Genomic DNA, 269,832 nt, shown 5'->3' with positions numbered 1-269,832 from the left:
GGGCGTTTACCGTGTTGAAGGACTGCGATCCGCCGTTCACTTGTGCGATTCCGAGGGTACGGCCCTGGGTCGGACGAACAGAGCCGGTGGAGAGTGGTATCCAGTCGATCTGGTTCTTGAACACGGCCGTCTATGGAAAAGCACAGCCATCAGTATGACATTCACCAAGCATATGGAGTTTTAGGGCGACAACTTACGAGAGTCCCATGCTGCTCAGGACATATCCATATATGCCCATCGCTCCATTTACTCAGTTCGCGTAACTCCTGCACTTTCGGATGTGTGTGTTGTACATCGTCTTTGACAGGTAGGCCAGTGGGGTCGTACATGCGCACGTCGCATCCAAGGCGGAAAAGTATTCGGCTCGCCTCGTACGACAGCAAGCGCGAGTAAGATCTGCACCATGTCAGTATTTTCCCCTGAAAGCACCTATAGGCGCATCTTGCTGAGAGATTTGTACCTTGATCGCATGCTTCCGTGCAAGACCACCACCCTGAGCCTGTCGTCTCCACGCTGGAGCAACTGTGTATCGACCATCTTCAGTGCTGTGCTGAGTTCCAATTGAGCCACCCAATCGTCCTCAGCATCTTTCCCCTCAAGTATAAATGGCCGGTAAGCCTTTCGAACTTCCACATCGTCTTCAGAGGGTGGTATCGCCAATGAGCGACCTTGATACGCGGGATCAATTTCGAGTTCAGCTCGTGCACGTTCGGCCGAGGTATTGTTCAGATCTCCATTCGGTATCGTCGCCATTGTACGTGCGAATGAAAGGGAGGTGCGCAGAGGTCTGGAGGTGATGGTGCTGCGAACACCGATACTGAGGATTGAGCGGTAGATTTTCATGAGCTAGCGCATGTGGATGCGTACGAAGTGTGTTGGGATGTGAATGTGAAGTCGTATCGATCTGCTAGCAAATTAGCATTACTTTCCTGCAAAGATAACTTCGGAATACCGTTTATAGACGCGCAGGGAGCGGCGACACGAGGGTGCCTGGGAAAACACGTCATGGCTAGCAAGCATGTCACTCCACATGTCCGATTCGTCGAGATTTCACAGACCCTGCGTCCCAACCCCGGAGCCTCACTTGGAATGCGACGGCTTCCAAATACTGTCCGAACTCCTTAGCCAGGGCCGGAATATGTATCTTAGCGAGGTATTGGTTCAGTTCGCTCTTCCTGATTCCATCAGAGTCCATATTGTCCAATTGGTCACCAGGAGTCGTATCACGGGAGGTGTTCAGTGCTAGTGGATGCGTATTGAGAAGTACAACATGAAGATCTTGATGATTTTGGACACTATGATCATGGAAATGGAGGAAACGGTGTTGGTGTGCTACACTGGTGGGAGGTGCTGTACCGGGGATAACGGTCGCGCACGTGGAGGGGTAGCCAGAATGCTTGGCGACGTTTTCGCTCCCAGACCCCTGCAAACGTCGTCATGTTGAATGTCGTGACTGAGTGCCTCACCAATACACCACCACTGAGCCGCAAAATGGAGTACGACACATTCTCAGCACGTGAGTATACACGCGCCTATGCAAGCCGGTTCATGACTAATCAGCACCAGCGCAGTACAGCACCAACGACGCGACGTCGTTTGCCCACACTTCGGCGCGCTCGCGATGGCCCATCATCATCACCCAAGGCATTGACGACGTACACCGCTCTCTGCACGACACCAAAGACGAGACGGCCATCACAGAAGGCAAACAGGTTGTTGCAGAACTTGCCAAGCTGAAGTACGAGCTCCAGCACGACCGCGAGCTCACTCTGATCCCCGATGATGGCGAGCGCGATGTCGAAGCATACAACAAGGAACTGGCAGTAAGAGGCAACCCCAAGTGGCACAACGTGTCTTGGCTGTACGCCGAGTGCTATCTGTACAGGTATGTGGAATTGAGTCGCTCAATGGCACGTGCTAATGGCTATAGGTAGACGCATCGCAAGCATCTTTAAGCAGACCACCAAATGGCGCTCGTACGACATCTTCGCTCGCCAGAAGATGGAAACCTTCAAGTCCTCCCGCCCCGCCGTCGTCGAACTCGCCGCGCGCTACAAAGACATTGTCACCGAGCTGGAGCAGAAGAAGACAATCAAGGGTGCAGAGTCGCAGGAGCAGCTCGAGGCCGCGGAGAAGGTCCTCTTCACCGAGATGTGCGAGATCTGTCTTTGGGGCAACGCGACGGATCTGTCCTTGCTGACCAACCTGTCATACGAGGATATCCAGAAATTGCAGGGCTCTGAGGCGCGCAAGAACTCCGAGAAAAACATCCTAGTCAACGACCTAGACAAGGCGTTCGCGGTTCTCACGCGGGCCCAGAAAGAGGGCAAGAAGGAGCGTCGTGTCGACATAGTGCTTGACAACGCTGGATTCGAGCTCTTCGTCGATCTCATCCTCGCTGGATATCTCATCGCTTCAGGCCTGGCGACGAATGTCGTGTTCCACCCCAAGAACATCCCATGGTTCGTTTCAGACGTTCTGCCAGCCGATTTTGGTGCGCTCCTCATGGCACTAGCCGACCCACAGAGCTTCTACAGCGCGCTATCAGAAGATGAGAAGCATGCTGGTAAGCAGTCCGTACCGCTGTCTGAGACAGAGAGTGCGAACCTGCAATTCCTGTTCCAGCACTGGAGTGGTCTCCACGCAGAAGGCCAGTTGATGATGCGACCAAATGACTTCTGGACTGCAGGCGGCAGCTACTGGCGACTTCCCAAGAGCGAACCGGACTTGTACGAGGATCTCAAGGAGAGCGAACTCGTCATCTTCAAGGGCGATCTCAACTATCGCAAGCTAACAGCTGATGTGAGTGCCCTCGTCCACATTTGATCCTCGCATTACTGACGATCACTAGGCTGCTTGGTCTCCTACCACACCCTTCACCGAAGCTATCGGACCAATGGGCCCCGGCTCAGGTCTACGAGTCCTTGCGCTCCGCACGTGCAAGGCCGACGTCGTTGTCGGATTAAAGGACGGAGAAGACGAGCGCATCAAAGCATTAGAGGGCAGTGGCGGAGACAGTGGGGCGAGAAAGTGGGCTTGGAGTGGCAAGTGGGCTGTTGTCCAATTTTCGGACGGAAAGGCCTAGTCGACCAACAACATACGACGTTATGGACATGCTTGGGTGTAGATAGACTATAGACATTAAACTTAGGTATGACAGAAGAAAAGTAAATACATGACATGACCGAGCACCGGGCTCTGTCGGCCCCAGGCCGCGATGAAACTCTTAGTAGACGCCTCTCCTGATGTCGGAGGCGATCTGTTGAAGCTCCTCAACAGTTGGTGGCTGCTTGTTGCCCTTCAACAGTTTGATCTTGGAAAGGCTCTCCATCTCTTTGATCTTCCTTGCAACGAGGCCGTTTTTGGTTGGTCGTGTTTTCGGGATACCTCGTTGCTGAAGGTGCCCCTCCAAGCTGGGTCTGCCGCTGGTCGGTTGCTGGGCAGGGCGTGTCCTATCTCTGTGGAGCACATCTGCACGTGCAGTTGGCCGATCGTAGGTCTGCTTGGGCTGTTCACGGGTTTGTGAGACTTCTGCTTTCGCCGCCGAGTGTCCTAGAGCCCTCAGATCTGTTACAAGTCAGTTTTGGGTCGAGGTGATGGAAGTGGACTGCGACATACCATGCAGAAGTTTGTGACCATCTGGCTCACTTCCTCGCCATTGCCCGTTGTCACGCTTAGCCCACAGCCTCCTCATTGCGTCAAGCTCAAGATGATACTCCAGAGCCCCGGAAACTGGTATGCTACTGCATATCGCTACCATGTCCAGCGTCTGGCTGTGCACTTCGGCGTCCGCATTAGCCTTCACGAGTACAACCTCCAGCGTGCTTAAGGGTTCCCTGGGTTGGGGTGGAGGAGAGTCGCCGCGGCATACAAACTCCAATGAGTCGGGACGCTTCGCAGATCGGAAGCTGAGCTTGCGACGGAGGATCTTGGGCCCCGCTGGACTTGCTGAGCGACTCCGTTCTGTTGGCTGACTTGGGGTACTGTCCTGACCGGTGATGAGAGTGGTCACTGTGCGCAGAGAATCGATCACGATGGAAGTGTCTTCCTGTGCATCCTTCTTTCTTTTAGTTGCGCTGCGTACAACTGTAGCTTCTGCACTAGGCACTGGGAGCTGGATGCGAATGTTTGAAGCACGAGATAGTGCCGATTTGACCATGTGAGGTGGTGTACTGCTCGTCCAGCATCCCCAGTACTTGCTAATGTCCTTCTCGGCGCTGACATGGGCACCACCAATGTCAGACAGGTCGATGAGAAATAGGCTGTCGCGATAGAGAATGTCTAGTCCCAGCTCACGCGCTTGCTTACATACCATCAATGCCGGATGCATCATAAAAGATCGGATATCGATGGTGCTCGGGCCATGGCGGTGCCGGCGTCGTGGCTGGGGTGTGATACGCGACTGGTATGGTGTGATGGAGACCGCGCGTTCTTCAGCGAAAACGTATGACAATATGTGATTGACTATTGCCTGGGGAAGTTGAAGGAAAGAACGCGTCGACTCTGGCGAATCTTTGGTAGCTTTTGTCGTAGGTACTGTGCTACTCAAAGCACTGGCGGAAGTAACATTGGTGGCGTAAGACTTTGCTGTCGATTTTGATGAGGCTGAAGATCGATCCGATTCGTCGACGAGTGATTCGTCAAGCATTATCATACACTCTATTGTATGCGCATCCCACTTGTCGTCAAGAGTTTGCGATGCCGCTGAGGTGTGTATCGGCTCTTTTGCCATGTCGCGTCGAGGCTTTGCGTGGACATTGCAATGCCGTGATGATCCCGCTTTCGGTGGTGGTAAAGGCTTATTTTGACCGGGGAACAGGTCTTGCATGTACTTTTTGGTTGTGGCATACGCTTTGGGATCGAGTCCGTAGTTCGCAAAGTCAACGCTGAATCGAGGGTCTGGAAGCTGAAGTGCAAGTATCGAACGGGGCGTAACCTGCGCCATAATGATGAAAGCCTCCTGTTTGTTGGTGTTGGAAGGCTGTGAATTGCGAAATGAGTGACGAGAGTGGGGGCAACCAAAGACGAAGGAGTAGAACAAGAATAAGTGGACGAAAGCCTGCGCCACTAGATATGAAGGTAACGACAGAGTCAGAGTCCAGCTCTCAATGGTGAACGATCGACGTGATCATCAACGAAGCTGGAGAAGACGATAACTCCATTCTTAACCCACATTAGATGGTGATCACACCGTATACCCTGTCTTCTTCCCATGTACAGACAGACCCATGGCTAGCAGATTCAAAAGCCGTTACGAAAACGGGCCGGGCACAGATGTGATGTAACCGTATGTCCTTAATCTTTGGAGGCGATGTGAGGCCTGATCGTTTACCCTGATCCCATTCGCTCGATGTGAACTCTACCCACAAACATTTCTAATGGCGCTACTAGGGTATCTTGATCAATTGATAGTTGCCGTTGATAAGGCTCCGTCGCGTGGTCGAGACCAAGGTTCATTACTCAATTGCGAGCAGCTGTAAGAGAGCGGGAAGGGCCTGAGGCTTCATCCGAGACTCAGAACGTTCGAGCGTCAATGCAGAACGAAAACCTGAAACCTGACGTACCAGATTCGGCAGATCGACATGGCTGGGAACTCATCGTAGAGTGGAGACGATGCGCGAACGCGACCGTGTGCAGGCAAGCGTTTGCTACCTCAGTGGGTGGGGATGAGGCTGTCCAGAACGCACAAGCGACGTGCAATGTTTCATGCCTTGGGCATTGACGAGACCCATGGCGATGGGCGGCTGAAGAGGTAGCCGAGATGTACCGACTGCATATGGAGATGAGGTATACTTGAATTGCCGAAGCCTGTTATGAAGCTAGTTGCGTAAAAGAGGTCGCCCACGTTCCTTTCCTGCAGGTACTCCTCAAGATTGTGCAGGATGAAGGAAACATGGAAGCCGCTGATGGCGAGTTCAGCTAGCGCCTGTCGCGCCAAGCCCCCGTTGTTTTCGAGGCCTGAGGCCTTCCGTCCGGCCCCACATGCGCGTCACGACCATGCACCTCGCTTCGTCGACTTTGCGTTCAAAGCCGCGTCTTCTCCCTTGACGCATCACTACAATACGCGCCCGATGCCGGGGCAAACTCCAGAGGGACTCACCATCGTCTGGGCTGCATGTACATCCATGTCCGCGGCGGATTGGGAATGTGCATTGGGCCTCGTGGCCCCTATCCATCGCATAGTTTCTTAATGTCCCGTCCAGTATTGGAAACAGTCGACAAAATCCCCAGCCACTGTCCGGAAAAGCTCGGGAAGGCTTTCGCGAATGAAACCAACTCTGCACGCATCGCACGACCATACACATCGACAAAACACCCATCCGGTCCGGCGCCCTGGTACACGTCCAAGAAGGAAAGCCCATGGCGCAAATATGGCAAACATTATAGCCACTCATCATATGTAAAGGCATTTGTACAGTTCAAAGGGTCGCTCGATGGGCTTACAAGTCAGTACCCTAGTCACCCCGTTCATGCGACGCGTTGATATGGGCCATGATTGCCATGATCATATCAAAACACAATACAGACAGGACCGTCAAGCTCCTATAGATCACTACGTGTTAAGATGCCGATCTCTACATAACACCCGCATCAGGATACTTCGTCCGGTCTTTCGAATCATGAAGACTTTCGAGCTCTTTCCAACGATTGAGCAACACGCAGGCGCAAGGAGTTTTGTCAGGGAAGGCGGCATTCGCCGTGAACCCGCTCATCTAGGCTAATGACCGGTGGTCAGTTTCATATACGAGTAGCTCTGAAGAATCACCCGATATCGGACGGTTGCTGGCTTCATGAGAATGTGATTATGCATTCGCTGCCGGAATAGATAGCGATCATCTTAAGCATGCGATCCGATCCTGTTCACTTTCGTCTTCAAGTGGATGATCTCCTCTGGCAACACCTTGGCCATAGCAACTACACTCGGCGCTGAAATACACTTCGATTCATGAAAGTTCTACACACATACTGCAACGCAAAGTCGTCAAACTAGTGCGTATGAATCCTTCCTTCGTATGCAGGCATGCCTGCATATCGTAAGTCTACAGTTCGGTCTTTAATCTCACGTACCTACTCACTTATTCGCAAGCATTGACTCAGGCGATGACTTGCCCTCTGAAGCGATGTCGCGGATGAGTTCGCGCACCTCATCGTCGTTCATTCGTTCCACTCCCAACAGCGCGTTGTCGTCCAATTGCTCCCAGCGTGGTGCGGGGACTGTTCCCGCAGACCATCGAATCATGTCGCCGATAACCTCCAAGTCGACCTTTCCCGCCATCATAGCCTCAGTCGCGCCCTTGAGCTTCGAATCCATGTCTTGGTTCGACTCGTCCCAGCCATCGCTACCCAGAGCCTCCTTCGCCAGGCCCACCATCTGCTTTTGACTCTTGATCACGTTGGAGATGTAGAAAGAGCGGTTCTCGGTATGCTCGGCCTTCTTTAGTACGTTGGCGACAGCAGTACTGATCGAAGAAAGCATCGTCCAAGGAAGCGGGTTCGTGCCGTCGTTCATGTATCGGGCCTTCTTGCTGCGAATGTCGATGTTGATGAAGCCAGTTCGCAAGTTCCAGTCAAGGAAAGCTCCATTCGATATGGTAGTCCACGTGATTTTGCCTTCAGCAGCGAGTTGCTTGATCTGCTTGAAAGCCTGGTTCTTCCCATGGTGGATGAGTGGCGATCTGGCTACGGGGTCCTCAGGGTCGACACTGAACTCACCCATCACTATGCGATATACTCCCGCGGAAACAGCAGCTTCGATGATTCGTCCCTGGAGGGTGGGATCAGGACCAGATGTCGCATCCACGATAGCATCCTGACCGCGAAGAGCTTCAGCGATTGCAGAGACCGAGTTGGTGTCAACGACTTCGACGGACACACCAGAGGGGAACGTTTGCCCTCCCTTCCGAGCAATCACCGTGACAGTGAAGTTGGCTTCGAGTAGACCGTTCAGGATGGCGGACCCCAGGACACCCGTCGCCTGCGCAATCTCAGTAAGCAACTCCTCATTCTCGTGCTTAAAGTTGTGAACTTACACCAGCAAGTGCAACATTAGTGATCTTGCTGGACATGGCTACTGTGCTTATTGTTGATCTCAAGGAGCATGTGAGGTGATAATGTTGGTGTGCGATGCAGTGATGTTTGCGTGAATGAGTCCGCTGTTTTAATGGTCAAATGATAGGTTGCGACAATGATTATATACATGTGGTCACCTTCGAAGACGGACTGGACTCAACCAGGTACATCGAGGCACTTAGCCCACGGTCTTTCGTCCGGACTGCACAGCAAACTATCAACAGCCAAGGGTTGTCGGCCAAAGCTCAGTCAGCATCTCCTCCGCGTCGCGAAGATTAGTATATAGCGCCCATGCTGCACCGGGCCAGCGCATTCTTTACATCCGTTCCGTCTCGCCTCTTTCCGCCCCACTTACCCGGAAATATACTGCGTCATCGAAGATCTGAGTTGCGAAAAATTAAGGTGCTATCTCGGGCATGAAACCTAGCGTAGAAACGCGGGGTCTAAAAAGTCCCCGAGATGTTTGTCAGGTAAACGCCGTCTAAGTGAAGCTAGGCCTCGGCAGAAGCGCGAACATTGGCGGAGAACAAGCACAATACAGTTTATGGCAAGGTGGGGATTGTTCTTTTCGCAATAGGTACAAAAGGGTCATGAGGTGCTGACTTGTGTAGAGTAACCATTGCGTAGTGATCACCAGTACGGCAACCGACAAAACTCTACATTACTTTCGGAGTCCGGAATACCGCAAGCTCGCGGCACTACGCCCAACGATGGAGTAAGCTTCTCCTTCCTTTCTTTAGTAGTCAATGCTAACCAGGGCAGGAACAACCATATCTCGAGAGAAGATGATTCGTACTACGACCTTGGCGAATACAGACGTGAAGCCCTGACGACATCTCACGAAGCGCAAACATGGTTCGCTCGTGGTCTTGTATGGTGCTACTCGTTCAACCATGAAGCAGCCGCGCAGTGTTTCGAGGCGGCCACTGTGCATGATGCGAGTTGCGCATTAGCTTATTGGGGTATTGCATACGCCGTTGGTCCCAACTACAACAAATCATGGCGTATGTTCACACCGGAAGATCGCACAAGGTCCATCGAAAAGATACTGCATGCCTTGTCGCAAGCCAATAAAGTCGCAGCCACTGCCTCGCCTGTGGAGAAAGCACTCATCACGGCTCTCAACGCTCGCTTCCCAACGAGTAACACAGATGTTCCAGACGACTTATCGGCATTCAATTATGCCTACGCCAAAGCCATGCGCTCAGTCTACGAAGAGTACAGGGAAGATCTCGATGTGATCGCACTATTCGCCGATGCCGTCATGTGCACTCGTCCGCGTCAGCTCTGGGACCTCAACACCGGAAAGACTACAGGCACAGACGTGGACGAGGCGAGAGCCGCTCTAGAGAAAGGCTTGGCACGTTCCGATGGTCTCAAACACCCAGGTCTGTGTCATCTGTACATCCACATGATGGAGATGTCGCCTTTCCCCGAAGTGGCTTTGCCCGCGGCTGACAGTCTGCGACGACTTGTACCTGATGGCTCTCATATGCAACACATGGCCACACACATCGACACAGCCTGTGGCGACTACCGTCGCTCTGTCGATTCGAACTTTGACGCTATACGTGCGGATGACAAACACTTCGGGAGTGGGGCCAAAGCAGCCCTCATCTACAACGCGTATCGATCGCATAACATCCACGCTATGGCCTACTCTGCCATGATGTCTGGTCGGTCTCGGGACGCTCTCTATGCTGCGACACGGATGTCTGAAGTCTTGACTCTGGAGTTCATGTCAATCAAAACGCCACGAATGGTAGACTGGACCGAGTGGCAACTCGTGACGCTGCCTCACGTATTGATTAGATTTGGTCGCTGGGAGGAAATTCTCGAGCTACCGGAGCCAGTAGATCCGGTTCTACTCTGCGTCTACAAAGCGACAATTCATTATGCCAAAGGGATTGCTTTCGCAGTACTTGGGAGGATCGAAGAGGCACACCAGGCAAGAGACGCTTTCGAGAAGACCCGTCAGTCCGTACCGGGGGACCGTATGTACAGTCCCTCGTCCGCAGCGGCACCAATCCTAGCTGTAGCATCGGCCATGCTGGAGGGCGAGTTGGAGTATCGCAAGGGCAATCACTCTCAGGCATTCTCCGTCTTACGACACGGCATCAAGTTGGAGGATAATCTGGCCTACGCCGATCCGCCACTCTGGATGCAGCCCGTTCGCCACGCTCTGAGCGCACTCCTTCTCGAGCAAGGCCAGTCTAAGGAAGCCGAACTGCTTTATCTAGAGGACTTGGGATATAGTGATAGCCAGCCTCGTCGGAAAGCGCGCATAAACAACGTCTGGGGACTGCATGGCCTTTATGAATGTTTCGTGCGAAACGGGAAGCAGGAAAAGGCCAAGAGCATACGCCTCCAGCGTGACATTGCCGTGGCCTCCGCTGACGTTCCCATCAAGTCTTCATGTTTCTGTCGACTGTCAGCGTCAAGCAGTAAGCAAAGCTGTCATTCTATCTAGGTAGTGGCTTGCCAATTTGGATGAGTAGATAATGCCGTTTCCGTTCCTTTCGTCGATGAATCTATGGCGTGGCGCTGTCAACATCAAAGTTCGGTTCTCAATTGCTTGGCAGGCGTGAAACATATGCAAATACTACTCTATGATATTTATGATCACAACGTAAGACTTCATGCATGATTGATGACACAGATAAATTACAAAGGGTAGCATTCCAAGAGACTTTCTTCACAGGGATTGAATCCGACCCCGTCGTCTATCTTCGAAAATCACTTCCCATCCAAGAACTGCAGCTCCTCGGCTGTGGAAGTGCGGCCCAACACTTCGTTACGCTGCGGGAAGCGCCCAAACCGGCGAAGAGCGTCCAGCTTGCTATCACAGATGCTCGTGATAACACCTTTCAGCTTCCCAAAATCACTCCTTCGTTTGAGAAGCACAGCGCGCTGCTGGGCAAACTCACCGTCCGATCCCTCGACATCCCTCTCTAGCAGCCTCTCATAGTCACAGAACATGTCAAAGTGTGCTTTTTGTAACATTTCCGCTACTTCCAGGCTTTCACAATGTTCCATCGGCATATAGAACCAGAATCTGTATGCCAGTCGAAAACGAACTTCTGGGTCCATTGAAACTCCAGAGTCAATTGCTTCGGAAGCCACTGCCAAAGCTAAGCTGTCGAAAAAGGTGTAGGCTACACGAGCTTGAGCACCCCGGAAGCAGTTTCTTGGCAGTTGGTCAAGCAGTATGATCAGACTGATCCAATGCATAGGCTTGTATGGCTTCGCTGCTGCTACGATGTCCGCTCCAGTTGGCTCTACAACCTGGATGAGTTTGAGCAATCCGCCAAACTTATCCCTAGGGGTAGGTAAGTTTTTGTTCGCATAAGGTATCAAGAATAAGCTGAGTACTTACATGCATTCTTGGTCGTACGCGTCGTTCTGTGAGAACCATGGTGCCGAGTCCTCGATGCTAGGACTGATGATGTGGTCGGGGTCTTGGAGATGCCGAAACCAAAAGGTTGAGATCTCATCAAGTTTAGCATGCGACAGCGTGCTTTCGAGAAACATCTGCGACATAGTTGCAAGCTGATGGCTGCAAGAGCTGTGAAGTGGTCTGACCGTATGGAGGTGTCTGGGGTGGTAAGGCAATGTAGGTCTTCTCAACGCAGTCACGTACTAAACGCAGTCCAGGCTCTATGGCACCACGCGTGATGCCAAGCTGATATGTCAATACAAGTCGACTACATTCATCCACTGCTGCAAAACTCGTCCGAAGTTTCAACATGTCACCTGAGCTGCTATCGGTGTTCGCTGCGGACTTAACCATCTTCTAAGGACATGTTCAGTTCTAGTCGGCCCGATTGCCGGCACCGCTAAGACGAACGTACATCCGTCCCGTTCAGCTTAATGCATACGCTACATTGCCATTTCTGGCGTCAATTGACAGATATGGTAACACTAAATCTTCGACTACGGGTGTTGCCGCTCCCGACTTCGTAAGCAGACTGTCCTAACGTCAACTTGTTGACTCGCAAGCTCTACACTGCGACCAGAGACCCCGGGTTTACCACCAGAGGACGAAAAGCTACATCACGCGCGGTTCATCGAATGAGGCACGCTCGCCTCATCAGTAATCGCGACCCACTGTGTCTGGTGGGCGTTAGTCAAGGTTTGCGCGAACGAGGAGAAAGTTCGTCCGCTTCATCGACGCGAGGCGGAGGGTACCATGAAAGCATGCTGGAGAAAGTGGCTATGCGTGAGAAGTGCTGTGAGGTCAGAATGCGTGGAATAGACGCAGTAGTGGCAGTACTGCGTGCTGGCTCGGTATATAGATCGTTGCAATGACATCCTTTGTGCCTGCCACATCTCTTCTCAATCACTTACTTATACTCTAAGAATTGTAATCTCTCTTATTTAATAAAGAGTACCTTTGCGTATATAGTAGTTATGTAATTTAGAAATTATAAGTAGCTTATCTTACTCTATATTATTATTTATTAGCAAACTAATTCTACAGCGCAAACTAGTCTAAAAAGAGTAAGGTCTATTACTAGTACACAAAAAGACATATTTCTAAAAAGGTTAAAATCTTACGTTTAGAGGTGTAGACGTTAGATAGGCTAAGGCTTAGGTCTTTAGCGCTACTACCTCTAGCGTAGTTAAAGCTTTTAAAATTTAGAGTAGTAAGGTAACTATTTTATAAATACTAACGTCTACCTATACTATAGTAAAGAGAATTATAATATAATTATATATTCTTAATAGCTTATAACTAACTAAGCTATAGATTGCAAAGTAATAAAATACTAAAATCTTAGCTTATAAAATTATGCTTCTATATATATACTTTCTATTCTCTACCTTTATTTTTATTTTATAGCTTATAGTAAAATTAGAGATCTAAAGACTTATTAAAGATATAAATAGTAGCTTAAATCTAATACTAAAAGCTATACTAGTATACTAAATAAGCTCTTAACTGCGTTACTACTCTTTTATAAGTTCTTTTAGCGTTAGTAAGTCTATCTAAAGCTAATCTTATTACTAGTTATATTACCTCTATTAATTACATTCTTATACTACGTTACTTATTAAAGCTTCTATAGACTGCTCTAAGACTACTACTAAAAAGAAAGCTCTTAGTTAGGCTGTTCTAGTAATTATTATATAGACTATTATTAAAGCTATTATAGAAGCTATTATTAGAGCTCTTAAAGCTTACTTTACTTATCTTATATTATATTTTAAGACTGCTAAAACTATTACTACTATTAATACTATTAATACTATTAAGATTATTATGCTACTACTATAAAGGCTCTTAATATATAGACTAAGACTTTTTATAATTCTTTATTATAGCTAAGCCTTTAAGTAACTTACTAGTAATATATAGAAGTTCTTTTATAAGCTATACCTACTTTAAAAAGAGTAATAAAATAGTTATTATATTACTAGCGTTACTCTTTTTACTTAAAGTAATTTATTAATTATTTACGCTATCTATACCTATAACTTTATATATAAGCTTAGGCTATAGACAGCTCTACTTATAAAAATAAAAGTAGCTATTATATACTAGCGTAAGGCGTTTATTAGAATTCTTAGCTAAAGTAGTAATAAATAGACTAAAAGAGATAAAGCGTTTAAAGCCTACCTCTAGTGTAATAATACTATTAAATAGATAGTAGCTGTATTAGTATTCTACTATTATAGTTGCCTTTAAGAACTAAGAGAGTAGTTATCTTTATTAGCTTAAGTTGTGTTATATTAATAGCTAAAGATTAAATGCGGTAAGGCGTTAATATACTAATATAGGCGTTACTTAATATAAAGTTTCTCTTCTTAGTAAGGCCTTAAAAGTGATATATTATTAGTCTATATAGAAGCCTTAGTGCTAATAGTAATATACACTAAATGTATTAAAATCTTAAAATCTCTTAGTAGTTCTAGAACGCAAGCTAAGCGTCTTTTAACGTCTTTTTACTAAACAGAGTCTACAAAATTAGGCACAAGGTACTAATCTATATTATTATAGTACTATAGATAAAATAAAAAAGAACTAGAATATTAAATTATATATACTATAGTAAGTTAATAGTTAAGAAATATATAATACATACTTTAGCGTTTTTATTACTTTTATAACTTATACTATATAGTATCTTATACCTAATTTTATAGACTCTATTTAGTAAAAAGATATTAAAAGACGCCTAGCTTTTAAAGTTATTCTAGAACTACTAGAAGATTTTAAAATTTTAATACATTTAGTATATATTACTATTAGCACTAAGGCTTCTATATAAACTAATAATATATTACTTTTAAGGCCTTACTAAGAAGAGAAACTTTTAGATATTAAGTAACACCTATATTAGTATATTAATACTTTACTACATTTAATCTTTAGCTATTAATATAATATAACTTAAAACGCTAAGTAGCTAATAAAGATAACTACTCTCTTAGTTCTTAAGAGTAACTATAATAGTAGAACGCTAACATAGCTACTATCTATTTAATAGTATTATTATACTAAAGGTAAGCCTTAAATACTTTATTCTCTTTAGTTTATTTATTACTACTTTAGCTAAGAATTCTAATAAACGCCTTACGCTAGTATATAATAGCTACCTTTATCTTTATAAGTAGAGCTATCTATAGCCTAAGCTTATATATAAAGTTATAAGTATAAATAGTATAGATAATTAATAGATTACTCTAAGTAGAAAAAGTAATACTAATAATATAATAACTATTTTATTACTCTTTTTAGAGTAAGTATAGCCTATAAAAGAACTTCTATATATTACTAGTAAGTTACTTAAAGGCTTAGCTATAATAAAGAACTATAAAAAGTCTTAGTCTATATATTAGAAGCTTTTATAGTAGTAGTATAATAATCTTAATAGTATTAATAGTATTAATAGTAGTAATAGTTTTAGTAGTCTTAAAACATAATATAAGATAAGTAAAGTAAGCTTTAAGAGCTCTAATAATAGTCTTTATAATAGCCTTAATAATAGTCTATATAATAATTACTAAAACAGCTTAACTAAGAGCTTTCTTTTTAGTAGTAGTCTTAGAGTAGTCTATAGAAGCTTTAATAAGTAACATAGTATAAGAATATAATTAATATAGGTGTAGAGATAGAGAGGCAATATAACTAGTAATAAGATTAGCTTTAGGTAGACTTACTAACACTAGAAGAACTTATAAAAGAGGTGTTAGCAACGCAGTTAAAAGCTTATTTAGTATGCTAATAAGTCTTTAGATCTCTAATTTTACTATAAGCTATAAAATAAGAATAGAGATAGAGAATAGAAAGTGTATATATAGAAGCATAATTTTGTAAGCTAAGATTTTAGTATTTTATTACTTTATAATCTATAGCTTAGTTAGTTATAAGCTATTAAGAATATATAATTATATTATAATTCTTCTTACTATAGTATAAGTAGATATTAGTATTTATAGAATAGTTGCTTTACTACTTTAAATTTTAAAAGCTTTAACTACGCTAAAGGTAGTAGCGCTAAAAACTTAAGCCTTAGCCTACTTAACGCCTATACCTCTAAACGTAAGATTTTAACTTTTTTAGAAATACGTCTTTTTATATACTAGTAATAGACCTTACTCTTTTTAGACTAGTTTACGCTGTAGAATTAGTTTACTAATAAACTTATACTATAGCTACTAATATTTTTTTTATTAATATTATAGGCGTTAAGATTAGTTTTTAAAGAACGCCTATACCTATAAATAATATCTTAGCTACCTCTACCTCTTTTAATTTACTTAATATTAATAAAGTAGCTAGTATATTATAAGCTAACTTTTCTACACTTATCTCTACTATTACTTAGCTTATTATTTTTATTATTACTTTACTTATAGCTTTACTTATTAGTTAAAATACTACTTATTAGTAAAAAAATAGTATATACTTCTTTTAGGTGTAAAGTATATAAAAGTACTATTAACTTAGAATTTAGCTAACTATATAAGTCTTACTTATATAGTATAACTAAAAGTAAACTTTAAAAGATAAGTAGTAAATAATTTACTTTACTATCTTTTATAAGCTAGCTTTATACTAATACTATAAAAGTATAAGTACTTTAGTAGTATCTACTTCTAGCTTAGAATATAAGTAAAACGTATTAATAATATTATTTATAGTTATAGCTTAAAAGTATTAATAGAGTAAAAGTTTAAAAATAGTAGTAGCTATTAAGTAATAGAATCTATATTTAGGCAAATGTGTGTCTTATGTGTATCTTATGTAGGCCAAACGCGAAGGAACGACCGCACTTACTTGTACTACCACTCTCGATCAGCTTTCTTATCCAATGACCCAGAACAAAATGCTAGCAACTCGAACATTCTCAGCTTTGGTGGTGGGCCTACTGTTATCTGGCTCATTGGCTTTACGAACACGTCAGTCCGAGGTACCTACAGACCTTGTACAGCGTGGTCTCGCAGCCATTGGCATCAATCCCAACACCTCCGACGTGCGCAATGTGAGGATCAGTGGCTCTCAATTCCGCACCAAGTCTATCATCACAACGATAGCTCTTGATGGCATGGACCAAACAGTTGTGCCATACGGTAGCCAGACGATCACGTATTCGTACGAGACAGGCAGTCTGAAGCAGCGCATTGATAAGGTTTCTGGCTTAGGGAGTATGTTCTCCCTCTCGTTGCTCTTCGATGAGAAACTGACTTTGATGTCCTAGCTCTTTGGATGTTTGCTCGACCAGAACTCGAACCTATGGACTACTCCGTAGTGGTACAGGGTGGTGATGACGCCTTTGCTGCTGTCGTCAGTGGCAGCTATTCGCTTTTCAACCCAACGGCCGCTCCAGAGGGTTATTTAGATGGTACTACGACCTCTGGGATATTGGTATCAAACTCTGACGATCAGCAGGATATCTCGCGGCGTACATGATCTCTGACGGTCAAAAGTGGGATCCGTTGCTGCTCAGCAAGATATCTGCAAACGACTCCACCCTCCGTTTCGAGCCGGTAGAAGGGGGCTTACTACTCCCAGCAGGTTGGTCATCACCTATCTTCCTTGTCACAACCTTTCTAACCAAATTCTTAGTGTTTGACCAAGCATTGAACGTGTCAATCATCTTCAACCCCGACACCTACCTACCCTTCGCTATCCGCACATACGAAGACCATCCCTTCTACGGTCTCTCGACGAATGATCTCCGGGTATACGACTACACCTCCGTTGACGGCCTCATGATACCCCGTCGTTACAAGACCATGTACAACAACGAGCGCTTGATAACCGACTTCCTCGCAGACGACATATCCGTCAACGTTGAAGTCGAGCCATCATTCTTCGATGTCGTAGCCGAACGCGGTGAACTGAGTACACCCGTTGTTGACCCCGCCTTGACTGCTGAGATCGGCGAGAAGTACGCCAACTACCTCTGGTTTGGGCGCAATAACTACACCATCGAAGAATTTGATGCGCAGCAACCATACGCAGATCTACCTGGAGTCTGGGTTGTTCGACCGCCAGGTGTAGCCTCGTATCGCCAGATCCTGCTCGAGACGGACACCTTCGTTGCTGTTCTAGATGCTCCGGCTGAGATTGTGGCGGTCTTGCTGGAATGGGTTAGAATTAATATCGGAAAGCCAGTGGCGCAGGTGTGGGTAAGTCGGTCATCTCATCATTTCCACCACGTAGATAGGCTTTGCTAACATGGTCAAGCCTACCCATCATCACCACGACCACGCTTTCGGCGTCAAGGGCTATGTCGAGAATGGAGCAGTAGTCGTAGCTCCAAAGATGGCTCAGTCGTATTATGCTGATATCCCCGGCGTCAGCTTCGAGACCTTCGAGTACGTTAGTATACGTGCGTGTTACCCGACGAAGCGCTAACGTATCCCAGACGCGGAGCGCCTTACATCCTCGAGACCAGTGGTTTCCGGGCCGCCTTCATCCATGTTGAAGGCAGCATTCATGCCCAAGACCATAGCGTCGCCGTCATCATACCAGCTTGCTCCACCGAGGATAGCACTGTCGTTGTGTTTGACGCCGATCACGTTGTCCAAGCTCAGCTCATGTCAACGCACAACGACCACAACGAGTTGAGTCAACTGGTCAACGCTATGGTGAAGCACCGTGTAGCGAAGTCTGCACTGTAAGTTGCCAACTTACGCTTCCAAAAGGCGATCACTAATTCTGGATATATAGTCTAGTGCCCATCCATGGTGAGATGGGAAACATGACTGATATCTATGATGGAATTGGTTACTTGTTTCCCAACTACACACCACTCGACTTTGAATACCGTGGCGGCAACTGCACCATTTGAGGCCGATAGAACAAAATATGATGCTTGTGACTTGCAAGATGGCTTACACTGCCGGACTTTCATGTTGATGGTATATGCACAGAACCATTAGTAATGTATGGATCGCGTGCCGGGTGTCGCACCGCTGCACGGGATGTTTTGTCTAGCGTACTCAGCCGCGCTCTGCGCCAAGTTACGTAACCATCTAATATTTCTTGTCTTCAATCTACCAATCTTGGATCCTTTCTATTTCTGTCGTTCATTCTCTCACTCATATGCGTTATCTCTTCATCGGCGTTGCTTTCAATTTTCTGCGATCTTTGATCCAACTATAAATGCGTCAGCAACGGACTGCGATAGAGTTATCAGAATACTCACCCAATGTACCGCCGCCGTCGCTCCAAAGAAAGCAAAGACGACAACGATCATCGCGATATACCCCTTCTTCCAATACGGCGCATCGCTTGCTGGGTAGAGTGCAATACCCCAGAATGTGTACAAGATAGACTGCACCATACTCATAATGTACAGCGTGACCGACCGAGAAGCGTCATCACCACTGCGTTGAGAGATCACGCTAGCCCATCCGTACAGAATGGGGTTGACGATGTACGAGGTACCGGCCAAGTAGAACGCGAAAAACGTTCCAGCGGTCGAAAGATTGGGTATCAATAACAGGACTGCGACCAACAGCTGTAAAACACCGGCTAGTAAGACCATGGGTATGCGACGATTAGTCATGTCGATTACGTAGCCCGCTCCGACGTTCGACACGATAGATACGGCTTGAATACCTAACGGGTAGGTCGTAGTGGCATACGAAGAGAACTTCTCGCTGTTTGCTTTCATCCAGAGCAAGAATAGACCTTGCAGAACGATCGCTTCCAAAGCACAGGCTACCACAGAGTAGAGAGTGAATATGTATACGTCCGGTTTGGCTAGCAGTCTCTTAACAAGGGATTTGAGACTGATGTCATGGCTCCAATCTTTCTTCGGTGGCAGGCGGTCTATCGCTAGCTGTATCTCCTCCTTGCTGAGATAGGGGGCGTCTGTCGATTCTGGCAAGTTAGGAAAGAACATGAGTCCAAAGATGCCGAAGGGGATTCCCATTGCACCATCTGAAAGCGATTAGTAGCGATGATTAACTCCAAGAGATGGACGTACTGATAATGAATACCCATTGCCATCCTTGAAGCGAAGTCTGTCCATGCAGACTCTCGTTCATCGCGGTCATCATCACACCAGCGAACATACTGCCAATCTGCCCAATAGCCGTGAAGATGGCTGTTCGCTTGGCAATTTCCAAGGGCTTGTACCAGCTACCAAGGATGTAGATAGTGCCGCTATAGAGACTTGACTCAAAGAAGCCCTGGAAGAATCGAACTACGCATAGCTGGGCGTAGGTCTTGCATACTGCAGAGCACATGGTTAGGCCGGACCACACTAGCAGTGTGAACGGCAGCCAAAACCGCGGTGCGACTTTTTGGAGAATGAGGGCATGGGGTATTTGACCAACACAGCTGCCCGCAGTAAACATGGCAAGCAGAATGCTGTATTGGTCGCCCTCGAGTCCGAGAGACTCCTTCAATCCAGATACGTAGGCATTGGCGAAAGCGCTGCGATCAAGATAGTTGAAGAAGTATGCAGCGCAGCAATACACCTGGAGGACCATTAACTGCCGTCATGTCAAAGGCATTTTCTTCCCACCAGTATAAAGCAGTCTGCGGTTGATTAGATGCGCAACGTGGGGATCTGACGGGTGGTTCCGACGTACCGAGCTTGCGAACCAGTCGCCTTTCGAGATCTACCATGTTGTCTAAGCGTGTGTAACCAGACCGATCATGATGAGAGCGAAGCATAGCTATTGCATCCATCTGAACTCATGCAGGGACGACGCGATGTGGAGGTCATGGTGACGGTACCTTGCTGGCCACAAACGAGCCAATCATATGGCCGATTTTGCTAAGCATGAGCAAGTATCCGTTATCGTAAGAGAGGGTCCTGCGGCAGCCAAGTCGCAAGATTTCGGGGGCGAATATCGTGACCCGTCGATCACGCTTGCCAGGAATGGACTCAGGGTTACTAGCTTTGTTGTGGCGCAGCTACGGGCGGGATCTCGTGATGGCTACCTTCACTTGCGCGATGATTAGGCACCACAACCACGACAATGCGCACAGACTCGACGGCCCGATATGAGGCTACGGGAGAGTCGCACTCACCAGATCGCATTGAACAACCAATATCTACATCCGCACTGAACAAGCAAGATCTACATCAACTCTCCGTATCACCAGCCCGAACCATAGCCAAGCCTCGGTCTGAGTCAAGGACGCGCTTTACTCTCCGCCGATACAACCCATCACCCAGGTAGCTACATACCACCTTCAACATGGCCTTCAAAATGGCCTTCAACAAGCCCCCCTCTCCACACATCATCCCCCCCACAGCCCCCCACACCCACACCATAATCTTCCTCCACGGCCGCGGCAGCACCGCCGCAACCTTCTGCTCCGAGCTCTTCGAAAGCGAAGACACTTCTGTGCGAAAGTTCACCGACATCTTCCCCGGTATAAAATGGGTCTTCCCCGCCGCCCCATCAACCTACGCAGTCGTCGACCGAGAAGTAATCCCGCAATGGTTCGACATGACATCCGTGCAACGGCCCCACCAAGACGCCGATTCACAGAAAGAAGAGCTATGGCAGAGCGTCGCGCAGATTCTTGAGGTACTTGAGGAAGAGATGAAGCCTGTGGGATTGCGGAATGTGATTATAGCGGGGATGAGTCAGGGGTGTGCTACTGGTATTTTTACTTTGGTCACTTCTGGTATCCGTGTTGGAGGATTCATGGGACTGTGTGGGTGGTTGCCTCTAACAGAAGAGCTATCTGAACTCATGGGTGTGCCTGGACGGGAGCGGGGTGTGTTTGAGATGCCGTTGCTTTTGCAGCATTGCAAGGACGACGAGGTCGTACCCTGGAGGAATGGGGAGAAGCTTAGGAAGAAACTGGAAGAGTGGGGTGGGGGAGTGGAGTGGAAGTGCTTTGAGGAGGGTGGCCATTGGCTTAATGAACCTGGAGGTATGGATGGGTTGGTGGAGTTTATTCGGGCGGTTATGAGGGCTTCGCCGATTCCTATACCTGTTAAAGAGGAGAAGAAAGAAGAGGCGAAGCCGAAATTCCAAAGCAGGGATTGGTAGAGCGGTGTAGACTTCTAGGAGGCAAGTGTTGGATGTTTCCCTCTGGGGGTGCACGGCTGAGGGAGGACTTCATTGTAGATGTTGTTTCATATCCATATATGGCTTGAATGTACCTTGGAATGGAGATTGCACTCCTACAACCTCTCACTAGGTGCCTTGCCCTTCATCGTATTCATCGTCCTGCGTCTCCCCTCCACACATCCAGAGAACATGTCTACAGCAAAGTCTTCCCACTTCTCAAAGCCTCCAAATCACCCATAGTAAACCTCACATACCGATCCTCACCCGGCTTCATCCACATAACCACATCATCACCGCCACCCACAACCTTAGTGCCAAACTTGTCAATCTCCATGCCCTCTGCCCGCAGCGGCGCCTTATTCTGCTTCTGGTTATCCGTATTACTCGCTTCCTTGACCAAGCGCAAGAAGATCGGTACTGCGTATCTCGGCAATTTACTCCTCGAGTACTCCAATAGTGCTTTCCAGTCAAACGTCTCGGGGCTGACGCCATCGGCAAGCCGGAGAGCGACGCAGCCAGCGCGACCGTCGTGCCCAGGGACAAGTGTACCGTATACGATGGCCTCGCCCACACCGGGGTATTGTCCGAGAACTTCTGCTACCTCAGCTGTAGATACGTTCTCGCTCTTCCATCGGAATGTATCGCCCAGTCGGTCAAGGAAGAACCAGCGCCCATCGTCATCCCGTCTGAGCGCATCACCAGATCGGTAGAACAGATCGCCCTTCTTGAACACGTTCCTCTCGAACTTCTTTGCCGTTGCCTTTGGATTGTTATGGTACCCAGCGAATGCTTCTTCACTCGGTACAGCGACCAAGATCTCGCCACCCTCGTTATACGAATTGCGCTTCACGAATCCGGTCTTGGGGTCTCGGAGTAGCTCTCCAGTTTCCGGGTCGATGGGAACAGGTATGTATACGTCGTGAAGAAGTCGTCTGATGATAGCACCGTGCTGCGCTACTGTCGTTGCCGTGAAGGGTCCTTTGCTGTGAACCACCATACCAAGAACGCCTTCTGTCGAGTTGAAGAATTCTATTACTTCAGGGACGTTGAAGCGCTCTTTGAATCGGTTCCAGACATCGGGTCGCATGCCGTTGCCGTACATGGCGCGTAATCGGTGGTCTCGCTCCCGTGGATGTGGTGGCGCCATGAGCAGATATCGCGCTGCTTCGCCGACGTAAACGAAAAGGGTAGACTTAGAGTCGTGGATGTCGTCCCAGAATGTGCTGACGGAGAACTTTCGTCCTATTGCCACGCTAACGCCACCTGAAAGCGCTGATAGCACAGATAGACCACCTGTACCGTGGAATAGCGGCATGCAGCAATACCATCGGTCTCCGTTTGGCCCGGCTTTCTGGTCAAAGGCAAGGGTTTGCGGATTTCCTCGTTCGTGGAAACGGTTTACCATGAACTTTCCTCCTTTTGGTAGACCCGTCGTTCCTGATGTGTACAAGAGACATGTCGGATCGGAACCCTTGACGTTCTCTCTGTACTGATCGCCGGGTACTTGGGTGCTGTGCTGCTGAACCTTGCTAGTCAGGTCTCGATCGACCCTGAAAGCTGTGACACCCAACTCTTCCACTGTCGTCCTCACACCCTCAAATCGTTCTTGACACCCCTCTTCTTCGTCAACAAGGACAACTTTCACATCCGCGACTTTAAGACAATGCACCAGTCCTTCTCCTTTGAGGTTGTAGTTAAGATGGGCAGGCGCGGCACCGATAGAAAACAGACCCAACCAGATGACCACAAAGTCTGCGCTGTTCATCATGTAAGTAGCCACCATATCGCCCGGCTTTACGCCTTGGGAGAGAAAGAAGTGTCCCCATTGGACGGCGCCATCGTGAACTTGTTGCCATGTGTACGTTTTCTCCCGCGACCAGATGGCTAGGTTGTTGCTGTAAAGTGGAACGTGAGTCGCGAAAGCGTACCAAGGGGATAGCCTCTTAGTTTTCTCTATGTTGATTTAGCTCCAAACTGCGTCTCGAGGTAAGTAAAGGTATCGCTGGGGCTACATACCGAGTTGCTCATAGTAACTAGCTGCGTTCTTCTTGAACCTCAGTCCTCTCAGGTCTTGTGCAATGTGGTATTTCGCGTTGACGTATGCTGCGAGCCCGGAAATAGCTGCTACAGATGCAGCAGCCGCTGTTGCATCCATCTTGACTGATCTCGGTCTCGGATTCCTCTTTCGGGTAAATGGTGGACGTGGGTGTGAGAGAGGCACTGGGAGTGAAAAGCTTCAATTCAAGGAGGAAACGCAATGGCCCGGCGTGATCGTCTTCCACAGTTGCCGTTTGTCGGTCCTACTGCTAGCTGAGTTCGGAGCTAATAAGTTACCGAGGTCGAGTCAGTTTAGTGGGTCTTGCGAGACGCGTAGTGAGTGCGGGGGTGACCTAGCGCGTCGGACATCTGTACAGCGATTGCTTGTCTTTCGGGGAAAGCTTTGCGACGCGTGGAGCGAGGTTTGACTTATGACGGTGTGTTTGCTGTGGCAGAGGCTTGTGGCTGAGACGGCTACAGATCGCGGTCAATGTACCAGCGATAACCACGATGGTATCAGGATGGGGGTACCCTTGCATACGGATGACAACTATATTTCCTTTCTTATCTGAGAAATGTATATGCTAACCTATGGGTGTCATTCGACGCAGCCATACAACGGCTCGAAATCTCTCGATCGCAAAACGCGTCTTCCTAATGTCTTGAACATGTATTTGGCACAACACGGCCTTTGTCCTATTTGACTGCCTTCTTCTCCTTCTTGCCAATGTTCTCCGTGCCCGGTGGCACCTTGAGTCCTCCAAACACCAATGCGCCGACTCCGACCATGCCGGCAGCTCCGGTCGCATATGCCGTCTCGCGGCCCGCCCACCAGTAGAGCGTGCAGAAGATGAGGGGCCCGAGGGAACGTCCGATTTGACCTGACATATGTTAGCGGATGGTCCGATGGAGATGGGAGTCTTGGCTTACCGAAGCTCCGATGGTTCCCCAGCTTGTTGCCTCGCTCATCAGCGCTCGCCTCAAATGATGAGAGACTGTTGAGGCCGGTAACGACCGTCGCGCTTGTTACTGCAAGAAGCGCGGCGGCTCCGTATAATGCGCCTTGCGTCTGGACCCTTCCAAGCATGATGAACGCGATTGTGCAGCTTACCACTCCCATTTGGACCACCTTGAGAGGATGCATCCGCCGCACTACGGATCCTTGGAGGAGGGATGCGACCAACCCAATGAAACCAAGCAATCGGCCAGAGTCCTTGGCCTGGTAGGAGAAGAGGTCGTATGTCATGAAAGGTAGTGAGAACTCCATGCCGCTGAAGAACAGAATGAAGGTAAAGTGCGTAGCGTTGAGTAGGAAGTGCGAGTTCGTTCGGCCGCGAGGTTTCGGTGCTTCGCTGCCTTTCGCATGCCCGTTCGTGGTACCGTTCTCAGCCTTGCTCGCCGATGGCAGCGTCTCTGGGAGGCTGATGTAGAGGTAGATGGTCTCCGAGACGATTAAGAACAGAGAGAAGCCCGCTGCCATCGCGAACGGGTTCTTGTCCATGACCTGCAGTGTGGACAGGTATGCGCCCAGCGCCGGCCCGAAGGTGAAAGCGATGCTGAAGCACACGCCCACAAGCGCCATGGTCGAACCTCTCTGGCTGTCGTCGCTGATGTCGGTCGCGATAGCCATAGCAAGCTGCACGTTGCCCTCGCTCAGCCCACCCACCACACGACTGGCAAGGAAGGTGCGGAAGTCGGTCGCTGCAACCCAGAGCGCAACGCTGAAGATATTGCCTACCATGGACCACAGAAGAGCTGTGCGCCTGCCATATTTGTCTGAAAGTGTTCCGATGAAAGGAGACGCGACTGCCTGGCACAGCGAGAAGAGCGATCCGAGTGCGCCGCCGAGCAGGACTATGTCGTAGCGGGAGTTGATGGGTTTCGCGAACGAGTTCTTGTACGCATTGAGGCCGGCGAGGATCTTGGAGAGAATCGTGTTCGGGTCTCCGGTTTCATGGTTGCGGTAGAATTCGATGAGTTTGGGGAACAGCGGGAGAATGAATGTAAAGGATATCTGTCAGGGTCAGCCCACGCGAGCGGTTACACGCGACGGGGATGACGTACCAAGTCTAGCAGCAGCGAGATGAACAGCACCTTCAACACCCTCTTCCGCAGTGCCGGCGGTACTGGAGATGTTTCTGAGCCCATGTCGAAGATGTGCGATGGTTATCCAGCCCAGTCGCAAGAACCCCGAAGCAGCGAATGGAGATGTGGACACAAGTAATCGGCGGCAGCTGTCTGGTTAAAAGCAGCACAGCAGCGAACGAATAGAGGGGAAAGGGTCTAGTTCAGCTTGGACTGCAGACCCTCATCTAATGATACACTAGAAATAGAACAAGTCGCGAATTGTGGTCATTGGTGGCAAGCGCCGAAGTGTATTCGGGTCATGACGAAGTTTGGCCGTACGCGGGTGGCTCTGTTCGTGAAACAGGTGGAACAGGTGGGCACGAACCACATACTTGAAACACCACAAGAAAGTATCTGAGGCAGCCACGGCACCGACGCCCACATGGACAGAGTCATTGTACTCCCATGTTGCGAAAAGGAGATGTGGCTTCTGTGAGCGCGCCGCAGGATGAGCAATTATGGCAGGCGCGGATGCGACGCTCGAGTAGACAAGCCGAGGCAATGTGGAGCTTCACGTCGATCATCCATCCCCAGCATCACCCGACTAAGCCGATAGCGTACGTGTAGACGGCGAGCCTTCCGACATTCCAAATGGTCTACCAAAGATACTCGTAACATTCTACATTGTTCCATGCTCACCATGGGCAATCCGGAGGCAGATCGGCTAAAGGCCATGGCAGCCGTACAGGCCATGTTCGAGAAGTACAAGCTACTTGCAGCTCGTAGACCCAAGAACCACGTCGTATGGAAGCATCCATATCATTTAAGAAGCTACTATTAATCATGACCAGGACTTTGACCGGGAGGTCATGCTGAATCTGGAGCTTGTGGATGCCACTCTCGATGGCACCGTTACCTACGAATTCTTCATTGCGCCCAACCTTTCCAACCTGAACAGTATGTGACTAGGTGAAATCGTATCACTTGCTACGTATGGCTGAAATGCGGCAGATGTCATGCACGGAGGTGCTGCTGGAGTCATATTCGACATGTCAACGACGACAGCACTTTGTCCCCTGGCCCGGCCTGGCTTCTGGGAATTTATGGGCGGTGTCACACGAACCCTTAACATCTCCTATCTCAAGGCTGTGCCAATCAACACCAGAGTGCGGCTCAACAGCAAAGTAGTGAGTATCGGAAAGCAGATGGCCATGATCCGAGGCGACATGACCAGTCTGGACGGAAAGATCACATATTGTACCGTGGAGCACCACAAGGTGAACGCACCCGTGATCAAAGAGCATCTAGATGTAAAGACGGCATGGGACGAGGAGTTTGCCAGAGAATGGAAAGCGAAGGGACTAGAAGACGTGAAGAGTAAAATATGATGAACTTGCCCAGACCAAACGCCGAGACATAAATTTTGTACACTTGCTTCGTAGCATGCTGTGACATCATCAAGAGTCTTTGCTCTATCGTGAATGTCGCCAAGAGGGGTATCAAGTAACACCCGCCTATTTCCTCTTGTTGAACTTCTTTGATTCTGCAATGGGTCAGCATCATCTGTAAACCCCGTCTTAGAGACATGATGCTTACCAGCAGCAGTCCTCTTCTTCTTGGGCGCGCCCTTTCCTCTTGACTTTGCAACATTCAGGTGCTCTAACCAGTCTTCCTCCTCTTCATCGATGATCTGGTGTTCGGGGTAGAGGCTTCGCAATTGACTGATTGTTCCTATCCGCGGCGGGTAGTAGGAAGCGATGGCGGGACCCTTGAGGCGCTGGTGCAGGATGCGCGATCCGAGACGGATGCGTTCGGGGTTGTATGTGGTGTTGAAGACTTTGCATTGGACCTGCACACGTCAGTGAGATATACGGAGACGCCTCAGCAAGACTACACACCCTCATCAGGTCCAAGACCCTCTGCCGTGGGACCGCCATTGTGCCTGCGATGCGGGTCTGCGGCGTTGCGGCGATATCTGAAATGTCGCGGAGGTGCCCTTGGCGCTCCCGACTAGCGCGACTGAGCCTCTTACAGCTTTCGAGGGACCAAACTGTCACCAAGCACACGCCCAAAGACTAACCACCATTCCTGGCTATGGCGTCGCAAAAACGTGGCGGGGGCTTCAATCACTATGGCCGCGACCAACAGCACAAGAGGCACCAGCCTCAGCCTCAGCATCGCAACGGCGCGAATCACAGTTCACATCCACCGCAGCCTGAGCTCTCCTCCAAGGACATGCAGACTGGACTAACGGCTCTGCTGGACAGATTTGTCGCAGAAGAGGCGACTGTCGGGGCAGACAAAGATATCCTCCATCACGCGCACGAGCTCCGTCGCCTACTTTGCGCCCGGAACAACCCAATCTCTGCCAGAGCGAAGCGCGAGCTCGATGAGAAACGGCCTGACAAAGCAGTCAAAGTCGCCATACCCGATTACGTCGAGCGCAAAGTACGCGCCGCCCAGGACTTGCCTCCCCTGCCGCCTATCAAAGAACCCCATCTGCACGAAGCCGTCTTCACGCATCGATCCGCCATCTTCGACCCTAGTATCCCCGGTTCCACGCTCGGCGGGGACCTCAGTCTAGACTACGAGCGACTCGAACTCCTCGGAGACGCCTACATCGAACTCATTGCCTCCCGCGCCCTCTACAACCGCTTTCCACACGTCGACGTCCCAGACCTCTGCACCTGGCGCGAACGACTAGTCGAGAACTCTGCGTTGAGCAAGTTCTCCAACGCCTACGGTTTCCCAGACCGACTGAAGCACCGTTCCCAGTGGGATAAGAACTCCAAGCAATACCAGAAAGTCGTCGCCGACATCGTCGAAGCCTACGTCGCAGCAATCGTGCTATCCGACCCAGAGAACGGATTCGAGACTGCAGAGACATGGCTGACTGAGCTCTGGGCACCACAACTTCTTGGCTTCAAGGAGAAGATCATCGAGAACCCTCAAGCCAGAGACCAGCTCAACAAGCTTGTTCTCGGCAAAGGCGTCAAGCTCATCGCCAAAGAGGAGAAACCCATGACCTACGACTCGAACAGCGTACAGTGCTACCACATCGGCATCTACCTCACCGGCTGGGGCTACGAAAACGAATGGCTCGGCAGCGGCGATGGACAGAACAAGGTGCAGGCTGGTGTTGCGGCGGCCGCAGATGCCCTGAAGCGGAACAGCCCGGTACTGCAGGATGCTATGCGGCAGAAAGACGAGCTGCGAGCGGTGCGCTTGAAGGAACAAGAAGAGAAGGAGAAGACTGCAGGAGGCACTGAACCGCAGAACACCCTCAACACTGAAGCGTCAAATGGTAAAGTGTCAGACGATAAGGATGCTACACAGAAGAAGCGGAAAAAGGAAGATGACGATGCATCACATGAAAAGAAGAAGCATAAGAAAGAAAAGAAGCACAAGGCTACGACTGACAATGGTAGCTCCTGACCGCGTCGTGCCACCACGACTGCCGACACCCTTGCTCTCGGGTCGTGACTCGTTGAGGGCGGATGTTCACGTAGCTAATCCATGATGTCTTCCCGTGTAGGCGATGGCTAGGTAGGTAGGTAGGTAGCCATCAAGACATATTCTCTTCGCTCGATGCTCTCGTTTTGATCTCGAGCATCCAGGGCCTGTCCTCCATCACAATGATTCAAAACTCGACGCGGATAAGTAACTCGGCCTGCTAAAGTCTTGTCCCCGTCACGATCATCTATAGGCAAAATTGCTGCACATCAGCATAATGTATGCCTGGATCCCTCTATAGCAAATCTAGACCATGCATACTTAGACGAAGAGATTTGGATACCCAGTAGCATACATCGAATGCAAAGATCCAATTCCCATCACTCACTATGTTCATTTCTGATGTAACGCATTCCACGCGTCCAGCTTTTACGTCCTAAGTCCTTGGTATGCCTGCCCTAAACGCCATTTTCCGCCCAATATTCTCCCTACTTCTTCAGCGCTCGCCCAGCAATGTCCTTGCGATACTGCATGCCCTCAAAGTGTATGCACTCGACGCCCTTGTAAGCCTTCGCAACAGCTTCCTCTAGTGTGGGCGCCGTAGCCGTCGAGGCGATGACACGGCCACCAGCAGTCTTGAGCGTGTTATCCGAGAAAGAGGTTCCAGCGTGGAAGAGGACGACATCTGTAGCGCATTAGCTTCACGGAATGTTACATCTATGGAAAAGAGAAGAAAGGAGACTCACCCTCAGGAACATCATCCAACCTCATAACCGTGCCCTTCGCATAGCTCCCTGGGTAACCGCCTGCGGCTACAACAACCGTTGCCGCGCTCTTACTCGACACCTTAACTTCCACACCCTCCAACCGCCCCTCCGCACACGCCGCCATAACCTCCGCCAAATCCCCTTCCATAAGCGCCAACAGGCTCTGCGTCTCTGGGTCTCCAAACCGGACGTTGTATTCCAGCACCTTCGCCCCGTTCTTCGTCATCATCAGCCCCGTGAAGAGGACGCCTCTAAACTCGTAGCCCTCGGCGCGCATGCCGTCAACGGTGGGTTGAAGGATCTCTTTGTCGACGCGCGAGAGTACGTCTGCGGGTGCGATGCGTGTGGGCGCGTATGTTCCCATGCCACCTGTGTTGGGGCCTTGGTCGTTGTCGAAGATACGTTTGTGGTCTTGTGCCGGTGGGAGGGATTTGATTGTGCGGCCGTCGCTGAAGGTTAGGATGGATAGCTCGTCGCCTTCTAGGAACTCTTCGATTACGACTTCATCGCCTGCGGTACCGAATTCGCGGGTGAGCATTATGTCTTTGAGGGCGGCGTGGGCTTCTTCTTTGGTTTGCGGGATGATGACGCCTTTTCCTGCTGCGAGACCTGAGGCTTTGATCACGACGTTGTGGGAGATGGAGTCGAGATACGCTTTTGCGTCGTCGTATTTGCTGAAGTTCTCGTAGGCGGCGGTGGGGATGTTGTGCCGTTTCATGAAGTCTTTGCTGAAGGTCTTGCTGCCTTCCATGCGCGCGGCGGCTGCGCTGGGGCCGAAGGCTTTGATGCTTGGGAGGCCATTGTCGCGGAAGTAGTCGACGATGCCGGCGACGAGGGGTGCCTCGGGCCCGGGTATCAATAGGTTGATGTTCTTTTCTTTGGAGAAGGTGACGAGGCCGGCGAAGTCGCTGTCTTTTACGGTGGTTACGTTGGTGACTTTGTCGGAGAGGGTTGCGGTGCCGCCGTTACCGGGGCAGACGTAGATGTGCTCGATCGAGGGCGATTGCAGGAGTTTCCAGGCGATGGCGTGTTCGCGGCCGCCATTGCCGACTAGGAGAACGCGGAGAGATTCAGACATGGTGTGCGAGATGTGTACAATGGCTTGTTGCGGCGTGAGGGTGTTTGCGCCTGGAAATTTTTGGGAGCGCATGCCCCGCCGTGGGGTAGCATGCAGGGATCTGCGGGAGTGAGGTCACTCAGCCCTACCAGGTCCCTGAGCTGTCCCGTGTCTACCACTCATGACATCGGACTAGATGTATACGTTGTGAAAAAGCGCAGTAGACACCTCAGTCCACATTTTGCGGCTACATGTTCAAGTGCTAGAAGGATGAGAGTGTTCACATTGCCTCAGCGGGGAGAGGTCATGACCGATGGTCAGATAAAAGGGGGCATTCAGTCGCATGGTCTATACCAATAACTTACAGATGAAGACTTAGGATTGGGTATCGATGTAGTAATAGTGTACATACGTTGAAACGTGCACTGGAAAGCAAGCCGACCCCCTGTTCATACGACGATGGATCTGCCTTCATACCGTCGTCCACCAGACTGCCGACACCTGCAATTGCACCTGCAACCTTTCTTGAGAGATCCATACCAGTAATCCTTCAAGCTTGCATCAAGCTGCAGTAACTGGATGGACACAAGAATATAGATGATCTGCCGATCTTTGCGCTCTTCGTGCGTGGCAAGCCAATAGAGTATGAAGATGGAGACGGATCTCATCAACATCCATGTAATGTCGTAGAGGAGGTGGCCAATGATAAATGACTATCCATCATTCTCGCGCTCAATTGTGCGCTCGTGTTCTCTGACGGAATGACTTGAAGCGCTCCTGGGTGGCTCCGGAGCTGATTTGACTTGAGCGTCGAACTCTGAAGAGGGCACAAGCGTGTCGTCTGACTGCGGCTCTGCGGGCGAGCATTCGCGTTTGCCGAGTAATTCCCGTCGCACAGCACCTGGAGTAAAGTCACATCAGCCAAGGCCATTGTGGTTTTGCTTAGCCTTCATGAAGAGCTGACCTAGCACGTCAGGCTGTGCTATGCCAGGATTCTGCATGTATGGTTGCTGCTGATGCATGCTCGGCATGTGTTGGGTGTTGTGGTTGTGCATGCTGAAACCGGCGTCTTGTTCGCGTTGTTGGCCGAAGAGCTCTCGTAGAGACAGTTGGCGGCCCATCGGGGCAGAGGAGGCGGCCTCGGCAGGCTCGTTCGCTTGTACGGCAGGCTCGAGGGCTTCGCGGCTCGCTCTTGCCCTGTCGGCGATGTCCATCATCTTGGCGGCGGTCTCGACACGGCAGTTGGCGGTTGAGGCAGGTGGCGGGTCGGCGAAGATCCAGATGCCGTAGACCTGCTCGCCCTGGATGATGACATAAGGATCGGATATCTCCATCTCTTCACTGCTAGTGAGCTCCTGGTAGAAGTTGTCCAGGCCGCGACGGTTGAGGATGATGGCGCAGTATCGCTCGGTCCCGATGGGCGAGGGAGTCAGCTGGCAGATGAAGAGAGTACCCTCAATGCCCATCTTCTCCCATGACTGCGTCTCGAGGTTGAAGGTATACAGCGCGGCGTAGGGCGTGACATGCTCTATGGCGACGAGGTCGGCGTACTCGCGACGGAGGACGGAGAAGTTGAGCTCCTCATTCGACCGCGGCGGTGGGAGGGGCACGTCGACAGCGGGCGGCGCGTCCGTCTCGTAGTCTGACGGCTGGGGAGGCGCCTGGTTCTGGTTTGCGCGGGCTTTTCGGTGTGGCGCCATGGCTCGATATGGATGTTTGTTGTGGTGGAGGTGAAGGAGAGCGAGTGTAGACGGGATTGGTGTAGTCAGGCACCGAGCCCTGGAGAGCTCCTGCCCTGCAGCGTGGGGTGTCGAAGAGCTAAGCACAGCCATGGCCAAAGCCACTGCGCCGGCGTCCTGGCACTGCCCGGCTCTTCATCATCGTCATTGCCAGCAGCGGACTGTGGCTCAACTGCCTGGTGCCCGCTTACCCACTCAAAGTAATCGCCATGGGGTGAATGCCTTCCTGTTCACGCAGACCCTGCATTCCTCCCTGCAAACCTTCGCCGCCCACCCTCGCCCTCCGCCATCCTCCTTCACCCCGCCATGGCGCCCGACGCCTCTTCCGTGCGCTCCACTGAGCGCCTTGATGCGACAATCCCCGGCGCATTCGATCCGCGCACGCCGAGCATAGCTTCCATCACCACCCACCAGACATCCCTCTCGCAGGCGCTATACGAGCGCCGCGCTGAGTACACGCGACCGCGCAACGTGCGCATCAAAGTCGGCACCTGGAACACGGGCGCGCAAAAAGGCACCGAGCAGGATGTCGGCAAGTGGTTCGTCCAGGGCAAGGGCATTGAAGAGTCGCTCGCTGGACTCGGCGTATCCGACCCTGGAGAGCACGGCAAGGGCAGCAGAGAGAGCATTCCCGCCCAGGAAGCACGGCACAGCACTTCAGAGCCTACTGTTCCCCACCGTGAATCAGGAGAGGTCCCAGGCAGAGAAGAGGTCGATATCTACGTGCTAGGCCTCCAAGAGATTGTGGACATCACTTCTGCCGCAGAAGCTCTAAGACCCTTCACCGACCCCTCCACGGCAAACAAATGGAAAGCTTCGCTGGAAGCTGTGCTGCCCAAAGGCTATCAGCTGGTATCTGAGCAGCAGCTCATTGGTCTCTGGCTAGTCATCTATGCCTCCCCGGCTGTCCTACCGCAGATCAAGAATGTTAGTACCACAAGCGTCGGTACTGGCTTGATGGGATACATGGGCAACAAGGGCGGTGTCACGACCCGCATCGTTCTGGGAGAGACAACCCGACTCGTCTTCATAAATTCCCATCTGGCGGCTGGAGCGGACAAGTCGTCTTTGGAGAGAAGAAACTGGGACGCAGCTCAGATCAACTCCCGCACACGCTTTGATCCTGTAATAGATTCTTTAGGATCTTCACAGAACGCCGGTGAAGGTTTAGGAGACGAGGACTTTGCCTTTTGGTTTGGCGACCTGAACTATCGTCTCCACGGCATGCCAGGCGACGATGTGCGCCGCCTGCTCACTATACATACAAAAGACTTGGATAAGGAAGAGAAGGATGGTCGGTTATCCACGTCTGGCGACTCCGGGTATGGCTCAAAGCAATCATCTGAAGAAGCGCGCGACGCCGTCCCTATGCCGCCAGAACTTGATCCAGCCTCACTACAAACCACCATCTCCTCCCTACTACCGCACGATGAGTTGCACCAGATGATGAAGAGTGACAAAGCCTTCCATGATGGGTGGGAAGAAGGCCCTATACGGTTCTTGCCGTCCTACAAGTATGACATCGGCAAAGTCGGCGTTTTCGACTCAAGCGAGAAGCGCCGCTGTCCCAGTTGGTGCGATCGCATCCTTTACCGTACGCGAGCATCTAAACAGGAGTATGATACCCGAGTCAGGGAACAGGAGGCGGCGCGTAAACATGCTGAAGAGATGAAGGGGATCGATTTGCCAGGCGACTACGATGTCAACAGTGTCGAGAATGTCTTGTACGCGTACGACGAAGACAACGATGGTGACGATGACTATGACGAGAACGAAGACCCAGAGCCTGAGCCGATCAAGACTAAAGATAATCTTGAGGCTGAGATACTGCTCGAGTACTACACCACTCACATGCGCGTTCTCAGTTCTGACCACAAACCATTGGACGCTGTCTTCAAACTGCAATATGACGCCGTCATCCCTGAGCTAAAGACTGCCATTCATGCCGAAGTCGCTCGAGAGATAGACCGCCAGGAGAACGAAGGCCGACCGTCAATTGCAGTAGTGGTAGAACGGGCGACTGGCTCTCCATCTGACGGGCGAGACAAAACAGACAGCACCTTCGAAGGTGTCGACTTCGGTGACGTCAAATTCGCAAAGTCTACAAGACGTAACATCACAATCGCAAATACTGGTCGGGTACCAGCCACCTTCGGTTTCGCTGATCGTCCCGTGGACAAAGACCAGCCTGCCGGCCCGTTCTTACCGTGGCTCTCTGTTACCTTTGACAAAGCCCAAGACAAGCTTGATAAGCCAAGTCCAGACGACATCCATCAGTACTTCACACTCGCGCCTGCCGAAGTACTCAATGTCGAACTGAAACTCAAGATTGAGAGCCCAAGTTCAGTTCGCGACCTCAACGAAGGGGATGCCGTGCTTGACGAAATCCTCGTTCTCCGCGTCGAAAACGGACGTGACCACTTCCTCCCAATACGCGCCCACTGGCAGCCGTCGGCACTTGCACGGTCCATTGACAAGCTGATCAAAATTCCCGAAGGCGGTATCAGAAAGCTGCAAAACCAGATACCAGCCCGTGGCGAGGTAAAATGGAGCGTGCCTAGGGAAGTATTTCGACTGACCGAGGCGATAGAAGACCTGACGGAGCGAACCCTGGCCGAATGGGACATGACCAAGAGCGAAGGGGAGAGGGCGCCTTGGCAGGACAACGCAGGGTGGCCTTTTGTTGAAGGTCGACATAACAATGGACATGACCGAGAGGATGAGCTTGCGGGGATTTATGAGGCGCTGGACTGCGATACCCAATTTGTCGACGCATTCTACCCTGAGACGCGCAGCACCGAGCGCGTCGAGATGCTAGCTGAAGCCCTCATCACCTTTTTGTCCAGCCTCACAGACGGCGTGATCACCAAGAGTCTGTGGGAAAAGCTAGAGGAAGCTTTAGCCCGTCAGGAGAAGGCCTCGAAAAGTGCATCTTCCCCGTTCTTCACATCTGATGACGAGAAGATGACTATCTTGGAGGTACTAGCAACAGCGCCCAACCACAACGCCACGTTCCTCCTCATTCTCTCCTTTCTCCAAAACATCGCGAACCAGATTACGGAGGTGTCGAAACCGCGTCCCGAAGATAGCAACAAGAGAGCAAGCATGGATATGAGCCTCCCGTCCAGTCCGCAAGCCAAGGTCAGAAGGAAGACGTTAAGTCGGGTGCCTGAACAAGCTATCCGCCAGCTTATCGTGAGGAACTACGCTGTTGTCTTTGCAGATTGTCTAGTCAAGTGGAAGGATGGCGGGAGAGAGAAGGAAAGGGCAGCTAGGAAAGAGAAGATGGTTGGAGTGCTCGAGTTGTTTTTGAAGCAGGACTAAGCATGCACTTGGAAGTTGATGAAGGACTAGTCATTATAAGATGTAGTGATACCCGATCAGTGCTTGGTAATATCAAGCGAACTTTTCTGTATTGCGCTGGATATCCTTCTGTATAACTTCATCGTTTGACACAATTTCGAAGTCGGGTGGTCGATCTCTGTCGGTCAGGACAGTCCGTGGTTCTAGAAGCCGTCCACGCACGCTATACCACACACAGCATAGCGCCACCATGCACGATCCCCGGTTAGAGCATTAGCGCATCCGAGATATCAAAAGTCGCGCTTCTTTAAAACGCACTTCAGCCCCCTCTACAGCCCTCGATCATCAGTTCGATAACATTTGCACCAACAAAAATGTCTTCGACAGCCCCCGCCTCACAAATCCACCTCCGCACCCCCCCAGAGCCCGGAAAGAAACCCGCATCCCGCACCTACCTCATCTACTTCGTAACCGGCAACCCAGGCCTCGTAGAATACTACCGCACCTTCCTCACCCACCTCTACGGGCTACTAACCCACAACACGGCCTCAGACCGCAGCATAGAATTCCAAGTCTACGGCCGCAGTCTCTCTGGCTTCGAAATGAACGACGCCGAGATCAAGACGATGAAATGGCGGAAACAGCCGCCGTATGGGTTGCAGGACCAGATTAGGCATTCGGAGGATGAGCTTGCGGAACTTGTGGAGGAGGTTAAGGAGAGTGGTGGGAGAGATGCTAGGGTGGTGCTGGTGGGGCATAGTGTGGGGAGTTATATTTGTTTGGAGATTATTAGGAGGCTGAGGGCGCATGGGATGGTGGGCGAGGATTTTGAGACGAGGGTTGTTGGGGCGGTGGGGCTGTTTCCGACGGTGGTGGATATTGCGAGGAGTGAGAGTGGGATGAAGGCTTCTGTGAGTGATATCCGCGTTGTTGACTTTCCAGACATATCGCTAACGATCACGTGCAGCCCTTCCTGAAGAACTCAAACTTCGCGACCTTTGCAGCTCTCTTTGTCAACTTTCTTACCATGTTCCTACCCATTTCCATCTTGACAACCCTAATCGCAAAGTTCATGGACTTCCCTACCGACGCCGCGCAAACCACCGCCGCCTTCGTCAAGTCGCCCCACGGCATCCACGAAGCACTCCACATGGCCCGCGACGAGATGTTCCAAATTGACACCGACATCTGGGACGAGGAGATATGGGGTGCCGCCGCTTCAGAGCCCGCAACTAAGCATCCGCACCCGCGGCCCATCCTGCGCTTCTTGTTCGCACGCAAAGACCATTGGGTTGCGGATGCGACGAGGGATGCGCTCATTCACACTCGTGGAAGGTTTAGCCGTGGGGATGGGGTTGAGGAGGTCGAGGGGCAGGGTGAGAATTGGAAACCCGTTATGGAGATTGATGAGAGGGAGGGCTGGCCGCATGGGTTTTGTATTCGCCACGGAGTGCCGGTGGCGGAGAAGGTGGCGGGGTATGTTCGGGCGATTGTGGCGCAGGATATGGCGAGGAAGTAGCGACTCTATTGGTGTGCGCAGTTGCATGGCTTGCAGATACGGATCAGGCTAGATGAGGCCTGCATGAATGGGATTGGTGTTTGTGATGCGAGGCTGAAGATAAGATGCACGTGGTCAGAAGTCATCTTCCCCGCTTTCAGCCTGCTCGCTCAACGTCTTTAACACTCTCAAACCTCGCTACCTAAGAGTTTACACGTTCTATGAGTATTCAATTCACATCTCGCCCCACCTCCGAAATAACGTTCAATACACTCTGCGGGTGACGCCAGCGACATCTTCATTATGTCATTCGAACCCAACGAAACCTCGCCGTCTCAGCCTTACCACTACAATGAGCTACCCCGCGACGGATCCTTCCGCTATCTCATCCTCCAGCCTGGTACTGGGGACGACCCACTGGGTTGCAGCCTGCAAACGGCGCTTCTGTCAGAAACCACATTCGAGGCCATATCGTATGTGTGGGGGAGTAGCGTAAAAGACAAGGAGATTACCTGCGACGACTGCTCCATCAGCATTACTACGAATCTGTCGAATGTACTGCGGCGCCTACGTCTGGCTGATTCGACACGTACACTATGGGCGGACGGGATTTGCATCAATCAAGACGATCTACAAGAGAAGGGCCACCAAGTTGCGATCATGGGGAGCATATACCGGTCAGCGAAATGTGTCTTGATCTACATTGGATCCGACGATGGCGGACATGGGCCGCTGGTGTGCTCTTTGCTGGACGATGTCAATCGGATGATCGACGAGACTTGCAAACACATCGATATGTCGTGGGATTCGTTTCCTTTTCCGCAAGCGAACGATGCCCTCCTATCCGACTCTCGCTGGAAATCTCTAGGCACTCTGTTAAGTCAGGACTGGTTCAAGCGTGGTTGGGTTGTGAGAGAAGCGGCATTCGGGCACTACGATCTCGTCATCTGGCACAATAGCGAATTTACTTGGGAGAGTTTGATGCGGTCATACATATGGGTAGTAAGACGTGCTTGGCATGTCGTTGTCGACGTTGAACTGCCCTTCGACCAACTGCGCTGCCACTGTCAAGCGTTCGAACAGCGCAACCAGGCTTTCACTCAACTCTTGTATGGCGAAACGGTTCAGCCGGATCTATCTCTGCTATCATATCTCAGTATGGCGACCGTTTTGGAACTATGGGACGCCCGCGACAGAATCTACGCTTTTATGGAGCTCTCTGAGAGTGCCGAGCGGGCAGTCAATATCAGTCCTAATTACAATATGGCACCGCTACAGGTGTATCGGCAATTCGGAATAGAGCTCATTCAGAGAACGAAGGACATCCAGATACTGGATTATGTCCGTCATGACCTTGACTGGAGGGATCACGATATACCATCGTGGGTACCCCGCTGGGATATCTGCAGGCAGTCAATTTCGGCACTTAAAGCGGCCCGGAAAACACGATTAAGTGCGCGTGACAGATCGATGCGTGAGCCAAAAGTCATAGATCCTTGTATTCTTTTCGTGAGAGGTGTTGTTGCCGACAGCGTTCTGCATGTTTCAGACATCTTCCAAGCTGGTGATATCGATCGACGAACAGTGAATGAGCTGTGGAATACCTTTTCGCCCATGCTCAACGCTTCACCTTACGGGGCTTCTGCTAGTCTAATCGCCTTTCTCGATTCTCTTAGCCACGGTGCCATCGGTGGAAACTGGAAAGATTGGTTTCGGTCTAGGGCTTCATTGATGGCGCATGTCAACGCCAAGCACGACCTACTGGTCTCCGGTGAACTCGCACACCAGCGAGATATATCAACCAAGGATGACAGCTCTATGTCGCTTTTTCTTGATTTTGTCAGGTCTTGTATGTTTGAAAGCCGACTCATCGTCACAAGGCGCGGATACATCGGTCTGGCTCCTCAAGTCACACAGAAAGATGACGTATGTGGAATTCTCTTTGGTTGCCGGATGCCCTGCATCCTGCGACAAACTGCTCGAGAACAACACTACAAATTTCTCGGGGCAACATGCCTGATGGGAGCGCAACCGATCGAGCACGATGGCCAGATTGTTTTCGCAAGACCACTAGGTCACGACGGAAGCAAAGAGTGGGTAGATTGGGACGTCGAAGAACAAGACATCTACCTAGAATAAGGTGGAAGACTCCGTTATACCAGCTTGCGAATCTTTGAGATGCACAAAAGCTCGCCTGACCACCACAACCAATGCACGTCTTGACCGACATATTAACGTCGTCGGCATTGGCGATAACAGTACCAATACTCCTTTACATACGCCTACCCCTTCCACCGTGTGATATGTTGCCATCTAAAGGCCCTCTCCGATGAACCAACGACGTGATCCACCATATCCCGCTCAACCTCGCCACGATGGCGAGCAACTACAAGATTTGCGATGGCTTCAACGCAAAGTTTTGGAGACACGAGACACGACCATCAGTACATCTTAAACACTGAAACGCATCATAAACATCGTCGTTGTTGAGTTCATAGCTACACAGCATCGTATGTCAGCTGCTACATGTACTCGAAAGCTCTTCCGTCTCCACTTTCATCTCCTTCACCTTCCAGCCTAGCCGACAATTTCGCCACGCCAAGCAGCCCTGCTCTTACTTGCATGCTTCTCGATATGGCGCTGCGCCTCTTCCTTGAACTGCACCTCGTCCCAGTGATAGTTGAGAGTGACGACAGTATTGATGGGGTCGCTGAACTCCGGCACAAGCAGAAGCGAGTAGATGGTATCGATCACGTCTTTGGTAGAAGTATCTAGTGTCCAGTTGCGGTCTAGAATCGAATGGCAGATGCGTCCATGACGGTTGATATTTGGATGGTATATGGGCGTGATGAAGCGTGCTTCTGGTGGTGACATCGGGTATTTGTCGCCCATCTCCAAGTACAGGAGGAAAGTACCACCGGAGTACGTACTATCGGGCGGTCCTATTGAAGTCAGTACGAATGCAGATGCAGAGAGGAGATAGTCTCTTGGGCAATGGAATAACAGTCGACCTACCTTGCATGACAATCTTCCAGAGTCCCATGTTCGATTCGCAGATATAGACGTCGTAGTGCGGGTGCGGCTTGGCGCCTGAGTTACGAATCTCGTTATGTATCCTGCTGAGACGCACATTGCTGTCGGTGCGACTGATGGACGAACTTCGGTTAAATAAGCCCAGCTCCACGAACGACTCTGCGAGCTGTGGATGCTGCTTGCGATCCGGGAATTCGTCGCGGCTGACTTGCTCAACCTTACCCATGAGGTCAGCGACACGGAAGTTGTAAATATCGGGGGCTGCGAGATAAGCGCGACGAAAGATAGAACCTTTGTGGGATCTATCTGGGCGCTCTGACAAGGAAAGTACGGGTTCCATCTCACAGATCGCCATAGCTGCTTCCAGAGTCTTGGGTTGAAAGACGTATCCGCCAGTCAGGAACGAAATTCTCTTGAGATCGGCATTCTTGATACCGGCACCCAAGCAAAACGAGTCGACTACGATGCCATCGCGCAGTAGTCGTGTCGGTAGGCTATGAGCCTTGTTTTTGGATCGGTTGTCTTCCCCGTCGGAGATGCATATGACTCTCAGCTTCGCATTTGGGTATTGCTTGGCGTACTCCTGCAGCTGATCCTGTGCGAGAGCAATGCTGTCCCAAATGGCCGTATCGCCCGCAGCTGTTGTGTTGTTGAGTTTATGACGGAAGTTTTCAACGGCGTGGGTGATCTTCTGTGTAACAGAGGATTTGGTGCTGAAAGTAACCAAACCGAGATGTGTCCGGAAGTTGTATGCGAGCAGACGATTTACGTATGCATCGAACATCTGTTTCAAAACGTCCAAGCGGCTCAGTGTGTTGCGGTACCTCCATTTACGGTTGCCTGGCTGCCGTCCCAGACCTATCTTGAAAACCAAAGGGTGATTACCCCGTGCTGTGTCTCCATGACCAGTATCGTCTGAATCATCGTCATGGAGGAAGTCGTCTATCATATCCTCTTCCTCCAATTTACCGGTACAACTTTCGTTGTTGAAGAACTGTGATATCGGCTCCCAGTGATCCTCCGTGCTACCAGTGTGGTGACCGTCTCCAGTGTTCTGTAAGTTCGTCCAGAAGAAGAAAGGCGGCCCCACAGGGCATGATGAGCGGTTCATGAATCTCTGACGATAGTATTTGAACACCGTAGATGCTAGAGAGTTTGTTGTCTGTTTGGGTAACCAGTAAGACACCACGCTGTTTTTGTAGTCGCTGTGATGGTAGACCTTGACGAGACACAGCTCTTGGATATCGCTGCTCTTGTTTGATACCGTCGGTTCTAGAGGCGTGATGTACACCTCATGAGCTGTGTTGATCATGTCCGTGATAGGTTCTCGGGTAGCTTGAACTCGAGCATTTCGATGTTGTAGCTCATAGCTCGTGTAGCGGCCTTTAGTCAAACGGAAGGCAAGTTCCCATAGGTCTACCGCCTCCAGGTTGTGGGGTACGTCCATTGAGCGCGTCTCAAGTGGTGATCTGAAGGCGATGCGGGTGGTGCGCCAAGAGGCTCTTGTTCTGTTTCTCGATCGTGCATACTTTTCGAAGATGTCTGTACCGTTCAGATATGCATTGATTTGCTCTTTTCTCTGCACGTTGGGCCGTAGGTCATTGCTGGGAAGGATTAAATTCGTGCACGGCGACCGTTCGTTGGTCCGAAGCCTATCAAAAAGTCCAAATTAGTAGCCATTCGGATGTACTTCTGGAAAGCACATCGCGACCGAAGTCGTCATGTTCACTTACCATCTTTCGATCTCTTTCCTCTCGTATGTGAACCCGTCCACGGTAGTCACAGGGTCTTGCATCACGTCGTTGCTGATAGGACAGGAAAAGTCGCGCGGCACTTCGAATGTGGGGCTGTCTGTTGGAGGAAGAGACTTGTACAGCTTTGGTATGACTCCGCCCGGCCTCCACATCAAGGGGTCTGACGCTGACGCATTACCAAGGCAGACAATCAGCCATGCACAAAGCAGGCTCTTATACTTTTGCAAGCGTAGGGAGCGATTGTTGAGAACGTTGATCTCGCGATCGATGATTTCGAATTCGGTTCGATAATACCATTGACTGGCTTGCTGCCTGAGAGTTTCCAGTTGTGTCCGTTTCGCTTCTAATTGCTGATCGTCCAATTGCTTGAGGATCTCGAGCACCTTCTCAGCGTTTTGACGGCGGTGGTAGTCATCCTTTCCCGTGGCAATGATAGCCAGAAAGTCCGTGTACGATTCGTGAGACTTCATGTACTCTTTCAGTGCATCGACGTCGGGTAACTCGAAAGCATCGTTCTCCACTGGTGGCATTTGAGAAGCGGCTACTGTGGTCGGTGTCGCTCGCCGGATCACCATGTCGGCATCCTCGCTTGTTTGCACGTCGTCGAAACCACAGCGGTCTTTCATGCTTGCGCTCAAGTCGACGCAGATCATAGTCACTTCGTCCGGTGCCGTCATCATGCGATGATTATCGCCATATGACTCGAAGACGATGGTCCCGTCAGCCTTCCGCTGGGTGAGGATGGGTTCTAGCAACTGAGTAATGATCGAAACGTCCACTGCTTCTTCTTCTTCAGCACATCCTGGTCGAAACAGGAGGATATCTCTCCCTGCCTCAGCACAACCGGCACGACCCACGTATACCGCAAGAAAGCCATTTCTGTCTAGAGTCAAGACGGGAGCAGAGGCAGAGGCTAGATTGGCGGGCGGTGTGACGCTCAGTTGGTTTCGGCTGCAGAGGTTGGCCAGATATGTGAGATCAACGTACTCCGCAGGCGAAATGATCTTGTTGATGTCACCACCGTCCACATAGCGAGAGCTAGACCTGACGACGTCGTAATTGAACACTAAGACTTGGTTCTTCGTACCACCAGATACTTTAGCAATGCGGTCCCAGGTTTGGTCGACTGTCGATGTTCGCTTCGAACTGTCACCATCTGTCCAACACAAAAGTCCTTGCTCGACAAAAGCCTCGTGGAACCCCGCATCGACAAGACCGGATGTTGTCTGCACCGGCTGTGATAGTACGGGCTGCATCGTGGTCAGGTTTCGTAGGTCGTAAACTTTCATACCAATATACGGTAGCCCAGCGTTCTCAGTGGTGATTTTCATTTGTTTGGCTTTCTCCAATATCAGACCGAATAGCAGACGAGATCCTTCGAAAAACCGCTTTGGATCGGAGCGGATGGTTTGCAGCGGGACAACATTCTTCAAGATCTCGTAAAGACATTGTGCCAGCGCAGCACGTTCCGGAAGTCCTGGAGTCTCGCCGCGCATTAGGATATGTGCAGCTCGGATAGCGGGGGGGAATTGTGTCAGGAGATGGACCATATGAAGCACGGCGTCTCGTCGATCGTCGTCCATGCTTCCATTTGCGGTGAGCTCAGTGAACACGCGCAATGTAGACAGCATGCTGGCTATTCCACGGTCAGTCTGGCCAACATGATGCTTCCATGCTTCCGACTCCTTGAAGATGCCAGCTTTGCCTTGATCGACGCGCTCATTGCGACCTAGTGTCCATCGTTGTACGGCGTAGATGTTGAGTACACCATTGACGGCGCAATCTTCTAATCCGGCCGCCTCGATCGTGATATTGGCGTTGTGTGCGGTGATCTCGATTGGACACTCTGATGTGTGTACGTCGACGACTAGATCTCGATGGGCTGCAGTGTCTTCGTCATCGTCGTCATCTTCGGAATTTTCCTTTCGACCTTGGCGATGGGAATGGCATTGCTTCGAGCAGATGGCCATGACCGGAGCTTTGAGGAATTTCCTGTCTCCTGAGGTCCGGATGCTAGTATCCTCAATGCCGTTGACGACGTTCACATACTTGTTGGCCAGGCTTTGGTTCTGCGTGTGCTCCATGTATTCCTTCGTTGCTTGCTGAATGGCACTAAGCGTGATATCACCGACGGGGATGGCGGTCACAATGTTGTTTGAGTGGACGAGAATGACCGTATGGAGAGCGTCGTGGTCCCCAGATCCGTTGACGTTGAGGATGGCATTGTCGTCGATTTGTCGAGCCAGGCTACAGTTGCACTCTAGCTCAGGGCAGTCGCCATCCTCAGTAGGGAAACCCAAGTGTTCTTGAACGAGGCCTTTCAGTTGCTGCAGAGTGCAGGTGGTCGGCACGTGCGTCGATCTTGGGGGTATAGCTTCAGTATTGGACTGGGCCAACTCCGGAGTGATGACGCGAACGCGTAGAGTGTTTGCTGTTCTGTCGGACGTAGCTAGTCGTAACGGAAGTGTCGAACTGGGCTGCTTCTCGTGCACCTTATTTACAGTCAGTGACAGCCTTACGGATACATTTTCTGGGGACTTACCTCGACGACTGCGCAGACAGTCTCTTCGGCGTTAGGTAGGACATCAGATAAAAGATCCTCGAGATCCAGCATCGGTCCATCTTCTGTGTTCAGGTGCAGAGTCATCTGAGCTCCGTTCGCGTCGGAGAGACCCAGAGCTGGCAGGCGCGACGTAACGCTGTCGTGTAAGGCTGAGCAGAGCTGAGATGGGGAAAGTACAACGAGTAAACTCGCTCTACGCCCTCCAGCTGCGACATTAACCGTGTATCTCGCCATGCTACGCGTACGCAGGTAGTTGGAATTGCTGATGTTGAGCCTGTGGTAAGGTGGAGGCAGAAGTTGGTAGGCCAGACGTGGATTAGTTATAATAAGTTAGTATGCTCATGTGCGCTTGTAGCAAGCCACTGAAAGATGAAAGACAATGGCTATGAAATAGACAGTGTTTGTTCAAAGTCATGTCTCGAATACACAAACGGATCGATAGACATGGAATCCTGGTGAGTTGTCTTGGAGTATGGTAGCAGACCGTGAGGTACAGGCACGGCCGGTGTGAAAGCAAAGGTGTAAACGAGACGCATGGACAGATTGAGTCTATCCAGGGATATGCGACAAAAGCGGTTCTAGTTGGATTGTCATGTTTGTAGCATCAGTAAGACAGAAAAGGCCCACGTATTCATGGTGTTGAAAGAAGAAGAATGAGGTGCATTGTACTCGTGTAGCCACGCAGCCTTACGCTGACGTCGTGGCATCATGACGTTTGAGAGCGTATCAATAAGGCCTGAGACTAATGGAGATGAGAGTGATGGGTGGCAGTCGGATGTGATGAGAGAGTGAGGTTGGATGAAAGCGACAAGACACGTGTTGGCGCGCATTCCGGCTTATCGATAACAGACCGGGGAATTATCCAACTGTCCTCATTGCCCTCCACCAAACCACGACTTGCGCCAACCTGTCCTCTACCCACGCACATATCGCTACGGCCCCATAAACGTCCCACTTCAGCATACGTCAAGCAAACATCAATCATGGAGTCGCCAGACACGTTCACGCTCCTCCCCCTCGAGATGGACCCGCAAACCAGCACCATCACCGCATCCCAGAGCACCAGCAACGCCCTCCAGACCGAGCTCGACGCCCTAAACAACCTCCACAGAAACCTCCTGCACGTCGAAACACCCACGGGCACACCGCCGCCACCCGTCCCCGTCAACCCCAAGCGTTCCGCCCAGATCAACAAACTGCGCGAGTCGGGCAACGCCGAGTTCAGGAAAGGAAAGCCCGAAGAGGCGGGCAAGCTCTACACCCTCGCAATCGACATGGCGCTCGCACGTCCAGCATGGGAGCCTTCAGGACTCGTCAGGGAAGAGGTCTCTGGGCTGCTCAGCAACCGCGCACAAGCAAACATGGCACTCAAGAACTGGGCAGAGGGCGCAGTGGACGCAGAAGCCAGTGTGGAAATGAAGAAGGTGGGCAACGCCAAGGGCTGGTGGAGGCGGGGCAAGTGTCTGCTCGAGATGGGCAGACTGGACGAGGCAGAGCAGTGGGTCAAGCAAGGATTGGAGTTCGAGGCAACAGAGCAAGATCTCGTCAACTTGAGGGACGAGATCGAGAGGAAGCTGAGAGGCGAGGTTTAGGTTGTTCTCGCCAGCGATCCGTTTGAGCACATGACGTATGGAGGACTTCCGCCTCGTCACTTGTAGGATTTGGACTAGACGGAGGCGCAAACTTGGGGCAGAGGTATACAGTGGTATTGCTAGTAGGTCTCTATGAGACGAGCATAAGCAGTGGGAGGATGGGCATTGGCAAGGCGTTTGGCGCTGGAAGGCGTATACCACACTTGAGCCTATCAGGCTTTGAGGCATTCATAGCGAATTCGTTGGAATGAATTTCTAATAATCAGGCTTGTCTCTTTCGTGCGCGTGATATCCAGTGTACCGAGCTCAGCGAGGTTGTCACGTTCCATGGTACGCCTGCCAAGCTTTTCGTAAAGTGATCCCACTATGAGTCGCGCGCACCTCTTCCGACAACCACCGCACCAGAGAGCGACTGCACAACATTGCGCCTCACCATAAACGACGCCCAACCACGTCAAGAGCGCGCAATCAGCACAGTCCCCTCTCACCGGCTCAGATACAGCAGACAAGCTCCATTCCACGCTTCTCCTCACCGTCACAAGCCCAGATCAGAAACACCTCACTCATTCCATGCACCAAATACACATGCCCTACATAGCATTTCTGCACACCCACAGTACAGACTTGCTTGTCCGAAGGATTCAAACGGCGCGCTGTAGATCGCAAATCTACCTGGTCGCACAGGACCAGCAACTTTTCAAGAGGGATCAGGGGGCATTTCACCGCAACGGACGTAGGATATGCTGTTTTGGTGGTTGGATGTGAGTGAGAGCGACGCCGAATTGTTCCCAGGTTCCTGCGCTGCTGCCGCATGTGGGGTTTGAGGTTGTTCGTGCTCGGACATGATGGAAGATTTGGGCAGGGAAGCTTTCTAGATACTGTACACATGGACTTCAGGTAGAATGATAAGCGTTCTCCCGGTGACCCACGATGATTTGGTAGCGTTGGTTCTTCGGGGGCTGGATCTAATCTTCGGGCTGATAAGATGATCTGATAAAAGTTTCTGTTCTGCACCTTTCCTTTTTCGAATTGGCGTGGTGAGCCGGTTATCGTGCTTCCCGAATACAGAACTACGACCGCGACTCCTGGGAAGTTCAAACGAGAACAACAGTCTAAGAAGACTCGCGAGAAAAGTCTTTGCAGTTCGAACAACAACCAATACCGTACTTAGTGAACAAATCAACAACACCACAATGTGACGATACACAGCACCCAACAATGCGACACCGCACCCATCACGGTAATCTCCCGGTGGTATCAGCCCATCGGCGTATACGAAGACGCACAGTCTCACACAGTGGACCCAACCTACACCTCCATGCTACCAAGCCAAAACGGCCCGCAAAGGGGACCCGTCTTCGCCCTGAAGCGGAGCCATGTCGAGATTTTCCTTTCCCGTTCGGCGGTACTAAAATGGGATCGTAGGCGCCGTCTTAACGCAGGCACATCACTTGTTTTTATCAGATCATCTTTTGCTTGCGATAAGGAAGGGCGATGGCTGCACGATCCGATTCCGTGAGGTCGGTAGACAATGAGGGACAGAGGTCGATTGAGTCTGAGAAGAAGATTGGAGAGGTGGTTGCTTGTAGTGATGCGGAGTCTGAGGGGCGGGGTGGCAGCGATAAGAGCGAGGCGATTCCGCTGAAGATGAAGCTTATTGCTGTTCTTTTGGTTACGGCAACGGGGTTTGGGTCGCATTGGAGTAGTGGTGTTACTGGGGCGATGAAGAGTACGGTCAAGAAGGTATGGATTACTCGGTTTCTGTTATGGGTACTCAGCTGACATTGAGAAGGAATTGCATATCAACAATGCGCAGTACTCCGTGTTGGAAGCCAGCGAGGATTTCATGAAGACCGCTTTGATTCTTGTCAGCGGTCTTGTCACCGATAGGATTGGTGGTGCAAGTTCGTCTCTCCTCGCCTTTCGATTATATCGACGCTGACAAGGAACCTTTGTAGGTGCCATGCTCTGGGGTAACGCCATCTACAGCATCGGCGCCATCTTCATCGCAGCCGCCACGACCGTCCGCTCATACAAGTTCATGATCTTCGGATCCATCGTCCAGGCATTCGGCGACATAGCCACGCAAGTCGCGCAGTACAAAGTCTTCAGCTCCTGGTTCGCACCATCCAATGGCTTCGCATCGACCCTAGGCTTCGAACTTGGCATCGGCAAGATTGGATCTTTCGTCGGCAAGGCCACGGCAAACGTTATTGCGAAGAACACTGGCGACTTCAGTTGGGTGTACTGGGTCGCTGTCTTCATGAACCTCTTCACGAACGTTACTACTCTGCTATACTGGTTCTTCACGCGCTGGTGCGGGAAGAAGTATACTGGCACCGCCGATCCCGCGACTGGAGAACAGCTCACGGAGAACAACAAGAAGTTTGAGTTTGGAAAGGTTCTGCGACTTCCTTGGACTTTCTGGAGTATCGTTGCTTTCTCCCTCTTCCAGACCAGCACCGCCTCTGTCTTCGCTCAGAACGCAACCGAGTTCGCTGAGCAGCGCTTCGACATGGACGCTGTCAAAGCTGGATGGTACTCCTCCCTAGCACAATATCTGGGCTTCTTCCTCGTCCCAATCATCGGCATCTTCGTAGACATCTTGGGCAATCGCATCACCCTGATGCTTGTCTGTGGCTTGGGTATGCTCCTATCCATGTGTCTGGCCACATGGGGCCCAACATATTCCGGCACCGCAGCTTCATTCGGTATCTACGGTGTCGCATCCATGTTTGGCCCGACTGTCATCATCGACTCGATTCGCACGTCCATGTGGTACCAAGAAGTCTTCGGTTCTGGCTATGCTGTCAAGATCGCCGTCAACAACGCCATGTCGATTATTATCCGTATCATCACGGGTGTCATCCAAGATCGGGATGACAACTCTTACGATAATGTCGTTATCGTGTATGTTGTACTTTCCGCTTGCTCGGTCGTGGTCGCCGCGAGCATGTTTGTCGGCTGCTTTTGGACGAGCGATCTGGGGCACCTCCAGTGGACTAGGAGCCAGCGCATTAGGAAGGGCGAGATTATCAATGTGCGGAGGAAGGAGTTTGAGTGTGGTTCCGCCGGTGAGAGGAACAGGAAGATCAGCTTGTCGTTGTTCGTTGCGCTGCTGTTCTTGGTCGTCGGCTCGTGGGCGGCTTACTTCTGGGGTGTTGCGACAGGTAACAATGTCTGAGGCTGTGGAGTCTATTCTCAAGATCACCGAGAAGCCAGGTCTCTGGCGAAAGGGAGCTAAATTCGCTCAGCTTGTTCCCAAGCATATTGTACGTTTGCCTGCGACGATCGAGTCCAGCGCCATAGCCCAGACATCTACGCAGCAGGTGTCATCCGCTTCCGAAGTGAACGACGAATAGCTGCCCAAGAGGGTGGTTGTGTCTGACTTCTCCTTTCCTGGCGTGCTCTTCGCACTCTCTTGCCGTAATACTCTGCGTCCTCATGAGAGGGATAGTTCGAGTTTGATAAGCTATAGATCTCGTAGGTGATGCCAGCGACCTTATACCACCAGCTGCCTTTGGTTGGTACCCACCTACTCAGCCATAAGTAGCCTGATACTCGTTCCGAAGGAAAAATGCCGTGGGAATCTAATCCTTGACTCTGCGATGTGATGCTCTGATCCAGATCGTTAGGGAAGAAGCCCATTGCTCGAATATGGTAATAGTCACAACTCTCGCTAACGAAGTCCTGAAGCTGATCGTAATTTGGCTTGATCCAGCTGTCATGTAGAAATGTATCCAAGCTTGCAGACATTATACCCAAGTTCGTCCCGAACTGAGCCAATATTTCATAATACTCAGAGTGGGAATTGGACATTGCCTGCGTGAAATTCACGTAAAATATGGTCATAACATCGAGCAAGAGTTCCTGAAGTGACTTTCCATAGTCGATCTGGAGTCGCTGGTTTTCTTTCACGAGTCCCATCAACCCGTACACTTTATCGCGAGGATCCTGACAACGACTTTCGTTGAATGTCTTGATGGCGTAGCTGAGATCCATTTGGTTCTTTTGTTCATGATCGCCCAGCAAATATAGTGCCGATTTCGAGGAGACGTCTTCAGGACAGCACTGAGCTCTAGCCAACAACTGATCCCAGTTTATCCAGACTGGGCCGGCGGTGGCATGGCTGCATAGAACCTTTCTCCGAGTCGACAGAACAATTTCCTGCACAATCCAAAGGCGTGTGAAATATTCATGTCCTGATATGGATGTTATAACCTCTGATAAGCTCAGGGTCCTTGCCGTATAACGATAGTCTTGTTCAGTCGAGTCCCCAAGTAAGAGGGGAGCATCAGGGCACCCGCGGATGGTCCCAAGCCATATGATTGTCCCATAGCACCCTGCATATATCGATGCCATCATTCCGACCTGATGGTTTCGCTCGCGTACGCTCGACTGGTCGATGCAGATTTGGTCTATCCAAAGGTACTCGCACCAGCTAGGCGACCAACGGTATTCAATATCGTCGCAATAGAAGTGGCGTCTTGGACGAGGTTCCCGCTCTGTGATCATTAGATAGGCCTGGAAGAACTGAAACAGATTTTCTCTAATGCTGAGAGATTCGCCATTGACCATTATATCAAACTGTGGCGACGGCGGACCCCACGTATACGAGAGAGCCACGAAACGTGGCGCGTTGTCCAACTCAAAGACTGAGATGTCGCACTGTGGTTTATCCGGTTGACCCGGATGCAGCTTGATAAGGCGGATTTGCCGAGTGGAGGTGTCCAAGGCTTGGTGTCGATACCTTTTAGTCGGCTCGACCTCGCACGACTTCGTGCGTTCTGCACCATCCATATTGACCTTCTCATGTCAGCTTGGCTAAAGTTTCTGTGCGAAACGATGCATCTACATACCTGCGCGTTCATATTGGCTCATTCAGAGGCGACTCAAGCTGCTAGGTACACTGTTCATGGTGATGGGAACTGCAGCCGTATCTCTGATCGAAAGCTCACCTGGGCAGGTACCCAGGTGGATTGATCCTCGATATTATCGAAATATCGCTTGTAGTGGGGTGAACAAGGAACTAGCTGCTTTCTGAGTCGATGTGGTGCGTAGAGTGAGGCTTTATATGATGACGTTGCGGTTCCTGAATCGTGGCGGAGCCTTGTTGGAGGGGCAGCATGGTGGTGGCTTAGGAAGGCAGCAGCGCTCAGCCTGATCAGCCTAATCCAGCCTGATCATGTGATAGTGCCTCGTCTCAATGAGCGCAAATCTTGAGACACTCCCGAGCAACTCGGTTGGAGAAGATGAATTGACCGATACAAGTCTACATAGACGACTTCAGTGTATCGTCGCAAAAGACCTATGTAAGCAACGGTATGCTCGTCTTCGATGCCACGACTTAGGAACTTTGACTTCATGGAACTAATCACTGCATTTTCGGGCTGTGCTCGTATCCGGCTGCAAGGCAGCGAAACGGTTCGTAGTGATATCCAAACTACCATACCAAATAAGCCTCGCAACAACACTACTCAGTCCAACCCAGTGTCTTTAGCGCTTGAACAAACTCAACAACTTACCCTTCTCATTCTCACCCTCGACAGCTTGAGAGCCCACCAAGATGCACCGCATAACAGCACCGTACAAAATATCAATCATCTCATCCCTCGCAGCCACGATCTCGTCTTTCTTAGCCCTGTACTCACCATTCAACACCTCGATCTTTTTGTGCAAATTCCTGGCAAACTCGGAGTTCTCTCGGGCCAGCTTTGCGCTCTTCGCGGCATCTGTATACATGGCTACCTTCATACCGTCGTACATGGCGGTCTCAGCTGCTTCCAGTTCTTTGACGAAGCGGTCGTAGTGATTGACGACGTTGTTGTCGAAAACTTTGTGTCCCTCTTTCATAGTCTCGACTTCGTCGATGATCTTTGTGGCGGCTGCCATGCGGCGGGTTTGCTTTTCGTTCAGGGATTTGTAGCGCTCGGTGAGAAGGGCTCCGAGCTGAGCGGCTTCTGATACGCCGAGGTCGCAGAGCTTGGTGAGCGTCTTGACGTCGATGAGGTATTCCGTCAAGTTTCCGATGCCGTAGCTTGGAGTGTAGTCATTGCTGCTGCCGTTGCTGTTGCCGTTGCCACTGCCGTTGCTGTTGTCATTGCTGTTGTCATTGCTGTTGTCATTGCTGTTGTCATTGCTGTCGCCATTGCCGTTGTCATTGCTGTCGCCATTGCTTTTGCCTTTGCTGTTGCCGTTGCTACTGCCGCTGCCACTGCCGTTGCTGTTGCCATTGCTGTTGCTGGGACGTGCAGTGTAGACTTTGCTGTTGCAAATAGTGGTGCCATTGCTCGTGTCATTGCTGGTGTCGTTGGTCATGGGGGCCTTTCCTTTGCCTTTATGATTGGATGAGGAATTTGACGCGTCGGCGAAGATTGGGGACGAGACTATTGGAGGTGAACGCGGTGTGGGCGCAACGGAACCGTTGGCTGAAGGCATACTGGCGGTTTGAGGAACAGGTGAGCGAGATGTATACCTGACGAAACCGTAGAATGACTTCATATTAAGATTTTGATAAAGAGGGGCTCGTTGACGATAGCTTTGTGGATGATGTTGGTGTGTAGAACGAAGGATGATGGTGTTGGAAGATAGGTAGGCTTGCTTCACTTTGGTTCCTGCTCGCTGGTCCACCTGAGTTCCTCCGCTCCTCCCTCGCCGATTGGAGTCGGGAGCAGTGTGGAAGTGACGAAGGATGAGACAAATGCCACAACGACCTCTGCATTCCTGAGGTTGGCCATGACCCAGAACCGCGCACGCTACCAAGCTACCTGTGACCAAGGGAGCGATGTGTGTGAGCGCCCAGTAATTTGTAGAGTGCTGCGTATGCTGCGAAACAATGAATAGATCGGCAATGTTTTCGATTTACCATCTCGGATCAATGACGATGTGTGAAAGGAGAGTCCCGACGTCAATACCAACATGTGAGACGCACTGTTCTTTCAAAAGACAGCAAGACATCACAAGTAGTAGGGCACTTCACTTGCCCTTCACGATAGTTGTCCGTGGAGACATCGACTTCGTGATTCTGAACAAGGCCGAACTGCACGCCTCAGGCACTTCTCACAGATAGCCCTGTCTGGTGTCGTCGGACACATCGGTCTAGGCACACACCCTGGTAGGCCGGAGTATCACGTAAGAAGCCGAGGCAGGCCCGGAGAGGCGGGGAGGAACGACTGGAGCCAGGGAGGTGGGCTGATTTCTCGGTCTGGAGCCCCCATCTGACGGTAAGCGGCGATGTTGGATCGGCGTCGATGCTCCGCGAAGGATGGAGCATTGATGTGCAGGCAGGTGAGCAGGTGTATGTCGAGGAGGAGTAATCAGGCGCGGGATGTAGGCAAATGTCTCACCGCTATGACTACGCTCTATGTCTGTACGGATTTGCTGGGAACGGTCAGCAGTGACGTAGTGACGGCAAATGGCGAATTGCGGGGGTTCCAGGTCGCAGCGTGGTTGCACATGTACATCATCTGAGGTCGCATAAGACGTCGAGGCAGGTACAAAGTGCCGACAGGCGTGTGTAAAGCCGAGAGCGTGGACTGGGCTCCCTGGTGCAATTACGGGGTGTGAGGAGAGCAGACATGGTGATGGTTCGCGCGAGGAAAGCAGGCCGACGAGCGCCCATGACCAGTCATCAATACGAGATGGTCAGAGGATAGATTGCTGACGAAGAAGGCTGGGCTGGGAAGAGGGCGAGGAGTGGGCGAGGAGTGGTCGAGGAAGTGGCGATGGGACTGTGGAAGGCGCGCCAGGCCGGATGAGGAACCATCAACAATCAACAGTAAGAGTGAGGGCAGCGGCAGGGAAGCCGCGTGGGGTGAGAGATCGGCATGCCGAAGCCAAGCCTACAGTAGTCGTATTATGCTGGTCGTGCTAGTCGCATGCCCGTAGGCTCATAGTAACCTAGCATGCCAGGAAACAATTGACTACCCCAGAGCCTACTTTGACGTTGGGTCGCCTACTTTGAATGTTCTTACCCTGCCCAAGTAATGCAAGCTGAAAGATCTGTTTAGTCTTTTCTCTGATGAGGCGGTTGGTCGACAGGCGGGCTGGTGAGCGCTGAGCGGTTGTCTCGAATGTTCGGGCCGTTCAGTGCCGCCCCAGTCTTTATAACAGGTCCGGGTCAGTTTGGTCTGATTGGGTACCAACCAGACGGTTCGCAGGTTGCATCAAGTCGAGCGAGCGACTGGGCTGGGTCAGTCTGCTACAAGCGGCGCGCGCACAGCGACTGTTGAGCAGAAGCAAGAGTTAGCGCTCGCCATGGGGCATAGGCGACGGTTAACCGCTGGGTTGCGTTGGTCTTGGGCCGTCGCACGCTGAAGCCCCTTCGCAGCGCATCGCCGTGGAGGGCCAGCCCTGGCCTATTGGATGCAGTCGCGCTAGCCGGTGGGCTGGAAGAGGGAAGCATCTACCCAGCACTCTTGGCGGCTTTGGAGCCGCGAGCAAAACTTCGGTCCCTCCCTCGAGGTCCCGACCTTCTTTGTCTCCTGATGCACTAGCCCGTCTGCTGCGACACTGTCCTGTTGTTGTTGTTTTGCGCCTTGCCCTCACGACTAACGGCCGATCCCCCGACGCCCACGACGACACGGCCGACCGCAATTGCCTCGACTGCTGTGCCAGCCGGAGCTGCACACCCCTCTCCGCCCCCAGGAGCCTCGAAGCCGCGTCCACCGCGTCCAGCAACTGCCGCCTACCAACACGCACCACCCTGCGCCGCAGCCACGTCCTGGCCGCGCACGCCTCCAATGGCCGTACTGGAGAGCACTGCAGTCGCCCGCGACGCCAAACCCGCCCACCTCGCCTCGTCTCCCCTCGCCCGGGTGATGCGCGAGTTCGAGGAGCTCGTCCAGGGCTTCGAGACGGGGCTGCTGCGCTCGCTCGAGGACCCCGCCGACGAGAAAACCACCGCCCGGCGCGACGAGATCCGCCGCGAGGCCTGCCGGCTGGCCATCTCGGACCTCAGCAACCAGTACACCCCCAAGTACATCCGCCGGTCGCTCGACGCTGCCGAACTCGAGGGCAAGCGCGTCGAGGACCAGCTGCAGAGCCTCTCGCTCAGCGGCCGCGCTGCCGACGACGAGAGCGACCTGGGCAGCCTGCACAATGGCTACTTCCGCCTCTACTCTACCGAGCTCTTCGACCTCCTCGGCCAGCCCACGGAGCTGCGCTTCGGCACCCTGCGCTTCCACAAAGACACGCTGAGCCTGCCCGAGACCCCCTCGCCGCCCCACGTCACCGTCGAACTCGCCCTCAACGACGCCTTCTTCGTCGCCGACTCGGAGGAGACGCTGCCCTACCACACGTTCCGCCTGCCCACCACGCCCTCGTTACAGAACCGCGGCATACGCAGCCGGAAGTACGACGACGACGGCACCTTCCCCGAATACGACTCGTGGCTGCTCTTCACCTTCCTCGGCAACGGCTGCATCAAGCTCGAGGTGCCCATCGAGATGTGCGCAGACGTCTACGGCGGCTGTCTGCGGGGCCGGGAGAACGAGGAAGTGCTCTTCTGGGGTTTCTTTGTTGACGATGACGAGTAGCGTCGCATCACATTTGCTTGGACTGGAGTTGGTATCAAAAGCTAGACAGGGCTTGGCATTGGAGTTGGGCGCAAAGGACTGGCCTGGTCGGCCGCCGGAACGGGTGCTTGGACATGCATTCACGACTCACGAATTTCCTTAACTGTACCTTCCTCTTCTCATCCCCGCTGCGGGGCCATATTCCCTCACACTTTAGGCCGTCAATCCTGCGCGTCATTACATTCTTTCCAATTGCGTTCTGGGCGGCATTGTGCATAGCAGTTTACAGTTTACTCCTCAAAAGGCGGACGATGAGGTAGATGATAGAGCGCATGGAGCGACACAGCATTGGTACTCGATAATACACACCGACGGACAAATCACATGCGCCGGATAAACCTTCTGCCGATCCCTTGCTCTTACCTTTTCTGATGTCCAGCCAACCTTTGCATCTGCATTATCCTCAATTCGGCAGTCCACAAAGCACCATGGCGCCCACCTTGCCCGAAGCAGACGCTGCCGCTGCGAACACGCCCGTTGTCGCGAATACAGGATTCAGGTTGGGCGACGAGGAACAATTTTCAGATGCAAGCAACAGCGACCAATCACAGACGAGCCAGCGAAGCGCTTCCCCGAGGCGAGCAAACGGCCAGGCGCCTGCGACCAAGTCGAAGAAGAAAAAGCAAAAGGACCGACGCAAGATGGGCGCATTGGCTGATGAGTTAGTCGACGTCTTGGGCGACGCCTTCTCGACGCCCCAAGCCGACCTAGAAAGTGGTATGTCACGTGTTGAACATGACGATCTAACGTCTATTGATCCTACGCGCACTTGCTTTTGGCACGTGCGACCGGGGTGAGCGAGTCTAACATGATGCAGGCCCGGTCCAGCAAGCCAACGGCGACCAAACTATGACCATTGATTCCGAGCCTGTGGGCAAGAAGATGAGTGAGTTCTCCAACGGACCCTCAAACGTTCACTCCACCGTCATACTAACCCCCGTCTAGACAAACGCACCCGCCAGAATCTCGCCAGAATGCAAGCACGCAAAGAAAGAAAAGTCGCTAACCCCAAGATGGACATGTCGGAAGACAAGACACTGCAAGCCCAGATGGCAGCCGCGGAGCGCATAGGCATGTCCTTGGACGCATACCGCAAGATCGGCAGTGGCAAGGGCATGTCAAGAGCAGCCGCACGCAGAGCAAAGAAAGATGCCATTAGAAAAGAGCGAGCTGCAGCCGCCGTAGACGAAATGGAGATTGGATAGAAGAAGCTGAAAGAGACGTGCGTGGTGGCTTGAGATGAAAGTGCGGAGAAAGCATGAAGCTAAGGAACGAGACATTGAAAAAGCCGATGCATCAAACAACGTGTTCCCATGTCGCACGCTTTCGGACGTGATGTTGTTTTTGGGAAGACAGAGGATGAAAGCCAGACGCCACTGTCGTAACCCTCCCACCTTCTGCCAAGTCTCACATGTTCGTAACCCAGGACTTAGCGTTCGCACCGCAAACTATGGTTCCCCCAACCGCTCGCTTCATACTAACGTACCGTTTCTTTCGGTCCTACTCTTCCAGCGTTTCTCGCGAGCGTTTCCTGTCACTCTCGCTTACCTAGACAATGTCGATCGACTATCGTCCCTCGTTACCAAACGCGTGGCAACCTTACGCTTCACCGCACATCACATCGTGCGAGAAAAGCAAGTCTGGAAAACAAAAATCGTTTGGTGTGGCTGGCAGATAGTACACTGACCCAGATCATCTCGATACCATCCTGTTTTTAGGCCGACACTGCCCGGCACTGTTGTTTCTCTCCGCGGCGTGGAGAGGCGTGATGGGGTGTGATGTGAGGCGAAGAAGAGGAAGAAGAAATGGTGTCACAAAAAGTAACACGTGCATAGGAACGCGTGCATGAGATACATATCACGTGAGAGTATGCTGTCGCGGACCCTCTTTTCCATAGACAGATGCGGTCAGATAGATTGGGGGTCTAGTGACTTCTTTGGTGATGGAACAAAAAAAGGAAATATTGCATGAGGGATGTTTAGATACCCTGATCGAGCAGGTAAGATGCGTTGTGTGAGATGTAGCAAGCATGGTGCGGACGTTGTGGAGACCAAATAGGAAGGTGCGGGGAGTAGGATTGATTGGTGGTAAGTGGGTTTAGGAGATGAATGGGTGGAGTGATCTTATGGAAGGTAGACGCAATCTCCGAGAAGGTAAACTTCTTAAGAGAGTTCAATGCTCTTACACACCACAGACTTATCTCGCACGTTAGTACACACTTGGTACACGTGTTGCAATACATGAGTGAAGAGAGTCTACTCCAGCTTTCGCTACAGGCGTTCGGAATTGTGAGCATGAAGAAGGGAACGGTAACATATGCACTTCACACGGTACACAAGATCAACATGATTCAGACGACTGGATTCTTACGATGAGACCCACGTCGTCAAATATCATTACATTCAAATCGCGCTCTGTTCAATCATAACACAGCCCCTTACCTACACCACCCCTACTCATGCACATTATGAATATGCCCACTCTCATCAATCTCCACCTTCGCCCTCTTCAAACTAGCATTCCTCGGGTTCGGCGCCTCAAAGATCTCCTTAAGCTCCTCGAGCGTCTTGCCCGCCGTCTCAACAAAGAAGAAGAAGATAAGCGCAATCTCAATACAAATCCACACAATATACACAAGATACAACTTCCAGCCAATCTTCTCGATGCCGACGGAGATACCGTACGTGTTGACGACCATGGCGACGTTGAGGAAGAGGAAGTTGAGACCGGAGCCCTTGGCGCGCGTACGGTTTTCGAGACATTCGACGGCGTAGAGGGTTTGGAGGGGGGTCCAGCCCCAGGCGAAGAAGATGCCGAAGAGGTAGATGGAGACGATGGTGCCGTAGGCGAGGTTGTTGTCGGGGGTTGCGGTTGCGGTGAAGGCTGTGAGGAGGACGTAGGCGAAGAGGCCGCCCCAGAGACCGCCCATGAGCATCTTTCGTCGGCCGAGTCGGTCGAGGAGGGTCGCGCCGTAGATGGCGGCTAACATGCTGAAGATTGGGTTGATGGCGTTGATGAGAAGTTGCTTGTTGGGGTCTTGCGAAGTTAGCGCATGTCTTAGACATATCTGTATATTCGGAACTTACCAGTAATTCCAGCGTTTTTGACCATGGCTGGCATGAAGTAGCTGACGACGTTGTTACCACTCCATTGACCGAAGAAAGCCATGGCGATGACCATGGCCAAGCGGTAACGCGCAGCCTTGGTGTTTCCTAGCTCGCGGAAGTCCCACCACGGGTTGTCGTTGCGAGTGACAGCAAAGTCCTCGGTAATCTCGTGTAGCTGAAGCTGGACGATGGGAGAGTTGGGGTTGCCGTTTCCATGGTACTTTGCCATGATGGCGATGGCCTCCTCTCTGCGGTCATGGGCTAGTAGCCAACGCGGCGTTTCAGGGAAGAACATGATCAAGCCCATGACGATAGTAGGCAGAATGCACTGAACGATAGTTGGAATTCTCCAAGCCCACGAAGAGTTGCCCATGTGGAGATTGGTGCCGTACGTGGTCCATCCAGCCAAAATGTTGCCAACCCACCAGAAGTTGTTGTACATACCAGCCATGGTTCCACGGTAGGCAGGATGCGCGAGTTCGACGGTGTAAGCGGGACCAGCAGCAGAAGCGATAGATGCGCCGAATCCGAGGATGAAGCGACCGGCAATGAAATGTCCCATCTCGTGGGCTGTGGCTTGAACGGCGGTTCCGACGAGGACGAGCGCGCAGCCGACGGCGATGCAGATACGGCGACCGTAGCCATCAGCAAGGAATCCACAGAATGGAAAGGCGGCGATTTGACCAAGGTTGTAGATGATGAAGATGATTCCCGTGCTGGATCCCTCGCCAGTCAGCCCGAAGGTGTTCTGGTAGGCTTTCATCGCGTTGATGGATCCCATGAGGGAGCTGTCGAAGCCGTTGAGCGTAGAGACGAGGTACCCAACGCCCATGATCATGTAGAGCTGGATCATGCCCTTAGACCATAGCTTCGGCTTCTCTGCCTCCATAGCAGCGGCTGTATGCTGTCAGCGCATTCTTCCTGTTGTCTCAGATATGATTTTGACTTACTGAGAGCTACGGAAGCTACATTGGCCTCCTTGACGTTCGCATGCTTGTTCATGTCATCGTCAACTGCACTCAGCTGGTGCGTCACAGCGCCCATGTCTTCACTCTTCTCCGCCATCTTGAATGTGTCGCTGGCAAGGACTGGAGAAGATCTCGAGGTGTGGAGCAGAAAAACGGGAAAGCTCTCCACTTGATGGCCGATTTGCAACGATGCGCAAGCTTTCCGGAATACTGGGTCTCTTTATAGTATACAGGCTTCTCCGCAAAACAGGTAGCGCCTGCATGTAATCCTACCCCATGGCACCGAGGCATCTGCTCTACCTTCCTGACCCGATGCATGGTTTCTGCTCTGCATGCAAACTGTTGCGCTCAGGCGCCACCCGGTTGGCCAAGTATGCTTGTTGTACGGCAATAGCACCGCATTAGGGGCGGAATATTAGCGGGATTACTGGGAAATTTTCAACTTCCAAGCTCGCTATACCACGATGGTACCCAGGCCAAGTAATAGGGCCTTCTGCAGGGGCGGGCCCAGGTCCAGAAGCAGGCCGGTTAGCGGACGGACCTCCCAAATTGTACCAGCTCTGGAGCGCCACGCGCGAAGTCTTTACGAAGGAGATGAATCAAGAATTGAGCCGGTCGGTTTGGCATTGAGTCGCGAAGAACCAGGCGAGGGTTAATATGGTGTAGCTGGGCTGGGCAGCGGAGTGCGGGGATGGATTCCTGGAGTAAAGCCAGCCGAGTTGGGCAGCCGCCCCGTTGATCACACCTCTTGGAAAGGGAAACCAGACACCTACCTCTGCAAATACAATCGTAAGAAAGTTAATAAGCCTGCAGTGCCTCTATGTGTTATAGAAACGCGTTCTAGAATTATTACAAGCTGCAAGGCGCCTGTTCAAAGTTTTCCAAGGTTCCCTCCAACGGAGTCGGAGTGATCAAGCGAAGAACCCCCGCTCGCGCTTGCGCCCGGACATCGCCCCATCAACCCCCCGATGCGAGCCCTCCCCAGCTCCAACATGCAACATGCGCCGTTTATTGCCAACACGTTCCTTAGTCCTGTCACCTGAGAAGCAGATGGAACGTCCTCTTGGCATCTACGACATGTGGGCGGACGGCTTCCCTGATCAGTCCAAGTCACGCTGCCTACCGCAGCACGGCCGCCTTACTGTGGGGTGTCGACAACTGTATCAAAGATAGAGGACGTAGAGCAGTGGTTCGTGGAAGTACCATCAACTTTCAATTCATCCATCATGTCTTCAGGTCAACACCCAGCGAGCGTTCCAGACTGGAACAACCTCGATATCCTCCACAAGAACACGCTGCCTGCGCGCGCATACTTTCACAACTACGCCTCTGAGGCTGATGCACTTAGTTCCAATCTGAGCAAGTCTACAACCCACAGCCTCTCCGGCACGTGGAAGTTCCAGCATTCATACTCGCCGTTTGAGGCTCCGGAAGGATTCGAGTCGACCACATTCGACACATCGTCATGGAGCGACATTGCCGTGCCAGGCATGTGGCAGCTGCAGGGCTTCGGCAAAGGCCCGCAATATACCAACGTAATCTATCACATTCCGGTTGATCCTCCCAACGTGCCTTTTACCGAGAACGAGACTGGATCCTACGTTCGTAAGTTCAAGGTCCCGAAAGATCTCCAGGACGGTCAGCTTCGACTCCGCTTTGAAGGCGTCGACGCAGCTTTCCACGTCTGGGTGAACGGTAAAGAGGCTGGCTATTCTCAGGGTAGCAGAAACCCTGATGAGTTTGATATCACTTCGTTCGTCGATCTCAATGCCGAGAACACCCTGGCTGTTAGGGTGTACCAGCATTGTGACGGAACGTATATCGAAGACCAAGACCAGTGGTGGCTGAGTGGCATGTAAGTATGGTCCGTCGTCGAGATGAACTGAAACTCATCATCATAGATTCCGTGACGTCTTCCTGGTTGGCTTCCCCAAGGCTTCCCGAATCGAGAATGTCTTTGCCCAGACGCTTCTGGATTCATCCTACACTGACGCCGAACTCAAAGTCAAGATCAGTGCGACTGGCTCTGGCAAGATTGCAGTAAAGCTGCTGGACGCAAAGAAGCAAGAAGTTGCCTCGTCCGAGGCGGATATCAAGGGTGATGGTGTGACTGAACTCAGCATCCAGGTCAAGGACCCGCTCAAGTGGACTGCCGAGTCGCCAAACCTTTACCATCTTGTGGTATCTTCCGGTGATCAAGTTATTGCCCAACGCATTGGCTTTAGACAAGTCGAGATGAAAGACGGCCTGATCAAAGTCAATGGTAAGAGGGTCGTTTTCCGCGGAGTCAACCGCCATGAACACCATCCCACTCTTGGTCGCGCTGTGCCGTATGAGTTCATGAAAGAGGATCTTCTCCTCATGAAGCGTCACAACATCAACGCCATCCGCACATCTCATCAGCTCAACGACCCACGACTGTATGATCTCGCAGACGAGATGGGTTTCTGGGTCATCGATGAAGCTGACGTGGAATGCCATGGATTCGAAAGTATCGCTGATGCCGCGCTTTCGAAGGAGGAGCGCAATCTACCGTTCCGTGAGCGTCAGCTTATAACTAGGGACAAGGCCGCGGAATGGACGACCGATAACCCGGACTGGACGAAGGCGTACGTCGATCGTGCGGAAGCACTCGTCAAGAGAGACCAGATGCATCCATCAATCATCATTTGGTCTCTTGGCAACGAAGGTTTCATGGGACGAAACTTTGTGGCTATGTACGAGCATATCAAGAAGTACGACGACAGCCGGCCTATTCACTACGAAGCGGACATTTACGCGGATACCATGGACATGTACTCCAGGATGTATCCCCCACTCGACGAGATTATCAAATTTGGTCAAGACAAGGAAAAGAAGAAGCCACTGGTGCTTTGTGAATACGTAAGATCTACCGTGCTCGACTGTGGTACCAAGACTAAACATATCAGATCCACGCCATGGGCAACGGCCCTGGTAACATCAAAGAGTACATCGATGCCTTCTACAAGTACCCAACCTTGCAGGGAGGTTTCGCTTGGGAATGGGCGAACCATGGTCTTCTCACCAAGGACAAGCAGACTGGCGAGGAGTTCTACGCTTACGGTGGTGATTTCGGCGAAGAGGTTCACGACTCCACCTTCGTCATGGACGGTCTTGTCAACTCCGATCATTCACCCAACGCTGGTTTGATCGAGTACAAGAAAGCTATCGAGCCTGTACAGCTTCTAGAAGTGAATGGCCCAAAGGCCACGTTCATCAACCGATACGACTTCATCACGCTCGATCACTTGGTCTGCAAATACACATCAGTCTCCTCTTCATCCTCTGATGGGGTTACTGGAGATCTGGAAATTCCTTCTGGTATCTCGCCCAGCCAGACCTTCGAGGTGCAACTTCCAACGATCGAAGCTCGCGAGGATGAGGTCTTGGTTAGCATCTCGTTCCAGCTGAAGGAGGCTACACCATATCTGAAGGCAGGATTCGAGATCGCAACAGCACAGGTACCTGTGACTCCGGTGTCGTCCTTGAAGAAGCCTCAATCATCAGGCAAGCAAGTCAGTGTGGAGACACCATCTCGCAATATCCTCAAGATTACGACGGATCAAGCCACCTGGGAGTTCAACACCCTCCATGGCAGTCTCACCTCTTGGAAGCAAGGCTCGACTGAGCTCATCTCCAAAGCACCTGAGATGGACATCTTCCGTGCGCCTACCGACAACGACATCCCACAAGACGGCTGGGACTGGAAGGACAAGCAACTCCACCACGCAAAGCCATTGACTCGCAAGGTCGAGTGGTCACAATCAGGCTCAGACACTTTCAAGGTCACCGTGCACCAACGCGTCGCACCTCCCGTCCTTTCATGGTCCATCGACTGCGTTCTCACATACACATTCAGCGCCAACGGCACCCTAGCCGTCCACGTCACCGGCACACCCAAGGGCGAGAACCTACCCCGCACCCTCCCCCGCATCGGCCTCGTCCTGGAACTCCCCGCGCAATTCCAACACGTCGAATGGTTCGGCCGCGGCTACGGCGAAACCTACCGCGACAGCAAGCTCTCCCAGCCCGTAGGCAAATACACAGCATCCAGCATCGACGCCCTCTGGGTCGACTACGAAGTACCCCAAGAGTCTGCGAACCACACGGATACCCGTTATGTCAGCGTCACGAATGGTAGTGGCGCGGGATTGCTCGCTCAGTTCGCGGATAAGAAGGATGAGAAGGGTGAGAAGAGGAAGTTGTTTGATTTCCAGGTTAGCCATTATAGGATGAAGGATGTGGCGGCTGCGGACCATCCGCATGAGCTGAGGAGGAAGAAGAGGGAGGAGGTTGTGCTGAGATTGGATGCGGAACATCATGGGTTGGGTAGTGGGAGTTGTGGTCCGAGGACGCTGGATGAGTATAGTTTGCTGTGCGAGCCTTTTGAGTTTGAGGTTGTGTTGCAGGCACCCTAGATAGGTGCCGTAGTCATGCAGTAAATGCTATGACCTTTCACTCACCAGGTTCTGGGTTCAAATTTCCGATGTCGCGCGTTGATGGAGGTGGGTCGCGGTTATCTTGCGGACGTCCTTCCACGTGCACTCCGCTCTTGCTCTCACCTTCACCTATCGCGACTGCCGAAAATTTACCCCACCCCACCCACTGTCGTCTATTTCGCATATCGCACACCACTTGACTCTCAATCTCTTCGAGGTCAACATCATGGCGAGTGGAACGAAGAAGCGACGAGTAAGTGTTAACGCGACTGCACCTCAGTCACGACACAGCTAACCGTTAGCAGAAGTCGCAGTCTCCAGCCCGCGGTACCACTTCAAAGCGCGCACGCGTGGCTTCATCCGGTACGTCGAAACGTACCCAACACGACGAGCCTGACTCACATTCGTCGCGCGCCGGATCCGTCAAGGACACATACCTGTCGCAGAAACAGGGTCGTTCAATTTCACTACCCACTGGAGACGACTGGGCGTTCCGTGTGAAGGTCATTTCGTCCGCGACCGACCTCGGGGATGATCTATTCAAGAACGCAGTACAAGGGCTCGTAAGGATCTGCTTTCCTGAGGGCATCCTCGATCAACTAGGTTCACAGATATTGGCGCAACACATGCGCGAGGAGAAGGCTCCAGAAGGCAACATACTGAGAATGGAGGAGGTATTCCAATCTGAGATGACGCAGCGTATAGCCTCAATGGTCGCCGAGCATCTCGATACGGCTGCCCAGATTGACTTGGTGCTGAAGGTTATGTTATCTAGAAGCGCAAGAACACATGGAGAGAAACTTGGGCAAGACATCTTGGGTCATTTCACTGCAAGCTTACTCAAGCTGAAGGAAAGAGCCTCTGAGTACTCTACGGAATGGCTAGCAAGAGGTGACGCAGCACAAGAAGAAGACAGCAGCGATGGAGATATGGATACCAGTCACCTCTCTGACAGGGAGCCTACTATGCCACCGAAGACGAAGAAGAAGCGGGACAAAGAGTCGAAGCGAGGACGGCCGAGTGCTGGTGACCCTCTTCCAACAGCTACGAAGCCCTATGTCAATGCACTAGCGACACCGCTTGCACGACCAAATTCGAGGAGTAAAGACCGAAAAATCTCATCGAAGTGGCCATGGGATATTGATGCAGCATTGCTTGCAGAGGACGCTGTATCCAGGATTTTCTCACGCACGAGCGATCTGTTTGCATATCATGCATTACCAATCTCCCGACGCAAGCTTGGACCTAGTGCGTCAAAGAAAGAGATGAGATGTGAGATGCAATCACTACTAGATGGTATGCCGACAGAAGAGTTCAGAAAATGGGTTGAGAGCTTACAGAAGTTGCTTAATGGCGATCGCGAAATGTTAAAACTACCGGATACGTACTCACCGGACGACGAGCAGCGGTTGAGTCGAGCGACGCCGGCGCCCATTGATACGCGCAGACGCTCCCGAAAGGCTACGAAAGAGACGTCAAGCAGATTGACTGACCCAGGTGACCATGCAACCAGCACCAGCAAACCTTCGCACAAAGAGACTCACATCAAACACGAGGCCATTACTCATCCAGTAGATGGATTGGCGAGACCTCATGAGGGCAACCAGACCAACCTGATGTCTGAGGCTACAAGTGCCTTCGAGCGATTGTCAACTGAAGAACGCCAATCTCAGTCACATATCAATAGCAGGGAGACAGCAAACGAAGACGATTTTCGTGGTTCTCGAAATATGACAGATCTGGTCAGTGTCTGCTGGCTGGCATATTTCAACGTACTAAGCATGGTCAGGTTCCGAATTTGAGATCAGAGACACCGGCGACTCTACTCCTCTGGGGTACGGGTACCATTACCAGCTCTCATTGCTTCGAAGTTACACGGACGATCATGGACAACCTGAGCCACCGGAACTCAGCTGAAGTAAGATCTCACTGTTTGACCGGAGACTCAGGTGCTAACTCTCATCAGTACATTGCCATTACAGGTCTAGACGGTAAGAACAAGACTCGCACAAAGGCTGAGCTCGAACACGCTATCGTCTGCTCGTTCCCCAAACCTGGGCCACCGTTCAGCTTCATAACGACCGTAAGGAACATCGAAGCAGGACTGGTACCTTGGGTGGTCGCAAAGCCTGGTGCTTTCCCAGAGTTGAAAGATATGCCTTTCGTATTCACATATATGATGACGGTGGGTCAATCCAAACATCTCGATGATTCCTATCTCACGCCACTCAGTCTATACCAGCTACTATCGATCTGATCTTTGGTTCCTGGTCTGCGATATCGAGAAGCAACGCAGATGACGTATGGAGCAGTTTCTTACATGCTGTCCAGAAGCGAGGCATCTCCGAGGTGCACATCTCCATCTTGAAACCTTCAATCCTATGTTGCTGATATCAATCTAGGCATCGATGGCTGCTGCTAACATCACCTTCTTGGAGATAGACCGTCTTTGCAAGAACCGAGGGCTTGCGGAAACGGTAAGACGAGTTATACTGGAACGTATCCTTCGTCGTCTGGCATTTTCCCAGAAAGAGAAGTTCCCTGAACTTAAGGCTACACCGATTGTTAAGGAATGGGAGGAGAGGACGGGCTTGGAATGGTGAGAACTGGGTTGTGGCTCGCACGCGGTGTGTCTCCGTGGTATATACTGATGGGAGGATACATGGCATAGCTGTTGTCTTTCCAAAAGTGATTGATCACGGATAGCTTCGCGAATGAATTCCTGTCGGGTATGATCAATATGCGCCGAGCATCGCAAAACTTCTCATGCTGAGGCTCATGGTATCCTAGGCTGGAATAATGGTGCATATAGTTGATAGATTACAAGCCGGTGACCATGCGCACTAGACTGATTATTTTCCAGCTTGTGAGCAACCTGTTTAGAAAAGAATCCCACAAAACTTGTTCCGCGTCCATCTTGAATAAAGCGCTATCACATTGGGGAGACTGCTAATCCCAGACCAAGTCGTGCGTGTGGCAGGCGCTCTGCATGCGCATGGCATCAAAAGCGACAAATTATCACACTGTGAAGACAAAAACCACGAGATCACGAACCAGGGACGTCAAATATTGTACCAGCAACATAAACCCAACTTCTCTTTCAAATTGTACACAAAACGCGATTATACTACAAGTCTATGAATTACCTTCCTAACCCAAAACCCTACCAGCAGTAGAAGCCGTGCTCCTATCCTTAGTCTCCACCTTCCTCAATCCCTTACCCGCAGTAATCTCTCCAAGTAAAGCTCCACGGTTTGGCGCTCCACCAGGAGCCTTCATGCTAGGCATTGGGGGTGGCGGTGGTGCTCCACCAGCCGGAGGTGGCGGCGGGCCAGGTGGAGGCGGAGGTGCACCGTTCGAGGGCATTGGGGGAGGTGGTGGGATGCCTGCTGGAGGCGATGTCACGGCTGGGCTCTCGGCGCGTGGGCTTTTGTTGTCCATGGAGGAAAGAGGGCGCGGTGGTGCCATGGTGCCGAAGAGCATGGAGGCTAGCTGCTTGGCTCCACCTTGGGTAGGCGCTTCGTCGTCGTCGGATGAATCGTCATCTGAGTCGACGACGGACCAGTCGTCGTCGTCTTGCCTTCCCAACCTGCGCGCTGAAGGTGCGGCGGGCTCGTTGAATGTAGGCATGGCAGCCTTGTTGGCGTTCTCTTGTGTCAGACGGTGGAAGGGGTTCGTGGAAACCTCGCTCGTGTTGCTGGGTGGCGGCGGAGGTGTCGAGACGGTGCTGTTCTCCTGGTTGGACATGGCCATCTTCTTCAAGAATGGGTTCTTGGTTTCAGTGTCGCCCATGCCAGGGTGAGGACTAGTCACCGAGGACGTAGGCGGGCTGGCGATAGATGAGGGCGGTGTGTTGTGCGAGATCTGGGGCATTGGTGGCGCTTGAGGAGGTGCTGTGTCACGCGGCAACTCCTGGCTGGCGGTAGGGGTAGTATCTTGAGGCGTGATGTTTTGAGGGCCATCATCATCCGACGACTCGTCATCGTCGAGTGCCTCAAGCTGCATCTGCAGTTGACGTTCGCGTTCACGAGCAGCTTCAATCTCCGCACGCTGAGCAGCCAGTCGGGACTCCTTCTCCTTGGCGTCCTTGGAAGCAGCCGCTCTGCGCTTCTTCTCCTCGGCCTTCTTGAGTTTGCCCTGCTGGACTTGCTCTTCCAGAGCGCGAAGTCTGGCTGAAGCAGACTCGCGCTCCTTGGCCAATTCGTCCTCTTGTCTGCGTTCCTCATCCCTGATGTTTGTTAGTGCAATTTCAAAAGATACATCGAGGTATACGTACTCCATGCGCTTCGTCTCGGCTTCTTGGGCCTCCTGCTGTTCGCGGATAGCCTTCTCAGCCATGTCGTTGTCTGCCTTCTTCGACTCTGCTTCCGCTTGCTGAACGTCGTGCTGCGCAATTTCGTTCTTGTTCTTGCGCGAAGCTGGCGGTGGGGGCGCTGGCTTCTTACCACTGCTCTTGGATGGAGCGGGCGGCGCTGCAGATTCGTCGTTGAGACGTCTTTGACGCTCTTCCTCGCGACGCGCATCCTCCTCTTCAGCCTGGCGTAGCTTCTCTTCGCGTTCCTTCTTCTCACGGTCGGCACGCTGTTGGGGTGTCTCGCCAGCCTTTACTGGAGCTTTAATGCCCAAGGCAGCCAGACGCTCGGCCATTCGCTGCTCAGCCTGCTGTTTGATGAAAGCCGCACGCTCCTCCGGAGTCTTGTACGCCGAGTACGAGCCACCGGCGGGCGTAGTCGTTGATGCGCGAGGAGGAGGCTCGACACGACCAGCCGGACTCTCGTAGCGTGACGACGATGGTCGGTTCTCATCCACACGAGCAGCTGATCTAGACCTATAGTTGTCCCGAGAGGAACTGTACGGAATTAGCATGATGCCTCTTGATAGCAATCGAATAGTACTTACTCGTCTTTACGGATACGCGAAGCGCGACTGCTGCGCTGTAGATCAAAGATGAAGTCCTTAACGTCATCTTCAACACCCAGAGCTTCCTCCCATCTACGACGTTCGTGTTCACTTGTGTTGTCGTGTCCTCCTTCTTTCAGGCTCGACTCCAGGCCCCTCGTGTATTCGTTCACGCTGTCTTCGACGTCGCGGATCATGCGCTCATTGTTCTCTCTTTCTGCTCGGATGCGCGAAGTTTCCTTTTCTAAGCGCTCGGTTGCTGCGCCAGTGTCGTCACTGGCAGGAGCAGGCCTTCCTGTCAAGGCAGCAGAGCGTGCTTGCATCATAGCCTTGGCGCGGGCTTTCAAGCGATCCGACTCAGTTACGGCACCGCCAGGTCCAGTGCCCACGATGGTGGATGCAGATCCGGGATGCGCCTTGGCATCTCTGAGTCTGAAGAGCTCGAGCTGGGCGTCTGCGATTTCACGCTCAGTTCGGCGCACGTTAGAAGCAAGTTCAGGCAGGCGATCAGTCAAGGTCTGTAGTTGGCGCTTCAGGGCACGACGCTCCGCATCCGAGTCAGACGATCTCAGTGAAGCTTTAGGGTGAGCATCAATGTCTTCTTGCACCCTGCGAATGCGGCGATAGAGATCTTCAGCCTCTCGGCGATCTCGACGGTCGAGCGCATCATCCTCGTCAGCGGCGTTCTCGTCTTGTGTGTCCATGGCATCCAACAAGATTTGCTTCTCCTTGACTGACTTCCTGAGCTGATCAAGGGACATTTCATCAGATCGCTCAGAGGATGGTGAAGCCGGCTGCGCTGGCGAAGGTGAGCGACCACCACCTCCAAGGCGATGTCTGGCGCTCGACTTGTAGCCTACGTTATCGTCATTGTTACGGAATACCGTAGCATCCTTTCGGCCGCCAGCTTGTGGGCTACCAGCACGGAACGAGTGGGACTTCAGGTAGCTGACACCAGTGCGCTGGGGCTGGAGGAAAGCACCAGAGTTCTTCCTGTCCTCGGCATCTCCACGCAGCAAGTTCTTCATTGCACCAATAGAGTCGTTGATGTTGCGCGTAGAAGGGGGGACCAACTCCGGGGGGAGACGGGCTGGAATGGGATAGCCGTTGAGCTTACGGTAGATCAAATGCATAGCAACGGCGAATTGGTCCAAATCAAGACGACCCCTGTCAGCAGAGTCGGCAAGTGTCCATATGCGCTCCAAATCTGGCTTGGGCAATCCACTCTGTCCAAAGATCTCAAGAGCTTGCGCTCCACTAATGTAACCCTTGGTCATGCCGTCCCAAGCCTTGAAGGTGTCGTCATACAGCTTCTTCTCTCCCTTTGTGATAGCCCACGGAATTGTCGCGTTACCGGTCAAACCAGCAGTAGTATGGTTGCCGCCCTCTCGGCCCGTCTGGGGCATCATTCGTTGCGCCAAGGCCTCGATGTTTGGTAGTCCGGTGGCGGGAGTGTTCGCTAGGCCCCACTGACCTGGCATGCCCGTGGGCTGAGCGTTGAGAGGAGCCATGCCGGTCTGGTTGGGCGCAAGGTTTGAGCCGAAGCCAGTGGGCATAGGAGGCATCTGTGGACGTGGTCCGTTGTAACCACCTGGAGCTTGTCCGAAGCCAGTCGGCTGTGGCTGCATGCCCGTGGGCTGCTGGCCGAAACCCGTAGGCTGTGGTTGCATGCCTGTTGGTTGCTGCCCGAAGCCAGTCGGCTGTGGGGCTAGAGAGCCCAGCAACTGGCTGTTTGAAGGTTGTGGCTGCGGCTGCTGAATTGTAGGAGGCTCGTTGAACTTGGGGGCGTTGGTGGCCGGTGTTTGGCGGTTCGACGATTCGTCCACAACTCCGAACGAGATAATGTCCACCATGCTAGAGACCTCGTTCTTGACTCGTTCGGGGAGGGAGTTGGGCAGATCCTTTCCGGTCAGCTTGAGATTGCACAAGTACATGGCGAGGGCGAATTCGGGGAAGAGGAGCTGGCCAGACTTGGTCGTGTCCGCAAGGGTCCTGCATCTGTTAGAATCGGGCCACGTATGCGATTTGTGCAACATACCAGATGTGCGAAAGCGCGTCCCCAGACAGCTTGGAGCGCATCAGGAGGTCCCGCGCCTGGTCGCCAGACAGAGCCTGGGAGTCTCCCACAGCCGACTTGAACAGTTGCTCGAACTTGGCCTGGTCTTGCGCCGTGATGAAGGAAAGCCTTATGCTCGGGATCTTGCTGCTCTTGGCCGGGACGGGCGGTGGCACGGAAGACGCAGAGCTGCCGCGGAATGAATCAGCCATCTGCGCCGATGTCATGCCTGTGGGCTGGGGCCGCTGGGGTTGGGCAGGCGGTTGCTGCTGCTGCTGTTGCGGCGGCGCGCCAGTCTGGAAGGGCATTTGCTGGGGAGCCTGCTGCTGCTGGAATTGCTGGCCCTGCTGCCCTGGGAAGCCCGTGTATTGCGGTTGCTGCGGTTGCGGCTGCTGTCCGAAGCCCTGCGGCTGGCCCGGGAAGCCAGTAAACTGTTGTTGCATTGGCTGCATTGGACCTCCTCCGAAGCCCGTCGGCTGAGGTGCCAGTCCGCCCTGGAAGCCGCCGGGCTGCTGGAAGGGCTGCTGTTGCGGCTGCTGCCCATACTGAGGCTGCCCCGGTCGGGCACTGTTCCCACCCCCTAAGTACGAGTTGGACCCAGAGAACATGGTGGGCGAGGTGTCGCGGGTCGATTAGAAAAGGAGAGATGCGCGCATGCGGTGGAAGAATTAGGAAGGTCTAAGGAGCGCGCGCGGGCGGGAATGGTGAAAGGTGGAATGGGGTTGGTTGCGAGTCTGTGCAGCTCGCAGCCCTGGAGATCCATGGGTAGGTTCGCGCTAAGATCCGTCAGTCGTCATCTTCGAGGACGCGCTTGCCTCCTCGGCAACGGGCGCCCGCCATTCACGACTTCCTGCACCATCTCCACAATGTCGAATGCCCAGAACGGAACAGGCGCTGGCCCGCAGTCACAGGCCGAACTCGCCCAAGTGAGTTTTGCGGTAATTCCTCTGTCCTGAATGTTAACAGCTCTGGTAGGCGTTCAAGGACCTGCAGCGAGGCGAACAGACCGCCGCCGCCTTGGAGAACCACCTCGATTCGATCGAGAAGCAGATTGAGGCGCTTTTGGCCCAGGCTGAGAAGGCTGAGCAGGAGCTGAAAAATACTCCGGAAGAGGACGAGAAGCCTTCAAGCGAAGAAAAGGGCTCATCATGATGTCTATCCAGCATGCGCCTGCGATATGATGTACACGACATGCGCTCGGATATACTTTCTAGAGAGATGAGAAAGACGCCACATAACATACGGGCATCACGATCGACGGACAAGAGTTTGACGAGCATTTCGGTAGTGATTGGCGAGGCAGGACGTGAGCATACATAATGTGCTCTTAGCAGAAGAGACACTTCCAATGATGGATTGATGGAGGACGTTCTGCGCTTCCAAATATCCTAAAACACTTTTCTATAAGCCACCGACAGTTGAAGGCTTCACTTCGGACCCCTCCGTCTTGAAGACCTCGTCCAAATGGAATACACCATTACTGTCCTTCTCAACCACGCCTACCTCGGTGATGATGCCATCAATGAGCTCCGCAGGTGTGACATCGAAGGCTGGGTTCCACACACCGATACCGTTCGCCGCTATGCTGATAGTTTCAACAACACCCAGATCCAATGTAACGCCATCATGTCTAGGTCCTTTGACAAGTGTCACTTCCTGTCCGGGGCGTTCTTCGATGACGATGTCGGCCCCCGATTTGGTCTTCAGGTCGATAGTAGTTCTTGGTGCGGCAACGAGGAACTTGACACCGTGATGCTTTGCAAGAATGGCCAATGAATAAGTTCCAATTTTGTTGGCGGTGTCACCGTTCGCAGCCACCCGGTCGGCTCCAACCACAATACCCGCGATGTTCTCGCTCTCACCGCGTAGTCGAAGTAGCGCTGCCGCCATGGAGTCAGTGATGAGAGTTGCTGGTATCTTGTCGTGAACCAATTCGAACGCAGTCAGCCTAGAGCCCTGGTTATATGGTCGTGTCTCAGAACAGAAAGCGTGCTTCAAAGATCCATTGCCGTACAGTGAGCGGATTACACCAAGCGCTGTGCCATATCCAGCAGTTGCGAGAGACCTGTAGGATTAGCCGCTGGATGTTGTTGATGTAGAATGGTACAAACCCTGTGTTGCAGTGTGTCATCATGCTCACAGGACCCTTCTTTCCTGCCTCCGTGTTCTTGACTACCCACTCTGCGCCATGCTTGCCGATGCTCTCGTTGTCGCTCACATCATCAACCAGCATCTTCTCCGCAGCAGACACGTACGCGTCTCTCACGGCTTCTCCACTCGCTCCCTCACTTGCAGCAGCTTCCTTGGTAATCTTTTGAAGTTTGCCTGCTGCATCTGCAAGGTTGACGGCAGTTGGTCGGCTGGTTACAAGGTAGTCCAGCTTTTCTGTAATGAAGATCTCGACCTCCTCAGCTACCGATGAGAGCTTCATATTGGTGAGTTCAACTGCAAGGGCGAGAGCAGCGACTATGGCGATGGCCGGTGCACCTCGCGTCCGCATCTCCTTGATGGCGTGCCATGCATCAGTGCTGGAGTAGATATGGTCATATTCTTCAGCATGCGGTAATTTCAACTGGTCCAGAATCTCGAGCTGGCCGCGTGAGTATTTAATTGCCTGGAGTACCATTTTGAAGGATTCGTGGAATGGTGTGTCACTTGAATGCGTGGCAGAAAATTTCTGGATGGTGAGCGTTGGGTGTCAACAGCCCCATCGCGGGCCCTGACGCTAACACGTGGGAGCCGCTCAACCCAGACATGCGTGCGGCCTCATCTAGGTTACACGACATACCCGGACAAAACATACACGGCCCACCGCCTGGGACCAATGCATCGCTGCTACTCCACGATCCGTAACTCTCGACGCTTCGGCATGACGGCACGCGATGACGAAATTTAGCCACGTGTGGCTCGGTGCCAAGGCTAGCTCCAGCCACCAAGCAACGCACCTGCCGGTATAGGCCACGGCCTCGCTGTTCTAGCCGGACCAACATGAGCTGGCCGTATTGATAATCCACATGAATCGAGTAAAGGTCTGTATTAAAGGAGGCACACTTGAATTCTGCAAGGAAGCCTTTCATCTTCACTCGAAAGTACCGCATTGCAGCCCTACGAGAGCCGCAAAAAAGGGTCCGTCAGCTGCAAGGAACCGGCAGTGAATAGACCGCGGTTGTCCCATGACGACGCCAACACTCGGACTTCACGCATATACCCTACGGCCCTGCGCGCCCAATTGCTCCTCCGCACCTCCGCTTCCGCTCACCCTCTAGATATCCCTAGTTGTTCGTCGCATAAGAACTGTGTTGTCCAACCAAGACGTTTTCGGTAACCACGCCCGTCTCTAGTTCTTCCCGATAGGCGGAGAAAAAGACCCACATCCTCACTATTTATCTTCCCCAACACCACACGCAGAGCAAGCCACCCAGCCAGAGAACATTACTGTGCACATGCGCAGACCAGCCAATCGCCGCATCCTACCTCGCCTTACCTCGCCGTGCCTTACTGGACCCTCGTAGTTTGGGCCCGATATCGATTGGAAGGTCAGACGAGAGAAATCGCCACGCCTCGAACAACCCCGCGCACCTTTGCGCCAGTTATATAACGATGCCCCTCATGCCGCGCTCCAACTCGAGCGTTGGGGTAAGCACCGCAGTCATGGCCTCCCAGGAAGAGCCCATACAGCCCTCGTACCGAGGCTACGGCACAATGGCTTCCCAGCGACCTGCGCAACGCCAAAGACGACACTCATGGCACACGCGCCCATGCATGCAGGAAGCAGAGAACTTCCAGGTCTTGGTAAGTTATATAGGGTGCATGCGCTCAACAATTTGCTGACAACGACAGCTTCGTAACTTTCTCGTCGAACTCAACTGCCGCATGGACTTTCTGGAAGACTATGGCCACCTCAAATACGATGCCGGAGTCGAATACGCATACAACACACTGCTCGCCGTCCGCGAATCCTGCTCGAAAATGTCCGATGGCGCAATCGAGGCCGGACGGCGGCAGGCTTCTGTCTTCGTCGAGACCTTGGAGGGACGATACAAAGATGCGATGGAACGGAAGGAGACGTTCGGGGAGAAGGTCCTGGAAGGAATAGTGCTCATGGACAACTACCTGACTGAGTTTGAGACGCGCGCATATGCTATAAGAGACGGGTCCATTGGCTCCTATGCGCAAGAAGTCTATGAGGAAGGTCGGAGAAAGATGGACGAGGGAATTGAGATCGCAAAGGGAGTGGTAGACGGCGGTCTCGACAAGGCACGACGCGCGCGTGAAACGATCGAACTCCGAGTCGAGCACGCTGTGCAACAAGCTCTAGAGCGAGCAAAGGCACACGGCCTGATACGCTACGACGACCTGCCCGAGCCCTGGCGAGTCAACCCACATATCCTCAAAGGCTACCGCTTCCAAGAAGGAAAGTGGGCTTGCGTCCGATCCATCTTCGGCCTTCACAACGAGCTGATCAACATCTGGACACACCTCCTCGGATTCATCATGGTCCTCGCCATTGCCTTTTACTTCTATCCTTCGAGCACCAACTTCAGCATGTCGACAAAAGCCGATATCTTCATAGCAGCAGTCTTCTTCTTTGCGGCATGCAAGTGTCTTGCCTGCTCGACCATCTGGCACACCATGAACAGCATCTCGCACCAAACGCTGCTCGAGCGCTTCGCCTGCGTAGACTACACGGGCATTTCCCTCCTCGTCGCCGCATCCATCATGACGACCGAATACGCCGCCTTCTACTGCGAGCCCGTCTCGCGCTGGTCCTACATGTGCATAACAGCACTGCTCGGCATCGGCGGCGTCATCCTCCCCTGGCACCCAACCTTCAACCGAGCCGACATGGCCTGGTTCCGCGTTCTGTTCTACTGTTCCCTCGCCCTGACTGGCTTCTTGCCGTTTGGCCAGCTCGCCTACACCCGTGGCCTCGAGTGGGCACAGTACTTCTACGCGCCTATTACTAAGAGTCTACTTGTATACGTTACCGGTGCGTTACTGTACGCGAGCAAGACGCCTGAGCGCTTCTTCCCCGGCCTTTTCGACTACGTGGGCTGCTCGCACAACATCTGGCATGTTGCTGTGCTGGGAGGTATCATCTTCCATTACATGGCTATGCAGACTATGTTTACGCAGGCTCTTACGAGGGCTCAGACCAGCTGCTCTGTGTACTAAGAGCGCCCTATCCTTACGCTTTTCTCTGTACCTCTTCTACCTCTTCGTTCTTCTCTTCTTTTCTTCGTGTGGAGCGTTCGGCATTGTGGAGCGAGTTGGTTGTTTGCATTGGGTAGGCGTCTGACCGGTAGATGTTGAGATGGTGGGTAGATGAGAAGGGTCTGGTTGGCGGATGCCATGCGGGACGCTGTATCTGAACTCATATAGACTGTCAACAATTACTACATCATGAATCCCCGATACTCATGCCAAACGTTCTCCCTAAGACCAGCTCATCGTGCGTGCCATTCATACCTCTACCAGCAATAACATGAACCATACACAACGAACCTGGGCTAATGTATCCCTTTTGTCATTACGACTCCCAAATGCTTCTCTGGATAAAACTACCTACCTAACAATCCCTAAACGCCATTCGCTATGCAGACAACCCATCTTGGCCCTACTTGCATCCCCAATCTAATGACTATCCGGCACATCCGGCAACCTCTCAATAACATACTTCCCCTTCGCCACACTCACAATCGGCACACCAGGAATCTTCCTAATCCTCCTCTTCAAATCCCTATCATTCGTCGCAACCAGATAAATCCTATGCTTCTGCACGCGATCCACAATACAGTCGTCCGCATACGTGCCCTTGTGCTCGCACTTGAGCCGCTGCCAGCGCTCGTCGCGGGCGATTCGTAATGCGATGCGGTATTTTGGACCGAGTTTCTCGAGCTCGGCCATTACGCAGGTGGTTATTATGGGTGTCGCTTTGGCGTAGAGGAGGTCCATGAGCGCTTTGTCGAGCTCGAGCTTGGCGTGCACGGTGTGCGAGAGGAAGTTTGTGTCTACGAGGACGGAGTAGGGGGGGCCGAGGGCGGTGTTGGCTTGGAAGAAGAGGGCGGAGGAGACTTGGGGGCTGGATGGGGGGGTTAGTTGAGAGCCGAAGTTGTTGACTGGGCGAAAACGCGATGTCTCCATGTAGTGGGCTTACATTTCTCGCTTTGCCTTGTTTTCTTCCTCTTTCTTCTTGGCTTCTAGCTCGCCGGCCATTTGGTTCTTCTTGCTGGTGTGGTGTTAGTGCTTCTGGAGCGAATGGTAGTAGGGCGCGTGGTCGCATACAGTCGTGCATCTCGTTGGCCTGGGTACATTAGTGGAAGCTCATCCAGAACATATGCTGACCATACCGACTATCCTCTTGGTTTGCGCAAACTTGCGCGTCTTCTTCTGGACTCCCATATCTGCTGAGTGCTAGGACTCTTCCGGTCGCGCGCAGGCTTAGTCGATCTGTAAAAGCCTTCTGAAGATTTCTGCGCGACAGGCGATCTAGCTTGTTCGTCGCGATGGCTTGCGCAGGGTAGGGACTGGGCGTGTCGTGGTGGTGAATGTTCGCATACCACTTTTGCTATCGATAACGCGGGCAACTTTTTGATGCCAAGACATTCAAAGGCGTCGGAACCGATGAGGGCCAAGCACCGATTGGAGGTCACGCAGGTCCCAGAATAGCAGCAGCGTTCCTGGTAGGAGGATCTGTCAACGCTGGCCCTGCATACAGGCCGTGTTTTTCCTGCATCCCTGAGCCAGCAACGAGGTGCAGACGTCAACAATCGGCTGCTCTGAAGAGGCCTGACACGCGGACGACTCGATCACCGCGAAGAAAGCACCAGTTTCCATTACTACACTTTTCGATTTTCGATAAATCCCCATCGCTAGTCTGCGGCCACCCACACATCACGCGAACGGGGCGCTCAGACTGCGCGTATTTGCCCAGCGGGTCCTCGACTCCGCCCCTTGTTACCCTGACCCCGTATCCGTCTTGCACTCCACCATCAGCATTTCCTCTCGTTCCCCGTCACTCGTTTCGGCGCTTCTCTGTCCTATCGATATCCCCAGCGACTGCCTCCCCTCGTCGTTTCACTGCTTTTCTTTCACCAAACGATTCCTGAAACACGTCTGTTGGAGTACACGAGCCTTGAACACCGGTTCTCCTGAGCCCTTTCGAAGACAGCCAACGGCAACCCTACCTCCGCACACACCTATACACCACAACCACGATGCGGCCTTCCGTCGGCTTCGTGGGGCTGCTGCTCGTAGTCGCACCCACAGTCCTCGCCCAGATCGAGAACGCACCTGAACTCAACACCGTCGCGCCCGGAGGCGACGCGGCGACGAACACAGCCGAGACCTCCGCCGCCGATACAACACAAGCAGCGGCAACGAACGCTGACGAGACCGCTGCCACATCACAAGCCGCCACCACAGAAACCACCGAGGCGGCAACCACTGCAGATGCGCCCACCAGCGCGGCCGCCCAGACAGGGTCTACAAGTGTCTTCAACCTCGTAGGCGCACCAACACTGGCGGGTGTCGGTATCCCAGACATCAAAGTCCCAGACACAGCCGGCGCTGCCTTTATGCAAAAGTCCGATCTCCCCGATGGAACCGTCTTCATATGTGTCGGCGCTATCCTCGCCTTCTTCGGTGCGGCAGTGCTGGCGTGGCGCGGTCTCGTTGCGTGGTCGTTACATCGTTCCGTGAAGCGGGCGGCCATGGCCCAAAATCTGGCTGATATCAAGGCCATGTCAGCAGTGCCTGGCAAGAAGCGGGGGATGTACAATGTAGTAGGAGCAAGTTCGACCATGTCCCTGGATCACCTGAACGCCGCCCCCATTGGCAAGTCAAACAAGGCCTTCAAGGGCGCGGCTGCCAACACAGCACAGCAATCGCAATCCTCTCTCTTCTTCTCCCCAACCGCAGGTGGCGCCGCCGGTATGCGAGATTCCGTCCACGTAGCAGGCAACCGATCCTCCACCTACCTGCCCGCGGGATACTACGCCTCTGGCAACGCAGCACCCGCTGCCGGATCACCACAAATGCACATTGGCAGCCAGAACCCCAACAATCTTTCTGCCCTCTCCCTCTCCACACCAGGGAACCGTTTCAGTGCGAGATCCGGCATGTCGCCACCAGAATCGCCGTCACTCCCTCCATCGCGAGGAGGCTACGCCCGTGCCCCTCCATCACGAGACGGCCTGTCCAACTACAACCGCAACAGCGTCGCAACCCTCGGTCACCAACCCGGCACCACAAGAAGCCCCGTCTACGGCCAGGACAACAACACCGTCAGCCAGTTGTCGCTCAATGTACCGGGCGGCACGACTGTGCCTGGTGGCCGCACGCCGAGTGGATACCTAGACGACCTCTTTGAAAACCACGGCAACGGATCCAGAGAACGATTCTAGTTGGATCTCGAACAGCAGCCCGCAAAGCAGCGTCCCGTAAGCGCGGGAAGTTGTAGCCTGAAAAGCAGCTCGACGGCTGGTTATCGTTTCTCGTATAAGCCGGGTGTGGTGGCGAGCGCTAGAGCCGTGTCTGCGAGCACGATATCCATAATAGAAGATTACTACCGGGTATGAGTTGTGCGATAAGACCAGAACGACAAGAACGCGTTCTTATGGTATTTGTTGAAAGACAAAGAAAGAGAGAGAGAGGAAAGGAAGAAACCAGAAAAGAGCGGTCCTGTCTTGTTGAATATCCTCTTTGCTCATGCATGCCCCATTTTCGCGCGTGCACGTTTTTTTCCGTTTTCTTGCTTTTGGGGTTCACGGCCGCAAGCTTGTGATACCAACATTATGCCTGTTTTGGCTTTTCTTTTTCTTGTCCGTTTCTCTGCATTGGACTTTGTGGTATTGTCGGGCGGTTTGTTCGCCGAGTTCACCCCATCTGCGGTCTTTTACTATTATCTTCTCTTGTTTTATTATCATGGCTTCTCTTGTTACGATCCTAGGGTTGTGAAGCTCCTCCGTTATTACTGGAGTTAGACAGGCGTTACAAGAATCTGCGAAGGGGAGCGTGCATCGGTTCCTAGTCGTTTAGCCATGACATGGCCTGTCGCGTTCTGAAGTCTCGTTTTGAGCGAAGAGAGGGTGGTTATCTACTGTTGTAGATGTAGATTTTGCATATTAGACCCCATAATGAAGTACTATTAAGCAAGAAAACGATCGAGATGCTGGCTCAGTGTGTTAACAGTAGTGGCGAGGGGGAAGGGAAGAAGCATCGTGTGATTGTGGGATACTAGACTGCCGGTACTGGGTAGCGCTGGCGCTGGGGCTATTGTGCGGAGTTTGTGGAGTACAACATGCGATATGACGTCCCGGTGTGTCCATCGTGTACTTTGCTAATGCGGATTCCGTTTAGCTATGTGGATGCACGGTTAGTACGGGTAGCAGCACTCTAGATCACAGATGCACCTCATACAAGGGGGAAACTGAACAGTCTGGAACCTACGTTGACTTTAGGTCACCTCCTTTGCAAGGTTTTGGGTCAATGTAGTCTGCAGACCTGTTCAGTTTTTCCCTAGGTTGGCGTGGATGAGGGACAAGACAAGTAAAGGGCTTTGACAATATTGAGAGCCAGTTTTAATGCGAAGCACACCTTGTAGTTCATCTATATCTTACACAAATGCATAGTCCAGTACCCTTTTTGTCTATCTACCACCAAACATCGATGGCTAAATTTTGCAACGCTACGGCGTTGTAGTGATTGTGTACATATGACTACCTTGCCTTCTTGGCCATGGCCTTGCGTTTCCTCGCCTCGCCGTTGAGGTTGGGCGCGGTGGCGTTCTGGATGGCGGCCTCCTCTTCAGTCAGGTTCGATGTCTCGACCAGTGGCTTGTCGAGCAATTCCTTCTTTCCGAGGATGCGGCCGGCGGTTTGGTTGTAGGCGAACATGGGGAGCTTGAATAGGAGGGTGTCGTAGATGGTGGGCTGGGGCTCCTCATCGGGCTGGATGCTGTTAGTGAATGCACCGTGTTGGAGAATTGTATATACGTACGTCGACAAGGTATTCGCCCTTCATTCCATCCTCGTTCTCGACTTCCAAAAAGACATTGCCGACGGAGTCAACGACTAGGATTTTGCCGTTCTCAGAGACGATGCGCTTCTTAGCTCCCTGAGGACCGGAGATGACCTCTGCCTCGACTGGGGTGCTGATGCCGTCGTCACGCGCCTTCTTGGCAGCTTGCGCCTTCTTGGGTTTCTTCGCATCCTTCTCCATGGCGCGTCGCTCGCGACGGTTGCGTGGGCCAACCTCCTCAGGAGTCTCTTCAGCGGTTTCGTTCTCGAACTGCTGGGCGTTCACAGGGGCGGCGCCGGCGTCAACTCCAGGAATGCCCTGGAGACCACTCTCGTCACCCCAAGCAGTCTTGCGCGCCTGGCGGACGAACCTCTCGGCGTAGTCCCTGCGGCGCTTCCATCCCATGACCAGGGCGAAGTAGTGGAAGCCTCCACCGAGAACGACGAGTAGACCGAAGATGACTGAGCCGAGGCCAGGGCGGAAGCGCTCGTAGTAGTAGCCAGAGCCCCTCCATGCTGGGAAGCCGTTCCTCAGGAAGTGGTCGTAGCGCTCGCGCTCAGGGCCCTTGAGCAACTTTCCCACGACCGAGAGGCGCTGGTAGGCGGCGGTGACCTTCTTCAGGTGCGCGTCGGTCTCCTTCTTGGACGGCTTCTTTCCCGCTGGGTTGGTCTTCGCATACTCGGTGACAAAGTTCTTGCGGGCCTTGTCCGGGTGGAGTTCGCGCGACTTCTTGCGGAGGGCCTTGGTCAATTGGTCTTGGGACGCGCTGGGCTTGACGCCGAGGAGATCGTAGAAGGTGATGTTGGCGCCGTCTGCTTTGGCGACTTCGTCACGGATGCGGAAGATTTCGTGGTCTGCAGTGCGCTGTCAGCAAGTAGCTCCCAGTTGCACATGAGCTGGAGCTGGGGAAATGCATGTGGGGAAGGCGCATATGTGGCCGCAAGCATGCATTTGAAGACGACATGCAATTGTGATACGCACCCTCTTTGGTCCAGGCAGCGGCGAATGCTGCAAAGAGGCACAAGACCAATGCGAGCAACGCGTGAGATCTCATGGCTGGGGTGGATGAAGTTTGGCTGGTCTGCGAGCAAGTGATAGGGAGGCTGCAGGCTTGTGCCGCGAGATGTCCAGTAGTGCTAATGACGGAACGTGGCCCAATTAGTCTGACCGCTGTCGACGGGACACAGGTGTAGCAGGCCTGCGCGATAAAGAGGCCCTCTTCGCAGTGCAGTCACTCTCCGCTTTCACTCCAAGTCTCTGCAATTGATACAAAAAATGTGGCCTCTTCACGACTTGCATGTGAGACTCGGCTGAGCGTGTGGCTGTGTCTGTGGGCAGGCGCGACCCTGAACTACGGGATTCGCGGCAGGGGCCAACAAAAGTTCCCATACGGTCAGCGACACGCAACCTCCTCAACAACTCGACTTGCACTCCATCTACACTCACTTCAGCCGCGTCAGCGCATTCACTCTCTCGCGACTCTTTCCCATCCACGTAAGGCAGCCATCTACTACATACAATTCTACCTCCTTCCCCTCTAGAGGACACATCTCCAGCCTCCCCTCGATCTCCACCACTACCAGCAGCTGAACTGACCATGACTTCCCCTCAAGATCTCGAAGAACAACAACAGACCCTCATTACCCCCGACCAGCGCCAACAAACACCACCACCCGAAATCACGACCCACACACCTTCTGTCATGTCTCGCTTCAGCATCCCCATCGATGCCCTGACATCCAGGATGAACTTGGGCGGACGCTTCGACAGCATCCGCTCTACTTCAGTCTCGTCGCGATTCGCCAACCTACGACCCATCTCCGAGTTCTTCGACTTCAAGCGCATCTCCAAGCCCGCCAACTTTAGCGAGGTTCAGAGCAGGGTCAACTACAACTTGGGCTACTTCTCGAGCAACTATGCCGCTGTCTTCGTCATGCTTAGCATCTACAGTCTGCTCACCAACTTGATGCTGCTCTTTGTCATCATCCTCGTGGTCGGTGGTATGTTTGGAATCGGCAAGCTAGAGGGCAATGATCTCCAGCTCGGTAGCTGGCGCGCGAGCACCTCCCAGCTATACACTACGCTCTTCGTCATTGCGATTCCTCTCGGACTCTGGGCCTCGCCCTTTTCCACTGTTCTCTGGCTCATCGGCGCAACTGGCGTCACCGTCGTGGGCCACGCTGCATTTTTGGACAAGCCCATCGAGTCAGCTTTTTCCGAGGAGGCGGTCTAGGTGGTCGGCCGCGAACTCCTCCTTACACTATGCCCCGCTGGGGAAGACCACCAGGGGGCTCGTCAGGTGTGGGGAGATACTATGAGGGGGGACAGAACGACGTGCATAGGTTTCAAGAATCGGATAACGACGATGAGAAGGGTGGCGTTGTATTAGATCAGGCGTTTCAGCCGGCTTTGAACGGAAAGAGCATAAATCCGGATGAGCTATACTTTAATGATATGGATATTAGTGCCTGGGAGGGCAGGGCAGCAGCTTTGGGTGAGGCAACATACCAAGACCGTGGCCATCAACAGGATTATGATGAGTATCTCGGCGACGACTTCGATACCGCTGAATACGAGGAAACACTATTCCGGCGCGTACTCGATAAGATTCGGATAGCAAGAGCAGCGGGTAATCCAAACGTATCACTTAGTCCAGAAGAGTTACGCGCGTATGATTCACGACTTCGCGGACCAAGGACAACAGCAGTTCGCCCTGAAATACACTCTCGGCCGAACAGTGCTTACTACCCCAACGACCCCACAAGTGTGGTTAGAGACGATGCGACTAGCAAGCACGGCAGTTCTTCCAGATCGAAGAAAGATCAGAAGCGAAGTTCAATCTTTGGATCAAAGTCGAAGGAGAAGCCCAGCAGTCGCAAACGTACGTCTACCATATCAACTACAGATAGCCATGCACCGCCACCCGGCTTCGTCATACCTGGCCCGGACGGGCAGCATGTGTACGCGCCCATCAATGCTTACCAGGGTAGCCTGGAACGGGAACGGGAATCTCCACGTCCAGCGTCCCGTTCCGTGTCTGATGCTAGTCATTACGTCCCTTCGCCATCGCACGCCAGCTTTTCTCGAGAAATGCTCGGCGCGTTCCCAGAGTCTGTGGTCGATTACCGTCCCACCTCTCCTCCACGGCAAGGTCGTATATCCTCTCGACAGGCTGCCTACGAGGCTGATCTCCCACACGGGTCACGCACAAGGTCGTCTTCTATTCAATCTGCTGGGCTTGTTCCGTTCCCTGTGGAGCCTTACCAGTATCACAACTTCAGTCCTACATCCTCTACATCACCGACTTCGCCTCAACCGCAATATACACGGAGTGTAAGTTCGGCCGTGTCTGAAGCTAGCTACACATCAGTGCCACGACGTGTTCCCGTCCCTGCTGCTGCATCGGCATCACTTCAGCGAGCAGCACCCGCAGCACGTAGCCATGTCAGTCAGTCGGACCCAGCTTTGGCTGCGCAAGCATCAAGCTCTGCTACTCCAGCCCAACCTCAAGAAGCTGTCAGAGGAAGTGGCCATGGAGTTGAGAGGCGGCGGAAGAGCGGTAAAAGTAGGAAGAAAGGTTGAAGCATCTCGATGTAGTTGTACATGGTACAAATCCCCCGCTCTCCAATCTGACACTTCTGATCCAATTGATTCTTGCTTTCGTAGACGTTGCATACAAGATAGTGGCCTCGAAGACGGCCACGTATGTAGTGGGCCCATGATATTCCTGTTGTACTGATAAATATATGTATTGCCTGCTCCACTGAGTGTGTGTTGTTCGATAACAGTCATTCGATCTGACTCTTAAATCAGCCAAACGTGTCTCGAACTGGGCAAGGAGCGCCTGCAGGAACGGGTCTGTCCCCTCAATCCAGCCTCTTAGCACGGTTTGTTGAATGCCATATTGCGTGTGCTGCATCTGCATCTGCGGTCTCGAACACTTACAACGGTTTTCTAGACACTTATGCGACAAGGGTACGCGCACAACGGCCGTTGCATAACGGCTGTTTCGATCGCGATCACGTCAAAAGCCACGGGTAGCCATCAAAGAATAACCAATATTGATGGAAGAAGTTTTGGTCACCTGTGTTGCACTCGTCTCGCGTAGAGTACGAATTAATCTCCGCGATTTTCATGGTTCACGCACATCATCGCACATGTGCACAAGTGGGATCTGAGACGGCATAAATCGGAGGTGGCGGTACATATGTACCTGCAGGGCTACGCCGGCACGCCCAACCACCAAAAAGCGGTCAGTTAGTCTGCGACGATCATTCCTCTGCCTGCTCCACAAGTTCGCGCACATCTTTAAGCTGGCCAAAGTTCCTTCCCTCACCAGCGAAATTCCCCAACCGTGCCATCTTTTGTGGTCTTTTTCTACCCGTCGACGTGTTCCTTACTAGTCCTTGACTCATTTCCCACGTTTTCCCGTCGGTGTCGTCGTTGCGCACGGTTGGCCTGTGTTGTCACAGTGTGAGAAAGTTGGGTTGCTGTAGCCTCGAATTAGTTGGCTAGTAGGGCGCGCATCGCGCATCAGGCCAAGGCAGGGTCAAGGAAGCAGGGAAGAACCTGAGCTGAAGTGAGGCAAAAGAGGAGGCGATTGAAGCCCAAGAGACCCACATCCCTTCACCGGTTGTGTGTTGCGACTGCTGCTCTTCTAGTCCACTGGATACTGTTGCGCTGGCTTCAAGACTCACAGTCATAGAGTCGTTGTTGTCGCTGAACCTCATCACCGCGCATATCAAGAGTATTCTTGCGCTGAATGCGCTGGGCGGATCAATACACTGCACACCACCGCATCCCGACGTCTGTCGCTCGCGCGCATTCATCCCGTCGCTCATCAACATCAAGCCTCGGAGTACCAACAACACCCCTTTCAGCCTCCATACACCCTAAACCAACCTTACTCCTCCCCTCCTCCACCAACACCCACACCCCACGCCCCGCCACCATGGGCTACGGCAGCAGCTCCTGGAACCCCTTCTCAACAGGGGGCTCACCCTCGCGCCGCTCCTCATCCGGATACCGCCCTGGCTACGCCTCGTCGTCGTACTCGGCGTCCTCGCGCCACCACAGCTCCACGTCGCGCTACAAGCGCTCACCCCGCGACAGCTACATGCAACACCTGTACAAGAAACTGCAACACTTCCTCCGCGAAATCTGGCGCTACGCCCAACGCCACCCCTACAAAGTCTTCTTCATGGTCATCATGCCTCTCGTCTCCGGCGGCGTCTTGCATAAACTCGCGAGGCAGTTTGGCGTTAATCTGCCTGAGATGGGGGGGCCGGGTGCGAGAGGCGGGTATGCTGGATCCGGGCACACCAACACCAACTACAATACAAGGGGTGCCAGCAGCAGCGGCGGCTACTACGGCAGCCAAGGCTACGACTACTCCAACACCCGGAGCGCCCCCAGCAACAACGGCGGCGGAGGCATGATGGCCGGCCTCGGCAACATCGACATGCAGAGCGTCTCTTCTGGCATCGGCGGTCTGGCTAGTCTGGCGAGTATGGCAAGCAAGTTCATGTAAAGAGATGAAGAGGAGCTGACTGCGGCTTCCTCTTCTAGGAACGGTCGAGAACGTCCTTACTATCACGCGCGTTGTGGGGAATCTGACGCGTGGGGGAAGTGATTGGTGACATGAGGAGCAGAGGAGTGATCCTCTGCAACGACAGGCGCTGCCGCAGATTATGAGTGAGGAGATGGCGAGGAAGTGGGAGTATTGGAAGGGGCTGTGATGGGATGGGGAAAAACGGTGGTATTTTTGTTTTTGGCCTTTGGGCTTTTTTCTTATTGCACGACGTTACGACGGCGCGATGTGGGGAGACGTTTGACGACGTTTTTCTCCTGTTCTTTTCCGTTCTGGCTTGTTTAGCTTTCTTGTTTTTTTCTTTTCGTTAGAGATATCCCTCCTTTGCGTAGGCTTGGACCTGCCTGGCGTTCAGATGCAGATCAAAACTTGCTCTTCCTATACTTCACTACTCACACCATGCGTGCACCTAGATCAACTCATGAAGCCTGTGAAGTACGTGTAGTAGATTATCCAAACTAAACCTACAGTGAAAAGGTACTCAGGTACCCAGTACAAACTCCAAGGATATCGTCATTCATACACCCCATCCCCCTCCCTCCCTCCTCCCCATCCCCGCTCACCCAGAAACCACATTAGCAAAAACCTTCGCCGCAAGCCCACTCAACAACCTCGCCTTATCCGCCTGCGGCATCTCCTGAAACACAGCATAAACGCTCTTCCCCTTCGTATCCCTCACGGCCCCCAACCGATTCCCCGCCACCGCCCCCGCAACCATACCGGGGAAATTCGCCACAATAAACCCCATGGCCCCTCCACTCAACCCGCCAACTATACTCCAGAACTTGCTAGTAGGATGCGCGTCTTGATCCGCCATCCCCTCTTCCCTAAGCATCTCCTCAAAGATACCACCGAATTGCTCTTCAGAGAACCGGTTGTGGGATTCTTCCGTGTTGCCGGCGGGTGCGCTGCCGAAACCGAAGGCGGACCACGGGAAGCCTTGGGCGAAGCCGCCGCCGGTACCTGCACCCGCACCCGCATTTCCTGGGATTTCTTCTTCGAAATCAGAGTCTGGTGTTGCGGTACTACCCGTGAAACTGTTGTAGGTGCGTGCGGCGTCGTAGTCGCGGCGCCGTGTCGCGTCTGAGAGCGTGTAGTAGGCGTCGTTGATTTGCTGGAAACGCTTTGTGCGGCTTGCGCGCTCGGGGGAGTCGGAGGGGACGCGGTCGGGGTGGTGCTTTAGAGCTGCTCTGTGGGGGAGTGTTAGAAGTTGAGCAGAGAGGGAGGGTTGTGGGGTGGGTAAGCTGTACTTCTTGTAGGCATCGCGGATTTGCTGTTGGGAAGCTTTCGAGTCGACCTCGAGGGTTTTGTCTATGGTATTGTATGAGCTTTTGGGTGGGAAGTAGACAGTTGTGTGCGCATACAGTAGTCTGGTTGGGGAGCTGCGTGGTGTTAGTTGGACGTTATCGCTAGGCTGCTGTGTATCTCACCCATGATGTTGGCTGGTTTCGGAGATTGATATTCTAGCTGAAAAGCAGTGTTTAGATTGAGTGTTAGGAAGGCGATCGAGGGAATGAGCAAGCTTCAGGCAAGTGAGGATGTAGGTTGTAGGTTGTGGGTATAGTGGTGCGAAGTTCAGGGACAGGTACGCGGGTCGCAGCAATGACGTAGACGCGAGAGGTCTAGCCACAGTGGCTTCACGTTTGCACGTGAAAAAGCAACCCTGAAACCATGTGCTTGGGTATTCCTGCAGATCATGTGCTATACACAGACGCATCACAGGGATTCAAGGTTTCGTCTGCATTATTTCAGTTGGAGACATCTTTAGGTACATAGAATGGAATAGTAATTAGTGTTAAGCCGTTGCAGCGCACGTCCTAGCTAGGTATCATACAACAAACCTCGATCAACCCCTCCCTCAATCTCAGCCCTCCAATGCCTCCAAACCATCTCTTCAATCATATCCAATAACACACTCCCTCCAGATCAAAAGTATCAACAAAGAAAAGGATCTCCTCATAGAGCTCCGTACAAGGATGAGGCGATACGATGCCAAGCATATCTACCGCCTGAAACTCGAACTTAGGCCGGCGAATGCGTCAGGAGAATGCCGTCCACTCATTAATCCGGAAAAGTCCACGCTCTCGTTGCTGACATGTCTCAGCCCGGGCGTTTGTGCGGCGGATAGTGCCTGTCCTTGTGGTGCGCCGGTCATGTTACCAAATGGGTTCGCACGTCCAGGTACTTGCGCTGCAGGCGTTGAAGCTTGCAGAGGCGCTGGCTGGGCTTGTTGCTGGGGCGCTTGCTGAGGAGCCTGCTGAGGCTGATTGTATAGCGAGAGGATCGAGGCGTTCTTGTCGAAGGGATTGGAGCTTTGCTGTTGGTATAGTGCCTGTTGGTTCTGGAAACTCTGCTGCTGGGTCTGATAGTTTTGTTGTGGATCCTGGTTTTGGAAGCCTGGTTGCTGGGTCTGCCACGGGTTCGCCGATTGCGGAGTTGAGACCTGATTGTACTGCGGCTGTGACTGTGGCTGTGGCTGTTGCATTTGCTGCTGCTGCTGTTGTGGCTGTATCTGTTGCTGCTGCTGCTGCTGCTGCTGTTGTTGCATTTGCTGCGACCAAGGATTAGGCATCTGCTGCTGCGGTGGTGCCGACATCGGCTGAGACATCTGTTGCTGTTGCTGTTGCATCGTAGGCTGCCCAAATGGATTCGAACTTGCCAGATTAGTCGGTGTAAACATTTGGCTTTTCGACGATCTCAAAAAGGGATTTCCTGGGCTCGAGGGATTGGACATGGACTGATACTGTGGCTGTTGCGGTGCGAAGAAAGCGCTGTATTGTTCGGGTATCTGCGGCATCGGTGGCGGAGTAAACGACTGGTTGTACGGGTTCGTTTGAGCGAAAGACGAGGGTGTTGAATCAGCGTAGCCTCCAGTTCGGTTCGGGAATAAAGGCTGTTGAGGTTGCTGTTGCGATATCTGCATGCCTTGAAACGTCTGTTCGAGGCTTTGCTGCTGTTGATCCCATGGGTTTTGTTGATATCCGAAATTCTGCTGCTGCTGCTGCTGCTGCTGCTGCTGTTGCTGGGGGACCTGTTGCTGTGCATACCCTTGAGGTGCCTGTTGCTGAGCATATCCCTGGGGCGCTTGTTGTAAGAATGGATTGTAGGACGTTTGCTGGGTCTGAAGAGGAGCGAGTTGGGGTTGCTGTTGAGGAGCCTGCGCTGGAGCGTCTAACGCATCGAAAGGGTTCGTAGAAGACGCGGTAGGGGGTGCGGTGCTGATTGTGTCGAACGAAATGCCATTGGACGCAGGCTGCGAAGCCGGTGTGGGTGTGCTTCCTCTCGATCTGCCAGGATCCTGCTCTCCAAGTCGAATCAACGCCTCCACTGCCCGGTCCAGATTCCCATTCAGCCCCTTCAACACCGTGGCGTTGCGCTTGTCGTCTGGGAAGCCCATATCCCGGAGAGTTGTAAGTTTCGAGTCCAAGCCATCGCCCGAAGTGTGTATGTTGGAGCCGAACACCCTGGACGGCTTGTTGATGCGTGGCGGCGACTGGTCGTGTTGACTGAATCCTCCCAGACCTGGCGACAGCGGAGGAGTGAGATCCCGTGTGGTGGAGGCCTTTCGCAATCCAAATCCAAAGCGGCCGGTGGGCTTCGGCGGTAATGGTGGTGGCCGGTCCTCAGAGCTCGTGCTGCCTGTATTCTGTCGCGTGCCCGGTCGCGAAGCATCCAAGTATATCCTCTGCTCGTATTTTGCCCGTATGTATCTCTCCATGGCGCTGTCTACTTCGTCGATGTCGATGGGTATGGAGGGCTTGACGTTGCGCGGGTTATACGTCTTGTTCGACTCGAGATTGCCAATGCGCTTCATGTTCTACACAGGTGTCAGCAATCCGGTATGAACCGCGGAGGTCTAACAGGTCTTACGTCTACTTGCGCATTGTCCCACTTGTCCATACTCAAGGACTTGACCTTGGAGATGTGCGTTCCCAGTTTCCGATGTAGGGCCGCGCATCGCATGCACAGGAAGATGCCCAGCTACAGCACACGTCAGTTTAGGCTTCGTAGAGGAACGATCGGTTCGTAGAGGGTACGGTTTCGCTTCGTGGTATGGGTAGACTTACACTCCAGCTTGCCCATCCTGTATAACCTGGTTAGCATCTGAGAGCCCAACGAGATGCGCCTGCACTACATACCTGGATTCCGCGCGCCACAGTCTGCGCATGTCCCGTTGCCAGGGACCGTCTTGATGAGATCCTGCAGCGCACGCTCATTACGCGCCTGCTGGCGTTTGTTCAGAGCCGACGCCATGTCGTCCAGTCTGGAAGGAGGAAGCGGTTCGGGCGGAGGTTGAAGATCGGGGAGCGGCAGAACGTGCACGAGAGCAGTACGCGCGGGGAAAGGGGGCAGGACGGACGGCAAGAGGGCGCGTAGCTAAGATTACCAGAGAATGAACAAGTCCATCGCAAAGCAAAACATGAGCACAGAAAGGGGAGCTCGTAGGGCCCTTAGTTGACACGCGCGATGACGAGTAATGCATCCGTTCCACTTCACACATGGCATCCGCACAAGCTCCAGAACCCTGCGTTTTTGGTCTATATACGGCATTATGCCCCTGTCTGAGCTTGCTGCCCTCCGTCCAAAAGTACATCATCGACCTCACAACCCGATGGGCGTGGAACAGCTTACGACAGCGCATGAACGACGTGCAGGCTTGGTGGCGCGACTCGTAGACGCTGCCGATCTGGTTTTGGTAAGGCCGAAGCCGCCGTCTTCGTTGCCGCAGATACGATCCAACGCTGACAGACATTGCCGTCGTCAGCTCTCCAGTACTCTGGAGAAGGAATCTTCCCAGCCAGTCAAAGCACTCAAAACACACGAAAGAGCACGTTCGGAAATCTCAGCACTGTTCAAAAGAATGTATGGTCACGCAGGTGGCTTCAAGCAACATAGAAATCGTAGCAAAAAGCCTAAAAGTGCCAGGTATTGTTCTAGTGACGCAAATATGACAACTATAGAGATGAAGAGCTCAGTATAGCCGTTGATTAATCGTCCATTGTGATTTTGTGAATATGGAAGGAAAGCTGAGGCCGAGCTGCGACGAGCTTTTCAGGCGCGCGGGCAGCGCCAAGCGAATGCTGACAAAGACGGGGGGTCCGAGCGGGCTAATTCTTCAACACGTAAAACCAAGCTCTGGCTCGTTCTTCTGCTCATCAACAACCTCGCGATGCACAGCTTGCGGCACGTGCTCGACACCGAATGATTCAATGTTTGTCGTTCTGAGAGTCGTCGCTGCTGTGCGCGTTGTTTGCTACTACCCCACTCTTGCCTGCTCCCTGGCTCGTCTTCATGGCCAGGAAGCAACTTTTCTCTCTGTGGGAGATTAATATTGGTTTTTAGCAGAGCCGTGTCTTCTCCACCCTACCCATATTCTTCTGTGGATGTGTAGGACTATAATTGGACATACATACTTCGTCAGTTCATACTCTGTGCTGGTTGTCGTGACGATCTGAGCTTTGATGTGCAGTGGACGCTGTGCCTGAACGATCTTCTGAGATGATCATGCACATAGCAGCTCCCGTTGATCGGGCCTCGAGTTTGAACACGCCGTCGGCTGCTTATGGGTTTGCCCTCGTCTACGTTTCGTGGTCGACCGCATCTCGTTGAATCAGCCATCGATGAGCACAATCTCAGGGCAACACCACGACGTGTCATCATGACACCTTGAATACTGGACTAAGCTGGGTAGCTGAGATACCTGCAGCGATGCATGCAGAGGCTTCTGTCTCCAAGCTCAAGCAATAACATACACATCCATTTCTGCGCTTGCGCCTTGGATTCCACAGAATACCGCAGCTCATAGATGCGCTTTGGACACCTCATCCCCTCGGAACCGCTTTGGCCAGATACCCTGCTTACCAGGCGACAGTATACCATTAGGATCGACAGCGTCCTTGATCGTCTCGACAAATCTTCGGTACGCGTGATCGTTGAAGTCGTACAATGACGCGACACGATCTGTGTAGAAGTCAGCGACAGTTCAGAGAAGAAGACCAAAGACGTACCCATGGTGTTGACATGGCTGCGATACTTGCTGTATCCCCTCTTCTTTCCCGCCTCAAACAGGCCATCAAAGATGTTCTGCACCGCTTTCCGATGTGTCGCGTTTGTCTTGTCAAACGTGAACATGTTGACGAAGATAACTAGATAGAGGCACCAAAGTCAGTATATGTCACCATTCACCGCTCAAGAGTTCGATCTCACCATGGCGCTCATGCATAAAGAAGTCGCAGAACAGATCAAAGTTATCCGCCTCGCAGATCTTCTTCGCCGTCTTGACCCAGTCCAGAATCTCTTTACCCTTGGAAGGTATGATAGGGCTGTAGTCGTAATGCGCACCAATGCCACCCCCGGACTTTGGCAGGCGGAACTTCACCATAGGAAGCGACCAGAGCGTCGGTATACCAACGAAGAACCCACCATCCATCTCCGGAACAGACGTAGGATCCAATGTCTCTCCATCCGGTGCAGAAAAGATCTTCCCCACCAACCGTCCCTTTGGCGCTTTCATCCCAATAATCTTCTTCAGCTCGTCGAAATGCGCTTGAATCACATCTCTCGCACCATACAGGCCGAATTTGGCGTTCCAATAACCCAGATCAAACTGCTTCTGTAACTCCTTGATCCTCCAATCCGGTATCGAAGTGTCGTGTGGCCAGAAGTCTTCTCTCGGGCCCATCATACCCAGCCATTCCGTCACATTGGACACATAGACAGTATTGGGAAGCAGACCATCTCGTCGCAACGGCCCGAAGATATCGACAATCGTTTCCACGTCTTCGAAATCCGGCATGTCGAACGAGCAGGACATGAAAGCTTGGGGGGCGGGCGTGAGCCAGATACCCAGTTTAGTCACGATACCGAGGTTGGACTGCAGGAACAGTCCCTCGATACTGGGTCCGAATGAGAACTTGGAGAGGTGTGCGGATGGCGAGTTGGACATGGCGAACTGGCCTGTTCGGACGAGCTCGCCGTTTGCCAGCATGGCTTCCACGCCGGCGATGTGCTGGTGGTGTGTCCCTGTGGGTGTGAAGCCCGTACCGCGATCGATCGTGTTTCCGATGACTGAGCCCCAGCCGAGAGATGGTACGGAAGGCCAGACGTTGAGCTTGTTTTTGACACAGTAGTCGTAAAGATCGGTGAATGTGACACCCGGTTCGACGACGGCGTAGGCGTATTCGGAGTTTACTTCTATGATCTTGTCCATGCGGTGGAGATCGAGGGCTACGCACCCGGTTACGCGAGGGGCGGGTCCGCCGTATCTATACAATGGTGAGATGGGTTGGAGCTGGTTTGTATATGTGAGGTACTGACCCGAGATTCTTTCCTCGTGAGAACGTCCATACTGGAATGCCGAAATCGTTCGATATCTTCAACACGTCTCGTAGTTCCTGGATGTCTTTCGGTCGCACGGCTGCGCTGGGCATCTTGCGAGTTCCCTCCGCCTCATGCAACTCGTACGGATCGATATACTCCGTCAATGCGTCACCTGAATACACCTGCGCATCACCCACAACAACCTTGTATTTCGCGACGGCCTTGTCAAATGCATTTCGGTCAACACCAGGTGGTAGTACCGACTTTAGCGGAACAGTAATAGAGTCTTTAAAGAGGTTGAAATGTGTGGACTGATATTCCGGGTCGATGTACATTGGTGAAGGCGTCATTGTGAAGGACGTAAAATGTGTACTGCGAAGAGATGACCCAGATCTCCACCATGTTTCGTTATTAATGTATCCTGCAGGAACAAGCCTTCTCGGCTGGGTGAAGACATGGGTGCCGAAACGCTAGTTGACATGCGTGAAGGTGTCGTTCCCCACATTGCGGAGAAGACCCCACATCTACTCTTCTCCAACGTTTTCGGCCCTTGTCGCGCCGCGACTCCTCCTGATGAGAATACCCAGGTATGTCGTTCCCAAGACAAGCGCATCTACGACGTCTACATTGTAAAGTGTAAGCATGAGGGGTTCTGGCAATGCATCTCCCTACAACGCCGATCTGACATTCTTCTCTCTGTCAATCTGCTCTTGATCCATGATGACAACACCCTTTCCCTTCATCTTCCCGCTATGCGCCAGCTCTACCAACTTCTCAATCTCGCCCAGCCCTTGAAACGAACTCGTCTGCACCGTGATACCATGCTCAGCAACCAAATCCAGCATATCCCGCGCCTCACTCAGATTCGCAACAGCCGACCCTCTAACCCTGATATCCCTCAAAATGAGTTCATGAAACGGAATAACCACCCCATCCGGCTGCGCAAGCTGAATCATCGTCCCATGCATCTTCGTCACCGCACAAGCCAACGCCGCCGACTCCTTCGCGTCACTAACGTTCAGCGTAGCCTTCACCCCCTCATTCCCCGTACAAGCACGTACAGCCTTGACAACCTCTTCCATCCCAATCCTAGCATCAACAGTAACATCCGCACCACACAAATTCGTTAATTCCAACCCCTCATCCCTCGCATCAATCCCAACAACATTCAATCCCATGGCTTTTGCAAACTTCACTCCAAGATGGCCCAACCCGCCTCCACTACCCACAACAGCAATCCACTCCCCCTTCCGCACAACTGACAAGACGATACCGCGATAAACCGTCACGCCCGCACAAGCCAGCGGCGCCGCAGTAAGAAAAGAAACATTCCCCGGTACCTTAGCCGTCTGTCTCGCATCAACCTTTGCGTACTCGGCGAAAAACCCATGTTTCGTTATACCAAGAAAGCCCCCCGTATTCTGACAATACTGCGGAGCTGCCGATGCTGATCCATGTAATCCCCCCGTACACTCAGCGCACGTACCGCAGGCGTTGTACAAAATCCCAGCCATTACGCGGTCGCCGATTGCGAAATGCGTTACAGACGTGCCAGTTGCTACGACGGTGCCTGCGCCCTCGTGGGAGCCGGTACAGGGGAGAGGTGTGGACATTGCGCCGGATGAGACCATGGAGTCTGTGTGGCAGAGGGAGGCGACGGCGACTTTGACGAGGAGGTCGTGGGGTAAGAGGGGGGTTGGAAGGGGGATTTGGTGGACGATGTAGGGGGTGTTGAAGGAGATGACTTGTGCGGCCCACATTTCGGACGGAAGGGAGGGCTTCGTCATGGTGGTGGAGATTGTCTTTTACGGGGAATACGCGGCTTCGAGCTTGGTTTGAAGGGTGGCTTGCTTTGTGACGATTAGCTTTATGGGTATTAGGTTCTATGATGATACAACAATAGGTGCAGTATCAATCAATGTGTGGATGTGTATTCTAAAAGTCAAGATGTGATGTTGTTGGAGACCTCGGGAGGGGTAAGTGGTGAGGGCGTGTATCTTTATCCGGCGCAATCCATCTAGCAAGTGGCAGCTAGTACATGGCCAGAACTACAGCATCGCCCAACAAGACAGAAACTCAAAGACAATCATGCGAATCATAAACGCAGACACAGACATTGTTGTGCTCAGAGTGGAATTAAGCATTACCCTCCTACCGTCCCTCCCAACCCCCACCCCATCCCCCCTCCACCACCAACCTACTCCTTCTTCTCAAACAAATAATGACTAACCCCCCACGTATCACCCCCATCCCACCTAAACAACTCCGAACAAGCAAGATAGAAAACCTGCCACCTATTCCACCACGTCAACGCCCCCTCCTCCCCATACGTCTCCACAAGCCCCTTCCAAATACTCTCTTTGTTACTCAACATAGTCGTCAACCAATCCTCACATGTCTTGCTGTAGTGCATACCGCTAACCCACCACTGCCTCTTAATCTTGAGGTCGTCCTGGAAGAAGAGGAGAAGGTCGGCAGAAGGCATGGTACCCCCCGTGAAGAAATGCTCCGTCATCCACCCGCCTTCGAAATCATACGGTGTGTCCTTGTGCGCGAAAATGTGCACGAAGAGTTTGCCGCCTGGTTTCAAGGCCCGGCTTACTTTGGCCATCAACAAAGAATAATTCTTCATGTGCTCGAAGAGCTCGATGGAGAGGACGCGGTCGTAAACTTCGGGGTCGAATTCATGGTCTACCACGTCGCCGGTTACGACGGTCAGGTTCTTGAAGCCCTTGGAAGCGGCGACGGAGTCGATGTGTTGTTTCTGGGTGCGCGAGTTGGAGAAGCCGGTTATGCGGCTGTTGGGGAAGATTTCGGCGAGGTAGAGGGAGAGGGAGCCCCAGCCGCAACTGTGGATGGGGGGGTTAGTATGGGCACGTGATTTCTCGTGTTCGTGGTGTGTTGTCTTCGAGATCTAGTGCAGAAATGATCGAAATCATGAAGGAGAGGATGAAAAGAACGAAAAGGACGCGAACTCACCCCAAATCCAAAACCGTCATTCCATCCTTCAACCCTGCCCTCTGCACATACGTCTCCATCATCCTCACCTCCGCCTCCCCCAACGTCTCCCCACCTTTCTCATACAAACACGCCGAGTACTTCATCCGCGGGCCCAGCATACCCTTCAGCACACTCGTTCCGACTTCATAATGCTGCTCATTCGCGGTCTTGGTCTCAATGGCAATGGGGCGTTCGCGGAGTAGCTCCACGTATTTCATCTTGGACTCATAGCTCGCCTGGAGGGATGTGTTGGCGATAGACGTAAGGCGGTCAGCGAGTTGGCGCCGGATGCCGACACGAATGACCGGGTGGGGGAGGTATCCATTGTCGATGAGGGGGTTGATGATGTCGTCCGAGTTAACGAGGTCTGGTGTGTTAGTTTGGGGTGGTGGGATTGTGATAGTAGGGGAGCTGTACTTGAGATGTAGTTCATGGTGGGCAGCTGGAAATCACAAGAAAGGCAGCTGTGCCGTAAGGGTAGGAAAGCTTCTCTGCTATGGGAACGAAGCGATTGCCTTCAAATTCTCCAGGGCTGTGTTTTGGAGCTACGTATCGCGGCTTCCACGGCTTCCAGCCCATGTCGTTCGCGCTTCAGAAGGTGTCTCGTAGTGCGCCCAATGCGGTTTAGTTTAGGCGTGTGATGACGTAGACGATATCACTGAATAGTGAGCAGAGTCAGCACCTTCAACACAACAATGGTCAGCGAGAAGAGCATGACGCCTGTCGTAGTTCGCGTCTATGCAAATGGGAATGCCGAATGCGTAGGATCAAAGTAGCCAATCAGGAGATGCGCACGCCGCGACGGGAGATCAGCGCGCTAAACGGCTGCGGGTGATGCATGCCACGCTATTCGACGCCTTTCATGGTCTCACGTGGGTGCAAGCATGGTTCTATGGGCTTGGTGACGTGGTTGGTGAGCTACTGTTGCTTTAATATCAAGGCGGACGTTGGCATGGCTCCCGATCACATGACGCAAACACGTTCCGACCAGGCATGAAGGAAGACAAACATTAAGGCGCAACCTTCTGTTACAATCTTCAACATGGTCATATCCCGAAATGCGCGAGATGCGACTAGAAGTGGGATTATTTATGTGCGCCTACATCTCATTACATTCCCATCTCAACCCAGCTCGCGAAGCCCCGCCGACCACCTTCCGCATGGTCTCGCTGGCAACGCCGCCTCCTTCTCTTCTGGGACATAATCCGTACACATCAATATTAACCGCGCTCATAACGCCGTTCCCTTGTCTCTTCTCCAACGAACCAGATCCGCATCCAAAAATTCCGGCTGTTCATTTAATTCAGCAGCTTTCCCGTCTAGTCCTGCCTTGTTATGGAGCCATCTCTTATATAGTATAAATCCAATGGCGACCAACAGTAGTATAGCTGCAACGACTGCGGCTGATCCTATTCCTGCTTTGGCGCCTGTACTGAGGCCGGGCTTGGAGGGGCTAGTCGGTGCTTCGGAGCTGGTTGCAGGTGGTGACGATGTGGCAGAGAGGACTTGACTTTGATCTAACGGCGATGCTGTTCCTTTCGTGGAGTCTGTTTGCGGTGATACTGTCGTTAGTCTTGGTCTCTCTGTTGCCGGACCCGGCGTTTCCATTGCTGCAAAGCCGATGTCGAATTTCGAAGCCAGTGTAGACGCATAGTCGGAATCGAAGTGGACGAGATCTGATTCCTGCCAGTAGACCAACATTGGTTGCATGATGACCGTTCCGCTGGAGATGATGGAGGGTTTCTCGGGTATTTCTTGCCCAGCGGCATTCGTTGGTAAGGTCGCGTCCGCTACGGTATACGCGGTGATGGGCGTATCTATGCCTGATAGACAATCTGTTGCGTCGGATGCCGTTGCCATATAATCACTATCGAGGGTGTTAGCGGGGGCATTTCCAGTCAAAGCCAGGCCAGGTGTATATCCGAAGTAATCGCATCGACAGTCAAAATATCACACGTACTCTCTACAACAAGCAGCTCCCCATGCCCTTAATCCGCCTAACGTCCAATCCGGCGTTCTGAACTCGACTATCTGCTTCATCTGATACCCACTAATACATGAGCCAGGGCTATGTGTCATGGTGGCATCGGGCTGACAGTAGAGAGGAATGAATTTGTGGACATGGCTGGGTTGACCCGGTTGCTGGTAATTCGTGCCTTCGGTACATGTCGGGTTGAAAGTGAAGGGAGTGGTGAGCGGCGGGAGAGTACTGAGTGTGTTTACTAGCGGATATTGGTCTCCTGATACTGTAAAGATGGAAAGTTGGGCATCGTCGATATTTGCCATGGCAGCAAGTCGGTGGACAAAAGATTCTAGACGGACATGAAATAATTGTAACGCAACAAACGTTGGGCAACTGCCAGGGCTGGATACATTGAGTATAATATGTCGGGGGCGACGTTCCGAATGCGTAAAGAAGCGCTACTATCCCATGCGTAAAGGCTCGATGAGCCGCATCTGATTTGTGAAGGGAGCTGTGCCACACGTGTGCAGGATTGAGGGCGTTGAGGGACGTGCCACGTCTTTGTCCAGGAACCGTACGTTCGATATTGTTGGGTCCTAATAGGTCGACGGCGATTGGCAAAGGGCGGGAAAGCACACAGGGATCTACTCCATGCGGCATTGGCCAATGTTACGGGATACGGTATCGCTTGCGTGCCTGGAAAGCGCAATCCTTGCTGTGCACTACAATTTTAGCAAGCAATACATCGAAAGTAGATACGTGTTGCGTACGCGTTGCAGAGAGGATGTCCACCATCATTATACCAGCTTCCTCCATCCATTATGTCGTCTAAGCCCTCTGCTTTTGCACCCACTCTGGCTGCTCATTTTGTTTAGCGAACTTCCGATCAACAGCCCGCCGCTTCAAGACTTTCTTCCTGTACATTACAAATCCAGCAATACCCATCAATACCACCGCGATGGCAATTCCCAAGCCTATGCCAGCCTTAGCGCGAGCGTTGAGCCCAAATTCGGAATTATCGGCCTTTTCTTTGGAGTTTGGTGCCACCGATGATGACGACGATGTTAAAGTTACCGAGGTGAATTGGGTTCGAGCTGACGGTGTTGCAGTGTCTTTCGTAACGGCCATTGTTGCAGTCGACGTAAAAGATGAATCAGATGACGTGTTTTCTGCAGTAACAGTTGCGGGTTCTGCGCTTGTGCCGATGGCAAACCTCTCTTCCAAGGTCGCCGCGTACTCGGCATCGAAGTTGGACAAGTCGGACTCCATCCAGTAGATAAGCATATTCGAATCTACTATTTCCCCCCGGCTGAGTACGGTAGTGGTGGTTCTATGCTCACGGCCAGTTCCGGCCCAGGGGTCCAATGCGGTGATGGGTGTGATGAACGATGAAAAGCAGTAAAAGGAGCCCTCGATGGTTTCTGTGTTCGTCCAACCACTGCCATCGGTGTTAGCAAAAATGCGCTTTGCTCAAGTCATGACTCTTTCGTATGTAGCCGTGCGCTAGGTTCATGGCAAAACGTACTTTTTACAACAGGCGGCACCCCATGCGCGAAGTCCGCCTGCTGTCCACCCCGGTGTTCTATACTCAGCTACGTCAACTATGTGGTAGTCACTGAGCACCGTACCCGGACTGTGCGTATAGCTTCCGCCAGGTAAACAGTTGCTGGCTGGCCCATTCCCGACAGTCGTGTCACCCGAGGTAAGGATTGTCCATTCATTGGTGCAATGAGATGGAGTCGTAAAGGGAGTCGTGAGTGGTGGCCAAGTGACTATAGCGTTCGAAGATGTCGTCGGAAAGAATTGTCCTGGTGATACCGTTTTGATAGTAAGGCGAGCAGTCAAAAGACCTGCCATGATGCACAGCTTACTGACGGGGTGATGATGGAGTGGATACGAGATCGATTTTGTGATATCAAGCTAGATTAGCAGCATTTGTAGAGAACCTCCATTGAAATCACAACGCGTCGGTGATGGCGACCTCTCTAACCAATACCGGTGTACCAACGCGTCACAAACCGCGTTTGTGGCCCTTGCATACAACGTCATCTGCGGGAGTAGCTGTGCCGTATACGCGCAGGGAGTATGAGTGGCGGCAAGTGTCTGCCATTGGTCATTGTATTGTAATCACACCTGTGCCGCATCGCATTCCCGCAGCATCGAGGCTGATTCCGCCGCATATGGCAGCGGATAGATGCAAGACAAAGAACTGCACTGAGCGGTCAAGGTAATCCCGACTCAGATCTGAAATAGATAACAGCGCTGCAATATGGGACTGACAATGCTGAAAAGAGAACCGTAAATTGTAGAGTGTCGGATGGGCGCAGGCCAACGAGAACGCATCCCGCATCAGTTCAACCGGCCGAGTCCCAACTGCATTATCTGAATGTATGGACATGGAAGTCGTCAAATAAACTCGCCGCCGGTGAGGTGAAGCTATGCAGCGCGTGTCTGCACGAGTTCAGGTTGTTCGTTTTGTCTAGCCAACGTTTGATCGAGTGCCCTCTGCTTTCGCACTCGTCGCCTGTACAGTACGAGTCCGACAACAACCGCTAGTATCACTGCGATGGCGACGCCGACACCTATCCCTGCTTTTGCACCGATACTGAGATCCGATTTCGATGACGTCTCGCCCTCATCGGGGCCTGGTTTCGTTGAAGAGGTGGCGGATGGGGGTTGACTCCGGTCTGGCGGCGACGCTGTTTCGGCGGTGACAGCGGCTGAGCCCGTCGGCGTGAAATCGAGGCCAAGTTTTGAGGCTAGCCTCGTCGCATATTCGGGATCGAATAGCGAGAGATCGGTCTCTTGCCAGTAGACAACCATGGGGCTCATTCCCATAAGTCCTTCATCAAGAACTATTGTAGCGGTTCGATCGGTGGCAGGAATACTGGAAGGATAGGCATTGGAGCCGTATGTCGCCGTGATGTAGGGAGTGCTGAAGCTGAAGCTGGCGCTACAGTAACTTGCCAACACAATGCCTCCTGCAGTCATTCCGCTGTGATTGTGGTCAGCTGGAGTAGCTCTGTGACAGCTTGATCTGGGGACCTACTCTCTACAACAAACAGCACCCCATGCGCGCTGACCCCCTGACGTCCACCCTGTAGTTCTATACTCGGTCAGGGCGACCATGTGGTAGTTACTGATACATGTGCCCGGACTATAAGTGGAATCGGTTTCACCGTTGGGTTGACATGATGCCGGAATGGGGTAGTATATGTTCGTGGGGGTGATTGGGTTCAGAAGTGTCCACTGGTCGGTGCACGTCGACTCGAAGGTGAATGAGGTCGGAAGCGGTGAATATGAATGTAGATAATCTGTCGTCGGAAAGACGTCTCCTTGTCGCAGTGTTTTGATTGTGAAACCAGCCTCGTCGAGGCCTGCCATGGTGACAGATGCGGAAGCAAGTGATGCAGGAAGAAGTCGGTGTTGATCGATGTGACCTGAGATCGTACCGCAGCAGCGCAGCTGTACCATATGCAAGGGTCGGATTCTTCATTTCCAGCGCGTATATGTAATGCGTTAGCACTCCCTGCAAGGTGACTTAAGACCTGGTTCTTGATTCGGCGAGGCGACTGTGCCACATGTGCGGAGGAGGCAAAGTTTAGTGTGACTCGGGAAAGATTGTTTTATTGGTTGCTGAGCGTTGCTTGGAGCTGTGCCGCATCTTGTCCCGCAGCCGCAGGGATCCAGCATTCCGGGACGCGAGGACGTATGGCTCGAGGTGTCTCCTTAATTTGAGTGGGAAGCTACCACGCAGTTGTCAGCACTGCCAGCTATGCGGTGTGTGTCTGAACCAATTCAGGCTGCTCGTTTTGTAAAGCAGATTTGCTATCGAGCTTCACCTTCCGAACGCGTCTCCTGTGAAGTAAGAAACCAGTGGCGCACAGTAATACTACTCCGAAGGCTACCCCAACGCCAATGCCTGCTTTAGCGCCGCTACTGAGACCGGTAGCTTCTTCAGGGTCCATCTCGAGCGACGACGTCGCTGATGGGAACTGACTTCGATCTGGCGGAGACGCTGTTTCGGCTGTGCCATCGGCTGTGGCTATAGCTGTCGGAGTAAAGTCAAGATCAAATTTCGATGCGAGTATAGCCGCATAGTTGGGATCGAATTTCGAGAGATCTGCTTCCTGCCAGTAGGCTGCCATAGGCCCTACGGACGCGATCCCACTGCTAAGAACCGTGGCGTTATCCGTTTGGGTCACGATCTCGCTTCTGGACTCGAACCATTCGGTGGGGTATGCAGTGATAGGCGTGGAGAACGATGACTCGCACCAGGCAAAGGCAATGTCTGTATTGCTGAAGCCGCTAATGTCCGTGTCAGCAGAAGACAGCTTCATGATGGAGGGACTGGGGTGGTGGAGCACCTGTACCTACCTTTCACAACAAGCGACACCAAACACGCGGCTACCCCCCGACGTCCAATCTGATGTCCTCCATTCGATGACCTGCACAATATGGTAGTCGCCATAGCATGTACCAGGGCTGTGTATACGCGATCCACCAGGCAAACAGTCTGAGGGCACCACCGGTGTGATATGAATATCAGAACCCAGGCTTCGAAGCGCCCAGCTGGTGGAACATGAAGACGGGGGGCTCCACGGAGTCGTGAGTGGGCCCCAAGGGTCTCTCGTATCCCAATGGTTGATTGTGGGAAGGCGCTCGGGTCCGGTTGTCGATATCGTGTGGCGAACATCATCAATACCTGCCATAACGGGAATTCGTAGACTAATGGCAAAGGAGCTGTAATTGACGTGATGGTTGCGAGCCCCCGAGCGAGGAGTACCTGCCAGGGCTAAATACTTCAACCATAACGCGTCGGCATCAGCAACCTCTATATGCAATGCTGAAGTGAGATGGCATAACGCATTGATATCCCCTGCATGATTCTTCGATGCGTGGCTGTTGATTTGCGAAGGCGACTGTGCCGTGTGTGCGCAGGTTTCGAAGACCCAAAAAGGCGAATATCGTTGGTCAACAGGCCATGATTGGACTGTGCCATATTTGGGCTCTGAAACTGTGCGCTGAAATTCGCTGGGTCTCAGCAGGATGCGAGCAGGCAGTGGGATGCGTGTAATCGTATAACCACCTACGCCATGGTTGTTGTTGTTGTTGTTGTTCAGGTTGGAAAGGCGATAGCAGGCAGCAGCTTACGCCGCTACTAGTACAGTAGACTAAATTAAGTTATTGTGCAACAATTATTTTAGAACTTTAAAACTATAAGTAAAGTAAAATTTTTAACTTAATATTATACTATATATTATATAAAAGCTTAGAATTTAATAAAATATATTTATATTACTATTAATAACTTCTTAAAAAAAAGCTTAAATATAATACTCTCTTATATAGAAGCTCTATAAGTACTACTTTATATCTACTTTTTTATATATAAGTAAAGTTTTTATACTTATACTATAGTACTTAAAAGCTATAAGCTAAGTAGTAGTAATTATATAATACTTAAAAAACTATTATTTAGCTTATACTATAGTTAAAGCGTATACTTATATAACTAGTAGGCTTAAAAAGCTTAAAGTTAAGCTTATAGCTAAAAAGAAAATTTATTAAAACTATACTTAAAGCTACTAAACTAATTCTTCTACTTACTATATAAAAAGCTAATAAAAAGATTTTTACTAGTACTATAAAAGTAAGTAGAAGTATAGTTATTCTAAATATAGTTAGAGTAGGTATCTTTAAACTAGCTAGTAATACTTATATAGCTAGTAAAGTAAAAAAACTTTTTAAAGCTATTATATATATTACTATAGTTATTATAAGCTATTATATTAAGTATACTTTTAAAATAAACTAAAATAGCTTTAATATATAAAGCGCGCTAGAATAGAATATAGTTTATAGTAATATAACTAGTATAAGTAATAAAAAAAGTAATAGTAAAGTTATATAAAAAGGTACTAGCTATATAAGTAAAAAAGTTAGCTAAGTAAGTATAGTCTATACTTTATATAGAGTTAGTATATAAATAAAAGTAAAAGAAGATATATATATAGTATAAGTAAAGGCGTTAAAAAAAGTAGTAGTAATAGTAATATTAAAAATTAGAATCTTTTTATATAAAGTAAAGTTAAAGATAGTACCTATTTAGTAGCTTTAAAAGTAAGTAATAGCGCTAGTAGAATTAACTAAGTAAGTAAAGTAGCCTTAAGTAAGAGTGTAATAGTTTATATAGAAAGTTTTATAGTTAACACTATATATAGAGTAAAAGCTAATATTAGTATTATAAAAGAAAAAGTTTTTATAAATAATTTAGTAGCTAGTCTAAATAAAGCTAAAGCTAGTAGAAAAGTTAGCTATAATAGTTATATAAAAGTAAGTATTAAAAGAGTTAGACTAAAGTTAATAAAAGCTATATAAGAGTAGAAAAGTAGAAAGAAAGTAAGGTACAAAAGTAATAAAAGAAAAGAAGAGTAGGTTATTTATATACTTAGCCTAGAAACTATAATTATAGTAGTCTTTTACTACTTTTACTATATAATTTTCTTTTCTTTTTTTTACTTATATAATACTTTAAAAAGTTTAAGAAAAGCTATAGAAAAATAGTATATAAAGAAAATTTAGATTTCTAGTACTATATAATACTATCTAGCTATTACGTATTTTTTAAATATTATATTATATATAATATCTATATATATAATAAGTATATAGAACTCTTAAAATAAAAGAGACTAAAAATATCTAAAAGCTAATAAAATTCTACTTTACCTCTAACTATATTATTATTTTATATATATATAAAACTATATATAATTATTTTATATATATATAAAACTATATATACTTTTTACTCTTACTTTTACTTTTAGTAGAAACTTTAATAGAAGTTAGCTTTTATATAAGTATTAGAAAGTTAAAAAGCTTAGATAACTTAGATTTAGAGATAGTATTAGCCTAAGAATTATAGAAATATAAGTTTTTTAGGTTACTAGTATTATTCTATATAAGGCTATCTTTAATAAAAAGTAGTCTAACTCTATTAGTAAAAGATAAACACTACTTTTAAAATTTAAAAAGCTAAGAGATAGATTACTTTTATATAATAAGTTTTTTTTACTTACTTTTCTTTTTACTTATAAGTATTTTAGGTTCTTTTTTAATAGCTTTTTCTTTCTTAATAATAATTTTTTTTTTAAGCTTTACGTATAAGTAAAGTTAAAGTATTTTCTTCTTTTAACTTTTTTTTATATATCTTAAAGTAGATAAAGATATTATATATACTACTTTAGATAGCTTTTTTAAAAATACTTTTCTTAAATAGCTTAAGTATTATATAGAAGTACTATATACTTTTTTTTAAGTATATTAGTCTATTCTTTATAATATCTAAAGCTAGAAACTTTAGAAAGTCTTTATATAAGCTATACTATACTTTATTTACTTTACTAAGAAGCTAGTTATTAATAAAGAAATCTATATTATCTAAAGTAATATTCTTAATTAGAAAGTTAGACCTAACTAAAGAAATATAAGAAAGTATATTTTTAAGTATACTATATAAAACTTATAAATAATCTTATAGCCTAAAAACTTTATTAAAATTCTACTACTTAGTTATATAAAGTATTATATAATAACTAATATAAGATCTACTTTTACGTAGCTTTTTTTACTAGTAGTAAGACTTTTTTACTTTTATTTATTTATTAGAATTATACTTTTATTTTTCTTATTTATATAGTTTAAGATAAAGTTATTTCTTACTAGTATAGACTCTATATAAGCTTAAACTTTTATTATATTTTAGTTTATTAAAAAAAGTTATATCTTTAAGAGTAAGTTTATCTATAAAGATATATATAAAGCTCTTAATATAGCTTTTAAAGTAAAGCTTTCTTTATTTAGTAATAAAAAGTTAGTAACTAAGCTAGTACACTTATTTTACTATATATAAAACTCTATCTATAGTATATAAAAGGTAGTAGAAGAGGTAGAAAAGAGTTTTTTTTTATTTATATTCTATTAGCTATAGAACTTATAAAACTTAGTAATCTAAGTAAAGTTATATTTTTAGCTAGTATTTAGATAAAACTTTATAAAAGCTATTATATAGAGACTAAAAAAAGAAAAAAAAGTTAAAATAAAGAAAGTGTAGAAAGTTAGAGAGATTAGGTTATATATAAAGAATTTTTATACTTCTTTACCTATTTTCTTAGCTATATATACTTTTTACTAGCTTTTATTCTTCTTCTTATATAGGCTATCTTTAATAATAGATTTTATATCTTCTACTACTTACTTAAAGTCTATTTCTAATATACTTTCTTATATACTATCTTACTACTTTAGATACTTTAGTAGTATCTAGTTAAAGAACTCTACTAGTATCTAAATTAGCTCTAACTTAAGTAAAAAGTTAAAAGTAATATATATCTAGGCTTTTATATAAAGTGCTAAATATACTTTCTAAAAAACTATATTTCTATCTTTTATACTACTTATAATAGTGTTCTATAAATTAAACTCTAACTTCTAAAGCTATATTATATACTAAATCTATATAGCTAGAGAGAGAATAGTATTTATATTTTAGTTTTCTATTTTTCTATCTAACTTAGCCTAAATAGCTTTATTATATAAAGTTCTAAACTTCTTAATATAGTTTTCTAGCTACTAGTATAGCTTATTAAACTTACTAATAACTATATTTAGCTTTCTCTTTTATTTATAAATAGTATAAGTATTCTATATTTATATAAAAGTATATACTTTCTCTTTTACTATAGAAAAATATATAGCTATTATAGTAATATAGTTAACTAGATTTATATAACTATATAGCTTATTTTATATTAACTATAAAAAAACCTTTTATTTTATTAGTTAAGACTTTATATAAAGTAAAGTAAACTTACTTTTTACTAAAATAATACTTCTTTAGATAGTATTACTTACTAAAACTTAATTTTTTAGTTTATAGTACTAGTTTTATATATATAGTAGTTCTTAAACTTAATATCTAGAATAATACTTTTTATAAAGAAGTATTACGCGTATAAGAGATATACTATTTTACTACTATAATTAAACTATATATACTAAGAAAATAGACTAGCTACTTTAATAGTATTTAGATACTATTATATAATACTAATTAAGATACTAGATAATACTTTTATATATATCTATATAATATATTAAAAGTATATATCTATTCTAGTATATATCTTAATACTAAACTCTTTAAGTTTATTATAGCTATCTATAAACTATATAAAGTTTAGTTCTAGTATAATATACTCTTCTCTTTTTCTTTATATATCTCTTTTATACTAGTTTATCTTTTTTAAGTTTAGTATATAATAAATATAAAATATATAGTTTTTTATAATATAGTTTCTCTTTAATTTTAAATAAGTGTAGAGATAGCTTTTACTAAACTTATTAAAAATTCTTTCTTTTAATTCTTTCTTATATATTCTCTATATAAGCTTATCTACTACTACTTATAAACTTATACTTATAGCTTTTCTTTTTAATCTAAGCTAAAACTATATATAGATTAATATCTACTTTAAGATATTATAGCTTTTATTTTTAAGCTTTTTTAGTATTTTTTTATTATAAAGTTTTAACTTATAAAAGAAGTACTATATAAGCTACTTAAAATACTTTTCTACTTCTAGTTTTATCTTTTTCTTTAACTTTTACTTTTTTAGCTACTTTTTAATTATATAAATAAACGCGTATATCTAGCGCTTAGTGTTTAGCTAGAATTTTAACTTTTCTACTATATAGTCTATACTATATAGTTTAGTAAGTTTATCTCTATAGAGTTCTAAGTTAATAATAAAGTGTCTAGCTAAAGATATTAGTATATATACTATATAGTAGTATTACACTCTTATATAAAAGTAGTTAAGGTAGTAAGTTTTAGGTAGGTAGAGATTTTAATTTTTTTATAGGGCAAAAATAATTATTATACAACCTCTTGATTTAGTCCACTGTATACTGGTAGCCAATCAAGTGGTTCCGACGTCCTCCTTAGCGCGACTTTTCGGGCCCGAATGTGTTCCAACAACAAGAGCCGCTGAACGCTTTAAATGCTTCTTAAATGTCCTTCTTCTCCCCAGTAGCTATCCTGTTTACAACGCCGACCACTCTATCCACCATGCATCTGCTAGATCTGCCGCTGGAGCTTTTGCACGAAATCCTTAGCTGGGCGATCTTAATGCGGGGAACAAAGCGCGGCCTTCGATTACGGCTTGTGAATAGTAGGCTTCCCTCTGACATCTTGTGCGCAGGTACCTCTGCTAACGAGCGGCCATAGAGATCTTCGATGGGGAAATCATGAGGGTACTTGCCCTATACAAGCTTCTGGATGCCGAGTTCAAGCCTTTGCTACATCTTAGCGACGAGGCTGCACCTACTATGTTTGTAGCTTACCTTGAGCGCCGGGTATTGAACGAGCGATGTGACGGGGCTCCTGTTCTACTCTGGATCCGCAGGGTTGCCAACCGTCTCAGTCAAGAGACCGACGATGAGCGAAACGAGCACGACTACATTCGTCAGCTATGCCCCCTGGTGTTGCGGGAATTCAAGCGCCTAGACGAACTATGGACAACAGACCTAGCTGAGCATTGGCGTGAAACCTACCTACCTGAGCACTGGCATGACGGGCGTTTGTATGATAATGATCTGGACACCGATGTCTATATTGCTGCCCTGTACACACAGACACTCCCTATTCTCGCGAGATGGATCCTCCACGGAAACCATTTCAATACGCCAAGTTTGCTCTTTGGATCGGCATGCATCCACGCTGGTAGTTTCAGCAGTCATGAGGTTCTTGCCGCTATGCTGGACTTGAGGCATCCCTATGACTTTCAGTACATGCGAATGCGCTTGCTCCAACAGGCCGCCAAGCATGGACGTGTAGAAACGACGCAGTTCTTGTGGAATTTCCAGGCTGTGGAACGTCCGTGGATGCTTGACAGAAAGACAAAGAGACCTTCCTACTGGTGTCAGAACGAACGAGCGTTGGCTGCGCTGGACACACCTAGTTTGGAGATCTATGACTTTCTTGTCAAGAAACGAATCGAACACTGCGTTACCAGAACGTTTGGTGTTGAGGAATACACGGCATTCTTAGTGCGTAGCGCGAGGAATGGGTGGGTGGATATGACGGTGCATTATCTTGCACTTGGTGCCCGTGTGGACGGCATTGGTTCGTCTAGTGAGTACGAGAAGCGACCCCTTCTAGGCGCTTGTCGAAACGGACATGAGGAGGTAGTTCGGGTGTTGCTAGGACATGGTGCGGATACATGTAAATCGGCGTTGGAGACAGCAGTACGGCATGGACAGTTTGCTGTTGTTTCTCTTCTTCTAGAGTACAATGCAGAGATAGGGAACGCTCTAGCTGAAGCAGTTGGTAAAGGGTATCGAAGTATTGTTGGTAAATTATTGGCGCGCGGTAGCTACGGCCAAGAGGAACTGCAAAGCCTGCAAAGTCGAGCGCTTGAGATTGAGGATGAGGCAACCTTGCGAGATCTGCTAGAGTATACTAGGGGTTAGCGAAGCGGGTTTCCAAGTTGATTTACGCAGCGTCGTTGATGAGCGACGGATTTCTAGACGCATATTCCTGATGTATGGACGTGAACATCTTCGGATCAATTCCCCGTCGGCTAGAGATGGCTAGATAATACCATTGTTGCTTGTGTGTCGCACATGTGGTGCACAAGACAGAGAGGACGAATAGCCGATGGGCCAAAAGGCAACTACCGGCACGTAGTCGGACGCGGACGACACGGTAATTTAGACGACGCGCTAAGACGCGATAAGAGGCGTGAGCTGTCAGGTATCAGAGGCGCCAGAGGACGTGGTGTTGAGACGTGGGCTGCGAAGGGTGCGGACAAAGGCGCAGTAGTTGAATAGCGAGCGCATCATTGGCTACCGAGAGGATATGCGCATGCACCGATCCGTTCCGTTGAGGTGTGTGTGTGTGCATGTTCCTGGGCTGTGGAGTCGTGGTTCGCTGGCATGGCGTCAGCAGCGCCGGCGCCGATTGCGGGCGCGAACATGGACTTTCTGACTCAGGCCCCACTAAAAGACATTGAGAATTCCCTCACTCCGCGACTCCAGACTTCACACGACACAACACACGTCATTTACTGAGAATAACACGTCTTCCATACATCATTTATATATACCAACATCTAGGAAACTTTACCTCGCCAATTGCTTGGAGAAACCACACAACACCACCATGTCTGCATACACAAACGGAACCACACACCAGTCCGAGCGGATAGCTCACACGGAAGAGAAGCACCTACCTGGAGGCTGGGTTGTCCTCAAGTTCGGGGGCACGAGCGTGGGCAAGTTTGCGGAGAACATAGCGGGCATCGTCAAGTGCGACCCATCCCAACCCCCGCCAGATGGAAGGCGCTGACAGTAAACAGAGCTGGTCTTGCGACGAACCGCGCCGCCATTGTCTGCTCCGCACGCAGCAGCAACACCAAGCTCGAGGGAACCACCAACCGCCTCCTTCGTGCCGCCCGCGCTGCCGAAAAGCCCAACCACCGCGGCTATGACGAGATCGTCGAGGCCATCCGCACCGACCACATCCAGGCCGGCAGGGACATCTTGAGGAACCCGGACATTCTGGCATCGTACACGGAGGAGGTCAATGCCGAGTGTGAGAGCCTCGTCAAGATCCTGGAATCCGCGCAACACCTGGAGGAAGTCACGAACCGCGCCGAGGACAAGATCATCAGCAAGGGCGAGAAGCTGAGCTGCCGCTACATGGCCGCCATTCTGAACGATCGCGGCACCCCGGCCCAGTTTGTCGACCTCAGCGACATTGTCAGGCTCCATGCGCCTATCAAGGGCGGGCTCAACGACAAGTTCTACAAGGACCTGGCCGAGGACCTGGGCAAAGAGGTGGCAGCGTGCGGCGACAAGGTGCCCGTTATCACTGGATACTTTGGCAACGTGCCCGGCGGACTGCTCAACTCTATTGGACGTGGATACACCGACCTCTGCGCTGCGCTGGTGGCCGTCGGCACTCAGGCTAAAGAACTTCAGGTCTGGAAGGAGGTGGACGGCATCTTCACGGCAGACCCGCGCAAGGTCCCCACAGCCGCCCTTCTCCCCACTGTCACGCCCTCCGAGGCTGCTGAGCTGACCTTTTACGGGTCTGAGGTCATCCACCCCTTCACCATGGAGCAGGTCATCCGCGCCCGCATCCCTATCCGTATTAAGAACGTGATGAACCCGCGCAATGCCGGTACCATCATCTTCCCGGATAACCTGAAGGACATTGACGGTCGTGCGCCCCTGAAAGATGGGAAGCTGTTCCGCACTCGTTCCGCGAGCCTCCTCACTCAGCTAGAAGGCCCCAAGCGCCCCACTGCGGTCACCATCAAGCACAACATCGTCGTGCTGAACGTGCACAGCAACAAGCGCACTCGTGCCCATGGTTTCTTGATGAACATCTTCAGCATCCTCGATCGATGGCACCTTTCTGTCGACCTCATCTCCTCTTCCGAGGTCCACGTGTCCATGGCTCTGCACTCTGAATCCGCCCTTTTGAGTGGTGGGGGTGAGGATGAGTACAAGATCCAGAGCAAGGATCTTCAAGGTGCGGTCAACGACCTTGGCCAGCTCGGCACTATTGACATTGTGCCCGACATGGCCATTGTGAGCTTGGTCGGTAAGCAGCTGAAGAACATGATTGGTATCTCTGGTAGATTCTTCAGCGTGTTGGGCCAGAACAACATCAACATCGAGATGATTTCTCAGGGTACGTTTGTTCTCCATTTCAAAGCTGCTTCATTGCTAACATTTACCAGGCGCCAGCGAGATCAACATCTCCTGTGTCATTGAAGAGCGCGAGGCCGACCGCGCTCTCAATGTTGTACATACAAACCTTTTTACTTTCTTAGACTAGACGTCGCATTCGCATTAGCGGAGTTGGATACCACCTAGACAAAATTTCCAGGTCAATATTATATTTACATGCCCCTTTCACTTTCACCGCCATGATGTCAACCATTCCTATTCGCTTAATCGGCTCACCGCGTTAGGTCGATGTCTCTATTCACCGAGTAAGTTTCACCCCGACTTGCGCGTTTGCTCATGGTAGTAGCTTGTGGTAGTAGCTTGTGATAATCGCACCGCGCAACAAATACAATCACAGCGCACCCTCGACCCAAGACAATTTTCACTTCTGTTGCAAGACACCGCTCGATTCCTTCACAGTGCAAGTGAAGGACATGTGACGGGATTTCCCCATCAAGTTGCAAATCATTCCCACGCGGTTGCCTACACTGCCCCGAGCGTAACTATTGCGATTAGTTAATCCCGTGTCCCCTTCACGCGACCAACCCGCGAGAGGTTATGACACTCAATCTGCTCGCCAGATCGCAAGGGATTCCAAGTACGCCGCCAAACACTCCTGTCGCAACCCACGAAAGTTTCCCATCTACATTCCAAAGCCGCCCATATACGTCCAGAATGCCAGAACGAGTCCTCACAATGGAGCGCGTCTTCACGAAAGAAGAAATCGCCATCTCGCCCGCCACCGGCAAGTCAATCAGCCAACACGAAGCCGCAGGACTAAAAAGTCTAACTAAGGAACAACACCTGAGATTCTGGGAGGAAGTCATTTACTGGAATAAAGAGCGCTTTACCGAGGCAAAATGGCGGCAGGTCAAGAAGAACATACTGCGCGCTAAGAAGGAACATTGCATGAAGGTGCTTGGGTGGGTTCCTCCCCCTCCGCCTGTACACTCGATCGTTACTCCAGGCGGACAGCAACTACTTCTTTACAGCTCGTCTTCATGGACTGCGCCAACGGGTGCTCACCCACTTCGCCCAGCACATCTCCCGCGTTTCGAGACGGCGAGTCCGACTACGCCGCGGCCGCGATGGGAGATCTTGTCTTCGGGCCCTGGGACTCCACGCTCTGCTACTGCTGGGGCTATCAAGAATTCTTTTGCAGAAGGCGGGTTTTGGGAGTCACTCATTTCACCGAAGACGCCTGTTACGGCTATACCGATTCCAACGACACCTGTTACCGCCGTCCCGCCTTCGCCATGGAGTCCCAATATTCCTTCTATAGACGCCGAAGCCAAGGCCACCTACGAAGACCTGAAAACCTCTGTCAACAAAATGGCGCTGAAAGTGTGCGCGAGTCGCCATACCCTCCGCCGGTCCTTCAATAGCGATAACGACGTAATTCACCCCTCCATGGTCCGTCCAAAAGACACCCTCCTTGCCGCCCAAGTCACACTCCGCTCCCTTCAACTGCATCAACCTCTTTCGACGTACATCGACGCTTCGCTACCACAAAAGCTAGACTCCCACGCGGACGACGAAGCGGGAGGTGCGAAGCAATATCGCATTTACCGCCGAGAGCAACTATATGATGTGGATAGTTGGTTGCAGTTTGATGCGCAGACGGGGGAGTTGACGACTATACTGGAGGCTCAGCGCGATTTACTCAAGATGAACAAGGATCGGCGGAAGAGTAGAGAGGCGGCGGTAGGCGAGAAAGGCATAAAACTAGCATGGGCTGTCAAAGTCGTAGATGATTGCCAGTACTTCGCCGACATTGCCGCAGACGGGGAGAGCGAAGGCAGCGACGAGGGGTATGAGTACGGTAACTTCGTCAGAAGTCTAGGAGATGGCGATGCCAATTCCCTGCGGTCAAACAGCTCGACGCTGGACCTCACCTTGACCCTAACCAACAGTTCCAACGCCCGCAGCAGCGCCACAGAAGACAATTTCAGCCTAACCCAACGCTCATCCAGCAGCCCCATCAAACCAACCCACGACCCCAACTCCGACACCTTACCACTCCGCACGCGGAACTACACCCTCTCCAACCCCATCAATTCAGCCATCAACCCAAACATCTACACACCACCCCCCTCCCACGCCCACAGCATCCGCCGCAGCAACGCCACCGCATCTGCCACCCCTTCCTCTTCCGCATCCCGTCGTAACCGACAAGGTAGTCTCTGGATCAACACTAGTCTTGCGAATCCTTCAATCAGCGCGGCTAGTACGATGAGTCCGCAGGAAAGGGGGACTAGGCATAAGGGACCCAGTATTGAGGATTTGAGCGGGTGGGCGGAGGAGCTGAAGAGGATGGAGAGGAAGAGGGTGGAGATGAGGGGGGTGGGAAGGGTGGGGAGGCCGGTGGGGGCTGGGAAGGCGAGGCAGTTGAGGTGGTTTAGTGGGACTGAGGGGGGTGGGAGTGGGGATGAGGGTGGGGTGGGGAAAGAGATGGTGGATAAGAAGGAGGAAGGAAAGGACGGGGAGGGAGATGGTTTGACGATCAATGGGTCTGTTCATCCTGCTCTAAGGGAGAATGGTCACGAAGACGAATACATCAACGGGTATAACAACGAAGAAGTCTCACGATGGAAAGAAGGAGTCAGAGGCGCAAGCGGCGGCAGCACCAGCACAGCGAGTTGGCGCTGCGAAACCGCTTCTATCGTTGAACGGGAAAGTCGGGCTTCCAGCATGGCCATGGATAACGAGGTCTACCATACCGAAGACGACGACCAGGCAGTCGATCACAACAACGACCATGAAATCGACAACCCGTTCGACGACCCCTCCAACTTCGAATCCTCTGACTACTACCACTCCGACACCAATGACTCTCCTACAAGGACATCAAGACCGACTACGCCGGTCCACCCGCAGCGTACCTCCTCCTTATCACCGACACATGCCCCGATCAAGATGTCTGCACTTTCAACGCTACGCCTCGATCCACCGCGCCGCCCACCACCGCCTGTTCGTCCACCGCCTCCGCCGATGCCGTACTGTAATATGAAGCCGCCGGCGCCACGACCGGCACCTGTCAACATCCCCTCGACTGGCATGCCTATGCCGCGGTATAACAGACAAGGTACTACGTCTTATGAAAGACAGTTGGGTCAGACGTCTGCTGTACCCACATCGTCGTCCTTCATCGAGATGGTTAAACGGCAGGGGCAGGGGCGGGATGTTGCATTATCGTCCTCCTCCATCGAGGGGGATGAGAAGCAGACTGAAAAGCAGAGGACTCCGAGCGTGAGTAAAGCATCTCTCCTCCAAGAAGCCGTTCAGTCCCGTGGCGGTGGCGGTAAAACTGGACCTACGGGTCAACACACCTGCATGTGGAGTAAAAGTAGTGGACAGAGTGTGAAGAGCAAGGAAGAAGAGGAGTGGGATGAAGAATTGAAACGGATGGAGGGGAGGGAGAGGGCGAGGCAGATTGGTGGGAATGGGGGTTCCTAGCGTACAGAGCCGGCCGGCATGATTGACCTTTACTTGTGTATTAGGTAGGAAAGGACGGGATCAACACTAGATACAATGTAACATGCAAGGACAGATGCTTCATTTGGAATCAAAGGCCAAAGAACAGCGATGAATAGGAATTTGATTAATGATACTTCTCCAGCCGTGACAAAACCACACCTTCCGCTACGTCATACTACCAAAACAAGATGAAGAACGGGTATATACACACTCCAACACCACCAAACGCCAAGTTCGTGACTACAACCCCAACCACTACCAAAACGACATTTACATCCCACAGTCCGCGCTCACAACGGATACTAACTAACCGTACACCACGAACACGGCACATCATCCGAGTCTCTAATATGACAAGTCAGCAGATAGTCTCAAAGTCCTGCCATCCCGAACCACATGCTCCTAGATCGGCGCAAGGAAGAAAGGAAAAGGGAAAGGGGAAAGTGTCGTCATCTACATAACAACGCACTTATCCCTCTCCTCCTGCCCCTGCCCCTGCTGCCCCTGACTCGGTCTCCTCCCTCCCCCCATCCTTCCAGGCAAAACATTACCATGCCTGCCCCTCCCCGCCCCAGGCAGCGCCGGCAACCCGCCACTCGTACTCTGATACGCACTGCCACTCCCACCCTGGCCCGGCACGGGCGCCTGCGCACTCGCCGGATGCCCAGCCGGCGGAACATACTGCGGACTCGTAATAGCCTCCTCGTACAACGGCGGCGGCGCCGCTTCCCCAGCAGGTCTGTGCCCCGTAACATTATTGTTGCGACGGGGCGGGATAACAGGGTTCTGGCTGTTCCGCGGCGGCTGGGGAGGAGCGTTGATAGCGTCCATGGAGAGTTGGTTGTTGCGGGAGTTGCGTTGTTCTGTTTCGCGGCGCTCGCGGTCTTCTTCTTCTTCTTGGAGTTGGAGGGCTAGGGCGAGGTCGTGGTCTTCTTGTTCGGCGCGGCTGAGGGCTTCTGGGGAGGGGATGGAGGTGTCTTGGGGGGTGTTGGATTGGGCGTTGCTGCGGCGGGCGGGGACGGTGGTCCAGCCTTGGTTGTTGTCGACGCTGGAAGGTTGGTGCTGGTCTTGTAGGTTGGATGCGTTGCTGTTGTCGACGGAGCGGAAGTCGCCGGAGAAGAGCTGGCTACCTTGGCCGTTGACGTCAGTGAGAGACTCCCAGACGATCTCGTCGTGGGTGGAGTAGCCCTGGTCTGTGACGAGAGTGACGAGCTCGCCATTGCGAGGGTTCTTGCAGAGCGTCGAAAAGTGGTCGTTTCGGAACAGGATAGCGACTTGACCTGGCTGGAGGTTATCACGAATGACCTTCAAACCGTGGTCAGTCAGTTGTGTTGGCCATCGCATCAAGAACTCCTTGATGGCGTGGATGTCCGTGAACATCTGTTGCTCATCCTCGTTCAGAGACTCGCCCGCTCCTAACTTCGCGTTCAACTCCTCTTCCTGGAATTGAACAAACTGTGACGTTTCATATGACGCTGCTACGCGACTAAAGGCAGCATAAGCGTCGGATCCAGCCTCGGGCAGCCATCCGTGCATCAGCGGGATGTTGAAGGTGCGGTACAGCTTCATGTCCTGAGTGTTCTCAAAAGCGCCAGCTAGGCTCGTGAGCGTGAATTGTGAATCTGGAGTGTTGGAGTCTGGGACAAACATGGGATTGACATTGAGACCTGTGTGGAGAGCGAGGAGGAACTTGTACAACTCGCTCACGTCGGGCAAGGCTTGTGCTGCATCACCGCGTCGACCGGACATCAACTCATCGAATACAGCGTCAAGCAGTAGTCCCAGGCTGACTGTCTCGCGTGTGCGTAATGTCTCGACAAGTGCAGTGTCAAGCCTAGCAGGAGTCGAAAGGACTAGTGCGTTGACCAAAGCCAGCAAAGGGCAGGGGCCGTTCAGGTTCTGCGTCAGGATAGGCGAAACGCGCATGTCGTCGATGGTGTGGTCAAGCCAGCGAATGTGCTTGATTTGGTAGTGTTCCTTCCTCTGCCTCTCCATTGTCGTATTCGGCGATTCCAAGGCAGGAGGAGCGGACGAACCAATAGCTGTGTCGATAGGTCTAGGAGGCATTGCAGGCGCCATGTCCTCGTGCGACCTTCTTGGCGGCAGCGCAGGTGGAGGTTCTTCGGAGGAGGGTGGTGTTTGCTCGGGCGTGTATTGAGGTGGAAGAGACGATTGCTCTACAGTATTCGCATTTGGAATGATTGGGGCGGGAATGTTGTGTGAGCTTTCATTACGGGCAGCTGCATCGCTTGGCGGTGCCGTCCAGGGTACAGTGTCGGTATGAGCATCGTGCGAGGCAGGTTCCCACGGATTCGTATCGAGGGAGGTGTCTGGATGCTCCGAACGAGGTGTAGGTGAGTTCACGGAAATGACAGGCGGCTCTACTGGTGCTGTCGACTGCGTAGACGGGGCATGGTCATCTAGTCCGAGGTTCTTCATGTCGTGGGTGGGTGTACTTGGCGTCTGGAAGGCCGGGAGCTCGACGGGCGCCTCGTACTTGTGGGCGTGGCTCGGCGCATCGCCCCAGATAGCCTGGCTGCTCTCTCCGTCCCAGCTGTTCTGTCCAGTCGTCTGCATCTTCAGATATGGGTTGTTGGTCTTCAGCGGAATGGAGCCATTGGACTGCTCGGACACTGTGCTGGCTGCGCCGTAAGAAGCCGCGCTGGCACCGGTGGGCGTGGCTGAGATGCTTTCCTGTGAGCGCTTGATGGGGATACCTGCGGGCGGCCCTGGCCTCAAAGCATCGGGAAGACCGCTGGTGATGTGTGTAGTACTTGGCACAGCTGGCCTCTTTCCGGCAGCCGGCTTCAGGGCGGCAGGCACATCGTTGTGGTTGATGTCTTCAAAGTCGTCATCAGACTGGTTCCACTCGTCTTCGCTCAGGTCAGAGTCGCTCTCGTGCTTGTCGTCAGGCAGTCGCGTCTCCTCGGGCGTCTTGATGTTGAACGCTGGCGACTTGCTCGTGCTGGGCGGGTCCACGGCACGCTCGGGCGATACAGGAAAGGCAGGCGGGTGCTCGTCGGAGGGTGTCGTGGGATATGGGGGGATCGCCTTGGACAGCGGCGCTGGAACGACGTCGTCGGCTTCGTCGGACTTTCGTAGCACCATGTTTACGGTGCAGTGCCCTGGGGCTTGGAGTGGAATATGGAAGAGTTCTCGCGACAGTGGGCGCGGCGCGGTAGTATGAGGAAGGTGGGTGAAGGGGATTGATATTGAAGCAGGACTCCAGCGAAAGAAGCAAAGTAGTCGACGTAAGCGACGTGTTGGACCCGAGTGACACGCCCAAGTAGCAGAAGTCGCGATGGCGATGACGCACGACTGGTGCGAGTGTGTGGCTGAGCCTGTGGCTGAGTAAGACGCGGCGGTGCGCCTCGGAACTATTCCTTGCGACAAATTCACTAGCTCCACCTCACCTTTGCGCGTGCAGAACTCGCGACTGAGATTCCATACTAAGGCCTTTAACCATAACTACACATGGAATAGTGACCAACACAGTGTCGCGACCACATTCGCGCAATGCATTCCCACGTCCGCCCCAATACGCACGTTGCGCTGCGACTGCCCTCAGGCCTCTTCAAGATAGTCGAGATTACACCGAATACGTACGTCGCATAGCTGGAGTGAGCCCTCCATGTGCATATAGATGAGGATCTCTTCTTAACACCCTACAGGAGCATCAATCTCGGCAAATTCGGCACCTTCAACTCCAACCTCCTCCTCGGCCGCCCGTACTATCTCACCTACGAACTGCTCGACAAGGACGATGGCAAATCCAAGACGGAGCTGCGCGTCGTACCCGCTTCCGAACTCCACGCCGAAGCTCTAGGCAGCGACCATGCGCCTGCTGCAGAAACTAGCGAAGAGAATGCCGAGGGTACTGCGGGTGCTACGGGCTTCGACATCGTGGGAGAAGATGGGCAGGTCATCATGCGCAACAACCGCTTGACCGTTGACGATGCTTCACGGCAGGCGCTATCCATGGCTGAGATTGAGGAGCTGAAAAAGGCAGGCGCAGGCTCTGGCAAGGAGATCATCGCCAAGATCATGGCATCCCACAATGCGATTGACGAGAAGACAAGCTTTTCGCTGGCCAAGTACACCCTGCGGAAGTCGAAGAAGTACTTGAAGCGCTTCACCGCCCTGCCCATGGATGTTGGTCTGCTCACAGAGTATGTGCTAGAGAAGGAAGCATACAAGATCATGGAGCTGAGGGAAGATCTACTGGGCTTGATCAACAGCTGGGCAAACATACACTCTGGGGCGACGAACCAGATTCACTTGGCGGACGATGGAGTCAGCCAGGTAGGAGGAGGGCGATGGCTCGTGGTGGACGATACCGGAGGTCTTGTCACAGCAGCACTCGCCGAGAAGATGGGCATCCTCTACGCAGAGGAGGAATACGACGACTCATCGTCAGAAGAAGAGGCAGCTGACGTCGACATGAACAGCACACCAGCACCAGCCCCCGCCCCAGAGCCCAAAGACACCGACACCGCCATGCCCGACGCCGACACCACAACAACCACAGACCCCACAGCCACCCCTTCAGATCCCCCTCCCCGCCCGCGAAAGCCCCCACGACCACACATCCCGCAAATGTCCGCCCAAACAAACACCCTCACCGTCCTGCACCCCAACAACCAACCCAACCTCTCCTACCTAAAATACTTCGGCTACGACTACGGCAACCCCACGCCCGCCCACCCCCTCTACAAACACCTCAAATCCCTCTCCTGGCTCGCCCTCCTCCACCCCGAAGACGACCCTTCCTACGACGAGCCCGAGATAATCTCCGAGGAAGTCCTTGCGAGCATGAAGTCAACGAAGCGCGGTACGTATTACAAGAAGCGCAGACGTTGGGAGAGGGTTAAGGGTGTGGTGGATGAGACGAAGAGGGGTGGGTTTGATGGGTTGGTTGTTGCGACGGCGATGGATGCGAAGACTGTGTTGAGGGAGTTGGTGCCGCTTGTGAAGGGGGGTGGGAGGATTGTGGTGTATAATTCTAATGTTGAGCCGTTGGTTGAGTTGTGCGATCTTTACTCGAAAGAGCGTCGCGCGGCGTACATAGCCCGCGAGTTTGGTCCTCCGCCGCAGATCAATGGCAATGCCAACACGAACGGCAAACGGGTGAAGATCGAAGAGGACGCCAGTACACCCGCTGGCACATCCGAAGCCGATAACGAAGAAGACGACTTCCCGCTCAACCCCACGTTGGTTCTCGCACCTAGTCTGCAGACGGCAAGAGCGAGACAGTGGCAGGTTCTTCCTGGCCGCACGCATCCTATGATGACGAGCAAGGGGGGCGCGGAGGGGTATATTTTTACGGCTACGAGGGTGGTGCCGGTTGAAGGGAGGGTCGAGGCGAGGGGGCATCATGGGAAGAAGAAGAGGAGGGTTGAGGAGAGTGCAGACGTTGTTGCGGCATCGACGTGAGGCTGGCGTAGATTTATGTCAGGGATATGAGTGGTATGTAGGGTATTGGCCGGTTGAATGAACATGTGAGGCGCCGTTCGAGAATTTCGCGCGTGCTGTGTGTGTACATGACCTCGCAAGTGCGCAAGTCGTCCCATCTTCGCGGTGGGTATATAAGTTCATCTCTCGCACCTGATCTCCTTCTTTTCTTCATCACAGTCATTTACCAGCATTTCTCAAAAATGGGATGCAGAAGCCCCATGACCTGCCTCTTCCTCCGAAACAAAAAAGATTTTTGGCCTCATATGGGCTGCATCCTCGTTCATCCAAAAAGCACAACTATTCCAGGCCATGTCTTCGGTCCGCCGTCCAAAATAACACACATCCTTCACCATGGCCCTCGGTCCCTCTTCCAAATCCGAATCGCAATACTATGATGTTGGAGAAAGGAATAGCTCAAACTTCCGAAAAGTCAACAGAAAACACAACGGCGACACATTCATGTATCCCGGCGCTGGTTTCTTCGTTCACACCACTACCGTCCTTGCTGGCAGCTTGTCTGTGGGTATAGAATCAGTTGCATTCTTTGCTATGGTCTTCTGCATCACACTTTGATGTCTCAAATACCAAAAAGCGTACAAAGATGATGCATGTGCTGTCTCCTCCAAAAGCTGGTTGCAGATGCTCCATGAGTGGGAAGGCTGTCGGACTTCTGCAATCTCAAAACTGCCGCTGGCTCTCGTGATGATTTCGAAAAGTCGGAGAAGTGCTCCATGTGTTCGAGAAAAACGCAAACAATCGCTTTATGGAGAACGAAAAAGGTACCTGGCCTGGTTCGATGACTCCCGCGGCTTCCTTCCCTCGCAAGCCGCTAGCTGAGCGAGCGTGGGTATAAAAACCTCTCTTCTTGCGCTGTCTGCCTTCTTTCTTTATCATTCCTCTTCTCTGGGTTACTCAAAAATCATTTTACACAGCCTTACATGTGCGTTCTTCCTTCCAAAAACCCGAGTTGGTCACACATGGCGGAAACAGTCTCCGCGCTTCCCACATCCAGACTTCCGATCCAAAAAACACACATTTCACGTTATGTTCCGCGATTGCGACTTCTTAAACACCACAGAAAGAGAGAATGGCCGTGTGGTTCGGCGTTGCAACAAAAGTGTGGAGTTTCCAAATCATGTGTGGAGAAGACTGAAATCCTACCCCACATCAATCATGTTCTGTGGAAGCAAGCAACAGTCACGACGATGGACTCGAAAATCCAAATGTCGACAAGCAAATGGTTCTCTGTCTCGGTCTCGAACTTTCCTCATCCAGCATCAAAAGTCGAAAGCGACTACCTGATGTCGGCGGAGAAAGACCCCGCTCATTTCAGAATTGCAGTCCAAAAGCCACTCAACATATTCGTATGTGTCACGACTCGCATCTCCTCAAATCCAGAAAAATTATCCGGCATGCCACATGCGTGTGTGCTTCCAGAAACAGAAATTGCGTATAGTCATGTCTGAGAAGAACGCTTTCTTTTCCCCAAAGTGGTCGTCTAAATCCTGATCGAAAGCAATTATGTTCCGCGACTGCGACTTCCAAAATTTCACCCAGACAGCTACATGATCTCTGTGCGTGTGCGAAAAACAGGATTCACGGTGATGCATTCCTCAAATCCGGAAGGTACAATTACATGTTGGAGCTTTCAAAAGAGCAATGCGTACCGTTGATGTCTTCCTCTCTCGGTCCAGCATCAAGTTCACGCTCGTGCAGGATGGAGATGTTCGGAGTGGTCTGAGCGTCAGCCCTGGGTGTGTATAAATACCCACTGCCTTTCGGTCTGCTTCGTCTTCCACACTTCCTACAACCTTTACTGGTGTTCTACAAAAATACGAGGAAAATTCCCGATGGCTGTCTCTTCTTCCAAAAATTCAAACGCCTCGCGTCATACGTCATGACTGAGACGTTTCCTGGGCTGCCCACGCGAAAAGGCAGACATTACTCTTCATGTGTCGCGAAGCAGACCACAACGCTCCCATTCTCAATCCTATTTCGGGTCTCGGCATGTGTAAGCTGTCCGAAGTCTTCTCCTCTACTAGATATGTGTGCCGGAAATGGCGTTGCGATCTTACTATGAAACTACCAAAACGCAAAAAGGAACAACGAATGACTCATTCTCGTCGTGCATGGCCGATATAAAACCTCTCGTCTTCCTACTGGTTTCCTTCTCTTCTACATCCCCTCCCTCGCAGGGTTTATTACCAAAAAATGCGTAATCAACGCGCCATGACTCTCTGCCCCGAAAAAGCGCCCATCAGTTATATGATAGCTGTTGTCCCTGCTTGCGACATTGTCAAAACCTCAGAGATGGCGTACGATGTGCGGCAACCGATCTTCGCGATTAAAAGTACAAGCTTGAATCTCTATGTGCTCTTCTCCTCTCTTTTTCTCGCAAATCTACAAAAACTACATTTATGTGAAGTGGTGGCGTAACCGAAAAATCTCGACGAAGTCTTTATGTCGCGAGTCTCTTTTTTTCTCTCAAAAGCCACGGTCACTTCTTCGATGGGATCGCCGGCTCGGCGCTTCACCGAAATCGACGGGAAGAGGAACGATGTCTCCTGTCGAAAAGAGAGAAACCATATCTTCATGTTCTCGTGTTGCAGACTGTGAGCGCAACAAAGCTTTCCAAAACTACTTAACAATGACGCTATGCCTGGCGGCTGAGCTTGTTCCAGTATAAAAGCCTGCTGCTTTCCTCCTCCTACTCTCCACATACTACCTTCGATTCTGGGTACCAAAAGTCAGATATGAACTTGTTATGTCTCTTTTCTCTTTTCCAAAACCACAGAACAGCGACGCATGAGTTTGAGAAGGCAGTATCAAACACACATTCGCGCAAATCATGGTTGTTTGGAAATTCCTAATTCATGCATATATTCAGCAGCCGACTGCCTCAAAGACCCTATGTGTCCCGCAAACATCAAAATGAAATCGGTACTCTGTTATGTTCTCATCTCTCAGTGTCTCAAAAAGAGAGGTAAACAGGCTGTAGGACAAGCAGAACTCGGCAAGCTGCCTATCCTTCCAGAGGAATATAAATACCTGCCTTAGCTTTTAACTTCCCTACGACCACCATGCTACGATATATAATCAAAGGCGCCTTCAAAACTTCTGATGTTTGCTGTTGCTCCTCTTCCAAAACGCAAAGATCTCCGCTCCATGAGATCCGGAAACGTCTGCACTTCACAGTTGACAAAACGAAAGAATAGCGCTGATGGGCTCCAGCGCGCTGAAAATGAGGGAAATGTCATGATGATCTCTAGCGTATCGAGAAACGCGTGAAGATCAGAAGCGTGCAACGTGTTGTCGTTGTCAACACCACCATAGTGAGGTTACTTCTCGCGCTGCGTCTTGCCATCATGCCAGACCAGGAATTGCACAGACTATGTAGGTCTCTATGCGTGACAGTCTCAATATACTTGGCCGCGTACCTGAACGTTCACGAAACTGTCATACGAGATCTGGAGTAAAAGATGATGAGATATCGATGCATAGTATTGGCAAAGGCAACGCGTGCTCTATCTAACGAACCTGATCGATGAATCAATCGATCGGAATTACCGCTTGATGACGTCATCAAGTCCTCTCATAACGCGTGACGGTTCCGTCACGCATGAACCACGCCGGTCGATGAATCCATCGAGCGTGCCCTGGAATTACCATGGTCCTGCAGCACTTCCGCCAGCAAGCCCTTCTGTAACTGGCACATCAGATCCGTCAGCCTATGTCGGAGCCTCCGGTGGGCAACCCGATTATACTGCCACGCTTGAGGCGTACATTGCGACTACCTCGCGCGCGCAAAACATCGAGCAGGGGCGGAGGAGCTCTTGGCGTCTCATTCACCCAGAAACCCCTCTCCTTCCACCCCTTTCCCATTCGCAGATCATCTGGCAAGGGCAGGAACAGTATGTACTCCCCCTTCGCATCTGCGCGTAGCATGATGCAAGGCCTTGGGGCAGCTAACCCGCCGTCCTCGATGCTTGTAGAGCAAGTTCGGCACGCTCTGAACGCCCCATGATCCTTCGGGAGATGATGGGAGCCGACAAAGCCCTCGCTCGCGGTGAGCATGCAAACGTAGTTCCCTCCATGGTCGGCATCATTCCAGATTGCGATAGAGAAGTCGTCCGTGAGCCATTTGTTGACTTCGTCACGAAGCAGTGTTGTAAGTTGGGCAGGAATGCCGTTGCGTATGACGACGTTACGACCATCTTGGATAGGCAGCAGTATTGCCATGGGGTATTTCCTGGCACGATACCCCGAAGAGGCGTTCGCAGGCACAGAAAATTCGGGTTCGGCATCGCTGGCAAACGGGCACTCGCCGTCTCGAGAGCGTCGCGATTGACGTTTGGTTCGATTGCTCAAAGCGTGTTCGGCACTGGCTTGCCGTTTCCCTGCGCTCCTCGTCGGCAGTGCTTGTCGCAAGATCGCAGAATCTTCTTGTAGTGTTGGCACTTCTAACTCCTCCCCAGAATTGTCAGGTTCACTATCGGTCTCGGAAGCTGGCAATTCTGGATAATAAGCAGCGGCAGCGGAGCGAATTCTCCGACGTTTCTTGGAACGCTCAGGGCGATTGTCTTCCTTCGCTATGGCAGCCAAAGTGGCGGCAACCGTGCAGTTCTGCCTCCCGCGCATGATGTTTTTGTATTCAGCCTTCCTGGCACGCGATTCGGCAAACAGCAGTGCAGTGATGCCAGTGGGCTCGGCAGGGGCGTTGGGCAGGTTGGTCACCATGTCGTGAATGTGTGTGGGAGAGAGTTGCAGTTGCTCGACAATTTTGGCAGAGGAGGTGTGCGTGCTACTTGGTAATCACGCTCGTGAGGGCAGGCACGAAGAATCGGATGACAAACGTTGACGTAGCCGTGGTGATTTGGGCAGGAAGTCGCACCACATCCGCTACACCATCCAGCCGCCATTCCTCAAAACGCCGCTCAAATTCCTAGGCAGTAGTAACTCCATGGTAATGATAGCAGCGAGTTGAAAAGCAACGCAACTTACTGTCACGACGACAGAGAAATACAGTCACCACGGATGGTATATCATGAAAGCAGACTATTGAAAATGGCAAAGGCAATGCCTGAAATGACTAATTATGCTACATCTCGGCAAAATCACAAACCAGAGGCACCGCTCGTCCAGCGCTTCCATGTGCTACCTGCTCGACGGAATCGTCGAACGGAATTACGCATCTCCCATGCCGCTCGCTGACTACAGCGAGCAGTCTTCGCGAAACCCATTTTCCCACACACCTCCAGCAGGTACCCTGGCAACGGCCGTATCAGATATGGGACCCCAAAGGGAATAATCCGCTCAGATCTTCATCTTGCCCCACGTCGCCGGATTTCCGCGTACTTCCACCCGTTGATCTCATCGTTCGGGATCCAGGCCATGCTCCTTGCACCAGGCATCCTTCGCGGCACGGCGCGCGGCGGCTGGTGGCAGAGGGTTGGCGGACCCGGCAGTCGTCATTCCCTTGTAGGTCGTGGCCGGGGCAGGGGCAGGGGTTTGTGGGAGCGGAGACAGCGATGGTCTCGTAGGTGGCAACGGCAATTCGTTTCCGAAGTACTTCTTCATGAGGGCACTCTCGGGAACCCACCGGCTTCCGCTCAGTTCGGCAATCTTCTCTTCCTCCTTCCCAGGAGCGGCACTCGTCTCTGGGTTTGGCGACGCCGGCAAAGGGTTGGCGATCGGCAAAAGACTGGCAATCTTGTCCTCCCATTTTTGAAGGTAGGGCATGAACCGTTTGGGTTGCGTCTTCCCATAGGCAATAATCCCCCGCAAGTGGATGATGCGCTGCTGCGCCTTTTCTGCTGCGATCTGTTAGCTTGTTGATTGAAAGTGCCAGCTGATGAGACATACCGGCAGTTTCCATCTCAGCGTGGTGTTGCTAAAAAGCAATGGATGTTGGTGGTGGAGAGGAAAGGTATCATGGACTGACTGTAAGGTGAGTGCGCGGAAAAGTGGGTCCGTCAACACCGCTTATGGAAAGCAGCAGGAGCACAACCCCGTGTCAGAATGCCCTCGGCTACGTCACTGAGATGCTTCGTTCATATTTGTCTACCTAGGTATACCGCGAACAACTTACACAAGCGCCCTGCGACTCGAGAATGTGTTCCGACTTTGGTCAGATGTTGCCTACATTGAGGACGCAAAGCCCTAGTTCCTTCGCCATGTCACTGCCGATGTAGGTTCCTTTTTGCCCGCTCGAGGAGGAACTGTACGATAATTTGGCAAGATATTGGAGCGTATAATCAGCCGAAATGTATGTGCCGAAAGAGAGAACATGATTTCAAACACCCGAGAAGTTCTGTCTCATTAGCGATGCATGCCGTTCTGTCTGAAGCCTAGCAACTACATGGCTAAGATGGATAACAGGCTGAGATATCTTCAAACACAAGAACTCGAAAGCCGAACGCAGGAACCAGATTATACGTACATTGATACAGTCATATTCATTGATGCCGCTATCTACATATCTTCGTATGCTGAAAGCGGCAAGGCACAATGCAGTTATTTCCAACATCAACTAGGGCATTCATAAAGGCGACGAAACGGTCATCTCTTCTCCTTCCCCACGAACGTTTCTCACGAACGTTTACTCACGAGCGTTTACTCACGAGCTGTCCTCATGAGTGTCTACTCATGAGCGGTCCTCACAAGATGACGACACCGTCACCTCTTGGCCCTCCAACCAACGCACAGCCTTGCCGAAATAGTCCTCACTGGCATTTACCTCACCGACTTATTCGAGCAAACTCTTCTTCAACAAGTCTGTCGAACTCCTCGCTGAGAGTTTCGGCATCATCATCCTCGACTTCCTCTTTCTTGACGAAAGAAGCAGAAGTGCGACTGGCATTCCTGAGCTTCTCATTCTCAGCCCTGAGCTGCTTGTTCTCAGCCTTGAGCCGCTCATTCTCAGCCCTGAGAGCATCCATGTCCGCCCTCATCTTTTCAATCTCGGAACCGCCGGCATCAGTCCGTGTTCGCTTCGGTTCCGGCTGTTCATCGTCACTCCGTGAGCGCTTGGCCACCTGCTGTGACGGGTGGTAGTGTCCTTTGTCGGCAAGCGGCAGCACGCTATCGGCAAACTCGCGGTACTCTGGGTAGTCGCGTCGAATGACCTCAAGGTCGAGCGGCGATGGGCGCAACTGTTTGGGCCTACGCATCCCTTCGTTCGGGCACGCACGTTTCAGGAAGGCAGCAGAGAGCCAATATCGGTCACAAAGCTATTGAGGATCAGCATCTGATGTCCCTCGAAATAGGGGTGAAGACTTGCGCATCTTTGGTGGTTCATGGTTCCACAACGGCAGCAGCGACGAGGGCAAGAGCCGTCGCGGAGCAGATGATACGAGCCATGCCCGAAAATGTTTGTTTCTCCACAATGCAGGCAGGTCGTATCCTTGCGGCTCATTCCAGTGCCGGCCGGAATTTCCAGCTGATCGACGCAGTCTTGGGGCCGAAGGTAGAATTTGACGTCGAGCTTCAGCCTATACTGACCGTTTTCGGCATTGGCATGGGCATGGGCAGGGGCATTGCCATAGGCAGACCCGTTGTTGTACCCGTTGGCACCAGAGTTGGCACCAGAGTTGGCACCAGAGTTGGCACCAGAGTTGGCACCAGAGTTGGCACCAGAGTTGGCACCAGAGTTGGCACTGTAGCCACCTCTGCCCCGAGGTGCTCCAGGTGGCGCGGTGTAGCCGCCTCTGCCGCGAGGTGCTCCAGATGGCGCATTGTAGCCCCCTCGTCGGGGTCCTGTCGGCACTTGACGTTGGCCGAAGCCCTGCGAATGGGAGCCGCGTCCTCGCATTTGCGCAATTTTTGGCAGATTTCGAAAAAGATTGGTGTTGTGTGGTGAGGACGCGAGTGGTAGGAGGCAAGAGCTCTGGAGTAACCCCGGGCACAAGCCACATGTAGTGAGGAAGGCACGTCTGATTCACTTTCACTTATCACACCAGTCAACATGAAGGTGATTCACAGCGTGATACTCATCTCCCATGGTACTGCGATGACCCAGAGGCGACCCAGAGACGACGAGCCAACCACACCTCCCGAATTTCATACGACTGAACCGCGAGGAGACATTGGCTTTGGATGGCGATGTGCAGGTAACCTAAGATTTTCAGGTGGAATGAGGTAAGTAAATTAAAAATATGAGAGATCTAAAAATGAGAGTACAAAGCCAATGTGCTCTCGTCTACACGTGACTAAAATGCACGACGGCGTGAATGTCGGGTTTCGGCACAGCCATAGACATTATACAGAGGAGCGTGTCCTCGCAACAGCATTACTCCTATTCTACGGTCCGCGATGAGCCCCGCCGTCGAGTTCGTAAGTGTACTGAACAGGCATCTCCTGAGGTGGCTCTGCAGCAGCATGTTGATATTTGTAGGGCCCAGGAATGACAGGCTCAGAAGCCAACTCGGCCTTTGGGTAAGCGTCTTGGTACATCACTGCCGGCGCATACGGTTGCTGCATCTTCTTCTTCTGTCGACGCTTGTAAAGGAACCATAGGCCTACGCCGACTACCAGCGCCAGTGTCGGTCCAATGGCGATACCCGCGATAGCTCCGCCTGACAAGGAGGAGGAGGAGGAAGAGGAAGACGAATCGCTAGACGGAGGTGGCGGTATGGCGCTCGACGCTGCGTTCGATAGGACGTCTGACGCTGTAGCAGGAGCGGAAGAGGGTGTTGGTGATGCTGAGTCTGATGCAGACGAGGTGATTTCGGACGTTGGCGATGCGGAGCTTGACTCAATACTCGAGCTACTTGTCGGAGCGGCACTGGCACTGGCTAGCGAAACCAGGTCACGCGAGAGAATCTGACACCGTACGAACTTCTCCGTGAACTTGTAGCCCGACGCGCATGTGGTCTGGCCGGGACAGCATGCCTGGTCCACGCCAACGTCAAGATTCGCGCATGGCACCGAATCGGCTTCTTCACAGACAGATGGCTGGTCGACGTAACAGCCAGGCTCGCTATTGGGGTTGTCGATACAGCACCAGCCCTTGTCCAAGAAATTCTGGCACTGGGGGTAGCTTTCTCCCTTTCGAATACAGCAAAGCGTATTGCTGGGGTTGCAGGTGTTTGTTGTTGCGCCTTCGCCTGGAAACGCATCTTCGCATACGTCGCGTTTGAAAACTTCGAGTCCCTGCTTGAGAGCGCGTTTGATGTTCAGTGCAGCTTCCTGCGGTGTAGGAGAAGTTCCTGGTCGATGACCGAGTGCTCGTGTTGGGAAGTTATTGAGTGTGTGCGCAAGACTAGACGAAGTAAGGCAGAAAAGGAGTAAGACCCATCGCGAGGCCGTGATGACCGTGCCAGCCATCGATGAAGCGGAATCAGTGAACAAGGCCAGATGCAACAAGGCTGATGTAAAGTGTCTGAGAATAGGTCGGTAGAGAAATACAACCCACGCGAGCGGGGCCAAGATTTGGTCTTATGAGGATAGTGCACTGAAAGGCCGTGCACCGCTATTGTGCTGCGGTCGGTATTGAGACCAATCGTAGTAGCCATCGCACATTTTAGGGCGGAGGCCTTAATGCACGCCTGCGATTTACTGGCTGATCGGCCTGACGTTCGGCCTAAGGTTGTCAGGCAGCCTGGCGTTTAGCTTCATGCTCGTAGTTACCTCTAATCTTTGTCTGCAGATATGCAAAACACACACGCTGTAAGGCAGCATTGGTTTGGTTAGGGCCTTCCTAGTACCTGCGCTCTCACCATCATCGTTGCGCTCAAAAGGGAGGTCAATCCATCTCGTAGGTATGTTATCGTGCCAAGAGCAGGTCGGTCCACACCTGCGGCAAGGCCTCCAGCAATAGGAGCAAAATTGTCGTGGCTGCAGCTGAAACAAGATAGTGACGATGTCCTGGACTATGGGTGGCTTATGGCGTCGATTTGCCACATGTTGAATTTGAGCGGAGGCGCCACGACACACGTCGCTCTGCTGCGCGAGTGGAGCTCTAAAAACCTCAGCGCCGGTGGCGGAGCTGCGGCATACCTTCGTGTGAAAAATATCCAGATTTATTGATGTAGCACTCAGGCGACTACATCAGTGGTTTGGTGAGCGTGGAGTTGTGTCGCAGCGTGTTGTTGTCGTCCGTCGATCCCTAATCACGCTAACGCACACCGAGCCGAGATCGAGACCAGAGACTAAACCACTTGTGGAATCGACCGCGGCATGACATTTGGGGGCCAGAACTGAACCCTTCGTCGCCGACAGGTCCGCAATACTGACTGTAGCCAAAATTCCGCGCATATCGCTCAGATATGCCCTGATCTTGAGCAGACTCTACGCCACCACGTGTCCAATGTAACCCTTGGCTTCAGTGTATCGCAACCATGGTTGTCAGTGAAATCTCATCTCAACAACCAAAGTACACCACAGTCATGTGCTGCTGGGATGGAATTAAACTTCGCACTTGTGCGTCGTTCCTTCTTCATCCATCTTCAACTCCATCATAAGACTCTACGCCAACGTCATGCCCGCGTTCCGTCGACCGATCCGAACTCCTTTCATCGCTACGTGTCTCGTACTCCTATCCGTTCTGACTTTCTGGAACCTGAGCTCGAATGTTCCAAATAAACCTCAAGACGGCATCGCTCTTGACCAAGACCCGTTCGACAAGGTCCTAGTCATCGCGTCCACGAAGCATGAGAACACGTCTTGGTTCTACGATGAGCTTCCAGAGTGGCGCAAATATGTCTATGTAGTGGACGAGCCAACCGCCGAGCTCACGGTACCGTTGAACAAGGGTCGTGAATCGATGGTGTATCTTTCGTACGAATACAACCCTACGCGATTATGTCGTTTGCCATGCAAGGACTGACTCTGAAATAGCTTCATCATCGACAACTACCACAAATTGCCAGCAAACATTCTCTTTCTCCACGCGGAGAGATACCAATGGCACAACGACGATCCCGACTATGACGGTCTGTCGATCCTGCGAAAGTTTCGCTTTCCCTACCTACAGGAAAAAGGGTATCTCAATCTACGATGTGTATGGGTTCTGGGTTGCCGGGTAGAGATCCGCCCGTTCGAAGATGCGAAAGACCCGGCCCTGCCTCGGACTCACGCAGGGCATTTCTACAAGCAAGCTTTCGAAGAGCTGTTCCCGGGTCGCGCCGTTCCAAGGGAAGTTGGTGTTTCTTGCTGCGCGCAATTCGCTGTTACGAAGGAAAAGATACAGGAACATCCAATTGAATACTACGAGCGCATTCGAGATTTGTTGCTGAAGACAACATTGGAAGACTCAATCAGTGGAAGGATTATGGAGTATTCCTGGCATAGTAAGATACCCCACCTTGACCATGGAGTTCCCAGTGTACTAATTCTTGTAGTAATATTTGGGCAAGACCCTATTTACTGCCCCAATGCGAGTGTGTGCTATTGCAAAATGCTTGGGTTGTGCAACCTGAAGTGCACTAGTGGCGCTTGCGATGGTCGGTACACACTGCCTCCGTTCGCAACTCTCCCCGAAGGATGGCCGATCATTGGTTGGGATGGCGAGCAGCGAAAGCTCGGAGTTCCTGGTTGAGGAAGACATGTCGTTGAGTGCTCTGTGAGAGTAACTATGGCAGTCAATGTAGGTGCCAGCTTGATGTATGGTAATACTCCCGACCACTGAACGCTTGCTGTGATCAGCAAAACACTAGGCGAGGCGAGGCGACTGTGTAGAAACGGGAGCGGACTAGTAGGTCTGAACATGCGAATTAGCTCTCGTCAAAGAGAACGACCGCGTCGGCCAATTACAATGGCCTTAGACAGTCTGACCTCACGTGTATCGCGACGTCTGCATGCGTTGAAAAGTCTCGTATTATAAGTATCAAATCATGCTTGGTCGAGCGACTGCGCCAAGCACGTAGCGAAATACCTTCCTCTTAATCTTTGCAGTTCCTCATGAGTACCCATTTCGGCGATAATACCATCTTCCATAACGAAGATAACATCTGCGTGTCGAATCGTGCTCCTGTATGCAATGTCATTGATCGATCATCTTGTATCTCCACATGGATGTACTCACAGCCTATGCGCGACGGCAATCGTCGTCCTCGACATCGCAGCCTCATCGAGTGCTTTCTGCACGATCCTTTCACTCTGAGTATCCAACGCTGATGTTGCTTCGTCCAACAGCAGCAATCGTGGCTGGCGAATGAGCGCCCTGGCAATCGCGATGCGCTGTCTTTGCCCGCCGGAGAACTGCAAGCCCTTAGATCCACAAGGTGTTTCTAGACCTTCGGGTAACGAAGCGACGAACTCGAGGACATTGGCTTGGCGACAGGCTTCTTGAATCTCGGCGTCGGAAGGCTTGTGTTGGAGACCAAGGGCAATATTCTCTCGTACAGAGCCAAGGTAGAGTGGTGGCTCCTGTTGGACCAGCGACATGTAACGGCGGTAGAGCTGGGGAGACATGAGCGAGATATCCTGATCATCCAATGTGATGCGTCCGGATATCGGGTCGTAGAAGCGTAGCAGCAGAGACACGACTGTACTCTTGCCACAACCTGAAGGGCCAACAAAAGCAGCAAATTTGCCAGGTTCGATCTTCATGGAGATACCCCTCAGCACCCGGAATGCGTTGCGCTGCTTGTATCTGAACTCGACGTCTTCCATGGCGATGGTGCCATCAGATGGCGGCCCCTTCCCGTCGGTTTCATCGGATTCGCATATGGTCGGTTTGACTGTCCGCAGCCACAAGATGTAGTTTGCAGCCCCTTCCGCCTTTGTGATTGAGGTGCTGTACATGAAGAATTGCGCGACGCCCTGACCTCCGAAGACAATGGCGATAAAAATCACAAAGAACTGCGACGTAGTGTACTCGCCCTTCGCAATCAGTCGCGATCCGTACCAGAAGCCTAGAGCCATGACCAAGAAGTCAGCGGACTGCGAAAGCGCGTATGGGATCAGCGCAAAGGTTAAATTCTTGACGACTTTGCTCGTGATAGCCCGGAGTGTGTCGCTGTATTGCCGCATGATCGAGGTTTCGAGAGTCAGCATGCTGACCGTTCGTATGGAGGTGACGGCTTCCGTAGCCAAACCCGCGCTGCCAGAGAACTGTTCCTCTGTGGCACTCTCGAGCTTCTGGTCCAGTCGAATGCGATAGTAGCCGGCAGCGACAATGATGGTTAGCCCGCCGAATACCAGCGTGAGTCCAAGCCTCCAGCCGTACGCTATGCCAAGCGCACTACTCGCCGTGATATTGACCAAGATGTTGAACATAAGACCCAAGTTCGCAGACATCAACTCCTGCAATGCTGTCGGTGCAGATGATAGCTTTGAGGTCAACGCGCCAGACGAGTTCTCTGGGCGGTCGAAGAACTCCTGGTCAAAGCTGATGATGCGTTCGATCATCTCCCTTCGATAGCGATGGGTCATTGCCTGTCCAATGTTGTTGCATGCAAGGCCGATCATAAAGTATGCGAAGAGGTTCGCGAGAGCCAGTACAAAGAACATGAGGGCCCAGAAGTTGGCTTGATCTTGTGCCTCAGACCCCTGCAGTGTGAACACCCGAACGAGACGAGAGAAGATGATAGCCTGAGCTGGGTAGGTTCCGCCGCCGATAATGCCCCCAATGATGGTGGCGGTATACCAGACCCAGAGATCGAGGTTCTCCTTCAGCATGATCCATATGCATTTGATGAGAGAGTAACCCAGGGTTCCAGCAGCAAGTTGCTCGATTTCGCGCTCGAGATCCGTGTTGCTGTACTGCGATTGCATTCGTCGCATCGGGGCTTTGCTGTCCAGGGCGTCTTCGACATCTGCAGTTTCCAGCAGCTCTTTTTCAATGTCCTCGTTGTTGGCCTTCGTACCAAGATCTTGTGCGCGCACCATGGCTGCATAAAGACCATCACTCTCGAGAAGTTCGTGATGGGTACCCTGCTCGTAGATCTGACCTTCTTTCATGACGATGATGTTGTCGGCCGCCATCACAGTGGCAAGCTTATGGGCAATGATCAGCGTGGTCTTGTTGATCGAAACGCGGTTGAGTGCACTCTGCACGACCTTCTCAGCGCGAGGGTCCAGGGCACTAGTCGCTTCGTCGAACAACAAGATCCTGGGGTTCGAGATGATGCTTCGAGCGATGGCAATGCGCTGTCGTTGGCCACCGCTCAACATACTTGCTCGCTCTCCAACTTGGGTATGGTAGCCTTCCGGTAGCGCCTCGATAAAGTCATGCGCGTTGCTGTTCTTACACGCTTCCTGCACGAGTTGCATTTGCGCTTCCGCGGGTAAATCCCTTTGATCTCCTACGAGGCCCTTGATGATGTTCTCGAAGATCGTACCTTGGAACAGGGTGGGTTCTTGCTGAATGAGGCGAATGTTGGACCGCAACCATTTCGTGTTGTATTCGGAGATGTCTCGGCCATCAAGCAGTATCTGACCAGTAGCGGGTTGGTACCATCGCTCAAGCAAACCGACCAAGGTCGATTTACCACATCCACTGGGCCCAACAAGGGCGGTTGTCTTTCCCGCTGGGATCGAGAGACTCAGCCCTTTCAGAACTTGGGCGCTGGGTCGAGCAGGATAGGCGAACCGTAGATCGTTGATGATAATTTCCCCGTCGCAGTCGGATGGCTGCATGCCTTCTACCGAGAGTGGATCGAGTGCTGATGGTCTGTCGATGATGGAGAACAACTCGCCTGCCGCCGAGGAGGCATTCGTGAAAGCCTGGATCTGCGGGAAGATGAGCAATGTTGCAGTGGCACCGAGCACGACACTCAGAACGACGGTGAAGACTGTGCCCACGTCGCCAATCTCTCCACTCTGGAACATGCGAAATCCTTGCCAGAAGGCTAGCGAAGTACCTGACATGACTAGGAATGTTTGGCCGGAGAAGAGCACGCCATAAATGACGGACTTCTTATTGCCCTCCTTATGCGCCTTCTGGAGGTAAGTCTCGTATCCGTCAACAATCTTCTGGTGAGCGCCGAAGGCATGGATGGTTCTGATCGAGCTGATCGCATCTTGTGCCAGGGTGCCAGCTTGTGAATAGATCTTGGTCTGATGCAAGTTGTTAGTTCAGTACAACGAGACATGTAGGCACTGGTACTGACCACTCTAGCTTCGATGGGCGCATCCATGCCGATACACACACCGGTGATGAGAAAGATGGCAGGTATGATGCTCATCACAATAAGAGCAAGCTTCCATTGAACAGCGATTGCCACGATGAAGCCGGAGAAGAAGAGTGAGATGCCTTGGACGCATGTGAATAGCTTTTCCGCGGTGCCTTGATTGATCCTGTTGCCATCTAGGCCGCGGTGTCAGCATTGTGTACCTGGGTACTTGAGGTAGGCTGCTCACTGGTAGTCACCTGAGTCGCGGCAGATCCGCTGCCATCTTTGTCGAAAAGCGCCACATCTTGACGGAGCAACTTGTCCAGAAAGTCCTCTCGCAACGCGCATGTCGTCCTTGCTGCCGCGATGCAGATGCACAGAGTGCCCAAATACCCAATAACGAAGCGAGCGACAAAGAGGTAAACAAAATAGAGTACCAAGTTGTCGATGTTGCTGGTAAAGTTCGAGCTATCTTGGCCGGTCGCTTGTTGATTGAACTCGGCTGTGGACTGTCCAAAGACAAGAGTCATCAAGGGGAGCGCGGCACCAACGACGACGGCACCTGTGAGTCCAAGACCAAACAGTATGCGATCGGCTGTGCTGGCATATGTAAAGATACGCTGCGAGCAAAGACATTAGCCTGTTTTCATTGTGTCTGTACTGATGTTTGACTTACAAAATAGTCCTTCAGGCTGCCCTCTTTCTCATCTTTCGTCTCTTTCTCGTTGGATCCGTTGCTTGACTTCCCATCCTCAACATCGACTTGCTTTTCTGGGTCTGCGTTGCCAGAAACATCGATCGCGACAGGTGGTCGATCTGCTGTCTCCTGCATGGTGTTCGAGCTATGAGTAGTCACCGACGGCGCGTCACGGGTGTCCATCATCGTTGACAAAGTGCGAGCAACATACGCGCATCAACGCAGCAGGCAGGACGTGTTGTATGTTGCATGAGATAAGCAAGCCTAGAGCGTGTCTATAGCGTCGCGTCCACGGGCGTCTCGCGCCCCGGACGTCAAGGCCTCCGGCGTTGCCAAGGCGGCGCCCATCAGCCGCAGAAACACGACGTCATGACATTCAGGCATCATCAAAACCGATCGATATGAGCCGCGAGTAACAACCTGCGTGTGGACACCTGTATCATTGCTGTTAGGGAGGGCTTGCTGGTGTAACGTCTTCGTCACTAGCGAGGAGAGATTACTGGAGTCGCGACTGTCAAAAGGGATGTGCTAGGCGGCATTGGGACTAGCGCCACCGGGGACTGAATCACGGACGTCGGGGCTGCGTACAGCGTTCGCCGTGTCTTCGTATTCTCGCACACTTGTCTTCTTCTGACTTCCGCGCTTGGTCCCGCAGTTTCTTTCCATCCGTCGTGGCTTTTCAGCAGCGCTCAAGATGAGTTTTGATATGGTTGGTTGGGTCTTCAACGAAGCTGATCACGATGATTTCCAGAGCCTCTATCTCATACATGGAAGAAGCCGAACAGGTCTGCAGCCTACATTAAGATACATGGCATCTAGAAATGATACCGCAACCTTCACATGAGCCGCTTCGGGACTATTGAAGCATTTGTGTAATCCTGACGATAGAGAAATTAATGTATGAGCTTGCGTCGATGTATACCTCTATTCAGTCTCGCTCAGACAAAGACAAAGACAGTCTGGCAGTGGACACATTGTCACATCCAAATGAAGACAACAGGTCTCAGGCATTGTTCGCATCCGCCAGACTTCAGATGATGCTCTTGACGTACAAACGTTTGTGGTCGCTAAAGTAATGAACCCTTCCAAAAAGAGCCGTGGAATCATGATGGGATGTAGGACTCTCGTGAGCGCCGCTGGCATAGTAACATCAGTCTTCTCAGCGACATACAATCGCGAGCTGGCAGTGGAGGGTCGCACGAATCTTGACATGTAAAGTATATGGTCGAAACAGCGATACGACCGTGTGGAGTCCAGTCTCTTCACAGTGACGTCCAAGTAGTCTGCTGTGCAGATACTCCTTACTGTCATATAATGCACCCCGTGACTGGCCCTATCAGGTCTTGTCAGCGTGTTTTGACCCAAAGTGTAACAACTCAGTGAATCTTGCGATAGTCGTACGCCTACGTCATGTGCGCTGCGCAACGCGTGAATGACCATAGCAACTCTCCTTTCTCTTTCCAGGTCTGCTCTATCCATCGCATAAACCAGCAGGCTCACTCAACTCTGGCGTAGACCCCCACTCAATCACTCTCCTTCCCCTGGCCACACCTGAACTCGCCATGTTGAGCGCGCCGACCACCAAAGAGATCGCTTCCGCAAGCAGCTCGACCACCACCAACATGGGCGCGCCCGACATGGAGACCCAACAGCAACCCGCTATTCCGGCCGAGGCCAGCCGCGAGAAGATGATGCGCACCCGGTCATTGTCCGAAGTCGCGCGCATCGATGGTGACGTGGTGAACACTGTGTACCAGAAGAGGCTGACTAAGATCAAGACACTGCTCAGTGCGCGTTCGACTGAGACGGACGCTTCGTTCCACGTATGTCCTGACGCAAACACAAACGAGCAATAAGACTAACGAGACATAGAAGGACATTGCGCTGAGCAAGAACATTGCGCTATGCATCAACGCCGCAACCGAAGACACCTGGCGGAAGGCACGACTTGCACACGATATGGCAGCATCCTCGAATTCGACAACCAGCTCCCCCAGCGGCAGCGCAAAGTCGAGTTCTGGGCCGGACAGCGACGACGAATGCGGCGCGAGCCCCGACACTGATCGTACTTCGCACTCTGGTAGCGACGATGGCAAGACCGCACGGAAGCTTTGTCAGGCATTGATGGTCACTGGCGGGCGGTATGGGAATTTACAAGACGATCTCCGCGACGCAAAAGACGCTCAATACCAAGCCCTCAAGCAGAAGTACGCCGAGCAGCGGGAGCAGCGCCTGAACGACAAGCGATTGGTAGATGAATGGTCCCAGGAAGTCGCCGACATGGAAGCCTATTGCCAACAGCTTGAAGAGACGAACAGAGACCTGCAGGACCGTTTCGTTGAGGCGACTGAGAAGCACCAAGCGGAGATCAAGGCCAAGGATCTGGAAACGGCGACGTTGAAGGCAGATCACGACCTGGCCATCGCAGACCAGCGTGAAGAAACCGAGAAGTGGCACCAAGAATGCCTGCGGAAAGATTCCACGTTCCAGAAGACGGTCGAAAAGGTGACCGCTGAGCGTGAAGACATAAAGAGGAAGGCCAATCTTGAGAAGAGGAAGATTCTCAAGACAAACAGGGTCAAGATTGACGATCTGAAAAGCAAGAACGAAGTATTGGAGATGAAGAACAGTCGTATAGTAGCTGAATACTACGACGCCATGTCTCAGCAAGAGGAGACCATCATCAGCCTCAAGGCTCGAAACCAGCAGTTCGAGAAAGAGCACGAAACCATGTCGCAGATGCTACTCCAGAAGTTCCCAACCGGAAGTGAGCTTCGGCGTGTGTTGGAGGCAGATGTTGCTGGTAAAGAAGAAGCAGCGGATCTTCGGGCGGAAGTGCAGCGATTGAGGACGCACGACGAAAACCTGCTCGATACAATCCAAAATACCGAGACGAACGTCACGCGACACCGAGAGGCCGAACAGGACATGCGGGCGGAGTTGAACCGCTCCCAGAAGAATGTACATCTGCTCGATGACAAACTGGCGCTGAAGAAGGACCAAATCCGGGACTTGGCCAAACAACTCGAACAAGTACAGCATGGCAATGTTGTACCCGGCGCTCATTGTGCAGCTCTCGATGCGATCGATCTCGAAAATGAGCAACTGCGCAACTCTCTCCAAGCCGAGCGTGACGAGAAGTTGGATGTGCAAGCCAAGCTTGATAAGCTTGACAGCGATCACCTCAAAGTCTCCATCGAACATGACGTCTTAGAAGCCAAGCTTATTGAGGAGGAGAAGTCCCATAGCAAGCTTGGCAAAAGCACAGAAGCGATGATGCACGAGCTGAACATGCTCCGCAAGGTAGCCAAAAGCCGTCTAGGTGCTCTCGGTGAGCAAGACCAGTGCGAGCTGCTGAATCTGGTGAGCGGGACCGCCGCAACAAGCCAGAGCCTCATCGACACAAACGCGCAGCTACAGGATAAACTCCAGGAGATCGAGCAGTGGAGCAAGACCATCGTCGATAAGTGCGAGAGCGACGTTATGATCGCGAACAGCGACGTAAATTATTGGTACCACCTCTTCTTCAACGAAGCCGTCCTAACGACCGAGCGCTTGCACAACGAGATCGCCGCCCTCAAAGCGGAGAAGGGTGAGCAACATTTCGTCGAGCCGGCTCCGTCCGCCAACCCCGAGGTCCATGATCGGAAGACGCTGGCATTTGCTATGGCACATGGGCTTCAGGGTGTTCCGCCGGAGCTGATCTCTGCGACCTACTACGACTCTACGTCCGGAGTGTGTTTGTCGCCTACTGAAGCCGCGTTGAAAGCACTGAGACCACAGGGATGGTACCCCATCTACATTGCGGGTAAAGTGTGGTTGTCAAAGATGGTAGCGCCACTCTTCGAGGAGCAGGCTGCGATGCGCATTGAGGCTGGCGATCACAACGCGAGTCAGGGTAGCGCTGGCTCTGCGCGATCCTCAGTGAGCAACACGTACGCGCCACGGAACGCCGACTTCGCCACCACGTCCGATGCTCACAACAATGTACCGGACAATGCGTCGGATTCAAGGACGCCGTTGCTGACGCGCGCATCGAGCAGACGAACGCACAGTCCCATCACCCCCGAACGCGACGACCGAACGTCAATCCCAACGCAGGCACGGAAGGCGAAACGTCAAGTGGTACGCCGGGTTGCGCGGAGCCGCCTCGTCGAAGTATCGCAGATACCAGAATATCAATCGTCGTGGCAGCAGATTGATGGAAGGATGACGCGTGAAGCGTGGGAGGGCATGGACGAGGAGGTCAGGAGCCACTGGGCCACGGAATACCTCAGGATTGGAGACGACTAAGCGCCTAGTGGTACAATGCGATAAAGAAGCTGAAGATCAACGGTCGCATCATCGTGTGGCGACAATGGAAGACGAGGCCGTGCTGGTCTGCTGGCCATGCAGGCCAAGGAAGGTGGCAGGCGCGACAATCAGTCTGTAATTCCTAAATGAGACTACCCCATCGTGAGAGTAAAGTGCACACGGGCAGAGGACGAGTAAGGGTCGAAGATGCTCAATGAGTGAGATGCGCGGGCGCCGGAGGAGATGGAAAGAGAGATGCGATGATGCAGGAAGGATGACATGCGAGGTGGCATTTGGGTTCCGTTCATGTTCGCGCTAGATCCTTCGCGGCGCGCCCAGCAATCTGCAGGATGACACGCATGATTGGCGTTTGACAAGCCAACGTCACTCCATCTTCGGTAGCTATTGTCATTCTTATATACCAATTAACGTTGTGAATATATGGCTGTTCAGTAGCTTCTCTCATCCTCGGCGGGTGCTTCTGTTATATAAGTCGGCAACAGCCCGCGCAAACCACCACGCACACGCAATTCGCAAGGTTTGTACGTCGACACGACCGCATCCATCGTTACCCGCGATGTTTTCTCTTTCGCAATTAGCATGTGGACGATGGAAGCTAACTAAGTCATCTCAGAGCCGCGGTCGAGTTTCGCGCCCGGTGTCCGGGTGTCGTGATCAGTGACGTCATCGCCACGGCTCTCACCAAACGGTCCCACTAGCAGTGTCCGAAGTACGGAGAAGGCACCATCAATGCAAACATATAACACAAATCATACTAATGGCTGTCTTACTCAACGTCAACGCATTGGGAGGCCTTTGGTCGCAGCGCCGAGGCTCTCACGACGCCTATGCGGGATGCTGCCCTCGCGTGTATCAGCGCCGGCCTGGCTCACTGAGACGCGATGACGCACAAGTTGCTCAAAGGCATCCAAAGGTACCACCCACACAATCTGTTACATGCTATCAAGCTCAGTGTCTCAACGTCTCTAGCCAATATGTTGTGTTGGGATATCGCGCTCGCCATCTGTTCATCCATCGGCGCCCCTTCACCTTCCCACCCCAACGCGGCCGTCACATCAAACAACGTCCTGAATCGATATGACGTCTCCAGTCGCACAAGAACTATCTGCTGCCTTCTCTCTCGTCTTTCTTGCTATTGTCGCGTTATTGAGCCTTTACCGAGCCAGTCAGGCGCTGCTGCGCAAAAAGTGAAGGAGACCTGAAACACAACTTTTCGACCCCAACCCCCGAACCTCCGCAAATCGACGACAGATCCCGGCGAGAACGCCAGTTCCCCAAGAGGCTGGACCAATAGCCTGCCGCCGCCTCAGTATGCGACGCCGAATCGGGTAACTAAAGTATCCACCACCACCACCTGCACCGCAGAAGATGCAGGAAAAGGTGCGGTATTTATCTACCTTCATGCTCACAGACTCTCTAACCAGCCTCCTCTATTGCTTAGATAACGACGCCGAGCCTTTCTCCCACAGAGCTCACCTTGTGGCTGTCAAAATCAATTTCTATTCGTCTCTCTTACACTATCCTACACTTTACTTCGTGATTGTCTTCAAGCTTCTCAGCGACTACATTCTCACTTCTTTCAACCCTACGTATTCATCATGTCCAACAATATGGACTTCGACTTCAGCGCGTTCTGCAACGACGACTTCCTCAAGGACATCCCTCTGCCGTCCGTCGAGACCTCTGGCGACGACGTCGCTCTCAACTTCGACTACGGCTTCAACGCTGGGGAGTTTGCCGCCGATATGTCGTTTGGGCCTGCTGGCGGTGACTTCCTGGGTGAGGTCAGGCATATACAAGATGCTGACTCGTCGACGTGTGCTCTCCGCAGGGCCACTGAGAACCTCGCCGCCTCCTCTTTGCCTGCCGCTCCAGGGCCTATTGAGGCGATGTGGGCGCCTCTCATGAACCCAGCTCCGCCGGTAACCCCGGCCAAGAAGACCAAGGCCCCCGCCAAACCTCGCGAGACCAAGCCCAAGGCTCCTCCCAAGCCCAAGGTTGTCAAGGTGAAAGCTCCGCCCAAGCCCAGAGCTCCAAAGGCTCCCAAGGAGAAGGCCGCCAAGGTCACCAAGCCCAAGAAGCCTGCGAAGGCTCACAAGCGCACCGTCTCTGCACCCTCCGGACCCGTTCGCTGTGTTGGAGAGCTCTACCACCTCCCTTGGTCTCAGCTCAGTCAAGAAGAGAAAGGCCGTCTTCTCCTTCCTCTTCTCCAAGGCATCGATCCCAGCACCGGTATCAAGATCGGCGAGCCTGGCGCCCTACTTCCCCCTCCTGACTTCGAGATGATCGGCGAGGACGTCTTCGGCACCGGCGACAGCGGCGCAAAGCTCATGGGCACCTCTACCTCTTCTCCAGAGACACAGCGTAACAGCCTCACCATCACACCTTCAAGCCCCACTGCATTCCTCAGCAGCCCGGCTACTGCTATCACCACCCGCGACTCTGACGCCGAGGACGCCGCCAAGTACCGCGCTCTCATGGCAGCTCAGAAGGCGCAGATGTCTACCACCAGTTCTCCCATGTCCAACTCCAACGTCAACAACGTCGACATCAACAACTTCGACATCAACAACGTCGGCACCAACAACGTCGACATCAACAACACATACCAGTCATTGGGCAACGACGCCGTCAACATGGACTACTGCCTCAACAAAGACACCTCCTCTTTCGCCTCCGACTTCCAGTTCGACATCCCCGATTTCACGCTCGACATGCCAGAGTTCGAGTTCAACCTCGGCGATGTGTCTCATCCAGCCCATCAAGGTTTCAACTCAGGTCGCGGTCTCGGCGGTCCTTGTGGCAACGGCGTCATCGGTGACCCGGCTCCAGCAGTTCAGTCCGTCTCTCCTGTCACCAACAACACCGATTTCTCCGACGCCGCCGCCATGCTCAATGCCCGTCGCGGTATCGGTCAGACCCCCACTCCCGCTAGCGACTATGGTCGTCTTCGTCAGATGGAGGCTCTCAAGCGCAATGCTGAGCTTCAGGCTGCTGGTCGTCGTCGCTAGATGCTTTCTGTAGTCGGCGTTGGATGGTATCGGGTCATATATCTACTTTTCTTTCTTTTGTTGCCTTGATGGCGCGGTTGCGAAGAGCTTACTGGCTTGGAATGACGGACTCATTGGGTGTTAGGTCAGTATGGACCTTGATGGTGCTACTGGGTTTGAGATGGACATGGAGTTGCATGGAGATGGATATGATTACGGAACGCTCACATCGCATCACCGCTGAGCATCGGATGAGCATGAGCAAGGGCATTGATAGAAGAATATACCCATTAAACCCATAGTCTCTTCCCTTCTGCACCGCGTGACCGTAACATCTGCCCCGACCTTTTCACATCTTCGCGTCTACACCTCTTCTCACAAGTCAGCATATCCACCTTGCCTCTCGTGCCCTTGCACCAGCACATTCAAAGCTTCGACTTACTTTCTCTATGCTTCTCAAACAACCCATAACAGCCTTCCTCCCACTTCCTCATCAAGCGCCCGCAAATCAGGTCTCCAGGCGGTACAACCTGCCCGGCGTACACGCCAGCAAGTCCAGTCTTACGGTCAATCCACCAGATGAGATTGGGATAGCCGCCCCAGAGCATCGTCCCTGCCTTCTTGCCATCGGGCGCGTCGTCCATCATGATCAGGCCGCCGAGAGCGTAGTCTTTGGCTACGTGTTTGTGTGTACCGCCCATTGCGTTGTTCGTCTGTGATTACGTTAGCCGAACCATCCTGCGATAGCACAGCAAAAGATCGACTTACCGCATCATCCTGCAACATAGCATTTAACATCGCGCGACTCCCCTCACCCAACTGCGGCTTAAAAAACACTTCCAAACTCTCTTTACTCAACACCCTCCCCTCACCTCCCTCATCACAATCCAACACCCCCTTCAACACCTTGATATACTCTTTCGCGCACGTAAAGCTCCCCTGTCCACCCATACAACCCGTCACCTCCTCGCCCTTCTCATCCACATACGGCATCGTCCCCTCATGAACACTTAATTTCCCATCCTCACCCCGCCCCGACATCTCCGCCATCCTCTCCTGTAAATCCGGGCGCGTGGAGGGGAAGAACGTAACGTCGGTGATGCCAAGCGGACCCCAAAGGTTCTTCTTCATGTACTCTTCTAGTGTGAGACCGGAGATACGCTCGACGAGTAAACCGGCGTAATCAACACCAGGACCGTACGCCCAGCTCTCGCCCGGCTGGAACACAAGTGGCGCATTGAAGCGCTGCACAACCGTTGGCGAGGCATTCATTTTCTTTCCATGGTGCTTCAGCCAGGCTAGCGTTTTCGGATGCATGCCCTCGTACGTCAGGCCGCTCGAGTGCGTCAGCAGTAGCTTCAGAGTAATAGGCTTTGTGTGCTTTTCCTCAATAGGAACTCCGGCGTCGGTGAACCCGGTGAGAACGTTCAATACTTCCAGTTCTGGGATATGGCTGTAGACAGGTTCGTCTAGGGTGATGTGACCGCGTTCTACGAGTTGCATGGCGCAGAGGGCAGTCATGAGTTTGGTGCAGGATGCGACCCACATTATGGTGTCGAGGTCCATGGGTTTGGCTGTGCTGGGGTTCATTGAGGTGTGGCCGAAGGCTTTGGAGTATGTGAAGGTGCCTGGTGGTTGTTAGTACTGGGGGTAGGATATCGTAATGGGAAGATGTGTTGCGTACCATCACGACTTGTGGCCGCTAGAGCACATCCGGGGATTTCTTGCGCTGCAATGGCGTCCTTGATGATAGTTTCGAAATCGGCCATGGTTGTGATGGAGATTATAGTAATCTCATGCAGTAATGGACGCGGTAAATTTTGCTCCGATATGTATCGTTCTGGCTTACACGTTGCGTAGGGACCGCAGGCTGCAGAATCGAGGTCGGTGTCAAAATGACAGAAATAGTTCTAGAAATAACATTGGGTTTTAGGCTACAACGAATGTCACGGACGAGAACTCACGGTTGAAGCGGTAACGTATACAGAGCAAGGGTTGCACGAAAACTGACTGGTGTTTGTTGTCGTGATTCGTCCGTGGCGGGCCAGGATGGGCTGCCGAGGTACACGATGCGGGGCTTTGATCCTTCAACCGCTAGTTGCGACGTCGACTAAACCGCAAAATCCAAGAATTCTGAGAAGGTGAAAAAAGGAATACAGACATTTTATGGCTTTTCTAGTTCCCACCCCCATGGTGCTTTTCGAGTAAATGAGACGGTCTCTCGCGTCGGAAAGTAGCAAAAGTGACACTCTTCACGACAACACGTCCCACTTCCTGCGACATCACTTACAGTCCAGGACAACCAATTCGCCTCAAAACTACTGCTTCATGATCCCCAATCTGGATTTGTACTCATGCGAGTATGACAACACATCTCAATCACCACATATCGAACTCGCCGATGCCGGAATCCCAATCATCCCTAGAACGGAAGTCAGTGTCAAAATATAACGATAGTATTGAGCAGTTGTCCACGTACTCATTGATAACCTGAACATTTTCCGAAGTCTTGAAAGCCCATAACATCATCATGAGGTCATCAGGTAGTCCGTGAAGCTCGACATCCTCTTTGTAGCTATCCTCATTCCGTATGACCGCAGCCATGCCTCTCATTTGTGTCGCCGCGTCTTCAGGTTCGGGTTCAGGAGGGACGAAGTGGGTTGTCCATGGGCCAGGATCGAATTGCTCGACAGCGTCGGCAAGGGTGCGATAGTCGAGGACGGTGAGGTTCTGCATAGGTATAATGTCTAGGCAATGTTAGTGACGTGTTGAAGAGTTGCTGTTATGGTACTTACTACCAAGGTTGCAGTCCAGCAGGTGTCCTTCATCTTCTCCGCAATCTACACATGGAAGCTGTTCAAGGCCTTTCATGTAACTGCCCCAGGGTTCGGGAATAGTCTCTAACGGCTTCTCCGCTACGGCTACGGCTTTAGTACCCAGTTTAGATGCGTCTGAGGTGCTGAGCGACCGGAGGTCATTGGTTGACGGCTGTTGTCTCGCCCGAGAAGCATAAGCCTGCCCATTGGTTGCCGTGTCGCACGCTCCAGCGGCCACGATTGGCTCTTCGATATTCGTACCTTCGGTATAATGCGCTGGGGAGCTTGCTGGTAACTGTAGAGGGCTCGAACGGTCATCGAACGAGACCTCTTGCGAGCCCTTTGAAGGGATCTTTGAGGAAGCATTGTGGAGCGCGTGCGGGCTTGTTGATACGCCGATGATGCTATCATCGTCACCGAAAGCGGATGGTGTTGTCGGAGCGGCGATCGGTCTGTGTCCTTTGTTGGTGGAGGAACCTGCATTGCGACCATCCCTTCGATCATCGCCTCCCCCCCTCAGTGTCACGTACCCAGGATATGTTTCCGCAAAACGGTTATCTTGTCTTCCGCTCGTCGGAGATCGGATTGGTATGTTCGAAGTATTAGAAGCTCCTGAAATCGAGGCAGTAGTATTCGGCAAAGGGTCTGCAGAGCTCTTGGACTGGACTTGCTGTTGCGGAGGGGCTGCGTAAGGAGAGTATGGTACAGCAGATACGCGAGCGGACGGGTGGACCCAGTTATGTTGCGAAACTCCATTGCTGGGATTTGGTGTTGCTTGTCTCGGTGACGGCTGTAATCCCCATTCCAACGCCGCTCGCGGTATCGTAGGCACGTTCCCGCTGATAGACGGACCGGTTTGAGCGGACGTCAACGGCTGCGTTGCGAAACTTTGGGAGGGAACCTGCTGTTGATTTGTCGCTTTGGCAGGAGGAAGTGAAACCTTGGTCTTCTCTAATGATGGAGCTGCGGACGAAGACTGGGCTGTAGGCGCTGTGGAAGCACTGGGTCTTGGTCTGGCGGTTTTGGTCTTGACTGCAGGTTTCGGTGGCGCTGCTTGTGATAGCTTCGCGCTGCGTGCTCTGGTGACTCTGCCAACGGGTGACTTCAGTGTCGCTGGTTCTGCATGCTGAGCTTGCGATGAAGTCGAGTATACAGGTCCCGGCGTTACTGGAGATGAGATGGGACGTTCCGGTAGCTGAATTGCAGGATCGATCGGGGTGGGCCGTTGGGCTCTGTATTTCGCCTCCCAGTACTGCTTAAGTCGCGGGTTGGTGCTGATGGGGTATATCGGAACTTGCCCTCGGGACGACATAGGCAGATGAAGCATCGAGCGCAGTTCGTAGATGGTTTGGAGATGCTCAAGCGCCGTACCCGACATCGCCATCTTGAAGCTTACATCGTTTGCGCCCCTCACCCATCTTAGAATGATCTCGTCGAACCTATCCTCGCTGGAGTCGGCAGCTTGAAGAACTTGCTCAGGCGTTGTGAAGCCGCGGGCCATTGCGCGCCGGTCATCGTCGATAGACTGGAACCTCCAATACCCGCCTTCCAAATGTGATGGGTCGATTGTCCGCACAAAGTGGTCAAATTCGCCGTTGGCATCCGTCGCAATGCCGCGGTAGGCTGAGTGGTAGGTCATGGCAACTGCCGGGCGCGGGGCTCTCGATTGAAGCGGTGTGAAAGTCAGCGTAAAAGCGAATGAGGGTAAGCCGTCGCCGTTGAAATCAGACTGGTTGATGTTGCATCAAGCGAGCGCAGGTGGAAGTCCGCTGTGAGAGTAGTCGGGGAAGTAAACACGGGAACGGCGCAGAAGATTGGAAGGTACGCGTAGGCACCCAACATGCAAATCTGAGAGAGCTGAGAATTTCGAGCTCCGAGGACCATGGTTTGACGGAATCATTGGAGTGATTAAAAGACATTAAAAGACAGTTGCAAGCAAAAGATGGGCCATTCGCCGCATGTTTAACTCTCATATCGCGCTGCACGTGTGAGGCAGCTGCCTGCGGAGGGGGCAATTCGAGCCCACCGCTCCCATGCGTCCTCAGTACCTACAAGGAGAGCCGCGTAATGGACTGAACATCAGCCCATAGGAGGTTCCGTCTGTGCATCGATGGCGACGCGATATCAGTGAATATAATGGTGCGAAAGCTGTCGTGACGCGGTCGCGACAACATTGTGGAAATCAGCCAGGACATCCAACTGCGAGAGTGCGTATCGCGTACTTTGCATCACAAGCTGACTATAATTTTGATGCGAAAGGTTAATTGAGGAATGCGCAGAAGGGAGGACGTGTATAGGAGATGAGATGAGACAAAATGAAGACGGGATGTTCCTCGGTGATGGTGTCAGCTGATGACGTCATCGGCCGCACCAGCGCGCGCAGTCCAAATTAGGCAAGTTCTACAAACCGTAGATTGCGGGTGCCTGGAGAATTACCACGCGCCGTCCGAACTTCTCCCCGCCGTCTGCCACCCAGCAGCCTCCCACCTTATGCAAGAGATAGTCTGAACACGCTAGAACCTACGTTAACGTCAGATCACTTACTTTGCATCTTTTTGTCCGAATGTAGGCTGCACACCTATCCAATCTTTTCCTCAAACAACGCGCCCCATCTACAGCGCCAACCCCCCAAACCACTCCAAAATAATCCTCGTCGCCTCCGCCTCTCGACACGTCAAAACCCCCTCATCATCCCCCGTATCGCCATTCGCAAACGAACTCGGCCAATCATGGCCCAAGTTCTCATACTTGTAATGCACAACCACGTCGTCCCAGCTATACCGCGTAACCTTCTTCCCTTCCTCCCCCTCACAGAGATACGACGTTTTGTTCGCGTTAACGTCAAGGTCGTCCCGCTCGACCCAATCCCTCACCCACATAGGAACGTCAGTTGAGTTTGCGTTGCCACGAGTGTTGATGCCGCCGGCGTATGGTATCGTCGTGTCCTCCAGACCGTGAAACTCCATGATGGGGACTTGGCGGCTGGGGTTACAGGGTAGGGGCTGCTGGTCTGCATCGAGGTAGAAAGCGCCGGATACAGGCGCGAACGCAGCGATTCGACTGCTTGCTTCGGTGTCGCAGGCTAGCACGCCGCCGGTGAAGCCTCCGCCGTTGGACTTTCCGGTTGCGTAGATGCGGGTGGGGTCGATGCAGTAGGTTGATTGGAGGTGGTCGAGGAGTTCGAGCGTGGATGTTACGTCGGAGATGGAGGGTGGTGAGTCGGGGTCGCCCTCGTATTGCTGCGTGCCTTTCGCGTTCTGGGCATGTGTGTTAGCATACTTCTACCACGCATCTAGGGATGGGGAGGCGGTACCGGTACGCCTTCGGGATACGCGACGATGCCTTCGAAGCCATAGCTGGCATTTGAGAATTGGCTGAGCGCCTCTTGGTACTTTGCAGTCTTGCCGCGACCGTGGAAGGAGAGGATGAGTGGGACGGGGTTGTTGTCGTCGTACGAGGGCGGAATGTGTAGACGATATTTGCGAGGAGAAACACCGCTTTCACTCTCCAATGTCAGATCGACGGACTTGTCGAGCTCGATGCCCTCGGGGATTGGCTTCCCACATCCTGAGTCCGGCGCGCTGCTTAGATTTGAAGCTGCAGCTGCGGTCGCGGCGAAGTACCATATTAGCATTGACGACGACGCCTTCATGTTGGTAGTTCAATGTAGAGTTAGAAGTCCCGACTGTGGCTACACGCAGTTATTTATCTCCGATGTGGTTCAGGCGTGCAGCAACGTCACATGCGACCATCTCTTTTTGTGGCTAGATCGATGTAGCTTGGATGATAGCGTGATGCTAATGTACGGCCCGCAGTACTAGTACGCAAGCTTCATGAACAGTGTCGATCGTCAGCCTCAGCCGTCCGACTATCCGCATTGCTATTAATAACTATTATCATGCTGCAGACTATCATATAACCCCGACAGGTCGATACCGATACCAGTCTACCTTACCAAAGCCTGCTTCCATCCCTTCACAAGCAAACTAATGCCTATACACCGTAAAAGCCACGCCGAGCTCCAACGGACCCATCAACAGCGTCTTCATCCCTCATTACAGACCCTCGACCACAGCTTCCACCATAGCCTCGCGATACTTCTTCTTCATCCCATCATCAAAGTCATCATACTCCTCTTCAGAAAACGTGTTATGCTCACCCTCCACGTATTCCTCAGCGACTCGTTGCTCAAGAGTACGCCCGTCCTCACCATTCACGTCCAGGCGGTCGATGCTGATTTCTTCGACGGGCGCAGCGACTTGGATAGATTCGGTCGGGTTAGGTAGATTGCTGTTTTGAGAACCTGCTGATATGTTAGTAACGCCACTCGATTGACTCATCCGGCAACATGGCTTACCCGTAATACCCTGACCATACTGCGCTAGGAACGCGTCTTGATCGATGTCTTCATCAGCGACATAACCGGCAAGCTTCTCATTCTCGGCTTCGTGTGCGCTGATGCGCGCAAGCATCGTCTTTGCAAATGCAGGTAGCTCATCAAACTCCCGCGCCTCTTCCTCTCTGATCGCTGTTGGATTTTGGCCATCATCAGGATGGCAGTCGTCAGCCTTCGTGCTATCGTTCGGGTCTTCTCGCTCATGAGATCTGTGCTTGCTAGAAGGCGGTGACGTATCACCTGTGTCGTGTGAGCCTGGGGTATTGGAAGGCGTGCCGATGTAGTCTTTGCTACCGTCGGAATCATCGTTTTCATCGGCCTTCTCTTCCTCGTCGCTGTCCGACCCATCGTCAATGTCAAACATCTTGCGATGCGCCTCTTCGAGCTTTTCGTCGAGCGCCTTAAGTTCCTTCTTGAACTCCGCCAGCCGCGCATTCGACGCCGCACGAGTAGCCTCATCCATGACGATCTCACCCTCGCCTGTGAGAAGGGGAACCGTGAGAGGCACCCACGCGGCATGTCCCTCCAAGTACTGCCAGAAGTCCGGCCAGAGCTTGCGCAAAGCCAGCTCAACTGCTGAGTGGCAGCCCTTGAGGAAGTCTGGATCGAAGTACTCCTTGGGAAGCATGCTCTTGGTGAGGCCGTGGTCTTCCCGTAGCGCAAACTGTAGCAAACGCCTGTCGTGGACTAAGCGGCTTGAAGCCGTGGAGCAGTAAAAGTGTTCTTTGCCACACTTCTTCTTCCAATACGCAAGTTCCTCGTGCAGGCTATCGCGCTCGATAACTGCGACGTGCCAGTAATGCATCTCGAAGTCTTTATACCATGCTCGGTAGTTGTCGATCCTGCGTTCGCACTTTGCGCGCGTATCGAGTGCCTCACGCTTATACCCATCGACATCTTTCAGGAGTTCGTACTTCTCGGCGATGAGTTTCCTGTTATCTGTTTGGAGTGGGTGAATCTGGTTGAGGATCAGGCGATGCATTTCGAAAGCATGTGAGCTGCTGGTGGTGTTTGTAGCGCTGACCAAGGCATGACAGCTCTGGATTTGGTCTTCGAGAAGCTTCTCTTGTGCTTTCAGTGACTGCACTTTGCGCTCAAGCCCAGCTACCTTGGCTAAGCGATCTTGCTCCTCGGTCTGGTGTGTGAAGAGATCCTTGTCACACTGGTCCAATTTGGCTTGAATGTGTCGACGTGTCTCTTGTTCCTGCTGAAGCTCAGCGCGAAGTTGTTTTGCCTGCGTGTAATACTCCGCTATGGCCTCTGCCACGATGCCGTTAACAGTGGCTCGTGGAACGCAGTCTGTGGGGTTGGAGATATCGCCCTGGTTCGCCTTGGCAGCTGCAGCAGCGATGAACTTCTGCAAATCCGAAGCGTATTTATTGCACTTCGTCAGTTTATCGTTCAGATGGGAGACTTGATCGACCGCATCTGTGCGTTCGGCCTGCAGCGTCTCAAGCTTCTTCAAGTACGCGGTCAGTCGATCTGCATTCGACTGATTGGTATCGAGCAGATTCTGCACATCCGTCTTGAGGTTCTTGTTCTCTTTGCTCAATGCTGCGTTCTTCTTACGCAAGGCTTGATGCGTCTTAATGGCGTGCTGGGTATGCTTGGCTAGGTCGCCTTTGGCCATTGCGGCCTCTAGTGTAGTCCCTAGATCAGCGATGGTGGCATCCTTCTCTTGCAAGATCTGCACCCAGTTTGCGTGGTTGTTACGAGTTTCCGCTTGAGCGATGAGGGCTGCACGCTTGATGTTCTCCTCGGTATTTTCCCAGAGCTTGCTTTTCTCCGCAAAATGGTCGGAAAGCTTTCGATATGTACTGTTTTGCTTCACCAAGTTGGCTTTGCAATTGCAAGCAACTGAGTCGCTTCCTTCGGGTAGGGCGTTATGGTTTCCATGGATGGCAGCGGCTGCGTCTAGAGCTAGCTTCAGCCGAGCTAGCTCCTCATCCTTCTTGGAGACGAATTCGGATAAGCCGTGTACTTTGGCTTTCGAACCACTACTTTCCTTGCGAAGAATAGCAATAGTGCTCGCCTGCTCGTTGCATGTCCCCTCTAGGTCGGCGATACGACAAGACCATTCGTCTATGGCCTTTCGGTCTGCTCGGCGCTTTCCGCGTAAAGTATCAAGAGCGCTCCTGTCTCGTTCCTGATCATGTAGAAGTTCGGTGATCTCGCGGTCTTTGGCGGCGATGATGGCTTTCTGGAGGTTACATGTGCCAGATAATGCATTCCCCTTCGCGACCAGAACGTTAACGTGCTCTTTAACAAGCGCGTGCGCTGCGGCAATATCATCGTGTTGCTGAGTTGTCGGCCGACCCTCGAGTTGAACGACATAACCTTGAAGTGCGGCGCGTTCACGTGCGAGTGCCTCGTTCTTCTGTTGAAGCTGCCGTATCTGATGGAACGCTTTCGATATCGAGCTTCGTTCATCCTAACATGAATCAGCATGAGTTACGTATGGTGATCACGACCCGACGGGTTGCGACTTACGGGACGGAAAGGGTGAGCTTGCATAAAGATCTTGGTCGCAATAGAATGTGAAGAAGGCGAAGTGGTAGCCAATGGCTTGGAGGCGCTCAAGCTGCGTGACTGAGCGGCGCGCATGTTGCTGGTAATCAGCTGTGTTTGTGATTCCTGGTTTAGAACGCTCTTTGATAGCGCGAGCATGTTGGCGGAGGTGTGCACTGGTAACTCCGGTCTTTGCCAAAGAGTTGAGCCCAGCGCTTGGGTGGTGGGAGCAAAACGCAGCGGCTGTAGTGTAAGTGATGTATTGGAGCAGAGCATTGCCAAGAGATCACATGCAGCGTTTGGTTGCGAGAAAGGCACGGGGCCACGAGCACTCGCTTCACTGTGATGGACCGTGCTCAAATGCCTTTCGTGTCAGATCCAGTGAATTCGTATGTGTACATATGAAGAAAACGGCAAGGCGATGTCAGCCGGGGTATCGAATCGGAGCAAAGCGCGCCTCAGTCAGTTCTCCAGCCCACAAACACCTCGTCAGTTCGGAACCGCTGGGTACATGTCGTGTCGTTCAACTCCGTCCTCACTCCAGTTCCATACTCTAATAAGCCAGCGTGAGCAATCATGATGCCGTTGTCAATGCAGAACATCTCGTCTGTCGCAAACACATTCCCACCCCTGTCTCTTGCCATCATGCCCATCATTTGCTGTAAGCGCATGTTCGAGCCCACGCCGCCCACGACTAACACTTGCTGTGAGCCGACATGTGCCATGGCTCGCTCGGTAATCTCAACGAGCATGGCGAAAATGGTCTCTTGTAGGGAGAAGCACATGTCTGCTCTTGTGACCAGCTGTCCATCTTCAGTCTTTAATCTTTTCTCGTCGGGTAATGACTCGTCTAGTCCGCGTGCGAGGAGATCGGCTGCAGCCAAGATACCCGAGAAGCTCGCGTCCATGCCTTTGACGCCATATGGTAGATCGACGAGATTCCTGCCATGCTTTGCCAGCTGCTCAACATTGTATCCGGGGAATGGGTCATTGGGTATCATAAGTGTGCGGGCGAAGCGATCGATGCAGTTTCCTATGGCAATATCCAAGGTCTCACCGAAGATTCGATACCGTTGGGCGGAGTAAGCAATGACTTGGGTGTTGCCACCAGATACGTATAGGACCACGGGGTTATCGGCGCGGGTTATTGAGCGACCCATTTCGATGTCTGCGTGATCTTAGCTAGAATTCGGATACGTAGATTTCTTGGGACGCTTACGACCAACGCAGTGGTTCACGCCCACCATGGGCTTCCCCCACAGTAAACTGATCGTCCTGGCTGCAAGCGCGACGCTTTGTAATGGTGCGCCCATACCTGGGCCCTTGGTATAGCATATACAATCGATGTCTTCAATTTTGACTCCCGCTTGTCGCACAGCCTGCTTGATTAGCCTCACGACCCATGCTCGGTGATGTATCGCGGTGTCCTTGGGCAAGAAGCCTTCGCCGGGCGGGGAAACATAGGTATGCCGCAGGTTCGCAAGAATAATCGGTGGCTTGTTAGGACCAGGGTGGGAGATGACACCGACGCCTATCTTGTTGGCGCTTCCTTCCAGTCCTATGGCGATCATTGTGGCGGTCGTCGCGGTTCGGCGTTGATGTTTGACGCGTCGAGGCGGGGTGACGTTGGAAAAAGCTATCGATAAGGAATGACATGCATGAAGCCAGCGCTGGGCAACCACCAATGGCCAGCAGCGGTGTAATTTAAATCGCGTGTTATGAACTTTCGCGAAATCGCGATGCAACCTCGAGTTAACAGAACTGAGTCATCCAATGCTCTCAGAAATTAAGCTATGTGCATTTGCTACTGTGGAAGAGCTCCCACGTCCGTAAAGGAACCTGGGTAGTGCGAGTGCAAGTAGAAGCCGACCGTTTTCAACACATTTGCTGATCATACAACTCTTGCGAAATTCACGATCGTCCTGTCAGATGATGGCGATGCTGCACGCTGCACGTATGCAGCAAGCAAGCCGATATAAAAACCCACGAAAAGACGTCACAGCGCCCGCGAGTCAGGTGCTGCAGGGTCTGTGAACCACCACAACAAAGTCCACTAATTCTGTCGCATATCTTCACAATCAATCCTTCATATCCCAAATCTATCCAATTCGCCTATCCTCGATTCCCTTTCATACCTCTTCGATCAAAGAACGAAAAGCAAGAGTTGCAAATTCTTCCATACCCCAGCCACCAAATCCTCCACCGCTCGGACCAAGCAGCCTCGGTACGCCGAACCGCTAAAGAATATCCACCAAATATCCAGCCCTCCACAACAATCCCACGCCACACCGGACCGTTGTGCTGTATGGCAGACTTCGACGGCGCCAGCCAGATCTTTCTGGCGTGGCTGAAGGCTTCTGGAGCGGAAATCAGTCCAAAGGTCAAGCTGCAAGATCTGAGGAACCAGGATGCTGGGCGAGGCGTGGGTAAGTAGCTACTCCACCTATGCATGCTGCCAGACCTACCTCGACTGCCACCACCCTCCATTGTACATTTGGCAGATCCATACTAACATAAGTCAAGTCGCGACTGAACCCATCGCCGAGCACGAACTGCTCTTCCGCATACCCCGCGCCTCCATCCTCAGCGTCGAAAACAGCATCCTCAGCCGCGAAATCCCCGCCTCGACTTTCGCCCTCCTCGGCCCCTGGCTCTCCCTCATACTCGTCATGCTCTACGAATACCACAATGGTCATGCATCGAACTGGGCTCCTTACTTCGCCGTCCTGCCCACCGAGTTCAACACCCTGATGTTCTGGTCCGAAGACGAACTAGCCGAGCTACAAGCCAGCGCCGTGGTCACCAAGATAGGGAAGGAGGGCGCAGACGAAGCTTTCACAGAGCAGTTGTTACCTGTGATAGAAGAGTTTGCGGAGATAGTGTTTAGTGGAGATGCGAGGGCGAAAGACAAGGCGAAGGAGATGCGCAGCCCTGAGAATTTGGAGTTGATGCATAAGATGGGGAGTTTGATTATGGCGTATGCGTTTGACGTTGAGCCTGCGACACCTAGCAAAGAGGTAGACGAGGAAGGTTTTGCTGAGGAAGAAGAAGATGCTGCGCTACCGAAGGGCATGGTCCCGCTGGCTGACATGCTAAATGCCGATGCCGACAGATGCAATGCGCGACTCTTTTACGAGAAGGACTGCCTGGAGATGAAAGCGCTTAAACCCATTCTGGCAGGCGACGAGATCTTCAACGACTATGGCTCCCTTCCCCGAAGCGATCTACTAAGGAGATACGGCTACGTAACCGATAACTACGCGCAGTACGACGTCGTCGAGATTCCTGCCGAGCTCGTCACAGAGATCCTTGTCCGCGACGGCATCTGGCATCAAGACAGGATGGAATACCTCGACGAGCAAGAGGTGATCGATTCCGGCTACGACATCGCAGCCAGCAACCCATTCACCCTTCAGGAAAGTCTCTCCCCCGAGCTCGTCATCCTAGTAGAAAGCATGCTCCTCCCAGCAGAAGAATACGAGCGCCTTAGCAGCAAAGGCCGCCTACCTAAACCAGAAAAGATCACTAGCAAAGGCGCGGAAGCGCTGCAGAAGATTGTCCAGGCACGCATTGCGCAGTATGCTACATCGCTGGAAGACGACTTGAAGACGTTTGGTCAAGTCCCGCCTGTTGACGCTGCGTCGCCGAAGCAGCGGAGGCTTGCGATGGCAAAGGCTGTGCGTATCGGCGAGAAGCAGCTCCTGGCTCAGACAAAAGATGCGCTGGTGGAGAAGATTGCAAGAGATGGCGGTGCGGCGGCGAAGCGGCAAAGGGCTGTTGATGAAGAGGGGGATGTAGAGATGGGTGGTATGGGGAAGAAGCACAGAGCTTGATCCACTCCAGACTGTACCAATCAGCACCTGCTGTGGTCGTGTTGCGATTACACCAAAAAAATAAGCCGATCATCAGAACGATATTCAAGAGGTAAAAGAGAATTTGGTAAGTTTCTGGATTTTTTTGTCGCCAATTGAAGTGCTTGCGGCACTCCACGGCGTTGGTATGTATATGTATCCAAGTATTGACTTGCTGACTTATGTTCCATCTAGGTCGCTGCCCTTCCACCCACCCACCAACCGACCAACCGACCAACCGACCACCCATCCTCCCTCCCTCAAATCTATAGGGCTAGTGTACATAGCTTTGGTAGATGTTTGAAGCCAGAGCCCGCCGAACGAATAGAAAACAAAGGGTATAATTTGTCGACAAGAAAAGCGCTGAACGAAGAAGGCTGAGCAAATTGTGGGTATCATCTTCCCGCTGGTCCTGCGCCTGTCGCGCTTGTTGGTGTAGGAGGAAGAAGATGGCCGGACGCAGATCGATTATGGTTCTCAATCGACCGGCGATTGGGATTTGCGGGTGGTTGCTGCGCCGCTGCCTTCTCGCCTTGACGCTCGATCATGATGCGGTATCTGATATGCAGGTTGTCAGTCCAATCAACGGGATAAGTCTCTTCATCCTCGCTGCTATCACCAGAGAATCGCCATCGGTCTGCCAAGCGATCATCGACCCGCTCGGTCTTCTGACGCTTCACGCCTCGTCGGTCGATCATCATGCGCCCACCTCGACCGATTCTACGACGGAACCGAGACTGATCGTGGAATGGAACGTCATCTGGAGGAGTGGCGAAACGGATACGCGTGCTTCTCCGTGGATCTGTCTGCTTACTCGTCGGCACCACTGCTGTGGCATCAGCACCCTCTCCATCAGATACGGATGCAGGAGGCGTGGGAAGCTGACTCTCCGTGAAAACCGTACGGAAGTCCGACTTCGCAGCGGGTGGCTCCAGAGGGGGTGTAATGGGCCGCCATGTTGCGTCGACCCATCCCACATTCCACTTCTGGTGTTTGACCAGATTGTCTTCGATGAAGCTATCAATGGCCTCGGTGCGCTTGGCTTGCTGCTCCTCGAGATATACGATGTCACCGTCAACAAGGCGCCCGTCTGGACGTGTGTTTGTGGGTTTCATGCCAGGAAGCGTCTGGCGCTGTCTCTCGACATCGGCAGTTCTCTTGGGCTTGGGTGCAGGCTGTGGTGGGTTAGTCATCTGTGCAAATGATGTGGTAAGTTCATTGCGACATACCTTCTGAGTGATGAGCAGCTCGTCGTCATCACCCTTGATACTGAGTCGTCGCTTAAGCTCCTTGACAGCATGCCGTTGTTCGAAGATTAGCTTGTCCGTCGCGAGTTGTTCTCTTTGGATTGCCTCTCGCCGTTTGACTTGCGACATCAACAGACGAGCCTCCTCCAGTTCCTTCCTCAGCTTCTTCAGCTTCTCGGTTACTTGCGCGTCGCGACCACGCGTCTTACGTACTTGCCGCACCTCACGTCGCCTGAAGCAAACATACGGATCAGCATCATCGGTCTCGAGGTTCGTCTCGAACTTCAATGAGGGCATGAGCGGGCGATTGCCTTTCAGTAGCCGTTGGTTCTTCCAATGTGGGTAAATATCTCGTGCGAACCGACGCGCTGACTCGCTGATGGTCTCATCGAACTCTGCTTCGAGTTCCTCGTAAGAAAGAACAGGCGAGTTGTCGACGGCTGCATACGGTTGTTTTATCGCGGTGGTCTCTTCGAAGAAGTTGATCACTTCTTCAAACTCGTCTTCTGAGCAGTGGTTGGTCTTGCCCTTCTTTTGGTTGTAAGACTTGAGAAAGGCGACATCATCACTGGTCATGCAATACGGACAGCCAGATGTATCTTCGACGGTAGACGAAAATCGAATGTAAGTTGCGGGCTGCGTGAATCGTTTTGGATAGACATCTTCATACTGCAGTGTACTCGCGACAGCATCCGGAGTCGGGATGTAGAGTTGTGCAATCTTCCCACCAGTCGCTCCTTGCGCTGCTGCCTGGGCGGCGGATATGACAGCTTGTAAATGGTGCTCCTGAACATGATGTTAGTATGTGGTGGGTAAGGGAAAGGGAAAGCCGAAAGCGGCCTAGCGCGACTTACAATCTCCTCGCCCTTCTCAACACCGGTCTCAACCTTGGGAATATGGCGCGACGCATCGTCATCAGCAAGCTGCTCAACCTCATGTTCGCGCACGACAGGTAAATTCTGTTTTGTCGATAGCTTGCGCTGTCTGAAGCGTTGTCCGGTCGCGCGAGCCGTCATTGTTGTTTGTCGTTATGCACGTGACGACGGTTTGGGCTGCGTATGGGGCTTTGGTTGCAAATCTGGCGCCGGGGGCCAGCCAGCGAAGAGAGGAGTCACGCTCCCAGAAGCGCGATCCGACCACCAACGCGTCGTGATATTGTCGATATGGGTGTCAAAAGTGTCGCACGGACTTCCGCATGCGTTTTATCGCGTCGAAAGTGATGAAATGAGGTGTTGGGGTGCTGTTTGGCGATGGAAAAGGTTTAGGTGGGCGGCGATGTCGAGCGTGTTCAGCGGATGCGTTGGGGCGGCTTTTTTGGCAAGGAAGTTGCGCACGCAATGGACCAATCATAAGAGAGATCGCCGAGGATAGGTGGAACCTGCGCGATCGTCTTCTGCCCATCGTGCACACTTAGAGGTAGCTGCACATCTTCACCTTCATTGTCTCCGAAGCAGCAACTGCAGAAAGAAGTGCAGCATGCGTACGTGTTTGCATTTAATGTTACTGCGTTCCATGGTTCTGCGTGGAAGGGAGTCCGGATGGCGTTAGCTCGCCTTGGCATGACGCCTGCGGTGACTTCCAGCATCCGCGCCATCACCATAACAACACCTGCACCAGCGGCATGCTCGTTCCAGCCAGCGCTTACAGACGTGTAACACTTCTCGACTGCGCAGTTTTCATGTTCTGTACCTCGAAATGGACTGCTTCAAAGCTATTCCAACAGTCTTCAACATCCTCGGATACTGACGGTCTACTACTATCGAAAAAGCACGCAATCTCATCAAGGCTTCAGTATGATGCCACTCAACACGCAAATCTCTTCAGTGGTATGTTTACAGTCTGGCTGGGCTCGTAAGTGAGAGATGCAGCTGTAAAGCTTTCTTCACGTTCGACGGCTCAGTCTGAATTCAGTACCATTCGTTTCGCCTTCCCTCTACAAATCAGTCTTTACTGGGGGGTCCCGTTATGTTGCATCCTAACCCATTCCACACCCTTACAGCTGCATTAGTGGTTAACCTCCTAAGCGGGTCAGCATTCGAGATACCAGCGACGCGTATGGACTCTTGCCAGTTTCTTACGCTCGGAACGCTTCGGAATGTTCGGAATGTGCTTCCATTGATAGGGCATGGGGGCTTGGAGCCTACATACATTACAGCAACCGCGCCGCAACCCCGCCCCCAACAACACACGCTCAACTCGCTGTCACTCTGCCCCCCATTCCCTCGACGTCTACCTACAACTACACACCTGTCCAAAAATCGAACACGCGCGGAAAATACGGCAATCTCAGTCAGCCCATTGAAGTCGCTAGCTTGGCATGGATCGGTTGCCGCAAGAACTCGTCGAGGAAATCACCAAAACCCTGCCCACGGACGATCTAAAGACCGTTCTAACTGTCTCCACAAAGTTTCGTTATGCCGCGGAGAAATATTCTGGCGCTTTCACAGAATTTACCCTGAATGAGCGTAACGCGGACAAGTTCCTTGGGCTTTACTCAGGACACCGGCTGCTTTACTTGCGGGAATTGCACTTTCGCCCCAACTTCCCTCCAATTTGGCCCCCCGACCCCTGGGAGGGCGAGACATGTCGCGAAAACGCCGATGCAATAAGAGCCAAGAATGAGTGCTTCACGCGTCAGGTGCACTCGCTGTTCACAACGCTCAGCACTGTTGAGGAGAATACTGGACACCAGCAAGCCTCGGGTCGATATCGAATCCGGATGTATGACCCCACCAGGCTAATACATAATACTGTTTACTGTCCTCACCAGGAATACATCAGTTGGCGCATTCGTCTGCTCAACGCGGAGCTTCCCCTGGTACATTCAGTTCGTTCGCTGGAGATTTGCAACGAATGCCCAGAAGACGCGAGTGTTTACCACGATAGTCACGGTTATCCTGCAGATTACAGAAAGTGTTTCGATGGTGGATTGTTCAAATTGGACTTGGGGGTCATGGTCGTTCTGGTATCGAAGCTTCCAAACCTGGAGTATCTCGGCTGCAAGACAGGAGGGTTCGAATGGGCTCCTGCATTTTCAGGTAATGATGGTAGTGAAGACCCCAACAGACACTTCCAAAGCGATTGGGATGGCCCACGTCGTGATGCGAGGCACAATTTCGCACACGCTGTCATCTCTCACCAAGCCCAGCTTCCGACCTCGCTTCAGCGGGCGAGCCTGGATTTCGTCAGCCCGCTGATACGCGCACTTGACACTATTCAAGACAGGCCTTTACCTAATCTAGTTGGTCCAGCTCTCCGCGACCCATTCAGCGCCAGCCTTCGTATCCTGACCAATAATCTGCGACAACTGCGCCTGTGGGCGATTGTTGATGAAAACCTGTTCAGCATGGACGATAATTCACAGCCGCAATGGCCCAATCTGGAAATTCTGGAAGTCATGTTCCACCCGTCGCGGCCTGACGGGTCGTGGTACTTCTTCGGACCTCAAGGCCACGGCCGCGAGGCTGTCGGTTACGACATCACCACTGCCTCGTACCCCCCTCTTGAAACGACCGAGCTCGACATTGATATGGACCAGCTTGTAACCTCCGGGCATCTCTCCGACTTACCTAATGGCGCGCAGAATCAGTTTCGTATCATACCAGATGAAGCAAGACTGAGGCCGCTCCTAGCAGGCTTTTCCAGGGCAGCAGCGCAAATGTGCTCTTTGAGGAGAGCCATCATTTGGACATCGCTAAAATGGTATCCGGAATATGACTACGCAGAGTCCCAAGGCTGGGACTCGGAATATCAAGGACCTGGGCCTAACTGGGCTATACAATATTCCGATCAAGACAATGGTATCTGGGGGTCACCATCGCACTATCTCCCAAGTCAAGAAAGAAACGACGATCCAACCATACGTTGCCTAGTGTGGATGGTGGCAGCGTGGCGTCCAGATGCGGAGCTGCGCCGTCTTTTCCAGAACATTGGGAGAGAGAAGCACGGTAATGATCTGGTCGAGCACTGGGAGGAGGGTTACAGTCAATCCCACTACAGCTATCTTCGCGAATGGATGCTTGACGATCACTGGGGTGACCCAGGCCGCATTCCTTCTTCGTTGTCGTAGGATTTGAACTACGAGACTAGCATCCGAGCAGAATGAACAAATGGCGCTGTTAGTGCCGTCTAGATGCAAAGCTCGCGTTCCAGACTCAAGACCTTCCGTTGTTCTTATCTCTGGTGACGTCGCTGACGCCGGTAAAGTGTGATTCCGTGTGAGATCGAGGCGGAGCGGAGCTATCGACGAGCAGTCTTGGTAAGCGGCATTTGCGATCCGCGACAACGCCGCAATTTGAGGAACACCATTATTGGCGACCTGGTCGCATTCGCGGTTGTTTCGCTGGCAATAAGCGACGTTTCGGTGTCCGATTCTAACAATGATGGGGCTGAATCACCTCACCACCGTAAGCCTTGCAAGTCCTTGGCAGCGCGTAATCCTCTTGGCTCTGCTTAATCCGGCACGACCAAAAGATACCACTAATATCGTCCGGAAACCGGCACTGCGTTACCTGGTGAAGCCTTCGACTATCTCGCTCAGGCCTGAATGTGCCGCCCATCCGAAATACATCGTATCTGGCCTGGCTTTCTTCGGCAATAGGTACTCGAGTTCGTCGATTTGCAAGAGTCCATCTCGTCTCCCACTCGCATCTCGATGGAATCTTGCCATGGCTCTATCATGACGTATACTTCGACTGTGCCATGCATTCAGGAGTCTGTCAGCTTCATCTAACATCAAGCGGCACAGGCTGCCGGGTCCAAAATGACAGCTCATCGACATTCCGAATAGCCAGACCTCACGGCGTGGTTGTATTAGACTGCTTCATGCTAATAGTAGATTTTGGGGGCGTACTTCCCAAGTGTACTCAAGACCAGAATCGATATGAGTATATAGGACTATGGTTGAACGCGCAAGAGACAGCCATCCAAACTGTACCTCACCATCTTTATTCATTTGTGTCTTTGCTGTACCACGATCCAACATGAAGGCTTCCCTCGGTCTGTTGGCCGGCCTGACGGCATGCATTCTCGCGGAAAATTGCGATCCCATCGCCTACGAGCAGTCCAATCCATCCGGCTTGTCAGAGACGAAGGATCCCGAAGTTATGAAGAATCTGAACAAGTATCTAGAGGACAGTAGATGTCACATGCTATCCGACGAGTCGGAGCAGAATGTAGAAGAGCAGAAGAAAAACCTGAAGACCCTAGAGCCTACATCAACGTCAAGTCACCCACTTTGCAAGTTTTTGTCTCAATGTAGTCTGCAGGTCTGTTTAGATTATTCTTGTATAACGTGGGCCTACTCTTCTGTGCGGTGCGGACAAGATGTCTAACGGTATAGCTTTCTGGGCATATGCACTGTGTACATATGGAGTTTCAAGACTAAGATCAACTTTAGGCTTGCCCGCATGGTTAAGCCAGGCTACTGCCCTTGTGATCTTCCGATATTGGAATTTGCAGGAGAACTATGACCTATCATGACTGTCTCTCTTACCTCCGCGCGACTTCAGCGACAATAGATGCGACAAGTGGTGGGCAGGAAGGAGCCACTGTAGCGCCCGGAATGTTTCGGAATGTTCCGAATTAGCCGCATGTTGTGACTACGCCGCAAGTCAGCCCAGAGCTGTGCCACGCGCACGTTCGTCATAGACAGTAATTTCCCATTATCATCTCCGCAGTCTTCTCATAGAAGTTCAATCGCTCCTCCGCATCGCACTCGCCTAGCCACCAAACGTTACTCATTACCTCAACTCAACTCATACTGTCTACCACATCCTCACGCCATCATGAACCAACTCCCACAAGAGCTCATCGAAAGAATCTCTAGCTTTCTACCTAGAGAGGACTTGCGCAGTGTTCTTACCCTACATAGCAAATTTCGCTTTGCAGCAGAAAGGCACTCTGGGGCTTTTGCAGAGTTCACAGTCACTGAAAACAACTCAGCCGACTTCCTCACGCGCTTCTCCGGTCATCGCCTCCTCTATCTGAGAGAGGTAACGTTCCGACCAGATGTCTCGGCAACGTACGACTTAAAGGGTAACGAGGTTGATGACGACGTTGACGAAGATGACGATCGAGTATTTTGCCGAGAGAGTGCTGACGAGGTGCGAGAGAGAGACGAGTCATTCACCCGCCAGATGCAATTTCTGTTCGACATCCTTCAACGAGTCGAGAAGCAGGCCGGAAACTACCACGCTCCGGGAAGGTATCGACTCACGATCTACAACCCGATAAGAAGAACGGAAAACGAAGATGCATGCCCCCATCGCTATATGACCAGCTGGCGCGTCCGGCTACTAGCAAAGGACTTGCCTCCCATCACGTCCATCCGATCGTTCAGAATCGTTAGTAACGACAGGAAAGGGTACGAGTACGAGTACCCTCCCTGGAACCAATATGCATATACGTATCGCCTTCGAGACAATTATTCCGAGATGCAGGAATCGAAGCTCGACCTGCGGGTTCTCATCGACCTAGCGACCAGCATGCCGAATCTAGAATATCTGGGTACCCGAACCGGAGGGTACGAATGGTGCAAAACCCTGGATGAAGAGGAAGATCCGTGTAGTGGACACTACGAGCACGACTGGGCAGGACCGCGACGAGATGCCCGACATGATTTCGCTGCCGCAGTTACCAGCTGTGTCGACAAGCTACCTAAAACGCTGAGGCGAGCTACGCTCGATTTCTTATACCCTCTGAGTCGGGTGACTGACTATGATCACGGAACGCTTTTCCCAGATCTTGTAGGTAGCAACCTTACTTACGATCCTTTCTCGACGAGCCTCGGTATCTTGTGCAATAACCTTCGCCACCTGTAAGTCATACTCATGTATACACAAACTAATAGGAGACCAATAAATTAACTCGTACATTTAGGCAACTACGGGCCATGATTGACGAGAGCATCTTCCCCGCACTATCGCCACAGAATTCCGCAACATCACACGCTCCCTGGCCACACCTTGAACTACTTGATCTCATGTTTCACAACGCCCGTCCCGATGGCACATGGTATTTCCAAGGCACTGATGGCCGAGGCGACGTTGCACGCGGTCTCCCTGTCACAGACGCTTCCTACCCACCCTATAGTCGCACGCAGTTCGATGAGGACATGGACGAATATTATGTCGAAAACATTCGGGGTGGAAGACAGACACGTGGTAAGGATAATTACGAGTTCCGGATTGCTCCTCATGCCAATCTCATCTTACTGCTCGAACGCTTTGCAAGAGCAGCGATACAAATGCCGGCGCTCAAGGAAGCAGTGATATGGTCGCCCATAAAGGGGCAAAATGTGTACCCCGAGCGGCCAATGGGTAGTCAACGTGACCTAGATGTGATATGGGGAATTGACTACACTGAACCAGACCGCTCTCAAGAGTTCAGATCCACTCGTCAATTAGATTGGTTGGTAGGGAAGTGGCGCCCTGGGAAGGAACTGCACAGCCTTTTTCAGGAAATTGGACGCGCGAAACACGGGGATGAACTTGCCGAGCGCTGGTACCAGGATGACGAATGGGACCGTTGGGGGTATTTGTACGAAGTGGAACACGTCGCGAAGATGAGGTTTCGCAATTACGGGAAATGCGTTTAAGAAGAGAAACGAACGAGCAAACAACCACCTGGCAGTCCTCCACGAAATATCTATTATAAAGTTTACAGACAGACCAACTTATTAATTAACAATCTTACTAAAGAACAACGTAACCAACTAAATTAGAACTTAACAGCCGAACAACCTAACTAACAACCTAACAGCCGAACAACTAAGCGACCGAACAACCGAATAACCTAACAATCGAAGAACCTAAAAGACTAACTACTCTAACTCTACTCTAATCTAACAGAAACACACTACAACATAGCTACCTTAAGACAGGCGCAGAGACGTACGTAACGTACTTACGCTCTATTTCCCCAAAATGTCTAAACCTTTCAAAACCAACTGTATACCTTCTCCTAAGAAGTACCGCAAACAAGAAGAAAAAGATACACCTGATAATGCGTAGAGCTACAACAGTTTTACACGAAACTTTGTAAGGAGAAGTAAGCTACTAATTACATTGCGGCGATGTGCATGCTTTGGCATGGGCAGCGGCATCAACACTAGCATCAGCACCTTGAACAAAACAAGACGCCCGGGCTAGTTTGGCGTATAATCGTGGTACCAATGTCTCTTCTTCAGGAAAACTATAAGGAAACAAAAATCAAACTACACCTGTATCCTCGTAGCGAGAACCATGTACAAGACCTCACAGGACTACGTAAGATATCCCGAACGTTTACACACTAACAACAGCTCTCTTCCAGCAGTCGCGTGGAAAACTAACTCTGAAACTAATAACCTCGTGGTAGATACAGCAACGCCTTCTCCGATCCCTCACACCCTCTAGGTAGTCTTGAACAAACCTACCTACGAAAGTTGGGGGGTCGGCGCAGCACTAGCGAATCTCACGACATCTTGTTTCCACGTCCACTTCATTTCACTTATCACCCCATCGCCCCATCATCACATTACTTTACCGAACAGTAAACAATAGACAATATCATTACAACTAAAACTCTACCAACCCCGGAGCCTACATTGGCGTTGAGTCGACTACTTCGCGTGGTGTGAACTTGATGTAAGCTGCAGGCCTAACGCACAGCATCACCCCACCACCTTTCCTCCCCTCTCTCTCCATCCCCTCTCTCACCCCTCTCTCAAACCCATCCCCTACAAACATCCCTTACAAACCCCCACCCCACCCCTACCGCATAAAACTCCCAAAGTTCAAAAACGTACTCCCACTCGGTTTCTGCGTCGCACTCCTCGGCGTAACCGGCCTAGCCTTGTGTTCCAATTCCTCTTTCGCTTGGACCGAGACGGGTTTGAAGGATATGGGTTGGTATGGCGGACCACCTTGTTGGGGGAAAGACTGTTGTTGGGAAGACTGTTGTTGTTGGGATTGCGGTTGTGATGACGGCGCATGGCTGTAAGATTGGGTAGATTGCGGGTACCATGGCATACCAGCCGGAGCCCAATTTGTCGAATTCGTATTCGAATTTGAAGCCGTGGTGTTCCTGAAGGAAGTAGGTTGCTCGCGAGTATACAATCCATTCGGCTGTTGTGCCGATGCCGAAAACGTGGATAAAAGCGGTTCACTGCGTTTCCTCTGCAGATTCCTCCGCCGACTATCCTGCGCCTCCCTCTCCAGCGTCTCAGCAATCCTGCTCGTCTTCGCCGTATCCATGGTAAACCAGCCCGCATCCAGAATCTGCTGGGCGGTAGGCCTATCCGTAGGAACAGGATTGAGAACCCAGCTCAGGAATTTGATTTCCTTCTCTGGGACACCCTTCTCCAGCAGCCTCTCCCAGTGTTGTCCTTCGTGGTGCGAGCGGTCGTGGTAGGGAAGTCTGCAGCCGTCGTAGTAGTCCAGGGCGCCGAGCCCGAAGTCGTGTGCGATGGCTCGTTCGACGGAACGCTCTTTCTGGCCTTGGCCTGTGTTGCCTTGTAGGAGCTCATCGTAGATGCCGTATTTGTTGAAGGAGGCTTGCGCTTCGAGGAGCTGGCAGTAGATGACGCCCCAGGACCAGATGTCGGCTGGCTGGTTGATTTCGTTGCGGAAGTAGACTTCAGGGGCGCGGTATACGATGGGTTGGACGAGGCCTTTGGCTGGCTCCATGACGATTCCTAGGTCTCCGAGTTTGGCGGTGATGCGGTCGTCGCCGACGGAGGCTTTTTTGTTGGGCTCGTCTTCGAAGCCGCTTAGGAGGATGTTCTGCATCTTCAGGTCTGGATGGGGTTAGCTTTTACTTGTCATCCGAGTCGTGTGTGTGGAGGCTCACCCGCATACACCAAGCCTCGTTGATGCACATCCCGCAAGCCCATCAACGCCGAGCGCATGATACCCTTGAGTTCCACATCGCTGAACTGGCGCTTCTTGCGCGCATCCCAGAGAGTCGATTGAAGGATCTCGAGCACGATTCGGGGCGGTTCGCCTCTAGCGGATGGTGGGATGCGGTCCACTTGTTGTCGGATCGTTGGAATGTCCTTGAGGAGCTCGTGCATGATCATCTCGTGTTGGAACTTTGGCCATCCAAAACCGACGTCATCGTCGCCGGGTTGCTTCACGATGTAGATCTTCGATTGAGAAGCTGCGTCGACAGCGACCCATACATTGGCCTGACCGAGTGGCTTGACGAGAAGATAGCGGTAGCCGTGTTCGCCAACGAGCTCGGCGCCCTCGCGCATTTGGACTGTAGCTCCGACCATTGTGAAGTGGCGACCGGAGGTAATCGAGGTTCTAGTATTCGACACAGAAAGCGTGAATTAGTACGTTTGGGTTGAGTCGGTTTGGTTGTGAAAGTAGTAATCGCTCAAGTCCCATCCATCGAAGTTGATGAGCAGAAAGGAGAAAGCGACGTCAGGTACAAGATCAGGACAATGGAAACGAAGTGGATCCCTCCGGACGGATACCGGCTGTCAAGTTCCTAAACTTAGAGAGAACGGTGTTTCCAACATTGGGAGCTTCAAGCCTGAATTGGCTGCTTGATTGCGCAGGGCCGAGCGATGACGGAAGGCCTGCAACGGTTACGGAAGTGGCGGACTCGCGTCATTGGCCGCTGCGTAGTGGCCATGGCAACTCGTGTCGATCTGGCGTTGTTGATGCTCAATAAAGTGCACGCAATGCTGCATTCGATCCAGGGACACAGCCTTTACCTGGATGTAGATCTTTGAGGCTTAGGTATTTTCGGGAGGAGTTGTGGAGTCGGAGGTCGATGCCGGCGCGTTACCCAGCTGGACATATGAGATCTACCGTGATCATCCCGCTCACCTGAACACACGCTCAGTAACCAGCGCCAAATACAACCACGCATTTTACGAGGTATAGATAGATCTACTCTTCTGCTGTATCGCCACTGCAAAGAACCTCCACCGCCCTTGCGCCTTCCCTCCCCGAGGCACCCACGTCATCCATCCCAAAGCTGCGCAGTGGCCACGACAATCTGCCGATCTCTCCATATCGAAAAAGTAAACAAACTTCACTTGCTCTTGAACGTCACTTGGGTCCATATTAGACGTGCAATTACCAGCAACGTACATGCCAGCATTGCCCTAGCACATGCGACGTCGCGATATAGTTACGAACACAGTAAGCTTGATGACAAGGGAAGGGAAGTAGCGAGGCGGGAATGCCAGGGCAGCGCAGGCCAATCACATGCGGAACCTGTAAACAAGTGGGGCGACACTTGCGTGTTCGCATGTCGTTCGGAAAGCTCGGAAAGACATGGTTCCTCAACCGTTCGTGGTCGCAGTTGAACATGGAAGATCCTCTTAATGGGAAGTCTGTTTAGTTATCTTTGTTTTGGTTGAGAGTAAGACACAGCTGTCTACAGTCATCATCTCATACTTGACACTTGCATCAAAAGTGACGGCTTGATGTACACTTCAGGCTGATAATTACTCAATACATTTCATATTAACATAAGCAATAACGCTTCTTCTTCTATCTAGATAACAACACTTCGCATCCCTAAGCCGAGCTCTTCGGTCTTTCTTCCTGATGCCTCCGCGGTCCGGCCCCGGTCTGGCCCTTTCCCTTTCTATGAGGATTCCACCCAGAGTCTCCCTCTTCTGACAACGACAGTGGTCCAGCCTTTTTCATGTATACCAACAGCGCCGGTTGCGGTCTAAACACCACAGTGAAAACAACAGTTAAACAAGCTAGGAGGGCAACGCAGCCCCCGATCAATAATGTGGATAGAAGCGAACAAAAAGTGTTGTAGGGTAACGAAGAAGCGAAAATACGAGGCGGCTGCGATGATGATGGTGGAAAACGCCGGATAAATGCAAGACATGTGAACGGACGTAACGCTGAAACAATGCAATGCGCGGACTGGATGTGCCGATTAGACTTCGTGGCGGTCGTCGAGCTCGAAGCTTCGTTTCTGGCTGATGCGACGGTAGAAGGGCATCCTTTGGTTGAAGTAGCGCATCTTTGGCGATCCAGGTCCGGTCGTGCGCTTGTTGAGAACGAAGAACTTGTACAACATGCCGAGGATTGCGAATCCAACAACGAATCCGAAGACAGTGACAAGGAGCCAGTGCTTAGCGAGCCAGAAGATGATCTTGACGTCAGTCCTGTGCCAGCTGTTTCCGAGGTGGTGGGTGAAGAAACTCCAGGGGTGGTTGTTGTATTCTTCGGGGAACAGGATGCGCACGCGGTTCTGGTCGATGGGGCCGGCGTTGTTGTAATGTCTCCACACAAGACTGAGGAAGAGAGGTCCGGTGGAGGCCATGACGGTGATGTAGGGGAGTGGCCAGCGACGGTTGTAGTCGGTCAGGGAGTCGATAGCCTTGAGGAAGAAAGGGTGACGAGGGACCGCGCCCATGGCGTCGTTCGAGATACCAGTGGGAATGGTGCGGCGGACCCAGGCTGGGTAGGCAAGAAGAGGGTCGAGACTGCGGTTGCATCCCTGAGAATGTTAGCATTGCGACGTTTGAGAGGACATGCCATACGTACATCGTCCAGGTCAATGTAGATTCCACCAAAGTGGTGGAGGACAAAGTAGCGAATAGCATCGGCGCGCTGGATGGGGTAGGGGTAGCCGTCGAAGGTCTCGAGGAACCATGGGTATCTGACGATGTTAGCTAAAACCTCGTATGGTATGAACGTAAGAGCGCCTACTCTTGAGCGATAAACTCGCGCGACTTCTTGTCGGTCCACAGCTTGTACTCGTAGTCGGGGTGGAGGTCCAGGCAGCTCTGCTGGGGGCCCTTCCAGTGCAGCGGTATGCTGTCGTTGATGTACGTCTGGTGGATGATCTTGGGGATCAATTGCGGCGCATCACTAATCGCGCTCGAGTTGGGCGCAGGGAGTTCTCCGCGGAGAATGGCATCCTCGCGGCCAGTCGCAATCAGAAGACCAAGCAGTGTCCATACGCTGTGTACCGCGAAGCCGAGGACGACGATGGTGACGAGCAGGAATATGGTGACGCCTCTCCGCATGGTTGCTGTATTGTTCTCTGCCTCCTTTCCCGATGGATCGTTGTGCACGGACTAGGTGGTGAGTGAAGAAAAGGCGCGAGGGCGGGATAGAGATGTGGTATTAAAAGAGGTATAAATCAAGCATCCGGCAAGCATCAACGTCCGTCTAGTACTTGGCGGGAGAGGGAGGGAGAAAGGGCAGAGGCGTGGGCGTGAGACAAAAGACGGGCGCTGCGCGTCTAGAGGGCTAGAGTGAGGCTGTGCACAGACGCCCAATCTCAGGAGGCACGCTAACGGGGTTCGCGCCTGCCCCCTCCAGGCACTTCACATGTCAAACACGGTTCGAGCTGCGACCACTGCACCCCACACCGTTGCGGTGAATATCTGAGCGTGCTCGCCTTGCTTCACCGCGCTTGAGTCCAATTTCACTGTCTGGTCAACACAAACAGCCCCGTCTCTCACTCGCAGCCAGTTCCATAAGCCGTCATCGTCGCGAGAGGCTGTGTAGTGAGGCATTTCCGTCCCGCCTATGACGCGATGCTGCAGCGCGCTACATCTCCCACACTCGCTTCCCACCAGTTCCCACACTCCTACGCCGCCAGCCAAGAGCAGCTCACATGTCTCCTACGTCGACCAAGCAGTTGCGCAGTACGCGCGATAACCTTGGAAGCTAACAGCCCGCAGTCTATGTACACACCGTTGCTAGGCGCCCTGGCGTGTGTTTGGCGGGCAAATTTCTTTTGCGCCTGCTGCTAGTCGATCAGGACCCACCAAACTGGGAGAAAACCCAGCAAAGAGATGGACCTTGGTAGACTAGCGCCCAATTCGACAGTCGGCGCTTTCAGTGCTGTCTCGGTAGTTTTTGCTATCGTGACCCTGGTACTTGGTTTCTCACTCCCACGGCAGGAAGCGAGCTCCATGACGTACTAACACCAAGCCGTGTCTACACAATGACGATGTTGACTGAGAATTGTTCCGCGGGTAGCACAGTACCAGGCTGGAGCGGAGTACACAACTCATGATTCGGTTGCTACTAGCATCCACTTGAATGTGTGGAGAAGGGTCTTCGCCAAGACCTCCGAGGTCTCCTTAGTCGAGCATTTCCAGTGCACGCGAGCATATTGGGTTCCGTCGGGTCGCCTCCAGTCAATTCCACACCGCACTCCAATCTGTAGTCCGCTACAGGCCACACTTGGCTTCTGGAAGTACTGTCGAATGTTATGCTGGGTGTTGTGTGTTGCCATCTTAAGCGTCGATCAGGGAAGGTCGACTTACCAAAAGAGCTCTCTCGCTTAATCAAGAAACCGTTACTCGCCATCGCACCTCCTTCCATGTGGTATGCAAGAGAAGCGACACTCGAGCGTGCTGATTGCAGCATGCTGAAGCTGCAGCACGAGAGATGGACACCTCCATTTCTTCCCTTTATTCGACTTTACTATGCCGAACAACGCCCTACGACCTATCAGTACCTCTTAGCCATGTCAACAACTTAGCATCTTATTTGAACTTCCACTCAGCTGGTCTTCCGCACAATAACTCCTACCACGATGCTGATCCCACTCGGACTATGGACGTTGCTAGTAGCCGCGGTCATATCGGCAGCCATCTCGACCGATAAGCCTACATTGCCAGACAGCGCGTCCTTTTCGATTAGTGAACCACCAGGACCACGCACATCATTCGTCGTAACATCCAAGTTCTGCATCATGCTGCTATCTGGGCTACTTGGTACTCATGAAGCTTGCTCCATCTACATGCAACTGACACAAACAGGATATCGCGTGCGAGTACTTGACCGCCAGTCCTTCAGTCGCATAACCTTGACCCAGGTCTACGTTTTCGTCCTCTACTTTCTCTCGATTGGTTTTGTCTTCTCTGCCGCAATTGTCAACAACGGTCTTGGCCTTGGAACAAATGGTGTCTGCAGGGCCGCCATGCAACTATGCATCTTCTTCTATGCTGGCAGCAAAGTGAGCATGTGAGGCGGTTCCACCTCGAGAGATCTTGGCTACTTCGAGGAAACTAACACAAGTCTGGATGATTAGGTATCTCTTCCTTGTCGAACGAGCCCATGCTCTACGGGCGCCCTACATGACGCGCTACCATGACCCCTTGTGGCTGTACAGCACGATTGCTATCTTAGTGAGCCTTAGTACCATTGGATGTGTCGCATTCATCTTGCCGGTATACTGGATCGCTAACGACGGCCGCTGCCGTATTGGTGTCAAGCGTTACACGGGTATCCCGCTCTTGACATGCGACATCATCCTCAACGTCTACCTCACACTTGTGTTTGTCTACCTTCTGAGCCCTTTGGTCAGAGGCGGCCAAGCCTCGAGCGCTAGTTTGTCAGGCCGTCTGGCACTGTGGATCGGCAACGTATGTGATCGGTCAAAGAACAAAGTCACACCAAACCTTCATCGATCGAACCAAGTCATGGCGAAGAAAGTCGAAACTCTGCTCTGGAAGACATTTATTGGAACGGTCCTTGTCATTATACCGACTGCTGCAAATCTTGCTTCTTTGTGCATTTTGCAGGGAAAGGAACTGGCTTTCGTCAGTTGAGCTCTGAGCTGAACATGTGTTGCATTCACTAATGATTTCTGGTGGCTACAGGTCTGCTTTACGATTTGCACGTTTGATGGTACTTTCACCACTAGCCTGTTATGAATCTGGCTAACCCGATGGTAAAAGTCACGTGGGCCGCAGCCGTCTTCCACTGGCTTACGTTGGCTGGTACTGACGAGAAAGAGGGCGGTTCTGCAGCGTGAGTGATGATCTTTCCATCTGCTCGTATCTGACACGCTGTAGGCCACATGCGCGCCAAAATACGTGTCCGCGAGTTCCACGACCTGCAGCACAGCCCCCAATGCGAAAGAAAACTTCAATGTCGGACCTTTCCTTGAACCTTTTTTCAGACGATGCAGACAAGGATGACGAAGGGAGGACTCCAAGCAGGCCAGGTCTTAGCAAAGATGACACATCAACCACACTTCATCAGAGCCCCAGCATACGTTCGGATTCACAATGGAGAGACTCTGGTCATTCTACTCTGGTATCTGTTCCCAACAATACCGTCTGACCAGGCTGGATGAGGTCAAAAGTCGGAGTCCTCCTCTTCGATGATGGCCTGAGAGAGCAGACCCCGCCTGCGAGGCCCAGCAACCTTCTTCAACACCACGGGCGTCGCACTCGGTGAATGGTCGATGGGTTCCTCCCTCTTCACGCGCCGCGCCGCCCTATATTCCGCGGCTGTTCTTCCCTGTTCAGGCTCCTTGGGCACAATGGGTGCGTCGATTCTAAGAGTTGATGACAGGAATCGGAAGATGACAAAGATGATGGTGCCGGTGATGCATCCTATGAGGCTGGCTGTTCCGAAGTAAACGTATAGTGTCTTTGTGCATTAGCACATGAAATAATCAATGGTTTGAAAATGAATACCTCTATCCTCTCCAACCACTTGACGCTAAATGGGATTGATAACACTCTGATGATTGATTGCCCGAGGTGGATGAAGGGTAGCAGGACGAATGTGATGACGTTGTAGAATGGAAGTAATAGGATGACGACGAGATTGATGAGTTTGTTGATGGGAAACCAAATCACGCGTGCCAGTTGCACGGAGATGCGTGCGACGACTGAGAAGACGGTGCTCGCGTCCATATCCGCCCGGGCAGATGTGTTGACGCGTTGGTGGTGGACGGGCGCGACTCACGATACAGGGCCGACTGCCCCACGATAGGTGTCATTGGCTCGTGCATGGAGCTATCGGCGATGGGTGCAGCCATGGAAATGCTAATCCCTGTGAGGCGCTGCATGCAATCCAAAGCCCGGGGCCAGCTCAAGCTTCAGTCTCTCTGTAACCTCGCCCTCGTGCACATCCAGCGGGCGTATCCATGGGGAACCAGAATTCGCGGTCGACGACGCCGACGTCGAACCCGGCCTCGCCCACCAACAACGTGACTGCATCACATGGCCACGGCAACAGCCACGGGCACGAGCGACCCCAACACCACCACCACCTGCCGCACCTTCACCCGCCGCACAGCCAGCACCACAGCGCGCGCCGCCGCGAGTCGATCCAGGCGCTGAGTGCGGCCAAGGCCCCCGCGGCTCCCAGCGTGAGCCTCGTCGACGCTGAGAGCCATCCCACGTCGGCCCGCCCCATCTCGCGTGGGAGAGCGCAAACCGTGGGAACTAGCACCAGGGCCATTACCTCGCAGCTGCAGGCCGCCCAGGACCACTACAACAACACACAGGCCCGCAACCACTCGGCCCACACCCACGATCAAGCAGCCATGGGTAATGAGCAGAGCAGCCAGAAGGGCGCGCATTTCCGCAGCGACAAGGAGAAGGAGAAGGATAAGCAGGGCCATGCCGCCTCCCGCGATGCGACTCCCCCGCAACCAGCGCCTGTACCCGATGCAGCGCCCTCGACAGAGACCTCACCCCGCGCGCCCTCGCCCACCGCCCCCGTCGACGTCCCCTCCACCCTCCCAGCTCCCTCCTCCCCACCCCTCACCTCCTCCAACATCCCCTCCTCCCTCGACCCAGCCTCCGCCTCCGCCTCCGACTACCTCCCCCCCGCATCCCAATTCTCGCGGCCCCCACGGCTCCCCCTCCCCATAGAAGAAGAAGTGCACACGCCCGGCAGCCCCATCATCTCGCCCCAGGAGATATGGACGCCTGTCCACGAGAGCGATGCCGATGGCATGTTGCCGCGCAGATCGAGTATGCTGAGTACGACGACGGCGGATGATGAGGATCTTGGAGAGGAGTTCAAGGGACCGGGGCAGGGGAGGCCGACTGTGCCGACGCTGATTGAGTGGGAGGGGAGTGGGGAGAGGGTTTATGTTACGGGCACTTTTGCGGGGTGGAATCGGAAATATAAGTTGCATAGGAAGTAAGTTGTTTCTGTTATGGTGGGATGTCTCAGGCATGATTGGCGGGGCAGCCATGCGCCTGGCTATAACGGTGGATGCAGGGGGATGGTGGGTGGGGGAGGTGGAGGGGTGGCGGTGGAAGTCGTTCATGTGGCTGTCTCGTCTTCCTTCCGCCTTCTTCGAGGTTGAGTCTGGAGAGAAAGTCATTTGTGTGGCTGTCTCGTCTCTAACCCAGCTTCCCCATTCTCTCGCCTGCATCTCCCAGGTTACACCGCACACCGACAATGCTAACACTTTTACAGCGGCCCCAGCAAGAAAAAAGATGCCCTCTCCGCCTACGTCTCCGTCACCCCAGGAACCCACCACCTCACCTTCCTTGTCGACAACGACATGCGCACAAGCGACAAGCTTCCCACCGCCGTAGACTACACCAACATCCTCGTAAACTACATCGAAGTCCCCTACCCAGAACTCACCCCCCTCCCCGCCAGCCCCCCAGCCAAAGACACCGCCGCAGCCACCGACCCCCTCGATGCCGCAACCCCCGTCCAAGAACGCGAAGCCCCAGCCGGCATGTACCCGCCCCAAATCCTCCCCCCGACCCCGGACCTAGACCCCGCCTCCATCACCGCGCCCCCAATCGAACCAGCCAAACCGGTCGTTCCCGAGCCGACGAAGAAATACCACCAAAACATCCCCCGCTACCTCCTCGATCTCGATGCGCCAGAGGAATCATCCCGCTTCGCGCGCGCGAATGCCATGACGAACAATCTGCCTGCGCCGCCCTCGCTCCCTGGGTTTCTGGGCAAGAGCATATTGAACGGCACGACGCCGATGAAGGATGATAGCAGTGTGTTGATTCATCCGAATCATACGGTGCTGAATCATTTGGCGACGAGTAGTATTAAGGATAATATTTTGGCTACGAGTGCTACTACGAGGTATAAACAGAAGGTATGTTGGCATTGCGTGTCTGTGGGGGAAGTGGATGATGGGGATGTGCATGATTTGCTAATGTGTGGGTAGTTTTTGACGACGATTATGTATAAGCCGAAGGAGGAGCATGGGGAGGTTTATTAGATGGGGGTGGTGAAGGCTTTGTGCGTGATGTGAGGGGATGGAGGTGGAGGGGAAAAGATGGAAGAATGTTGTGTGGGAGGCGGAGAGAATGGTGAGAAGATGGGAAAATATGGACGAGCCTCGGCTCTGGCTTCGGCGTTGGGCTTTGGCTACATGTGTTTTTAGGGATCGTACGAATTGTTTTGGTTCCCCAGGGCTATGCGTAGGGTGTTATATCAGGAGTTACGAAGGCGCATTTCGGCAAAGCATACGAAAGCGGGGTTGGTTTATGAAGTTTACGGTTTCTTTGGTTCTGTATGGTTCAATACCCCACAGTGTGGTAGCATTTCTTGGTGTATACATACATTTGTCATTGGTCCCCTTCGTACGGCAATTCGTTGAGGTGCGTGATTACATCGTTAAGACCCTGATACCGAGAATTCAGCTGTCTACGACATCAGCACAGTACCCTGATGCTCGAACCAGTCTGTTGACGTGTAATCGATGGCATGGAGATGATATATTGAGGGGTGTTTGTAAAGACGTTGCTTCCTGGCGTGGGTTCCCTGCGTGATCCCACCTCTTTCTTCTACTTCCTCCCTGTTCACAGCACGGGAGTTTCGTCTTGTCTGTTACACGACGGGATAGAAGACGACGAGACAGTCCTACATCCTTCCTCCCCTTCTCCCGTCACAAGCACCGCACTCACACACTCACTCGCAACCATGCCCCGACGCAACACCTCCAAGTTCCTCCCCGCCGCAGAAGAAGACTTCGCATTCCCCGCCACACCATCCGCATCTTCACCTGGTCTACCCAACACCAACACCAACACGACCAACTACACCTACACTCCCTCCCCATGGCCATCTCCATCCTCCTCTTCAACCTCCATCCCCACCCCCTCCCACTTCCACGACGCACCCGAAACACCCACGTCCTCACCACCCCCTCCCTTCTCCAGCACCGGCAAGCAAACCAACACCTCAAGACCCTCCACCACTTCCTCATCCAAAGGAAAGCAACCAGCGCCATCCTCCCCATCTCCACCAACGCCCTCCCGCCTCCCCAGAACCGTTAATGTTAATGTCAAGCCCACTCCGAACCCAAGCCCCAGCACAAGCACGAGCAACCTCCTCTCTTCTCGCATCGCGTCCTACGAAGCACGCACCGCGTCTGCGCGCTCGCCCACGCGCGGTGCGGCAAAGGGACGGAGTACGTCTGTGGATCCGACGTTGATGGGGTTTGGCAAGTATTATGATGCTGCTACGAAGAAGTTTTGTGTTGGGGATGGAGAGAGGGAGGACGGTGCTGAGGAGATGGTGGAAGAAGGGAGCGAGAGTTTGGGGGAGAGGCGGGGACGTAGTCAGACTATGATACGTCATACGGTAGAGCAAGAGGAGGACGATGCTGTATCGTCGAAGATACCGTCTGTGGCTTGGCCTCCGGGTGTGTTTCCCCCAGGTTCTGAGACAGGAAATCGACGTGATGCACGGCTTTGGGATGGGGAGAAGGAGGGTGTCGTTGCAGTCAGCCCGTCTGTTGCACCATCTGATTCCTGGCTCGCGGCGCCTGATGCTGGGCAAGAGGAGGAGGCGAGGGAGTATTGGAATGTTGTGTTAGCCAATGTGAATGAGGCGGGTGATGATGCGCTGAGGGAGAAGAAGCAAGGTACGTGCTCTCGCACCCCTCTTTCATGCATGCTTCCAGTGTGACGATACTGACAACGCCATCTCAGTCCTGGGTTACCCCTCCGACAACATGGACTACCACCGCAGCAAGATGCCCGCCCGCGACGAACACAGCGAGCCAACCGAGTTCTCGGAGCGAAAAGCCAACAGAGACAAAGTCATGCAGGTCCTCATCAACAGTGTGTACCCCAAGCACAAAGTTGAAGGCGTATCCTTCGACAACACCGAGGTCTTGAACGAGGATCGTAGGAAGCGAGCAATTTGTATCGATGACCCAGATGCCGATGCATCTCCACCGCCCACGTGTGACCACTGCGAGTACGTCACGTTGCCGCTTCACGACCGACTGAGGAACAAGCTGCCTTCGCCAAGCATCTTCACACCCTGGACATACCGGTCAAAGTACCACGAGCTTCGAGCTGTTGAGATGGCTAGTATGAGCAAAGACCTGCCACTCAAAGACGACTCGCTCAAAGCGAGAGGTATGCACTACGACAGCAATAGAGCGGTGCTCGAGGCCGCGCTGGAAGAAGACAGGGTCTTGAGGAAAGAACCACACGTCGTCGATGCGCTCAGGTGCCACTACGGCCACAATCTCAAGGCACCGGGAAACATGTCGTGTGGAACGCATCATCCGCGAATGATATCCGATGTCGACACGATGCAGTACTTGCTCCTCGGGCAGCAGGAGCTGAGACGCGATATCGAGCGCCTCGAGTGCGTGAGGCGTGCAGTAGGCACTTCGATCTCGACGGTGCGTTTACTGCCGACCCGGTACCGTGGACAGGCCAAAGGAAAGGTCTTGGAAAGAAAGACCCTAGAAGACGAACTTAACGACCTCGCGAAAAAGGCATTGATGGTGGATGACGACATATCCGATGTACCCGTGGATGAGCCGTCTCCAGTCCAATCTGAGCAGTACCGCACCTCCACCAGCCTCGATACCATTGTGGAGAGTCCGCCCCGAGCCCGTAGCGCGAGCGTTGGGACAGCACTCTATGTGACTGAAGAGCATACCCCTTTCGTCGAGCAGCCGAGACCGCGTCAGCACGTTACATCGAGGTCATCCTCAGTATACAGCGGCGGTGCTGCAAAGACCAAGAGAAGTGTTTCTATCCCGCCCGCTCTGCCTAGGCAGTCAGAGACCAGCGACGCCGGAGCAGTCCTGCCTCGGGAAAAGGATCGTGCGTCCCATAGGATTATGCAGAGTATCCGATCATTTCACAACCGCGGTCGGTCACGTCCTGCGTCATCAGCCGGTAGCGAGTCGAGTCGTACGGGGAGGCGCGAAGAACGTGGGAGAAGGGAGAGGGTCGTCACCAGTCCGACTCGGCATGACGAGGAGAGGTATCCCAAACGCCAGAACATCGTGCAGCAGTGAGTGATGGAGTTATTCCGCCACCTGCTCGCGTTCATCTCGAGACTTCTTGGACGACTGTTTTGGCGGTCTTTGTACTACGTTGACATCCGGGAAGCAGTATAGCGGTCGATGTGATGAATGGCGCACACGTGTAGTGACAGTTCTGACGGCGTTTCAAGTTGGGATGAGAATGGCGCCGTCCATGGCGCATGGGTCCGTCATTGGCGGAGCGGTCGTGATCAAACACGGGTTGGAGGCTGACCGTACTCAAACATCCCTTTCAGTGAGCTTCTGTCATGGTCAGAGGGCGATTATCGTCAACCTAGCCGTAGTCTGCGCCTAGCTGTTAGTAAATAGTCCTCTGGAGCTGACCTCAAACATACAAATCACATCTTGCCAATATCCTGTTGCCTGTCTTTGTGCGAAAGCCTCCGACTTGATCACCGAAGTTGGTCCTAACCCGGGATATCACCGCTTTGATGTGAGAGCTATTGGCCATAGTCATGGTATCGTCAATTGCCAGCGAGATACCAAGCTCAAACGAAGCCATGCAGGTACGTAGTATCAGCACGTCTTGTGATGCTGACAAGCAGCCCCAACCCAGACGACTCTGTCAACCACAGGATGCCGTCCATAGTAAGCGCATCGATCCACCGAATGCGTGTGGTAGATACATCCGCAAACAGGAAATTTCTCGACTACCCGAATACACATACTGTGGGGCTGGTGTTCGGACCGATGGCAGTGTCGTCTTGAAATAGGCTCGCGCAAGGGACGTGGAAGGGAATGAAAAGATACATGAGTACTTCAAGACGTCGAAATGACGGCATATAAAGGGAGTCGTTGACCCTCTGGACAGGTCGCAACATCCGCGACGACCCTACTCTGTAGGCACCGTCTCGAAGCCCGGGACTAGTGGGACAAGATCCTTGCCTGGTGTGAAGCATAACGGTTGCTCTTCCTCTGATGCGCTTAGCGGCCATGTCAAAAAAAGCTGATCAGCGTCGTCAAATCATCGATGATAGTCGTGAGAAACAGTCTCATTGGTGCCGTGATACTCTCCCACCGGCCGCAGACACCCGCATACGAGCAAGGAGGACGACGACGGACACGAAGCCACAGAGCAAAGCCTCGTAGTTGACGTCCAGGTATACTTCTTGGCTACCGAATGACAGTCCAGGGACGCCTGCTATCATCCTGGTGATGTCTTACCGGCGCACATGGCTTCGCGGTCACAGGACGGCTTGGGCGTGTGGTTCGTCTGGAGGGAGCAGAGCTGAGATTAGATGACTAGAAGGCAGCAACGGAAGTGCGCTACCGGCGGCATCCGTGCAGTGAGCACAGGCCGACGACGATGCTTCTCTCGTTACCACAGGAAAGTGCCGATGCTAAATCAGACATCCCGGTGCCCAAAGTGCGCGGCGTGCAGACGCATGCGGAGTAGTGGCAAGAAGGATTCGTACGTCTTTCGATCAACATCCTTGTGGATGAGCAACAAGCTTCGTGGTGTCGTGTGTGTGCAGGGGGTGACGATGTCAGACGCGACGGAAGTGGCATGAAGCACTGACCACCCGACGTCAGCCCTAACTTCTCTTACTAAGCAAAGAACTACCTAGGTAACTCCAGCACTTCCGAGGTCATCCATCACATTGTTCCTCATGTATCCTGAGATGCTATGTATACCTCCGCCGCGTCATCAGGTGCTGGAAGCTTCTGAAGGATGCAGCTGGGATGTATTTAGTCATAGACAAAGTAACAATGCCCTCCTCTCCACGTTTTTGTAGTCGCCGGGAGGGCTAGAAACCAGCATTCCTGTTCACGGTATGTTTAGTAAAAGATTTATCAACAATAGCCTTCATTTCATTAGTACGGGGTCTCATAAAAGCAACCTTACCTGCTGATCTGCGAAGTATGTACGTACGTTGAACCATTCCAAGGTTGTTTATACAAGTAGATACTCGGTAACATCCATTCTCCATTCGTAAATTCGTAAACTCCATCCCGCATCTCAAACCAGCTGCTCTCCATCCCTAGCCAGCTAGTAAACATGCCGCCACCCCCTCTCAACACCCGTATGCTCACTCCACCCCTCCGCCTCATCCAACCTCCTATTCAAACTCTTCGCCCTCATCTTAACCAGCGTAGCACTAACAACACAAGCCGCGCACCCAAAAAGAATCAACCCCCCACCCAACCGATAAAACGGCTCCTGGCTCGTCGGAAAGAAGTACGGGCTAAACCAATGACTAGTCTGACTAATGCAATTCGCAATCGCAATAAGCGCCGCCTTCTTGCTCCTAGGCGCGGGGACAAGTGTGGTCTCCCAGCTCAGTTGCAAGTTGAGGCCGGAGTAGGTGCCGCTGATGAGCAGGATGAGACCGACGTAGCGGGCACCGATGTTGAGGGTGCCGATGAGGGCGGCGCAGCCGACTGCGGACATGAGGATGGGGAGCACGATGTGGTAGTAGGATTCTTGGAAGCGGCCGGATGTGTATGCCATTCCGCAGGCGAAGGCATAGGCGATGGCGTAGGGAGGGGCTTGGACGAGGTAGGTGGTTAGTTCGGAGAAGTGGAATGTCTTCATGATCTGATTCTTGAGGTTAGCCACTGGAATGAGTAGTATATTGGTACTGGACATGGGGACGTACTGATGGCAGGAAGTCCTTGAAGCTTTGCGCTGTTACGAGCGCGAAGTGCATCAGGCAGAAATACCAGGTAAATGGATCTGCGGCTGCGGCTTTGACACCATCCCACGTGCCGCCGACGCCCTCGTCATGGCCGCCGTTGGACACTTGAACGCGGTACATGGCCATTTCGCTCTCTTCCGGGGTCAACCATTTGGTGTTGTGCGGCCACGAGGGAAGCAAGAAGTAGGCACCAGCGGCCACAAGAATGGATGCAGCGCCTTCGATGATGAAGAACCATTGCCAAGCGTGGAGACCGAGGATCTCGTCCATGTTTGTCAAGATACCAGCAGCCAAGAACCCAGACAAGATATTCGACATGGTGTTGCCCGCATGCCAGATAGCCATGCGCATGGGGTTCTCTTCTTTGGTGTACCAGGAAGATGTCACTGTTGCGCGTCAGTTCCAGGTCTTCAATTGATGGCTTAGTGCACTTGGACATACTCAGCGTGATACCGGGGAAGAAAGGCGCCTCGGACAAGCCGATGAAGAAGCGACACACGGCGAAGCCAGCTCCATTGGTCATGGCCGGCATACAGATGGTGGCAGTACTCCATGCCATCATCATGGACGGCAAAAGCCATCTTGGGTCGGCCTTTGCGAGCCACAGGTTACCGGGAAGTTGGCCAACAAGATAGCCGACGTAGAAGGTTGACTGTAGGTAGAGGTACAACGTTAGCGTAAGCTCTCAACATCGTAGATGTAGGGGTAAGCTTGGAGTGGTGGGAAGAACATACTATACCCGTATTCCAGATGGTGTCGCTCATGTGCAAGTCCTTTTGTAGCCCGGCCAGGCGTGCGTTGGACACGTTGATACGATCGAGGTAGCTAAGTTTGATAAGCACAACAATGCAAGAGTACGCTTCGAGAAACTTACTTCATGAGAAACATGAGTGTGATGCATGGCATCAGCCTCCAATCAAGTCGTTTGACAAGTCTCTTGTTCAACGCATCCATTTGTTCCTGGCTCAAATCTCTCAATGTTTCAAAGCGAGCCTGAATCTGCTGCGGTGTGATGGGTCCAGATTCTGGAGCTACCTCCTTGAACTCAGCACCTGCCATCTTCTCGTCGATGCTCGTCATCTTCTCGTCGGTGTTCGTCATGTTGCTGTGTTGAGTGCGTCGATGACCGAGCTGTGAATTGATGATGCATCTTCACGACACCCACCTCGTCGTTATATAGACAATCGGCCATTTGAAAAGCCTCTGCACGATTGGCCGCGGGCTATCTCGCGGATTCAGTTGCCAAAGGCGTTTAGCAAGCATACCAAGGGTCTAGAGAGGAGGCTAAGAATGCGAGCAGGCCTGGGGAATGCGGGGCCCCAGGAAACGGCGAACCATGGCAGTGGATATGCGCCACTGTCAGTCCCTGTTTGGCAACTAAGGCTGGTTCCAAGAAGCTAGAGCGAGGGGATGCCGGTACGCGAAGGATCTCGGAGCGTTGTTGACACGCCATGCCTCGAAGCGAGCCCTGCCTTCCCGCGGGTAAGTCGAAGCCGCATGCGTTGCCGCGGGATGTGTAGCCCATGCCGTCCCGCGGCTGGACTGTAGACTGCGATTTTCGTGAGGTCGCCCTCGCATGGCATTGCCGCGGGAGATTGCAGAGCGTCAGATGCGGCGTTCGTGAAAACCAGGAGAAGATGCAGCGTTGGCCACATGCGATGAACGACGTTATACCAGCCCGTCGCTTATCGGACCAGATAAGGCGCTCAAAGTGCCCCACCCTAGCACGTCGGATCGTGCACAGTCAGGATTGTTCCAATCTACTATCACAATACAATACAACAAAACGCAACTACTCTATTGAAGGCCATCAAAGCTATGCAGCATAGCGCGTCTATCCACAGTTGTTTGATCATAATATCATGTGTAGTCCTTGGTTTGAGCCCAGCGGTATGCGGTTTGATACAGACAACATTGGTAGTAATAATAGTGGTATATCTATCGTAACACTAGACGACATGGAGTAAAGCCAAATTCATGAGGATATCAATCAACGCCACTAAAAACACCCGGTCTCTATAACGATGACGGAGTCATAAGAGCTGCAAGCTTCTCATACACAGTAAAAACTATGCCGCCACTGAAGACCAATCGACCCAGTCGCATCGTGCTGCCACTCCAGAAACCGCGTACACCAGCGTGTTGCATAACGCTCCAAAAGGCCTCCATTGTACTCGCGCCTTGTGCGCTCTGGGCGCGCGTCTTGATAGTATCGAATGGCTGTGTTGCATAGACAGTGACGGTGCCGGCTATGGCACCCAGCCCGAACGTGACGAAGCTATTCTGCGGCAAGTTCTTCTGGCGCGCGACATCCTTCAAGACGTTGTAGGAGCCCATGCGGACGGCAGAGGTGGCTGACTGCTTCATGGTAGTGGAGACGAGCCCGCGGTACAAGCCAGGCAGGCCGTGGGTGTGCAGGATCATCTGTGTGGCGTGGAGGCCCCCGCGATAGCGCGCGGCACTGGTGCTCTTCGCGTTGTCGATCAGGGCCGTCTTGACACGCTCCGTGGGCGTGACAGCGACGATGCTCTCAACGCTGCCGGCCAGCATTCCTGCGAGGACGCCGCGCGCGGGAGACAGCACGCCCTGCTCATCGGCGAGGCGGTTGCGGATCGAGTCGAAGGAGAGGAAGCGCACGCCGGCTTTGAAAGCGGTGCCCACTATCAACGTAGAGCAGCCCGTGTAGATGGCGCCGACGCCATGGGTGCGGGCGACGTGAGCGACCACGGCAAAGGGGTTTTTGGAGCCACCGCTGCCGGCCTGCAGTTGGGCGCGCGTCTTGGCAAACTCAAAGGGATAGGTCGCTGTGGCCTCAACGCCGCCCGCAACGGCACCGGACAGCAGCGAGACTAGGGCGGTTGGGGTCTGTTTCTTCGCGGCTGTCGAGGCACGTGACTTGGCGGATACGGGCGCGGGCGACAGGGCGCCGACGTCGACGCTGGGGGGTGCAAGTGTTGCGCTCATGGTGTGCGATGCCGGCCCCGAATAGCCATGTTGCTATCTATATCTTCACACTCCCGTCACTGTTCCCGTCATCACTCCCGTCATCACGACTACCCGTTTGGCCTACCATGAGCGACCGCGGTATTGACCGCTACCCGTCTGAACGGGCCGGATACGCAAACGGACGACCGAGTCATGCACAGTGTGCCGCAGGAGGAACGTAACTTTGGAAGTCACGACAAAGGCGAGTGCAGCGACGTGTGAGATCAAGGGCAGTGCGGAGCAGCCCACGTGCGTCTGCATCTCTAACAACCTGCAGGTGGCAGAGACTAGAGGCGGGGGCCTAGGCAGAGCCTATCACGCAACATTGTAGTAGCATGCTAAGTCATGAACCAATATGCCGCTCCGGGAGACGGACCCCGATTTCGAACGTGAACTCTTCCAACAAGTCAAAGCAGCCTTCAACGAAAAGTACGGGTGTTTACAATACTGGCTCCCACTACCGCTCATCCTCGTCGATGAACAGGCGGAGCCACCACTACCATGCCATGAACCCGCAGAGGAAACCCTCGCCATCAGCGCCCACGTGTCAGCACGCATCCATGCCCTCTACTCGCAAAGTGCCGCCGCATATGCGTTAGTCCAGAACCCGCCCACCAGCATCGCCCTTAACATCGAAATCGAGACACAAAAGTACGACACAGACGACCTAGAATATCTCGTATGCTACCACCGCAGACACCACTCGGGCCGGCTACAGCTGCACAACCCAGAGAAACTACCCGATCTACCCTTCATAACCAGCCTATCCATCAGATCAGCGTGCGGCTCCGACGCCGACACCGCAAGAGACATACGCCCTCTATCTCCCCTCGTACCACTGCAATGCCTCGTTCACCTGCCAGCAGTGCAAGAATGGACCGCCCGCTGGTTATGGGAAAGACCAATGCCTTCCGCCCTTTCGAGCAAGGTGATGCGCGAGCACTGGACCTGGCCGTGGGAAGGTCCCTTACGAGATGCCCGCCACGAGTTTGGCAATGCCATTATGCACCAGGAGGAGCACCTCTGCGGCAAAAGGATCCCCGCCAGTCTAACAAGAGCCGCACTGCACTTCTACCCTTTCTTCTCACTCCCCAAACACGACCAGTCGATAGCCCGGCCCAACCTGATCCACCCCGCAGATAAAGACCCAGTCTCCATCGGCCTGTGCAAACTCGGTGCCCAACTAACCCTCTTCGACATCCGCGCCATGGTGACTCCCGACCTCTTCCCCATTCCCAACGCCCCAACCCCGCAGCAATGGTCACAAATGCGGCGCTTCAGACTCGAATTCCATCCCTTGCGTCCAGACGGGCGGTGGTACTTCATCGGTCTCCGCGGCGAGGATCCGCACGACTCTGAACAAGGAGGCTATGAGATCTCAGACACCGAACATTACCCCCGCGAGATCGACCCAAATATGTGCGGAGATCTTCGTGGTCAGTATGATTACGAAGTCACCGACGGGCCCGAATACGCTGTAGACATGTTCCGCGTCCAGCCCTGCAGAGAGCGCATCGAGCCGCTGCTTGCGGCGTTTGCGAAGGCGCTGACGAGCGAGAATATGTCGGATCTTGAGGACGCGGAGGTGTTTACGCACTTGTGGTGGTACCCCTCGGACGAAAGAGAAGTGGAGGAGTATGGTTTAAGGATGAAGAAGGGGCATAGATGGGGTGTCAGGTTCATTGCTGAGGGTGGTGGAAAAGAGCGGACAGACGGCGACGCTGCTGCTGCGGCAATGAGACTACCGGTGGTGCAGTGGCAGGTTGGCGACTGGAGACCCAGCGACGAGGTTATGGATTTGTTTGAAAGACTGGGACAGCAGGAGTGGCTTGATCTTGAGTGGGGTAGGTATAGAGATACGGCGGGGCGCGATTTGCTGGGTAATAGCCAGTCTTCACCTATATAGTCGGGCACACATGATATTAGTCATGTCTACATTTCCATCGACTTTCACGTTCGCGAGTAGTGCGACAGTTGCGTAGCAAAAGGTAAAGTTATAATTGGGCAGTTGTCGCCGCTGATTACTATTCATTACGACCTAGACTTTGTGTTCAGAGTGGAGGCATATCGGCACTGCACATGATTTCACCTAACCGCTCAAATCCCGTGTGTGCAGCGACTTTGTCCCGACTAAATACACATTGTCAAAGCGAGAACGTCGCTCATGTCCGATACACTATTCTGTGTATCATGTTGCTCAGACCACTCGCTTCCGCTGTCCAGCCAATCCAAACTCACACATCTCACTTCTCCGGAGATGCCTTCCCATCCATAGCAGTGATAGCACTACCGCGTGGCACATGACTTTATACCCTGGCTGTTGAGTCGATCTGACACCACGTTACTTATCTTGCAACGTACGAGACCCTAAGACCGACACCACCCAGCCAGTCAAAACTTGGAAAGTCGATACGAGTCAACAAACATATTACCAAATCAGGTGATATCTAGAACGTTCGATGGGGGTCCCTGGTATGAAGGAGTGCCATGCCGGGATGGATCATGATGGGGCGCACTGTTGATCAGAGGATTATAGGAGATCTGTCGTAAAGCAGGGGAGGTCAAGGCACGGATGGGTGGGGGAGGGGATGAAGGTCTCTCGTTGGACGTCGTAAGCTTGGGCGGGTGGGGGCGGCGGAGGGAGGTGATGGCCTTCTTATTTACATGTGAGCTGCGATGGCCAACTGCTTGCACTGCCATAGATCCCGACAAGATGCACTGTCGATCGGGTTATGTATGAGGCATCTGCTCTCAAGAATTCCTAGGTAGAAACCCGAGGCGTGGTTGAATACTGTCAAGCAACTGCACGGAAGCCAGCACCATTCAGCGTTTGAGCCCCTGACATGATGGACCACCGGTGCCAGGATGGATCTCGATGAGTGGCGCTGTTGATCGGGAGATAATATGGGAAATCTGTAGTAAAGCATGGGAATTCAAGGCGAAATGCCATCGTTCCACCTCAAACGGGCCGAATGCAAATCATGCCGGCTGTCATGGGTCGACGTGGCTGGGGGGCGGGATGACAGAGTTTTGACGCCCTTATGTCGTTGCCAGACTGGTGTTGAGAGATGCAAGTGAGTATGAATAGGATGCTGTAAGTCGCGTCGAAAAGTGGACGTTAGCATTACTACAACTGACAGGACCCAGACGATGTCGCGAGTCATGCTAGCGCGAGGCTAAGCGAATGACGCTGGCGGTGCGGTGAAGTCTACTGATCTCATGGTGAGCGTTCGTACGCGACAGTGCCGACGCTGCCTTGCACACCATCCAACCGCCCGCCTCCAGGCTTCCGCCGCATCTGAACACGTTGCGCATACCCTTTGACAGCGCCATCGCCTGCCTGCCCACCCATTGGTCGCCGGTACCCCGGATTTCTCCACCAAAAGTTAAACGACCCGACTCATCTTGCTCCACCGAATGCCTGCCTTGCGACGCCCTTCTTGATCACGACACCACTCCATTCCAGAACCGCCTTCCAGGCGTTTGTATTTGCGCCCTTTGCTGGAACACCCCCCGATTCTTTGTGCGAGTCAACGAACTGTTTCGAACAATCACCCGGTGGTGTAGTAAAACTGCGACAACAAGACAACAATCTGGACTGCGCCGCTACATAATCGTGACGGAATCGCGCGAACTGGGGCCTACGACTAAACTCCATCATTGACTTGGAGTGTCTGTTCGCACTCCCACGGCTTCGCATCTGCACGGAATTGACAAGGCTGAGAGCCGCGCTCGAGGACCCGCGAAGAATCTTTCAGGCCGGCGGGATCACCGGATACACACAGCAGACGCACCCATCAAACATCTCCCTCGCTCCAGCCACACGAGGCGCGCGAGCACTCATGTCGAACCGCAAGCGGCGCGCGCCGGGTGCTTCACCACAGGCTCCCACTCAGGCGTACCAGCACGACATCCCCGCGACCGACTCATACATGAACTGGAACGACCCCACGGCTGGCGCAGACATGAACTTCACCGACCCGCCGCTATACGACTACAACGGCCAGAGCATGGGTGGGGGCCACAGCCGCGTCGTGTCGCTCGATGGATACAACGACGGCGCGGAAATGGCGGGGCAATTGGTACGGCGAAACACAAACCAGCAACTTGCACCTGCGCCACGGCGGAATCAATGGGATGGATTTGCTAGTCCGACGCAACAGTGGGAGACGGTGGATGACGACGAGGAGCTGGAGCAGAAGGCGGCTATTGCCAAGAAGGATGCACAGGCGAAGCGGAAACAGATCCCGCCATTTGTGCAGAAGTTGAGCAGGTGAGTATCTTGCAAACTGTACCCAGGACTGTGACTGACCTTGACAGTTTCCTCGATAACAACAAGAACGAAAACCTCATTCGCTGGTCGGACGACGGCAACTCCTTCATCGTGCTCGACGAAGACGAATTTGCGAGGACCCTGATACCCGAGCTCTTCAAGCACAACAACTACGCGTCCTTCGTACGGCAACTGAACATGTACGGCTTCCACAAGAAGGTGGGACTCTCGGACAATTCGATGAAAGCCAGCGAGACAAAAGCGAAAGCACCTAGCGAGTACTACAACAAATACTTCAAGCGCGGTCGACAAGAGTTGTTATGGCTGATCCAGAAGCCGAAGAATCCTGTCACCGGACCTAAGCGGAAACGGGACGAAGAAAACAAGGGCGATAGTGACGAAGACCGCAAGTACATTCAAGATACAGGGGGCGGAGGCTATGTTGAGGAAGTAGCCGTCAGAGGAAACGAGCAGATGGCCATGATCCCGCGTTCGGAGTACAACAGCCTGCGGGTTGAAGTCAGGGAACTCCAGCAACAACAAAAGCTCATCTCCAACGTCCTTACCCAGATCAAACGCCAGAATGAGGAGTTGTATTCACGAGCGACGTCCTTCCAGGCGCTGCACGACCGCCATGAGAACTCTATTAATGCCATCTTGACATTCCTCGCCACCTTTTACAATAGGAGTCTAGAGGGTAATGCGAATATGAATCTGGCAGACATGTTCCCCGCGGCACGACAACAACATCACGGCAATGTCGTGGATGTTGACGACTATCCCATGCAAGAAGCACAAAAGTCACCGCAATTGCAGAGGAACAAGAAACCGCTTGCCATTTTACCAGCGCCAGCTCCGAACCAGGACTACCTCGCTCCAACGACGACAGGTCGCGCCACGACCATGAGCCCAACAGCCCGGCCACTCGCTAGCCCCATCACACGGCCTGGCAGTCGACAATCAGTGTTCAGGCCCTCAGTATCGATGAATCGCCAGCAGTCCCAGTCGTCGCCATTTTCTCAACAAACCAGAGACAGCATAACGCCCTCCCAAGTCAAACCCGACCCCGCCTCCAACCTAGGCCCACTGGCCGACAACTCGGCCATCATGTCCGCCATCCAAAACGCAAACGCCACAGCAACCAACCACTCCGGCACTTCGCAACCCCCACCTTCAGACTTCGACTACGCCGCCGCTTTATCAAATTACCAAACCCAAGACGGTCATGTCCCTCTCACCCCACAACAACGCAACGACGTCCTCTCCCAAATCGTAAACAACACGTCCGCCCAAAACACAAACAACGCGCTTACCAACCCGCACCCGCCTGAAATGGACCGCCTGCTGGGTGATCTAGCCCAGTACCAAGCAACGCAGCAACAACTAGAAATGCTACAAAAGTTATCCGACCAGCAAAACAGCAAAATCCAACATATCCACGAGCGTATCCTGCCGCTATCGCCCACAGGCCAGATCTCCGGCTTGGGCGAGGGCAACGACGGGTACTTCGGTGGCGCAGCCGGCGACGACGGCGGCCTAGGCGAACCCGGCGGCTTCGACCTCAACATGGGCCATTTCGTCAACGACGACGATTTCTTCACCGCGGACGCGAATCCTCCCGATCAAAAAGCTACAAACGGCATCAACACCAATACTAACGGCGGCGGCCTACCTGATTTCACATTCGATGCCAGTACGCCTTTTGATGTCGATCCCGCGAACGGCGATACCGCTGGTTTTGATTTCGCGGATGACGCGAATGGGATTGGCGGGGAGGATCCTGGGTTACTCGGTGTGGATGACGCGACGGGTGCGAATGGGACTGTGAACGGCGTGGGTAAGATTGAGAGTACAGCGAGTGGGGGCAGTAGTAATAGTACTAGTCCTGCTGCGACGGTGGAGGAGGTCGAGGATGAGACGAGGAGGGGGAATGGTGGTGGGGGTGGAGGTGGGGGTGGGAGTGCGAAGAGGAGGAGGAGGTAGACGGGTGGATGTGAGAGATTGTACAAAGACGAAGGGGAGCAGGGACGGGATGGGATGGGATGGGATGTTGTATTTGATTGATGCGGAGGGATTACGACAGTCACGACTGGATCGAGTGTTTTATCAGCCATGCGCTTTTTCGCTGGCATTTTTTCTTACGGATGTGTTCTTGTTTGCATGCACATGTCGTGTTTTTTCTTTCTTTGTATTGTGAGGAAGGAATATCAGATACCCCACTTCTTCATATTGCGCCGTTCATTATACTCATTAGAGATGTCGTAGATGTACCGATTTTTCAGTAGATATCGCACAGTCTCATCATCACGCATGGAGGTTGCTACACTATAAGCAATAGCTATACGAACGAATGCAACATTCGAGGAGACGGAAATACTTGTCTCGATACTGATGAGCGTACGGTGCCACCGTCCTTTGGGTGGGTGGGGGAGGCGGAGGGGAGGAGGAGGGGAGGAGGTGGATTTTAGGTTTAGCAGGATAAAAAAGCAACAGACATCTACCTCTTCCTCTCTCCGCCTCCGCGACCCGCCCGTGGCGGAGAACGAAACTTGTTGAATCAAGTAATATGATACAAGGAGAGGTGTATCAGAGATGACCAATGGTCTGAAATTAAAGATAGACATGAAATCTGGTCGAAATACAGCACGTACCAAGATCCATATGTCGAAATGAGTACCATGAGCTCGAGGGAAAAAAAGTGACCTTTTCTAGTCTCATAGATAGCTAAAATGTAGGTATCAAACGCCATACGCCGTATCATAACCCCAGCACACTTTATCAGCGCCACACAATGCTGCTTTGAGGAACATCCTCATTGCAAATCCGATCAGCAACACTACTAGCCCGGGTATCTACCTCATTTATCGCCCTTCTTCTTGCGCAAAGACTGTCCAGACCCTTCAAAATGCTTCGAATCTTTCTGCTCACCCTCCTCTTCCTTGCCCTTGAGCGGCTTGATCTCATACCCGAAGAACAGTTTGTTGGGTGGGAGTCTGAGCGGCTGCGGGCCGTTGGTGCGTCGTACTGTCGGGGGCGGGTTTGAGGACTGTCCCGCGATGGGGGTGGAGGCTTGGGGGGTGGGTGCCTTGCTGCCCTTCTTGAGCAGCTTGTGACCGGTGGTGAGGAAATTTGAGGATGTGGCCTTGGCTCCGTTGGCTGCGGTCGTCGATGATGGTGCAATGGCAGCGTAGTTGATTGCGTCTGCCATGGTGCCGTGCGCGTGTAGTGTGCCGCCTTTGCCGCTCATGACACCCTTTCCGCTACGCGGTGTGCTTGTGCCGCTGTTCCTTTGGGGCTCTTGGTAGCCTACTGGTGGAGCGAAGTCGACGGAAAGATCAGTCTCGATGGTGCAGACGGCCTTGCTTGGGTGTTCTGGCTTTGCCTCCAACACTGCTATGCTATACACGTTGTCGTTGTATGAAAAGGTGAATATGTCGCCGACTGTAAGGCATGAGAAGTTGCGGAACGCGGTTTCGAGCACGGCCTTGGGGTCGGAGATTTCGAGGAAGGACGAGTCTTGTGGTTGCAGCTTGATAAAGGTGCCGAGAGGGATGTCGGTCGACTTGACTTGTAGCAGGTCACCGGGCTCCAGCTGGAGTGTCTCCATGAGCCAGTATGGCAGGTAGATCTTGCCCTCTTCAGCGATGAATTCCAGCACACCTGCGTGTGTCTTCTTCCCGTCCGCCTTGCCGTTTATGAGCTCGAAGAGCATGGGGTATGTGATGTGCAGCCTGGTGAGCTTGTCGAGAGCACTCGGAGGGAGGAACACTTTGCCGCCGTGGTTTGCCTCGTGGCGCTCCGGGCCAGGCAACATGACGATGGGATAGCATCTAAAGTACTCATCGAAGCGTCGAGGAGCGCCGCCGCGACGTGCGGCGAGGGACTGGTACATGGCCATGGGATCGTCTTGGTCGTAAAAGTTGGGGTTGAACTGTACGTGGTGAGTGTAGGACAAAGAAGGTGGTGGGTCGCACTTACCATTTTAAGTGTACGGAATCAGTGAGTCAGAGGATTTTGTAGAGGGCAGTGAATGGTTCGGGTATTGTTAGGTAACGGCGGGCAGGTGGTAGAAGTAATACGTATTGATGAGAGGCCTGGGATGACGACCGTGGTTGGTAGCAGTACAGCGGGCCGTTTGAGCCAGTGAGAAGTCCGCTAAACTCCGATTAGCGCGTCGTGGCCCAAGCTTCAAATTAATCGCGTCCGACGTCACTGCCTGGCCGCCTGGACTCACATATCGCCAAACCTCTACTCTGAGATACCGCGCAACGTTGCTAACCATCATGGCCAGCTCCAGTGGAACATACAACCCCGCGCGACCGAAGCGCGCTGGCGAGCAATTCACGCGAACCCACCACATGGACGCCGACGAACATTCCACCAAGAAGCCCCGCTTTGACCCGCGCAACCCCTCCACGCTGGCTCCGGACGCAGACGACGAAGAAGATCCAGCTCTCGAGGCTGACGTTATAGGAAAAAGCGCAGGCATCAAGCGGAACGCGGTCAACATCGACGGCTACGACTCAGATAGCTCCACGGAGAACTTCGAGGCGCGCGCAGAAGCCCGGCCCAACAAGGACGAGCCGCCCAAAACCGAGGACGATGACGACGACATGTTCGCAGAGGACGATAAGGACGATGAGATGGACGAGGGATTGCGCAGAGATCAGACCAAGAAGAAGAAGTTGCGCTTCCTGGACGATGCAGAAATCGAAGGCCAGGAAGTGAACAGCAAGTCTGGGGGTCATGTAGCTGTCGACTTCACCAAGGGTCCGAAGAGCAGAACCGATGAAGTAGAGAGTAGCAGCGACGAGGGCGATGACGAGTTGCGCGACCACGTCCCCTCCGACGTCGACGAGGAAATAGGTGCTGGCGGCAAGAAGAAGCATGCGCCCAAGCTAGATGCTTTCAACATGAGCGCCGAGCAGGAAGAAGGTCGTTTTGACGAGGCCGGAAACTTTGTGCGCAAGGCCTTCGACCCCGAAGCTGCGCAAGACTCGTGGTTGGATGGCATATCGAAGAAGGACATCAAAAAGGCAAAGGAGGCGCAAGACAAGCTGGATGCCGAGCGAAAGGCCCGAGAACGGGCTGAAGACTCCATCGTCACCAGCGATGTCCTGTCGACCCTCATCGCACACCTCGATGTTGGCGAGACACCCATGGAAGCTCTCGTGCGATACGGCAAGGCAGCACCGAAGAAGCCAGCCAAGAACTGGGCCAAGAAGAAGAAGAGCCAGGCTATGGAGGTTGATTCAGATCCATCGCAGGATGCTGCAGCGATCAAGGCAAAGGAGGTGATTGATTCTATAACCGAATGCGCCAGTCGGCTGTCTGATCGCGGCGTCGAGGACATTTACGAACTCCCCCGCGAATCCATCATGCGGCAGTACAAGCGTGAGACGGGAGAGGACTGGAAGAACCCGAACCCGGAGACAGTGCAGTGGGAGTTCCACTGGCTCAACGCACCAGAAGGTGAGATTAATGGGCCATACGACCAAGCGACCATGCAAGCGTGGGAAGCCAGTGGGCAGTTCGCAGCAGGAGCCGAGTTCCGACGCGTCGGCGAGACTGAATTCTCGCGGCTGCTCGACTTTGAGGACTGAAGGGGCATGCAATTGATGTAAGCACAGCCACGATGTCTGTCTGTCGCGTAACGAGTCCGCAGAAAGGGATGATGGCGAGACGTCGCGCCCGAGAGTGGTGTTCGGCCCAGTGGCCGGATTCACATGATCAGCTATGCATGCAGGCTAAGCGATCCTACAAACCACATCTGCTGTGCTCAGCCAGTCGGAAACTTGATAAAAGCGGGAAGCCGTCCCTGATCGTCTTCCATGGCCGAGTATATGCCTAGCTTTCAGATGGTCTGTCAAATGAAATGAGTGAGTGTGCTGTGCGGCGTGGCTGCGCAGCGTGGATGAAGATTATACAGCGTTATGTGTAGACCACAATAGAATATGAACAAGCAGTGTCAAGCGATGACCGTGAATATGCAGCCTTATTCCAGTTGCACATCTGGGGTGCAGCACGATGAACCGTACCAGGGGAGATTACCGGTGGCAGGGTGCAGCTGACGACGTCGCGTGTGCTCATCATGCACCCCGAGCGTCTCGGAGGATTCTGGCCAAAGGAGCAGGTCCCTCGAGTTCACGACGGGGCAGATTTGGCCTGTCTCGACGCCGTTGACAGCAGACACTTCTGGCAGGCGTTGATGGAAGGGAAAAGCAGAGTTGGTGTTGTTCCACGTTATTGGCAGGGAGCTAACGCTACGGCCCGCCACCTGGCGACTTCCAGAACGCCGGGCCATCCCTCTGTCGCCCTTTTGTGAGGCTGGCCCGTCTAGGGAGGGCGGTGATGTGGCGCGTGGGCAGACATGGTGGGCATGAGTAATGGGAGGTGTTGGGCTCTGGCCAGGGCATCTGTGCGGACGAGGGTATTTTAAGAGAGATGTCATGTAGACCTCAGACGGCGGGAGGAACAAGCCGTATACACAACTTAATACCAAACACGACCTAGGCAGAGTGCAGCGGGAGATGGTTTACGATGGGCGTCAGCCAATCAAGATGGATAAGTCGCTGACTCCTGACCTGGCCAGCCGTTCGCTGCGCGCGAGACTATTGAAACAGCTGCCCTCTGTCGTCGCGGGCACGTGTGCAGCCGTCTCCCCGCGCCGTTAGTGGGTGTCAGGACAACTTTTGCTTCCAAGCGGCGGGCATCGTCGTCGCATCCAGCCAGCTACGCATCCACCCGGTCGCGTGTTAGCGATATTGAAGCCCTCTGACGTCTGCTAGCCTGTTGTTCGCGTCCCACCGAAAAGTGCGGCTCGAAAGGGGACGACTGCGCTGGGTCCGCCAGGCATCCCTGATTATTACCATCGCCAGCCAACCTCGACCACGCAAGCTCGAGCTCACGCCGACCCCTTTTCTCCTCCGATCCGACACGACCTGTTTGCGACGGCCGCCTTCCGCTCATTTCACGACATTACGAGCTTGGACCACGTGCTACTCTTACCTCCGCTGTTAATTTTCTTGCTCTGCACCCAAACACCGCCCCGGCCCTCCCTCGCCGCACACATATAATGTACTCGTCGGCGTACGACCAGTCGACGTCGCGCTCGCCCATTGCCCAACGGAACCAGCCCCACTCTGGCTCCCTGCACCGCATGCCCTCTCGCCAGTTCGACGCCTACCAGCAGGTCCAGCAGCCCAACACCATGTACGCGCAGGACGACCACCAGCAGCGGTACGATCAGCCGCGCAACTACGAGCGCCTCAACCAGACCATGCACGCCGGCGCCTACGGCTACGACATGGGCGCGCCCCAGGGCTGGAACACCAACGCCTTCTCCCAGAACCAGGGCCTGGGCTCGCTCGGGGGCGCCCAGCAGGCCCGCATCAAGTCGCAGCAGCGCGGCGGAGGACGGAGCGCACTGCCATCGGTGAGAACACGACATTCACATTCTGGCACGCATAAGTACTAACAGACCCCAGGGATGGATGGACCAGCAGCCCCAAGGCCTGCCCAGCTTTGCCCTGGGCAACAACAACCTCGGCGCCATGCAGAACACGAGCTACGGCCACGACGTCGACGAAGAGCTCATCCCCACCGCCATCGTCATCAAGAACATCCCCTTTGCCGTCAAGAAGGAGCAGCTCGTCTCCCTCATGACGGAACTGCGCCTACCCCTGCCCTATGCCTTCAACTACCACTTCGACAACGGCGTCTTCAGGGGCCTGGCCTTTGCCAACTTCACCACCGCCGAGGAGACGGCCGCCGTCATCGAGTCGATGAACCACTTTGAGCTCAACGGCCGGAAGCTGCGTGTCGAGTACAAGAAGATGCTGCCATTGGCTGAGCGGGAGCGTATCGAGCGGGAGAAGCGTGAACGTCGTGGACAGCTCGAGGAGCAGCACCGGCCCCTCGGCGGCGGTCTGCAATCACAGGCTTCGTTCGGCTCCCTTGCCTCGCACATGCCCGCTACATCGCCATCGCCAGTTTCAGCCATGCGAGCTGGATCGGCGTCAAAGACTGTTGGTATGTTTGCAGACGGGACATATGACGGGAACATTGCTAACAACTATTTAGACGTCGATCTCAACGACCCTCAAGTGCTCCAATTCTACACGCAGTTGCTTTTGTTCAAGGAGACCAAGGAGCGCGACAGCATGACGTTCCCCCCGAATCTGGCGCCTCTCCAACGCCGCACCGTCCACACTCTAGCCCACCAGCTAGGCCTCGCGCATGTGTCCAAGGGCACCGGCGAACAGCGACAGGTGCATATTTTCAAGGTCCACGACAACCAGGGCCTCAGCCCCCCGATGCCGCAGATGCCCAGCAACCACATGGAGCAGCCTCGCCGCAACCTCAACCGCGCAGCGACCACCGACTTCAGCGATGTGCGCGCCGAGGGTGGATTCTACAACGCCTTCAACAGGCAGCCATCAGGTCTTCTCGGATTCCCCGACTCGCCCGGCGGCCTGAACGCAGTGCCCAACCTCCGCGGCGCCAAGTCCTACGCTGACCTCCGCTCCTACACGCCTTCGCCCGCGCCCTCGACCGCCAGCCACCCCATCGGCCGCCCAGGCGGCATCTCACTCGAAGGACTTGGCTACAGCGGTAGTTCGACCAACCCCAACGGCACCCCCACGACGGGCTCCATGTCGCAACGCGACGACAGCCTGCTCGAGCGCGAAATGAACCGAATGCAACTCAGCTCCGGCTACCCGCAAAACAGCAGCCCGCGTGCTCTGCGCCAAATGACGTCTTGGGATGCGCCTGGCCCCATTGGCGGCCACCGCTCCTTCAGCACAAACTACGACGACCGTCCGTCGCGCCAACCCCGTGGACCCCTGCCCGAACGCGGCCAGGGCTTCGGCCGCCCCCGCCAAAACGGCCATCAGAACCGCAACAGCGATGAGCTGTCGAGTCAATCCAACGTCGAAATCCTCGTAGGCCAATAGCTTAATTTCACGCAACGACGAAAATGAATGTCGACGCACGTATCCTCACTCCTTCTATCACACCAACGAAACGTGCGATGGCGCCCTGACAACCACTCAATGAATGACACGAACGTCTTTTAACGGCCCTCGCTACTTTACCACGCCAAACACACACCCTGGATTGAAACCTTTACGATGCATACGAAGAATGATGCTACGAAACGGTAGAAAGATAAGACATTAGTATAACACCTCCAAGAAGATCCAGACTTTTTCCCCCCAATGCGGGCTCGCTGCCCCAAATATTTCCTCCCTCCCATCCATTCATTCTCGGTATCCCCTGATCTTGGCATTCTGGGTTGCGCAAAGCAAAAAGCATCATTTCATGAACATATAGGATTTCATGTTGTTCGTAGTTTGCTGTTTCATGTATCGCCCCTTTTTCTTGTCTGTCGTTTCCAGTTTTTCGATTCGCGGTTTTTTATTACTATAGTCTTTTGGATAGTGCTGGCCCCCAGGTGGTGCGACAGGATTGTAATGGAAGGTGTTGCAAATTTTTGAACCTTTGAAACTTGAAACTTGAAACTTGAGCCTTGAATCTTGATGGCATTCTTTCATAAGTGCCCTTGTTCCACGCATGTCAACCTTGATGATATAGATCTCGGTGCTTTTTAAACTGATACATGGCAAGTTCACGCGGGACCTCCGTCTCCGCGAGTGTGACAGGTTTGCTCATTCGGAAAGGTACCCAGGTTATTTCTTCGTGAGCCAACCTGCATTATAAGATTTTTTAAGCCATGGCTGCATCTATCTTTTCCCTCGTTCATCCTAGTAGACACAGCTCAAGCTTCAAATACGTCAAACAGCACAAGCATTGACGGATGCAAAACCATTATGTCATCGAAGTGTATTTTTATCGCTCAAAGTAGGCGCTCAAGTCAAATGCTCAGCGCACATCCACCGCCAAAGTAAATCCAGCAGAAGCAAGTCTGTCTCGCGTACCAAAGCCCCAGTGCCGTCGTCAGACCGTGTATATACCGCTAAATGTCTGATGCGATGCTGCATGCGGACTTGCATGCGCGACGGAGGCAGAACTAGTGATTCCCCCGGAACTAGAGAACGGGGGAAAGAACGAGAGATAGTGGTGGAGGGGGGAGAGGCCAAGATAGCCTAAACCATCTCATCAAGCTCCTCGTCAAGAACCTCCTCTTTGACACCAACACTCTTTCCATCGCCGCCAGATGAGACGTCCTCCTCTTGGACTTCAGCCTCGACACTCTCCTCCTTCTTGCCCTTGCTCTTAGCCTCCTTGGCACGCGGTCTCTTGCTCGGCGTAGCCAATTCGTCCTCCTCCTGACCATCTGCGCCATCTCCAGCCTCAGCGCCCCTCTTCTTGCTACCGGGTGTCTTGCGCGGCGTCGCAGTCTTCTTCGCACTATGACCCGCCCCGCCCTCCGGCAGATCCCAGCTGAGGTCGAGGTAGAGGTCGCGTTGTTTGACGCGGAGCGCGGAGATGCGGTTGCGGATGCTGCCGATTGAGGTACCTGGGTGTGGGGGGTTAGTGGGGGTGTTGGAGATTGGAGATTGGATGGGGGGAGGGGAGGGAGGAATGAGAGGAGGAGGGTGGTAGTGGGGGGAAGGTGGTGTACCGCGAGGACAACGGGCGGAGACGTAAGGAAAGAAGTGTAGATGAGAGGGGAGGAGGCACATACCAGGGAACGCAGAAGACAACTGAGGGTACTCGTCTGGCTTGACGTAGCGGCCTTGAGTCAAGAGGAGGAGCTATCAAAATCATTAGTCGTGCTGCTGTGAGGTGGAGTATGCGTGATGTAGTAATACCTTTGTATCGTTTGGACCTTCCCATTTGAACGGCTGGACTGGGTGTCAGTCTACTGTGTAAAAGAAAGCTGAGGGGGTGTTACTTACACCGCCGGCCTCGCTAGCATCGCCGTTGGTAGCTGCCTTCTTGGGTGGCATGGTCGTCCGAGTGTTAGTTGTTGTGGGGCTTGAGTTGGGAAAAGGGTCCGCGGCTTGCTGGGTTTGTGTGGTGAGGTGGATGGTGTAAGAGAGAGAGGAAGAGTAGAAGAGGAATCAGGCTAAGAGACAAGTAGAAACGAGGAATTTATACGTGTCTCGAGCGGGAGATTAGAAGTGCGAAAGAGGAGAGAGGTGAGAGTGAGATTCTACTTGATTTCCTTTTCAAGAGAACAGTCACCTTCACCTTTGCACTTTACCCAGCGGGGAGAGACACGGGAGATTCGCACTTAAATCTTGATTTTCAGGGTAAGGTAAATCCCGCAGATTATGCTGTATAATTCATACCGCCCCGGGGCCAGAATGCGCAATAATCAAGACAGTTTATGCTCCAGATATCGATCCTAATGAAGTCGTACCTAGAAACCGACTACCCTCGCCCATGACTAACGTCTCAGTATCTCAGAAGACCTACATATCCTCATCAAGAACCTCCTCCTTAACCTTCCCACCATCCTCCCCACCTCCCTCACCACCATCCTCCTCAACACTCTCCTCCTCCTTCTTCTTTGCCTGAGTCTTAGCCGGCCTACCCCTCGGCTTCTTCGCCTTCGGAGTCTCCTCCTCAACATCATCTCCCTCTCCCGCCTCTTCCTCAGCATCCCTCTTCTTGTTCTTGCGCGGCGTAGGAGTCTTCTTCAGCACCGCACCACCGTCAGGAAGCGTCCAGCCGTACTCATCAAAGAGTTTGCGTTGCTCGACGCGGAAACGGGAGACTTTGATTTTTACGCCGTTGAGGTTTGTTCCTGAGGGAGGGGTTAGTGGGTTGTTGTGATTGGGGGGTGTGGTGTACGGGGACGTGGATGTGGCGGTGGTGGTTGGGTGGGAGAGACGGGTTTTTGTGGGCGGTGGTAGGAAAGACGGGAGGGAGAGGGGGAAGGAAGACATACCAGGAAAAACACCAACAAGACGCTCGTAATCTTCGCCCGTGAGATAGCGGCCTTGGGTCAGGATGAGGAGCTAGTTCAGCTGTGTCAGTTCCAGGTCCTTCTCACCCATACTGAACCTGGCTTACCTTGTTTGCGTTCTCGAGTGTCCAACGGAATGCCTAGTCTTGAGCGTCAGTCAAGCGGCTCGAAAACATCGGGGGAATAACAAAGTGACATACACCGCCTTCAGCCTCGCCACCCTCAGCTGCTGCGACCTTCTTCTTGGGAGGCATCGTTGGTGAAGTGGTGAACTGCCCAGGTGGTTTGTTGGTGTGCGGAACTGAGGTGGGAGTGTTGGGTTTGTGTGGGTTGGTAGATTGTGTAAGAAAATTGGAATGTGGCGATGGAGGAAGAAGAGGGGAGAGGGGAGAAGATATCACGGAGCCGTTTAAGTAGACGATTGAGAAGTGCGGGACTGAGGATGGTGAGAGTGAGATCTGAATCTAGATCCGTGCAAGATGAGGGATTTCAAGCTTACCTTCACCTTTGCACGCACAAAGCGAAAACGGAAATCACTAAAGACGAATTCGAAAATGGGATTTGTTTGGCGGAATAAATCCCGCAGATAATGCAGAGTGCATTTGTACTGACAGTTTGCTAATGTTCGAGGCAGTGCCTTACTCAAATATCCCTCATCATGAAGAATCAGTAGAACCCATCACACGCTCCTACACCCATTCCCTCAAGCGCCCAGAATGCCTAGACATCCTCCTCAACCAACTCCTCCTTGACAAAGCCATCATCCCCATTCAGCTCACGAAACAGCTCACCACCAAGCCCATCATCCTCCTGGACCTCCTTCTGAACAACCTCCTTCTTTGGCTTGCGGGCACGCGGCTTCTTAGCAGGCGACTCCATCTCACCAGCAACCCCAGCATCACCACCAGCACCGTCACCACCCTCCTCGCCCTTATCAGCAGCGCCCCTCTTCTTCGGCGACTTGCCCGGAGTCTTCGAAGGAGTCTTCTCCGCGTCACAAGGGAGAGGCCAATCTAGCTGCTCACAAAGCGCACGCTGCTCCTTGCGCATCTTGATGAAGCGCTGGCGGATGGCGTCCCAGTTTGTACCTGCTAATCGTTACATTAGTAACTAGATACATAGATACACAGACAGTGCGGAGTGTGAAGCGTGGAGTGTGGAGTGTGTAGGGGAAACTTACCAGGACCAGGGAAGGCGCCGACCATTTTGTGGTAGTCGTCTTTGGTCAGGGTGCCGCGGTTCATGGCTAGGAGGAGGAGCTGTGGGGTGTGAGTTAGACGGTTGTGAGGTAAGGTGAGGTGAGGTACTGGGGGATGGGGGGTGGGACTTACAGTGCGCTCGTTTTCGGCGGTCCAGCGGAATTTCTGGGGGAGGTGTTAGTAAATGTGTATGTGAGTGGATTTGGCGTGTACGTACGCCGTCGCCGCCAGCTTCAGCACCGTCATCGCCGGTCTTCTTCTTTGGTGGCATGTTGATTTTTGAACACGGGTTGATCGTTGAGTGCTGTTTGACGATTGCGTGCTGGATGCTCTGCTCAGGCTGTCCGACAAGAGAACGTTGGAGGGTGATGTAGAGAGAGACAGAAGGTTTCGAGGAAACAGTATCAAGATAAGCCACTAGGCAACCAGAGGTGACGAGGAAAAGTGAGAGTGAGGTGCTTCGTTGCGCTGTGCTACGGACCATCAACAAACAAGCGCGCCTTCACCGTGATCTCCAGCAGCGAAGCATCGGCGCAAGAACAGCATGACGTACGGAGAGCAAGGACGTCTATATTGCAGTCGTTCCAAAACACCCTTCGTAAAAATCTCATAATATTTTTACTTGTCTATCCAAACCCCATTCCCAATATATACACATCCCTTCCCTAAACCCTCCCACCTCATCTACCACCATCCACCCCCACCCCTTCAACTCACATCCTCACATCCTCATCCCCTCAGCAATAACCTTATACTCCTTCCTCTTCTTCTGCATGCCACTCCCGCCAAACCTAACCTTCGCCACCCCAATCCACTTGCTCAACCCCGGGAACAGCATATTCTCCCCCACATACGCCGCCGCAAAATTACCCAAGCCCAACACCAGAATAAACACCTTGAACTGCGTATCCAGAAACGTGAGTTCCATCGCTTGCATAACCCACGCCGCGGGGTCAAACAGCATGTAGAGGGTAATGGCGAGGGTAACGAAGATGGTAGTGATAAAAGGCAAGTTGCGACCCATGGGCTCGCGATACGGTTTCCCGACGCTGAGGACGACGGCGGAGAAGATGTATTGGAAACAGGATGTAAGGAACAAAGCTGTGTTTTGGCTGTTCAAGCTGTTGCTGTGGTTGGGGTCCAGGACGGGGGGTTGATACCATTCCTGTTTCTGGACGTAGTGGAAGGCTATGAATTGGACGAGGATACACAGGACCATTTGGCCCAGTAGCGGCGTAAGCACCTTTCGTGATACGAGGTTGGCGGTGGGTCGTTTGCGGCTGAGGATCGGGTAGGCGCCGGACCAGCCCATGAAGATGGCGATGGGCAGGATGAGCAGCAGGTCGATGAAGAGGAATTGGAAGTCGCCGAGGTTACTCGCGCTGGCGTAGAGGAAGGATACGGAGCAGAACTGTATGGCGCTGTAGAGCGACATGTATTTGAAGCAGCTGAAGCTTGTAACAAGAGCCGCACGACCTTCTTTGATGACTTGCGGCACGCAGGAGATGTCGAATTGGCGGGATGTGAAGGGCGCGGCAACCGAGGCTTCGGCTTCGGAGAGCGAGATGCCTACGTCGGCTGCTTTGAGGGCACCGCAGTCGTTAGCGCCGTCGCCGCAGAAGCCGACGCAGTAGTCGATTGATTGGAGCTTTTCGACGAGTTCGTGCTTTTCGTCGGGGGACATGCGAGCGAAGACTTGGCCACAGACGAGCATTTCGCGGAGGACGGATTCGGAGGCGAAGTCGACGATCCAGCGGAATACGTCGCCGCTGACGGCTAAGCTGTAGTTGCGGAGGTTGGAAATGTCGTAGGGGAGGGATACGTCGGCTTCGGGTGGCGGTGGCAGAGGCTTGAGGGTGTTATCGTCAAGCTTGAAGACGGGGTCATCCACACTTTCCCAGCTGAGCTTTGACAGTGCCGTCCGAGAGTCACCCTCTTCGAAGTGAGGCACGAAGCAGTGAGCAGTCTTGTTGATGAGGCCACACTCACGAGCTACACTGATAGCAGTGAGAATGTTGTCACCAGTGCACATGACCTTGCGGATGTTTGCGCGTTCGAGCTCTTCGATGACAGGAGCGGTGCTGTCCTTGAGCTTGTTCTCGAAGATGATGAAACCAACAAAGTCTAGATCGCTCTCTGCTTCCTCGCGCTTCATCTTCTGGGTCTTCAGCCAGTTGAGCTTAGGGATCGATTTGGTGGCGCAGGCGATGACACGGAATCCGCGGTGGGTGTAGAAGGCTAGAAGTTCCTCGTAATCGGTAGGAAAGCTGTCAGGTCGGCAGATCTCTTTCATGACTTCAGGTGCACCCTTGACGTATACTTGTCCGCTCTTAGAGCCGAACTGGCGAACGATAACACTAGCTCTTCGCAGCTGTGAGACGAATTCGAAAGCCTTGAGTACGCCAAGCTCGACTTGCTTCCTGTTGGCTTCGTCTTCAACATCGTCGACATCATACTCTCGGCCTGGTGGCGGTCGGGCAACAGATGGCGAGAGCTTCTGCTCTGGGTCGTCATCACCAGCGTTGCCGGCTTTCTGTTCTCCTTCCTCGTAGCTCCAGCCGGTGAAGTCGAACATCTTGACATCGAGCGGGTCACCTACGAGCTCATCATCGATCTTGCGGAGGGAATGACAAGTGGCCATGGTGTACAGAATCGTCTTGTGTGCAAGGTATTCGACAGTGGGGTCGCGGTCATGCTGCGACGCAGGGAGAATGTCATAAGCATCTGGGAGCAGCTCACTGAACCTGTTTCTTGGTCGCTCGACTACGCGGACTCCAAGAACATCAAGACCTTCCTCGGTAAGAGTTCCAGTCTTGTCAAAGCAGACAACGTCCAGCTTACCACCAACGTTGACTCGTTGGGGGCTGATACAGAAAATCTGCTTCTGCTTTAAGCGCGAGAGGGCAAAGCTGGTACCGATGGTGAGTGTAGCTGGAAGCGCGGGAGGCACGACGATGGTGATCAGATCGAGAGCTCGTACGACAATCAGATGCCATGCGAGGCCTAGATGCACAAAGTTGATGAATGATGCGACGAAGCCGATCATAGCAATGAACGCCATGACGGAGATGTACCGGAAAGAGTCGCGGTAGAACTTGAATCCAGATGGCTTGGGGAAGAGCATCGAGCGGACCAGTGCGCCCTTGGTGGTGTTAAAACCAGTGCGCACAACCATAGCCAATGCAGCGGCTTCGTCATCAACGTGATCTTCGTGCGGTCTGCGAGCGCGGATGATCTTGGTTCCGCTGAACAGCATGTGTCGTGCAACTTCAGGATGGACAGCCGATGCGCTGAGATCTAGGAGGTCTAGAGCGTGGTTCGACATGGGGACCTTGGAAACAGGAATCGACTCGCCAGTCAGCATACTCTCGTTGACGATGCAGTCGCCAGAGAGCAACAAACTGTCACAGGGGAACAGCGCAAGAGAAGGGTCGGTGACTTCGTAGACATCTCCCGGTACAAGCTCCGCAGAGTCGATGTGGGTCCAGAAGCCGCTGCGTAGCACACGGACTTCACATTCGAACTTCGATACCTCTCGCAGTCTCTTCATGGAAGCCTTTGTCTCGATGAGTGTGGTGACGATACTGACGGCCGAGATGATGAAGATGGCGCAGGCGTAGTAGTAGTACTCGTCCATGGACCAAAGGATCAGACTGGCGATCTGGAAGACGTAGAAAGGATGAAAGACCTCATCGACTAGGAGCTGACCGATAGTCTTCTCGGCGATGTCGATTACGTTCTTTCCGAAGACCAGCTCGCGGTAGTCGCGCTCATCGTTGTCAAGACCCTCGCGGAGGGCAGAGACTTCGGTCCAGGTGGGATCTGTCCAGGTGTTTGCGAGGACGAACTTGTCCTTGATGGGGTGGTATACGAAGCGGATGTAGCGGTAGTCCAGGCACCTGAGCTCGCCGATGAGCGGGTCGTCTTCCTCGTCCCATTCCCGTGGCCGTCCCTTTTCAGGGTCGCCGAACACAGTCGAAAGCGACCGGCCGTAGGTTTGCTTGCTGACGTGCTGCACCGCAAACTCGCCCCACTGGTTCTCTGTGACTATCCAATCGCACTCCTTCAGCGGTGAGCTCTTTCCTGTTATCGCGACCCGCCATCTTGGCAACCATCTGAACAGGAGCCAGCCGAGACCCAGCGTCACGAAACAGAGTAGCGCATAGAGCGCGTAGCCAATGGGCGATGTTCTGAAGCCGGCGATGACAATGGTGAGGTCCTCGGTCATAATGTAGATCTTCTGGTTGGACCTGCGCCCTCTCCAGTCGATGCCTGAGCCTGCGCTGCCTGTGGAGGAGTGTCTGCGCAACAGCGGCCGCTCGGATGACTTCCTGCTGCCACTTGACTTCCGGCGCGATGGCGACGGTGAATGCGAAGTTTCCGAAGATATGCCCGCCTCGAGGTCCTCCAACTCCGACACGGTATAGCCATTGTTGTACGTGCTCTCTCCGTCCTCCAGAATGGCGCTATCCTCATCCTCACCCTGTGAATCCTGCTCTTCATCGTAGAAGGCGAAACTCGTCAAACTCGCACTCGAATCGGCGCGCGACCGGCGGTGGCGGAATCCGGAGACGCTCGTGGGGACGCTCTCGCTCATGGGGCCGGAGAAGACCTGGATTGTGGGCGTCAGCTGCTGGCCAGGCTTCCTTCCACGGGGGTTGTAGGCAGGACGGGAAGGAGGCATGGGGCCGAGTTCGAATACCTCATCTTGCGCCATCTCGACATCTTCCATGAAGCTTGCCCTGGTGCCGTCTATTAGTCGCGCCCAACGCGGAGCTGCAAGTCACACGTACTCGCTCAAGTGGGAGCCACGGCGGTACATGGCGCTCATCCGGCGCGGCCGCCGCCTCTCGGGGCTCTCGTTGTCGGCCATGGCGACTTTTGGTGTTTCGCGTGGTGGGCTATTGGGCCATGGTGAGCTTGTGCGACACGAAGTTTTCTTGTCGCGTCGCCTTGGGCTTGCGAGATAGGCCGTGCGGTGTATGACGTTTGAGCTAGTCAGGGATCCGCCTCCGTTCAGGGTGCTTTCATCCCGACAACACCATCAAAACCACGAACGATGAATGCGCCTTGTAGTAAACGAAGTACACGCGATTGTATGTGAGTGAGGAGTCGCTAGTCACGTTATTATGCCGCGATGGGATCCCGCACGGCAATGCAGTGATTGGCTCAGCTACACCGTTTACTCAGCCTCGCAGCATGCATGTCGTCCATGAGGCCAGCTGCAGCCTGTGCAACCAACTCTCCTACAACATATTCTCCACTCACGTATATTCTCGTACCATTGGTCTTGGGACCGCGGCTTCATGGCTCTCACCAATGACCCCAGCGTCCGCAGACACTCATATGCAGCACTCGAGGGCCCAGAGCACATCAGGCTGATCGCTCTGCACCCAGCCTCGTCCAAAGACGCACCCCTCGAAATTACATTTCTCGCATCGACACTCGAGGAACTCGAAGGTCGATACGATGCCATATCGTACACATGGGGGCAGCCAATCCTGACATTCGCTCTACACGTCGACGATGGTACTCAAGTGTGCGTCACGGAGAACCTTGACCGCGCGCTGCGATATTTGCGTTACAGTGATCGGAACCGACTCCTCTGGGCAGACGCCGTGTGTATCAATCAAGTCGATGACTCGGAAAAGTCAGTGCAAATTCCTCTGATGGTCGACATCTTCCGAGGTGCTCAGAGAGTAATGGCTTGGCTCGATCCGGGCAGAGACACTACGCTTGAGCAAAGAGACATGCGGATAATCGAGCGTCTATCCCGAAAGTCAAAGATGAGACATGGAATATGGGTGGAAGGCTGCAGAGAAGTCAGCTGTTTTATCAATCTTCCTTGGTTCAACAGACTCTGGATAGTACAAGAAATCGTCTTCAGTGTGGAAGTCCTCCTGATCTGTGGCGACACAGAAATTGCCCTCCCCCGCTTTATTGCCTCGCTATTTTTCATTCAGGAGGAGGCTTCCCCTTTGGAATCTGATGACAGGGCAAGAGTAGATGCCATTGCCAAGATCGGGAGACTCTGGATTCACCATTCGCTCTTTAACACCCAGCCAATGAGAGTGGAACATTCGACTCTCTATAAAAGCAACGGTAACAGCAACGACATTTTAAGCTTGGTAGGGACTTTTGCGCTGTATGCATGCACAGATCCACGAGATCGTATATACGCACTCTTGAGTATGGCAGCCAACGTTCAATCAGCCGGGTACATCTCCGAAACTGTCGGCTCTAGCGACTTCGACAGCGACTCTAACGAAGAGCCAGCCAAGACGAAGAAGGTCAAGAAGAGCGGAAAGAAGGCTGCCACACCCTCGTCCTTAAGCGATTCTAGCTCCTCCGACAGCTCTTCAGACAGCTCCTCCGACTCCGACAGCCCTTCAACGTCGCAAAAAGAGGGTGTTGTTTCCATGAACATAGATTACTCGCTCAACGTACGTGAAACATACAAGGCATTTGCGGTCAATTGCTGGAAAGAAAAACAAATGCATGCAGACATATGGACAGCTTTGTTCATGCGCCAGCACTCCTCTCGACCGGACGATTGGCCTTCTTGGGTGCCAGACTGGCGGGTTCTACCAAAGAAAACCATCCCCATCCAGGTTCCAATTTTTCTTCGTACCTTCCGAGTAATCAGTGCCACGAGAAGCGGAATTTGTTTAGAGACTGGCAGGCACAGACCTCTGCTATACAAGGATAATGTGCAACCTTATATTGTCAGATCAAACATTGCATGGCAATCTGTCGGTTCTGATCACTCCATTGAGTCACAGCTCTTTCAGCTGTGTTCAATGGTCAATGGACTGGAAACCGCGCGAAATCCCGATCCACCCACCGATGAAAGACAGCGCCGACCCTGGATGTCGTATACTAAAGGATTTCCCAACCTATTGTACAGAAGAGTCAGTGATTGCGTACTTCATTCAGATGTTGACTCCGGATTTCCCCACAATGAACCACATGGAGACCTCTTGCAGATACTCACTGAGCACCGGCCGTCGGTAACGGAGGGGACCAGAGAACGGGATCCGCGATACAGCCCCACGTCGACAACATCCAGACGTCAAAACCATAGCCATGACCTAGATCGAGCCTCGAAATATATTCCAAATCTTTTCGTGTTTCACGACCCACGTACTCAGGTGAACTCCATAGGCTATGGGATTGTAGCACCTGAGGTTGGTGATTGCATTGTGCCTATGGGACCTATGGTTCATGGCGAGACTGTGGGTGGAACAACGATGGTGTTAATACTCCGCCGTATCGATCCAATGGAGATATCTATCGCCAATACCCCGACCTATCGCCTCATCGGCAACGGCCGCATATTTGACCCGACTGAAGTACTCTTGAGGACGTTAGGAGAAGAATGTTTTTCTTTGAAAGATTGCGAATATGTCGGTGATAAGTTCAGTATAGTGTAGAACCTCTCTAGAGAGTGCCATCAGGTACGTCCACTCAACACACCCCACCTCACCTAACCAACCTCTCCCTCAAACCCCCATCTTCGCCCTAACAAACGCCTCAGTATCATCAAGCACCTCCTGCACCGCCTTAATAGTCCCAGGCGGAAACCCAATAAACCCATGCGGCGCCCCCCTATAAATCTTCACCACACTCTCACACCCCCACATCCCCCACTTCGCCCCCATCAACACACTATCATCCAACAACGGATCCTCACTCCCACACGTAAACAGCGCCGGCGGCAGTTTCATCCCCCGCAGGTCCTGCCAAAAAGGACTTATCGACGGGTCGCGGCGGTCGGCTTCGGTGGTGTTGGGTAAGAGGGCGTCGATGTAGGATTTCATTACGTCGTGGTCGATTACGAGGTGGGATTCGTGGTGCAGTACGTGGGGGAGGAAGGTGGAGAGGTCGTAGCAGCCGAAGTGGAGGAGGAGGCCGCGGAAGGAGAAGGATGGGAGGGTGGAAAGGAGGTGGAAGGCGACGAGGCAGGCGAGGTGGCCGCCTGCGGACTTGGGGGTGTTAGTGTGGGTGTTGAGTCGGGTAGGTGTGCAAGAAGAGAGGAAGGTAATCGAGGGAGAAGGGAGAGAGATGGATGTGACTGAGAGAAAAGGGGAAGGACACCTACCTCACCACCCGTAAACATCAATTCCCCACTAAAAACCTCCGGACCATTCTTGACTAGCCATTCCGCAGCGTCATAGCAGTCTTCTGCGCCGGCGGGCCACGGGTCTTCGGGCGCGAGCCGGTATCCGATTGATACGACTGTTACTTCGAAGTGGTCGGCCATGTATTTTAGGTAGGGGTCTTGACTATCTTTTCGTCAGCCCCAATCCTCACCCCCATATTCCCCATCCCCCATCTCCCCTCTCCCTCCACCATCCCCTTATTTCCTATTTCCTACCACCCCCCTCCACCCACCACCCAAATCCTACTACACACAACAATCAAACCAGAAAACCAACTTACTAAGCCTCACTCATCAACACCCACCCCCCACCATGAATATGCATATGAATCCCCCTGCTCACCACCCCATTGCTCGGTTTAAAAACCCTATACGGTATCTCCCTTCCGGCATCTCGGGAAGGGAGCGTGCCGTTGTAGCCTTCGGGGAGGACGACGGGTTTGGGGAGGGGGGTTTTGCCTTCCCAGCGCATCTGGCGGTAGGATGATGCGCCGACCTGTGGATTTTTGGGTAAACATAATGACTGGGGATGGGGATTGGAGGTTGGGTGATATGGGAATGGGAGATGTGGGTAGGGTGGGGAGGGGATGGAGATGGGAAGAGAGGATGGAGATGGGATGTAGATGGAAATGGGATGTGAAGGGATATGTGGGAATGGGACGTACCTCATACCACCTCGGTCCATCCGCCCAAATCTTAATCAATTTCTCGTTGAACTCCAGTGTTTGTTTGTCGATGCCGCTGCGATCGAACTTCGAGGCGTCGACTGTGACGTCTGATTTTGGATACATGGTTGTGGGTTGTCACGCTTTCTTTAAATGTTCTGTCCTTGCTCTTTCTTCTTTGCCCAACCAAATAGCTAGGTACTTGGACGTCGCGGGATGGCGGCTTCACAAGCAGTATATGGGGAATGTGTATGGAATGGGGATATGCAATATAGAATATGGGATGAGTCAAACAACTTCGAAGAAGTAAGAAAGCTAAAGACATGCGATTACCACGTTACATCCCCCATCGGCCACGGTCGTACTGCCTCGTGTTCGTCCCTTTTGCACGTATCAAAGTGGGGGCGGGGTACACCTACCACATCCACAACACCCGCCAACGCCCAGAACGTCATTAGTGTCTCTGATATGGTTGGCCTACACGCTGTTATTATCTCCGAAGTAACGTTCGTACCTGCATTTTCGGGTTACTCTTTCGGAAGACTCCGGATGTTTTGCGGTTGGGGTAAGATAAATGGAAGGTATTGAGGCCGGTATCGGCGGTGGCCTTGAACATGACAACCATGTCGAACGTCACACGATAACTTACAACCCCGTGTCGGGGAAGATACTGTAGGCAGAAGAGATGAAACAGGAGGAAAGATGATAATATTAGAGTATTAATAGGACGACGTAGACTACCGCACAGGTTTCGCTTGCATCCGACTCGTCGCCATACCCGTATGCCCATTTACCTGCCCTCCCTTCACCCTCCGTTTTGCCTGCCGTTCATCCCGCACAAACAGCGATGTAGCTACTGACACTGCTACCGCTGCTGTGCGAAAGGGATACATGGCGATATCCCAAGTCATCTGCAGCATGTAGCTAATAGTACCGGCGATCCAGCTCAGCGTCATAGCAATCACGCCTGGCCGCTGACCTGTTCTAGCAGCCGCGGCAGCTAAGGCGAGTGTATCTCCCAATCTAGCTTCCAGGTCTTGGAACCGGGCCTCGATTTGTAGGGATTGCGCCATGTGACGTTTTTCGTAGCGCCTGACTGCGCGGTTCAGGGCGTCGAGTTGGAGTTGTGTTGTTTGGCGGACTTCGGCGCTGAGTTTCTCTACGTCTACTTCGTTGTTGTTGGCGGGCGGGGGGCCGTCGATCCGGCTTTCTAGTTCCGCTATTCGCTGTGAGAGCTGTTGGGTGTTGGCTGATCGAGCGGGCTCTCGGGGAGCTTCTCGGACGATGCGCTGGAGATGGAGGATTCGCTCTGTTCGCATCTTGATGAGGCGGTTCACGGGGGGTATCTCGGCGATGAGGAGGAAGATGCTGAGGTTCGCGTCGGATACTATGCCTTCGGCGCGCATGAGTTGGCCGCGGATGGTGTGCATGAGGAGGGCGCCGAGGAGGGGACCTAGGAAGCAGCCGATGAAGGCTAGCATCTCTGACCGCTTTAGGGCTTCACGAGCCTCCTTCTGTGCTCGCGAGACGGGCGCATCGGCCGTGGTGTTGACCTTTGAGTCCTGCGTCTCGCCTGCAGGTTCGTCTACAACCTCTGGCGCATCCTCCTCCTCCTCATGTATCGTGTCGTCGTAGGTCGCGTCATCCGTATCGTCGTTCAGGTATCGTCGTTGCTGTGCCTCGTGGTACCAGTCCCTGCGTCGCGTCAGCTATGAATCTCACCCATGCTTGCTGCAACCTACCATGGCACCTTGACGCTCCAATGGAGAAACCATCCCGCCAGTACCAATATCAACACGTCTGTCGCGACATCTGCGCCATTCTCGACCGTCAATCCAATGATGGCAGGGACCACGGCAGCCACAACAGGCAGCGCAATCCACCGTGACGGCTCGTCTGAAGATGCATGTCGGCCCATATCATTCTTCCCACCCGCTCTGAGAAGATTGTCGCTGGAGGACCGCAGGGAATAGCGCGAGTCGGAGAGGTCGGAGACGAGGGAGCTGCGGCGTCGAGGTGCGGCTGTAGGGGGAGTAGAAGGTCGCGCACCCTCAGCGAAAGTGGCGGCGCGGTTCAGCATCCTCTGGCGCAGTTGAGGGTGGATGCTGGGACTGTCGGCCGGCGCAGCGTCCATGGCGAGTACCGGTTGAGGCCTCGGGATGGAAGAAGCAACGTGGACGACGCCGTTGCCAATGGATGCCTAGACGCCGCTTCAAGAAGGCGCAATGTGGTAGAGATGCGAGTCACCTGATCGCGATGGGTGCAGGCGCCGCGGAAGCATTGCTGAGGCTCTGGTGACGCTCACACGTACTAACGCGACGGTCGTGTGCCGTAGTGGAAGACGCCTCGGCGAGTCTAAGTCTTACGTCATGTCTCGATGCGGTCAATTGTAGAGCTGGGACCCTCTCCGACCTTCCTCACACATGCGCTATGGCCTAGCTTCCCATGGTTTGCAAGCGACTTGAGATGTCACTGCGAACACCATCTCGACACCAAGGTATATGCTGTGCGCATCCCGCATTCACCCATTCAGACCGTGGCAACCATGCCACACGTGTGCAGGCCTTCCTGCTGTGTAACCCAGCCTACACCATGACCGAGGAAACGACCAAGCGCTGCAAAGGCTTGCACATGCCTCATGGACTATCTTCCATTCGATCAATACACAATCTCGCCACCTGTTGGTCCCCGATGCTTCATACCAGGATGCAGCCATCTGCCGTAGAGTACCCCATCGTCCCAACGCACTTGTTCGGACTCCGACAATGTAACAAACGCCCACCAAACCGGGAAGGTAAACACCGGTTCCTGGATGCTCGAAAGCGGGTGAGTAGGATAATCTGGCTAAACCCGCCACGTACAACCCGACCTGCAACCATGCCGCAGCAGCGGGGACTTAGCACCTCGTCTCCCCATGATTCCCTCTCTGATTGCGCTGGTACTTATCACAGACATGTCTCGTCTCTTTCTCGTTGGTTTTCTATTCAGAAGTCGTCTTTTTCTATTCAGACCCAAATGCGGACGCGCAAAAGTCTCACTTCCACTACCACATCCATACCACCGCAACCGAATATCACGGGTACCAGGCAGCGCCCTGTCCATGCGACGGGTCAGCCCGTTTCAAAAAGACTGTGATTGACGTGGGCGAGGGCGTCTGCGGATATGATATCTTAGCGACATACTCGTTTTCACCACTCAAGTGAACGTAAGTCCTATTGAGCCTTATTGAAGCTTGAGACACGCTTTCGTTCTATTGAGAATTTCCATATACTCGGTATCGACGGGAGTGATGGGATTTCGAGGCTGCTTGCTGCCTGTCTATCTCTTCCGTTGCTTTTCTTTCTAATCATGATCTTTCCTATATCTAAACCCATCAACACTACCTGACACTATCCTGGAGATAGTTCAATCGACAACTCAAGAACGTCCACTTGCTCGATATCTACATCCCTGGACTGAATTCAGGTCTGCTCATTTGCAGCATCTAAGAAGACTCTCTATCTACATCTCTTGACCCCCTCTGGACATCCGCCACCATGTCAATGACATCTGCTGCTATGTCAATGGCCTCCACTGCTATGTCATTGACATCTGCTGTTACGCCAACCAACACACACTCTTACGAAGCTTACTGGACTGGCGATGCGGCGGGGACGTATGAATACAGCACCAACATCACCATGGAGGAGATGAACGCGCCCGTCTCCACCCAAGCCATCCTCTTCGTCACCCTCTCCTTTCCAGCCACCCTCCTCTGCGTTGGACCAATGATCTGGCATTTCCGTCAAGCCAACGTCGCAGCCGGGTCACTCATCTTATGGATGACCCTCCACAACTTCTTCAACTGCATCAACCCGCTCATCTGGCCCCGCGACAACCTGACCGAATGGTGGGATGGTGCGATCCTGTGCGACATCCAGATCCGGCTCCAGGTCGGCAGCTACGTGGGATTGACCGCCTCATTGGCCCTGGTACTACGCAAGCTCGCCCAAGTTATGGATACACGCAACATTACTGTGTCTACCAGCCATAAGGATAAAGTCAAACAGAAGATCTGGGAAGTCTTTTGGTGTTGGGGCGTGCCGTTAGTTCTGATGGGCATCTACTACGTCACCCAGTACAATCGCTACGCCATCGTCGGTATTGCTGGGTGTTGGTCTATCCACGATGCTTCATGGCCTAGCATGGTCATTAGTTTCATGTGGTCAGCCGTTGGCATCGTGATCGATTCCTACTGGGCATGTAAGTCTCACCTGCTCCCTCCCTCAAATCACCCTACTAATTGCGCAACAGCACTACTTATCTACCGTCTTTACCGATACCGGCGCGAGTTCCATCGCATTGTAGCAGCGCGGAATACCACATCCTCGCGCTTCATCCGCCTCTTCCTGGTCAGCCTAATCGTCATATTCTTCTTCCTCGTCTACACCATCATTCTCCTCGTACAAATGGCTGGGAGACTCACCGACACCTACTCTTGGGATAGAGTCCATGATCCCGAGAGATGGAGCATAGTCACAAGGACGCCCGGGCTGGGTAAGATCAGTATCGAGAAGTGGGTCCAGATCGCCACGGGATTCATCATCTTCGGCTTCCTCGGCACGGGTATCGATGCAAAAGACCATTACAGGCGACTGTTGGTCTCCATGGGAGTTGGCAAGATATGGCCTAGCCTATTGACCAGATCAGTCAAGAAGAAGAGACCAACCAGTTTCTCCGCTCCTCGTAGTTGGACTACATACTTTACCGGCAAAGCAAAGAAGATGTCGTGGTTTGGCGCTTCTGACTCTACAACTTCGACATCGACGAGCGCGGACTTCAAGAACGATACCTGGACTGCGTCTACATACAATAGCCCCGTGGCTCTCGATTCGATCCCCCGCTTACAGAGTGTCACAACGCAAGATACCTTGGTCTCACAGAAGAACGACGGAGAAATGTCTTCGCGCACGCACAAGCATCCTACTTCACCATCTCCGTCATCCCCAACACCTCCCCGCCCCACATTCTTCTCCCGCTACTTCACCCGCCCCTCACTCAACGGACCTCTCTTGCCACTCTTCTCCTACCGCAACATCACCGAGATCAACCCCGCCAAACCATCCAACTCTTCCACCACCACCACAACCACCATAACCACCGCCGCATCCACAAACACAAACACAAACCCCCCCAAACCCCCCACCCCCACCCTCCCCTCCGGCGTCCACACCCGCGCCTGGGCCGAAGACATATCCTCCTCTCTTCCTTCCGCTGGTATGAACAATGAAGGACACGGACACGGAAACGGACATGGAAGGGGTGTGCATGTTGTACGCGAAGTGCATCAGCAGCGGGATAAGAAGCGGGGAGGTGAGTTTGAGAGGGTGGGGAGGGAGATGAGGGAGTGGGCTTGAGGATAGGTGGGAGAGTGGGTGGGAGGTTGGAGGGGGATATGGGGGAGATATGGGAGATGTGGGAGGTTGGAACAGGGTAATGAGGATGGGGGTTATGATATCTTAGCTGGGCTTTGTTATTTCTACTCTCGATTTCGTGGCTTGGAGTATTGAGATCGCATGGGTTGGTTAATCCGTGGAGATAAATGAATATATTGGTATCTTGGGTATGCGTATGGACTTGGTGATGACGTACAGCTGCTGGTTCATAACAATGATGATGAGAGTTCATGAGCGGGATAACGGGGCAATGGGCCTCACCCTCTCCAATCTCGTGCATCGCCTTAGAGCATGTACTCACGACGTGACGTTGGACTGCAGTTAGTTTACGCGATCGAACTTACTTGCGAGAAGACCCATCGGATGCGAGTGCGAAGTCCAGAACCTCAGGCGTGTGGAGCGAGTATCAACATCGTCGGCGGAGTCTGTTTACTTCGGTTAAGACATCGGTCGCGCACATTGCATCATGTCAAGGATCGTCGCGTTGGGAGCCGGGAGCATCACGTCATATGAGTTTGATCACGCACAAAGAAAGCAATATTGTCGTGAAGCATTTTTGATTCCGTTATCGCATGTCCACATGGCGACGTATCAGTCAAAGGCAAGCCTCCACAAGAGGTAGCGAGCCGGTGTTAGAGTGACCGTCGTAATCGTGTTCAAGTAAACTCCCAGAGAACCCCAATGTGCCATTCAGGCGATTGACCAGCATTCCATAACATTCCTCAGTCCAGCACAGTCGTCACCTCCCGAAGTAGTAGTTGAAAGCTCGCGTGCCGCAGTCCGCCGTGTGACGTAGCTTGAGGGCCGAATCGCGCGGTGGAGTAGAGTGAGTTGCGAACTGGTCGGAAGGTTGTGCGTAGAAAACGTGTCGTTCAGTGATCATTTTCGTTCAGAACTGAGGTGGGTGATGCTGAGATTGAGGGGCGAGACGTTTATTTGCTGGGGGTTTGTTAGACGCGAGGAAGCGGGCGGTGGTGATGTGGCAGAACTTACGAACGAGCCCTAGTCTTTCTTCTCTTGCGCTTGAGACGGCGAACGCGCTTCTTCCTCCATTTGGCTCTCATCTTGTCGGCGGGCTGTGGTATGAGGTCAGCGGCTGCACTTGAGAGTGTAGAGTTGCCGGCGGGTGCAAGGACACTCGAGGAGCGACCATTGCGGTCAATTGAGTGTCGCCAGCGCCGCCATGGTGTGGAATATAGAACTTACATTGCTGTCGAGATGAGTGTCGTGAGTGTAGAACAAAGGTAGGAGCTCAGCGAGTCGAAATACCTAGGTGGGTGCGGGGCTCGCTTAGCTAGAACGGCTTAGCGCCCAGCCCTGAGGCAGGCGCCAAGCGTTCACGCGCGCCGCGTCACCTGCCTTACGTCAAACCTCAGTCGCGTCATCACCAACATCATTCCAGGGCAGTGTTATCAGCGGAGGAGTGTTGCACGATGGCAGGTGCAGCAGTGGCATGGCTGCAGATTAAGGTCGCGGGTGACAGTGCTTATGGTGAGTCGATGTCCTTCGATTCATGATTAACAGACTAACGCATGCAGGAACGCACGGAGGCAGGATCGAAGTGTGCGGGAATGAGCAGTTCAACCTCGGGAGGGATCCAGAGCTCTGGTTAGAGCACTGTCTTCCTCGCTGTGATATGGGCTTGTTCTAACTTTTACCACAGTCGTTACTCGTGGGCCGATGACCTCACTATTTCAAGGAAACATCTTCGCATCCATTGCATTCTTTACGAACAAAACCCCATCGCTAGGATTGCACCGTTCGTCTATGCAACTGATCTCTCTGCAAATGGCACTTACTTCAAGAAGAGCAACTCGGAGTACACGGCGTCCCAAGACGCGGGCATCCTGATGGGTCCGAAGAGCACATTCCTCCTGGAAGATGGGGATGAGCTTCGCATCTCAGAAACCGTCACCCTGGTCTACTGCTCGAACACGCCGGTGGAGCTTGTGAAGTTGACTGACATCCAGGAGCGAGAGAGGCAGACGTTTGCTTCGCGTTACCTCCTCACCGGTCGCCTGCTCGGCGAAGGTGGTAACGGCAAAGTCCTCGTAGGCATCAATCAAGAGACACAACGACAACTTGCGTGCAAGATCATCCGACTAGACAACATGTATGACACCTTGGCGCTATCGAACTTACGCCTTCCTACCGGAAAGCGCACGAAGCATCAGAAGTCAGTGAAGCAACAACTGCCGACCAGGGTTACCAACTGTTTCCGCGAGTTTGACATTCTCAAAGACCTCAGCCATCCGAACGTCATCACCATCGAAAAGGTCTTTCGGAGTAACAGTACCATCTACATCTTCGAAGAGCTCGTCACAGGTGGCGACTTATTCTCCTTTATCGAGTACAAGGAGGGCCAAATAGACAGTCTGCAAGCGGCCACTATCATCTACCAGATATTGAAGGGGATCAAGTACCTTCACGACCAAGACATCGTACACCGAGATCTAAAGCCGGACAACATACTCATGTCGTCCCTCGAGGACAGCGCTCGCGTCGTCATCACCGACTTTGGCAGTGCTAGGTTTCTCCCAGGGAAGAGCAGCCAAAACCCAGCAAAGGCCAACAAGTACCAACGGATGTTCTCGCTCGTGGGTACCTTGGAGTACATGGCGCCTGAGATTCACAAGCGCAATAGGGCCATTCCAGCCGAGCACGGCTACTCAAGATCTGTCGACATGTGGTCTATCGGCACGATTGCAGCTACGCTACTTACCGGAGATACGATGTTCACTGATCGCAGACACCCGGAGTACCATACGAATCCTCAAGCTGTCATCATGGGTCTTGCAGCAATTTGTGATCTAAGTCACCTGGACGATCCACATCATCCATCATGGGGCGGTGTCGGCGACCGACCAAAAGACTTCGTCAAGAATCTGCTCATACTTAAGGAAGAGGACCGAATGACAGCTTCGGAGGCCCTTGCGCATGATTGGTTCTCCTCCTACCCCGAAGACCTTGAGGACATGTACGCAGACTCAGTTGCAGATTGGGAACCTCGCGAAACAAGCCACGATCTGGTCGAGATGATTCCCAAGTCCTTGGCGAACAGCGTCGCTGCTGGTATGATCGGCGGGAGTCAGGTTCCAGCGACGACTTCACGCTACTTCGCTCTTCGCCAGCCTACAGACACGCTCCGAAAGCCTTCGTCCCAGCGCTGGCGTGCAGATACCCCATTGCCGTCCATTATGCAAGACCATGAAGCAGCCCAGTTTGCTAGTCAGTTGCAGGCTCCATCATACAACAGCATTGGCTCCATTGATCAGCACCGACAGCGCCATTCACTCTCAGCCACAAACGCATCCGGGGCAGGTATGTACCGTTCACGTGAAGATGCAGATGATGATTCCGACGGCTCCGAGGCGAGCTTGAACGGTGTTACGAACGACTACTCACAGCAAGAACACTTCGAATATCTACCGCCACCTCCACACCATGATTCCGTTCTGGTAAGCGAGACGCCCCTTGAGGTCTATCGTCAACGTCGGTGGGTTGAGGACCAAGGCCATGACTCAATACTCGTATATGAGACGCCGCCTGAGTTCCTACGCCAGTATACACACTCGTCGGACGATGACCTACCAACTTATGATGTGTGGGTCCATGATGACGCGCCGAGTGTGCGCAGTTCAACTCATGTCGCAGGAAAGCGAAGGAAGCTCTCGCACTACGATTGATGATATCATCTTCTTGATCTCGAACTAATCTACAGCGCCGAGCGAAACCATACCAAGTTTTGATGCCTCGATCAGGCGACCTTCGGGAGTGGTTTTCGAACATTCAACGTATAAGCTTTTAATAATGTCTGTGGGTATATAATACTATAAGAGCGATTATACACTACCAGCATGAGTACTTGCGGAGTAGTGGCGGATATCTCGCGACCAACAAGTATAATAGCATGAAGATGCGCTTCTCCGCGAGGAAGACGCCTATAAACAAGCTCCTCCGTCTCACCATCTTCCATACGATCAGTCACCCTCTCTTTCTTCACGTGAACCCAGTCGACACAGCCCCCTCCTTAGCACACCTCCCCGTCCACTCCCTCGCATGCTTCTCAAACGCGCCTCTCGAGTTCGCATATTCATTCGCGATCTTGACCTCCACCGCGCTCTCCAACTCCGGATGATCCAACAATGTCCTCAAACTCATCAGCACCTTCTCCATTGTATTGTTGTGATGCCAATCTTCGCCTAGCATCCTCCAGCTCACGACCCCGGTTCTTCCGTCCACATTAGGATGGTAGATTTTCGTTGTGAAGTTTACTTTGGGTGGTGCCTCTGGATATTCGTCGGTGAATTGAATGTGGAAGTTGAAGTTTCCGCCTTCGTAGGGGGAGTTCTCGAGGCCGTGGAGGGTGCCTGTCCATTCGAAGATGTCGCCATGTTTTAGTTCGACGTGGTAGCCGGCGGCGGGGGTTTTGCGTAAGCTTTGGTATTCTTTTTCGAGGCGTTTCTTGGTTGGCGTCATGTTGTGGGATAATGTTACTCGAACGCTTTTTGATGATAGAGACTGGATCAACAGGCAACAAAAACGATGCGAATGTTATCGTGCGGTTGAAGAAGGAAGATGTTGAGGATGGTCGCTTGAGTTGGCATACGTCATAGCGCGACTACTGTGGTGCGCGTTGGTCCGACGCGACTTCCTGCTTCTTTTCATTGACGCGCCTCACACATTGCACTATTCGAACGCGTGTTCATTAGACTAGGCTGTATTGAATATCGTCGCAACGCCCGGAGTCATGTTTTCTCATAGCGGTAAGCGCGAACGCCTGCGCTAACAGAGTGTCATACGCCTTCCCTTCCTCTATTATTCTGCATAGCCTCGTCGATCGTCTGGAGATATATTTTCACAGATCGTTCTTGGTAGTCCTGCGCACCACGCGCTTTAAGTCCAGCCATCTCGAGCATACACATTCTCATTCTCGCCAACCCCTTCGCGCGTCGGGACGCTGCCAAACTCCACTCTTGCATCGAAGCCGAGAGCTCCGCCATCCGCTTGCTATATGGCTTCCTCTTCGCGACGGCTAGCGGCGTACAAATGATCACGTCATCCCCCTTTCGTCGCCGTTCTACCCTCCCGCCTGGGTAGCAGGTCTTTCTTAGAGTTTGCGGCGCTGACGCTATCTCCGTGGCGTGCCGCGCATCCGAAGAATCGACTCTGCACCCTAAGTCTCCATGCGGTCGAGAAATTTCGAAGCCATAGCTGCAAAATTCCTGAGGCCCATGGCATCCGTTCCCGGACGGTACCTCGCCGTCAGTCGAATGTACGCGTTTTCGTGAGACACATCAAGCTTCCCACCCCGTACATCCATTAGCAGGCGGCCGAAAATGTCATCTTCGACTTGCTTCGTGAGCCTGGTGAGATCCTGGCTATCGAGCGGTATAAAGTCGTTCCAGAACGGCGCTGTGCCCATGCTCTGGTAGACCTCAACGAGTGCATGCTGAATGGCTTCGTCGTGCTTGAGGTAGGATACCAAGGTGTTGGCCTCCACCAGCTTGTCGTAAAATTCGACGAGAGTACCGCTGCGAAGTTCATTGGCGAGTTTGATGTGGTATGGCTTAGCCGACGTGGGCTCTTTGAGGATGGCCAGATCGGCGTCCATGAGCATGTCGCTGTACGCCACCAGCGTATCAAGTGCTTTCGAGGAGAAGATCCGTGTAGGAGCGCTCGGGAAGGAGAAGTCACTGTTGCTTGTCGCCGGCTGGTTAACGCCCTGATCCATACCAGTCACCGGTGCATTGCCGCCACGGTCATCGTTCGCAGACCTCGACGCCGATCGATAGCGGTATCCAGCACGGCCACGAGGAACGGTGACGAAAGCTCCTATCTGCTGAGGAGACTGCGACCGGTTGACTCGTCTACCCTGCCTCAAGGCCTCACGCACAGACCGCTGATATCTATGGATCAGCTTGGAGAAGTTGCTGCTATACTTGAAGCTGCTCCACATCTTCTGCCGACCAGTTGAGTACTCATTGAGTATGAGCGATGGGACCGAAGCCAATTGCCTCCTTATGACCCTTCGATCTATGGCTCGAAGAATGTCGAATTCTGCATGGCGCGCCATATGGATCAGCTCGCTTTCGGGGAGGCGGGTCCGGAGTGACGATTGAACTGGGTTCCTCGATTTGAGAGCGCAGTACAGGCCAACTAGAGTCTTGAAACGAAAGTCTTCATTGATGCAGAGAAGACGTGTCGATTGCTGACGAAGCGGCCGAAGTTCCCTCAACTCTTCATCCGACAGTGTGTCTTCTTCAGCTTGGGCAGCGCGCTGGGCCGAGGCCGTCTCTTCGTTAAGCGTACGCGCGCTTAGTTCCGCTGGCCGTGTTGACGGTGTAGATGCGTTTGGGAGAGAGCTCTCATTAGTTGCCTGGGCTGTTGCGAAAGATGTAGTATACACAGGCTGGTAGGAAGTCTTGGAGCTGTTAGAACGAAGCGAAAGGATTGTGAAGAGGTACTAACCGATGGGTCTTGCTCTTCAGATACGGCGGCTACAGGCGCCACATGCGCATTTTCCACATCGCTTTGAGGTGTGACAAACTAGATCTGGTCAGCAAGGGGCCCTACAAGCTAAAATGATGGAGCTCTACGTCGGTCTGCGTCTCAGATGGAACATTTGTTGCAGAATCTTCACTGACTTTGAGACCACCCGTAGGGACCGTTGGAGTTCCGCGATCTGGTGCAGCATGTTGCGCAGGCGTGCGGTCCTGCAGTAGCTGCATGAGCAAGGACTTTATCACTTGTTGCTCGGCCTTGATCTGATCGATGCTCGTCTTGACCTCGTCAAGGTCAGCCTTGGTAGCAAGTCCAACGGCTCCATGGGTGACCGTATCGCCGACTCTCTGTAGAGGCACGGAAGCAGGCATTGTTGACTGGCTAGATGAAGAAGACATTGTGAAGCGGTGGTCGTGGGAAGTGAAAAGTCGTGCTGAGCGCGCTTTGGTGGTAAATGATTCTGAGAAGGTTGAAAGTCAAAAGAGTTCAATCGCAGTGGTTGAGCTTTCCAGTGGTAGTTAAGGTGTTTCATCGGGCGGCTGGGCTGCGTTTATATACTCCTAGGAAGCCGCTGAATCCATCATGTGATGACTCCCGTCGTGTGGTGAATGACTGTGGCGCTGCGCATCGTCGTGGTCCGTGGACACGCAGCCACGGTACCTGTTGTAGCTGAAGTGAATGGTATATAGGCGGAGGGTCGAGATTGTTCCAGTGTGCAGTGGAGTCCTGGTAGAAGTGTCGTGCTGCTTCCTCGTGGTATATGCGTATATCATGCGAAAAGATGAGGAAGGCAGGATTTCCAAGATGAATTCGCACTGCCATGGCGCTGTCGATATATAAAGCAGAGTAGTGGTTGCGAGCTTCATATAATCTTTGAGGTGTACGGATTTAGCGGTCAGCTCCTATACTGGAGGCATAGACCCGCGTAAGGTCAAACGGTTTGCGATAGGGGAACTCAGGAAAAGCCACGTTTGTCTACCAGTATTAGCAATGGAGTGTTTGATGTAGTATGCAGAATACCATCTAGCAAGCGCTTGTAACGATGAACAAGCTGCTACCAGCAAAGGCTCCTCCACCCGGGATGAGGCACATGTCGACAGTCACAGCGCTAGGCGACTGTGAGGAAGTACGCGTTGATGATGGTAGAATACCGTGAAATCAGGAAGAAAGCTACATCACATATATTTCCACGGTTGTTTTGCGGTTGCATCAGTGGACTCTACTTAACTTTTACTGCCTCACTGTCACACCACAGGGTTGACAGCTTTCAATCGGATACATTACCACGTTGTCACTATGGTGGAGCGGAACGCGGCGATCACTACTACTGAGTAGCGGTAACATCGTGACGAAACAATGCATATACCTGTAGTCATTCCACAGCAACAAGGTACCACCGTTCATAAGGCGAACAAACCTAGTTCCAGTAATCACCCCACCAATTCGCCCCTTCTCTTCTTCACCTCGGAAGAAAAGCAAGTACAAGGATTTGCCTTCAGACTCAAACTTGCCTTCACAATCAAGCAAACTTGCTCATCATGGACCAAACACGCGCCGAGACAATCACCGATTTCTTCCAAACCCTCATGGATCTCAACGTCAAAATCCCCAAACTAGCCCGCGGCATGGAAGTAAAGCTACTAGCTGCATGTATGGATGCGGGGGTGGCTCCCTTTTGGGATGACTTCACTGAGCTTTCTCTACCGCAACTGCTTACTCTAGCGAGAAAGATGGAGCACGAAGCGGCGGATATGGTTAACGCAAAGATGCAGGGCAATAATTGGGATAATGAGGATATGAGGGAGCAGAAAGTGGAGTACCTCAAGGCTGTAGCGAAGGTTGGGCCTAATGCGACGCCGAAGGGGTTGGAGAATTATGCGGAAAGGGCGAAGATGATGGTGGAGATGGAGAAGATGGAGAGGGATATTGAGAAGGGTATGGAGGGACTCGTGGTGTGAGGCGGCGGGAAGATAATAATGTAGGGAGGGGAAGAGGTGCTGAGCTGCCGGTTTTGCGATATAATAGAGGTTCATCATAGAAACGCAAGATCGACGGGTTTTCCATCGTGATTGCACCGTTGCCGAGCATCCCCTCAAGATGTCAACTGACGATACTCCTTGACCGTCTCACGAAAGCAGTGGGTATTCTGTATCCACTGTAGAAAGTGGTTCGCAGCCTGAACATATCGAGTCTCTTGCTCCTGATATGTCAAAGGCGTGCCGATGTACTTTTGTCCAAGATCGCTCGCCATGCGAGCTTCCAATCTAGATACGAGATCGGCTACCTCGGCTGGCTGGAGAAGGAGTTGGTCAAGGTTGTGTGTGGCGCTCAGGCTGGAGTTCATGGCGTTGATAGCGTTCGTAAGGGCGGAGATGAATGAGCCCTTGATGTCTTGGACTGGCGGAGGAAGGGGAGCAGGGTACTGTACATCGGCAGTATGGGAAGCACCGCTGTCGCCACGCAACCCAAACGCGTCGGCGACATGCCCCTTCGCAGACGAGATGAAGTTCCTCAGACGCCGATGGTAGCCTTTCACCTTGTCCACAAACGAGTTGAGTCTGCCGCAATCACGGAGTTCACACTCAGACTGGCTATCGTACGCTCTCTCAATTGCCGCATCATCTCGCTTGAAGATTGAGCCCTGCATTGCGGAGTCGATGCGGTGAAGGACTGCGAGTTCGTCTTGATGCACCATATCCATCATTTCTGAAGGTTGTAAGCGCTCTTTCTGCGCTGACCGTGCTTTGTCGTTCATGCGCTTCGCTTTGCGTAGCATACGACAGAGAAAGTGTCGGCGCTTGTCGACTGATAACCTTTGAAGCGAAGGTGGCGCTTCCAGGGGATTCAGGGCGTCGAACTCTTCTTGGTTCAGCGTCGGATCGGCCCAGCTATCGTGAGCGGATACGTCGGCCATCTCGACGTCTCTGGAGTACAAGACCTCTTTCACTCTTGCTAGGAAGTTGCGTGCGTCGCCCAGAGCGATGAGCGAGGTCTGTACCCCGTCTTTGTATTTGTTGTCAAGCCACGTGTCTGACGGAGGAGTGGAACGAGATGATACTTCCATGTGTATGTCATGGAGGACCTTGGCATCCAGACTATGCATCAGCTCGTAAAGCCCATTCTGATCGAGCAGCATGCCCTAAAAGGGGCTCAATTTGCAGTGCATTCTTTCCACTTCGTCATGGAAGAACTCCAGCCCTTTTAGGCGAAGCGCGTAAGAGATTCCGTCGAGATAGCCGTGATCCCCTTGCCGTGGCGCTAACTTCGTGTGTGCAGGTAAAGTCGACTCCGGGGATGCATTACCAGGCTGGAATGTGAATACAGCGCCAAGAAAGGGAGAGTCTCCGGGTCCTGGAGCGGAACTGGTCTGGATATCTGGAGCACCATCGAAGTCGTAGTCCATGTCGTCCGATTCAGCTGCAGTGGTTGCATTGCCCTCATGGCTGACATTCCAGTTGAAGCCAGTTTTCATCGGAAGTGTGTTGGTCTGCCAGTGGCCAGCGACAGAGCCCGAAGCCACGTTCCGCTTGGCAGCGAGGATGGCTGCAGGCACAGGCACACCCGAGCAATCACTGACCTTGGAGACGAAACGGCCGATGAGAGCGAAGAAAATCTGCTTGTCTGATATGTTTTCAAGCTCGAACTTGATAGCAGCGATCAATTCCTTGTACCGATCGTCGGTGATGGCAATGTCCGTGGCGGTGATGTGGTAGTCGATGGCTTTGCTTAGTATGCCCTCGAGCGAATACAAAGCTTCGTTGTCGTTGTGGAAAATCCTCTCCCTGCGGAAGATGCTGTTCAGGGATGAACCGATGTCTTTGACGCCCTGCTTGCGGACTCGCTTGGGAAGAGTAGAGCCGACGACATATATAACAGTGGTGCGCTCAATGTTCTTATCGATGGCGAGGTCGGCGAAGCCGCTGAGCGCTGCTTTGATGTGCGCGAGATCATTGCTCGCCGGGGGTTGTGAAGGCTATGAGATGTTAATTACGAGTCTGGCGATCAGGGCGCGATACAAACCATAGACAAGCCATACGATGCGCCGCTGGCGAACATGGTAGCAGTGTCCATGGCCTTTGTCATGTTAGTCTTGACTTATTGAGTTGATGTTAACGCCCTTACAAGACTGCGGTCAACTAGTCTGTGGTCGAGGTGACGATAGTGTACGGTACACGCGTCTGTAATGAGGAGTGGCGACGGAGGACCAGTGGAGAGCGATTTGTCTAGCGAAGACTGTGAAGTGCACAACGGATGAAAGTCTGTGATGGAAGAGATCAACCGATGGGAGTGCTGATGGTTCAAGGAGCGTGGGTGCGAGAAGTGCGTCTGTGCCAGTGGGGTTGAGCTGGGTAGCAGAGGGGCGACGATAGTTCACAGCGTCAGAGGCGGCGCGTGATAAAGCATTGTTCGAGTCGCCAAGACTGACAGCAGAGTGCGCTGCGGGTCAGCTGCTATTGTAGCTATTCTGGCAGGTATTCGTGGTAGTGAAAGTGCAAAACGACTGAGCACCGGCGCAAAGTGAGCTGCAGAGCGTGGTATGCTTCTCCCAACCTTGAATAGCTACAAAATGAAGCTTGAAACAAAGACCGGTCGCCAGTCATGATGCAAGACTGCAGCGTCATTAGAAACGTTTGAGAATGCCTCGGACGCAACACATTGAAATCCGGGACGGGGGAGAATCAAGATTCGCTTGATCCTACCATGTTTTGCTGAGCCGTCTCCATATGCTCATCCACAAGGTCACCAGTATGAGCACTTATCCATGACAGTGGTACGATTGGCATGATCTTGTTGGAGTTCGAATTTCTTGGCGCTGTCTGCGCGGGACATCACAGCTACCGGTCTTGGTTTCCGCATCCTGCGTCATCCATAGTATGTACATCCGCTATGCCCAATGTTGTCTTCATTTCACGCTTGTAGATTCTCGCACCCCTGCCCGTGCTCATCAAGAGCTCAGTGATCCCATGGATGCTTCCAGCCGAGGAGCGCTGGACCGTCCTTCTTCGCGCGGTACATCAACTGCCATTGTTAGCGCTATGCCACCTTCTTTCCGTTCCTTCCACATACGAAGAACCACATGGATGCGCCGAGGCCGGTAGCCATGAATCGGTAAAGCGGTCGGACCGGGTGGATGTGGATGGGGTGGTTCGGGTGCGGCGCATATTTGGGCGGGCCCATGCGGGCTCGTGTGGGTTGCATGATGACTGGGAGCCTGGTAGACTTTCAGTACTGTAAATTGAGTGTAGTGTGTGGTAGCATATCGTACCTGGTTGCTATAGGGTGCAATGGCCTGTTGACGTCTTTCGCGATGGAGGTGTGGTTAAGGTCGATCGGAGGCTACGCTAGCGTGTGGCGCCAAGCCAGTGCCATCAACCGTGGATCGCGTTCTTTGCTCCTTCACCTACGACAATGTCTTCGCCTATTATCATGCCCGCACAATAGCTTCTGCGTTCTAACTCCTATCCATGGCAGCGCATGCCATCGCGACCACGTAAATCTCGCAACATCACGCCACCGGGTTGGAGAAATAGCCCGACTCCCCTGCGGACATCTGCGCCGAGGACCACTAGCAGCCGGTACAAAGCGTCGCCGCGAATCTTCCATCACGAACTCAAGCCACCACCACCGCCGCCGACATGGCAAACTCGGCAGGCGCGACGCCATCGCAGACCCTGCAGCGACGTTTCAAAGGATGCAGCAAGATCGGCGAATACGAAATGATGAAGAAGCTTGGAGAGGGCACTTTTGGTGAAGTCCACATGGCGCGACAAAAGGCTACTGGCAGCATCTTTGCGCTGAAGAAGATCCTGATGCACAACGAGAAAGATGGCTTCCCTATTACGGCGCTGCGAGAAATCAAGCTGCTGAAGATGTTATCGCACGACAACGTCCTCAAGTTGGAAGAGATGGCCGTAGAACGACCAAAGACCGAGGGCAGGAAACGCGCCATCTTGTACATGGTCACCCCATACGCAGACCACGATCTATCAGGTCTCCTCGACAACCCCGAAGTTCAGTTCAAGGAGGCGCAAATCAAGTGCTACATGCTGCAGCTGTTCAAGGGCCTGCGATACCTCCACGATAACCACATCCTACATCGAGATATGAAGGCCGCCAATCTTCTCATCAACAACCGCGGACGGCTACAAATAGCGGATTTCGGTCTCGCGCGACACTACGACGAAGCGGTACCACAACGGGGCAGGGGGAACGGCGAAGCCAAGCGTGAATACACTACATTGGTTGTGACTAGATGGTATCGGCCCCCAGAGCTTCTTCTGCAGCTCAGGAAGTACACCCCGGCTATCGACATGTGGGGTGCGGGTTGTGTGTTTGGAGAGATGTTCAAGCGCAAGCCCATCCTCGCAGGACAGAGCGACATTCACCAAGCCCAGATCATCTTCGAGCTTGTCGGATCGCCCAACGACGACAGCATGCCGGGGTGGCGCGATCTGCCCGGCGCGGAACCCATACGCGCATTCCCCGTCCACACGGGTACTATCGCTCAACGGTTCCGCGAACTCTCGCCTGTCGGATTGTCACTCATCAAAGACCTCATGAGGCTCGACTGGCGGAAACGAATCAACGCCATCGACGCCATCGACCACCCATACTTCCGAGAACAGCCACTCCCAATGCGCGAGGAAGACATCCCTACTTTTGCAGATTCACACGAGCTAGATCGACGGAACGCGCGAGGCCAGAAGCAAGCACTACCACCAGCACCACAAGGCGGCACAGTCGGCGGCGGACCAAACGGCGAATGGACCGGCCAAGGTCCACCACCACAATCATGGCAGAACGGCGACCGAAGATACGGCGGCCCACAAGACCGCGGTCCACCAGGCGTCGACAGAGGCCAAAGAGGAGGCTACGACCGCCGCTACGAACACCGGCCTCCACCCCCACCACCAGTTGGTGACCGGCGACCGAACTGGGGCAACGGCGCAGACAGAGGCCACAACGGTCTCCCACCACCTCCCGCAGACGGCCGTCACCCCCTCCCACCTGTCCCCCGCTACGGCCCCGATGGCGCAGACCGCAGGAGACAACCGCCAGCTGCCGCCGGCGGCGACACCTATATACCCAGCTACGGTGCAGAAGGTCCTCGCCGCTCCCGCGAACCAGACGATCGACCTCGCCGCGGCTCGCGCGACTCCGGTAACTCGAGAGAAGGATACACAGATGACCGCTCAGACCGGAACCGCGCATACAGAGATCGACCAGATCGGAATGACGCGAGGGGCTTTGCTAGGGAACGGAGAGATGGACGGACACGATCGCGTAGTCCAGACCGCAGAGACCAAAGACGCGATAACCGGGATAACAGGGAAAGAGATGCGGATATCTACCGTAGACGATAGGTCTGCTACGGTTGCAATAACCGAAAAGCGCACGACGGGATCTACGCCATCGGTACATGTACTGGTACAAGGTTTCAACAGACACTTAATGAGAGGAGTAAGACATGGCAGTTTGAGAGCTTCGCTGTCAAGATGCGCGTGCATGAGAGGTGGGGTGCTGCGGCTGAACCTGTGGTTTATTAGGATGAAGAACGGGTGGCTGCTGAGATGGGCGTTTCTGGTTGAGGGGTTCTTAGCATTTCTCTGGCGTACATGACTTCTTGCTTGGAGGAGGGGCTTTATTGATTCGATTATGGGCATGAATACCAAGTTCTAGTGTATGATAGGATGGACAGACAGACAGATAGCATGGCGTGGTATAGGTAGTTTTGGGGAAGTAGTGGTAAAGAAACAGATCACAATATGTTCACTGTTGCATTGCTTATTATTATGATGTATCGCGCACATTCAAAGATATCATAAGTTCACTTGGCTCGATTAGATCCTTCCGTGTGTGGTTCTTGGCGGGGCTGCTGGAGAGGCGACAAGCGGGAAGCCGCGCCTCAACTTCATTCTGCCTCCACCACCTGCATCATCACGCACAACAGCTGACGACGGGCCGCAGCTAAACATACAGCGATGCGGTGCCGGCATTGACATCGATACTGATACCGCTTCGGCATCACAGCATACGGCAAAACTGACGGGGCACCACCCCGACAGGAAAAATCGAACACTCACTGCTAAGGGATGACTTCTACAAACGCTGCACAACACAATAAGAAGCCCTAGATTTTTTTAGAGAAGCTCTACACTATATTTTATATAGAGTAGATTCTTTCCTGTAAGGTTGTTATTCTTAAATCTATTGTTGTTGTAACGTTGTAGAGTTGTAAAAGTTAACCTCGCTTGTTAGTGTTTCGTTATTCCTGTCGGAGTGGTGGGGGCGCCTGAAGATGCAGGCGCAGCGAAGGAAGCTTGGCGGACTCAGCCTCAGCGTCTCCGTGGTGCGCCCCGCAAACCGGTGAAGATGGCTGAGCCTCGTCTCTTCGACTTCTGTCTATCGTACTCGTACGCTTGAACTCCTACATCATTCTTCGTTTCCGCGACTGCGAGTTCCCTTACGCCAGCTCTCTGGTGGTCGATCGCTAGCTTGTCATTGCCTGTCTCCACTTCCCGAAGCGTTCATCACGGTTGAGACGCAAACACCCAAATCCACCTTACGAACGCAGCACAGCCTTTTTTACGAGCTCTTCCCTCGGTGCTCGCGTCTTTCCCAAACGTATGCTCTTCTCAGCTCTTTCGACCCGCAACTCTTGCCGGATGTGGAGCCATGCCACGATGCCATGAGTGCAGCAAGGTTGTGATTCCGAGGCGCAAACCCGGTGAACCCAGCAAACGACTTCGTACATGGTCCTCTGGACCCGAACTAATCAGATCTGCCGACAGTGGTTGCGATCTGTGCTCCTTCATTCGGAAAGAGATAGAGAAAGTTTCCGCGGCAAACCTTCGACGCATCGATAACGAGCTCCCGATTGTGCTTCGAGACCACAACGGAGTAATTGAGTTGGGCGAGGACAAAATTTGCTCTTACGGCCCCGCGCCTTACTTTTCCTATCGCCTTCATATAGGTTCGAGCCCGATGTATCATGATGATGATACCCTAGAACCTCCCTATGACCCGGTCCTGCGTGCTCGTGAGCTTCTGGAAGCCTGTATGCTTGGCGATAAGCATGAGCATGACCTCTGTCAGCCAATTGAAGTGGATTCAAAGATGAAGCTACCCTCTCTTCCACGTCGTCTGCTCGATCTTTCCCATGGCAATGTCGTTCTCACGCTTGACACGCAAGACTGGATCGTCAGGAACCGCGCTACGGCGGATGAGCTTTCGAAATATTGTACCCTGAGCTATCGCTGGGGTCAAGGTCCACCAGCTTGTATGTTGAGAACGCAGCTCACTAAAGACCGGATTACATTCCTTATCAGCATGCCACAAACCTTCCAGGATGCGATTATGGTCGCACGGGGTCTAGGGATACGTTTTCTCTGGATCGACGCCTTGTGCATAGCTCAACCAAGCGCACACGGGGATTATACGGACTGGAATGCAGAAGGACCGCGCATGTGGCTTGTTTACCAAAATTCGATATGCACTATTTCTGCTACTTGCTCCAATAACCCAAATGAAGGGTTTTTGGGGAAAGTTGAAACAGACTACAATCCGCCATGTGGCATCTCTGCAGAACCAATGACCGATGGAGCAGAAGAGCGCTTGCGCCTTCACTCTGCTGTGTCGACATTTTACAGCTCAGTAGTAGCCTCCTCTTTGAACAGGCGCGGCTGGGTTGCACAAGAGCGCCTACTCTCGCGGAGGATACTACATTTCACCGAAGAAGGGGTGTTTTGGGAGTGCCAAGCAACTGACATAACCGAGGATCTTAGCGACGATGAACTTGCAGCCGAACAAGCCGAAATCGGTCAGAACATAGGATCACATCACGCTTCTTTAATGATCTTCGGAAACTGGCTAGCTTTCATTGAACTCTACTCACTCTCGGAATTCACGTTACAAACAGACCGTTTGACAGCCCTGTCGTCGATTGCAAGATGTGTAGCGACCGAACGTTTTGGGCATGGATATTACGCTGGCATATGGGAGTCACATCTATCCAGATGTCTTTCCTGGAAATCTAGTACTCCATGTTCCGCTCGAACGAGGGAAAAATGTCTTACCATTGCGCCATCTTGGAGCTGGGCATCGGTACCTGGCGGAATTGAGTATCGTACACGTCGTCTCGGTGCACATTCGGAAGCCTTGGCGGAGATAATCGACGTACAAGTGATACTAGCTGAGGCCAGCAACCAGTATGGGAACTTAACGAAGGCCTCTTTGAAGCTACGTGCCCCCGTTGTTGACCTTTCTTTACCGACCACCGGAAGATTTGATCCAGAATTCGACGAGCCATGTTTCTCCATTTTCTCGTACCTAAGCGCGAGTTTAGCCTGGGACGAGGTTCAAGACCCTCACATCGCGACGAAGGTATACACTGTTGTTTTAGTAGGCATCATCGACGAATACCCGGGTTTCATCTTGTATGACGCTATAGTTGTCAGCCGGTTACGATCAACGGATGGTGAAGATGGAGAGGGCTCATATGAGGTGTACCGGCGCATTGGACAGCTCTATTACTGGTTTCATGGTGGGAGAGAAATGAATTCAGATCATTCGGATAGAGAATTTGAACTTCGTTTGTTGCGCGATACATTGTTTCCTAATGTAGCTTTGCGGACTATTGTCATAGAGTAATACAATTTAGTATACTAGCAGTTTGTCTCTTACACGCTTAACACGCGCTGAGGAACGAGAGTAGACGGGGAAGAGTTTATGACATCATGATGCGCGCTGAACCTTACCTAGGTAAGTACAAGCTTCTACTCCTGCTTGAACTATATGCTCCCGACATTTGACAATGTAACATTCCTCAGATCATGCAGCGAACTGCTAGTCTCGAGTATCTTTAACAACAGAGTCGGATAATCCCATCCCAAGCCAGCAGCAGCCAGTGCCGTCAGGCTAGCTTGGTTCTCTCTACCCGGCCTACCAGGACCCGTCATGTTCTGGTCATAGTTTAGCCATGTTATCAACAGCAGATCTCAATGAACCTACCGGTTTCATATTGACATCGAAAAGAGCGAACGGGGACGATCTATCCTCACTGAACCGACGAGCGTCAATTCGAATAGGAGCAGTACATTGAAGCAGCTTCGCCACCTCGACACACTGTCGCTGTACCTCGCCATACTGTGGATCGGCCAGATGTTCGTCTTCGGAAAGACAGCGAGAGTTTTGCACAATAGCGACTGTGCCGTTGTAAGGTGCCACACCTGTTCGTAGTCAGTTAGCATTGCAGACGCTTTTCCAACTCCACAGAGCCAACCCACCTTCAGCGTGATTGATCCGTTCCACAACCGGCATCGCCCAATAACCATCCTGTCCCGTCGCAGGCGAAGGCGGCATAACAGTAACAGTGACTTCCTGCCCCGCAAGAAAGTCTTCGACGATCACGGACGCATCCTCTCCCAGTAAATCGCCGCAATGGTCGATCAGTTCCTCTTCGGAGCGACAAACTCTCACTCCGTGGCTTCCTCGTCCTCTAACCGGCTTGGCGACAACAGGATACCGAAGATCTTCCCACAGTACCTCCATAAGATCTTCATCATCAATCATAACACGCGCCTCCGGCAGCGTAAAACCACCACGAGCACGAAGAAGATCGTTGACAAACGCCTTATCATCGCACAGCTCCACCAACTTCGGTGGCTGTCCCACAACCTTCACCGTCTGCGCCACACTCGTCAGACTATCTGCCGTCTGAAGCGGATGCTTCGCGAAGAGTATAGTGTTAGCCCAGAGATGCGTGGCTCCCTTCTCCAGCGCCCACGCAATCTCAGTCTCTGTATCTCCAAAACACCATTCTTCATCTTTTTGTGGATCTGAGGCGGAGGCGGGCGTGATGACGGAGACGGGGCTGTGGTGTTGGTGGGTTAGTGCGTGGGCGATGTCTGCGCTGGAGTCTCTGTAGCCTTGGTAAGGTCGTTAATATTGCCTCGGAAGTGTGGAGTAGGAAGTAGAATGGCGTACCCCCGGGCTTCTTGGGCTTGCGCACTCCGTTGATTAATGGTGGAGCGAGTTCTTGGTATAGGACTGCTACGCGTGGCGCGATGGTGCTCATGTGTCGGGAAGCAGTGGTAATACGCACACGGCGTCCAAGAGCTGACTTCGCAAAGCACCTCGTTGTATTAATCATGGCAGCCAACCAAGTCATGCATGGCTAAACGTGGTTCAAGGTTGGTGTTGAAGTACACGGTTGTGCTCGGAAAGGTCCGACAGGCGTTCGGAAACGTTTCCGAGCCCGCCGTGCACCAACAGATATCACGACTTCTGCACATACTCGGATAGCACGAACAATCGTGTCTCGATTGTGGAACTTGAGAGCACTCTCTATCTGATCGCGCACGTGGTGGAAGGCCTCGTCCAGGCTAGAGATTGCAGTGCATGTCTGTAAAGACGCATTGCGCGGCCATTTGCATACCTGCTGTTACAGAAACCTTCCTGTCGGTACCTTCCCGCGGTTTACTCCCGAATTCAACCCGCGTGGCTCGTTACATCGCACGACGGGGCTATGCGGAAGTTACGAATGACTGGCTACTTTTTCGTCGTTCTGGTTACATCCTTCCACGGTTAGCGACTATGCCTGCTCCTCCGCGCTAAAGATTGCAGTGCAGAAAGAAGCGACAAGGATAGGGTGCGACTTCTAATTATACTGCGGTCTGAATACTGAGACTGTGCTGTGGTATAATCGCTATGTCGCTAATACAAACATTAAATTTAGAAAGAGCCGGATAACTTAAGATCTTGTACTTCTTGTGATACAACCAAAGCCATATCGGGCTTAGCCCGCGATGAGATGGCCTCTCCCGCGCTAGAGATCGCAGTGCACTCTGCCAGTTACTGCATCCAGCTATCGCGCCTGGGACGACGTCTTCCACGCTAGAAATTGCAGTGCATGGCCCGACAAGAGCAACTTGGCAATAATTAGACCCCTGTTTTCAGCTTCACCGGTGGGCCGCAGCGTATGGTCCTCCAGCCACCATTTCTGCGCATCCATCCATACCAATGATTCTCGGAACCGATGTGGGTTGGATCCGTGTGGCTTGCAGCGGTGCGTAACAGGGCGGTGCAAAAGACGTGTATTATTGGCTATATCTTCCGCCTACGTACTCGTCGCCGCTAGAGATTGCAGTGCAATAAATTGATGCGTTGTTGTTCGGCCTGACCTGTACAAATGCTGCCTGGTCAATCAGACAATCCGGTCTAAACCCGCGCATGGCTTACCGTAATGACCGATCGCAGGGCTTTGCACAAGCCTTTTGACAGCCACCAAATTCTTGGAGAGTTGTATGACTGGCTACTTCACTCATATATCTCCTCTTCCACGCTAGAAATTGCAGTGCAAAATCAAAAAGGTGTGCAGCACACAACACCACGACCCGGCTATGCAAACGGTCGTACATTACTGGCTAGTTGCCTGACAGACTTGCTCGTCGCCGCTAGAAATTGCAGTGCAAAGGGATGTCCGTTCTCACAGCCCCTCCCACTCTGGCCGACACCGACACCCCCTCCGCCTCACATGCAACACGCCCCTCTCCGCCGCCCTCACCATCCAATCCACCCACTCAATCTCATGTTCCACCATGCCCCTCCACTCGCCCGTCTCAATCCTCTCATCCTTACTCTTCACCAACCAATCTCGTAACCTCCTCACGCACGACTCTAAACTCTCCGCTACACTATCTTCCGTCGCACCAGGCTTCTGCTGCTCCAGATACATCATGCGCTCCATGCGTGTTAGCAGGGCGAGTTGGATTGATGAGGACTCTGTGTATTTCGAGAGGAGTAGAGTGGCAGACGCGCGGAGGGCGAGGGCATCTTCGCGCGTTGCGGTTGTGCAAGGGAGGTGGCGTTGTGGGCGGGCGAGGTGGAAGGAGCCTGGGGGGCGGAGGACGACGAGGTCGTCGAAGGAGGTGGTTGGGGTTGGGATCGTTGTTGTGGAATCTCGTGATGTTGGCCTGGTCGAGCACTGTGATTGTTGGGATAGGTGAGATTGTTGCCCGTGTTGTGATTGTTGTGATCCAATTCCGCCATCCCAGTTCAGATACGGATTGCTATCCAGTGACCTCGTGGTGTGTAGTTCAGCCGACTGGTCATCCGCGTCCCCGCACTCCGTGTCGGGGTAGTCGTCTGAATCGTACATGAACGTCTCCGAGTAGCTGAATCCATAGCCTTCTCTTTTCTTGCCCGGTTTGATCAAGACCGGAGGCTGGTGGTAGATGGACGTTTGTGGTTGGATTGGTTGGACCGGAGATGCCTTGGTGGTAGACTGTGAACTCGAGGAGGAGAAGCTAGCACCGGGGGTCATGGTCAGCCCCGAGAAACTTTGATTGAAGTTGTTCTCGGAGTGGACTTGTCGCTCGACATCATCGATGAAGGATTCGGAGAAAGAGAAGCGGAGTTGGATGTTTGATGATGGTGGTGGCTGGCTCTCTGGTGGGCTGTTCCTGAGGTCACGTGCTGGTATCGACTCCCGTTGCGATGGCATGGTCGGCGCTGGCCTGTGAGATAGAGGATTATTGTTCTGCTGCTGCGGCGATATGAGCCTGGGTGACTTTGCGCCATGTATATATAGTACTTACAGGCCCTCGCCACCTAGGCGGCCGCTTGCTCTTTCCCTCGATTGCTCGACGCTCTTGTAACTTGGTTGTTTCTGTAATCACCGGAAGAGCAAGTGCATCGATGCTTCTGCTTCTGCGCAGACTGACTTGTCGCTGCTTCGTTGGACCGTCTCTCCTCTGTTTGATGTTAGTCCGATAATCATTCAACGCGCAAGTTGACTTACCTTTACAGGCATGATCGGAGTATGCATGCGCGTCGCGCGTATCCGGTTATTCGATATACCAAGGTGGTCGCACGTGTTTCGTTTAGGGAGCAGGGCAGGAATATCTTTGACTATGGGGAACGCGACTAAGATAACTGTGTTGATTGTTGATGCGTTGTGTATATATCCCGGGGTACGTCAATCGGAAGGCGCGTCCGAGTCGCGTGGGTGTTGACTAGCGTGGTTAGCGCAAAACACGACTCTCGTCCTATCACCACGGTGATCTTGAGTATCCTGAGACACATTGCCCCACTTTCTTGTAGTGTATCATCACGACTGCGATCTTTGGGTGGTGCGGACGTAGTCTTGTCGCATTACTTTTGCGCGTGCCAATGGTATCATTTCTAGCAATTCGCTCTTGTCCTCCTTTCACAACTAGTGCCGCGAACGTGCTACTTCTTTCCAGTCTCCAACAACTCCACGCCTGTCCTCACAACGCCGATCGCTGCGCCCGTCTGTATGGCTTCGTTACCACCTCCACTCAACCTGTACTCGATGTCTGCCAGACCTGCCATCCAAGTCACCATGACCTGCGGCGGCACGTCGTTGCTGACTAGCTCCTCGCTGATCGCCGTCAGGATGTCTGCCAACGCAAGACCCTTCATTATCTTCAGGTTATTGACCGTGCGCAAGCACTCTGTCATGTCGTTCTTCGATAGTAACGTCTCGATGATGTACTTGATGTCTGACGGGTGTGGTGCTGCTATGCAGTCGTAGATGGTCGTCTGCGTGATCTCGTCGCGCACGATCGTGGATGGGTCGGGTGCGGGCTTGCCGGGTGTCTGAAGCGGCGTGCTTGATGCGTGGCAGGCCTGTAGTACGTTAAGTGCCCGTCTCATGTCTCCTTTGCTGAGCGTGACGAGCGAGTCGGTCGCGTCTTGCGTGATGTTAACCTTCTCCTCCTCAATGACCTTATCGACCAAATTCCTGATGTCCCGATCCTTCAGCGGGGAGAATCGGAACCTCGTGCATCGTGATAATAACGCGGGCGAGAGCTTGTGTGTGTAGTTGGCGATGATACAGAAGCGAGTGTTTGCGGTGTACTTCTCCATGATTCGTCGCAGGGCCATCTGCGCGGTCGCAGTCATGGCATCGGCTTCGTCGAGGATAATGAGCTTGAATGTTGCCAGCGATGAATCTCCAGCCTTGGGTGCCGCAGAGAAAATCTGCTTTGTGCTACTGAATGTCTTGATCTGCTCCCTCACAACATCAATACCTCTGTCGTCTGAGGCGTTCAGCTCCAAGACCATCTGTCGCATGTTCTTATTTCCGTATATGCGGCGTGCGAGTGCGAGGACGGTCGATGTCTTTCCGGTACCTGGAGGGCCGTAGAGGAGAAGATGGGGTAGTCGCTGGATGCGTTAGCTTAGCTTCTTGGAGGCAATTCCAGACCGTACATTTGAGTCTACAAACTTGTTGATGGTCGCTATTATGTCCTTGTGGCCTTCGACGTCATCGAGTGAATTTGGTCGGTACTTCTCCACCCTATTTGATGTTTAGCAGATATGCGAAGTCGACATAGATCGAGACTTACCATGGTAGGGAATCCTCAGCTTCAACGGGTAGATTCGCAGCGCTCCTCTTGCCCTTCTTTTGGTCTCCGCCAAAAGTGATCGAGTTGTCTACTGCGGGCGCATCCACGTCCATCTCATCTTCGTAGTCGGACATTGCGATATTTGTAATGACGACGTAGAGGGTTTCTATATATTTCGAGGCCGAATTGAGGTCGTTGGAACGTTGATTGGCGGTATGGAAGCTGTTAGTAAGAAATCCGAGGGAGACGCGCCGCGCGCAGGGACGCGTTGATGGGGCGGCTTAGTCACCCCCCGCTGCTCAGCCCTACCAGCACACCTCACCGAGCGGAGCTGCGCCGTCACCTCCGCCGAGCTCCCAGAACACCCAGACACCACACAAGCTAGGCGACAACCTCAAGATGCCGGTAGGTTAGAGCTTGCGTTCTTTAAACCAATGCTTCACGTGTCATTCAGCATGCATACAGACAGCTAACACCCGCCAGGCCTACCACTCCGTCTTCCTCGATGAGCCCAATCAGCAATTGATTGGTACAGCTATACCCTCCAGCTCCGGCATGGGCAAAAGTGACTGACCGGCGCATCAGGCAACTTTGCTCTCCTTCCACTTCGCACACGCACCCGCGGCCCTGCCATCCAGCTGCCAGCTCTACCTGCCGATGTCACGGAGCTCACCATCGATGCCTCACACGAGTCGTACGATCCGCTAGACGAGATCCTTGCCCTCTTCCGCGCCAACACATTCTTCCGCAACTTCGAGATCAAGGGGCCCGCCGATCGTGTCCTCATCTATGGCATCCTATACGTTAGTGAGGTACTGGGAAAGATCAAGCCGGGCATGTCACGGAGAGAAGCTGAGAAGGTATGCTGTAGGGTGGGCGGATGAAGAAGGTGGACGCTCGAAGCTGACTATTTGGCAGGCTGTCATGAACATCGCGCTGGATACCAACTTTGCGATTCCGGGCGACGCAGGCTTCCCGCTCAATCAGGCCTTCGAGGCGCCAGCGGACAGGAACGGCGCTGAAGTGCTGCGACAGTACATCATGCAGATGCGACAAGAGTTAGCGACACGGTTACTGAACAGGGTATACGCGGACGAGACAAACGCACCCAGCAAGTGGTGGCTCAGCTACACCAAGAGGAAGTTCATGGGCAAGGCTTTGTAGATGAGCATGGACTTGGTTACTGCGTGGTTGAGGTTGTGTGACAGATGTCGCAATCAATGAACTAACAAGACATTCTCTGGTTCGCGACAATGGTGTAGTACTACCTTCTCCATCATGTTCATGTGTCTCTTCTGTCAAAACGTCCTGGCTGAATGTCAACATCCCGTGATTTTGTACAATTTCCAGGGTCTAGTCACGCGCTGACGTCATGAGCTCTTGCCCTGCACTACCTGCGTTTGGGCAGCAGGCGCGGACGCTGGCGTTCTATTTGCTTGATCGCCGAAGCCTGCATTCCCGCTGCAACGTCAACGCGCAACACCCATTTTCTAATTTCTAATTCCTTATTGTGCGCGCACTCGATTCGGCGGGGTCATCTTCAGCTGCCCTTATCATCGCTCGCTACGCATGCCCCGGCTGCCCTTTGGACCTAGCCACATGTCAGCTCCACCGACAGGCCAAACAACGGAGATGCAGGGTATGCCAAGACTTCGGGAGGTTTACGCCTGATGTCAAGCGCTAACACATGTCGAAGAAGAAGATGAATGGACCGATGTGTCCGACGACATTGCTGGACTTGGTTTGGACGGCCATGGCGAGCCTGACGATGAGAGCAACAAACCGCTTTCTGAGGAAGAGCTTGCGCTATTACCCAACAGTAGGTCTTTCAACTTCACGAACATCAGTCCCGTGATAGCAAGCCCCGACGCACGCCATTCAAGGTGGTTAGCTGACCGCGCAGTGCCCATTCTCTTCAGCAACGACCTACCACCATGCGGTCTACTGCCGCAACTTGCATACGAAAACACCGTCCACCGTCTGCGCAAACTCTGGCTCGAGCGCGCCCACCAAGAATCCGCGGACATTCCCCTCCCCAGTCTCTGCCGTCTAGTCCTAGACGACCTCAAAGCCGAAGAAGAAGAGCTCCCAGCCAGTAGCCAGGCCGGAACCAAGAACCGCACTCCTTGGCGCCGCGAAACCGTCTTCCAGTACGAACTCCGATGGGCCAAGTACTTCGTCCGGGAAGCCGAGACTGCGGAGAAGAGAGTCACGATGACGGAGAAGCAGCTCGACAAGCAGGACTTCATGGATAAGATGTACCCGATACCTAAGGAGTTGAAGATTTATGTCAACAACAAGAAGAATCAGAAGATGGTGTCGGATCTGTGGAAGGAGTGGCATCACAAGAAGAGAGGGACTGTGGAGCAGGAGAGTGCGGGGCTGGGTGTTGGAGGGGCGAAGGAGGAGGATGGTGAACCTGTGGGGGATGATGGAGAGGAGGGTGACGAGCAGGATGGGCAGAGACAATTTGTTGATCCGACGGCTTAGGAGCTGAGTCGGCAGGAACTTCATGAATGGCTGCTGGTTTTGGGATTGTGATGTGTCTTGTAACATTATCTCGCTTCAGAGAGTATTCGGTACCCATATATTTTGGTTTTACACCTTCTTCCGGAGCAAAAGAATACAGCGCGGAGTGTTAGGCTTATGTCTGTGTTTTTGTGCTTGCAACAAGGGCCTATTCGAAGGGGAGTAGATGAACTAACAGGGAGATATTGGCGGCTTTGTGGCAGTGAAGATGACTGGCCAACTGCTACCGATGTCAATTATCCCCACAACCCTCAGCTCACCCATTCATCTTCGCCAGACCAATGCATTCCTCGCTCCTCTCAGTACTGTCCAGCGGCCCATGTTCTTTAATTCCACCTTCACCTCGCCTCGACTACCACGCCTTATCATCAAGCGAGCTGTTAGCGCCATCCCCACTGCCAGAAAAGTGCCAGTCTCTCACCTTCACCTTGTCGCGCGCTCTGCCTCCCCAGCCCCGCCAGCAAGATATAAAACCCCGCTCTCCTACCTTCCCTCTTTGTCTTCCTTCCCATCCCCATCGCATACTGTCAATCGCCCATAACGCGTCTTCATCAAGCTTTCTTTAGCCTTTGCTTCTGCATAGCACTCAGCTTCGTTCTAACCAACAACATACCACAAAGTGAGTTCACTTGGCTCCCAGCATTTCGTATTTACTGACTGATACCGCAGACCAACCCCTAACACTACCGTCAAGATGGTTAACTGGACCGCCGACAAAGATCAGATCGTAAGTTCATCTCGCGCGCCGCTGGCTTGCCATTCACCTTGTCTCAGTTGCTGACCGGAATGCCAGATTCTGAAGGGTATCTTCAAGTTTCATGATATCAAGAGCAGCGCGCCACTTCTCAAGTACCTATCTGAAGAGATCGGTGGCGGTAAGTACATTCCAGCTCTTGAGTGCCATCGCACTGCCCATGTCCACACTCAATCACACCCCCAACTCTTCCCTCACAGCTCTTTCACACTCCAACCCATAGCGACTCGAGCTAATACATCCCCAGACTGCACCCCCAAGGCCGTCTCCCACCGCCTCACCAACATCCGCAAAGGCGGCACTACCCACGCCGTCGCCTCGCCAACTCGCGCCGCTTCCACACCCAAGACACCCCGTTCGAAGGCCAAGCCCGTTCTGCGCAAAAAGAAAGCCGTCTCCGAGGACGCCGACAGTGACGGTCCCCAAGGTCTCATGGACGACGACGAAGTTCTGTCTCCGACTGCAGCGCGTGGCAAGCGCACGCTCAACGGCAGGCGTAAGCCTACTTACGATGAGACCTCAGACAAGGAGGACGAGGAGGGCCAGGTCGAGGATGACTACGTCCCGATGGCTAAGCGGGTCAAGGAGGAGCCTGTTGATGAGGAGGGTGTCGTTGTTGAAGAGCTCGTTGAGGAAGAGGTTTAATTACTTTCCTGATGATCTTGGTTGGTGACGAGGGTTCTGCGACGCTGCGAACTTTGTCCACCGAAGGGTGCGATGAAGGGTTTCACGATTTGAGCTTTGGCGTTCGGCGGTTGGACTGCTTTGGATGTATGGACGGGTGAGTACCCTCGGGGTCTAGCATCGGGGGCTTCAGCTGGCATTATCTGCATGGGCGAAGTCGCGAGGCTGAACGGAGTCTGATCTGATGCTTTGGTAGCACATCTAGTAGATGCGCATCCATGAATGATCAACACTTTACTACCATAAAGACCACAGTTCCAAGCCTCGCTTGCCACAGATGCACAAGCTGACACAGATAACTAGACAATATCCATAGACCTGTAAGTGGTTATCAGCATGTGTGGCGTTTCCACCGTAGCATAATCTGTCGTTCTGCCGCGAAGTGGCACACCACTGCACTGCAATCTTAGCACCGACAAGCCTGTGTGCCCGAATGTAAGCTAAAGTTGGTGGCCAATCGGGAGAGAATCTGACTAGTGCCAGATTTTGCACTGCAATCTCTAGCGTGGACGAGGGCTCGGGTCGCGCCTGGTGTGGTCAGCCTCCTAAGGGCAGTAACGGGGGCCTTTTGTACCACTGAGCTCAGCCCAGGTGTATACGCGCAAAACATGGATTGCACTCAATTAACTGCTAGGCCGTAATAATGGTAGGCATCGTGAAGAGGTTCATATTTCGCGATTTCTGACAGGGAAGTCACAAATCTTCAAGACGACAAGATACTCGAGTTGCACTGCAATCTTTAGCGCGGACGGGTCTGTAGTGGAAGCGGTGTGGTGGCCCCCGCTGCGACTGCCTGCACTGCAATCTCTAGCGTGGAAGACACCGTGGCATGCTGCGCCTGCCGTTCAGTTATCGGAAGCTGCAACCTGCCTTACAAGTTTTGGCATGGACGAGGCCGTCCAAGTCACGTCTCTTGTGAGTAGACATCCCAGTTCGGTAACTTGGGCCAGTTTTGCCGCGGTATTCTGCGTGTACATCGAACAAGGGTCGCACTTCATGAGTTGCTGGGTAGCGAGACTGGTGAAGGTGTTTTGGGGTTTGACCCACTGCGACCTCCTGCGAGTGCATCGCGAAAACCGACGAAAATACAAGGGTGTGCACTGCAATCTCTAGCGTGAAAGAGTCCGTACACGAAGCCAATCGATAGCCAGTGGCTATATAACACCAATCAGATTTTTGGCTTGCACTGTGTTTCTAGCGTTCCTAGGTAGCGGAGGAGAACTTGTGCAGACATGAGTACGCGATAAGGAAACAAGGGGAGATGTACTGCAAGGTCGAGTGCGGAGGAGCAGATGTTGACGGATCAGTCGCCATTGAGCCAAAAAACGAAGATTACCTGCATAGACGCTCGGGCCTTCCAAGAACTCCGGTCAGTAAACCGCGCACTGCAATTTCTAGCGCGGACGAACGTATGTAGAACAACAAACGCGCTTGATAGGCTCCCAGGTCGCATCAACGGTGTACGTCCTGTGGCGGGACGCTCAGCCACCGCAGTCTTGGCGCGGAGGATGCGGCATCCCCACCAATGTCAGCTCCACAGGGAGAAGTCTTTCGCAAAGGCGCTCGAACTGTCGTCACTGGCCTTGTTGCACTGCAATTCTTAGTGCGGACGAGTCCATGTACGAACCATGTCGATGACGAATCGGCTGTTCAACGTAGCGCCTCTCCGCAGGCTGACACACGGCGCTTGTGCACTGCAATCCCTAGCGAAATTGAAGACCTATCTTGTAAAAGTGAACCACACCTTCCTGCGTCGACGTGATCTGCATCACCATCATTGCGGTTTGACTGGTGTGTGCTACAGTCCTCAGCGAAAGCGTTGGTGTATGCGGAAGAGCGGCCTCCCGAAATTGCCCAGATGTGGACTCCATCGTACGTTCGGCGTAGTGAAGGACATCTGGTTGTTGAACGGACTGTGCGATGAATGGTACTCGTCTAGATGATGCACTGCTATGTTCAGGGTGAAGTGCACAAGTGCGGGCGGCAGCGATTTGCAGGAGGCAGCGGTTTGCAGGAAGCAGCGGTGCACTGCGATTCTTACCTAGGTAGCGTCGAAGAGCACGTGTGAGTCACGTGAGCGGACGGGCACCTGGGCAGGATTTCTGAAGCGTGAGCCGCCGGCCAAGCCTGACTGATCTCGTCCGGTAGCTTCTGCAACGACATCGCAACCTTGAGCGCGCACAGTAAGTCTGCACTGCAATCCCTAACGCGCCAGAGCACGTGTATGCTTACCTGGATCTGCTTGTCCGCCACTGGCTGCCCAGGTGGGTATCGTTGCATTGCGATCCTCAGCGCGGAAGAGCGATGATTGTTTTCCGAGACGCGAGTGCGCAACATTCTGGGTGTCTCGACCAATATGCGGCGACATAGCGACAAGGAGTTTATCCAGCGCGTACCGACGAGGCTTTCGCACTGCTTTCCCAATACAGATAGATCACGCCTTCGTTGAGAACATGACCGACGGGATTCTTGTTGGATTGCGAGGCTGAAAACACCTCGCGCGCAACGGATTTGGTGCGGTAGAGAACACATCTCCTTGGAGGCTGATAACGTTCGTCCTACGTACCGGCTTGGCGTTGGGCACAAGAGATTACGCCGATCGTGGGGTGTGTAGAACCGAGCCAAAAGCTTGGCGCGACCGGATGGCTAGCAACGACATCCGTCTGGAAGCACTAGACGAAAAACGTACCTGCTACATCCCAGCTTGACACTCGCACTAAAACCTCCAATACGGTATATACGCGCTCAACAACGTAACGGCGCGTGAACAAGGACGGAAGCCGGAGCAGTCGCGATCCGACCCTAGCGTTCCCCATCGGAGATTTTGGCAGATGTCACTCTTCGAGGCTAGCGCCCGGAAACATTCGAGATCCGACCGTTGTGCCTGGTCGTTCACCACAGGATCATCCTCTCGCGTACGGATGGGGTCCACGCAAGATGTCAACGCGAAACGTCGGCAGGCATCATACAGTCTGTAGAAGCCATGGTTGAAGAGACAGGGTAAAGAGTCTTGCTACCCAGGGGGTTTTGCCGCAGGGCATATATAATGTCGTCCTCCCGTGCGGAGTGGTATCGCCATCATTCTACACATATCCGCATCACATCTCACGTCGCGGATTCGAGGACCAGGATTTCTGTCTTCCAAGCCGCCGTCGAAGTCACTCCACATCTGGTATCATCTTCAACCTGTCGACAGCGATGTCGTTTCAGAAGGCTGCAGCTGTTGTGCTGCTTCTAGTCGAGATTGTAAGTGTTCTCATCTCGCTGATGCAGTCACCCTCTAACGCTTTCTCAGGGTGTCGTCAGTGCAATCGGCGTTGCAATCTATCGTCTCTTCTTCCACCCCCTTCGCAAGATTCCTGGACCGAAGCATTTCGCCGTTTCCGGGATCCCTCTGGCCATCGAGAACAGCATCCAAGGAACTTTCGCCAAAAAGGTCCTGAAGTACCATGAAAAGTACGGTGACATGGTGCGTACTTCGCCCAACTCCATATCCATCAACGGAACTATTGGATGGCCTGAAGTTTTCGGATTAAGTCGCAGTGGCCGACCCGAATTCGGCAGGTGGCATGAATTTTACCAGGGCGGAGACACTTCACGCAAGTCGATCTTTCCTAGCAGCAGAGAGGACCATCGACGTCAACGCCGTGTTATGGCACATGCTTTCTCCGATGCTGCTATCAAGGGTCAGGAGGCGTTGATCATGGAGTACGTCGACAAGCTCTTTGCCCACCTACATAAAGACGCCGCGCAACACACCCCGACGGACGTAGTCAAATGGTTCAACTTCACCACCTTCGACATCATCGGCGACTTGGCCCTGGGTGAATCGTTCCATTGCCTGGACAGCAGCGATTACCATCCATGGGTTTCCATGATATTTGCTGGCATCAGAGCTGGCGCGCAAATCGTTGCATTGATGAAGATGCCTGGCCTCAGCTGGATCCTACGGCTGATGATCTCTAAAGAGGACATGCAAACGCGTCATAACAACAGGATCATGAGTGACGAGAAGGTAGAGCGAAGGCTGGCACTTGGCGCAGCACCCGGCGGTCGGAAGGACATTATGACGTACATCCTTCGCAACAACGACGAGAAGGGCATGAGCCATGCAGAGATCCTGGGCAACTCCGAGGCTTTGATCGTGGCTGGCAGCGAGACGACAGCCACGACACTGTCAGGCTTCACCTACTTCATGTCAACGAACCCGCAGGCTTTCGAGCGGCTCCAGCAAGAAGTTCGGACGGCCTTCGCCAACGAGAAAGACATAACGATGTTGTCTACTGCGCAACTCAAGTACCTGCATGCCTGCATTGAGGAGACTTTACGAATGTACCCGCCCGTTGCGGATACGCCTCCACGTGTGTCTCCTGGCGAGTACGTTAACGGCTATTGGATTCCCAAAGGTGTAAGTCATTCCAGATCACTTTGCCTGTCATACATCAGTCAGAAGAAATACTTCGAATAAACATGGACAGTCACAGCTAACAACACCTCTCAGACTCTTATCACGATCTTCCAGTGGGCCGTCCACCACAACCCCAACAACTTCGTCCAGCCCGACTCCTTCATTCCCGAACGCTGGCTCGGCCCAGACCATCCTTACCATGACCCACAGTTCAACGCAGACAAGAAGTCTGCCTTCCAACCCTTCTCTTTCGGCCCTCGGAATTGTATCGGCAAGAATTTGGCTTATAACGAGCTGCGCATCATTGCTGCTCGCTTCATCTGGAACTTCGACCTTGAATTGCAAGTCGGAAGTCACGGTTGGCCGGATAACCAGCGGGCGTTCTTCGTCTGGGAGAAGGACCCGTTGTGGGTCCAGTTGAAGGAGGTCGAGAGGAATTAGGGGCGTGTGTTCGCAGTTGCTGGAGCTGCGGCGGGTGCTGTGAGATGTAGATAGACTGTCTTTTATCGCCAGAGAGGCGTCTTGTTGGACAATATGATCGTGTGTCGGCTTAGCTTTGTGGTGTGAAATGCGCAGGTTTCATCTATCATTCTCCAGCTCCCATAGTGCAACGCAGAAAACCTTTCGTGAATATTAGTCCCTCAGGCGTCTTGAAGCTTCGAACCTGAGAGCTGGTAACCATCGGGGGCCGGTCGATGCAGGGGCTGCACTGCAATTCCTAGCGCGGACGAGCGTGTGGAAGGATAGAGTGACCAATCGGATCAGAGGTCCGACGAACTGTCAGGACGGGACAACTTTGCATGGTAGCCACTCAAAAAGCTGTTAGGCTGCCGCGTGGCGTCTGAGTCTTGCACCATGATAGTTGGCGTGGAAGAGACCGTTGAGCCCATGTATGTCAGGAAATAGAAGCGGGAAGGCCGCTGCCGCTTCCCGTTGAATCTTTGCACTGCAATCTTTAGCGCGGACGGGTGACCGATACCCGCACTCCGAATGGTGTCATTCGCCCAAAATTGGGTCATTCATTACTTCCATGTAGCCGACACACAAGAAGGACGGGTGGCGCAGCAGACACCGGTGAAGGCTAGACAGCTCTTGTGATGCGTCATACCTACCCATGTGAGCGGACGGCTCACCGATTTATCATTCCACACACAGTGGCTTGCAGGCGCACAAGGGTATACAAGGCGTTGTGTAAGGTTGACATGGTCAGAATACGGAGCGCGCACCTGCGAATAGGAAGCACGCTTCTGTCAATCGATTTTCACTTCAACGTCTGGTCCGTTGGCACAGAAGGACCACTCACGAAAAACGTCATTGCGCTTTGAGATCTGACCGTTGCTAAATCATCTGCCGGGTACATAGCCAAGTACGTTAATAAATTCGTCACTGGTACATCCATTGCATCTGAGGTATAGGCTCGGAGGTGGTGCAAGAGGCGCGGAAGCGACCGTGGCGACGTGCCTTGCACATATCACTCAGCCACTCTGAATGAGATTGGCTCTTTCCAATTTAGTGTCCTGCAATGCGCGCATGTCCTGCTAAAGTCAACAACAAATCATGACAGGAGTCCCTTGATGCGCTTACCTGCTCCACCGTCTGTTCCACAACGTAACGTGTGACCAATACTGCCTGCTTCTGTCCAAGCCGCAGGGCTCGCGCAACAGCTTGGTTCTCGACTGAAGGGTTCCACTGAGGCTCGACAATGAAGACGCGGTTTGCGGTTGCAAGATTGAGTCTGGTAGACGGGATCAATGATGATGGTTGGAAGAGGATGTGGCCGACTTACCCTACTGCGCCGGTACCGGTGGTCATGATCAGTACTCGCAAATTGGGGTCCTCCGTGAATTGATGCAAGATACGTTCGCGTTTGGTCGTTGAGCATTCGCCGTCGATGCGCTCATGGGTCCACGTGTTGTTAGACATGTAATGAAGGTAGCTCTCTAGCAAGTTCAAGGTGCGCGTCCAACAAGTGAATATGATGCTGCGGGGTTGTCAATCTTGCCCTTCACATGCGTAATCCCATCGCGCATACCTTTTCGTATCCCATATATCGACGGAGACGTCGTTCATCAAGACTTCCATCTTCGAAGACCGTCCGTTTGCTCGAAAGTAAGTATCTTCTTGTGATGCGTCCATGAAACGAGGTGCTTCGGTGGACACATTCCACAGGGGCTGGCATAGCGGGCATTTGCTGGGTATTTCGTCGTGACCACTAGGCGTGCTCTGGATTAGGCATTGAGAGCACAACACATGCCGGCAGTTCTCGGTATAGCGATGGAACATGGAGCCGCTATTGAAGGCGGGCATGGGTTGCCGGCATACTGAGCACGTGATCTCGCCGTCTCGCCCCAGGGAGATCTCCATAGCCTCCCTCTCATCCAGTAAATGCAGTTTGCGGCGATTCCAGGAGAATGGCTGCTGCCAAGTACCATGGTTGCAGAGAATGCGTAGCTGAAGTTGTACCTGGAACATGCCCAGCGTACTCTTTTGATCGAAAGTGCCATTCTGGTTGCGAACAGCTCGAAACATGATCTCTTTGGTCTGCTCGTATTGCAATCGCTCTTCTGTCGAGAACGGTACCTCTCTCACTCGGTGCTGCTCAGCCGGCAAATGCAGAACATCCTTGGTTCTGCGCAAGCACATGGAGTCCAGAAGGCGAGTGAAGCGCTCAATCGCAATGGTACGTCTCTTACCGCCCTCATCAAAAGGTATAGCAATCGTCTTCCGAAAGTTTGACAAGCTGTGAAACGGGTTTACTCTCAAGAAGGCGAACAAGGAGCCGATGTCCTCCAGGCGGTTTTGTATAGGCGTGCCAGTCAGACACCATCTCGATCGGGCCGCGATGTCAGCTACAGTCCGGTACAAGATGGTGGATTGCCGTCGTATAATGTGGGCTGCGAGATAGTCGTCAATGTTGAGAGGTTGACGTTCGATAAATCACTCACCTTCATCAATGACGAGACGATACCATTCAATATGCCTCAACTCATGCTTGGTCCTGGCAAAATCTGACGCGAGCGTATGATAGGTAGTGATGACAAGGTCTGCCTCCATAAGCCTCCCCAGGGAAACGTGTCGATGAGGGCCATGGTACTTGATCGCTTTCATGGCATTATGAGTAGGCTCGTCAAAATGCCTTTCAAGGTGAGCAGCTGGAGAGTATGCAACGATCTATGTGACCTACTTATCTAGTTCCTGAAACCATTCATTGATCATGACTGCGCCGTTAGTCCAAAAGCGCTAGCGTGTAACGCAAGGATGGTATACTCACGGTCTGATGATGCAACGATCAGGGTCGCTCCGGAGCGGCGTCTCTTCTTTGATATTTCCGAAGTCGCATCGTTCAGATCATCGATGCGGATGGCCCAATCGTGCGCAGTGTTTAGCGTCCGTAGTACAAGGGCTAGTACAGAGAGAGTCTTTCCCATCCCCATCTCGTCTGCCAGGATACCACCGCCGGTTTCCTTAGGCTCGACCATGGCTATCGAATTTTTAGTATGCTTTAAAATCAGAACATGTAAAGAACGAACTCACAACGTCCTCTCGTCAGAACATGACGATAGCTGTTAGTGGTGTTAGCGGCATTATACAAGGCCGTATGCAGGATACATACCATTGGACTCCATCTTCTTCGCTCGGCCTCCAGAGTGTGTACTCCTCTGGTATGGGCCCGTCTTCGCGCTGCATCATGAAAGAAAGTGCTGTCTTCTGGTGCCTGGGCCTATCAGCGGGTGATCGCGAAGCATCGATATTCGGAAGTGAGAGCAAAAGGTAAACGGAGACGAATTGAAAGGAACTTACAACAAAAGATCTGTGTTGAGGCGCTCGTCACCCTCTAACCCGTGCAGGTTGCGATCCCTCGTCAAAGAGGAATACACATTTTGGAGGGTGCTTCTCAATGTCTGCAGACCGGCCTTGTCAGGCAAAGGTTCTTCTGTGATGGTTGGTATCTCAGGTGTCGAGCCTTGGAAGCCAGGGAGAATGAGAATATGGGGATTCTCGTATCGATAACCATCTCGTATGTACACAGGGCGTTGCAGGTAGATCTTTTGCTGCGACAACTCCTTGCCGATGTCGCAAGCGGCTGTCGATGGGCCGTAAACGTTTATCTGTACCCTTACTACGGCTTCTTTGTCCTTCGTGGCGCGGCCTATGGTCTCCTGGATGACCAGCGTTGGCGCGAAGACCTCCAGATCGATCTCATAGCCTTGTTCTGCGATGCTCGTTAACGCTCCGTCTAACTGGGCGTTCACATCTCCTACGACACCCCCTTCGGGGAAAGCGACAATGAATCGGGCTTCGGGTTTGATGATGATCATTCGCGCATGGCCTGTGATCGGGGATGATGCGATGTTGTTGAGCTTACGATGAAGCTCCCCCATGTCGCCTCGGAGGCGAACAGCGGCTCTAAAAATCTTGAAACGTATCAGCTCGCCGCAAAAATGTGACAATGTCTACGCAACTGTTGATTCCCTACTTACCATGCCATAACAGATATGTTCCTGCTCAGCTAGAGTCTGCTCCTCAGTGGACTCATGCTGCGCTTGCCCGGTCGTCCAGTCTTCAATAGCGCGACTCGTCTCTTGAAACGAGCCGTTAATGTCGATTCCATCCAGTAGTGGGTCGCATTGTGCGTCCTGTGACCCAAGCAGTTCCTCCACGTATTGATCCCAGGATTTAGTTGGTAGAGCCGCCGTAAAACTACGATCATCAGCCTCGCGCCCGATCCTAGCGTCTATCGCATACTGATCCAAGGAACCTTGCTGGAACCAGTTGAGATGCGGACTGTGTCTCTCGTGGTGATAGTTGACGACATCGTCGTCGTTGAGCAGGTGCTTGAGCGCCATGACGCGTGACGTAAGCGCGTTCTGTCCTAGCGGCTTGGCAACAATGCCACCCGAGCAGAAGTTCGGTTCGCGGAGCAGGGTCTACTTCAACCAACTTCTAGACTACACTCGAAATATGTGACTCGACATCCGTGAGACGTGCGAAAGAGGCGCTGCTTAGTATGCTTAGTATGCTGCGGATATGTGGTCTTTTCAGCTCGTCGCACCCGGGAGGCTACGTTGCAGCCTCTCGCCGCGTCCTGCATGCCGATAAGCCACACGCACATCTTCAGCCTTGCTCCGCCCCCTCCACAGCAACGCAGCTGGTCAGTCATGGCCTACGCACATATCTTCGACTTATTAGTGCTGCCTGGCGTGGCAGCACAACCATCCCATCTTTGACTGGCATATCCGAACTTCCACACGACGTTTGATGAGGAAGTTCAATGGCGGGCCCAATACCTTCGCAATCGGCTAGTCGCACTTCGACGGGCGCTCTGTCCCAGCAACCGACCCTTGTCGGAGGGCTCACCCCACCACGGCATGCGACGGGAACCGCTTTGACCCGTGCTATAACGCAGTTTCGCAACAAACTCACAGGCACGGAACTCACGGAGTTTAGTACGACGACATACGATCAGCTCTGCAAAGCATTAATCCAGGTTCAACATGAGCAAGAGCACCGAATGGAAGCGATGAACCTCGCTCGTGTCAAATCATGTCTGGAGGCCATGCACCAATTTGGCCAAGTCATAGAGATCTTTCTCAACGTTTCAGACGCGGTCGCCTTCGTCTGGGGTCCTATGAAGTTCATCTTGTTGGTAGGTACACTGACGGTCAATGAGGAGCGATGCCTCAGCTAACGCATGGCATAGACGGCTAGCACATTTGCCGACTCATTCGAACAACTTCTGGACGCATATGAGAGAATTGGCGAACAGCTACCGTTGCTGGTCGAATACGAATCATTGTTTCACAAATCGCCCCATATGATCGACGCCTTGGAGATGATGTATCTGGACATCTTGGATTTCCATCAACAAGCGCTCAAGTTCTTTTCGGGCAGATGTAGGCTAGCCCTGCCGGATTTCCGCGCATGCTTTAGCTAATTTTGATACAGTATGGACTCGGTTCTTCAAATCCATGTCAGTATCCTGCGTGCGGAATCCAGGAGAAAATGGCGCTGATGCTTAATCTTGGGATACAGGTGGAAGAACTTCCATACGAAGTTTGAGGGAGTTTTGAGTAGTCTTCGCCGGCACAAAGACATAGTTGAGTGCCGTGCTAGTCTCGCCCAATACCGACTCTACCAGGACGACGTAGCCGACTTCCGGGCGAAGCTGGAAGAGAATGTCAAACGAGAAGAGACCAAGAAGCTGATGCTCGTCAAAGACTGGCTGGCTGTTGGAGACTTACCTCGATTCGATCATGACAGCTTCTGCAAGATACGGAGCGAATGCGCGACCACTGCCAAGTGGGTAACACAGCACGAAACCATCAAACATTGGATACACTCCGATATCCCGAACAGTCCCGTCGTCTGGATCTACGGAATACCAGGAGCCGGTGTGTATTGTCACTGTGTCTGCGGTGTGACGCTGATTGACAACAGGCAAAACGATACTGGCATCGGCCATCGTCGAAGAGTGCAAGGCCAGGCCTGACTTCATCACCTGCTTCTTTTACTGTCACGATGGCGATCCAACGAGTAGCACCGCGGTCGGTATACTGAAGGGCCTGGCAGATCAACTACTAGACCATTATCCACAGATGCTGCCTCCCTGCTACACACGGCGTACCTCGAGTGGAGAACCGTCCCTCAGATCTCTCAACCAAGCGAAGAGGCTTCTTGAAGACTTTTGCTTCACCATATCCAAACTCTTCATCATCGTTGATGGGCTGGACGAGTGTGAAGGGGCGGAGAGAGGCCAAGTGTTGGATATATTAACCGAACTCGTAGGTCAGCGTGATGCGGTTGATCCGGGCACTATCCGCCTTTTGATCGCGAGTCAAGACCACGCCGATATAAGAAGAAAGCTTCACGGCTCCGCTATTACCAAGATGGCGCCCAAGATTCTGCAAATCTCGGAAAAAGACAACGAGGGCGACATCAAGACCTACACCAGGATGTGGGTAGATCGAATTGAGGCAAAGTTTCCATTGTTCACGGAAGACATGAAAGAATACCTTCGTAACCTTATCGTGGCTAACGCAAAAGGTGAGTCGCTTAATGAATCACTACACGCAGTCAGGGTCTAATTCCAAGGCAGGCATGTTCCTTTACGCCAAATTGGTTTTGCTCGACCTTCACGCGTGTATGACGCTAGCGGAGCTTTTGGACTATATCAAGACCGAGAACTTTCCTTCAGGACTCGCACAAGCGTAGGTACACACCGAAGGGAACCCGCGACATCTTCTGGGCTCGATATTCGTACATTCGTCACGGACATCGAGCGTTCATTAACCGCGTCGACAGATATGAGCGGATAGTCACACGCGTCAAAACAAGATCTGGCAGAGGATGGCCAAAAACCAAGCAATTACTCGGATGGTGTGTTGTCTTCTGATCCCATGATCTGCCTATTGTATTCTAACCACGACTTTGTCTTCTAGGTTAGTGTGTGCCAAGCGCCGGCTTACTTGGAAGGAGATACAGGTTGCACTCTCGATCGATGTAGATTGTCAGATCATCGAATACGAACACCATCATCTCCGCGATCACATCTACGAAACATGCGGCTCACTAGTGCTTGTTAATGGCGACCGAGTGTCTCTCGTTCATAGCACAGCTAAGACGTACGTCAATCAGTCTGTGTTCGTCAAGTCCTTATCCTGACGGGAACAGGTACATCACCAGTATCACGAAAGATATCCACGAGCCATCAATCGAATGCGAGTTGGCGACGTTGTGTCTACAGTACCTCACCTTTCCCTGTTTCGACGTCGACGACCCGGATGATCAAGCGCAACGTCGACAATACGTATTGGACGGATCGATTGCTTTCCAGGACTATGCCATCGCGAAATGGTTCCACCATGTCAACGCTTGGGTAGGCCAAGGGGAGAGGTTCCTCGACGAGGCAAACGACGTGGCAGGTCAATTACAAAGCATCTTCAAAGCCATGGATGATTTCATGACGCGTTATGGCGACGTGGACTGGTCCAACGGCCTGGTGGACGACTGTAAGGCCAAGTGCAGGGTATTCGAGCATCTCGACCTCCACGATCATCTAGTGGAGCTCACTAGCCACATCTACACGTTCCAGCAGAAAGGCTTCGATGCACAACACAAGATCAGCATTGAAGACCTCTCGAAGGCCTTGGATCGGAATCGGAAGGCTCTTGAGATCTTCCCCAAGAGCAAGCCTGGCCCAACTGCACACGAGAAGGAGGCATACAAAAGATTCTACGACGAGGAAAGGCGGTTCAGATGCACGAGGATTACTTGCAGGTACTTCTCAGAGGGCTTCAAGGATGAAAAGGCTCGCAACCGACACGTCAACATCCACGAAAGGCCATTCCAGTGCGAAGTACCGGACTGCCTCGGAGCTGAAGGATTCGCCAACGCGAAAGATTTGGAGAGACACACACGAGCGTTCCATCCCGAGATGAGTGACTTAGCCGAGAAGTTTATTACTGCTACGACGAAGCGCGAGGCATCGACCCACGCCTGCACAATGTGCGGAAAGACGTTTTCGCGCAATTTTCATCGCAAGAACCATGAGCTCAGTCATCGAGGGGAGAGGCCGCACGAGTGCCCCGAGTGCGGCAAGGCTTTCACGAGGCTGAACGATCTGAAGAGACACCAGAAGATACACGATAGGAAGTAACAAACCTGGCTTCATGATGGATGCCGTACCTGTCGCTTCACTGCGCGCTTGCCGCTAGCTTTCAGGCTTGGCCAAGTGACGGCGTGTCTCTCCCATGAAGCTGAAACGTCGGGATCTGATCTGTCGTACCTTTTGAGTCTTCTTGTTAACAGACGACATACAGATTCCCAGTATAGTACAGGCTCTGAGCCGGTGAGAGCCGGCAAATGATTACCCGGGGGGCGTATGCGGGTACAGGCACCTCGCTTCTCGTCATGCACCGGTCAACAAGCATCTGTGGCATGATCCGTCCTTTGTACATCCGGGCCTCTCTTTCGCGCTAAAGATTGCAGTGCAAGGCCCGTTGTGGTAGAGTTTCAAGCTGCATGTGGCCGGCATATGTACTTAGTGATCACCGTCGGGAATGACGATTAGTGTCACGCGTCGTCCCAGAAAGAACGACTTGGTGCATGTGCATCTTTTGGATTAGAGGACGCAGTGCAGCGGTGTTGCAGAGCTGTGAAAAGAGTACCATGCTCTGCAGCCATGCAGCACGTAGCCGTGCCTCTGCTCCATATGCATGAATATGTTATGACGCCACATCATGGCAATGCCGTGGGTATATGATTCCGCAAATGTTCATGCCCTTGAAAATCACCAGGGTCTCAATTCTTCCAACCGTAGCTGCTAACGGCAAAAGGCACGCAAGGCGGCCAAGATCCGATCGCCAACTTCCCCACATTTCCATCGGAAAATGGCACGAGCAGCGGGCGCGATAGAAAGTAATGATTTTGGCCACATGATGGCCGCATCACCCGTGTCTGCACTGTTCGCTGATACTACTCATAATTAGAGCCGTTATGCGTCCAGAGCTTTGCCAACATGCCAGAGAAACACACAATCACCTTTGCTGTGAAGTCGATGCGTCATGTGTCACATCTCAGAACATGCTTTGGACATACCTGATGTCCAATGCGCTGTGAACCAGGAAGAAAGGACTAATCCTGGGACCGGTGAGAGCTGACAATCCATTGCCCAACGTTGGCCCGTGCGAGTGCAGACAGCGCGCGTCCTGATGCTCACCATCTGACAGGAATTTGGGCTGTTCATACTCTGTACGCTTGCGACTCGTCATCCGCGCTAGGGATTGCAGTGCACTGCCCAATGCGATGGCGTGTATGGGCTGAATATGAGGCCCCCACAGTTGCCACAGTGTCGCACATCATGGAATAGCGATTGGTGTGAGGCGTCGTACCCAATAGAGTACCTTGGTGCCTGCACACTCCCATTTCGCACTGGAGGCTGTGGTCAAGCTGTCATCTAGGGTTGAGAGAGGCTGGCCGCGTTGTAGTGCGTTGCGCTCGTTCCGCAGATAGCTTCGGCTTGTTTCGTGTGAAGATGCAACATGATGGTATTCTCAACGATGGCATCGCGCTCAGGTTTACCAGATCCGACTCTCCAGCTGCAAATGGCAAAGACGCGCAAGGCAGCGAGCGGATGATCGTCAGAGTCCCCACATCGCAAAACGACACGGGCACGGGCAACGGGTGCGGCGGTCTTGGCGTTCCGGTTCTGACGGGAGGGAGGCTGAGCAGCCGAGTGGCGCTAGTTCGCGCGTCCTTCGCTACGCGATGCTTGCTGCGCCCCGGTCAGTACCACCTTCGCGACTTTGCCCGTTCTTGAATTGTCACGAGGGGAGCGGGTCAGCCAAAAGCAAGCCCACCTGGGCCTGTACACAGAGAGTGTGACGGCAGCTGAATAAACATCACCAGGTGTCTGTTGGGTTTTTGAGTGGTAATTTGAATGTGTTTCAGTAGTAGCGAAGGCAACTAAACCACAAGTGCGCATCCAACACCTCCCGCAGACACTAGGGTCCGCAAGACGTCCGAACTTCTTTTCCGCGCATGCCAGCAGGGACCTACCTGGCGGTGCGCAACCAGTAAACGCGCCTTGATTGTTAATACGTACAAGTCACTCTCCACAGTTTTCAAACGTCATCACGTTCACCGTAGCACTGCTCGGGGGTTCGGGCACCGAGAGTGCCTCACTGGTGACCAAATCCAGGGGGCCTGAGTACACTCATCTCGCGCGATGAGCCGGAAGGGGCTTAAGTCGCGAAGTCCACGTAATGAGCACTATAGGAATGTTTGAGATGCCATTTAGGATAGAGCGACTTTTTTGAAGCCAAGATGACCGAGTACGGGCTATGTGAGTTTGCTTATCTTACTGTGCGGAGGAAAGTATAAGATAGATCTGAAGCGTGTTTTGGTCAGATTCGTGCATCCCGTTTACATTCAGTGCGACAGTGCGACAGCAACAGTTCACTAGTTCTCCAAGTCACCCACCTCACATACATTTTCTTCCCAACGCACAACATGACACGAATCTCATCTCTTGTCGCTGTCGCGCTTGCAAGCGTTGGCGTCGTCAACGCCCAAGGCTCTCTCGCGAGCTGGCACCCAGCTGGCCCCGGAGAATGTACGTTCGATGTCTTCCCAACTGCTCACCACAGCAATTGCTAACATGTTCCAGCACGAGGCCCATGCCCCATGCTCAACACCCTAGCAAACCACGGCTTCCTCCCTCGCGAAGGGCGTAACTTTACGCTTCCACAGATCAAACACGCCCTGGGAAACGCTATCAACGTCGGCGATGACATCTCAGAGTTACTGTACAACTTTGCGTTAACGACGAACCCTGGCCCGAACACCACGACTTGGGGTCTCGATACACTCGGCAACCACAACATCTTGGAGCATGATGCTAGTCTGAGGTAAGTCCTGCAGCCCTTTGTCCACTCCGCTGGTCGATGTGAGAGCCTACACTGTAAAGCGCATGACTAACGTGACATCACAATCTAGCCGCTCGGACAAGTACTTCAACGACGATGCCATCTCCTTCAATTCCACCATCTACGACCAGACCCGTTCCTACTGGACAGACGACCTCATCGACATCCAAATGGCCGCCAACGCACGTCTCGCCCGTATGATCGATTCGGTTAAGTACAACCCCAAGTTCGCTTTGTCGGAGCTGGCAGCAGACTTCAGCGCGGGTGAAGGCGCTGGATACATGCTCGTCTTCGGTAACAAGACGGAGAAGACGGCGAGGCGAGATCTGGTGGAGTACTTTTTTGGTAGGTATCCAATCCTCGTGTACTAAAATCCCATGCTAATTGCCGTGTAGAGAACGAGCGCTTGCCGACAGAGTTGGGCTGGAAGGCCCCTGACGAGGTAATCAGCCTGGACGATCTCATGGGTTTCTCTGCAGACATCTACAGTGCAACTTCGTACGATGCTCTCGAGACGAAGGAAGCCATGATGCGCAGGAACGGCATGGTGGGCAAGGTCTTCTAGGGTAGCGAGCGACGGTTGTTCAACACAATACAATAACTACAGGCAATTACCCCTCGTCCGCGCTAGAGATTGCAGTGCAAATCCATATCTGGAAGTGTCCATATGCGGAATTATATTTCTGCATACGTCGAATCAAAAGATGACTAGGATCGGGATGCGATCAATCTGTAACACGTTGATAGACCAGGTGAAACGCAGAAAGCCGGCTCAATGATACCACAAACATCTTCTCAAGCCGTGTTGATGTAACCTTAATGTGGCGTGATGCTTTTGTCTCGCAACGTGCGACGCGTGATGATGTGCTTGTCATACGAAGGACTTGTAGCCGATTCAACGACGTTACGAATGTGGACAGCCCTGGGTGTACTCGGTGTCTATGACAGCGGGAATCTTCCCAGGGTTGTATATGCACATCCCTTCACTCATATACACTCTTTCTCCATGTGGAATAGTGTTTGGAAACCTATGCGCGGAGCAATCGCCTTGTCGCATTGAGCTCTGACAAGCCATCACACTTCATTGCCACGCGGTATGCAGCGAGTCGAGTGCTGTCAAACACAAGCACGTGAGATGTCATGCGAGGTAGCCACTGCGTGGCTGTTTCATGCTCTCCTGAGACTATGTGAACGAGGCGTAGTTGCGGCGCAGTCAAAGCGAGTGAAGACGTCGAGGCACGGCACCACCACTTCTACTGACGCTTGTCATAATCGCACAAGCCTTGAAAACCTACATGCCAGACATGGCGGATGCACCGCATCTACACCATACCGAGGTGAGTTTGTGCGATGGCCAATCAATCGTCGCGCTGCTCACCAACTGCGAAGCCACTGGCAGATGACCCATCACCAAGCCACTCTGATCCGGCGACCGACCCAGCGATGGGCGCGCCAGTCCATGCTTCAGCTCAGCACATGATGGGTTACGGCGCGTTTCCAGCGGCGCACTACGCCGACGCACGACACAACAACCGCAACTCCGACGAGTGTACCCCTTGTAAAATGATCTCTGTTATTCTCTGGCTGTGCGGTGCGATCACCGTAGTGATTCTCGCAATCCGCAATGTTGCATGGTGATGCTGTAGGACCGAGAGACGCGGGTCGAAAGGCAGCGGAGCGGACGTTCGACTGGTGACGTTTCAAGGGGAATTCGCGGCACCCCGTTGCTGAGATACAATGCTGCATTGCCGAGGTCGTGTATGCTGGTCGACGTGCGACGGAGATGATATTGTGGCCGTTCGATTGTCCAAGAGGTAGTTGAAGGTCATAGCTGTGCGCGCACATCCCGTATGTATACATGGCGTATGAGGAGAGTGGAGTCGTGTTGCAGCGCCGCTCAAGCCGACCAAGGCCGACCGGATGGTGTTGTATGCGATTACAAATGCTGGTCTGGGCATGCGCGTGACCCGCACACATTCCGCAATCTCTACCAAGCGCCCTCTTGACCAGAAGACCCGCGTCCGCGCGTGTGTGCCTCCCCCGAGCGACGCCAACGGTATCGAGACTCCTTCGCCTCATCAGCCTACTGGAAGTCGACTCAAAGAACCACGCGCTTGGCCCATTCTCCATGTGTAGATATCGTCTCTGGTACAACGCCACCCAACTGTCGCGTCGTGGTGGATACGGTATCGCGGGGTGATGGGACGTGATGGTCGATGAGTGGAGGGTCGCGAGGCGGCGGGCACGACGCCTGTGCTGGTGCGACAATGCTGTAGCGGTCAATTTCCCAAGGGCTATACGATATCGTCTGATGTCCGTAGCTCTGACGCTATTCTTCCTCATGTATGCGATGCGCGTACAAGTTTGGGGTGTAGCCTGTTGCGCTCATGGCAAAGACAACTTGGTCGATCGAGGGTATAGCGAGATGGATCGCGTCGCTGGGTATTAATGTGTATGCGGTCATCGAGGCAATAGAACAACGACTGCTAGCCACCTTCGCTCTTGTCGCTGGCTCGACAGCACGTGCCAAAGTGCGACCGCCTCAATCCCCCGGGGTCGTCATTCTTGCTCTATTGACCAAGCCACGGCATTACGACCGTGGCTTCGCCTCCTGCAGAGCTTGTGCCGCTCTCATACGACGAAGTTGGATATAGCGGGGCTAAGACGATGGCGCTGGAGGTGAAGAGGTATGCGCCGAAGTATGCCGCCGGTGCCGAAGGTACTCGCTACCTGGGTGAGCATGCGTAGCGCTGCTGGGTGAGGCTTCGTTCGGGGGCGGCGGACGTCACGAGGGATCATAGATGTAACCCTCGCGCGTACAGCCATGGCAATTTTGCCTATCCATTGTCGCGTACGATGCCTTCAACATGCCGATGGGGTTTGCGGGCGAGGCGCATGCAGTTGTGGGGTGCGGTACGGGGCGTTGGCGTTGACGCTGGCGGCGGAAGGGCAGACCCGGAGATTTATCTACCGTGCCGAGTCCGAGCGCCTGCCGCCAGGCCACTTCGCTCACCACTACCCCGACCATTACGCTCACGACCCGTTGTTGATGCGCACATGCGATAGCACGACAATATAGCATGTTGAGTCATGCGCGATGCGCTGCCATTGATTTGTAGCTGACAACAGGTTGTGTACACGCGCCCCGCCCGTCCATACCGCGCCGCCGCAACCTGCTACTTCCAACTCCCCCGTTCGCGCGACGCGATACCCAACAGCCTCATCCAGATATCTTCAGCAGTCTCGGGCTTCGCAAGGCGGGCAAAATCGCCAAGGGTTTCCAAAGAACCTGTTGTACAGGAACATGGCGAGCGCAGTCACCAAGTAGGAGAAGATGAATTTGAGCCACCACGCCGATCTCTCGCTTCGCCGTCCTGTTCCTACAATATCGCGGTGCATCTGGTTCTCTTCATCTTTCGTGGTGGGTTGCGTCTCGTCGCCCATGTTCGCCTTGTCGCTCAGAAAAGATGGCTGAGGGTGGTCCTGGCCGGCGGTCATATTCGCTCTCGGTTCGACGGCGTTGGTAGACCACAGGGTACGTGAGTCGATAAAGGAAGGATATGTGAGCCGTTGCCTGATATTGAGTGATCATTCGAGCGCTTTGTGTGTGATCGCCACGGCTGCTTTGTAGAGAGGAGATGTAAGGAGGCGTGAAGGGAGTACCGTGTGCAAGGGCTTCTCACTGGTACGCCGCACCACACCCACGGTACCGCAGCCACCTCGCCCGCATATTACAACACCACTCGGAGATGCGCACTTTACCACGACCCCTATGACGTTCTCTGTATTCTGACCTAGACCTGGGACGGGCAACTTTTGCGAGGAGCTGTCATATCCGTCTAAGCCTCCCTATCTGGAACTAATCTGCAGGTTATTATGCTTTCCTATCACGACAATCGCAATCGACTTTCCAACACGACGCGAAAGTTAGATATCTACATGCCTAGATTCGATTCGATTAGTCGGTCCGTTAGGCAACTATTAAAGGATAAGGCCGCTATGTTAAGCAAGCGAAGGAACGGAGCGTACCTATAGCTACTAATAGATTAATGCGGCTCTATTCTCGGTTAGAGTCTAAGCGTCTATAAGGGAATTAGAGAGTGTTTAATATTTAGTTATAGAACTATTATGTTACTCTAGTCTTGTATGCGAAGCACCTATTGTAAAGTAATCTAGCTAATAAGAGTAATAGATTATCTAGACGCTAATTCTAAGAAATAGACTACTTTTACATTTAAGTCTAACGTTTCTCTATACTATACTATAGTTTAGATAGAGAAAACTACTTTTAAAAATTGCGCTTCTTATAATTTATTAGTAGTAATAAAAGTATCTCTATTAATACTATACTTAGAGTACTTAGTAATCTTTTAGTACGTAAAACTCTATAACTATCTACTACTACTTATATAGAACTAATATAGTCTAGTTATAAAGTAGTTTACCTTCTATTAGAGTTAACTCTATTACGTGTAAGCTAACGTTACGTGTAAGCTAATATTACGTGTAAGCTAACGCTGCGTGTAAGGCAATAGTACGTATAAAGCAATATTACCTATAATACTAGAATACTCTATAACTCTATTATAGCTTCTAGAGCTATAGCTTTTTACGTTATATAGCGTAAAGTATATAGGTTTTACCTTAAGTCTAATATATTCTTCTTTCTTAGCCTACCTATTAAACTACGCCTTATCTATATTATAATATAAACTAGCAACGCTAATATTAGCGTAAATTCTACCTTTCTATAGATACTTAGGTATTAGAAATAATACTCTATACTTATAGCTCTCTTTACTCTACGCTAAAAATAATATATTTTATAAACCTATAAAGATTAAGTAGTAGTACAGAAGTATATTATTATTAGCAGCGCTATTATTCTACTACTAGATCTATATTATCTTTGCGTGCGTAAGCTACCTTCTCTTTCTTATATCTACTAAGTATTAATCTAGAATTAAGTATATTCTGTAACTCTCTACTAGCTTCTTTAAATAGAATATATAGCGTAGATTACTATTTAGAGTAGTAAGAGCTAATAATTAGAAGAGGTAATAAATGTGTAATTCTCTTAGCGCGTTCTTAATAACTACTTATTCTAGCTTATAGTCTTAAATTGCGCTAAACAGCTACTTAGTAAATATATTACTAATATAGCTAATTATTAAAGTGCTATAAGATATATATAGAATAAGGTATATATACTACTTTACTAGCGCAAGTCTAAGACTTATAATAGCGCGCCTTAGTAACTTAAAACTAGATAGAGCTGCTCTTAAACCTCTTAATAGTTATTAGCTAGAACTAATACTTATAGTAGTATAATATACTCTATATATATAAAACTAAGGTGCGCGTATACGCTAAAGTTATATTAATTAATTACTACTAGTAATAATAGCTTAACCTAAAAGCATTATAGAAAATTCTAAAACTTAATTTAAAAGTTAGGCTAAGTTAACACTACTACTATTATAGTTTATAAGAGAAGGTCTACTATAAAGACTATATTATCTATTAAAGTAGAAGCCTTCTCTCTACTATTTACGTAACTCTTATAACTCTACTTCTAAAAAGTTAGATTTGCTAAAGTAATAATAACTTATAAAGTTCTATTCTTTCTAAAAGAAATAAAGAACTTTGCGTAATACGTGCTGTACTACTAGAGATAAAGTAAGTAATAGATTATTCTATTTCTATACTTATAAAGCTTTTTAGTTAGTTCTTATACTATAAGCTAGCTCTTAATACTTCTAGAATCTATAATCTACGTAGACTTAATAGAGCTAAGTTACATTATCTTTATTAACTATGTTAGATACTACGTATAGAAGTATAAGACTACTTTATCTATAGACTTAATATTAAGAAGCTTATCTAATATAATATTCTTATACTAAGAGTTATCTAATAACTAAATAGCGTATACGCCTAGTAAGAAGAATAACTTAGGCGTAGAGAAATACCTCTTAGAGTACCTTAGCAGAGTATTTAGGCGCTATTATTATAGATATAGAAAAGGTAAAGTCTTCTTTTTATAGAGGCGTTTATTAAGGTAGACGTAAGCTAGCTTATACGCTAGTAAGCTTAGTAGTGTTAAGAGTATATAATAATATTATAGAGAGTAGTTATCTTAAGTAAGATTAATACAAACTACATGCTGCGTCTTATTAGAGGTCTTTAGTAGAAAGGCGCTTACTCTAGTTATATTCTTAAAAGTAGTTAGTAGATATAATATAAAGTCTAACACTTACTCTATTTATAACAGTATATATTCTTCTTATAATACTAGTATATAATATTTACTATAGTATATAGACTAGCTATCTATTCTAGCGTACGTAGTATACTACTACGCTCTTTTTACTACTTATACGCTATAGTAGTATAGAGGTTAGTTTTTAATTATACTATACGCTGCACGCTAAAGCGCTACTCTTACTATATATAGGCTGCGTTATGTAGACGCTCTACGTACGTGCGCTAATAGTACGTAGATACTACTTTATAATTTTCTACTATCTTATTTCTACTACTTTCTAACTTATATAGTTACTACTTAGTTATAAATATTATTTCTACTTCTAGAGCTGTAACGTTGCAGAAGAGTCTATACCTATAAGTTTAGTAGTAAACTATAGAGTTGCTTTTCTATAAGAAGCTACTATGCAGAGGTTAGATAGGTATACCTCTATCTATCTAGTAGTATAGTAGCTAGTAACTACTACTACTTAGTAATAAGTAGTATTTTATACGCTAGACTAAGCTACTACTTAACTAGTACCTTTTAAAGACCTAGTGTGTTACCTCTAGAGAAGAGCTATTAGCGTTAGTAGTATTATTATTATTAGACGTGTTTAATTCTTAAAGTGTGCTTAAATATTAGTTATATTATGTTAGCCTCTTTTAATAGTTATAAGATATTTATATTCTAATACTTAACTATACTAAGTTAGTATAAAAATATAAAAGGTATGCTAGTTTACTAATATCTAGATAGTTACTAATGTTTACAAGCTATAGCTCTACCTAGTAAGAGAGAAAACTAATAAGATAAAATATACTATAAGAAAGAAGTAAGTATATCTTAATAAATATATTTAGTAATAAAGAGTCTAACTTTAACTTACTATTATCTTAATCTATCTAAGATGTAAAGCGCCTAATACTAAGAAAGACTTATTAAGAGAAGAATTTCTAGAATAAGTTTAATAGAAAAGTTATTAACCTAAGTATTAAGAGTAAGAAAGATAATTCTAATTTACTATTTATGTAATGTATTAACTTTCTAGTAAGTATCTTATTACTCTATTATAATACTCTAGCTTACTTTCTTAAGCTTAATATGCGTCTACTCTAAGAGAAATACGCTAATAGCTATAATATCTTTTATAAAATAGCTAGTAGTATTATATACTATACGTGTATACGTAATATATTCTATATTTATATTATAATAATATATCTATAGGTAACTTATATAAAAAAGTAGGCGCATACTTTTTAAAGAGAGAAGCGTTAGAATTAGACTATTTCTTTACTATTACTTAGTACTATTACTCTTAGTTTTAAAGCTAGAAGAGATAGAATTAGGCTACTATCTTTACTATTGCCTAGGTGCTACTACTCTTAGTTTCTAGAGAAGCCTTTATAATAGTAAGAATAACGTACTACTAGCGCTAAGCCTCTAAGTAGATACTAGAAGAGTACCTACTTTTTTAAGAATAGAAGTAATAGAATTAAACTATTATTCTACTTTCTCTTTTATTAGCTAAATAGCGCGCTTTAATAAGAATCTCTTACTCTTTCTCTTTTCTTTACGTTCTTTACGGTTAGGGTTAGGGTTAGGGTTAGGGTTAGGGTTAGGGTTAGGGTTAGGGTTAGGGTTAGGGT

The 269,832-nt window shown here is 52.2% G+C and overlaps 94 protein-coding genes across 94 annotated transcripts in view; 42 read left to right on the top strand and 52 right to left on the bottom strand.

Moving 5' to 3' along the window:
* The window catches only part of J4E93_008277 (uncharacterized protein), a gene marked incomplete at both ends in the record, with an annotated part of 1,064 nt that extends 311 nt beyond the window's left edge, over positions 1-753 (bottom strand). The window contains 3 exons of the mRNA XM_049346179.1: positions 1-130; positions 198-396; positions 461-753. The exon at positions 1-130 is cut by the window's left edge and continues 311 nt beyond it. Coding sequence (XP_049196580.1) covers positions 1-130; positions 198-396; positions 461-753 — 622 coding nt within the window. The remainder of the gene's footprint in view (positions 131-197; positions 397-460) is intronic.
* A 738-nt stretch (positions 754-1,491) lies between these two features.
* Positions 1,492-3,085, top strand: J4E93_008276 (uncharacterized protein; the record flags this gene model as incomplete). Its single annotated transcript, XM_049346178.1, has 4 exons — positions 1,492-1,516; positions 1,567-1,885; positions 1,935-2,802; positions 2,852-3,085. The coding sequence occupies 4 exons, from the start codon at positions 1,492-1,494 to the stop codon at positions 3,083-3,085; spliced, it is 1,446 nt and encodes a 481-aa protein (XP_049196579.1).
* A 141-nt stretch (positions 3,086-3,226) lies between these two features.
* J4E93_008275 (uncharacterized protein) lies at positions 3,227-4,945 on the bottom strand (the record flags this gene model as incomplete). The annotated part of the gene is made up of 2 exons (XM_049346177.1): positions 3,227-3,567; positions 3,619-4,945. The coding sequence occupies 2 exons, from the start codon at positions 4,943-4,945 to the stop codon at positions 3,227-3,229; spliced, it is 1,668 nt and encodes a 555-aa protein (XP_049196578.1).
* Positions 4,946-7,072: 2,127 nt separating this feature from the next.
* On the bottom strand, positions 7,073-8,066 carry J4E93_008274 (uncharacterized protein; the record flags this gene model as incomplete). The annotated part of the gene is given in 2 exon segments (XM_049346176.1): positions 7,073-8,011; positions 8,031-8,066. The coding sequence occupies 2 exon segments, from the start codon at positions 8,064-8,066 to the stop codon at positions 7,073-7,075; spliced, it is 975 nt and encodes a 324-aa protein (XP_049196577.1).
* A 714-nt stretch (positions 8,067-8,780) lies between these two features.
* On the top strand, positions 8,781-10,540 carry J4E93_008273 (uncharacterized protein; the record flags this gene model as incomplete). The annotated part of the gene is made up of 2 exons (XM_049346175.1): positions 8,781-8,785; positions 8,833-10,540. The coding sequence occupies 2 exons, from the start codon at positions 8,781-8,783 to the stop codon at positions 10,538-10,540; spliced, it is 1,713 nt and encodes a 570-aa protein (XP_049196576.1).
* Positions 10,541-16,403: 5,863 nt separating this feature from the next.
* Positions 16,404-18,204, top strand: J4E93_008272 (uncharacterized protein; the record flags this gene model as incomplete). Its single annotated transcript, XM_049346174.1, has 5 exons — positions 16,404-16,722; positions 16,776-16,919; positions 16,967-17,709; positions 17,768-17,898; positions 17,949-18,204. The coding sequence occupies 5 exons, from the start codon at positions 16,404-16,406 to the stop codon at positions 18,202-18,204; spliced, it is 1,593 nt and encodes a 530-aa protein (XP_049196575.1).
* A 370-nt stretch (positions 18,205-18,574) lies between these two features.
* Positions 18,575-19,779, bottom strand: J4E93_008271 (uncharacterized protein; the record flags this gene model as incomplete). Its single annotated transcript, XM_049346173.1, has 3 exons — positions 18,575-18,682; positions 18,732-19,471; positions 19,518-19,779. The coding sequence occupies 3 exons, from the start codon at positions 19,777-19,779 to the stop codon at positions 18,575-18,577; spliced, it is 1,110 nt and encodes a 369-aa protein (XP_049196574.1).
* Positions 19,780-20,262: 483 nt separating this feature from the next.
* J4E93_008270 (uncharacterized protein) lies at positions 20,263-21,549 on the top strand (the record flags this gene model as incomplete). Its single annotated transcript, XM_049346172.1, has 2 exons — positions 20,263-20,271; positions 20,725-21,549. 2 exons carry the CDS (start codon positions 20,263-20,265, stop codon positions 21,547-21,549), a joined length of 834 nt encoding a protein of 277 aa, XP_049196573.1.
* Positions 21,550-21,763: 214 nt separating this feature from the next.
* On the bottom strand, positions 21,764-23,725 carry J4E93_008269 (uncharacterized protein; the record flags this gene model as incomplete). The annotated part of the gene is made up of 2 exons (XM_049346171.1): positions 21,764-23,454; positions 23,587-23,725. 2 exons carry the CDS (start codon positions 23,723-23,725, stop codon positions 21,764-21,766), a joined length of 1,830 nt encoding a protein of 609 aa, XP_049196572.1.
* A 578-nt stretch (positions 23,726-24,303) lies between these two features.
* On the bottom strand, positions 24,304-25,755 carry J4E93_008268 (uncharacterized protein; the record flags this gene model as incomplete). Its single annotated transcript, XM_049346170.1, has 3 exons — positions 24,304-24,488; positions 24,538-25,621; positions 25,672-25,755. The coding sequence occupies 3 exons, from the start codon at positions 25,753-25,755 to the stop codon at positions 24,304-24,306; spliced, it is 1,353 nt and encodes a 450-aa protein (XP_049196571.1).
* Positions 25,756-26,365: 610 nt separating this feature from the next.
* Positions 26,366-27,062, top strand: J4E93_008267 (uncharacterized protein; the record flags this gene model as incomplete). Its single annotated transcript, XM_049346169.1, has 3 exons — positions 26,366-26,476; positions 26,526-26,631; positions 26,686-27,062. 3 exons carry the CDS (start codon positions 26,366-26,368, stop codon positions 27,060-27,062), a joined length of 594 nt encoding a protein of 197 aa, XP_049196570.1.
* Positions 27,063-27,188: 126 nt separating this feature from the next.
* Positions 27,189-27,611, bottom strand: J4E93_008266 (uncharacterized protein; the record flags this gene model as incomplete). Its single annotated transcript, XM_049346168.1, has 3 exons — positions 27,189-27,217; positions 27,271-27,523; positions 27,573-27,611. The coding sequence occupies 3 exons, from the start codon at positions 27,609-27,611 to the stop codon at positions 27,189-27,191; spliced, it is 321 nt and encodes a 106-aa protein (XP_049196569.1).
* Positions 27,612-27,768: 157 nt separating this feature from the next.
* Positions 27,769-29,109, top strand: J4E93_008265 (uncharacterized protein; the record flags this gene model as incomplete). The annotated part of the gene is made up of 1 exon (XM_049346167.1): positions 27,769-29,109. The coding sequence occupies one exon, from the start codon at positions 27,769-27,771 to the stop codon at positions 29,107-29,109; it is 1,341 nt and encodes a 446-aa protein (XP_049196568.1).
* Positions 29,110-29,615: 506 nt separating this feature from the next.
* J4E93_008264 (uncharacterized protein) lies at positions 29,616-30,972 on the bottom strand (the record flags this gene model as incomplete). The annotated part of the gene is made up of 2 exons (XM_049346166.1): positions 29,616-29,812; positions 29,874-30,972. 2 exons carry the CDS (start codon positions 30,970-30,972, stop codon positions 29,616-29,618), a joined length of 1,296 nt encoding a protein of 431 aa, XP_049196567.1.
* Positions 30,973-31,868: 896 nt separating this feature from the next.
* On the bottom strand, positions 31,869-32,651 carry J4E93_008263 (uncharacterized protein; the record flags this gene model as incomplete). Its single annotated transcript, XM_049346165.1, has 1 exon — positions 31,869-32,651. The coding sequence occupies one exon, from the start codon at positions 32,649-32,651 to the stop codon at positions 31,869-31,871; it is 783 nt and encodes a 260-aa protein (XP_049196566.1).
* A 345-nt stretch (positions 32,652-32,996) lies between these two features.
* On the top strand, positions 32,997-36,014 carry J4E93_008262 (uncharacterized protein; the record flags this gene model as incomplete). The annotated part of the gene is made up of 1 exon (XM_049346164.1): positions 32,997-36,014. One exon carries the CDS (start codon positions 32,997-32,999, stop codon positions 36,012-36,014), a length of 3,018 nt encoding a protein of 1,005 aa, XP_049196565.1.
* A 353-nt stretch (positions 36,015-36,367) lies between these two features.
* Positions 36,368-37,512, top strand: J4E93_008261 (uncharacterized protein; the record flags this gene model as incomplete). Its single annotated transcript, XM_049346163.1, has 2 exons — positions 36,368-36,904; positions 36,961-37,512. The coding sequence occupies 2 exons, from the start codon at positions 36,368-36,370 to the stop codon at positions 37,510-37,512; spliced, it is 1,089 nt and encodes a 362-aa protein (XP_049196564.1).
* A 2,556-nt stretch (positions 37,513-40,068) lies between these two features.
* Positions 40,069-44,925, bottom strand: J4E93_008260 (uncharacterized protein; the record flags this gene model as incomplete). Its single annotated transcript, XM_049346162.1, has 5 exons — positions 40,069-40,433; positions 40,507-41,993; positions 42,054-42,176; positions 42,258-44,770; positions 44,821-44,925. The coding sequence occupies 5 exons, from the start codon at positions 44,923-44,925 to the stop codon at positions 40,069-40,071; spliced, it is 4,593 nt and encodes a 1,530-aa protein (XP_049196563.1).
* An 899-nt stretch (positions 44,926-45,824) lies between these two features.
* Positions 45,825-46,433, top strand: J4E93_008259 (uncharacterized protein; the record flags this gene model as incomplete). The annotated part of the gene is made up of 1 exon (XM_049346161.1): positions 45,825-46,433. The coding sequence occupies one exon, from the start codon at positions 45,825-45,827 to the stop codon at positions 46,431-46,433; it is 609 nt and encodes a 202-aa protein (XP_049196562.1).
* Positions 46,434-47,927: 1,494 nt separating this feature from the next.
* J4E93_008258 (uncharacterized protein) lies at positions 47,928-49,617 on the top strand (the record flags this gene model as incomplete). The annotated part of the gene is made up of 3 exons (XM_049346160.1): positions 47,928-48,176; positions 48,226-48,337; positions 48,392-49,617. The coding sequence occupies 3 exons, from the start codon at positions 47,928-47,930 to the stop codon at positions 49,615-49,617; spliced, it is 1,587 nt and encodes a 528-aa protein (XP_049196561.1).
* A 2,312-nt stretch (positions 49,618-51,929) lies between these two features.
* Positions 51,930-52,871, bottom strand: J4E93_008257 (uncharacterized protein; the record flags this gene model as incomplete). The annotated part of the gene is made up of 1 exon (XM_049346159.1): positions 51,930-52,871. One exon carries the CDS (start codon positions 52,869-52,871, stop codon positions 51,930-51,932), a length of 942 nt encoding a protein of 313 aa, XP_049196560.1.
* Positions 52,872-55,174: 2,303 nt separating this feature from the next.
* J4E93_008256 (uncharacterized protein) lies at positions 55,175-55,969 on the top strand (the record flags this gene model as incomplete). The annotated part of the gene is made up of 1 exon (XM_049346158.1): positions 55,175-55,969. One exon carries the CDS (start codon positions 55,175-55,177, stop codon positions 55,967-55,969), a length of 795 nt encoding a protein of 264 aa, XP_049196559.1.
* A 467-nt stretch (positions 55,970-56,436) lies between these two features.
* Positions 56,437-57,213, top strand: J4E93_008255 (uncharacterized protein; the record flags this gene model as incomplete). Its single annotated transcript, XM_049346157.1, has 3 exons — positions 56,437-56,725; positions 56,826-56,894; positions 56,954-57,213. 3 exons carry the CDS (start codon positions 56,437-56,439, stop codon positions 57,211-57,213), a joined length of 618 nt encoding a protein of 205 aa, XP_049196558.1.
* Positions 57,214-58,460: 1,247 nt separating this feature from the next.
* Positions 58,461-60,180, bottom strand: J4E93_008254 (uncharacterized protein; the record flags this gene model as incomplete). The annotated part of the gene is made up of 3 exons (XM_049346156.1): positions 58,461-59,044; positions 59,095-60,012; positions 60,066-60,180. The coding sequence occupies 3 exons, from the start codon at positions 60,178-60,180 to the stop codon at positions 58,461-58,463; spliced, it is 1,617 nt and encodes a 538-aa protein (XP_049196557.1).
* Positions 60,181-61,309: 1,129 nt separating this feature from the next.
* On the top strand, positions 61,310-64,522 carry J4E93_008253 (uncharacterized protein; the record flags this gene model as incomplete). The annotated part of the gene is made up of 3 exons (XM_049346155.1): positions 61,310-61,938; positions 61,985-62,966; positions 63,014-64,522. 3 exons carry the CDS (start codon positions 61,310-61,312, stop codon positions 64,520-64,522), a joined length of 3,120 nt encoding a protein of 1,039 aa, XP_049196556.1.
* A 247-nt stretch (positions 64,523-64,769) lies between these two features.
* On the top strand, positions 64,770-66,800 carry J4E93_008252 (uncharacterized protein; the record flags this gene model as incomplete). Its single annotated transcript, XM_049346154.1, is given in 4 exon segments — positions 64,770-64,796; positions 64,849-66,315; positions 66,333-66,461; positions 66,510-66,800. 4 exon segments carry the CDS (start codon positions 64,770-64,772, stop codon positions 66,798-66,800), a joined length of 1,914 nt encoding a protein of 637 aa, XP_049196555.1.
* An 893-nt stretch (positions 66,801-67,693) lies between these two features.
* On the bottom strand, positions 67,694-72,106 carry J4E93_008251 (uncharacterized protein; the record flags this gene model as incomplete). Its single annotated transcript, XM_049346153.1, has 4 exons — positions 67,694-68,771; positions 68,820-69,392; positions 69,443-71,434; positions 71,481-72,106. 4 exons carry the CDS (start codon positions 72,104-72,106, stop codon positions 67,694-67,696), a joined length of 4,269 nt encoding a protein of 1,422 aa, XP_049196554.1.
* A 258-nt stretch (positions 72,107-72,364) lies between these two features.
* J4E93_008250 (uncharacterized protein) lies at positions 72,365-72,650 on the top strand (the record flags this gene model as incomplete). The annotated part of the gene is made up of 2 exons (XM_049346152.1): positions 72,365-72,424; positions 72,474-72,650. 2 exons carry the CDS (start codon positions 72,365-72,367, stop codon positions 72,648-72,650), a joined length of 237 nt encoding a protein of 78 aa, XP_049196553.1.
* Positions 72,651-72,899: 249 nt separating this feature from the next.
* On the bottom strand, positions 72,900-74,124 carry MRI1 (S-methyl-5-thioribose-1-phosphate isomerase; the record flags this gene model as incomplete). Its single annotated transcript, XM_049346151.1, has 2 exons — positions 72,900-73,563; positions 73,610-74,124. 2 exons carry the CDS (start codon positions 74,122-74,124, stop codon positions 72,900-72,902), a joined length of 1,179 nt encoding a protein of 392 aa, XP_049196552.1.
* Positions 74,125-75,098: 974 nt separating this feature from the next.
* J4E93_008248 (uncharacterized protein) lies at positions 75,099-76,673 on the top strand (the record flags this gene model as incomplete). Its single annotated transcript, XM_049346150.1, has 2 exons — positions 75,099-75,290; positions 75,339-76,673. 2 exons carry the CDS (start codon positions 75,099-75,101, stop codon positions 76,671-76,673), a joined length of 1,527 nt encoding a protein of 508 aa, XP_049196551.1.
* A 459-nt stretch (positions 76,674-77,132) lies between these two features.
* On the bottom strand, positions 77,133-77,900 carry J4E93_008247 (uncharacterized protein; the record flags this gene model as incomplete). The annotated part of the gene is made up of 4 exons (XM_049346149.1): positions 77,133-77,580; positions 77,656-77,727; positions 77,784-77,802; positions 77,849-77,900. The coding sequence occupies 4 exons, from the start codon at positions 77,898-77,900 to the stop codon at positions 77,133-77,135; spliced, it is 591 nt and encodes a 196-aa protein (XP_049196550.1).
* An 815-nt stretch (positions 77,901-78,715) lies between these two features.
* Positions 78,716-79,903, top strand: J4E93_008246 (uncharacterized protein; the record flags this gene model as incomplete). The annotated part of the gene is made up of 1 exon (XM_049346148.1): positions 78,716-79,903. The coding sequence occupies one exon, from the start codon at positions 78,716-78,718 to the stop codon at positions 79,901-79,903; it is 1,188 nt and encodes a 395-aa protein (XP_049196549.1).
* A 3,212-nt stretch (positions 79,904-83,115) lies between these two features.
* J4E93_008245 (uncharacterized protein) lies at positions 83,116-83,751 on the top strand (the record flags this gene model as incomplete). The annotated part of the gene is made up of 1 exon (XM_049346147.1): positions 83,116-83,751. One exon carries the CDS (start codon positions 83,116-83,118, stop codon positions 83,749-83,751), a length of 636 nt encoding a protein of 211 aa, XP_049196548.1.
* A 2,718-nt stretch (positions 83,752-86,469) lies between these two features.
* Positions 86,470-87,048, top strand: J4E93_008244 (uncharacterized protein; the record flags this gene model as incomplete). The annotated part of the gene is made up of 1 exon (XM_049346146.1): positions 86,470-87,048. The coding sequence occupies one exon, from the start codon at positions 86,470-86,472 to the stop codon at positions 87,046-87,048; it is 579 nt and encodes a 192-aa protein (XP_049196547.1).
* Positions 87,049-87,667: 619 nt separating this feature from the next.
* J4E93_008243 (uncharacterized protein) lies at positions 87,668-88,542 on the bottom strand (the record flags this gene model as incomplete). Its single annotated transcript, XM_049346145.1, has 2 exons — positions 87,668-88,419; positions 88,539-88,542. 2 exons carry the CDS (start codon positions 88,540-88,542, stop codon positions 87,668-87,670), a joined length of 756 nt encoding a protein of 251 aa, XP_049196546.1.
* A 568-nt stretch (positions 88,543-89,110) lies between these two features.
* On the bottom strand, positions 89,111-91,325 carry J4E93_008242 (uncharacterized protein; the record flags this gene model as incomplete). The annotated part of the gene is made up of 2 exons (XM_049346144.1): positions 89,111-90,925; positions 91,320-91,325. The coding sequence occupies 2 exons, from the start codon at positions 91,323-91,325 to the stop codon at positions 89,111-89,113; spliced, it is 1,821 nt and encodes a 606-aa protein (XP_049196545.1).
* Positions 91,326-92,908: 1,583 nt separating this feature from the next.
* On the bottom strand, positions 92,909-94,778 carry J4E93_008241 (uncharacterized protein; the record flags this gene model as incomplete). The annotated part of the gene is made up of 4 exons (XM_049346143.1): positions 92,909-93,069; positions 93,117-93,254; positions 93,316-94,373; positions 94,426-94,778. 4 exons carry the CDS (start codon positions 94,776-94,778, stop codon positions 92,909-92,911), a joined length of 1,710 nt encoding a protein of 569 aa, XP_049196544.1.
* Positions 94,779-96,625: 1,847 nt separating this feature from the next.
* J4E93_008240 (uncharacterized protein) lies at positions 96,626-97,861 on the bottom strand (the record flags this gene model as incomplete). The annotated part of the gene is made up of 3 exons (XM_049346142.1): positions 96,626-97,277; positions 97,459-97,795; positions 97,846-97,861. The coding sequence occupies 3 exons, from the start codon at positions 97,859-97,861 to the stop codon at positions 96,626-96,628; spliced, it is 1,005 nt and encodes a 334-aa protein (XP_049196543.1).
* A 3,966-nt stretch (positions 97,862-101,827) lies between these two features.
* J4E93_008239 (uncharacterized protein) lies at positions 101,828-102,775 on the bottom strand (the record flags this gene model as incomplete). The annotated part of the gene is made up of 2 exons (XM_049346141.1): positions 101,828-102,386; positions 102,504-102,775. The coding sequence occupies 2 exons, from the start codon at positions 102,773-102,775 to the stop codon at positions 101,828-101,830; spliced, it is 831 nt and encodes a 276-aa protein (XP_049196542.1).
* A 389-nt stretch (positions 102,776-103,164) lies between these two features.
* J4E93_008238 (uncharacterized protein) lies at positions 103,165-103,731 on the bottom strand (the record flags this gene model as incomplete). Its single annotated transcript, XM_049346140.1, has 1 exon — positions 103,165-103,731. One exon carries the CDS (start codon positions 103,729-103,731, stop codon positions 103,165-103,167), a length of 567 nt encoding a protein of 188 aa, XP_049196541.1.
* A 7,889-nt stretch (positions 103,732-111,620) lies between these two features.
* J4E93_008237 (uncharacterized protein) lies at positions 111,621-113,306 on the top strand (the record flags this gene model as incomplete). The annotated part of the gene is made up of 3 exons (XM_049346139.1): positions 111,621-111,766; positions 111,817-113,159; positions 113,209-113,306. 3 exons carry the CDS (start codon positions 111,621-111,623, stop codon positions 113,304-113,306), a joined length of 1,587 nt encoding a protein of 528 aa, XP_049196540.1.
* A 566-nt stretch (positions 113,307-113,872) lies between these two features.
* On the top strand, positions 113,873-116,653 carry J4E93_008236 (uncharacterized protein; the record flags this gene model as incomplete). The annotated part of the gene is made up of 1 exon (XM_049346138.1): positions 113,873-116,653. One exon carries the CDS (start codon positions 113,873-113,875, stop codon positions 116,651-116,653), a length of 2,781 nt encoding a protein of 926 aa, XP_049196539.1.
* A 474-nt stretch (positions 116,654-117,127) lies between these two features.
* On the bottom strand, positions 117,128-119,782 carry J4E93_008235 (uncharacterized protein; the record flags this gene model as incomplete). Its single annotated transcript, XM_049346137.1, has 1 exon — positions 117,128-119,782. The coding sequence occupies one exon, from the start codon at positions 119,780-119,782 to the stop codon at positions 117,128-117,130; it is 2,655 nt and encodes an 884-aa protein (XP_049196538.1).
* Positions 119,783-120,190: 408 nt separating this feature from the next.
* On the top strand, positions 120,191-122,107 carry J4E93_008234 (uncharacterized protein; the record flags this gene model as incomplete). Its single annotated transcript, XM_049346136.1, has 2 exons — positions 120,191-120,276; positions 120,346-122,107. The coding sequence occupies 2 exons, from the start codon at positions 120,191-120,193 to the stop codon at positions 122,105-122,107; spliced, it is 1,848 nt and encodes a 615-aa protein (XP_049196537.1).
* Positions 122,108-125,851: 3,744 nt separating this feature from the next.
* Positions 125,852-126,865, bottom strand: J4E93_008233 (uncharacterized protein; the record flags this gene model as incomplete). Its single annotated transcript, XM_049346135.1, has 1 exon — positions 125,852-126,865. The coding sequence occupies one exon, from the start codon at positions 126,863-126,865 to the stop codon at positions 125,852-125,854; it is 1,014 nt and encodes a 337-aa protein (XP_049196536.1).
* Positions 126,866-127,498: 633 nt separating this feature from the next.
* Positions 127,499-128,581, bottom strand: J4E93_008232 (uncharacterized protein; the record flags this gene model as incomplete). Its single annotated transcript, XM_049346134.1, has 4 exons — positions 127,499-127,941; positions 127,991-128,018; positions 128,217-128,225; positions 128,576-128,581. The coding sequence occupies 4 exons, from the start codon at positions 128,579-128,581 to the stop codon at positions 127,499-127,501; spliced, it is 486 nt and encodes a 161-aa protein (XP_049196535.1).
* A 284-nt stretch (positions 128,582-128,865) lies between these two features.
* On the bottom strand, positions 128,866-129,297 carry J4E93_008231 (uncharacterized protein; the record flags this gene model as incomplete). Its single annotated transcript, XM_049346133.1, has 2 exons — positions 128,866-129,230; positions 129,294-129,297. The coding sequence occupies 2 exons, from the start codon at positions 129,295-129,297 to the stop codon at positions 128,866-128,868; spliced, it is 369 nt and encodes a 122-aa protein (XP_049196534.1).
* A 4,660-nt stretch (positions 129,298-133,957) lies between these two features.
* J4E93_008230 (uncharacterized protein) lies at positions 133,958-138,016 on the bottom strand (the record flags this gene model as incomplete). Its single annotated transcript, XM_049346132.1, has 5 exons — positions 133,958-134,096; positions 134,151-137,128; positions 137,182-137,378; positions 137,432-137,804; positions 137,861-138,016. The coding sequence occupies 5 exons, from the start codon at positions 138,014-138,016 to the stop codon at positions 133,958-133,960; spliced, it is 3,843 nt and encodes a 1,280-aa protein (XP_049196533.1).
* A 1,487-nt stretch (positions 138,017-139,503) lies between these two features.
* J4E93_008229 (uncharacterized protein) lies at positions 139,504-142,174 on the top strand (the record flags this gene model as incomplete). Its single annotated transcript, XM_049346131.1, has 2 exons — positions 139,504-139,704; positions 139,754-142,174. 2 exons carry the CDS (start codon positions 139,504-139,506, stop codon positions 142,172-142,174), a joined length of 2,622 nt encoding a protein of 873 aa, XP_049196532.1.
* Positions 142,175-143,793: 1,619 nt separating this feature from the next.
* On the top strand, positions 143,794-145,206 carry J4E93_008228 (uncharacterized protein; the record flags this gene model as incomplete). Its single annotated transcript, XM_049346130.1, has 1 exon — positions 143,794-145,206. The coding sequence occupies one exon, from the start codon at positions 143,794-143,796 to the stop codon at positions 145,204-145,206; it is 1,413 nt and encodes a 470-aa protein (XP_049196531.1).
* Positions 145,207-145,610: 404 nt separating this feature from the next.
* J4E93_008227 (uncharacterized protein) lies at positions 145,611-146,954 on the bottom strand (the record flags this gene model as incomplete). Its single annotated transcript, XM_049346129.1, has 4 exons — positions 145,611-145,898; positions 145,954-145,962; positions 146,149-146,813; positions 146,870-146,954. 4 exons carry the CDS (start codon positions 146,952-146,954, stop codon positions 145,611-145,613), a joined length of 1,047 nt encoding a protein of 348 aa, XP_049196530.1.
* A 610-nt stretch (positions 146,955-147,564) lies between these two features.
* J4E93_008226 (uncharacterized protein) lies at positions 147,565-149,640 on the bottom strand (the record flags this gene model as incomplete). Its single annotated transcript, XM_049346128.1, has 2 exons — positions 147,565-147,932; positions 148,854-149,640. 2 exons carry the CDS (start codon positions 149,638-149,640, stop codon positions 147,565-147,567), a joined length of 1,155 nt encoding a protein of 384 aa, XP_049196529.1.
* Positions 149,641-150,613: 973 nt separating this feature from the next.
* On the bottom strand, positions 150,614-151,653 carry J4E93_008225 (uncharacterized protein; the record flags this gene model as incomplete). The annotated part of the gene is made up of 2 exons (XM_049346127.1): positions 150,614-151,258; positions 151,315-151,653. The coding sequence occupies 2 exons, from the start codon at positions 151,651-151,653 to the stop codon at positions 150,614-150,616; spliced, it is 984 nt and encodes a 327-aa protein (XP_049196528.1).
* Positions 151,654-152,056: 403 nt separating this feature from the next.
* On the bottom strand, positions 152,057-155,064 carry J4E93_008224 (uncharacterized protein; the record flags this gene model as incomplete). Its single annotated transcript, XM_049346126.1, has 3 exons — positions 152,057-152,304; positions 152,359-154,828; positions 154,888-155,064. The coding sequence occupies 3 exons, from the start codon at positions 155,062-155,064 to the stop codon at positions 152,057-152,059; spliced, it is 2,895 nt and encodes a 964-aa protein (XP_049196527.1).
* Positions 155,065-155,363: 299 nt separating this feature from the next.
* KAE1 (putative tRNA threonylcarbamoyladenosine biosynthesis protein kae1) lies at positions 155,364-156,476 on the bottom strand (the record flags this gene model as incomplete). The annotated part of the gene is made up of 2 exons (XM_049346125.1): positions 155,364-156,073; positions 156,125-156,476. 2 exons carry the CDS (start codon positions 156,474-156,476, stop codon positions 155,364-155,366), a joined length of 1,062 nt encoding a protein of 353 aa, XP_049196526.1.
* Positions 156,477-157,210: 734 nt separating this feature from the next.
* On the top strand, positions 157,211-158,738 carry J4E93_008222 (uncharacterized protein; the record flags this gene model as incomplete). Its single annotated transcript, XM_049346124.1, has 2 exons — positions 157,211-157,331; positions 157,429-158,738. The coding sequence occupies 2 exons, from the start codon at positions 157,211-157,213 to the stop codon at positions 158,736-158,738; spliced, it is 1,431 nt and encodes a 476-aa protein (XP_049196525.1).
* A 413-nt stretch (positions 158,739-159,151) lies between these two features.
* Positions 159,152-161,019, bottom strand: J4E93_008221 (uncharacterized protein; the record flags this gene model as incomplete). Its single annotated transcript, XM_049346123.1, has 3 exons — positions 159,152-159,931; positions 159,986-160,789; positions 160,858-161,019. 3 exons carry the CDS (start codon positions 161,017-161,019, stop codon positions 159,152-159,154), a joined length of 1,746 nt encoding a protein of 581 aa, XP_049196524.1.
* A 3,966-nt stretch (positions 161,020-164,985) lies between these two features.
* On the top strand, positions 164,986-167,409 carry J4E93_008220 (uncharacterized protein; the record flags this gene model as incomplete). The annotated part of the gene is made up of 4 exons (XM_049346122.1): positions 164,986-165,229; positions 165,920-166,820; positions 166,883-167,342; positions 167,374-167,409. The coding sequence occupies 4 exons, from the start codon at positions 164,986-164,988 to the stop codon at positions 167,407-167,409; spliced, it is 1,641 nt and encodes a 546-aa protein (XP_049196523.1).
* Positions 167,410-168,756: 1,347 nt separating this feature from the next.
* J4E93_008219 (uncharacterized protein) lies at positions 168,757-170,261 on the bottom strand (the record flags this gene model as incomplete). The annotated part of the gene is made up of 2 exons (XM_049346121.1): positions 168,757-169,781; positions 169,835-170,261. 2 exons carry the CDS (start codon positions 170,259-170,261, stop codon positions 168,757-168,759), a joined length of 1,452 nt encoding a protein of 483 aa, XP_049196522.1.
* A 1,637-nt stretch (positions 170,262-171,898) lies between these two features.
* Positions 171,899-172,997, bottom strand: J4E93_008218 (uncharacterized protein; the record flags this gene model as incomplete). The annotated part of the gene is made up of 3 exons (XM_049346120.1): positions 171,899-172,465; positions 172,513-172,627; positions 172,678-172,997. The coding sequence occupies 3 exons, from the start codon at positions 172,995-172,997 to the stop codon at positions 171,899-171,901; spliced, it is 1,002 nt and encodes a 333-aa protein (XP_049196521.1).
* A 3,076-nt stretch (positions 172,998-176,073) lies between these two features.
* J4E93_008217 (uncharacterized protein) lies at positions 176,074-176,639 on the bottom strand (the record flags this gene model as incomplete). The annotated part of the gene is made up of 2 exons (XM_049346119.1): positions 176,074-176,370; positions 176,418-176,639. 2 exons carry the CDS (start codon positions 176,637-176,639, stop codon positions 176,074-176,076), a joined length of 519 nt encoding a protein of 172 aa, XP_049196520.1.
* Positions 176,640-177,274: 635 nt separating this feature from the next.
* On the top strand, positions 177,275-178,885 carry J4E93_008216 (uncharacterized protein; the record flags this gene model as incomplete). The annotated part of the gene is made up of 2 exons (XM_049346118.1): positions 177,275-177,879; positions 178,162-178,885. The coding sequence occupies 2 exons, from the start codon at positions 177,275-177,277 to the stop codon at positions 178,883-178,885; spliced, it is 1,329 nt and encodes a 442-aa protein (XP_049196519.1).
* A 758-nt stretch (positions 178,886-179,643) lies between these two features.
* Positions 179,644-181,990, top strand: J4E93_008215 (uncharacterized protein; the record flags this gene model as incomplete). The annotated part of the gene is made up of 2 exons (XM_049346117.1): positions 179,644-180,589; positions 180,657-181,990. The coding sequence occupies 2 exons, from the start codon at positions 179,644-179,646 to the stop codon at positions 181,988-181,990; spliced, it is 2,280 nt and encodes a 759-aa protein (XP_049196518.1).
* Positions 181,991-184,007: 2,017 nt separating this feature from the next.
* Positions 184,008-185,757, bottom strand: J4E93_008214 (uncharacterized protein; the record flags this gene model as incomplete). The annotated part of the gene is made up of 5 exons (XM_049346116.1): positions 184,008-184,556; positions 184,618-185,042; positions 185,098-185,308; positions 185,391-185,481; positions 185,531-185,757. The coding sequence occupies 5 exons, from the start codon at positions 185,755-185,757 to the stop codon at positions 184,008-184,010; spliced, it is 1,503 nt and encodes a 500-aa protein (XP_049196517.1).
* Positions 185,758-186,672: 915 nt separating this feature from the next.
* On the bottom strand, positions 186,673-187,620 carry J4E93_008213 (uncharacterized protein; the record flags this gene model as incomplete). The annotated part of the gene is made up of 1 exon (XM_049346115.1): positions 186,673-187,620. One exon carries the CDS (start codon positions 187,618-187,620, stop codon positions 186,673-186,675), a length of 948 nt encoding a protein of 315 aa, XP_049196516.1.
* Positions 187,621-187,996: 376 nt separating this feature from the next.
* On the top strand, positions 187,997-189,547 carry J4E93_008212 (uncharacterized protein; the record flags this gene model as incomplete). The annotated part of the gene is made up of 1 exon (XM_049346114.1): positions 187,997-189,547. One exon carries the CDS (start codon positions 187,997-187,999, stop codon positions 189,545-189,547), a length of 1,551 nt encoding a protein of 516 aa, XP_049196515.1.
* Positions 189,548-191,483: 1,936 nt separating this feature from the next.
* J4E93_008211 (uncharacterized protein) lies at positions 191,484-193,897 on the top strand (the record flags this gene model as incomplete). Its single annotated transcript, XM_049346113.1, has 2 exons — positions 191,484-191,914; positions 191,962-193,897. The coding sequence occupies 2 exons, from the start codon at positions 191,484-191,486 to the stop codon at positions 193,895-193,897; spliced, it is 2,367 nt and encodes a 788-aa protein (XP_049196514.1).
* Positions 193,898-194,771: 874 nt separating this feature from the next.
* On the bottom strand, positions 194,772-195,895 carry J4E93_008210 (uncharacterized protein; the record flags this gene model as incomplete). Its single annotated transcript, XM_049346112.1, has 2 exons — positions 194,772-195,845; positions 195,893-195,895. 2 exons carry the CDS (start codon positions 195,893-195,895, stop codon positions 194,772-194,774), a joined length of 1,077 nt encoding a protein of 358 aa, XP_049196513.1.
* A 302-nt stretch (positions 195,896-196,197) lies between these two features.
* On the top strand, positions 196,198-197,517 carry J4E93_008209 (uncharacterized protein; the record flags this gene model as incomplete). Its single annotated transcript, XM_049346111.1, has 1 exon — positions 196,198-197,517. One exon carries the CDS (start codon positions 196,198-196,200, stop codon positions 197,515-197,517), a length of 1,320 nt encoding a protein of 439 aa, XP_049196512.1.
* A 1,472-nt stretch (positions 197,518-198,989) lies between these two features.
* Positions 198,990-200,871, top strand: J4E93_008208 (uncharacterized protein; the record flags this gene model as incomplete). The annotated part of the gene is made up of 3 exons (XM_049346110.1): positions 198,990-199,349; positions 199,402-199,945; positions 199,997-200,871. The coding sequence occupies 3 exons, from the start codon at positions 198,990-198,992 to the stop codon at positions 200,869-200,871; spliced, it is 1,779 nt and encodes a 592-aa protein (XP_049196511.1).
* Positions 200,872-202,023: 1,152 nt separating this feature from the next.
* On the bottom strand, positions 202,024-202,830 carry J4E93_008207 (uncharacterized protein; the record flags this gene model as incomplete). Its single annotated transcript, XM_049346109.1, has 4 exons — positions 202,024-202,397; positions 202,566-202,635; positions 202,693-202,725; positions 202,780-202,830. The coding sequence occupies 4 exons, from the start codon at positions 202,828-202,830 to the stop codon at positions 202,024-202,026; spliced, it is 528 nt and encodes a 175-aa protein (XP_049196510.1).
* Positions 202,831-203,298: 468 nt separating this feature from the next.
* J4E93_008206 (uncharacterized protein) lies at positions 203,299-204,049 on the bottom strand (the record flags this gene model as incomplete). The annotated part of the gene is made up of 4 exons (XM_049346108.1): positions 203,299-203,633; positions 203,778-203,847; positions 203,903-203,935; positions 203,996-204,049. 4 exons carry the CDS (start codon positions 204,047-204,049, stop codon positions 203,299-203,301), a joined length of 492 nt encoding a protein of 163 aa, XP_049196509.1.
* A 466-nt stretch (positions 204,050-204,515) lies between these two features.
* On the bottom strand, positions 204,516-205,265 carry J4E93_008205 (uncharacterized protein; the record flags this gene model as incomplete). Its single annotated transcript, XM_049346107.1, has 4 exons — positions 204,516-204,883; positions 204,976-205,054; positions 205,127-205,159; positions 205,212-205,265. The coding sequence occupies 4 exons, from the start codon at positions 205,263-205,265 to the stop codon at positions 204,516-204,518; spliced, it is 534 nt and encodes a 177-aa protein (XP_049196508.1).
* A 450-nt stretch (positions 205,266-205,715) lies between these two features.
* J4E93_008204 (uncharacterized protein) lies at positions 205,716-209,867 on the bottom strand (the record flags this gene model as incomplete). The annotated part of the gene is made up of 2 exons (XM_049346106.1): positions 205,716-209,736; positions 209,788-209,867. The coding sequence occupies 2 exons, from the start codon at positions 209,865-209,867 to the stop codon at positions 205,716-205,718; spliced, it is 4,101 nt and encodes a 1,366-aa protein (XP_049196507.1).
* Positions 209,868-211,199: 1,332 nt separating this feature from the next.
* Positions 211,200-211,459, bottom strand: J4E93_008203 (uncharacterized protein; the record flags this gene model as incomplete). The annotated part of the gene is made up of 2 exons (XM_049346105.1): positions 211,200-211,381; positions 211,453-211,459. The coding sequence occupies 2 exons, from the start codon at positions 211,457-211,459 to the stop codon at positions 211,200-211,202; spliced, it is 189 nt and encodes a 62-aa protein (XP_049196506.1).
* Positions 211,460-212,496: 1,037 nt separating this feature from the next.
* On the bottom strand, positions 212,497-213,257 carry J4E93_008202 (uncharacterized protein; the record flags this gene model as incomplete). The annotated part of the gene is made up of 2 exons (XM_049346104.1): positions 212,497-212,979; positions 213,096-213,257. 2 exons carry the CDS (start codon positions 213,255-213,257, stop codon positions 212,497-212,499), a joined length of 645 nt encoding a protein of 214 aa, XP_049196505.1.
* A 178-nt stretch (positions 213,258-213,435) lies between these two features.
* On the bottom strand, positions 213,436-213,946 carry J4E93_008201 (uncharacterized protein; the record flags this gene model as incomplete). The annotated part of the gene is made up of 2 exons (XM_049346103.1): positions 213,436-213,651; positions 213,821-213,946. 2 exons carry the CDS (start codon positions 213,944-213,946, stop codon positions 213,436-213,438), a joined length of 342 nt encoding a protein of 113 aa, XP_049196504.1.
* Positions 213,947-214,465: 519 nt separating this feature from the next.
* Positions 214,466-215,954, bottom strand: J4E93_008200 (uncharacterized protein; the record flags this gene model as incomplete). Its single annotated transcript, XM_049346102.1, has 3 exons — positions 214,466-214,490; positions 214,712-215,515; positions 215,563-215,954. 3 exons carry the CDS (start codon positions 215,952-215,954, stop codon positions 214,466-214,468), a joined length of 1,221 nt encoding a protein of 406 aa, XP_049196503.1.
* A 1,402-nt stretch (positions 215,955-217,356) lies between these two features.
* J4E93_008199 (uncharacterized protein) lies at positions 217,357-219,216 on the top strand (the record flags this gene model as incomplete). The annotated part of the gene is made up of 2 exons (XM_049346101.1): positions 217,357-218,062; positions 218,114-219,216. The coding sequence occupies 2 exons, from the start codon at positions 217,357-217,359 to the stop codon at positions 219,214-219,216; spliced, it is 1,809 nt and encodes a 602-aa protein (XP_049196502.1).
* A 1,472-nt stretch (positions 219,217-220,688) lies between these two features.
* Positions 220,689-222,941, top strand: J4E93_008198 (uncharacterized protein; the record flags this gene model as incomplete). The annotated part of the gene is made up of 3 exons (XM_049346100.1): positions 220,689-220,746; positions 220,794-220,863; positions 220,919-222,941. 3 exons carry the CDS (start codon positions 220,689-220,691, stop codon positions 222,939-222,941), a joined length of 2,151 nt encoding a protein of 716 aa, XP_049196501.1.
* A 313-nt stretch (positions 222,942-223,254) lies between these two features.
* On the bottom strand, positions 223,255-223,734 carry J4E93_008197 (uncharacterized protein; the record flags this gene model as incomplete). Its single annotated transcript, XM_049346099.1, has 1 exon — positions 223,255-223,734. One exon carries the CDS (start codon positions 223,732-223,734, stop codon positions 223,255-223,257), a length of 480 nt encoding a protein of 159 aa, XP_049196500.1.
* A 697-nt stretch (positions 223,735-224,431) lies between these two features.
* Positions 224,432-226,157, bottom strand: J4E93_008196 (uncharacterized protein; the record flags this gene model as incomplete). The annotated part of the gene is made up of 3 exons (XM_049346098.1): positions 224,432-225,634; positions 225,727-225,804; positions 225,903-226,157. The coding sequence occupies 3 exons, from the start codon at positions 226,155-226,157 to the stop codon at positions 224,432-224,434; spliced, it is 1,536 nt and encodes a 511-aa protein (XP_049196499.1).
* A 1,140-nt stretch (positions 226,158-227,297) lies between these two features.
* On the top strand, positions 227,298-227,717 carry J4E93_008195 (uncharacterized protein; the record flags this gene model as incomplete). The annotated part of the gene is made up of 1 exon (XM_049346097.1): positions 227,298-227,717. One exon carries the CDS (start codon positions 227,298-227,300, stop codon positions 227,715-227,717), a length of 420 nt encoding a protein of 139 aa, XP_049196498.1.
* A 134-nt stretch (positions 227,718-227,851) lies between these two features.
* Positions 227,852-229,815, bottom strand: J4E93_008194 (uncharacterized protein; the record flags this gene model as incomplete). Its single annotated transcript, XM_049346096.1, has 3 exons — positions 227,852-228,898; positions 229,082-229,732; positions 229,780-229,815. The coding sequence occupies 3 exons, from the start codon at positions 229,813-229,815 to the stop codon at positions 227,852-227,854; spliced, it is 1,734 nt and encodes a 577-aa protein (XP_049196497.1).
* Positions 229,816-231,395: 1,580 nt separating this feature from the next.
* On the top strand, positions 231,396-233,123 carry J4E93_008193 (uncharacterized protein; the record flags this gene model as incomplete). Its single annotated transcript, XM_049346095.1, has 1 exon — positions 231,396-233,123. One exon carries the CDS (start codon positions 231,396-231,398, stop codon positions 233,121-233,123), a length of 1,728 nt encoding a protein of 575 aa, XP_049196496.1.
* Positions 233,124-239,245: 6,122 nt separating this feature from the next.
* Positions 239,246-240,571, bottom strand: J4E93_008192 (uncharacterized protein; the record flags this gene model as incomplete). The annotated part of the gene is made up of 3 exons (XM_049346094.1): positions 239,246-240,328; positions 240,357-240,512; positions 240,560-240,571. The coding sequence occupies 3 exons, from the start codon at positions 240,569-240,571 to the stop codon at positions 239,246-239,248; spliced, it is 1,251 nt and encodes a 416-aa protein (XP_049196495.1).
* Positions 240,572-240,990: 419 nt separating this feature from the next.
* On the bottom strand, positions 240,991-242,266 carry J4E93_008191 (uncharacterized protein; the record flags this gene model as incomplete). The annotated part of the gene is made up of 3 exons (XM_049346093.1): positions 240,991-241,950; positions 241,996-242,083; positions 242,133-242,266. The coding sequence occupies 3 exons, from the start codon at positions 242,264-242,266 to the stop codon at positions 240,991-240,993; spliced, it is 1,182 nt and encodes a 393-aa protein (XP_049196494.1).
* A 265-nt stretch (positions 242,267-242,531) lies between these two features.
* On the top strand, positions 242,532-243,296 carry J4E93_008190 (uncharacterized protein; the record flags this gene model as incomplete). Its single annotated transcript, XM_049346092.1, has 4 exons — positions 242,532-242,537; positions 242,616-242,661; positions 242,718-242,992; positions 243,051-243,296. The coding sequence occupies 4 exons, from the start codon at positions 242,532-242,534 to the stop codon at positions 243,294-243,296; spliced, it is 573 nt and encodes a 190-aa protein (XP_049196493.1).
* Positions 243,297-243,731: 435 nt separating this feature from the next.
* J4E93_008189 (uncharacterized protein) lies at positions 243,732-244,622 on the top strand (the record flags this gene model as incomplete). Its single annotated transcript, XM_049346091.1, has 2 exons — positions 243,732-243,771; positions 243,829-244,622. 2 exons carry the CDS (start codon positions 243,732-243,734, stop codon positions 244,620-244,622), a joined length of 834 nt encoding a protein of 277 aa, XP_049196492.1.
* Positions 244,623-245,355: 733 nt separating this feature from the next.
* J4E93_008188 (uncharacterized protein) lies at positions 245,356-246,060 on the top strand (the record flags this gene model as incomplete). The annotated part of the gene is made up of 3 exons (XM_049346090.1): positions 245,356-245,388; positions 245,455-245,536; positions 245,663-246,060. The coding sequence occupies 3 exons, from the start codon at positions 245,356-245,358 to the stop codon at positions 246,058-246,060; spliced, it is 513 nt and encodes a 170-aa protein (XP_049196491.1).
* Positions 246,061-249,297: 3,237 nt separating this feature from the next.
* On the top strand, positions 249,298-250,948 carry J4E93_008187 (uncharacterized protein; the record flags this gene model as incomplete). Its single annotated transcript, XM_049346089.1, has 3 exons — positions 249,298-249,345; positions 249,395-250,507; positions 250,601-250,948. 3 exons carry the CDS (start codon positions 249,298-249,300, stop codon positions 250,946-250,948), a joined length of 1,509 nt encoding a protein of 502 aa, XP_049196490.1.
* Positions 250,949-251,982: 1,034 nt separating this feature from the next.
* Positions 251,983-255,354, bottom strand: J4E93_008186 (uncharacterized protein; the record flags this gene model as incomplete). The annotated part of the gene is made up of 13 exons (XM_049346088.1): positions 251,983-252,042; positions 252,092-252,242; positions 252,294-252,488; positions 252,540-252,730; positions 252,830-253,401; positions 253,453-253,643; positions 253,692-253,725; positions 253,779-253,988; positions 254,042-254,070; positions 254,121-254,222; positions 254,309-254,922; positions 254,989-255,208; positions 255,254-255,354. The coding sequence occupies 13 exons, from the start codon at positions 255,352-255,354 to the stop codon at positions 251,983-251,985; spliced, it is 2,670 nt and encodes an 889-aa protein (XP_049196489.1).
* A 665-nt stretch (positions 255,355-256,019) lies between these two features.
* J4E93_008185 (uncharacterized protein) lies at positions 256,020-259,163 on the top strand (the record flags this gene model as incomplete). Its single annotated transcript, XM_049346087.1, has 8 exons — positions 256,020-256,154; positions 256,209-256,401; positions 256,454-256,478; positions 256,541-256,899; positions 256,946-257,551; positions 257,604-257,715; positions 257,947-258,129; positions 258,179-259,163. The coding sequence occupies 8 exons, from the start codon at positions 256,020-256,022 to the stop codon at positions 259,161-259,163; spliced, it is 2,598 nt and encodes an 865-aa protein (XP_049196488.1).
* A 2,354-nt stretch (positions 259,164-261,517) lies between these two features.
* Positions 261,518-262,498, top strand: J4E93_008184 (uncharacterized protein; the record flags this gene model as incomplete). The annotated part of the gene is made up of 4 exons (XM_049346086.1): positions 261,518-261,620; positions 261,675-261,915; positions 262,004-262,278; positions 262,329-262,498. The coding sequence occupies 4 exons, from the start codon at positions 261,518-261,520 to the stop codon at positions 262,496-262,498; spliced, it is 789 nt and encodes a 262-aa protein (XP_049196487.1).
* Positions 262,499-269,832: the final 7,334 nt, after the last annotated feature.

The sequence above is a fragment of the Alternaria ventricosa genome, assembly GCF_023758065.1.
Source record: "Alternaria ventricosa strain BMP 2768 chromosome Unknown scaffold_16, whole genome shotgun sequence".
Classification (NCBI taxonomy): Eukaryota; Fungi; Ascomycota; class Dothideomycetes; order Pleosporales; family Pleosporaceae; genus Alternaria; species Alternaria ventricosa.
This window is presented reverse-complemented; position numbering and strand designations above follow the sequence as displayed.